This window comes from Pagrus major, chromosome 7, assembly GCF_040436345.1.
Source record: "Pagrus major chromosome 7, Pma_NU_1.0".
Taxonomy (NCBI): Eukaryota; Metazoa; Chordata; class Actinopteri; order Spariformes; family Sparidae; genus Pagrus; species Pagrus major.
In genome coordinates, this window is record NC_133221.1 from 15,450,580 (window position 1) to 15,686,945 (window position 236,366).

Below are 236,366 nucleotides of genomic sequence, written 5' to 3' on the forward strand. Positions count from 1 at the left end.
AGGCACTGCAAGAGGATTTAGAATTTTAATGTCAGCGTAGTGTCTTCAGATAATAATTACAGAGGGCAGTTGACCATGAAATTCAACCCACCTTGTTATTCAGTGACATTTGAATTATTGGAATCGCTCACAGACTCATCGGTTGAAAGGCCAGTCTCCGTGTGGTGTGTGTGTGTTCATGTGTGTCAGTGTGTGTGTGTGTGTGTGTGTGTGTGTGTGTGTGTGTGTGTGTGTGTGTGTGTGTGTGTTCATGTGTGTCAGTGATTGTGTGTTTTCTGGAAATTCCAGTCTTTTGACAGCCAGGTTGAGTTTAAGGCGTGGGGGACATTTTTCACAGGCTGAGGTCATTTTGGGCATTCTGTGTTTTATCAAGAGGCCGGTTTACGGTCAGGGACTTAATTGAGCCAACGCTTCTAAGGAGAGCTATACAAGGGCACAGAGGCATAAACAAGCGTGTATGTGTGTGTGGGTGGGTGTGCTCGTGTGAATGTATGTAGCTGTGTCTAAATAACAATCACTAGCAATTTGTTATTTTCAAACAAGAGTCTATAAAGTGATTTCCGGGTGAGTAATATGGTGTGTGTGCAGAAGTATTAATTCTTCATATTCTGCTCATGTATATCCATAACTAGACTGAGATAACCAGTCTGTGTGTGAGCTGGATACCCTGACCCTATTGATATTTCAGCGGACCATATGTATTGGAAGGATACGATCCCCGTTGACTCAATTAGGGATGCATCTTGTTCGGCAAAGCATTGAATAATGTGGGGACAGAGACATTGACACTGCCTGAGTCTGAATATAAATGACCGTGCACAAGGCATATTATTCTCCTCCAGATTCTGAGCTATAGCACTGATGGCTGTATCACATATTTCAGGCTTGATTTACATGATTCAGTAAAGCACTGAAAACGTCAAACAGGATCAACTGGTATCCATCAGAATAACATGAACTAATCCGGTACAGGATGAGCACAAGCCGCCTGTCCAAAGGAATTACATAGACCATACAGAACATGGGTGCAGTTTGAACTTAAAGGTTGGGGGTCCAAAAAAACTAAATGTGGAGGAAATTTTAATATGAATAACAGAAGCTTTGTTTGCATGAAAATTAATAATCCTGATACCAGCAGGTGCATCATCATCCCGACTGATATGTCCAATGAGTGATGGAATATGGTGAGAATTAACATTGTAACAGAATGCACACAAACCGCAAAAACTGACAGTAAACCAGACTCAGATCCTGGCTATTAGAGTTTCTCCAGAGATGACTCTTTAAAAATACATGATCGCCCACCCAATACTGATTCCCGTCCTCTTAAAAGATATTGGAACTGGTGAAAAGTACTGAACTGATCATAATGTAGAAGCTAAAACTAAAGTTTTTGCATGATATAGTCATTTTACAGTCGTGTGCTGTGAAAGGCAGAGGATTGTCCGGAGATTTAATTACAGTACGTGCTACACCTGCTTCTCTTCAGTGCAGAAAGTGATTGCTCTGAGAGCTTTTCCACTGGAGCCTCTTTCTTTACTCGCTTCGCCTTCATGAGTAAACTTACACGTAGAGATGAATGCCAGACTCTGTAGACACCCAGGCTGACAGGGAAGAATGCAAACAGAAAATATCAAGGGTGTAGATATACTACAGCTCAGACTCTGCTGCTGGAGAAATACAGCAAAATATTATTTTATAACCTTTTTTATTGTAGCTTTCTGTCGGGGTGAATAAGTATTGTCAGGTTTGGTGTGGTTCATGCCCTCCATTAACATGTTTTATGCATACTGTATAGTATCACTTTGAAAGGTAGTGCCTCTAGAATCTAGAGATCTAATAAAACCCAAGAGGTCTTTACTGGATCTAAGTCAGATCCGGTCATTCTGGGAAAAAATATACTCAGTTGAACCGAGTGAAGTAGCATCTTGGTTTACTGCCACAGGTGTCAGGTCTGTGTCGCTGTGTGTAATAGACTCTGATCGTGCTGTGCGTCATAATCACCGCAGGAGAAGACATTTTTCAAAATCAATAGCATATTTTAAAGATTTGTGCTATAATGGGACAATTATGTTTTGGAATTTTCTTCACAGATATTAAATTGGTTGGAAAATTATAGTCATGTGTGTCTCTCCCAGTTGACTACAGAATGTGTTATTGTTGGAGGAGGCGGTGAAAATAGATCTTTTAATTCTACCAGTCCTTGAAGCATTAACAAATTAATTTAGTTTCTATGACTTAATACTCATTAGGACATTATTGCCACATTGCTGCTCTTTTCAGCTGTAGCTGCTTGCTGATTGATACCAGTGTTCTCTCCCTTTTATCTGTGCAGGTTGACCACATTTTGGATCGGTTAATTATCCGTGGAGGTGTTTGGATCGGGTCTCTCTTCTATGCAGTTTAGTTTATGTACATTGGGTTCAAGTACATTTTTCCACTGATCAGTTTTGGTCAAACGTTTTGGAGCTGTGAAGACCTTTACTCTACAGGGCTAATGGCAGTCCACAGTTCAGGAGGGTCACAAACATTGGATCTAAAGAGACTACTAAGTTTCAGTTCCAAAATGGTCTGAATCTTAAGGAGCTCGTCTCGCTGAATGCATTTAAAGTGATTCTAAATGACTTGGAAGAAATGGGCTGTAGATGTTTTGAATGTTGATGGGTGTTTAGATAGTTTATGTCTCAGCAATTTGTTACCTGTCATCTTTTTCTTTAGTTATATGTCTGGAACTGTGCAACTTTGCTGCTGCCTTTCTAGAAAAAGAGATCTTAAAGAGGTTTAATCTCAATGAGACTCCAGTGGTGGACTCCGGATGTTTGAGGAGCAGTTTGAGCAGGCAGAAAAAAAAGGGCACCAGACATATGTGGTGGGCCACCAGCACACAGAAAGTTGTGACGAGAGGGCACTTGACCATGTTTTGTCCACTGGTAGGGCACAGAAGAGGGCACTTTTGCAGCGCTTTGTTTTTTGTTGTTGTTCCTCCTGGCTTTACAGAGCTTTATAGTGAGTCTGAGCTGTCCATCTCACAACTTAACTGTTTTGGTTCATTGACCACAGCCTTGTTTTTGGCTGTTTTCAGCAAAAAGCTCTTAAAAATGCACTGTATGCTAACCTTGTCAGGATCAAACGGCAGACAAACACAGTGAACAACAAGCTGGTGAACAAAGTGGAACATTTAGCCATTAAAGTGCAGACACTTCCCTCAGATAACCAAAATAACAACATTTTAGTTGGTTTTTGCATTACATTGCCTGCACCAGGGATATAATTTGCTTTAAAGCCATAATATCCTCATTGTAATGTCCAGCTCCTCCAGCTCTGGTCGGCAGTCAACATTACAGTGTCAACACCCGACAATGGAGGTCACCTCTGTGGATCGCTGCTGCACTCAGGTTGATAAACGGGAATAAGAATAAATGCACTTTTTAATCCCAAGCGTTAAAACTTGGTAAATGTCTTTAAGTTTTGTTTTGATAAGGAGCCCCCTAGCGGCAGACATTGGGACACTTATTGTACATTAAAATACATTTTCTTGAGTGTGTTTATGAGATTTAAAGTGTGCAAATGAGTTCTGATTGGACACACGCACACAAAATCCCTCTTTTTTTCATTTATGTTTTAATGGTGCTCTTTGTATGAAAAGTTTATTTTTGAGTCTCATTTCCAACTCGTCAAATAATGACGCTTTGGGATTGCAGGACGGGTCGGCAGCTGTCCCAAATGAGACACAATGAGACTAAAAAATCAGCTTTTCTTACAAATAGCACCTTCAAGGTAAAGGTCCCCATACTTGGAGGGTGTTTACAAACACTGCACTAAATGAATGCTAATGCTCGATAAATGATGACTGTGTAAAAAGGAATCTTTTGCTCACAAGTTGCCAACGTAAAAAGGTGATAATATATCAGCTATGTGTTCACAAGTTGTGTCAGCTGCCCCCAAGTGGCCAAAAAAAAAAATAAAAAAAAATAAAATAAAAAATCAATAACTGCAGGTTTAATTAAAGTCAGGCCTCTTTAAGTCACCCCTGCTGGGCTGTCCTGAGGATAACTCAGCTGGCAGCAGTTGTCTTTGATGTAAGAAAATAATATCAGAGCTGCACACACTGGTTGGATATCCGTCCCCCCCCAGAGGAGAGGAAACCCTTTTGTCAATGAGTTTTGACTGATGACAGAGAAATTTTTTTTTTAATTTACTTATTTTTTTGCTCACGAGTGAGTAACTCAGTTCATGCGCAACGTTGTGAGTCCTTGTCGAGGTTTCCCATAACTGCGCAGAGAGAGAGAGAGAGGTAAAGAGAGACAGAGAGAGAGAGAGAGAGAGAGAGAGAGAGGCGGAGAGAGAGCGCTCCTCCTTCTTCTCCTCCTCCGTCTCTTCTCCACCACTCATCCCGAAAAGCCAACCCAAGACGGTCTGTCCTCGGCGGAGTCCTCTCATCATTCCCCCCCCCGTTCAACATAATGGGAACTGAATTAAAACAGCAGTGGTTCGTCCGTCTCCGGCACTTTTCCGTTTCCACCTCAGCAGGAGCGTTTGTCTAACGTGGCTCTCCTCTTCGCTAAATAACAACTTCTTCTCCTTCTTCTTTCCTGGTATTATTTTTGTAAATAACCAAACCTGCGACTTGTTACTAAACTGCTCCGGAAGAAGGTCGTGTTGCTGTTGGATGGAGGATTTAGAATCGGTGAGTTGTTTGTTTGTGTGAGCTGTGTTTTTAGTTACCAACCTGTTCGGGGAAATGATCTCCCTTTTGCTGATTCTGTGTTGAGGATGAGTGGCCAATCTGTCACCCAGAACATTCAGAAATGTCTCTTTAGAATCGGGTCACAGGCATCTAAATTCAGTCGTGAGTCGATTCTGAATAATCCTGAACTACTTTCGTTAATTTGGAGTAAAATGCAGATTCATCTGTGGGTTTTCTTGCTGGAACTCAACAGGTTTTTGATCTCTTGCCTGCATCTCTCTCTCTCTCTCTCTCTCTCTCTCTCTCTCTCTCTGTCTCTCTCTCTCACACACACACACAAGAAGACTAGCCTTGTAAATGTGCCTGTTTATAGAGAAGACAAACCTACAAATGTCCCTTTACATGATGCAGCTGCTTTGCTGTGAGCTGTGGTCCTGAGGAGGATGCTTCTTAACCGTAACTCAATAGAGAGGATGTGAGAAATACAGCCTTAAAGTAATTATAGGGAAGATGATGCTTAGAGGAAATTGCAGCATGTCCCCGTAATCACATTAAAGCTCACCCCATCAAATATAAGTTATTTTATTTTGCACTGTAGAGATTTCTCACCCTAAGTGTGATGTTCAATTGTATTTGCATTAAAGATACTTTTTTGCTGTCTCAGCTAGACCGCCTTGTTAGGATTCATCCCTTACTCGATTACTTCCTCGCCAGATCTGCTTGTTTGCCATCCCTTTGCTCTCTGACACATCTCTATCGCCCGTTTATCTCGTTCTCTTTATCAGCCGGTCTCACTCTTTCCTCACTGACCTTCCTGCTCTTACAAACCTGCTCTCTTCCCTTTTATAGATGGTGAATGAGCTGAAGTCAAGCTGGTTGTGAAGGTGCTGGACTTGTTCCCCTCTACGCCCCAAGCCGGACACAGCATGGCGGCGGGAGTAGCGGCATGGCTTCCCTTTGCCAGGGCGGCAGCCATTGGCTGGATGCCCGTGGCCAATCTGCCCATGCCAGTGGCGCCCACTGAGAAGAACAAGCGGCAGGATGAGCTAATCATTCTTAATGTCAGTGGACGGCGTTTCCAGACCTGGAGGAACACCCTGGACCGCTATCCAGACACTCTGCTGGGGAGCTCAGAGAAAGAGTTCTTCTTCAACGAGGAGACCAAAGAGTACTTCTTCGACCGGGACCCTGACGTGTTCCGCAGCGTTCTCAACTTCTACCGCACAGGCAAGCTCCACTACCCACGCTACGAGTGCATCTCCTCCTATGATGAGGAGCTGGCTTTCTTCGGCATCGTCCCAGAGATCATCGGCGACTGCTGCTATGAAGAGTACAAAGATCGGAAGAGGGAGAATGCAGAGCGTCTGATGGATGACCAGGAAGACAACAAGGACGCAAAGCTGCCCAACATGACCTTCAGGGAGACCATGTGGCGGGCTTTCGAGAACCCCCACACTTCCACCATGGCCCTCGTGTTCTACTACGTCACTGGCTTCTTCATTGCTGTCTCCGTCATCACCAATGTGGTGGAGACGGTGCCCTGTGGCTCATCACCAAACATGAAGGAGGTTCCATGTGGTGAGCGCTACACCGTGGCCTTTTTCTGCATGGACACGGCCTGCGTCATGATCTTCACCGTGGAGTACCTGATGCGCCTGTTCGCTGCGCCCAGCCGCTACCGCTTCATGAGATCCGTCATGAGCATCATCGACGTGGTGGCAATCTTGCCCTACTACATTGGCCTGGTGATGACTGACAATGAGGACGTGAGTGGCGCCTTTGTGACGCTCCGTGTTTTCCGCGTGTTCCGTATCTTTAAGTTCTCCCGTCACTCGCAGGGCCTGCGTATCCTCGGCTACACGCTGAAGAGCTGTGCCTCGGAGCTGGGCTTCCTGCTCTTCTCCCTCACTATGGCCATAATTATCTTTGCTACCGTCATGTTCTACGCAGAGAAGGGTTCAAGCTCCAGCAAATTCACCAGCATCCCAGCCTCCTTCTGGTACACCATCGTTACTATGACAACGCTCGGGTAAGAGCAGAGCAGACACCTCTTTTATCTGGTTGCAAGTGCTGTGTGCGTGTGTGTGTGTGCGAGCGGATATCTGCCTCTGTGTGTGATGTGTGTACATGTGTGTTTGCAGTCGGGTCTGTTGTGTGCGAGCAAATGTTTGATTATGATTTTACTTGAATTATGTGTCTGACTCCGTTGCCCAAAAACCCGCAACTGCTTCAGGAGTCGCCACCAACCTTTCAAAGATGTACTTCACAAACTTTCCGCATAATGATAAGAGACTACAGAGAAAATGCACTCTTCTCTGCACTGTGTTTTTACAGCTGGCTGTATTCTTCTTGAGGAAAGCAGCCATCAAGATGTCCAGTTCGAGTAATGGCTGTGCCATTGCATGCCCTTTATACATAACCAATAACAGAGAGAGAGAGAGAGAGAGAGAGAGATAGGAGATTGCAGAGGAAAAGGGAAAACTTGAATGTGAAGCAGAAACATTAGATAGGAAATGGAGAATCATAGATTACACCATTACCTTCCACTCCTACTTGCCCCGTGGTGAGTGTCAATGCTTTTCCAGTTCAGAAAGAACTGAAACAGTGACTTTGCATTTCGAGAGCTCTCCTCCTTCTCCACTCGCTCTTTGTTAGTTACACTAGTTGCTGGCCTTGAAAATTAAGTGCCTCTTGGTACAAAGGCGCTGATGCAGAATATTAAAATGCTCCTCATTCTAAGAGGAGAGTGAGTGGTTCAGTTATATTTGCGTAAACAGGCAGATGTAATTATTGTCATTAACTCACAACTTTTAAAAGGACTAAATGTTGTTATTGTGCGCTGAATGCCTAATTGACCTGATGTTTTGTTTGCTTTTACAAGGTCATGAATTGGCTTTGAGGAGCATTTTGATGCATTCACTTGTCATCATATATTTCCACCAGTCGTTTTATGATAGTGAGGGGAGGTACGCATATATCATTAATTTAACACTTGGTACGCACACACACTCAGGGATCACACACTCAGGGTTCTGTGATGCGGCACTATTAGGCCTAATGGTAATGTCTTTCATGAGCGTCCCCTGTTGTGGATGTGTGAGTCAGGCTGAGAGGCTGACAAATTGCAGCATCCTGCTAAATGTCAGAGTCATGGAGGCCATAAATGGCTCTGAGCTCATTGCCGTGACACACTTGGCACCCTGTTATCATGTCCTGCCATTCACAACCTGCTCGGAAGATCTGGTGTTGAGCAGATGTTTGATTCCGGACCGGTTCTTTGGTCCGTGGCGTTCTCTGCTTGATCATGCCAGTCTCTCACACAGTGCCTGTCTCTTCCCACTGGAGTGAGACCTGAGATGCTAAACGTGTCTCCTGTTGCTTTTACAGTGGGATTGTGGAAGAGCTGTGTGTGTGTGTGTATGTGTGTGTGTGTGTGTGTGTGTGTGTGTGTGTGTGTGTGTGTATTAAGAGGGGGGTAGTTGTTGAGCTTGGCCTCATCAATAAAGCAGGGGCCAGAAGTGGGTGTCAGAGTGACTAATGATGTGGCCCACTGCATCTGCTGACTAATGTAAACCTGCCTGACATTCTGGTCTCTGCTCTCGGTTTACGTCATAAACACACACAAACTAACCACACACACACACACACACACACACACACACACACACACACACACACACACAGATGATATTTAAGGCATAAGGCAAACATTTCTGTGTATTTGCATTTGTGTGCATGTTCAAAGATCTTGTATGTGGGTTTTTTTCTTGAGTGGGCGTAAGTCTGTTTCACGGGGTCTTCCAGTGAATGTGATTTCAGATTCGCAGGCAACATCTTTGTTGGAAGTTTCTCCACTCTTTCCCCCAATAACTTGCATTTAAATGTGTGGAAAAGTATCTAGAGTTTTCTCGATGCAGCAATTTTATACTCATCTGACTAGATAAGATGAAAGCCAGCTCCCACAGACGATGTTTTCCTTGACTTCTCGTCTTGTTGTCTAGGTGCCTCAGGGCTTAGTGTTATGCTGTCGACAGTGTGTTCTACTTTGTTCTCCTCGCGGAGATGCTCGTATCATCTGCACTCTCATGTTTAATTTGCTGCTAACTTGTGAATGTTGCCCCGGTATCTGTGCGGGACTCAGAGTATGTGTGTGTTTTGATTTTTTTGTCCGTGTGTGTATGTCAGATACTGTGTTTACATGCACATGTGTGTATTCATTAGCTTTAAGACTAACAGCAACAAGGGTGTCCTATATGTGCCACAACCATGCTAGTTTGCTCACAGTGGCTTTTTGAGTGTTTTGTTTATCCAACAATATTAATCCAGCCTCACTCACAATCCATAATCCCCCAACAACAATGCTGAGTAAAACACCAGGTGAATAGCTTTTTGAAGTGCAACTCTCCTGCAGAGTCTGGCCTGAGAGACACAAGACGCAACCAGACATCTAGTCATTGCATCTGACTTTTTGGTTGTATCAAAAGCGGATTAAAGGCAGACAGAATTGCAGGGGACATATTTTGGAATAAACTGGCTTTGGTACAAACAAGATAACAGTCTGAAATCCCCCCCCAAAAAAAGCACACCCTAAAGGCAGCGCTGCTCCTCATGACCAACTGGACAAAAAGAGATTTAACCACCCATGCAAGTTAAAAAGCCACCAACCAACACTGCAATCCTCAGAGCCCTGTGCTCACTCTATAGCAGAGCTAAACAGCTTAGCTCAAATCCTGCAAATGAGGGGCAGGCAGGCAGTCAGGCACACAGTGGTGAGGCTTTAGCTAAATCAGAGACATTTAGGCAATAGGACCTGTGAGGGATTTTGTTCCCCAGGTTGTTAAACAAATTGATTTTGACCTTTGAGTGATAATAACTTTGAGCATTTGTCATATTTGGTTGAACCTGTATTGTAAACTGTATCCTGGCAGGGGAAGAGCAAGAGATGTTTTTTGTGTGAGAGAGAGAGAGAGAGAAGCAGCAACTGCTACAGTAAACAAAAGCTTTTCATTACTGGTCCATATAGACTTCATGTTGCTGAATTCTCATTTGCATTGTGAAAGAGACATCATCAGCTGATGAAAGAAAACTTGACTTAATTGTCCTATCTTGCTCCCAGCAGCTGAGTTTCTAATGATCACTAACAAGACCTTTTGTCTTTTTGTTTTTGTTTCATTTACTCATCATGATCTGTTCAGGGAATTTTTTGTATATGTTTAGCACAGGGACAAAGTGCTTTAATGGCTTGCTTTTTATTCATAGTAAAATATATTGTCAAAGCTAAACCTCTTAACGCAGGAGCAAAAGTTTTTCCTCCTTTAAAGTCCTCTGTGCTGAATGTCAAGCTGAATTTTATCAAATGAAGGTGGACTCGTAAAAGTGTGCCATAAAGATGCCCACTTCTGTTTTTCATCTCTGGAGCAGCTTACCCCAAAAACCTCTCTCTGTTGTTATCCAGATAGAGTAAAAAGGCGGCTTCAAACCTTATAGAACTTCACTTCCATCAGCCTGCTGCTGAGACTCTAGGGGTCCACTATATAATGAGGCTATTGTGACTGATTGAGGAAGTCAAGCTAGCACCATTACAGCTCATGTATACACCACTATTAGCTGTGTTAGCTTTTAGAGTAGAACCTAAAAAGTCAGCTCGTGATTTTTCAATTGACCAATTAGATCTTTGTAGGCAGAATTAGGAATGTTGATATAATTTCCCTGCATCGCTTACTAGCTACAGAGCTAACTGCCGTTAAGTTTGAGTTTAAGTTAAAAAGTCTGTTTCTATCCTAGCAAACTCGCAGCATGTTTACACCAAATTTCTAAGCGTTAAAGAGGCTATGTTAAACCTTACAATGCTTGGCTGTAGTTTAAATGGAAGCCTGGTGTTTGAAATACACACAGTATTTCAACATCAGACATGCTTAGGGTCAAAATTAGCCAAATTCTGGCTGGCATAACAGTAATTAATTTAGCTAACCTTTTACAACATTAGGCAAACTGTAAAGACAACAAGATAGTGGGACAGTTTCAGATGTTAGGTATTAAAATTATTCTAAACACATCAAGGCCTCAATATTATTAAACTGACGTTAGCTTCCTACCAGGATAATGCTAAAGAACTTACTGCCAGATCAGTGTCAAATGTTACAACTAATACAATCAATGGACTATCTGCAAAGACAATATTCAGCTATGAGTTAACCTAGTGAATATAGCATTTTCGTTTCTCCTCACTTTTCCCTCCTTTTTGCCATTTCCCTCCAAAAGCAAGATGTTTTGCGTACAACATATGAATGATTTTGGTTTCCTTGTCACGTATAACCAGACTAGTTGCATACATCACATTGAAAAAGTGCTTCTTCTAAAATAAATGTGTCCCACAACCCCCATAAAGTGGTTGTTAATTTACTCGGCCTCGAAAAGCTTTTGCTTTTTTAAGTAAACATTCAAGATCTGCATAATTTTTAATATATATTGATGGTAAAATGGCTGTGCTTTTGCTCATTTTCACACCAAAATATCCTTTTCAGAACATCATCCCCGCTATTTTATTATTACATAATTTGTATTTGATGTCTTGCAGTCATTTTACAAGGCTGTAACTGACAAAGCAAACAGTGTATATTTGTTAGAGCAATACAAAACAGTTCTCGTAAAATGCAGTCTATTGTATAACAAGACATACCCGCTGCTCCCTACGCTTCTTGTCATCTTTGCGGACTCATTAGGCTGTATTGCATGCATAAGTATTGATGAGAGCTGGAGTGTTCTGGTTGTGTTGTAGTCATTAGCATAGCCACTCCTGAGTGTGATTAATATCCTTATCAAAGACCAGCTTCTTTTGATCACTGCTCCTCCAAGATCAATGCGCTGCTCTGTCTCCCAGACAGTCATACAGGACCTTGCACATACGCTCCTGTTTGCTGCGGCGCTGCATGGGTTGCATGTGCATGTTGATGATGTACTGTACTTTGAGTGTGTGTCCCTGATTGTGTACATCGCGTTCACACCGTAAATGTCTGTCCATACAGTATCTTCAAAGTATGCATGTGTTAACACCCTCTTTCACAACTCCTTGTCAACAAGCTCAGATTTATAGAGTCTTTATTTTGGAGCCAACAGCCTGTGAAAGACGATGATCAATGCAGATGAGCGAATATTGATTTGGGCAGTAGTAAGAAATGTGGCGGCCATTGTTAGTGCTACTAATTAGAATTGGTGATGAGAGTATGACTGAAAGATAGCACCTAAATGTGATGCCACTGACCCCTTATCTTGGATTTATGAGAGCAGTTAAGGAAGTAATTTGTCCATGGTGATTTAGGTCTAGTCTGTTCATGACCTTTTCTTTTGTGAGGTCAGGATCAGTGCTGAGCTGACCTGCACTCACATCAATTAAGACTTATTTGAAGTTTGCATAATGATATGAGATCATGAGTGCATGACACGCCTACAGTACTGCAGTGGGGTCGGGGCGTGAATGATTCATGGGTCTATCATGGCTACTGTAAATTCAACATGTAAGAAGAGATGTGAGATTAGAGCACTCAGCGTTCTGGTTAATTAGAAGCCATGTAATGAAATCTATGTTGAAATGCAAATCATCTACTCCGCTGTGTGTACAGTCAGAGCACTCCAGTGCATACACTGAACCAAATTTATATATATATAAAAAAAGTCCCCTTCAATATCCCCAATTTTCTCATTAAATCAAGATTAATTATTCATGAAATACTAAGAGTTATTATCATGGGTTTTCAAGGGATTTACTCATGGGATTGATATATGGAGATTTTCCAGGCAACATTTACGTTTACATTTGGCAGACAGTCTTATCCAAAGCGACTTACATTACTCTTCAGTATTCATCATTTAGACAACATCATCAGTTCAAGTTAAGGCATTAGCTGAACGTAATGATGTGTGCTGTACTAACCTGCTTAAACTCGCTTTCTAGCATAGATTTCAGTTTAAACAGCACCTGGCAGCCAGTCGGACTTTACTGTTAAATATTTTCTTTTCTGTTGAAAATATTGGACAGGCATATTGGGGGACGAACCTAGAGCAGCAAAAACTACTACTACTTACTTTACTACATTATGTAAAACAAAGCTTTGAGCGGGTTGTGTTGAGTTGGTACTATCAACATTATTCTCACACAGAGAATCCCTGATTTTTATTCAAGGCAACAGTTTCATTCGGTCGCCTGTCGCTATAACTTCTGGGGAAACATCAAATGATACTTCAGAGAGTGACGGAGAAAGTTGGCAAATGTGACTTAATGTGATTAGAACTTGAAAACATGACCTCATCTGTGAATATTTCTGCCGGAGTCACGTCAGATAGATTTTCATCAGCAATGGTGGTTGCTTAAGAATGAAGACAACAAATCCCATGATTCCACACTACTTCACAACATCATCAAACTGTGTCTTTAGTTTCATTGTTTTAATTGAGGGAACCCAAGCAGTAGCCGTGTAAATGCAAATCAAACAAAAAAAATGCCAATTTCTACACAATGTTGCTTTAATAACAGTTGAAAATGGAGCCTAGAACAGCTACATTGTATACTAGACCACCATTTTTAGCACAGGGGAATACACAGGGGCCTACGAAGAAATAGAGCACAGTGAATTGTAATGGACATAAAGTCACAGGTCAAAAATGTCACTTCCAAATGATGTTGCCAGAAGCTTTTTTTGTGGTCTGTAGGCTGGCACAGTCATGTTTTTCTTCCCCTAACCTTTGTGTTTTTTGTCTTCTTTCTGTCTTTTTTTGGAGTAGCAAACAGCCAATAAAAGCTAGGGTACAATAGGCATCTGGCAGGAATCCAGCTGAGTCTACAAACTCTAAATAACAGCTAAGAGACTGGAAAGGCTTTGTAACTTAATTTTAATATATCAGGGCTGGCCATGAATTATGGATTAATTACTTCTCCTTACCCACACTGACAGTGGTGGGTGGAACCCAACAACACAGCATAACACAAGTCCAAATTCATAATAAATTGAATGGACTTAACAGATTATGCTCCTATTTCTCTTATTCCTGAGGAGAATAAAAGCCACGTTTGTCTATAATATCTTTGTCCTCACTTAGAGGCAAGAAAATGAAAGCTTAGCGAGTGTGAGGGTATTAAAAAAGCATTAGCACACCTAAAGTCACCTTTGGCCTTCAGATGGTTTCTATACAACACTGACCTCCAGCTGAACTCTGTTATTGAAATAAGTCTTCGTGATGGTGACACGCTCACACACATATACGCACAAAAGCATGTATCAGAAAAGTGAACCTCAACTTTCACCTCCCAGGTGTTATTCTCCCTCTGTTTGTCTGTCTTCCTCTACATCAGTCTCCCTTCAGAATGGAAAGAGTGATACTGTGCTCCATGCCACTGCCTCTCACCCAACCCTTCTGACCTCTATTCTCATTTCTCCAGCGACCAAAGAAAAACACCAGGAAGGAGGTCACAAAATAGAAAAGTCAGTCCATTTTCACCCCTCACACCTCAGCTGCTTCTTCTCCCTCTGTGTCTCTGGAGTGGCCTTTGTGATGGTCAGGGGTCGGCCAGCCAGTCAGTTTGCTGTATTCTGAACACTGAAATTTTGACCGTTAAATGAAATTTGATAAGGAATTTTTTTGTCTCCAGATGGCAAATCATATTGACTTGATTACCAATAGGCAAAAAAAAATCCTTTGTCCAAGACTTAAGTTAGTGCAGCCAACACTAATTAATTATTGGCTGTGAGCTTTAGAGTGATTATGCTTATAGTGGTGGACAATATGGATAAAATCTACCTCCACATTTCATGTGATAGCATCAGGATATCAATTTTCTATTGAGTACATTTTCTGGAAATGTAGTTGAGAAACATAAACAAATAATTTCCTTTTCTTTTTTCTTCTTCTTAATTTTTGGAGCTAGAACTCTCAAATAAGTCCCAAAAACTTGGCCTGAAGGACTTGGAAAAGACAACATGCAACATATTTTTGATATTATGATAAAATACAACCCATATTGAAGTTTGTATCACACTATTCATATTTTCTGGATTTTATTGATTTCCCTGCTCCAACATAGCATGCCAAGAGCATTCAGCTCAAAACACAGCGTAGGCCAAGTCTGACAATGAAGAGCCCCATTAGCAGGATGAATCCATGAATACCATAGTTCTTAGTTAGTTTTTGTTTTCTGGTATGTTGTACTAAGAGGGCAACCGATAAGGGTTTTAAAGGCGGACATAAAAATGATTAGTTGGAAAGAAAAAGCTGATAGGCCATTAATCGACCAATACCCGTCGCTGTTGGAAATTTGCTTTACCTTATTTGAAACTGGATAACTGTTGAACTAAAGATCAAACTCAAAGTAATAAATCCCTAAATTAAAAAATAAATGTTTCATTTATTTTTTTTCCCTCAGTGTCACTATTTCCAGTTGACATTAAGTCCATGTAAACTGGTGATGTACGTCCCCACGAGACTGGTGGAGGCTGCACAGCCATCTGCTGCTATCGAGCCAAGTTCCAACAATACAGATCGGGGTCCTATAGGCGCCAATGAATCGGTCGACTTGTAGTTGTAACGATTGTTAAAGACTAAAAGGGCTGCTTGCTTCTCTTCGGCTGCTTCTCCCACATTCACTACCCCTGACCTTCTCCGCCTCTTTTCCTATTTTCTTCTGAACTGATGTACATCCTGAGGCTGTTTGTGTGCATTCGTGTGTGCATGCCCAAGAAATGTTTACAGTCTGTTTGGGGGTGTTTGTGTCCAACTGTGAAAGCATATGTTTTCATGTTTAGGAGATTCTGTTTTGTAACTCAGTGTACCTTGCTAAAGCAATTATGTGCCTCCACGTTTAGTTTCGGCTGCTGATTGTGTGATACTGAGGTTGTTATAAATAGAGAAAAATCACTAAGTAATTTTCCAGGTGTGTGGTTTCTAGGTACACAGCAATACCTCAGTTTTCCCTGTTCTGCTCATACCAGTGAATGTAACTTACGACTGCATTGATCACCGAAGGGGACCCTATTTTTTTTATTTTGCCTGGTGGTCAGACGCACCTGAGCATAGGAGCACATATCCCCAAATCTCAACTGTGTGTTTAAATGCTGCACCTGAACGTGAATGGAAAATGGTTTGGTAACATTTGTTTGGGGGTTGTTTGAAGTTGATGCTCTAAAGAAAAAGCTAATTTAGGATACGAATGAACAAGAAGTATGGCAACAGTTTAAAATAACACAAGCCCAAGGAGTCTGGAATCTTTGACGTTGTACCCACTGGCTTCCTTAACATGACCTTCATTTGTCCTTGATTACAACAGCAAATGAAAATGGTCAATTTTTTCAGCAGATGAGAATTGGTCCAAGAATCTCAAAAGAAATCTGCAAACAATCAATAACCTTTGTATTAAGAATAAATAAGACGAGATTAAACATATACAAGGAACTGTGCCAGCAGCTGGTACCTGCTGCTTGTGTTTTTGTGTTTGAGGTCACACAAGTCAATACTGCACCCCAGTCTGCCTTCCAAAATCTGCCAGTGAAATGATTCTTTTCAGCTCTGCTAGATGCTCACTCAGCCTCCCCTGTTCTATTGCTGGTATGTATTTTATCCTCTTTTTCATGCAGAGATCTGGATGGTTGCCCATTTTTTGAAAAGAGATATCGAGCGCCAAGCCTTTAAAGCTTTTGCATTTACCTGGCCACCTGTCAGCCAAAGGGGAAGGGGGGGTTTGTTGTGGCCAATGTGACTGTGAAGGGTAATTGACAGGGAGGGTCTTTCAGTGAGGTATTTCAAGCATGTGCTTTATTTTGCCACCCCCTTTTGACGTGCCATGCATGTAAATGCTGCCCTGTTGCAGGACACAGTGTCCTGACTAACTTCATCTCAACTAACTGGGCAAAAGTGATTGGAGTGATGCTCAAGGTGCTGAAGGAAAAAAAAACACCTAGTATGTCAGACGTGTGAACATTTCATTATAGAAACTGTCTCTCCCTCTCTTCATCCCTCCCTCCCTGTCTCTCTCTCACTCTCTGTCACAGCTGATTGCCTTCGGCAACGGTCCTTCCAAGCCCACTACACTTGTGCCCACTCCTCCAATTCAATTACCAGCAGGCTCTCAGTGAGGAGCCTGAAAATGAGTCAGTGATTATCAGTTTTCAGGGTGTTTAGCAGCATCCTGGACAAGTGATGGCTGCTGCCCGCTGAGTGGCTGTAAAGGCGCTTGGTGAAAGCAAACCCACCACACCAAACCTCATTATCATTTCCTGCAGCATTCAGACTTTACTCTGTGAAGTAAAGAAGTGGACTCAGTCTGTGCAAACACATCAAGACTCATGTTTTGGCCTTTTGCCTGTTTCTAGCTTGGCTACCGCCTCGGCTCTTGTGATGACAGTGTCAGTTTGTCAGCTGGTTTCCACTTAGGTCCGAACTAAAACATATCTAGACAGCTATTAGATGGATTAATGACTCTTCATCTATCGGCATCATGAGATCAAAATTGTATTTGTCCAATACTTCGGTTTATGACGTAAACAACCAGTATCATGTATCGGGGATCATGAGAGTTTTTATGGACCAAGTTATGTATTAAACCTGTATTAATGTTAAGTTTTGTCGTGTTTGCCAACGTCGACACACTCTCTGACAAAACAAAACAATATGGGCCACACAATGTGGCAGATCTGGGTAATTTCATATCCAGGAAGTTAAGCTTTTTTGGCTTCGTGAGCAGCTTTTATAGGTATGACCGGGGCTCCACCTCGAAGCTGTGTCCAGATTCCCCTTGATCCATGGTGCTGATGTTGGTAATCAGCGCAAAGCATGGCTATGACTAAGGACAGCTTTCACAGAGCCGCTAACATGACTTTAGACTCCTGGTTTACTTCTTTACATGTTTCTCCTGTTGTAAGTTAAATCTTGGAATTGCAATATCCCTAATTCAATTCCACTTAAGAACCTTTGTTTCATGTTATCCCCTTCACTCTGTTTATTCTCTGTTTTTACTGTCACATGACCAATAACGGCACAAAAACAGAAGTCAAACTAAGGGAGGTCTGAGAGGAAAACAAGTTGCTGATTATACACCAGAATCCCTCAAAGTAATTACTAGAACAACAAACATTCATACCTGACTGCATTTCCAAACAGTGTTTACATTTTCTTCTGATAAAAAAAAGATAAGCTCTGAAGTGCATATACCTGTTTCAAGTAGCATAAACACTAAGTCCTCCTTGGTTTGCTTTCACTTTCTTGCATAAATAAGGGCTGATTTAAGAGGACGATTACGCCATTACTTAGTTATGCATTGTCGCAGTGGTTTTATTGGAGTGGCTCTTGATTTAGTTGGCTGTGAGCAAACACCAGTATGTAAACAATTATGGATTAGACAGTATTGTGTCCACTGGGCAGACACGCTCATTACCGGGTGGATAATGGGAGCTGAAAGTGAATGTGAGTGATAGTTCTTCATATATGTAGGCCAAGTTATAGAAATAAATCGCCTCTCATTTCCCTGTGGAGAATGTGATAAACGCTGTCTGAATGACTCTGATTAATCTCCTCAGACTCGCAGCCAAGGCTTTTGAACAGGTAGACGTCATTGTTCCACTTTTTTGTGCTCTGGCTCTCGCGCTGACATACATGCGTTTCCACTCAGTCCCACGCGCGCACACACATACACACCCTCTCTGTGTCAATGGATTTCTGGGCGTACTGTAATTCATAAACTGTGTTCTGTGCTGATTACCCAGGGTGACAAAAGCAATTGTTCTGCTACACTAAATCTGTGTGGATTAATGCTTGTCTCTGGAGCTGTTCCCTCTGTTAAGTGTATGTGTGTCTATGTGTGTGGGTCGTCCTCTCCTCTCCTCTCTACTCCACCCTGACAGCCTTGATCTTACTGGATTTCATGTTATGACATGTTGATTTGTTGCAGTTTATAAAAAAGTATACTCCTCACTTAATGGTTAAACGTGGTGCCCAATACTGATATTGTGTTGGAGGTCTCTTTCACTGTGTGTTATCATTCTTGTGTCATGACATGGACGTGGGGCATGTCCTTCACAAAGCTAGGAATCAACTTTTTTTGATCCAGATGTCTTTTGGGGATTACCCATGCTGAGGGATTAACCCTGCCATGTGCCATCTGACAGCGCCGAGCACTGCGAGGAGCATAAAAGTCAAGTCATGGACTAACACCATTAATAGATTTCGGTAAGCCGTTTTTCCCTTCAAAGGTTGACTGGTGGCAATATTAATTCAATTTCCAAACCCCACTCGTGAGTAGCCGTCTTCCACCTCTCCGCTCTGCGAGGAGCGAGGCCATGGTCCGCTGCCGCTCAATAAGAAGACTCCTCAAAGGATTTCCACCAGCCTCATTTCACAGGACACAATCTGCATTATGTTTTTAATCTTATTAGCATTGAATTAACAGCACATCAATGACCTGCTCAAAACGGAGAGCTTATAAATCCATCCAGTTCTCAGCTGATATGCAGAACAGATTTAGGAGCACTTCTTGGGGCAAGGGAATCATTGGAGCTATCAGTTTACTGTGGGTAACCAATCACGCTGAATGCACCAGAAGGAAACCACTTTAGCTGTTATGGGGAGACTGTCCATAACCTTGGTATCGTATACATAAACAATAGACTTCAATCTTACACGTGAGGGACAATTGAACACATGCGCTACACAAGCAAATTGATTTTTTGTTTCTCTGCAGAGACCTGTTAGATAGGATATAACCTCAATGTCCAGATGCAGCGTGTAATATAGAAGAGCTCTACCCTGGAAATGTGACGCTGTTAAGTGTACGTATTGTTGGCTGTGTGAGGAAATGGGGTTATAACATTCAGAGTCAGAGCATGAAATATATCAGCTGATGTTTCATTGAGAATCTCATCTGCAAAAGTGTCAATTTACAAACTCCAACACCGGATTTTATCTTTTGTTATCCAAGTATGTTTTTGGAAGAGCTTGTTCATTTTCTCCCATAAATCATTTTTTATAGATAAACGAGAAGAGATTTAATTTAGTAAGAAAAAGTCTTGAATGCATGTGCAATCCTAAATGCAATCTCACTTTATCAGCTCTCTTATCACTTTCCTTTATCTGATTCTCTTTATTACACATAACACACCACTGTCTCTGTCTCTGCCTCTCCTTTCTCTTCTCTCTCCACCGACAAAGTAATTTCGATGTTGTATAAAACAAATCTTTAAGATTTCATTGTTTTATCAAAAGCTGAACATTTCCAAGAAGCCATTATAATGCTTTTTCATTCTTCTTCCTTCCTTCCTCCCTTCTTCCCGTCCTTCCTTCCTTCTTTTCCTTCCTATGACTTTGAACTGGCATTGTGTGCAGGCACAACATCCCCTCCAACCAGGCTATATTGCAATTAATTTATCACTTTGTGCTCTACGCTCAATAGCCTTGGGCATGTGTAGTCACACAGCAGGAGAATCTCATTTCCCAGCATGTTTAAGAGGTGAAAGAGAGAATCATCTGCCGTTCATTATTATTACTACAAAAGTCAGTGATGAGGAGGAGAGGGATGTAGCATTAGGACATATAAAGACCATTTGTCTGATCTGTGAAATACACAAACATACAAATACAACATCGACTTAATCACATTTCAGCGGGTTGTCACATTTCAGAGAGTATTTTTGGTAATGAGAGGAAAAACACTAAACAGAGCCGGTGCTTCAGTGAAATTAATATCGAAATTTCCCGCTGCTGCTCTTGTAGAATGAGAATTAACTGTGTCTTTCTAAAGGGACTCACTGCTGATAACACACAGTAGGGAAAGGCGGTATCCAATGTTTGGTAACTTGAAATTTCCATTAGCTCTAATGGCAGTAATGGCACGTTACTCCAGGCGGATTCTGAAGTAATTTTAAAAGCCTCTGGAGGAAGAATCTAAAATAAGAAGTAAATCTAGGTGGTTGCTGTTTTACTGTCACAAGATGATCGCTGCACTCTGGCGAGTCATTAATCCTTTTAGTTACAGTGTGAATGTTTAAAGTACTGATCATTATCTTTCTTATATGTTTTGTTTCACTTAAATATACAACTTTTAATGCAATTCTGGAGAAAGACAGTTGATTGTTGGCTCTTCTTCCCTGGCCGCCACATTAGCACTTTCACACCGGACAAAAAACTCACTAACATCTGGCTTTTGTCTTCAATGTGAATGTGAACTCACTCCCGGGTAAACTGACTCTGCAGTAGTCACAGGTTTTCATCGTCTCCACCTCGGATCGGCTGTAATGTGATCAAAACAGCCGCACTTTCCAGGCTTTACGCTATGATGTGTGTTGAAGTCAAGGCCGGATGCTTGTTAATACTTTTCTATCCGTCTCTTTTCAAGCATCACTAGAGCATCATTCAGACAGTGCTGAGCTTGAAAGAGAGACTGGATTGAAAGACATTAAAAGATTGACTACCGGAGTGGCTTCTACGCCTGTCAGCTGCCTGATCAGTACTACGCATGTGCAACTCTCAACAGAGATCAGAAAGAAGCAAGATGTCTCACTCCTTAGCAACTTCTGTTTTTGTCAGCTCTGGAAAAAAACTATGCATCTAATTCAGAATATTATTAATTAAGAGTTTTAAGACAAGTTTGGCATCTTCTGGATGTATTCTCACAAGGTATATGATCTGCTGCTTTCTATTGTCCCCATTTGTGATAACAAACGTGACTCACAAGGAAAAACAAAACAGAACGGCAAACTCTTCTCCTGGCAATGTGAAAGCAGTTAATTGTCAATTTTTAGGGGGGTTACCTGGTCTAAATAAGTGGCGTATCTTTGATCCGTGCTGCCAACCCAAAGCTTTGTTATTTGGCAACCGGTGATTGAGACTCAACAATCTTTCTTTCTCCAGAATCACAATTGAAGTTGCATTGTGTTGCTTTAAAGATATATAGATTTAATATTTGGGACTACAAAACAACCTAATGCAAAAATAAAGACCTGAGAATGATTTAAACTTTTAAAAATAGGCCAACTTTGCTTATAAAAGCTACCAGCAGGCAATTTTCCCCACTTCATCCCTTATCTTCATACGTCTAAATTGGCTCTCTAAAAAGATTTTCCCCACGGCGCACCACAATGAAATAGGATAATACTGTCCATTTTAAAAATAATAACCTTAATAACATCGGTCTATGAAAAATGGGATTCGAATAAACAGCAAGTTTTTATCCATTTGCTGCCATTTTCACTATGCAGATCGCACAGCTGCTTCGAGGTTTGATGGCTCGCTTGTCATTTGCTGCAAATCAAAAATGCTCCGAAGCTGCACCAGGTGAAATCATTTTGATTTAGTGGTCACATGTCAGTAATGACAATGTCATGTCATTATCTCCAAATACTCTATTTTCTTATTACTGCTCAACCCTCGGAAATAGTCCAAAATGGCCCATGGACATTAGATTTGAGATAGTTTCTGCATTTCTGAGAGACATTTATCAGAAACAGAAAAACACAAACCGTGTCAAACTTTAAAAAATTAATATTACACTATTCTTTTACTTTACGGTTTATACAACAGTCTGTCTTCCTCTTCTACATCCACTACTGTGCATACAATACTGAATGAGTTGTCTGCATGACTAAAATCACCAGCACCATCCTGGGGGATTTATCTCTCCAATCCAGGTTCCTATCCACTCGCATTACCACTGTGGCTAATCAGTGTTGGACGGTGATGATAGCGGCAGCCTAATGGGTGGATATAGATCAGACCGTGGTGATGGATGTTGTGGTCAAGTGCTCTGGACCGTAATGAATGTTCCCAGGCCAGGTGGAGCAGGCTGGCAGCCCCGTGGCTGTGAATGGGGCAACAGCTTTCCAATAGTCCCCCCCGGCATGTGCAGATTGTGGCCCTACACACCTCTGGACATCATCCCTCAGTGCCTGCATGAGCTCTACTCCATTCACACATGATTTGACGAGCTGCATGTATGCATGAGCCAGATCATCAAGAGAGAAGAGCAATTTAGAGGCTGAGGAACAGTAGAGCGACATCACACAGTTCCAGAAATGTGGAGACAGTGTTTCTGTGTTGGTTGCCTTCTCGCTGTACCGTAGGGAAGCTGTGACTTTTAAACAGATGCAGATGAGGCTTGGGCTGCTATAATTAGCAGAGGTTGGATTGTGAATCACACATTTCAACGTACACTTGTGTCTTACCTATTTTCTTTCCCACAGCGTTTCCAAACAGCTAAAGCGGAACTTGCACCTTCCTTGATGACTTGTAAATGTTAAATGTCTTGTTTCTTCACATTTGCTGTTCGTAAGTTTGACCATTGTGCCCTGTTCTCTCGCCAAGACAGAAGACGAGAGGACGCAAACAGAGTGTGAAGCAACAAAGATGAGGTTGAAGAATGGAGTCCAACAACCATCAGACCAGCAGAGAGAGAGGGTGAAGCAGAAAGGGAGTTTTTCAGTCCTTAAGTTCTTATGGAAGACAGAGCAGAGATAGAAAACTGTCTGTGTTCGTTCGTGTTTCAAGTTTTTCACTTTTCTTTAGAGCAGCTCTTAGTCGTAAATTTGGCCTGTGCTCCAGACTCCAGCCGTGAGGTCATTGATGTGTGTTCTATACAGAAAGCATGCTGGGAAACAGTAACAGATTTGAGCCAGGCCCCATGGACACCAAGAACCTGGCCAAGTGCTTTTAGAAATTCACAGATGGCCACCATCGAGGGCTTTACCGTTCCAAATGTGTGTAGAGAAGCTCATGTCTAAGTGCACCTGTGTCTGTTTATGTGCGCATGTATACAGGCGTTTGTTTAAGTGTGTGTGCTTACATAGATAAAATCAGAGGAGCAGTTTGAGTCTGCCGCAGATTCTGCAGAAATAATGGTTGTTTCAAGATAGTAAAAAGCATGTTATTTGTGAGCTTCAGACTCCACAGTGTGCAGAGGATTGTTGGCCGAACTAGTCAAATTGTTTGCAAGCCATCACAGACCATCAAATAGTCTGTGTTTGTGCTACAATATCAGATGATGTTTGTGTTGCTTCACAGAAAAGCTTCATTTTCCTCTCTTGTTTACATCCTACTCTCTCTTCATAACCGGATCGAGTTAAACAGCTTGTAAATCCTCCCTGTTTTTCACCTCTGCTTCTTGTTTTTTGCTTGCAGGCATTATTGCCGTGCTCTTAGCTGCTATTTTTAATTTTCTTGGTCATGCCCCCACTGGAGTCAACACTAAATTAATGAACAAAACAAGGCTGCAGTGATTATATTAGAGGTCTGCAACTCAACCCGAGTCCAACAAGACCTGAGGGTGTTGGCATGTTTGGTATGAGGCCGGTTATCTACGTATGCAAACCGAGACGATGCAATTATTTCTTTTTAATGAAGTTATCGCAAGACGAGTTAATCATTTCCTTATCTCAAGATATTAAAGCTCGTTTTTCTCGTGATAACATGTTAATCTTAAGAATTCAAACAGCCGATTTCTTTAAGATAACGACATCATTTATCAAATGGGAATAACTTCAGAAGATTCCTGAGAGTGAACTATGACATAAACACACTGCTCCGTGCAGTAGGTTTGGGAGTTTCAGTTTTTATGAACTTTTGCCATTTGTTGTAAGAACTTTTTCCCTACTAATTTGATTTGAGGTTATAAACACTGTGGCTACTATTTTTATGTGGAGCTTGTTCCCACAATGACTTTTTAAAGTGAAGCACTTGTGACTAGTTAGTGGTGAGAGTGTTGTTATGTCGTGCGGTATGTAAAGCTGTGGGGGGTTTAATAACAGTGTAAGCAGCTGAAAATGTTTGAATTGTACACATGAAACAATATGCTTACAAACAGTGGTCAACTTAAAGCAGATGTATTACTGCCTAGTAGGCCACAACAAATACCTAACATGTAGGGCTGGGTGATATGGCCTTGAAGTAATATTGCGGTGTTTTTTTACTATGTCACTATATATGTGTGTGTGTGTGTGTGTGTGTGTGTGTGTATATATATATAGATATATATATATATATATATATATATATATATATATATATATATATATATATATATATATATATATATATATATATATATATATATATACGACCATATATATATATATACGACCATATATATCTACGACCATATATAGTGTAGCCTCATATCATGACAACAATATAATTATGATATATTGCACGGCCTTAGTAAGAGGCCACATTAGCAACGCCATGGCATTATGGATAGCAGTGTCAGTCAGTCGTTCCAACACTTTGGTCCAGACTGAAATATCTCAGCAAGCGTTAGATGGATTCCCATGAAATTAAATACAGACATTCATTGTTCCATGAGGATTCATGTTAATGGATGGATTGACATGAAATTTGACATCATGCCCCCCTCTGGAGGAATTATAATAACTTTTATGATCCACTATCTTTCAGGCCGTCATCAAGTCAAGATTTACTACTAATACTTTGGTTAATGAGCAAATACCTGCAACAATAATTCCCATCAGCCTGAGCAGGACTTTGAGTTTAGTGCTAATTGGGAAAGTGAGCATGTTCATCCACTAAATTAACAAGGTGAACATGGTAAACAGGCCTATTAAACATTAGCATGTTAGTGTGCTGATGCCAGAGTACAGCCACCCAGAGACACTTCCGTGGCTCTAGACCATTAGTTTTGTTATTTTGTGTTGTGCTCTGAATATTAAAATAGTCATAATACATTTTTCACAATGGAAACTGATAATTCTGTCTGCCAGTCAAGCACAGTTGGGTTGTTTGTGCATAGAAACCACTTTCCACGGGATGATTCAGAGAGACGGAGACAGAGAGGGACAAGAGACAGTCTCCATTGGAGACAGATGCAATTATGATTAGACCAAAGTCAGAGGACGGTGCAATTCATCAGGCCATTTATGAGAGGATGATCAGATAAATGCTTTGGTAAGTGGAGGCCAGTCACAGCACGGGGTGATTGATGTGATAGCCATATAATCCAATAAGTGATTGTGGCCCCTAGACTGCAGCATTACAAACAAAAGAGGTATCGCAGAAAGGGCAGATGTGATTTTGCCAAAATAGATCAGACTTTCTCTGTGTTATGATTCATAACAGTGTCCGGTGTCTGGACCGATTTATTGTGTTTAGTATGGTGTTTGAAGAATTGTCTGGATCTGTTACTGTTGTTTTGATATTGCTCCATTATTTGGATTTATCGATTGATGTCACTTAATCCATCTCGGCTGTGTGCGTGAGTGTTTCTGTGTGTGTGTGTGTGTGTGTGTGTGTGTGTGTGTGTGTGTGTGTGTGTGTGTGTGTAGCTCTGCGTCTTTTCTTTCAAAGCCCAATCATTTCGGGATTAACGAGTGATTGAATGGCTTTATGGATATAATCCTGATTTGATTTCATTATGATATGATTTTTTTTCCCCTTTCTGCTGCTTCCATAGTGCACTCAATTTAATTTCAGCACATTCAATTTACTTGGTTTTATCGAGGCTTTCGGCACCTTCGCCTCTTGGCAGGGGAGGAAAATATTGGGGGCAACAGTTATCTTCAGTCACCCATCTGAAAAAACGGACTGTAATTACATTAGTTACGGTAGGTTTATCTCTACAGTCGGACATCTTATTGATACCGGACGAAGTCAGGATTTCATCCTTGACTTTCAAATGTCGAAATGCGCGGAATAGATGTCTCATAGCCTGCCAAAGCCTCTTTTACTCTGTGGTGTGAACACCTATTGGCATATATCACACATGCAGGCTAAAAATAGAACCCATCCACACTCCCATCATCAGCCCCTCCTCTCTGCCACCTCCCCTCCCTTCTATTATCTCCCCTTTCTCAACACATCCCTCTCCTTCTGTCTCCTCCCCACCCCCTTCACATTCAAACGGCGCAACTATCACACACACTGCCATGCACGACGTACACTTTATATTCTAACACGCGAGTCGAAAAGCACACACGAGGTGTTACCAGTTTTTTTAGGTGTCATATTTTTAAACATGTCATCTGCTGCCCGACTATTTGTGTTTCCGTGGTAACCCTAGGCTGTAAATGAGAATTATGTGTTGAGTAGAGAGTTAGAACACACACACAAACACGCACGCACACACACACACACACACACACACACACACACACACACACACACACACATTCAGAGCTGCAGCAGCAGAGATTCCCACCTAAGAGGATCAGTGGTAGCGTGTTAAGATTCCTCTCCTCCATTTTCAGTGTAACCTAATCCCAAATTTGCTCCAAAAATGTGTCTCCATCTGTTTCGTTATCACCGTCGGTGTCTTTCTCTCTCCTCTGCCTCTCACTTTCTCTCTCTCTTGTAACCACAGCTGCATGTGTTTAATTACTGAGGTGACCTGATAAAACAGTGTTGCAGGAGTGTGTTTCTCTTTATTGCTCCCCTCTCTTTTCTCTTCAAGAGCAAAGAGAAGTCAATCAAACTATTCTTCATCCGGCACAGCGCATCTGATTAATACACAGTGACTCACTTTGTGCGCCCTCGGTCTACATCAGACACCTGTTGTGGCTCTAATTGAACAGTGTGACTGTTTATCACGGTCAGATTGTCATCCGCGCGGCTATATATGACGCCGCCTTTGTGAAACATAGACAGGATCCAGCTGTTACTCTGAATAGCTCACGGCTTTTTCAGGGTCCGTTTCTCAGCTTTTGGTCGAGGCTTAGTTTGGTGTACGTGTGAGACAAATTAAATGTCTTCTTCTAAGTCCATTAGTTCTAGGCTTCCTATTTGTTTTTTTTATATCTTCTTCTTGTGCCTCTTCTCCTCTGTGTCTTTATAAAGAAGTGTATGTGCATGTTTATGTGTGTGAATGCCTCCCTACAGGCTCCTCTCTGCTGATGATTGCACTGGCCATTTCCCTCCGAGGCTCTCCCCGGATGACAAATTCGCACATCCGTTATCAGCCTCCTCTTTTCCACAAAATCAATAGTCTAACCTCAGTTTTCTCTGCATATATGGGATGGAGTTGCCACAGTTTCTTTTCAGTGTGTGCATGCAGTGCTGTGGCTACTCGTGGTGGAACAGATTACAAAACCCACGACTCAGATGGTTTTGCCAGTTGAAGTCACAGATGGCATAACTTTTCGGATCAGCAAAAAAAAAGGTTAGGGTTAAAAACTAATTTCAAAGATGCGCTACTTTGGCTCCGATGTAGCCGCCTCTCTGTATGTAGTGATGTCTTTCTCAGCGTTCCATCCACAGCACTATCAGATTCGTTCTGATCAACACTGCAGCCTACTGTGCTTGACAGGCATGCCCAGTTTACCAGTTAACACCAGTGAATACTGTATGCCCCAAACACAGCATGCATCCATCTTGTCCAGTCTTTCACTGCAAAACTGTTGCACATTAGGATAGTTAAAGCAACATTATGTGGAAATTGGCAGCTGTTTTTTTTTAAGCTAAAAAAGTTAGATAATGTTGTTTTAAAGATTGCAATTATCTGCGGCTTAAAAGTATGCTGAACTGTGAGGGCGGGGAATCCGTATAGCTCACAGATCAACTGTGTTCATTTACACCAATAGAGTGGTGGTAGCTACCGACATAGAGAAAAACATGTAAACCCTTAAGAGAGACTAATTAACTGCTGCTGAACACTAGGGGTCGACCGATATGTTTTTTTCAGGGCTGATAGCCATTAAAAGCACATCCACTTGTTGACTTTTGCCAACTCATTCAAATTAGCTCTCAGAGCCTCGACATTAGCATACGTTATTATCAGCTAACGTTACATGTAACATGTAAGAACACCAACTCATACAGGCGAGCTGTAGACAAGCTAATGTTATCACTAATGTTACAACAAAGTGCATTATTCAGGCATTTTCAGTGGTGTAGCTGGGAAACTAGGCAAACTTGTCACAACGGAAACAGATCGTAGGATTGTGCTGTTTTTGGAACTTCAGTGTAGAGGATTGTGATGTTTGTAACTTCAGAAATTCCTTCACGCTCTGACCATTGCCACAGTTGAATGAAACACCTGTCAGAGACAGGCATGAGTTTATATCTCATGTGTTATTAATTCGACGATGTGGAGTAACGATGTGTAAGATGAGACTAGAGGAATGGGGCAGGAAAAAATGACGTTGTGGGGAAAGGTATATGCGCATGAAAGATGCACAGGACGTTGACAGAGTGCCGTTGTTGCTGAACGCTGCAGACAGGCATGGAGATACCTCCGACATTCACATAAAGAACGAATGGCAGCATGAAACATTCATCCATCATTGCAACGTCTCTGATTCTTACTGTACTGCCACCATCTATTATTCATCAGCACAGAGGACGAGCAGCAACAGACATGATGAGTGCTCTGTCAGTGAAAGAAGGGAGGCAATTGTATACAATAATGCACACGTATTGTACACACACACACACACACATGCACACACACACAAATGTCCTTGGAGTATGAGTATGTGCAGTATATGTAAGGACATATATGCACTTTAATAATACACTATTTTTCTCAGACAAACACACTGGATGTTTCTTCTTTGATTCTGGCACTGCAGAGATCGATAGAGCCATAACTACAAGTGAAAGAGAAACATTTAAGTAGTAAAGCAACATCACCTGACTATTTTACTTTTAAATAACAGCTTCAAAAACATTTTCACTTACTTATAATAGAGCGAATGATTCCCCTGTTCTTGCATAATGGATCTTTTGGAAAGTGGGTACGATCTCCCGTGAGAAGTAGAGTTCCAACACCAGGCCACACACCACCCACTATGTCAGTGAAACTCGATCGTATAGAGCAGCTCAAGGAAAAAAAACAATAAAGTTTCCTAGTGGACAGAAAACTGTACTTGCAAAGGTAACCACTAAATGCTGCTAACTGTAGCCAGCAGCTAGCCGACTCTGCCCAGACTGGACTGGGTGCTTGGAGCACAGGGGGACTGTTATGTTGACACAGCTCGCGCAAGAGCTTTGGACTGCCGGGAGAAGGAGGTTTGCAAGCCAGATAAATGCTGGCGATTACCTGTGTCGGACTTGGCACCAGAACTGGGTGACTAGGCAACGGAACAGGGCTCAGCAGCCTCTACGGACATCATGACAGAGGCAAATAGACCAAAGAGGATGTTGACGAACTGGCTTTGCGAATTTAAAAGGCTGCAAGGCAGACGCTGAGCGGGCCTTCTTTCCTTTGGACTAGTGAGTTATATTAGCAGGCTTAAACGGTTTTACTTCCTTCATGTTAAAGTTCCCATGAAGCTAAAAATTGCTGTTTAAGTGTTTTTATCACATATGTTTTGCTCCATATCTTACCTATACACCAGCATCAAGCCCAACAATGGCAAAAAAAAAGCCATTTTGAAAGTATTCATCCTGCACTCTGGGGCGTATGTTCATTTTTCATCAAATAAACAATTTCTTTATTTTTATCACACATGCAGGCAAAAAAATGTATCAAAAGAAGAACGTCGCCAAAGGAGTGTGTTGCTAGGGATCGGACCTCACTGATTACTGTACAGAGATATGACTTCATTTCGTAGCATTCAGGACACACGTAACTATGCTGAAGCAACTAGCATGTTTGGTGTTAGCAAAGTTGGCCACTCAGTAGTTTTTGGTCGTGAGTAATGTAATCATAACAAATGCACATGTCTAAATTTACGACAGTGGTGTATAAGTGAACTGCACTCCAAAACTGTAGCGTCCCCAAATCGCAAATAAAACCCAAATTTTGCATAATGGTTCTCCAATATGTCCCATTAAAGATGAATCTCACTGAACTCAAACCATTTAGTAAAATCAGTCCTTTTCATGGCTTTCCACAGAGGAAAAAAAACCCCAGTGTGCTTTTCTGTTTTACAGTATGTGTGTGTCGTTTGGTCGTGCATGTGTGATGCATGGTGGATTTGTTGCCATTAAAAATCATCCCCTTCATCATTCTGCATCGTCACCCAACTCTCTCGGCAGGAGTAATTAATTTCACACCAGTGATATTGAGGAAGACAGGGATAATGTGCCAAAGCTGACTGGCTCAGTGTGAGCTCTCCACAACATGAAACGAAAAAGACTGATTACTAATAATATTTACTAATTTTCCAGCGGATATGGTAACTTAAAGCCACACTGATCCCAGCAGTTTGCCGCTGTGTGAGGCAATTAACCCTCTGCCTTGATGGCTAGAAAAGACTCCCGATGTGTTAGAAAAGAATAATTTACTCTAACTTAAAGTGATCATGGTGTATTCTTCACAGTGTGTATGTTCCAGGTCGGGAGTGACAATTTTGTAAGAGCGGTAGGTGGCCAGATGGAGAAAGATACCGAAGTTAAGAGCACTCAAAGTACACCCACCCAATGCCGCCATCAAGACTGCTGCCATCGACATTAATCTGCGCATTCAGCGGTGCACCGGTGCCTCATCCTCCTTTTGACTTGACTAAATGTCCTCTCCAATCTCCTCTGCTCCCTTCACCTGACTGTTTTCTGCCGGTTCATTCAGTTTGGTTTCATTCAGCCCATTCAGCCCGGCTCGGTTAACTTATCCTCGTCCTCCTTTTCACACCCTCTCTTTTCCTTCACCCACTCTACCATCACTCATCTTTTCAAAGGGCTCCGGTGTTATTTACCAAAAATGTAATGGGGGTCGAAGGTTTCTCAGACAGGAAGGGTGGTGTGAGGAAAGACGAGCAGGAGGAAGATGAAGAGGTAGACGGGGTTAGACAAGGCCGTATAATGACCTAGACAGGCTGTGTAATCAGTCTGTCTGTCTCTTAGCTCGGCCGGAGCTCCAGGTAGCTTGTGGGGTCACAAGAACGGTGCTTTTGATTGGTGCGGGGTTGTCATGGCAGAGTCATTTGGACGGGCATCGCTGGCAGAGAAGTGGCGGCAGGCAACCCGCTGACAGAATCTTCCAGATTGACGAGGGCTGACTTTCACCCCCTTGACCCCTCTCCCTGAGCCCTTGTCCCGATGAAGCGGGTGGGTGGTGGAAAGAGCTATTTTTGGTATCAGGGTCGTCGTGAGTGTTGAGAAGACACAATAAGTGAGATTACAAGTGGAAAAGAGGAGTGTGGAGGCGGCGATGTGCTAGAAAATAGTGAAGAATGGTGAAGAATTTAGGAGACCGCTCCACGTTTGAAATGTTTTCAGATTTGTCATACAAAGATATTTTCCCACCTCGCTACATACAAAAGAAATCCATTTGTAGTGTTAAACAAACTGTGTTGCAGGTCCTGAACAAGCATGTGTACTTGACTCAGTGAATTACTCATCAGCTCAGTTGCTGCTTATTACTCATAAGTAGCAGACAGCTATATATATTGGATGTTTGAGTATTGTAGCTCTGTTCCTCTCTGTTCCCTCTCTCTCTCTGCTCCATGATTCTTGGACATAAAAGATGCAGAGTGTCGTAGGTGGGAGAGTTGTGTAAGTGAGGAGGCGCAGAAAGAGATGGTAGGTCAAGTAGCCCTGATTATGTAAAAAGAGTCAGAGAGGGTTGGAAACACATGCTGCTGTACCTTTGCAGAGATTAGATTATGGGAAGATCACGCTGAGTGGGATTGTCATTGTGTGCCGATTGAGTAACCCAGACATGTCATCCCTATTACCTTCTCTTTTTTTTAAATTCGGTCTCCAGTTACATGAGATCAAGTACTCAACTTCATTTTTGCTTCTATTGAAACACCTTCCCACTCTCTATGACTCCCATCTCTCCTCTTTTCACATACACCCTCATACTTTTTCTCCCTGCAGCTCTAGTCCCTTTACAAGTTGCATCATTTAGTTTCTCTTTTAGATGAGCTCATGTGAATAAGATGGGCTGGCTGAGCCTGGAGGTGCAGGAAGTCTGAATACAAGCAGTGACATCTGTTCACCCCTCAGGTACCATAAGATGGACGTACAGATGAGCTGTCTGACACACATACAGAGGTACTCTGCAGTTCACGACCCTCTACCATTTCATTTTACATCGGACATCTAGATTCATTACTCAGGTTCACTCTTTATATTTTATGACAGTCTAACGTTTCTTAGAAACCTGCATGCCCGTTACAGCCTTTAAAGATAAGGGCTGTGTAAAGAGAATCAAACTAACACACAATTCATCAAATGAATTGTGAATGCAACCAACATAGGCTATGCTTTCGCTTTCCATTCATTTCTATGAACAACAAGGCAAAATAATATTTGCTGCTGTTAAAAAAATGCAAGCAAATCCAGTTTATGCCTACGATAACTGTGCCTTCCTCTGTCCCACCTGCTTTTAGCCTCAGCACACTAGTTAATTTCACCAAGCGAAATCCAGTATGCCACCTCACAGTGAGTGACAGGTTAACGTTACAAGGCTGCTGTGTTTAATAAAGCCAGTAAACCGGTGGACAGTGGCTTTTAAGGACACCCTAGGGTTGGGCCAATAGACGTCCACTGCCGATGGTTGACAGTCATCGACTTCTTAGCCCTGTACCACTGTCACGATATGATTAAAAAAGGCTCCCCATCAGAGAGCACAAGAAAGAAAAGAAGTGTGTTGCTGCCCAGTGCACTAAGGCTACGTCTTATTATTTTCCTATTAAACCTGCACAGTTAGGCAAACTGAAGACGCTTGGTTGCATCGGTGGCAGCAGTGTATTATTTTTCTACTGAGTGTGTTTCTTTCAGTTGTGCCTGTTAGTTTTCTTGGGTTAGCTTGCTCAGTATAGCTAGCCGGCTAACATTGTTTCAAGCTTACGAGGCTGCACACAGCGAAGTAGCGGACATGTGGCGTAGAGACAAAGACCCTTTTAAACCCGGCAAGGAGATGACTGTTGGTGGTGGCGGGAAACAGTTTTCTCAGCTGGGTGAGGTCAGTGAGTCATAGAGACAGCGGGGAAAGAGCGTTGACAACAGTGGTGAGCTAGTGCGGCTCTGGTTCCACACTGGTTACCGTTCGCACCTGAGCCTGAAAACCTCCTCTTCCCTGGTGGTTCAAAGCTCCAACCAATCAACACTCCCCTGGTGCTCCGAGCTCTCAGTCCACGCAGGCATAGTCTGAAATGATACTTAGCACTTAGTGGTTTCATGCAGCTGTGTTGATTCATACATGCATGTTGAGAAGTGATAAGGTGTTATTTGTTAATGTCACCCACACTCAAATGTACTATACAGACTATCCTTGGTTATGAGTGTAATAGAGGTACCAGCACATACGTAACTGCCACTTTTCATGACTATTTCCACATCCTTTTATTCATTGCACCCCTGTGGCAATCTGCCCTGCTGAGAGCACAGATATGGAGTGTAAAGGAAATGGAATTACCACACTCGAAAATCTGTGCTTTTATTTTCCTCCCACATCAATGAACACCAGACATCTGATCTGAGTGGGGAATTAGCCTATATAGCGGAAATGGGCTCTATATTCACAATAGATGACTGTGTGTGTGCGTTAGTGTTTGTGTTGCCTGTGTGCACACGTGGGCTTGAGTCTTAGTCAGACTCTGAGTGGGATGGCGCAGGTGTTGGTGTGTGCGTGTGTGTTAATAGGGGGCGGTAGGAGGAGAGTATAAGCCGTCAGCTTACATGCCTGCGGCTAGCCCACCTTATTCATGACTTTGATCCAGTGCTCCCAAAAACGAGCAACCCAATCGAGGGAGGGAACTAAACACAAGTGAGCAGAGGAAAAAAAACAAATGGAACAAATGGAAAAAACAAATGGAGAAGAGGAAAGATAAAGCTGTGTGGGGAAAGAAGCGGGGAAGCGATCAGGTGCCTGGGATTGATCAGTAAAGACCTGAATGTTGATGGATAACTCTTTGATTGATTGTGAATTCTCCAGTCTGCCTCAGAAGGATAAGGGGAATGGACAAATGGGGGAGGAGCGGTAAAGGTGTGCGGATGTGATGAAAGAAGGGATCAACAGTGATTTCCCAGAAGGCATTGAGATGGATGAATGAAGAAGAGATTTTGGATGGATGCAGGCAGTTGAGGGAAAATAAGAAGACTTTATTAAATGCTTTTTGGTTGGAAGTATTATAGCTGGGTGCCTGAGGGGAAGCCTGTTTAAGGTTTGTTGTGGATTTCAGTAACCCCTGAGCAAGGCAATGAGCCCACAACCCCCCATTCTGATTTTCTGTATTTCTGTGTTTGAGATTATGTATCCTTGGTGCCAATTTAAGTCAATAAAATGTCATATAATACTGAAAAATGCTCATCACAATTCCCCAAAGCCTTAAAGGTATGGTTTGACATTTTGTTAAATGCCATTTTTGATTTGTTGCTGAAAGTTAAACGATGAATAAATCAATAACAATCCCTTATCTATCCATTAAGTATGACGCTACAACCAGGAGGCATTTAGCTTAGCTTAGCATATAGATTAGACAGAAAACGCTAGCCAGGCCCGTCAAAAGGTACAAAGGCTCTGCTTACCAGCCCCTCTGAAGCTCATTATTTAACACATTATATATTGTTTGTTGTTAATCTGCTGACAACATTGAAATACGTCAAAATGCGGGACTGTCATGCACAAATCGGCAAGTAGTTTAACGTTAGCTAGCCAGCTAGTTAGCTAATGAGACATCAGCAAACTGGTTGTGATTGTTTCATGCTTGCTGAAAAGAAAAGCACAGATATACATGGAAAAGACAGAGTTCTCATAACCCTCTTTCAGTGTGCCTCTGAAAAACCTCCATTTAGAGGGCCATGTAGCCCGAACACTTCACCCTCCCTTTCTATGCCAACAAGAATTTGTATGGGGTTTCCTCATGGCAAGAATAACTTAACATCTGACAGTGTCTGACAGTGTGACAATTCCTCTATTTTTTTCTGTTTTCGTCCAACCAACAGTCCAAGACACAAAAGTATTCAATTAAATTGATTTCAAACTGACAAAAGAAGCAAATCATTACATTGTGAGTGAATATTTGCTCTTTTTAGCTTACTTCAATGGTTAATCGCTAATTAACATAGTTGTTGAAATGATTGATTGACCAATCTTTCGGGGCTAATTTAAATTGTTGGACGACAAAAATACAAAGATTAGAGGAATGAGTGACGATCACTGTCATCATCAGAGTGATATCAGATATGGAGAATTAATGAAGGGATGCAGTGGAAACCAAAGAAAAGCCTTGAGCCCTGATAGCACACTTCAAATCAGTATCCATGAATCACTCCGTGTCCCTTCCTCTCCACCCTCTTGTCTGCAGAAGGATGAATGGCATGTCTTGGGTTGACAGTAGTAACGTAGCTAGCAGCTGGGGCCTGTAATGATAGAATCGAGTTAGCCCCAGGAGCACGCTCGCTGAGGTCTTGCTAACCTTGGAGCAACTACAAAATAGCCTCATTCATCTGCCATGAACCGCCAGCTAATCCAGGCCTGCTGTGAATCATTAATGGCCGCTCATCTGATTCGTCTAACAGGACTCAGAATGTGATCTAAACGCCTTTTTTAAGACGCCGCCAGACTTATGTCTAAGACACCAAACGCATGTGCTCTATACTTGGCCTCGTATGAAGGCTGCCGAATCTGCAGTTTGGCCTTTCTCCAGGGAGGCATTACAACATCTACTCAGCTCTTTTTCCTTTTGTGTTCACATGTTACATGGTCATTATACCGACATTAGACGTATGAGAAATGTAAGCTCATGAGGCTGTAATCCAGTGAGACGCTTGAAGTGATGCCACGTAATAACATGTTGTGAACTGGGATTTGTACAGACATGGAAAAACTAACACGCACAGAAGATGTATGGCAGAAATAGAGCTAAGAGATATGTTTGAGCGGCGAGGGAGGGAAGAACGAGTGATGTGGATGGATGGATTCGGAGTCCAGCCTTCCATGCTGTTCCCAGTGGAAACCAATGAGGAGGTGTCCAAGGCTGCTTGATCTTAGATTCGATGACTGTGCTCTCGCAGTGGCATAGCACAGCACTCCACACATGCTTGCAAATCCACGTGACACGCACACACATTTCCGTTACTTTCATCAAGATATGCCCAAAATACAAATGAACTGTTATTAAAGCAAAATCTCTCTCCTTTTAGCTACAATTTGGCACCTTTTAATTCATATATTCTTTGGAACAGTTTGGACGGCTTCTAACACACTGAGTCATTTAGAAGATAATTTAATAGGCTGCAATCCCAGTCTATTTTCACCGGGTTATTTTTTGATTACAGCAAATCTCTATAGCCGCACAAAAAAAAAAAAAATCTCTTTCATGTGTGCTGTGTTCCAGTTGCGATGGACTTCTCGGTGTGTTCAACTCATGTTCGATGCTCATTTGAGTCATCATAGCTCTGCGCTCAGGGATCCATACGAGCGGTTCTGGCAGGCTTCGCCGAGACAGATGGACAGCAGACCTGATACTGTCCTGTGAGGCCTGAACCGCTGACTTTTAGCAGTGGGGTTCAGGAGAGGGGAGGATTGGATCACCCCAGGAGGGAGTCAGCGCCAAACAGGAGAGGCTAGTCTCACGCTAAGACACATAATGAACCAGGTGGAGGTGTCTGTCTCCCTGGTCGAAGGGGGCAGGAGAGGAAAGGAAGGACGGAGGGAGGGAAATGTGAAGAAATAATGGGGGGTTGGACAGGAGTAATGGAAAGTAAAAGTGATAATTATAACATGGCTCAAGCATGATGTCATCAGGGTAGAAGGGGATGGCATACTGCCAGTCGTCCTGTGCTGTTATGTGTGTCTTTGTGCCCTGTTTTTTGGTTGTGTCATTAGGATGTAGTTATCTAAGAAGTAAGTAAAAACAAAAGCTTCGACTCTGTGATGTTTTTAACTCCGTGCCTAAGGTGATGCTTCATTCCCGTGTTTTCTTTTGTTTTGAAAAGGCTGAGTACAGAAGTTAGCCTGAGAACTTCAGATCCCTGTTGTTCACTGTTTACTTATTTTCAGCCTTAAGCAGAGATGGAAAGGTTGTGTAAGTCAAGACCTTTTCCTTCTTCACACAACGCCTCACAATGCCTCCGTTCATCCTCTGTAACTGTTTACGTATGTCCCCTGTCAGATCTGATGTTAAATCCTCCGGATCTTTGTCTGATGGAAATATGAAACTGGTTGGATTCCCGGGGATCCGGAGAAGATGGGAGGAGAGAGAGCAAGGGGAGTGAGAGGGTGGCAGTGCGAAGCGCGCGCTGTCAAAGACTAATGCTGGGCTCAGTGATGTGGGGTAATCTGTCAGTGCTAACAGATTGTCTGATAGGGTAAATATGGCTCGTTGTGGTGGCTGGCCGGCTGGCCGTCTGCATCTTACTCTCTCTTCTCTCTCTTTGGTATTCACGGCCCGTGGAATAACGAATATGACGAATTATCCAGAATCTGTTGCCCGCAGTTGTAGGTCGGAGAGGAGCGGCTGGACAGAGCCCTCTCTCTCTCACTCACTGTCTCTTCAGCAGACACACAAACGTGCAAAAATGCACACTTACACCCGAGAGATTAACCCTGCAGCCAGAGAGAGGATTTGACGCATTTGGGTTTTTTTAATCTTTTTTATTTGTCCAATTGGTATTCAGGTCTTTTGGGTGTGAATGTTTATACACTCCTCTCATTTAAAGCAAATAAAACCTCCTGCCTGCTGTTTTGTGTCTCATCAGTTGGGCATGTTTTGTTAAAGTGAAGAAAATGGACGAACATTAGGCTCATTTGTTCGGCTCTGCATGTCCTCGTCCCCACAGTCGAAAGTGGCAGAAAGGAACAAGATTTGTGATGTACAACTGCCATTTGGAACGGAATACTTTCCATTTCAAATGGGATGTCATCTCTTGGCTTTCAAGCTCTTTCGCACAATGCCGCAATTTGTATGAGGTCATTTTGTGATGGAGGATGTCCCATCCTCTCTTTCATTATGTTGTTCACAAAGTGTTTCAGTCCCGTAGAGAGGAGTCATTACTGTTCTTCAAAGACAGAATGGAGATAGTGGTATGTGAAGTGAAATGCTTTGGTTGCAGATAAGGTGATATTGCATGAATTACTATTTTCACATCCGAGTGTTTTGCTGAATGAGAGGTACATTATGCATCCTTATAATGTATGTTTTCATCAAGCGAAAACACTGTTTTCATATCTTGAAATAGTATATGTGTTATGAGGCTCTAACTTGCTTTTCAGTTTTCTTTCTGTTGTTGCCATTAACTTGTTTTCTTTATCTGAAATGAACATAATTTTTGCATTATGAAATTCAAAGAAACATTTCCTTGATGTTTATGCTGCACTGATGCATCTCCACAGTCTAATTTATGCAGGCACAAACCTTTGTAGTGTTTAATGATCTCAAGAAAGCATTACATAGATTTAAAATTGCAATAGGATTCAGTGGAAGCATCCAATTGTGCTAGACTTTTGGGAGTGAAAGGCATTGTTTGTCTACTCTTCTTTAGAGAGGTAAATTCAAGAGATAGTTGTCCCAGCCCCAGGATGTTGGCACCAAGGAACAACAACCAAGACAAGACCAGTTTAGGAATGTCTCGCTTGTAGTCGCTTTCGCTTGTGGAGAAATTCAGCACATCTCAGCCGCTTGCTTCCTCTTCCTCTTCCTCTGTGGAGGACACTGCCTGGGCTTAATTGATTAATCACAATTAGATAAGAGCCGGTGTGTAACCACAAGCACTGCTGGGCTCTTGTCTGCCCTCTCTTTGTGTATAGATGCTATGTAGCTAGCAGGGCTTAGCCTTTGTTTTTAGCGGAAGCAATTGTGAAACTGTGAAAACACTTTAGAAACAAAAGATTCAAATGAGGAAAAATGTCACATATCACATTTGTTGATATGTTAAAATACTTTGTGGACAATGGTGGAGGTCTATGGCACAGTGAAGTAAGATATATCAGCAGAAACTTGTAGTAGAAGTAGTAGAAGTAGTACTTTTCATGGAATTAGCTGACAATATATTAGTTGTTATTATATTAGTTGACTGAGGCCCTATTCACAATTGGTATCCACATGTGTCCTTAATGATCCAATCACAAGTGGACAGCTCTAAGTTCAGGTGTGATTCAGGATGCGTTCAGGATGCATTGAGGAAGCATTTGAGATCCGATCGCAGAGACCACATTCGGAGGTGGTCTGGGCCGCATGTGACAACATTCTTTTGCAGTGTGTATGCACATGTATCCAACGGCGACACTGAAGGACCGCCTACTCAACTGACGTCCTCTGCAAAACAACAAGAAGAGGCCACAACCACAGGCAGAATGGAGTAAGCGCTGTCTGATTTTCATGCCGTTAACTGTAATGTTTGGGCTCTCTTAACCTGCCAATGTTTGCAGCAGATATTTGTGAAAACACAGTCTGTTTCAGCCGATCTAATCATTGAACTAGTAACCACAATATCCGCCTTACAAAGTGCGTGATTTTAAGAGTTGTTGCATGAGGAGAAACTTAACAGACTTTGTGAAATGGCTACAGCAATAGCCGAATGCAAAACATTAATTTGTTTCTTTCCTTGTAAAAAGTGCATTTGTTGCAGCATCGCTGTACCAGCCTGTCTGCTTCCATGTCTAGATTGCATCTTACTTGCCAACATTTAGGATCTGTTTGAACAGTGTTACAACTGATTTCTCAATTTACACAAAATGTATGAAAGACAACATTTTATTGAAGGTAAACATGTCAAACTTTCTAAAACTCCCTAAAAAAATCACTCAATTTTGCGAGTTGTTCTTCATAAACTTTGTGAAACGCTGTCTGTGACACATCTTGTTAATTTGGCCAATATTACAAGTGATATTTCCTTTTGTTAACAAGATATTTCTTTGTGTAAAAAACATTGTGTCCGTTTGTCCCAGTGACATATGTGTTCATTTGAATATAGACAATATATCACAACTGGTCACTGGAGACGCATGTCGAGACGCATGTGATTGGATCACTCAGGACGGCCGTTAATACCAGGCCTGAATTCCCTCAGAGATTTCTATTTTACAGATTGTAACATTCTTACTACTATATTATGCTACATAAGCAGTTACACCATCCCACACTCTCACCTCCTCCATGACACATTTTTTGTATCTTGTTCCTGTTTTTGTTTATAAAGTTTTTTGAGCCCCCTCAAAGCTTCGAGACGCATATTTATTAGTCATTTCTTCTCACACTTCACTAAATTGAAATGCTCTGCTTTAGCGTCTCTCATTGTCATTATAATTTTGCTCCAGCAGAGCTGTCGAACTGCATTTTACACTTCTCTGGAATATTTGGAAATTACAATAACCCACAGGTCAAATAACAAAATTGTAGTTGTAAATAAAAAGGCATTAACATTGTTTCCTGAACATGCACAGACAGTGATAAATGACTCCTGGTGTGGGTGCATGAGTGTGAGTCGGTAGCAGTATTATTCTTGAGCTGATTTATTTACTGCTCTGAGCAGATTGCCTGTTTAATTGTGATTTAGCAGAAGTCTCAGCTCAGCACTTTCAGCCAGGGGACAGTCTGGGGTGGAAGTATGTCATGTGGGGAGAACGTTCAGAGAATCGGGAACAGGCATCTCCCGTCATCCCAGGGCAATTTATCACCGTGTCTCCGCCTCTAATGCGAGCATAGTTAAACAGGAGGTCTTGATGGTGGCTGCACTTTTAATATTCGACTCAATCAATAAAAAAAGGCTGGTTTATTTAATAGCGTTGGCCCTCGAGGCTGTTTGGCCCTGTTTAGGTTTCTTTCCGCTTTCTTGTGTAAACATATATTAGCTGTAATTGAACAAACGGTCACATTTGCACGGCTGAATGCGTGCTACTGTCGCTGTACACCAGCCAACCTGACTCAGTGATCGCCACACTTTCTCTCTCTCTTCTCTTAACTTCTAATCTCACTGTCACTTCCTCTCTCGCTGTCTTTGTTTCATGTTTCTGCCTCAGTCATCTGCATTTCTCTTTCCATTAGAATTAATTAGGCATTTTAGTTAATTACCTGCCTGCTTTAGCATAATGGCAGCACCCCCGCACAGTTGTTTCATGGAAGCAAAGACAGCCGACATTAACCTCTTTTCATCGCATCCGCTCCGTCTCTCTTTAACTACTTCTCTCAGTCCACCTTCTGTACGTTGTTGCTGTGAGCTCTCCTGCCAGATTGTGTTTTACTTTTTAAATATTTTATCTTGTCTCTCCATGCTGCATGTCGAAGGGCAACATCCCACTTGACATAGCTGGAACAAATCCATGATCTATTGACACTGTTTTCGGTTTCTCCTCCTCTGACAGCATCATTTTAAAAATGTGTGTTTGTATCGACTCTGTGTATAATCTTGGTTTGTACTGGTGGGGCATCTCATTTACTCAACAGGCATTTATTTGCTTTTTATGAAGTAAATCCTGCTGCTTTGATTGCTTTAAAACAGAGTCTCTCCATTAGGCCTTATTAAAAGAGAGAGAGATCCCACTACAGTGCGACTGTCACTCCAGGAAGCCGAACTTCATTGTTATTCTTCTAAATTTCCACTGGATGCTGGTGACTTGTTATTCCGGGCGTCTGGGCCTCTCTGCCTGCATCTCACTGCATGTGTCTCTCTAAGTGCCTACTGTTGTCAATATGACGCGGGGTTGGCCGTACCCAGGTGTGTGTATGTGTAATTATCAGTGCAGAGAACTTGTCTCCATTCATTTTTAATGAGCAATGAGGCTGCGTTGCCCCCATTAATAGAGAATTAGACCGTCCATCAGCCAGCACATAAAAGCCTTGTTCTCTGCATCTGGGGTGTAGACTGTACTGCGAGAGGCGGTTAATGATGCGGCGTGGCTCCCTGTCTGCGCTGACAATAACTCAGAGAGCTGGAGATGGACAGAGTGAAGTGAGGAGGGAGAAAAAAGAAGGAAGGAGCAGGGATGGGAAGGAAGACTCAAGGGAGCCCTTCAGCACTCACAACACTGTCAGTGTGAAGCAATGAGGCTTAACTACAAGTGCCGGGGTTTCAGTGGGATTCATTAGCATGAGACTTTAGTGTAGAACTTTATGATGTTATAGTAACACATCTGTGAATGCATTTGTGTCTGTGTGTGTGTGTGTGTGTGCATGTGTGCGTAAGTGTGTATATGTTAAAGGAAAATCCATTTTTCATAGATTCAGCCATTCAGCCAACATTTTACCCACCAAGTTAACTGCTGAGATCCGGGAATGAGATCATGTTTACTGACACCAGTAACTGAAATGTGTCTGAAAATTTCTGAATCGGGTTGAGAATATATGAGTCTATGCACCGATCTAAAGCCAATTAATTCATATTTTTTCAGTTTTTCTGTTGTTTTTTTGGCTCTCTTGCATGACAGACACTTTATTGATGATTGGATCTTCAAGTCCTTAAAATTTATATGATTATCAACTGGATTATGCAAACTGTGATTATTTTTCCTCACTTGGAGAAAAAAGTGGCAGGGTGGCGCTCCGGTGCGCCCTGGCACCACTTCACCTATGAGCGTATTGACTGACTGTCAAACCAGATAATAAAAGAACGTCCTATGGCATTCAGTCTCTGTACGTATTTGTCCATGTTTTACAAAAGGTTTAACTTGAGCCAGGCCATATAAATATTGTTAAAAACGTAGTTCAACAGGGAAATGATCACCAGTGGTCCAACAAGCCACAAGTTGTAAATGAACCCCCAGTTTGTTCATATTGTCTTTTATCGTTGTTAGTCATCACTTATTCCAAAGAAAAGCTGTGGTCATATTTAAGACCGATCATGTGATAAGTTTAAGTTTCAATTTGTGTTTTTATGTTTCTGGGAAAGGTGCACATCAGGTCACAGCGTAGGGTATACATCTCACAGTAGCATAAATCACGCTTGTATTTGAAGTATAATAAAGATGGATTTACTTGTGATAAGTTGAGGCATGGTACGCTGATCGATGCATGTACTTCATACATCGATCAGCGCGTCGCCCCAGCCCTATTTAATAATGCATTAACGGACTGTTTTCTGGACTAAATATCGAATAAACAATACATTACCGTAGGTCTTGGAAATTGTAATGCATTTTTCTCACAGTTTTCTGTTGTTTTATAGAATCAGAATCAGCTCGATTGGCCAAGTATGAATACATATTCAAGGCATAAAACCCATGTTGCCCATGACTGTACTGTACAAGAGCATGTGAAAAGAAAGTAGCTGATTGCATATATCAAAGTGTGTGTATATATGTATGTGTTTGTGTGTGTGCATGTGTGTGTGTGTGTGTGTGTGTTTGTGTGTGGGCCAAGGCAGCTACAGTACCTGGACTGTCTGGCACTGTGCCCTATCTTAGCTCTGCTGTTTCTCCCGTGAGTGAGATATTTAAGAGTGGGAGCAATTTATTACCATAATATTGAATCATGTCCCTTCTTATGCTCAGTAATGAAAAATGAATCGTTTTTCTGTGAAGCTCCTGCAGGAGATAGTGCCCGAGCAACTTTCCAGCCATTACACACAGGCACACACGCTGTCTGTTTGCTGAGGGACCGGACCAACCTGCTGCAGCTCGACCTCCATTCATTTCTAAGAGAATGGAAAATCACATCAACTGGGCGATTAGTCAAGCCTTCCTTCTTTGTGATGTTGATGATTTAACCTGAATTAACCTGACCGCTGGGCGTTCTCGATGATCAGTGTTGTCAGTGCGATGAGGCTGACACACAGATCTTCACTAGGCGCCGGCCCTGCGTCGCATCAGACTGTGACGGGTAACGAGGAACCATTGAACCCTCACCTCAATTTCCAGGGAAATGACAAGGACAAAGATGGTGTGTTTCACTGGCAGGAGCACCGAAAGCTGCGCAACACCTTTTGTAATCTATGATACTCACAATAGAACAGCAGGCGGCGTGCAGGGTGCCCTGCTGCCGCCTCATGTAAGGTGTGCCACATCGCTCTTCCTGTCACAGAAGGAAACAGGGATTTATCATAAGCCTTTTTGTGAGGCAGTAACACGTATCTGGAATTCATTGTTTCTGTTGTGTATTGGAAAAGCCGTATTTGACCATTTGTGCGACTGTGCTTCATTGGGAATGGCCTCATTCAGCCCCTGGCAGTGCCCTCTTGATCCGCCTCAGGAGTGTGTTTATTTTGGTCGGCTTCATCCAAATGTTTACCCGCATCACATGAGTGTCTAATGCCTCCCAAGAGATCCCTGTGTCCTTATGTGTGTGTGACGTTGGCATGTGTAAGTCTGGAGTGTGTGCACGCAAGTGTGTTTTCATGTGATTGTGAATGCGGAGGGTCCTCTGCGCAAGAGCAACACTGTCACATAGGTCTCTGTGGGACCTCTTTGCATACACACTAATTACAAACAGGCAGCTGAGACCACCAGGGACAGCGACAACATGCTGACGCACTGAAATCAGATAACAAACAAACTTACACTCAGACACACGCTCATCCTGAACTCACACAACACTTTGTCTTTACGTAATAGTTGGTTCGGGGACAGAAAAGCTTATGTCGAGGTATTCATCTCTAAAATTAACCTCAGAGTGACCTTAATAAATCCAACTCAGATTGTTGTTTCTCATCACCTTTGGCCTTAATGTCTTTTCCTCTTGAGGATATCTGGACAAAGAGGATTCGGGGCTTAAATGTGGTACGGATGTCCTGAAAAGGGCATTTTTAAGCTGTATTGCTCTGTTTCAGTGAGTTGCTCTTTAAATATGTTTGTCATGCATGCATGCAGGCACAATGACATTCGTGTTTGGACCCACATTTATTTAGGCAGACACACAAACCTATGCACACTCTCCTGGTCATAGACAGACAGATCAATGAGAGCTCTTAGACGAGCTCTATGTAGGAACAAATCATTAGCTCAAATGGCTTGTTGGAGCACCAAGCGACAGCATTCAACCAGAGTACTAATGTGTGTGACATTGTGCATCAGGATGTGTGTGTGTGTGTGTGTGTGTGTGTGTGTGTGTGTGTGTGTGTGTGTGTGTGTGTGTGTGTGTGTGTGTGTGTGTGTGTGTGTGTGTGTGTGTGTGTGTGTGTGTGTGTGTGTGTGTGTGTGTTTGAGTGGGGACTATTGCTCACTAGTAGCAATGTTCTCCTTTACAGCCTTTACCCTGTCACTGTAAATTTACCGCATCACTATGACCCAAAAACTCTCTCAGCCCAAAGATGCTACAATTGCCAAGAAACATGCGTGCGGTTGTGTGTGTGTGTGTGTGTGTGTGTGTGTGTGTGTGTGTGTGTGTGTGTGTGTGTGTGTGTGCGCGCCCTCCATGCTCCACTGACTTACTTTAGAGTCCAGTCTTCCTGAGTGCCCACATTAGTGGGCACAGAGAGCGATCTGGACTGCCTAATACAGTAGCACAGTGGCTACCTGGAGGCCACAGTTAAGCACAACAGCACTGCTCCTGTGGCTTGGCATGGCTTTTTAGAGAGAAGGGCTTGCTTTATTATCCTCTGCATGTGTGTTTGTGTGCTGAGAGAGAGAGAGGGAGAAAAAGAAATCTGGGCATGTTTGGCTGACTGAGTGGATATTTTAGAAAAGTCAGACATACCAACAGTTATTGAATTATATCTTAAGTATCAGCATGGAAGACATTTTGGATGGCAGAGGACTATCTTCAACAGCCCTTATAGCCCAAAACTGTACAAATAGACATGTCAAATATTGCTTTGCACTGTCCACCCACAGTTTATTCAAGAATTGAAGAAGAAGAAATGTGCCTCGGGTGCTACGTTCATTTTCTAAAGCATGCTGGATCGGAAGGTGATTTATTTTTACGTATCTGCACTGGCGACAGCCATAGCTGGAGGCATCATGTTTTGGGGTTGTCCGTACATACATACGTACGTACCTCCATCTGTCACATTCTCATCACCGCGATATCTCAAGAATGCCTTGAGGGAATTTCTTCAGCTTTGGCAAAAACGTCCATTTACACGAGCTGATTAGATTTTGGTGTTCATTAGTCAAGGTCACTGTGACCTCACAAAACACGTTTTTTGCCATAACTTAACAACATAACAAAAATTTACACAGCTGTCTAATAGAATTAAAATGATGAAGTGGTGGTATTTCATATCCAACAGGCCAAAGGTCATCTTCTCTGTGACATCTAATGTGTAATGTTATGCAAAAACTATTTTCTGGCCAGGAACAGAAGGGAAGATCGTGACCATATTTCACATTTAGTTTGATACTGAACTGGTGAAACTAATCTTGCTCAATCTGCCGCCTTGGAGCTGTGGTGATTGTGGTGTTCGTGTGGTGGTGGTGTTTTTTTGTTCAAGTCAGAATCAGCTTCATTCTGCCACAGCTTCTTGTAGAGAGGGTGAGAAGAGTTGAAGATCTTATCCCTTATCCTCCTCTCCACCACTGCCTCTCCTCTGTCCACTTCACATCTGATCACCTAGCTGGCCTTCTTCAACAGCTTGTTGAGACCGTTGACCTCCAAGTCTGGTTGCACTAGCCTGCGAAGATCAGAGCACTGGCTACTTCAGACGAACAAAAGATCTGCAGGAGCCTGTCACACACACTAAAGGATCTGAGTCTTCTCAGGAAGAACAGTCTGGTCTGTCTTCCTCTACCTGGACGATAGTGAGGACAGGGGGTCTTCTGCTCATTGGTTTTGCTGATATTGAGCTCAAGGTGATTGTCGTTGGACCATGTGAAGAAGCTTTCTATCAGTCCCCTGTACTCCTCCGTAGAAATATTTTTTAAGTGGAGACAGCATGTTTCTTAGTGAAGATGATCAACTGGAATCATACATGTCAGTATAGTGATAATTTCCATTTCACCCAAAAACTACCACTTACCACTTTTTATCAAATTTCTTCAAAGTCGGACAGACTAATATAAAACTGGAACTTGACTGGCTGGTGGAGGCATACAACTGTTAATCACGATTTTTTAAGGTATTTTTAAATGCGATGCACCTGCTTCGAAGAAAATGAGCCTCGCCTGCGCTGGCTGCCGTGTCTGTGAACACAGATTAGCACAGAAGATGCCGAAAAATCAACATGTGTGTTTCCATACTGGATTTTGTTCTTGCAGTGTTAGTGACTTATTGAACCTTTAGGTGCAAATGCATTGACCTCAACCTGGTAAAGTATTGATTTCCTTCAGGGGATCTATAATGAAATTAGTTGGGTTGAACTGTTCATAGCACAAGGTAGAAAAGGTCCTCTATCAAGATGTTGTTCTAGAGGCTGTAATCTACAGAGGCTCCACGCTCCCTCAGATCAGCTCTGAAGGAATAATGAGGGAATATATCAATCAAAGGTGATTTGGTTTCTCATGATAATGAGAATGCTTCCATTCAGCCTCCAGTACAGAAGGTGAGGAAAGGTAGCAAAGCAATGGTTTCGCACGTTTGCCTTTCTTTTTGTTTAAACCTGTATGTATGTTCTGGGGCATTTGTAAGACTGCAGACAGTGTTGTATAAGACTAGACCGCATGAAACATTGGGATAGGCTGTCAGCAATGTCATATCATTAAAGTTTAAGTATTGATGAAATAATGAGGTCCATCTCCGAGATTAAAAGGAATAAGACAGGAAGTGTGGACAAGTGATGTTGAAGATGTTCTCGAGAAACATAAAATAAACAGCCACGAAGAAGCACAGTGCAATAAAAAGACAACATGTACACACCACGAGACCTGAATGTGTACATGAGCTCGCACAATAACACAAACACACACATGCACACATACACACTCGAGGCTCGTTTAGGGTTGAAGTCAGTCATTCCCAGTTGAACTCTGGGAAATTAGGTCTGCTCCTCCATGACCATGCTCACTACACTGCTCCATTTGATCCAGATATAGGGGTCACAGGTGACACATCGACACATGCACACACACACACACGTGAGGCACGCCAGGGTTTATTCAGCCTCTGTTAGCCGTGTACGTGCATGTGCACAAAACAGAGAGATTTGCCAGCTACTCAATAAACCTTTTTTGTTTATCCATTTTGATTACAAATCTTGTTTTCCAAATAGTCCAATAAGTGCGTGGGCAAACATGCACAATGCACACACATCTGACAACACACACGCGCAAACACACACGCACTAACTCACAAATTCTCTCATTCAGCAGAGCCATTTCTGAAACCTGGGTTAATATTTGTATGGATTATTGGCCTTTGTGCTTATCGGCCGCACCATATTGGCAGACTAAAACCTTATTACCAGCCTATTGAACGAGGAAAAAGGTTTTCGACAAGCACACATAGTCACGCACTCGCAAGCCGGTTTCACAAAGACACACACAAACATTTATTCAACATGCAACAAAGGCACACATTTTCAAGCTGAAATGCACCACGGCATGATAGCAAGAACCGACGTCCTAGCTGAGGTAGCCAGAAGTTTGAGGCAGGTTCCGGCTCATTCATTCTGAAAGCTGCTGTAATAATTGTTTGTTTTTTTCCACTTTATTTCCCCCCAGGGAGAGTAAACAAACAGTGTTATGAAAATGCCTCTGATTATGGATTGAGGCTCTTTTTCTTCTCACCGATTAGGATGCCTAATAACATTATTTGAAATCTATTTTAAACTAATGACATCCGCAGCTTCACAAAGACCTGTTTCGTGTTCAAAGGCCCTCGCTTCCTCTCCTCTCTCGCTGTGCTCCTTCTCACTGTGATCTCATCTGCTCGCTGCTGCTCCTCCTGTATTGATCTGCTGTCCTCTCCCCTATCTGTCCATACATGTCTGGGACCGCCTTCGCTCCCTCACCTCTGCATGTTTTTAACACCCTCTGCACACATTCAAGGGAGATGGATGGGTACAAGTAAAGATGGAGGGAGGGGGCAGGGAGCTGTAGAAGTGTTACCGCTGGGCTTTAGTGAGTAATGACTGGTCTTATTGCTAGGCTCTCCTGAGACAGAGATGAACAACCTCTGTGTCCTCTCCGTCACTTCAGCAGCGTTCTCCTGTGTGTTCAATCCACACTTCTCCTCTTCCTCCTTTTTGGTTTTGACAGAGAGATGCAGAAGACTTACTCCACTTTCTTTTTTGCGCTCTGCCTTCTTTTAAACTACCTCGTAGTCATCCATATAATATTGTTTCACAGCTCTCCAACTCGGATCTCTCACCCATCCCTCATGTTGCTGCACCAAGAGTACCCTTAGCAACTTTCTCAGATAGATGAGGGCTTTTAAAGGGATACGAGGACAGGGAAAAAATTACATATAAGCAGCACATTCACCAGGGTCGAGTCAGATTACTCAGAATATGTGACGTTTTTTTGTTATTCGTAACATTATCCATTGAGTTGCACAAAATGTAATCCAATCGAAATACTTTTGGATGACTTCAAATTTAATGGAAATATTGCACCTTAAAGTCAAAATATTTAATTCTACAAACTTTCTTTTTTTCTTTTTCAATGCATATAAAAAGCATTTTGCATATTCTACAGTTACAGTTGGTCAAATGAAATTACTCCTCACAAAAACAGTTCAGTCAGACAGCTCCAGATTTGAATATTTAATACAGCAGCAGAACATAGTTAGAGATTCAGACGCATCTGGGCTCTGACCTCGTATGTTTGCATGAAGATATTGGGGAGTGATGAGCAAACATCCTGAACACCCTAGTCAGATCCTGCAGGTGAATGCTGGGGTAGTGATGGGGGTGGAAGATTCAGGCCGTTCACAGTCTGAAGGGAGAGGGCAAATTTTTACCTCCACCAAGAAGGTCATGTTTTCACCCACCACTATTAGTTTATTGGTCAGTTGGTTTGTCAGAAGGATTACACAAAAACTACTGAATGGATTTCCACGAAACTCGGAGGGAGGATGGGTCTCGGCCCAGAATAGACCCCATTAACCTTTGGTTCGAACCCAGAAATGTTTTCTCACGTTCTTTAACATCGCATTTTCATTTATTTCTCTGTGGATAAGGCATGGAGCTTGATGACAAAAATCAGGCATATTTATGTGACTGGTACGATTTGATGAGGATCCTGATATAAATCTATCATTCTTCCACAACACAGTGGCGATTATGGTTCCATCTGCATTGTTTCGTCACCCTAGTGGTCGGCTGTTACAGATCTGCTAAACTTAAATTATGGTTCAGCAGTTATTGGTGGTTTAAAACTTTACAGTGATACAGGGCTAGAGTTTGATATTGGATTAGGCTTGATTGAATTTAAGGGGACTGTTGCGCTCTACTGAGTGCTATTGTAGTTGCAGCTTAGATAGACCGCCAGAATTATAGTTCATAGAAGTGCAGATGGAGTTGGCTGCCTGAATTAGCTTGCAGGTGTCACTCCATTACTGGCACAAACTAAGGGCCACATGGAGGACTGTGCTCGTGTTATGTAAGTAGAGCACTTACTCAACATTTCTGGTATAAAAAAGGAATAAAAAACTCAGACGTGCTTTTCATGAGTTACTAGAGCTCTGGTTATCATGAAAAAAAGTTTCATTATTTTAAAATGTACATATTTAAAGATGTATTCAAAAATGAAACTAATGGAACTATAATCTACTTATACATTTTTTCAAGTGTAATCTGGGCTGATTAGAGTTAGTAATATTTTCATCTTTTCACATAATCCTGATTACAGGTAATCTGTTACAACCACAACACAGACTGAATGAGCAAAGATGTTTCTGTTTTTGCTCTCGTTGGCCCAAAAGGCTCCACTGGTACAGTATGTAATAGACCTGTCGCCGAACCTCTTGCAGAGTTTGTGTTCCAGTGTCAACAGAAAGTGACAGATATGTTTCTCAGTGTGGGAGATTGGTGCTGGTTGTCAGAGTGAGCTATAAGTGGCTGGGTATTGACATCATACTGGGGTGCCAAGTCTGTCTGTGTGTTCATTCCTCTTCCTGACAGCTAATGAAAAACCTGTTTTTGATATGTCACTTTCACTCCCTTCTGGTACATATATAGCAAGGATTATATGGCGACATGACTGACGAGTGTACGTGTGGGTATTGTGGGTCCGCATGTGTGGGAGAGAGAGACAAGAGAATTGACAAGTTGGAGAGAGACTCAACAAGAGAGACGAGTGCGAACAGGAAGAGGAGGAGGAGGTGGTGGAGGAGGAGAGCACATAAATTGGTGGCATGTGTTCAAACATTAGGCACATCCAGCAGAAAACACAGAGAGACATTCAGTAGGTCTCCATGTTCAAATGTCAGGCCCCAGGTTATTTATAGCCCCTCTAATTAAACCATGCACCGTGCCTCTCTCTCTCTCTCTCCTGCTGTCTCTCTTTCTCTCTCCCTCTAATTCTCCCATGACCCTCTTTCTCACCCTTTGCTCCTCCTCACTCTCTCATTTTCGACAAAACACTCTCTTTCCCCTCTCCCGTTTTGCCGTCTTCTGCCAGGCTATCCTCCACAGGCCAGTCATTAGTGTGGAAATCCTATAAATCCTGTTTGATTGTGATCCCGCGCTGTCTTTTATGGGAGCCTTATGATAAACACAGACACACTTAATCTGCTGAGATTAAACTCTGTCTCGCCCCGTCAGTCTGGTGACAGGAACACACACCCAAAACATACACAAACGCACACTTATCGCACACGTATTGTTTGAACAAGACTTGATTGTCAGCTGGCTTACTCTTGGGAAACGGTTGCCATGGTGACTCCAGATGTAGCATCTGAGGGTTGTTGTTGCTCTGTATTTCCAGCTCTGTGCTTCCTTCCCTTGTGATACTAACTCTATCCAACACCGCACTCAGAGGGGGCCTTAACCCAGATTATGCACAGCATCTAATTATGCATCCATTATCTTACAGACAATGCTTCATGCAGGACACAAGGCTTCTTTTTCTGTCTCTCAAGGCTGAACTCTGCCTATAACTGAATGAAGTGGATCAAAAAATGTTCCTGAGCATCGTCGTAGTCACATTTCACTGCTGTTGTACATGTACAATCATGCATGTGATGAATAAATCTCTTGAACTTTGAGCCTTGCATGTGGAATGCCACGCATGTCAAAGGTTGAAGACACAGGTTGAGGTTAAGGGGCTAATACACCAGACTCTGACCTTTACACTGGTGCCATCATTTAGCTTCTCCCTCCCCAATCTCGCCCTGAGGCTTCACACTGAACACCAGCCTGCTCCTGAGGTCTGCTAGTCTTGACTGTCCTGTTTCACCCCTCTTTGTGAGCACTAGAGCAGTGCTTGTTCAAAATAACATATGATGCATTATTATTCAGCAAGCTATTGAGCAATACATTAGAATGAATTAGTTCATTCTTTTTTAATTAGTTAGTTAGTAAAGTTAGTACACTTATTAAATAGGCGTATTAGTCGCTTGCGTTGCAGTAAGCGCTGCCGTTATAAAGTTGATCATGGATTTAATTGGCAGCTGTATTTTGCCGGTAACGTTATTATTGTTATAATAGTGTTGCAAGTTTACATAATATGAGTTCCAATGGCGCTGTTCTGGTTGGCAGTCCAGTTGTGATAGTGGTTAAGTTGCTGCACCACGCTTATCTCCATTTTGTTTATGTCTGCTTCCCCATGAGATCATGTGAAAGGGTTCATGCGTGCAGCTTCAGCCTGCAGAGCCAGTTAATATTGAATTTGTCGCATTGAATGTGTCACATGTCCAAATTACACCAAATGCGACAGCAACAAACCTGCAATGTGTGAAGTAGATTGGATGAACGGTTCTCAAGATATGTGAAAAACAGACAGACAGAGTCCTGGCTTTATAGTTAGATGTCTCATGTGTTATTGTTTTGTCACAGTATGAATTTCCACAATAAAAGGATTCAATATTATAATGCTTTGGTTTATTAAAGCTGCAATGAAGTCCATTCTTTATGCCAACAAAGATTTTAAATAATTTCTCACCATCATTTCATGGTAGCTAATCCAACACATCACGTGCCATATGTCACATGCCTGCAGCTAAAAGCTAAATCTTTGCAAGCTCCTGCGATCTGATGAAAACAAACTATGCAACAGGACTGGTTTCACCCTCAAACAGTTGAAGTGTTTGGCTTACTGCACATCAAATTTTGACTTGTTGCTCCAAAAATGTCAGCCTGTGTCTGGATTCGAACAACTCCAAACACTTCTTTGTTCGACACCATCTCATTCTGCTGTTGCAAAATCAAACAAATTCATAACACATCACGTATCTTATCCAAATCATGCAGCTTAACTACTTAAAACCACCTGACTTTCTGATGTAGACAACTGGCATGCGGACTACTGACTATTTAAAGTGACCGTGTGAGTCAGTGGTTGACGTAAGGAAAGCTGTGTTCTTGCCATGATGTCCACCTCATCAGCTATCCATAGACTTGTTTTCTCTCAGTGGTAACGTCGCAGTAATTGTAGTGATGGCAGCTGACGTAAAGAGGCGCCTATAGTTGGGTGGTAGCATCAGTTCTGCAGTGCTAAATATTTAAACTGCCCCGTGTTTGTGTGGGCGGGTGTGTTGTATGTAGATATAAGTGTGGCTGTTGCTATTTATATACATCCTCGTTCGTATATGGCTCATCTTCTCCGCATGGATGGGCAGTAAAAGCTGTAATTAGGATGCAGGGACTAAAAATAGAACAGCTGACGGGAACGTCTCCTGCTGGTTTGAATGCAAGCATGTGGGCTTTTGTGCATGCGTTTGTAAGAGTGTATGTGTGATGAAGCAGCGAGTGAGCCTGTGTGTGAGCCCATATGCCAGCCTATGCGTCTCCTGTGTCCAGTCTGTGAGATCTTGCCCCCTCAGACCAATTAAAACCTTGTTGCAGTGACACTTGGACATGAGGCGGGGGAATTGTAAATCAGACACTCATGTTGCCGTCGCCCTCTTATCTCCGAGCAGCTCGTCATCCTTGTTTACACTGAAATCTATGGAGTAGCTTTCTTTGTGCCTTGCTAGCACATCACAATAACTTGTGTGAAAATGAAATGTTCTCTAATGGAACCGCTGACAAATACTGCAATTAGCCCAATCCAGAGGGAGCGGCGGCGCTCTTTGCATCCCCAAAATCACCCCAGTGGAGGCAGGAAATAGCCTGACTTCATTTCTATTATCACTTAGCTTTGCATACAAGGCAGGCTGTTAATGCTTTTCCTGCAACCTGCTTCCCCTCCAGAACTCAGCTTCTCTTCTTACACAGGTCTCATTACTGGAGTCATACTCTCTCTCTCTCTCTGCATAGAGAAATGCATTTCAGCGTCACACCATCCACAAACTTCAGCAAGACCATCTCTAAGCCCCCCTGCTCTGGGTGCTCGCTATGGCTGCAGGCTGTTTCATATTCAGAGCCAGGCTCGATCAAAGGATCGGTAAATCAGTAATTATAAATGAGTCTGGACGCATTTCACACCCACTAGCAGGTATTAGCCATCAGTAGGCAGAGTGGGTCTGCCACATTAATGGACACTATTTGGCAATGCCACACTTTGTCAGGCCGTGCCAGCTGCGGCTTTTTGGAAGGGGATGTTAGAGGGGAGGAAATGCACGAGAGACGGAAGCGAGAAGGTGAAAAGAGATTACTTTTTTGCTGTGGGGCAAAATGGTCTGAATTAATCCTAAATGGTCTCTTATTGAAATGTGGGATTATGTTCATGTATGTTGGCACATGGCAACCTTTTTACGACCTTTAAGCACACTTTTCTTTGTACCTGCTCATTCACTGTGAAAAATGACACTGCTGTAGCTGCTGTAAAAGTTATTGGTAGCTGTCAAAACATATTGTTGATGACTAGACATGACAGACATGCACCATGAATTCATGCTATTAGAAAAGTAAACCGTTATGCATTTTGCTAACTTTACCTTGCTGCCATTGTGTCTCTTTCACTCTCAGCTCAGCCCAACACTATTAGAAAATACATTGAAGTCACCAAAGTGTTTATCGCCCTCTCCGTCCACCTCTATTGAAGGAGATGACTTTGTTTTCTATGTGCATGTTGACAAATAAAGACTTATGACTGGCTCATGTGTGAATCCACAGAGGGCACATGATGAAAGGCAGAAGACTGATAGAGTGGCTCTCTGCACTTAGGATTCATCACCTGGCACACTGGAAGGAGAAACGTAGCGTGGAAGTGAAGAGGAGCCTCCGGAGAGACAAATTGAGACCCGGCGAATTGGCATCAATCCGTCCTGATAAAGACAATGAGATTCATGGAAATTCAACGGCACTATTAGTTTTTTAGAGCGGGAAAGGTCGCCAGAGGAGATGGTTTGGTGACTCATGTGTGACACTAATAATCCCTGCGTGCTTTTGAATACAGTATGGCGGCACGCCAGATGACACTTTAATGGCAGTTACATCTTCTTTATGGTGATGTACAGTCGCTTTACCTTTCAGAGCATAAGGAGTGTTATGGGAGTTCAATGTAGTATGCATAACAGCTTTCTTGCAACGTTAGACATGAAATATGTAGGCGGAAACCCAACTGGGTCCAGCTGAGGCCTATCTGTGATGACTTGGATTTATTGACTAGTGACTACCCAACCTCTGTTCAGATTGAGTAGTTTCTCCTGTTGCTGCATGTCCTAAATGATGAGTTTCCATGCATTGATTTTCTTCTTCAACTGCTTGTAACCCACTTAAATTGCATTTTAAAGCATCTGGAAGCCTAGTTAGAATAGAAAACAACAGTGCTTCTGTTTCCAAAGGGAATCACATCAGACGTGATTGATTGACTCCAGGTTGTTGCTCCTGCACGTCACAGGATATTTGATAGCGAACCCAATCACTGTATATAAAGATGGATGACATGACAGCTCCTCAAAATAACACGCTCCCCTCCTGGTAGCTGGCTGCAGTATAGGTTGTAAACCCCACCCCTTCCAGGTTTAGTATTTAGGAGATGGGCCAAACTAAAACCTCAAACCTTCTGTCATTTAGCAAGTTTTAATCACGCTGATGTATGTTCAAGCGGTAATTTTTCTGATAAGATTGATTTTGATTAGTTATTTCATGCTGTAAAAAGGAGGTGCTACAACATGATTGACAGCTGAGCCCCACTTGCGGCTCCACCACCCGATCACTACTGCTCAGTGTCTGGCTCACCAACACAAGATGGCAGCTCTGTGGGATATTTTGGCTTCATTTTTGTACAGTTGGAGGAAATGGAGGCACATTGTACATCTTTATATACAGCCACTGGACAACTTTTGACTCTTCTTACTTTGGGGTTCAACTCACAAGTCTGAATATATGAGCAGGAAAGTTATGGCCATGGTCAGAAGCATAGATTCTAACTTACACAAACCATAGTCAGATAATGGATCAATAGCTCAGGCAGACTATACTAACGTATTCAACTAAACAACCTCTCTGTTCACTTTTTCTGCTCCTCTGGAATCAAGAGGGGGGTGGCAGGTTGAAAAGGGGGATGCCTTTTGGTCATTTTGCTGAAAAGGGGGGTGGATTCCCCTTCTCGTCCCCACTCAAATCGCCTACTGCAGATAGTCCTGTCATTTTCCCAGGGCACTGTCCAAATGCTGCATTCACGTGCTCCCTTGGATGGTGCCATTTCCCGAGTTAGGAAGTTGTTCTTTCGACTTTTTCAACAAAAAAGTTGTTTTTGATGATATGACTTTCTTACCATCAACCCAATGTTTATTTTCGTCCATCATGTTTCAGAGTCATATGATGTTAACTCTGCAACTCGTGTAACAAAATTTGGGACTTTTCGAGTTGTTCTGACTTGAGAGGGCAGTCACATGAATTTTCCCAGTCGGAAAAAACGTTTTTCCAATTTCCTCCTCCTGCGGTTTTGTTATGTTCGTGTTTTTTTGGTTTTTATTTGTTGAACAGGGACCATACAGATACACGTTTTACATACAGATAAGCATTGAAGTGATGCAAAAGGACCCATAGCTGACTCAGTCTCCGTCCCTGTTTCTTTCATACTGGTTTGAACTAAACTATCATGCCTTCAATGATGCTATTATACATAGAGACACTTTTGTAGGGATGGCCTGAAACCAGAGACAACATTGGTCAAAAAATAGATAAATGTGACGTCAACTAGCTGCACCCTGAACTCTTTGAGCATCAAATCCTGGATTAGATGGAGGCAGGAGCTGCTGCATCTATTGTACACGTGTTTTAGATAAATTTACCCTAATCTATTCTTGATTTCTCTCTCTGTTTTTCTTCTCACCACTACAGGTATTTTCCTGGCTCAGCACTATATTGATTTATTGAGCTGCATTTAATTTATAATGACCTCAGGGAAATTAATTTTGGTTTCGCTAGCTGAAAATACTTTTACCTTGGAAGTTTGTGTTTTGTATTTAATTTTTTTCTGCCGTTCTCACACAGTTTTACTTTTATTGCTTAGTCTCTAGAATTCAGTCGTGATTTTATTTGCCCCTCGCAATCTGTCTGATCGTCTCCTTCTATGTTGCATTAAAATAAAAGAGTGGAGGAAAAAAAAAAGTCACGCCTGTACTTGGCATTAGTCCCGGGTAATAGCGGCGCATGAGTAAGAGAGGAGAGAGAGGAAGTGAGAGAAAGAGAAAAATAGAGGTGAGAGAAGAGAGAGAGTGGAGAGAGGTATTCACATTATGCTGGGTTATGTAATCTCTAGAGGAGTGCTTTTGTTTGTGTTGGTTTTGCATCCATGCAGTGCCATGGATCAAACAGACAGACAGAGCCTAATTGGGTTCGGAAAGGAATTGTGTGTGTGTCTGTGTGTGAGTTTGTTTGCCCACTCATGCATTTGTGTATGGCAACTTAAACTCTCTCTCTCTCTCTCTCTCTCTCTATCGCTTTCTCTCTCACTCTCTCTCAGATTTTTCATACTCCTCCTCTGTTGCATAATTCATGTCTCTACTTTTCACAGCACAACGCAAGGGCGGATTTTCTCTATGCCTCTATTATAGCGTTGATCTTGATAATAAAACTTGTCATAACAACATCTATAGAATCTTTTCATGTTGCTGCTGAACATTCAGAACAAATAAAGCCTTCAGTCGGGAGCTTGGATTGGATAAATGCTGTGAACACTAAGACGTCCTGATTCACAGTGATATACAAACAATGATGAGATGAAGATGATTTTGGAGTAACAGAGATCAGTTTTTCACTATTTAAAGGAAAAGGGTCTTTCTTGACGCTAAGCTGCTCCTCTTGTTGTTTGTTTCCAGTCATTAAGCTATTTACTTGTAGCTGGTATAAGTATCATATATTTTCCATGCTTTATGTCAGTCACCTGACACCTGCACCAATAAAACTTGGCCCTGACCGGAAAAAAAAGCATTTCACCCTCCAAACTTTTTCATATTAATTTGATCTTTGCTAGTGTGTTCTTAGCCATGCAGCTTTGCAGCTTTGCAGCTTTGGTCTGGGGATGTCAACGGTAGTCAGTCGGGTTGTTGTGGTACACTGTTTTCAAGGTATACCATGGCATAAAAATGGAAGGTTATCATACCTTTCTCTTATCGAGGGTATTGGACTGTATAGTATTAAGGTTAGGAGTTAGGGTGTTTCATGTCTGTCGGGACATAATATTTTGTGAAATTATAATAAGTGTTTGTTCAACCGTGAAATCCTTCTGTTTTAATTCTGTTAAAGGCGGCAATTCTTCCAGTCTTTTTTTTCTCTCCGCCACCGCCTACTTGTGCACGTCCATTGCACATCTGAAGAATAAAAACCAACAACACTTCAGAGATGACATGGTAGCCTGCACTTCCAGACACATATCCTGTGTGCACCAAGACGATCGACTGACTGATATCGGAGGTAACTCTGACAGCGTTGGAGATGTTGGGTTTCAGAGATCTTTCATTGATTTGTCACTTGTTGAGGAGGGTTTACTCGGGACAGATTCGTGCAACACCGAGTCATGTTTTTGTTTAACTCTGGGATCTTTGCTTTTGGAGGATATTAAAATGAATCAGCCTAACCCTAACTTGCAAAAGTCACCAGGATAAAGTCAAGCTTTTGTTGTATCCTGTTGATCTTTACAAATCCAGATATCGTAGTCTAACAACGGCAGAGCCGTCAGTCGTAGATTCAGGTAACACCCATATGTTATCTAGTGAAACTGAGACTTTCAAGGTAGGATAACCATCTCAGAAAATGTCACAAACTGTTGTAGCCCTAGGTGTCTTCCACTTGTTCCAGATGTTCATGATCCCAAGAGATTGAATCTTAATCACTTTGGTGATCCCCTGACTTTCCCACTATTGCTACCAGCAGGTTGCCATTTACAATTTTAAGTTAAATGTCTTAACAAAAATTACTTATGGATGTTCCTCTCAGGATGAACTGTGTAAAGATTTTTTAAATGTATTCCAATACCTGAGTTTATGACCAAATACTAGCAACTAATGACATTCCCATCAGTCTAAGCTGTATTCAGTCCACTGCAGTAGAGCCATGTGACAGATCAGCAATGTAAAAACAAATATCTACTGTAACTGCATACATTATTGATATAGAAATGTTTTCACACAAGATTTTTAGCTCTAACTTTAAAAACACATTGTCCTTGTACATCGGTTAGTAGCAAAATAAAAAAAAACGAAAGAAAATGAGAAAACATTGCAGTTTTTTTAATCCCTGTTACCCTTGACATCCTTCACATTCTCTTTTTGCAGTTTCCAACATCATTATGAAAAGGAGGCGTCCTTAAGGGGACATAGCAAGACAGACTCGTCGACAGAGAATGTGATTTGACAGCATATGCTGATTCCCATAAGATAACATGTCGGTTTACTCACACTACGCACACAGATCACTACGAGCAGGCGTGCACATCTCCAAAGGCTCCTCACACACACCACAAGGTCAAACAGCACTGCTCTCTCCCATCTTGTCAGTGCAGTTTGAAAACATAAATAGAGACATATGCAAGGAGAGAGGGAAGGACTGACAGTGGCTCAGAGAAACACAGACAAAGGGAGTTGGGACGCAATGTGGGACAGCGAGCAGAGAGAGCAGTGTGTGGCCGCAGGCTGTTGCCTCACACTGGGCAGGATGAGTGGAGGATAAAGGCAGGGTTGCAGCGGTCTTGGGAGGAGAGAGGAATGCATTATTAAACAAAATTTTGACAGCAGTGTTGGTTCTGACTTAAAGCCCACACTGCTGCATGACAAGCAGCTCAGCAATTCATTACAATTCGTGTGCTTTATTAGCAGAGTACAACTGTTTCCCAAAGCATACCAGTCGACATAATATCGAGACTTTGGCAAATGACCATCAACAAAAGAATAATATCAGTAAATATTAGTTTTATATGTAATAATACACTCCAATTTATTTATAAACTGTGGTCAAGAGTATGTTGACAACCTTGCTTTTTCTCTTGGGATGTCTTTTGTGGTTTAGCCAGGCTCTTTAGTTCCAATTTTCCACTACAGCATACAATAATAAATCTGGCAACTTCTAACTTCAAGGCTTTCTGTCTTAACATTACAATCCCCCAGTGCACAAAGCAGGATCCATAAGTAGAGACTAAAGAGATTTCAATGTTTTAAGTGAGGCAAAACTTTTCTGTCCTGCACAAAACCCCAACCTCAAACACATCATACATCGGTGGGATGAACTGGGACGCGACTTTGAGCCAGGCCTTATCGCCTAACAGCAGTGCCTGACCTCGCTACTCTCGTGGCTAAATGGGAGCAAATCCCTGCAGTCAGGTTCCAAAATCTTGTTGAAAGCCTGAAGCCAGACGAGTGGAGGCTGTTCTGGCAGCTTATTAATGCCCATGGCTTTGGAATGAGATGTTTAACAGTCACATATTTGTATGGTGTTTGGGTTTACACATAGTCCGCGTGAACGTCCACAAACTCTTGGTCGTGTTGTGTATTTATAAAGAGGCTCACGCAACTTGGACTCGTTTACTTTGTGCTGTATGCACAGTACAGTCATATAGAAAGAGAAACTTGGAAGGGTCAGTTCACACCCAAATAAAAAACATATTTTTCCTCTTTCTCTGTGACTGTACAAGAAAATAGTTCTTTCATGGAACTGCTCACAATAGGGACATGATTCCTGAAGAGTCTTTGCGATGGATTTTTTTTCAAATGTACTATTTTGGTGCTTTGAGCACCACAAACTGAGCCAGCTGGTTCCATTATTTTCAAGCAGAAAACAGACATCCTTAGATTAGATATGTCCAAAACTCGGCAAGAGGCACAATATGTATTTTTTTTATCTGAGGGTGCACTGTCCCTTTAACAGTACACATTCATTTTTCTTAAAGGAGACATATGTTCATTCACAGCTTCATACTGTTATTCTGGCTTATGACTAGAAAAGATTTATAAGCTTTAATGTTCAAAAAAACATCAGTTTTCTCAAACTTTAACTTGGTCAGCTCACACACACCTGAGCCAGCATCGCTAACAACAGAGCAGCTGCTTAATTGATTCTTACATGCCAAACTTGACGCTAGGTATAAATTATTTAAATGTGTGACTACTGACTACTGTGGGAGAGAGGAGCTTCTCTTGGTGCAGACTTTGGACTTTTTACATCTTTTACATGTACAAGAACCTATATGACACTGAAGGAAAGGAACAAAAACAAAAAAAGCATAATATGTACTTTAAATTAAGCTTAGACTGCATACATGTGTCACTTTTTTAGCACAGCTCTTACAGTGTGTGTAGCCTGAGATGAATACAGTTCTCACACACTGAAGATGTCCCGCTAGGGGCATACACTTTGTGAGATGTAAGGGCATTGTGGGTTAACTGTCTGAGGGCAGCAAGGCTAAAAATAGCTCCCAGCACAGAGGTGTGACTCAACAGGCTCGGAAAGAGGTCAGTGTGTTTGCACCTCTCCTGGTGTGAGCATCATGTGTCTGCGAGGATGTGTTATGGCCTCTCCTGTGCACCTGTTTGTTTTACAGTGCCGGTGCAGCCTGCTGCCATTCATCTGTGTTTTCAGGTTTGCATCTGTACAGTCCAATTTGTAATACAGACAGCATGTTTGACCTTGCTGTCCCCCTGAATCAACTCTCCCTTTCAGCCTCTCTAATGAGAAAGTGACTATAGTCACAGAGAGTCGCAGAGAAGGGAGAAAGAAAGATTTCCTTAGCTTTACTGTCTCCTTAGCTTCACAGCTTTGAACACTCCCTGTGCTTTAACCAAGAGCTGAGGGAAGAGCATGGTGACGAGCTATGAATCACAATCTTTTTCGCGGGGTAGACGAGTTGAAAAGGAATAGGTGATTACAGGTGTTCTATTTTGGGAAAGAAAGAAAGGGAGAGAGAACAAAAAACGAATGAATGAGAGAGAGAGAGAGAGAGAGAGAGAGAGAGAGAGAGAGAAAGAAAGGCGTCAGTAGTGAGAAGGGCGGGAATTCTCTTTGTTCCCACTTCAAAGGGCACTTGAAGGCATCCAGCGCCTTTCAGTCAGGGCTCATTTGAGATATCATGCATAAATAAAAAACCATGACTTTGCTCTGTGAATATAGGTTCTCGTATAGAAGCTGGGCTTTAACAGAAGATGTGAAAGGAAGCTGTTCAGGTGATAATGAATTATAATGAAGTGAGAATTGAGACGTGGATGACGCCATGTTGGAGCAAGCAATGTTGCAGGCGTGTGGAAGATGCTCCACGCTGTTTCACTGTGTGTGTGTGTGTGTGTTTGTGTGTGTGTGTGTGTGTGTGTGTGTGTGTGAAATGGCCACAGGTAGTAGTGAAACATAATATCATTCTAAGCGGCAGATCTCCTGGGAACAGAGCCATCTCCTTAGGGATTTCAATTCCGCCATTCCCAACACAAGAGAAGGTCTCCACAGGTAGAATCCCTCAGGCTCACCTGTTATCTCACTCCCTGCAGGGCCCCGAAGCTTTCCCTCGACTTCTCTGGGCGCTGTGTCTGTCATCGGTTTCTCTCTCCGTAGTTCCATACAGGCATGGAATCTGTCAGATGAAGTGTGGCCTCTTGGCTTTCACACATACTGTATACAGAAGTCTCTATTATAGAGAGGTTTCATCTTCACTGTTCAAACCTCACCTGGCTGTTTCATGTTTTATTGAGCATATGGGTGGGCAATATATTGTGTTATATATCGTGATACAAGACTATATGTCAACTTGTTGTATCGTGATATGGCATAAGTGTTGTCTTTCCTCGCTTTAAATGCTGCATTTCCATAAAGTGACGTAATTTTCTGAACTCATCAGACTATTTGATTTTGTTTATGAAGTGCTTACGAGGCATACTGTAAATTGGGTATGCAGATATAGTCTTAAAGGTGCAATATGTGAGAATTTTTTTCAAACCTTTCTAAAATAAACTAAAATGATCAACAGAGTCTGAAGAAATAACTGTTTTGAAGTTATGATGTCTATGTATTGTGTTGTAGGGATATCTGTCTCTGTGAAGACACCAACACTCCCCTGGTGCTCCGAGCTCTCAGCTTGGACTGTTAGATGAATGGCTAGCTGAGCTAACATGCTAACAGCAGCTTTAGTTCGCAGCAGTTGGTGGTTACCCTGGTGTTATACTTTTACATATTGCACCTTTAAGAAATTGCAGGATTAATTTAAGGCCATATCACCCAGCCCTAATTGTGCATCTGACGCTCAAGACCAAGAGGTTTATTATTATGAGGCAGGAGATGGATTATGCAAGAGCCTCAAAGCTTTCTTTTAGCGCTGCAATGATTTTTTGATTAATTGATAAGTTAGGCGGATGAAAATTAAATGCCAACAATTTAGTTTCACTTTTCAAGTAAAAATGTCAAAACATTTCCTGGTTCCAGCTTCTTGAATGTTAGGATTTGCTGCCTTTCCTTGACATTTATGAAAGTAAATGAAGAGTCTTTGGGTTTTGGACGGTTGGTTGAACAAAAGGAGTCATTTAAAGATGTCACTTTGGGCTCTGGGAAATTCGGAGGAGCATTTTCATAATTATTTGACATTTTACGAATAAAACATTAAACGTGAAATAATCGATTTAAAGAAAGGTTATCATTAGTTGCTGCCCTAGTTATCGGTCATCTGGTGCATGACTAGTCAAATCCAGCTGTCTTCAAGCAGAGCTGAAACTTTTTGAAACTTTTTCCTGAGATTTCTTCCGGTGGTTAAAGCATGAAAGATAAGCCCTCAGATACAATACAGGGTGCGGGTTCAAGTTAAAATGGAGGCCACCGAAATGAGAGGGCTTTGTGAGCCTTAGCCTTTTGGAGCAGTGGGACTTCAGCACCAGATCTCATTCCTTTGACTGTAAGCCACAATCCTCAGCCCTGGTTCTCAGTGGGATAAGATGAATCTGAGTTTCCACTGCTGCTGTACAAAATGTAAAACAATTCTTTCCTTTTTTTTCTTGCTTTCCATATTTCCATCTTGCCCTTTTGGATTTGTCTTTCTTTCTTCTGCTTCTGCTTCATTAATAAATCTTTTGCTAAATTTGCATATGGACATACAGTATACCATGACGGGTAGACTATCATGCCTCTACACAGATGCTTGTGTTTCTCTCTGTCCATTTTGATGTTTTTCCATACCAGCTGTGAGGCAGCACGCAGAACTTTAGCTATAACAACAGAGAGAGGAGAGGGCCTCGGGCCATGATGTGGAGCTGCACCACTCTTTCACCAAGGGGGAGGAAAAACTGGGATGAATTATTCACTGCATTTCATCTTCTCTGTGGCACTTTGGGTGCTACAAATTGCGCTGTAAATGTTTAAGCCGAGGCAAGTGCATCATGTCAGCTGCAGTGTGATGGCGTACAGAGGTAACGGATCAGCCAAACAAAGATGAGGAAGAAGTGCCTTATTTATTCCAATATCATATTATCATTTTAGGAGTCACCCTTTCATAAACTTTAAGACTGTACATCTGGAATTAGCGGTTGAATTACCTAGTAATGGGAGAATGAAGTTAGTATCCAAGTTGGGTTTTTAAATGTAATGACTAGGAAATGTAGCACAGTACAAATATAGACAAAAATATGGGATTTTACAAGTAAGTGTATTGTAATGACAGTAAATATGTCCTAATGATGGCACTTATTTAATTTGCCAGGCTTGTTGGAAAACTCAGCTACAGCACAGAAAGAGTGGCCAGCCACTGCAAGCAAAAAGGTTTTCATTCTTTTATTTGGAAACGATCTGCCACTGAAGTGTAATGAGTAAAAGATTGGGCAGATTGTGTTTGTTATCTTTTTTTAGACCAGCCCCTTACTGCAATACAGTTTTTAGTCTCAACTGATTTGATTTGCAAATTAACTTTCATACTGATTTTCAAGCTGTATCTATCATGATTGCCAACGATTATTTTGTTGTCACTCTATTAAAGGAGACATATTATGCTAATTTTCAGGTTCATAATTATATTTTGGATTACTACTAGAATAGATTTACATGCTTTAATGCTCAGAAATCACATCAGTTTTCTCATACTGTCTAGTACTGCAGCACTTTATTCCCCCTCTGGAATAAACGCTCTGTTTTAGCCCCTGTCTCATTAAGAGAAGCCCCCACTCCTGAATATCCAGTCTGCTCTGATTGGTCAGCTTACACATGTCTGACCCAGCACGGCTAAAAACAACAGAGCAGCTGTGTTAAATCAATTCTCACATGCCAGACTAGCCGCCATGCATACATTATGCAAATTTGTGACATGGTGCACAGAGTGATGTCACAAAGTCACCGCATTAAAGGCGGGACTACTGACAAGGCGTTTCAATAGCAGTGTTTTCTGTGGGAGGGAGAAGCTTCTGTTGGTGCAAGATCTTTAACATGCACAACCTTGAAGGAAAGAAAAAATAAACTGAAAAAGTATAATAGGTCCTTTAAAAATATGAGAGAATGTGACACTGAGGTGCCGTCAAACCAAATAATGATCACATACACAAGATTTATGTGTGTGTTTGCTCGTGTGTGATGAACAAATGTTTACCCATGGGGTTCCGTCTTCTAAATGTAGTACTCACAGGTGATGTCATCGTCATTAAGACGCATGCTCCTGCTCCCACACACACCACTCACCACTGTTCTCAAATGAAATAATGGAACAATACATGTACACTCAGTATTTTTAGAGACTTTGCTCATCTCTGCACAATAGCCCGCTTTTTTCCCTACCTTCCATTCATATGCCCCTGAACCAAAACTGTCTTACTGGATATGAAGACGTCTCTATGTAGCAGTTCTTTATACAGCAGAGACAAATGTTGTCATGATAATACTTTGCGTTCATTGTTCTGTCTCTTCGCATTCTCCCTGCTGCAGTTGAGCCGTCCTGCATCTCCTTCTTTTGATGTTATTGTGTTTCCTCCTCCTTAATTTCCTGCTTTGTCTGTTTGTCTTCACTCTGCCGCTAGCCTACGTACACCCTACACACACCTCCCATCAGCCCCTTGAGCTCCACATGAAACACCACTCTGTTGCTCTGCAGCCAGCCAGCGCCTGCTGCTTTGGAGTTGGAGCAGCAGGCTGACAGTCGGCAGAGCCTTACAAGGCTATTCTCAGCTGCCGCTGCTGTTGCTGCCGATGACCCGCTAGACCTGTTCTGTGGTATACTGATGCGGTTCGATATGCAGCGTGGGCCGTGTAGGAGTCACAACACTTGTTTAAACACTCACTCTCTTTGGCTCACTGGAGCTCGCCCTGCATGCTGAATTTAGCTCGCAAGCTCTGTCTTTTTGTGCCTTCTCGCTGTGTAACCGCTCCCTTTCCTGCTGCGTTGCGTTTTTCAGTTTTGCTTACATTCAGTCTTGCTATGTCACTTCACTTTGTCTTTTCTTCCTTTTGCGTTTTATTTATTACTTTCTGCTTATACTTTCTTATTTTTCTGTACTGTTTTCTGTCCTTTTTGCACCTCCCTCTGCAGTCCTCTCTTGATTACTGAGGATTCATTCTAATATCCATGAAAGGGTATCGGGTTGCTGCAGATTCCTGTCCCAAATTTTCTTCTATCACAATTCATCTTTGTTTCTCTCATTTCTCCTGTAGAGCTGCCTTTTTCAGCAGCCCTGTGGGAGTGAAAAATAAATCTCTCATTTATGTGTCTTCTCAGTCTACAAAAGACTCTGCGGAAGAGGGTATGGCCACCGCGGTCCCAAGCCAGTCATCGCCTAAAACCATGCTGGAGGGGGATACAGGTTGAAGGCAGAACAGATTAAATGAGCCAGGAGTCATTGGAGCCCCAAGGGCACCACATTTTGCCCCAATTAATTGTGTTTGTCAGAGCGTGAAAGTCCAAGGTCCCCTCACTGGCAGTAAGGAGAGAGGACAGAAAGGTCTTGTATGGCTCACTAGTGCCATCACCTCCCAGACTTCTGCTCTCTTTTTTCCATTCCTGGGGTGTCTCAGCAGCTGGCCCGGGGCTGCAAGTACCCAAAGCTTTCAGGTTTGTGAGTTTTAAGTAGTTTAAGTTTGCACCACTTGCTGATTTAGTGGTTAATTTGAAGCAAACTTTAAGCGTCTCGTGAGTTGATTACATTTCAGCCAATTATGGGTGTTTTGGACCAGCGTTTGAATGTTGTGTAATGGAACACAGCTTTTGGCTGCGAGGGACCTGAGGGGCTCTGGGTTATTGTGAATGTAATTGTGTGGAACTAAACAATGGAGCATCAGCCACACAGACAGCCTGTGGTTAGCCCAACGCAGCCCTCACTGATGTGTTTGCGTGTCTGTGTGTGTCCTCATGCCTGTTTGACAGGTTTTGTTTACATGTACATGGAGTTTGGCTTTCAGAAAATCACTCTCGAGCAGAAGTGGTCATCAAGTTACAAGCCGAGGGGAGGGGGGCGGTAAGGTAGACCTCTGTGCTTCTTTGCAGTCTAATGGCTGGATGACAGGAGAAGAAGCTGCCATGTTCTGGCTAAGGTTAATGTTTCGAATAGAATGAAGTGTTACATCTAATTTGGCTCTTGTAAAGGTCAGTGCGCAGAGTTTGACTCCTGCACATAACATGCTTTTGACCATCTCTGCCGTGAGCCCCTGTTCTTTTTTTGGGCATGTCTTGCCATCGGACTAAAAGTCAACTTGACGTGTGGTGAAATATCAGTCTTGTCATAATTAACATGAACCCTCGTTTCACGGATGGGATGTGAGAAAGAGCAAGTGTTTATCTTGCGTGTATAGTATCTAAGAATGCTAATTGCAGATCTAAGCCACCCCTCCTAGCTCACCTCCCAGCCATGTAGCACAGAGGCTAACTTAGTTTGAGTATTTGGCCAAAGGCTTTTTCTGTGAACCAGGCTTACACACACACATACATCCTTACACATGCTGCTGCTGTGCATACAGGACATGAACACACATATACACACACACTCTCTAAACACATACACAAGGCAGGAGCAGGAAGCATTCTGCTTCAATCACATCAAATTATAAGAGAGGCTAATATGGAAATGGGATAATAGTCGTGTTTAGTTACACACGCACATGTTCACGCTGCTCTCTTGCAGACTTTCAGTGTCTGAAATGGAAAAGCTTTCAGCTCAACTCCAAATGTTTACCAAGGAGAATGGAGTGTCCGTCTGTACTTTTTCCATAAACCTGTTAGTTGGTTGTTTGAAGCGGATGACCAAATCGGTGTTTCCCACACATATACTTTACTGGGACAGACCACCAAAGTATATTTGGCAGCCCATTTTTGCCCTTTTTTTTCATCCATCTAAGAGAGAAAGACACCATCCATGATTGGTTAACTAGTGGACAATCTGCCCTCGCTCTACTCCTTCCCTGAGCTCACATTCGCACATGCTCTGCAGACACACAAAGGAACAGAGACAGAGATTTCTTTGGTATTACATCCCTCCTGTAAACACACTGATTGTGATGCGACCGCTCCTATTGAATGTTGGCCTACTTATGCTGTAATTTTGTATAAAGTTTGTAAGTACTCCTGGTTAATGCAATGTCAATAAGCAGCTTAGGCTCAGGAGGTAGAGCATTCAACCACTGCAGCCTGCAGTCTACGTGTCGAAGTGTCCTTGGGCAAGATACTGAACCCAATTTACTCCTGATGGCTGTTCCAGCTGCGTGTGAGTGCATATGAATGGTGATCACTCCAAATGAGCTGACTGACTGACACTTACTGGTATTGTGAAGCGCTTTGAGTGGTGAAAAAATCCAAAATGTGAGAACAACTTTATCAAATATACTGCTGGCGAAGAAAGACAACAGAGCAGACACATACTTTTAGGCGAGGCAAGCCAGTGTGTGTGCATTAAAGTGGACATTTAAGCAATTTGCCAACTTTTAAACCGATTCTGAAAAAGACTGCCACAGGTACACAGCCATTATGTTGGAAACACATAACCAAATTAATAGGTTGCACTGAACATAATTACAAAGACTGGGGTTTTTGGGGGGCATAGGCCACCATGATATTTAACAGTCTTTGACAATTTTCTCCACAAAGCATCTAAAACCTCTCCGGAGAGACGGTAGAAGTAATAGCGCGGTCCATGAAGGGACTGTTTTGCTCAAGTAAAGCAGATCTGTCTTAAACAATTTTGCATGCTCAGGAGAGTGCACTAAAAACAGGATTTTAAATGAATATTTTTGCTCTCCGTTGACACCAATTAGTTCCCCGAACATTCAGTAAGTGGAAAGTGAGAAATAATTTATTTGATAAGCGTCCCCTTGGGTTAGCCGGAAATCTCTTCAGAACTTCTCTCTTAGGGTTCACGAGGATGGCCCTTAGCAGTGGCTGTCAGGCAAACACAGAACGGTAAATAGAAGAGTAGAACTCGAGACACAAAGGAACAGCAGCAGCAGATTTAGTGTGTTTTCCAGCCTCTTACAGTTTTTTGTCTTCGGACCGACACGTTCCCCGAGGCCGACAGCAGCGATGTGTATCGGAGTTTATGTATGTGGCTGGTGGTGCTGTGTTTTATGTGTGTCTGAGACCTTGCACAGTCAGGTCTTGGAGTTGTATATTCCTTCCCTCAGCCACGTTGAAATGTTATGACACAGCGATTGGACGCAACATATACAGCTCAGTGGAAGGAATGTCAGGCCGTGACAGGCTAATGCTACTGTGTGTGCGTGTGTGTTTGTGTGTGTGTTTGTGTGTGAGAGAGAGAGAGAGAGAGAGAGAGAGAGAGACTGCCTGGATCTGCAAATATGTATATGCGAGCAGCGGGTGTGTCGCCGCCACATCTACACACACTCTGGAGAGTGTGGATTTTCTGTTTGTGCATCTTTCTCTCCACCACTGTGCATGTGCTAACACAGAGGGACCAGGCCTGCTGCTGTATCTATTAACAGCACTATAAATAACATGTTGTTTTCCCTCTCTGCTATCCATATTAGTGTTGATGAGGGTTGTATTTGAGCAAGAGGCTGACCCTCTACCAATCTGGCAGGGTGCAAAATGTTGGATGTCGGGATCAGCCATAATGTCTTGAAACAGTCATGTTTGTTCCCATTGTGAAAGCTGTTGTCTCCACATGCTTTCTTTTTTTCCCCTCAGCTTTGTCTGTTTGCATGATTTATCCATATGCACACATTCACTTCCTCCTCTATAGCTTCTTCAGCTGCTTTTGCTTAAGTTAAGCCACATGGATAGGTGGATGGATTAAAGGTAAAGGGAAGGAGAAAAACATGATGAACACCAGATTTAGAGGAAAGAGATGTGTTCATTCCAAGCTGGTCAAGGGGAGAGTGGGCTGGGAAGAGGGCAGAGATTTGGCTGGAACACCAGCTGCTTGGGTGCAGAGACGGCCACGAGGGGAACAGAGGGCTGGAACAGCCAGCTGGAGAGGGCAGAGGGCAGGGCAGAGCGAGCAGGAGAGAGGACCGGGCACACCGGCTGTCAGGCAATCTGCACAAGCTTCAGATACAGGTGGGCTGAGAAATGTATAGACCTTTGGGAGGACTTGAGCAAGCGTGAGAGAACACCAAAGAGACATGGATCAGGGAAAGGAAAAGAAGCTGGGTTTGTGTACATGTGTCTCTCTCAGCATCTGTTATGCCTGCAGTGTTATTCCAGGTGTAAGATATCGTGTGCAAATGTGTATCAGTCCAGCCTTTGAAGGATGACAGAGCAAAACATGCACATGTAGGTAAACATGTCACTGCCACTTTTAAAAGAAATTGATTTCATTAAAGCGGGATTAGATAACTTTTCAACTTGTCAACCCACCTAGCGTTTCCATGTGGTGTTGTTGTTGATGCCACTGTCGCAAAGATAGCGTTAGCAACATAGCTACCACTAACTACCTGGCTGCTGTCCAAAACAAAAAAAAACAGTAAGAATCTCAATTTGACCGAGAAATACAGTTCTTAGTGTTATGAAAAGGCAGAATAAAATCAACAGGTTGTATTATTAAGTAGACAGGTTTTGTTACTCACTTATCTTGTAAAAGGATTGCCAGTTTTTAACCGTCTCAAGTCCCAGTGGTAACAGGAAACGCTTATTAGCAGGGGAACAAGCTTTGACACAACACCGGAGCGCTTTCCATCAGTTGAATGCCCGTCTGTTCAATCTTGTTTTATTTTGGTTTCTATCGCTCTCCCTCTTTGGATTCTTTGCCTCCTCCATCAGTGGGGTTCGTTTTCTTTTGCAGTGTAGACTTTCAATAGTTATTCCAGTTGTTCCACTGTTACCTAAGGATAGTGACCGGGGAAAACGCTGACTCTTCCTCTTTTGGTTGCACAGTGATTGACGGCCTTCCTTTTTTTCCATAATTCAACCTTAATTTAACTGGAAAAATCATGCAGGCACAATACTGTGCATCATTGCTGCCTAAAAATCGATACATTATGTTTTGATGATCATCTTTAGCCTTATAGTTTAGGTTACTTACAATGTGACAACACTGAGTCGATAGTTATTAATTTAGGGGTTTAATTAATCTGATTTTTAAAGTTAATTTTATTCAAAAAATCTACTCATGTGAACATTGATATAAAAAATGGATTTCCTTCATTTTTCATTTGCATCAGATTATTAATAATGATGAACGCTGGCTGGAGGGGGGCCCCCTGGGAATCTTATGACCTAGGCCCCAACAGAGTCAAGATACGCCACTGAACACAGCAGATTCTGTGATGTACATGACACAAGGATGTGTATTCTTTCTGTAACGCATCGATTTCTCTTTCTTTGCTCTTCATCTTGAGCCCTGTATCACATGAGCAATATCAAAGCTATCCCTCTATAAAAAAGTTCTAGACAGCACAACATAAAACTGCAACCTCAGCCACAGACAAGTGTCGGATCCTATGTTGTGATATATTGTACAAGAACACACCGGACTATGTCTGGCTTTCTGAGTATGTGTGTGTATGCGTGTGTATGTGTGTGTGTTGGTCTGGACATGAGCCAGACAGGGATCCCAGCCAAAGAAGGAAGAGTTTAATACAGAGCACGTCTTAAAGGGAGGGTGAGGGAGCAGCTCATCTGCCCACAGAGAGTGGCAGAGGTTAATGCAATCCATTTAAGTGGACATAGAGCCCGTTAAGAGGCGATCAGGAGAGCAAGAGACTAAAATAAGTCATTTATTGAAGCCCACTGTGGATTACATCTCTTTGTTTATTCCGTAATAAACTGATTAACATTCTGCATGAGTGCTTTTTAGAATCAAATATCTTCTTCCCGGATAGTTTGTAAAGTGTTCTAATATTTATGAGAGGTTTGATGTTTAAGTAATTAGTGCTCATGCCTTTTCTTTCCTTCTTTTAGCCCTCACAGAAAGAATTGCTATGAACACTCTGATTCTCCGAAGACAATCCATATGTTTGCTAATGAGTCTGGCTCGCCTGAAAGACACCACTTGCAATTTTGTTATTGACCGATGCTTTTGGGTGCCGTGCAGAACAAGAAAACCATGAAAGAGTTCTCTCTCAGCTTTGAAGTGCCTTTGTGAGCATGGTTTGGACATGTGTGCACATGTGTGGAAGGACGTCGGGGAGGAGGGAGGTTGGGCGCAACCTGATAGATTGGTTATCCGCAGCATTAGAGATGGCTGTCTGATGGATTAGTGTGAGTGGCATTAGCACTGATGTGTGATGGTGATGATTTATGATGCCTGGATTCCCAGATCTTCCATCCTCCTCTGCTGATCCCATTACAACACACAGGTTTTAAATCATCCCAAGGCTCTGGTTTGCGTGTGTGTGTGTGTGTGTGTGTGTGTGTGTGTGTGTGTAATGCACGTTTGTTCACATGCAAACAAGTGCCCTGCGCGCATGCTTCTGTCGTATTTACATAATGTGTGAGTAGGTATAATGCGGCACAAACTCTGATCTGAAAGCACATTTGTGTTAAGGACGGCATGTTTCCTCCCTCCTTCATTCATCACCATGGTTACTAATTGGCTTACAGTGCATGTTAACAAGCTGTCATTTTCATATTGGCCTGTGCTCTCAATGTGGAATTTGTAATGGGTTAATCTCCAGCAGTCTTACAGAGTCACTCTTTCTCCCAGCATCTCTTGCTTTCAAGGTTATTTTTACGTTTGACCTTGAGGAAAAACTGACCTCTGAAATTAAAATGTATCAGTGCTTCTCTGTAGCCTGCCCTCTTTTTCTTTTACTTCCACCCATCCCCCCTCTGCTCTCTCTCTCTCTCTCTCTCTCTCTCTCTCTCTCTCAGTTCCTGTTCCAAATGTCTTTCTTTTTTTTAAAGTATTGCATATTTTTTAAGAATGTATAATTATCTAGTGAGTTATTCTACCTTTTATGTGTTTACTTTAAGAATGACTCCTCAATAAATGTTAAAGGGGCTCTATGTAGTTTTGGAGAAGATATTCAGACTCAGATTTTTAATATTTACAATACTGCTGAGGTAATAATACAAACACTGTTTGAAGCTTGAAAGGTGGCAGGGTCCGCCAAATATAAACAAAGTAAAACCATATGAAATTGTGTTGTCCTTTAAGGTCAGTTTGTTCATTCAGTTTATTCAGTCATGAAAACGAAGACAGTTTGTTTATTTAATTTGTTTAGACATAAAATCAGTCAATGAAGATCTTTCTCTTCTGATTAAAATTTCTTCCCCCAAAACTACAAAGTGCGCCTTTAAAGTATCTGCTCTGACTTCCCTTAAGTCTGCAGTGTGCTGTGTCCTCACTTGCTGTAACACAAACCCAGTCCTCATTACATGTCAGGATACATGACCAGCTAATTCTCCACATCAAAACCTAACCTGGCAACCCGACACTACACCCACACCGACCTGACTGCGTGCTACCGATGACAGCGCTGCGAGACCGGCACGGTCAAAGATCAAATAGCTGTGCACAATTCGCACATTAACCTACATCTCCATTCTGATTTGATAGCAAAGGCCGGTCATTGAAGGGTAGAGTTGCAATGTGGGAGGATATAGGTTTACAGAAGCAGCCGGGATGTAACTTGGCCTAGCAGTAAAGGGCCTGCATGTCAGTTCAAAGGCTGCCCTTATTTAGCAGGGGGAAATGCCAGGGATGAATTAGTGATGTGTTGGAAAGCTCAAGAGGAGAGAAGAGCGGGGACTGGTGGATAAATAATGTCTGTCATAGTACAGTAAACATTGCATGTAGGCAGGTGCATGTGTGTGTGTGTACATGGTTGGGTGGGTGTGGGAGCACAGTATGTGCTGTGCTGTATAGTTCATACCTGTGCATATATTTACTGTGACACTCGACAGCTTATTTCTTGCACCCACACAGCCAAACAAAAACACCTACATGCACACTTCCCCCACCTGTCTGTGCCGCCTTGTTCGGCTCTCTTGCCTGTTGTGAGTCATCTGCCCAGTTGGAGCGGGCACACGCGCACACACAGAACACACACACACAGGTGACAAATTCCAATAAGGCTCAGAGCAGTTTTCCAGCATGTGTGTACAGACTGTCTGACATTTGGTCTATGCCCTGGGGGCCTCTGCGCATCCATTCCACCCCAGCAAAGGGGCCTGTCACTGGGCCTCCTCTCTCCCACAGGTAGCCTCCCTGGAGCTCACCTGTTATCTCTCTGCCTCCTGTGCCTGAAGCTTTCCCATGGCTGCCCAGGGTGCTGCCTCTGTTGAGTCACACGCACACACACACACACACACACACACATATGCACACAACAAACACACATGCCAGTCTCGCCAGGCAGTGAAATAGGACAGGAGGCTGGGCTGGAGACACCTCTCCTGAGCCTCAGTTATGCCCTAGTTTCTCCTGCAGCCTACTTTTCTCCACTCACACACACATCCAGACAGCTACCTTCATTCTCAGACACTGACCCATGCTGACAGGCCAACTGTTGGTCGGTTGGTTTGGGGGAATATTGCTGCTTGCATGCTCTTTTGATTCTCACGTTTAATATGTATAACGAGATATTTGGGGCTGCCAATCAAAGCCAGCATTCACTAGTTTTCAATCTTACCATGTTTACTTTTCATGGATAGATATGTCAAGTTGTAATGAAGTGTTATCTCCGACAATCTGACCGGACAGCTTATTGACAAGCCTAAAGCAGATTTAGAGGCAGCAGCCAGCTCTAGTTAGCTATATCGACTGCCTCTCCATCAGACTTGGTCATAGATCAGTACAGTCGATGCTGCCGTTGTGCCGGACGCTGATGAGAAGAGCCATGTCGGCCATGTTCGCAGTCAATAAGTCAGGCAGCGTAAAGCAGCGTGTGATAAGCTCTGCCCGCAGCGAGCCAATATTCTTGGCCGCAGATGAACAATCTGACAGAGACATCTTTGATTCAAGGAGGGATGAGCAGCAAATTGTGTGTATCAACTCCTGCTCTCGCCTGAACTCGCTCTCAGTGATGGAGTGGGATCGACCCTCGTTGGATATTCTTCTCTTGAGCTATATTTTTAACTCCGCGATGTGTCGTTTCAAGCTGCACAGCACCAGAAAGAAAAGTGCCTCTGAAGTTGTGGCTCTCAGAAACTAGTTGAGTATGAACTGCACTTAAACCAAATGGGCTGAGTGTTCACCCCTGGTATGATAGATTAGCGCTAAATGCTAACAGTCCTGGCCCTGCTACCACAAATGTGTTTTGCTACCACTAATGGGTAATGTAGCCCCGCTCTAATGTAACCTGCCGCTGATGTTAATGTAACCCTTTTAACCGCAGTGACATGGCACTCTGTATGCTGCTCAGTGTTGCAAGCACTCCTGAGTTACCCATGACAACAGGCAACATCAAAGAACTGAGAATAAGCGGCGGCTTTGGTGTTGAAATGGAGGACGGATGAGAGGGGATTGTTTTTTTGTGCGAGGCTCACGGAAATGTTGAAAAATACCCGGCAATATCTTCATTTAGGCAGGGAAGAAGACAGACACATATGCCCTCATGTGCACAGTTCCTTTTACTTCCCTTCCCCTCACACCACTTAGGCTTACGGAAGCTTTTATGGATCTGCTTTAATTGATTAGACGGGCAACAATTTCATCAGCAAAGCTACAGGATGTGTGCATAGGAAATGGCTTCACCTGTGGAGTCACATGGGAGCACAGGCAGCAACGGTTGAACCAGAGCTTAATTAATTTCCATCTCCTTTTGGGAAAAAGTTCAGTAGTTCAATACTTTAGTCAAGTCAATCATTCTAGACCTGCTGCACCAGCGGGACCCCTGAGAGGGGTTCTTATATTGAGTTTGTTGGTACATTTGGTTACTCATTGACACGCCGACATTGAATTGAGCTGTGAGAATCTGGCGGTAGCTCCACCGCAGAGACCCGAACCGGAGAGCAAAAGTAGAAAAATAATCGCACAAAGCGACGGTAACTAAATGTGGGGGAAAGCAGACACACACGCTCACACAGAAGTGTACAAACATGAATGCACTCACAAGCCTAAAGCACACGAACGCACACGTCCAGACGGGAGGAAATGGTCTGGCCAAGTTAAACAAATGCAATCACTGTGACCTGAATGAGAGGCAGAGTAGATCTGACGTCCTGAAATGTGCTTCTCTCTCCCCCTTTTTCTATCAATTTATCTTCCCTCCCTCTGCTTCATTTGGTGTCCGTCTGTGCCGAATGACCCTCGAATCCCACAGCAGTGCCCCGTCCCTTTTGTTTCCTCCTCACTACAGTCTCTTTTTCCACATTTGCATTTCCCTCTCCTCTCCCTCCTTTCTTGTATTTTTTTTTTTTTATCTCCAGTGTCTATTCCTGTTTGTCTTTGATCCCTGTGCTGGGACCAGCCAGCCGGTCACCTTGCTGTTATGACCGTGCGCCCGCTGCAGAGTGGAGATGACCCCTGAACTCCCAGGCTCTGACCTCTCTCTTTCTCTCCGCTCTCAGCTCCAGCCTTATCTATCCACACAGCCTCGCTTTTTTCATCTTTGAACATCAGTTCCAGCAGGGGTCGACGACAGGGAGGACATTAACGGTGCTGGAGTGAACTGGGAACATGTGTTACACCAAAAAAGGAATCAGATGAGAGATATAGAATAGAATTGATAATGAAAAACACTGGATAATGCTGGCTTAGATATAGTGTATAGTATATAGATGATGTGGACGTGCAGACAGCAGATGACAATGACCAGCTTTTGTTGAGATAGATAAATCGCCACAGCTATCACTGAAATTTAAAGTAAAATAGAGTTGGGAAAATCAGCTTTAAATCTTCTGAAAAAGGCTTATTATTTTGTCAAACCACAGTTGAATTCAATAGAATGTCTTAATAATCAAATAATTACCATGTACATTCCCATTTTTTTATTCCAAGAATAATAATAATTTCAGATAAGGGTTCCTCTTCTCAGTGGAGCACAACCCATTCTGGACTCTTTTTTTTGTACGTTAATACCAAAATATATAAAAGAGTAAATCTAATACAGAAATATTAGGTGATGTTTTTTAAAAATTCTATTACTTGTTTACAATTTTTTGGAAAGATGTGATTTTGACGTGAATGCAATGGAAGGGGGAGATGAAATGCCAAATTTAGGGGCTGCATGCTGTCAAGAGAAGATGCAAATATATCTTTAAAATTGGTGCTACATGGCCAGAGGAAAGAGTAAAAGGGCTGCAGCACTGCACTGCACCAGACCGTTACATACCACCGCTAATGGGTGACATACTGCGAGTTGTACCGTGCTTGGTTTTGTCTCGTTGTCCATTCTGAAACAGGAAACTTTATAGGTAACAAACAAGGTAACAAACAATATCGTATTACAGCTAAACAGTTCACTAAAATATTTTTATGAAAACATTTTAGGCGAGAAATGTACAATGAACAGGATGGTGTTCCTATTTTATCAGAACAGCCTTGTTTTACTGTTTGATCTAAGTTTTTTCAGCCTCTATTTTCACAGTACGGAAACAAAATGGCAGCCATTTCTTGTTCACGATCTTGCTCTCTCGCAATCCGACTATATTCTTTGTGTCCTTGGATGGAGGCATGCAAAAAGGGAGAAGCACAATGTGTCATTGATACAACAGCCCTCAAACAAGTCATCTGGAGTCAGTTTAAGATTTTTTATTTGCATACAGTAAATTATCAACACTGTTGTGATACAAAGCTGGTTGGAAATCGACAAAGTTCCCATTTAAAATAGCTGAGGCTAATGAAAATGTCATTAGTTGTAGATGTTTGGCCATACGACAAAGTATTGGACCTGATGATGGCGCTAGATGAAAAGTTAAATGTTCACTGAGTGGGCCATGAATGTGGACCAAATTTCACTCCAGTAGTTGTAGAGAGATTTGACCGGAGTCCAAGTCAGTATGATTCATCCTCTGGGGAACATGAATGTCTGGTGTGGCATGCTTGTTCACATATTTCAGCGTGGAACAAAGTGTCAGAACAGCCAGCTGACACACTGATATTGCTGTAAAACATGTACCGTTTGTCCTACAATTTAATTTGCCAACTAATTTGATATATCTGTCATAATGTAGAATCCAATTTATTGTTTGGGCTTTAATTGTGTGGCTGACATTATAACCACTGTCTCATTCCTTTGTGTTCTCTCCCCACCTCTTTCCTTACACTGCAGACTATAATGTCACACGCTGTTGGAGACATAAAACATAGAGTTGTGCAGGTTGTAGTTGCCTTGCCTCCTCTGTAACTTTCGTTCCCAAGTGAAACACTTTCCACGTCCATGCCTGCACTATATTTTGTTGTTGTCTCGCATCCAATCTCAGAAATTCAAACATTTCTCCAGGGATTCATGTTTCAAACTGAGTACAGTTTGTTCTCATTAGCAACATAATTGAACCACATATCAAGGTTATTGTGCCCAAGCTCCTCAACCTCTCCCTGCTCCTCGTCTCTGCCACACCGACACACTGCTCAATGTACCCAAGCTCACAGAGATAAATGGGATCCTGTTTCAATTACCAACAGCCATTACTGGTTTTATCCATACATCCACTCGTATCAGCCCACAGAGGCTTGAAAGTATTTCAGCTCTTGTAGAGATATGCCTATTATCAGGAGTCCTGTGCATAACCAAACTGACACGCATTAAAAATTACCATATGAACATAGATATGCACATAGACAGATGCACAAAATGCGTTAATGGTGCTGCTATTTTCTGTGAATTAGACAGAACGCAGGCAGTCAGTTATGCAAGCTTTGGGGACTCGTCCTATCTCAGATGTAATTCATATTTAAATGTTGTTACGCTCCCTCTCTTGTGGTAATTGTGTTTGCACTTCCTGGTTACTCTTGGAAGTGGATTCGCTGAAGCATTCTGTTGATAGCAGTCTGGTAATCGCTAATTACAAAGACAGACACATACGCAGGCGCACGCACGCAGTCACACACACCCATGCTCATGCACAAATGAGCAAAGCTTGTAGCAGGGTCCCTGGCTATTATTCACTGGCTTCCTGGCAAGTAAGTGTACTCACGCTGCTTAATGGGGCTTCTCTAGGAAACAGCATCTGTAACATCACAGAGAGCTTTCTGTAGAAATGTTCAGAATTTGGGTTTTTCACTCACATCTCATTAGTTGCTAGAGCACACAAATGCTACTATTTGAGCAATGGGGTGGTGCCTGGACGGGAGAACCAGTGGAGCGAGGAAGTGATTACCACCGGTTGCAGTATTCCAAAGTCCAAAATAAAGCTATCTTTAAACCTTAACCCAGCATTATCACAGTACAGCAGAAACAAGCTGTAAACACACACTTAAAGTCTCTATGCCAAACATGTTGCATATTTAGGTACTAAATATTCACTACAGCTTGTTTGTTAACTTATAGCAGCTAGCCATTGCAGGTAGCATACAGTGAAAACTGAAAACAGCTGCTAAGTATGGTGAGTGAACTAAAAAAGAAGTAAAGTACAAGAGTGTACAACCAAATCAATGAGCCGAAAGACGCCCACGCGCTCTGCAGTACTCAAAGGCAATGATTCTCTGTGGGTTCATCACTGCGGGCAACCCCTTTCACAACCAAGTATGTAGTTATGTGAGCCTTTGTTTAAAGGCTTTAATGTCTCTTTTTGGAACATGTTTTTAAATCTTTCTCTAACAGACAAGTTAGAAGAAGCTAAATTAGCTTGAGGGGTCATTTGATGTGCATTTTAAGCACTGGTTTTAGCATTGTCATGATTTTTGATCTGTCCGTCCTCATGTTGATTCCTCTTAATTAGACCGGCAACGATTAGTCGATCAAAAGAAAATGAATTGCAGACTATTTTGATAGTCGATTGATCGTCAATTTGCCAGCAGCAATTTGTGAGCCCCAGCCTCTTAAATTAAACATTTGCTGCTCTTTTTTTGTCATTTATGATAGAAAATAAAGTCTTTGTGTGTTTGGACTGTTGGTTGGACAAAAGAAGCAATTTAATAATAATAATAATAATAATAATAATAATAATAATAATGAGATAATTGATAATGAAGAAAATCATTAGTTGCAGCCCCACTCTGAAACTGGATTTTTCTGCAAGCGACATTTAAAAAAACAGTAAGACCATATATATATATATATATATATATATATATATATATATATAAATATAATATTTTTTTCAATAACAACCACAATGCTTGTCGTGAATTACTCTGCTGGTACCATGACCACTGGCCAAAGTTTAAAATGTTGTTCCGTGTCTATTCATGTCTGAGGTAATTCGATAAAGAAACTCTGTGTTGGCAAGAGCTTTGTCCACCTCAGGGTAAAACCTGTGCTACATCCAACAATTGAGTGAAGCCATTGCCTTGTAATGGCCAAAGCTCATAATATTATATAAGCACAGTGATGGTAACATTACCCTAGAGCTATAGAGTTACTTAAAACAATGTAGAGCCCCCCTGGGCAATCAAAGTCATGTATTCTCTTTGAAAAAGGTCAATCAGAACATAAAGCACACAAAGCTGTGAAAGGCAATTTTAGGATGAAACTCTATCAAGGCTCAATCCCGTTTACAATTTTTACCCCAACCCCTCATTTTCAAGTGGCCCCTTGCCCCTCAGATGAGAGTTACAAGTGTTTAAAATCTTCCCCTTTGAAATCGGACAACCTTTCAAGACCCTCATACATCATCTGTAGTCTTTCATGGACATTTCCAATATGCTGTCTTCAGCTTTGGTGATTTTTCTTGAGTTACCGTGGTAATCCTGGTGTTATCACGATGCCCTTTGCCATTTATCTGATGGAGATAGAAAAGCATGGACGCTCACACCTCGTTCACAGTCTTACACACACAAAAAACACAGCCTATTACCTGGCCTCTAGTGGTGCTTTATAGGCTAACATTAGCAACCCGTGCTCTTACCCTACCTGTCTGCACTGATATTATAGGACTAGTACCAAATTTTGGGCATCATATGCCAATTGGGGGATGCAGCATTGAAATACATCAGAATCTGGGACTGTCATGCACAAATCAGCAATTAAAATGTAACTTTTATAACGTTAGCTAGCTGGCTTGTTAGCCTCTGAGACATAAGCAAGTAGCAATTGTTGTAAGCTTGCTTGGTTTGAAGTGTGGTTTGGAGCCTTGTAGCCCTCACACTTTGCCCTAGCCAAGAATCTGGACACCATGTCCCTCTGCGTTAATCTCAAAACAGAGGGGTAGGGCTATGTGGTAGGGGCATGGGGTGAATTGGGATTGATCCTAAGTGATAATGTAGCAAACTGACTGTGTGCTCCAGAGAAATGGTGGCAATCCCTCGGCATGATTCACTGTAAGATTGCTTGTGAAGTGAGTGATGGTAATGACCTTTCCTCTGTGTGCAGTGCGGTGTGAGAGTAATGCCCCTCCCTTTATCAACTTATCTGCGTGTTTCTTTCTGCCATTCCCCTCTCATCACTTGACAAATGTAAATGAGGAAATGGCCTGTACCATATGTCTGCCTCCCACTGCACCCTGGAAGGCAAAGAAACTCGATGTTGCCGTCGGCTGCTTTTGTGTGTGAAAGAAAAAGAAAAAACCCACTGTCGGCATGTAGCATGCATGTGAAGGAATCGATTATTCTGGTGTAAAAAGGGCAATCTAGCTAAAGTGACATTTTGTTCCAATAATCCTATTACTGTCAGGCACAGGTGGTTATATCTTGGATTCTCTAGGAAATGAAACACAGCAGTCGTCCAGCATGAAACAGTAATAGCACACAAAAGCACCTTTCATTCCAGTTGCAACTCATGCACATACCTGATTCATATATGGCAATGCAGATATTGCAGCAGCAGTTTTGTCGTCTCCCACATATGGAATGTCCCCCATATGATGGAATTGGCGCTCAAATGCAGCCACAGCACTTTTATAATGTAGTTATATTCATATGGTCAATGCAGAAGTAGTCCTTAATATTACAGAGACACTGGTTCATTCCATCCACACAATATCTCCCGGGCTCTGATGACCCACCTCCAGTATGAAAACAATAGATTACTTTAGCCGTTAAATGAAAGCGTTTCATGTAGGTGAATGACAGTAAATGTATTGGAGGAGCAGCTCGAGGATCAACTTTTAGATTTCAGCATGCCGTTGGCATGGTTCCCACCTTTCACAATACACAATATTTATTGTGAGAGTTGGTTGTTAAGGTTGTTAACATGCCATTCAAAGAGCACTTATTCACATAGGGGCTGTATACTGTGAAGTATGTCGTGACATTCTTGATGTGAAAACAACATTAACGACTTTTATTGTGTTTATTTCTTTAGCCTTGGCTTGTGAATGGGTTGTTTGATTGGTGCAGGGCGGGGGTGTTGTGTGCAGTCATTTGCAATCGGGAACGTTTTGTACCAAGTAGTTTTACCGATGCACACTATGCACCGTCTGAACTGCATTTTGTGTTGTAGAGAATGACAAACCTTGCTCCTTATCAGCACGTCTTGTGCAGACGAAAACCTAAAATCAATAATGATTGGTAATGTGTATAAGCCATTCTGTTTTTTGACCTCATGTGCATTCTTAAGAGGTGACAGCGGGAGTCAAAAAAATGCCTTTATGCGTCAACTATTCAGAAGCTCACTGGTTGTTTTCCTGGAATATAACTCCCCCTGTGATGTGGCATTTCAGAACAACTGCATTGCTCTGAGCCTCCTTTTCTGCTAAGGATCATAAAGCAGCACTCTCCAAATGAGACACTGACAGAATAACTATTTTTCAACCTTCTTGACTCTGTTAATAAGCACACTTGTCAAGCAATCTGTTCTCCGAGTTAAGTCTTAGTTGAGCCCCGCAAATCAGGATCACAATCAAGGTTCATGTCTGTGTTGAGCCGTCTTCAGGGAGTGCTGAGATTATTATAGCTCCATTGTATCTGATTTAATCCATATTAAGACATCGTCTGAGGCGCATTTAACTAAACATATCCGACCCTGCTGCAAATTAGCATTGACACTATCTGAATCTGGATCTGTTTCTGTCGACTCATCTCTCTGCTCTCGGCTCTTCTCTTACGTTATCTTTCTCCTGCACTCTTCCTCTTATTCTCCGCCCGTCTCCCTACCTGTTGTTCCTCCACCTCCTTATTTCTTTCTTCCCCGTGGTGACATTTGTGGGGGTGATTATAGATGGTTGTCCCATCCCTGAAGAGCCATGTGTCATCAGAGTTACTTCCATCTGAGTGAGTGGCCATGAAATGTCAGATGAGAGTACAGATGGATGGATGGTTGAGGGTTAGAGGCCTGGAGAGACAATCTTTCACTCTGCTGAACCCAAAAGAGCTTCATTGGCCTGTGACAGGCTGCCCAAAGAAAATGGAGCTCCACTACTACTTATGGATATCTTTATGAGGCATCATCTTTTATGGCCGCTGCTGTAACACTTTTATATTTCATAGTGGAACTCAGCTGTGTAATGAATTTATAGATACACTGAAATTACCTAACACCGTCTATATTCTTAATCAATACAGTGACATTTGATGGTTTACTGGAAGTTGAAATGCATTATGTTTATATTGAATATCATATTTCTGAAGTCTGGAGCAGCATTGATTGTATTTGTTATGCTACCGCTGAGCCATAATTCTTTATTATTGTTTATCAAAGTCCTATCATAATGACATTATTAGAATTGATTACTATATAATGTTTTGTAAATTGGACTCTCAGTCTACAGTCATACCCCATTTTCGCAACAGCTTAATTTATTAAGTTGGAGCACAAAATTAAGTAATTTGTCAAAAATATAACAGTGTGGCTTATCAACACTGTCAGGAAAGGACTTTGAAAAATGTAAAAAATCTTACAAAAAATAAAAGGCAAAATGCACTGGACAAATAGGCTTTAAATACTCTTTAAATCCTTATTGGTGCAGGCAAGTACGTGGTATCACCTTTTTCTAACAGGGACTTACCCACTTCAAACACACAGCGACAAAAGAAACACAAAAATCTCTATTTTCAAATAGCTAACTAAAGCTGGTGTAACGTTTGTGTAGGATCATATCACTCTGATAGCTGATTTTTTTTTTAAACAAAACACTTGCCTCTAGCCTACAAGGCTGCTTAAAAGACAAGTAGGCTGGTAACTTAAATAATCTACATGGAGCTGAACACTGTGGTGCTGACATACTGTATGTAGGTTTATTGTGTGTGAGCTGGTGCTATAGATGGACGCTTTTGTAGCTGTCCATGGTGCTGAAGAGATGCAGTTTCCTCAGCAAAACATCGGCAAACTCCCTATTCAAAATGGTTTGAATAAACAAATGATCCCTAAAGATAACAAAGATGGGTTTTTTTCCAGATTTTATTCTTTTTCTCTCAATACGACAGCTCTATAATGATGTTTCTAAACTTCACACAAATGCAAACTAAACATAAAAATCCTTAAACACACAATCCCGCCCACTGACACTGAAAGCTCTGCCTCCTCCTGTTAGTGATTTCAGTCCTCCAGCGGGTCAAACCACCCGCAAAGGCTTGTGGTCCAAACAGAATCACTTAGCCTATATCTGAAGGGAACTGAGGAAAATTGCAGAGGAATCACATGGGATTTGGTCTGTAAATGGAAACCCAACCCTCAACACGTCATATGTTCCTGTCCTTTTTTTGAATAGACGCGTCTTATCCTGAACATCAATAAAAATATCCTGAACATCAATAAAAATATCCTGAACATCAATAAAAATGGCATTATGATCTTCCAGCACATGCATAAAAGCGGTTTATGACCCACAAAGTGAAAACAAATTCCAGCAATAAATATCTTCTTTGTGACTCAGCTTGAATCAGTTCATCTCAATCTTATTGTGCAGATTGTTTTTAGTGAACCCATACAATAAAATGACAAGAAGAATCAAATATTTGATATTTTATATCAACAATGTCTATGTCTGCCTTTTCTTGATTGTGGCCTCTTCCATGCTTCTTTTATATTCTGCTTGTATGCTGGCTTGGTTCCTCAGCAGGTATTTAAAGGGATGAGTTGTGCCGTCCTGACCTGACATGACATGACCTCCCATCATCACAAATGTGTGTGTCTGTCAGCCCTCAGACAATCTCTGATAAGCCCATCCATCACACATACCTTCACAAGAGCACTCAGTCCCACTCAATAACCCCTCATAGACTTTATTAATATAACCCGCAGGACCCGGCCCTCCGGTGATGGCCTGTGACAACCCTGACCGAGGACTGACCTGCTTCCCACCTGAGCAGGGTGTTTGTGTACATGTGTGTGTATTTGTGTGAGTGTGCATTCACCTTATATTAATTTAAATGTGAGGATGTGGAAATGATATACTGTAAACGATCTTGCGATCTTTTTTCTCAATTTTGAATTTCTACATTTGCAACATTAAAGGAGACATATCATGCCCTTTTTTCAGGTTCATAGTTTTATTTTGGGTTACTGCTAGAATAGGTTTACATGCTGTAATGCTCAAAAAACACATCAGTTTTCTCACACTGTCCAGTCCTGCAGCACTGTATTCCCCCTCTGTCTGAAACACTCTGTTTCAGCTCCTGTCTCTTCAAGGCCCGCTCTCCCTAATACCCAGTCTGCTCTGATTGGTCACCTCACATGCCTGACTCAGCAGAGCTAACAACAGAGCAGCAAATGTGGGACATGGTGATGTAGTGTGATGTCACAAAGTCACGCAATTAAAGGCGCGACTACTGACGAGACGTTTCAGGAGCAGTGTTATCTGTTGGAGAGAGGAGCTTCTGTCGGTGCGTTCATTGACCTTGTTTTAACTTTCAAGACTTTACATGCACATGAACCTATATAAAAGGAAAAGAAAAAAACAAAACAAAAGCAAAATAGTTGGCCCTTAAATGCATTTAAAGAGTATTAAAGAAAGTTCAATGAGGAGAGGCTTTGAAGACAATGTGTCAGGATGAAATAAGATGCATTTTTATTGTGAACAGAAGGAATACTTTGGCCACAGGAGGTAGGTCACCATGGGAAGCAGTCCGACGTATTAGGTGTTTCCAGAATAAAGGCGACTTCCCCTCGGAGCCTAGACACTGGTAATGGTGATGAAGAATGGTGCTTGATTGGGGACAACTTCGACAACTCCTGATTGGAGGGTTGACTGGAGGTGGCCGGGCATCCACAGTTGAGGTGCTGAAAGGGAGGAGGTGAATGACAGCAAAGAGAGAAAGAGAGCGCTTGTCATTTTACAAATGATTGGTTAGTAGAGGACAACGTGACAGGTTGTGACTAGATGGAGGGGAGAATGGGCTGGAGGAGATGAGGGAAGGCAGGAGAATACAACCGGGAGGCAGTGATTGTAGTTTGGCACAAGCTCCTTATGCTGCTAGCTACAATACATCACCCTTCTCACTTGAGTCACATGAAGTAATTCATCCAATTAGCATAGCCATCTAGTTTGCTACACGACTCCGTTGGTTTGTTCACATAGTGCAGATCTACTAGTCAGTGAGATTATGTGAAGTTAGAGGACATTGAATACCACGTTCTTTACGATTTGCCTGAAAGATAGGCAGTCTAAACCTTAAAGATCGATCATGACCAAACAATCCTCAGACCACACAGCAAACTCATATTTGTGTGTGTTTGTGCACATGTGAGAATGTGGTAGGAGAAGGATCAAGGGGACTGATGGGGAGGAAAAAAACCTCCTGGGTGCACTGAGAAAATATCTCTCCAGTATATTTCTCTGCTTATCCATCTTCTTCCTCTCTGAGACATTTACCGCCACCTCCATCCCCAGTTTCAATGAAGTCTCACAGCGTCAGGAATGGCCTCAGCATTCATCCAGACAGGAGGGGAAGAAATTACATCTAACCTCGCTTATCACACGCACACACACACACACACACACACATGCACACCCTCACACCACTTATTACGGCTTTCTCTTTCTTTAATGTGTGCAAGCACAGCTTTATCTCTGTGCCATGTATAATGGTGCAGAGATGGTATCATCAGAGACGGGCTAGCTCGACTAAATGGGAGCGGCAAATTGACTGTAGTATTAGGAGAGAAGGGCCTCTATCTGGCAATCTGATAGGATCCCATTAAAGAAGGCTTGCAGATGAATATGATTAGCTTTTCATCCCTCCTAATGGAAACATCTTCTGAAGAGGGGAGGAGATGAAATGTTTTGTAGTGATAGGGCCTCTGTACCACTGATGGGATTGTTATTGCCTAATTTGGGTAGAAAGGCCATTAAAGTTCTTGGAAGGGACGATGAATGTTCTCTGTAAGTATACTCTCAGTTATGGCTGCGGACCAGCGGTTCGCTGTGTGTGGGCAGCGCTTTGCTTTGTTGATGCGAAAAAATGCCCTCCTCTTAAATGGCTTCATATTGGACTTGTTTTTGTGGAAATCAGTAACTAATGAGTTCGAGGTTTCATCTTCCTCCCCGAAATGACCTGCATGGGCTTTCTGTGTGTATTTGTGGTTTGAGCGTGTGTATTTCTCTATGTCACCGCCCTGTGTTTTTACCATCTCCAACCAACTGTGACAGAAGTGCTTCATTAGATTATGAAGTGACTATCATGAGCACAACTTCTTAAGCAGATTATTGTTCATTTATTGCGAGCCTCTGGGGTCCTGTTTGCCGAGTCCTCAAATAACAACCAGCGTTATTCTCTGTGATCCGTCAGAGTGAATGAATTTGATGAGTGCTATTAAGAAACATGTTATTGGATATCTGCAAGACTTGAAAGAACTTTTAAAATATTGATAGGGCTCCTCGCACTGTTTAATGCCATTGCTACGCCAACGGCCTCACCCCATTTCCTCAGGTTGCTGTGAAGCATGAGGCTCAAACAATAAACAGAGCAACACAGCTAGAGACATTTTTTGAAACATTTCTGTTTTTAAATGTTTTTTTTTTTACAAGTCAGCATGTTCAGACTGGTGTGTGTGCAGCCAGTTCTTTTATATGCAGGCGATCCTAGCATCCTAGGTTGACTAGATCTGCGTCCTGCCAAGCCTACAGGGGCCTCTAATATACATCACAGATGCATCAGGGGACCTATGCCACATGTTGTTGTATCCATGTGAAAATGTGTCCATCTGCCATGTGTTAATGAAAGATCAGTACAAAACCATCAGGAGACTGTACATTTGATGTTCCTTTTTATTTTGTCTTCACACACTCAGAGACCGGTTTATTAGGTTCACATAAAAACTAATGTAGTCTCATACAACAGTCCTGCAATAATTCACAACTTTATGAAGGTTATAATGTCCGGTTTTGTTTAAACAGCTTCCAAGATGTGTTTACTGTCAAGGTTTGGGTTTTTGGTTTAGTCATTTCCTTTTTTTATTTTGTAGGTTCTCTCCACCTGTGTTACGTTTTGCTTTACACTTCCTGTCTTTGTCTTTTTCCCTGCCCTTTTTTTCCCTGTTCACCTGTGTTTTTCCTTCAGTCTTTTTCGGTTCATCTGCGTTTTCTGCGTCTGTTCCCCGGTCCTGCCTTTTGTTCTTCGTGTGTCCTCAGTGTTCCTGCTTCTGTTCCCCGTGGCTATTGTTGTTCCTAGTTTTTGTATATCTCTTTAGTTTTTTCTTAGATTCTCTTTAGCCTGGTTTTGTGCCTGCATTTTGATTTCAGCTTTGTTAATGAAGCTCGCCTTTTGTTTTTTAAACCTGCCTGCCTCGGTGTCCTGCATTTGGGTCCTTTTTTTTAAAATATAACATTTATTACATTTTAAAGGATGTGGTCTGTAGTGCTATAGAGTTGCATTGCATTGTACTGAAACATTTTTCCAAAGTTTTTTACACTAAATAAACATCTCTCATTATGGCTTAATACAATTCAACAGCACCACAAACTAAATCCCTCCTTGAATCAACAGCTGTCTAAAACAACTATACATTTACAACTAGACATTATAACCTTCATGAAGGGAGGATTTATCAGACTTGTTTTACTGCATTAGTTTTAGCCAGGTGTGCCTAATAAACCGACAACTCATCGATGTCAGTGGTGGAAATATTCAGATCTTTTACTTAAGCGAAAGCAGAAGGACTATAGTGTAAAAATACTCTTTTACAAGTTAAAGTTCTGTATTCACAATGTTATTTAAGTGGAATTATATAAGTTTTATTGGCAAAATATACTTTAAGCTCTTCAACATTATTCTTTAACCTATTGTCAGGCTATGGCCCCCTGAGCTGATTGTATAATATTCTTTTGCATATCAATCTATGCTATATTATTATATATGCTACTATTTTTTTTAATTATTATTATTAGTAGTATTTGTATTCATATCTCAATAAGTAAAGCTGTTATTACTACTGTGGCTGCTGTACAAGTACACAAGTACAATACAGTACACACAGTACAATGAGTAAATGTACTTTATCCCAACGATACATGTACATGCACAAGTCAGTACTTGCCATTAAGAGTCCCCTTCCTAGATAGATAGTATTGTGGTGTGTGTGTGTGTGTGTGTGTGTGTGTGTGTGTGTGTGTGTGTGTGTGTGTGTGTGTGTGTGTGTGTGTGTGTGTTTCCATTAGTGCACGGGGCATCATAACCTCTCTGTAATTTACACTATGCGCTCAGTGACACCGCTACATCTCTCATTTTCCACTGTTTCTGACATGTCACATTTCGTTCGGGGCGAGTGTGACGAGTCGGAGAAGAGACATATTCCCTTGCAACATTTAGTTTCTGTCTTTCTGGCTTTGCTTCTCCTTCCAGCCTCTTGGCGCCATCCAAACTGCAAATTTGCAAAAGATGTGTTCACAGATGAGTGTCTCCCTGAGTCATTATCTCATTTGTCTGTTTCCTCAAGAGAATCAACATGTCTTGCACATGTGCTTCGTAGTAATTGTGCAGCTTCAGATTGGCATGTTTTTAGGACATTTCTATTGTAGATATGTAAAACCTAACCTAGGATTGACTATAATAACTTACGGCTAAAAAGCTGCATCATTATTCTTGCAGTGGCTGTAATGAATTGAATTATATGAATACTTGGGGTTAGATCATTTTGATTGTGAATTGCAGGTTTATGTAACTCACTATGAACACAAAATGTTATCTAACAGACACAGAAATCTCTTCCACAATCAGTCTTAACATAAGTACGAACATGTATAATGCTGGATGCTGAAAGGCTTTTTGTTTCAGGTTTATTTGCAGCCAGACTTTGAGTCAGTTCCAATAAATTCAGTAGAACTTCTTGTTTATCTGGGAACAAGAACAAATTACCTGCACTTTTAACTCATGAATAAGAAATGAACACCATTAGAAATAAAGGTTGCTTTTCCAGCATAAGTTGTGCTCTTTTAGCTTTTGAATTTCTTCGCCTCCGTCTTCTTTTCCTTCCACTGTTGATTCTTGCGGCTTGTGGCTTCTTCATTTGGATAAGAAAAGGAGGGGATTTAATGTAGTTATTGTAATTGTGTTGTCTGCCTTTGAACTCTGGACGAGATTGCTTTTGACTTGCAAATATTTCAGATTGAATTGGACTAAATGACTTTTGGGAAATGTCTCTGGCATTCACGTGTCCTCCTTTCTCCTCTGCAAAGGTTAATAGTATCTGCTCTCAGTGAATGAGTCAGTGGACTTTAGTGGGCCACTGAGTGGCAGAGGAGGTTTGGTCAGAGGCTCTCTCTTTCTCCCTTGGGCTTGGATGGAGTCAGCAGGTCAAGCTCTATTCAGGTGGGGATTGACACATGCGGTGCGGAGAATCCTAAAAAGAATGAAGAAAGCCTTGTACAAGAGAAATGAATGGGCAGCAGGCTGAACCGGTTGACAGTGTGTTGAATGTGTGTCTCTACTCGCGTGATATGAATGACGTCCTGTCGGCTGTGCGTGACGAGAAGTTTGAGCTACCACCGACAGATTTTATTAAATGCATAACAAGACGTTTCACTCAATTTGCTCTCTCTCTCTCCCTGTCGCCTCTCTCAGGTACGGAGACATGGTTCCTAAGACGATTGCAGGGAAGATCTTCGGCTCAATCTGCTCTCTGAGTGGGGTGCTGGTAATTGCCCTGCCTGTCCCTGTCATCGTGTCCAACTTTAGCCGCATCTATCACCAGAACCAGAGAGCAGACAAGCGACGGGCGCAGAAGATGCAGGTGAACACAGTTTTATTCAACTTGGGGCCCAGAGGGTTGGACTTCCAGCCCAGAGAGGAGCTTTGACGTGTCTCTCCCCAGAGGAGAGGATTCTGCAGGCTAATGATGTGTGTGTAATGCACATTGACTTACATTCACATTTACAGTCGGGGGGTGATACATATTCAGTGAGTATCACCAAACTTTATTGGACCTTCTCCCATGACATGAATACCTAAACCCTGACCTTCCCATTTTTTTCCTTTGGTCTGCATACATATAAATCGGGTTGGAGGAATTTTCCCTTATACCCAGAATACTGATATCTCCCTCACAAAGTGCCTGTGTGCAGCTTGCTAGGTTAGCCTAGCTCAAATACTAATTGGATCAAGAGGCAGCCATGAGACTTTGTCGATTGTTGTTACCACTTTCTAATTAGGAATTCTTGATAACGAGTTTGTAAGCTGTAACTAATGGCTTTATTGATAGGTTAACACTAATCAGATACTCCTTTAAGCCATTAATAAGAACGACTTTAAGGTCGTCAGGTTGTGAAAAATGTGCTACCAGCAGGACACTTTGTCCTATTCGTTCTTTGATATATCAGGGAATTATCTCTGATGAGCCAATGACCTGATAGAAAAACCTGAAATCTGCCTAATCTTAGACAAAATCTATTCATTATGTAAAACTAGAGACCTAAAGGCTTATTAGGAAATGTGGAACACACAAGCAGAGTATTTATTAATGGATTACCCACATTTGCATTTTCACTGCATTATTAACTAAATTGAAAAGATAAACAGTTGCAAAGGGATTTTACACCAACTGGCAACCCCAAACTTGTTGTTATTAAAGGCTTGTACCTGCTTTAATTACAATTAATAAAGCTAGACTGTGGGGCTAGGATGGAGTAATACTGCATATGTGAAAAAGAAAGGGTTAAGCCTTTGTGGCTCCAGAGGAAGCTGCATGTCATCTGATGAACTGCCTCCAGTGATGTCAACCAGATGCTAAGTTGCACTGTAGTTAATGTAGGCATCAGGTTTAACCAAAACCTAGGTAAAGATTGGTTAATTAGTTTATAAAATTAATATAATGATATAATATAAAGTAATTATTACTCTAGTGGCAAAATGTGCCACTAGAGTCTAAAAACTGCCTTTTTCACATTCATTAATATCACTCAGACCTGTAAATACACTTTAATTTCTTAAAATTGGTGGAGTTACCCTTTAACCAAGATTATTAGAGTTGGTGAGTCTTGAGAATATTTCATGTTATGGAGGGAAAATAACACTAGAAATGAGTCTTCAAAGCTTTAAGAGCTCTTTCTTGACATTCATGATCTGAGCTGAACTAAGTTGTTCTTTTACTATGTAAAATGTGAAACTCACACAACCTGAATATTGTTGATAATACCCCAAACCTATTTACAAACCGAGGCTAACTCCTAAAAATAGTCTCAAAGAAGTGAATATCAGCATTTTCCCCTCCTTGCACGGTTTTCTCTGTGGGTCTGTCCTTGTGAGGAGATTTTATCCTTGTAACTAACAGGCACAAATTTATAAAAGGATTATGTAAACTCGTGTTTAAACTGCGGAAGATTTAAAGATCCTATCTTCCTTTGGGTAAATAGCCCTGCCGCTAGACCTTTAAAGAATCATGTTGTGGTGTGTCCATGAGCCAAACTTGGGGAACAGCATCAGCTGGCGCACACACAGATCTGGTCTGGTAATCATGGTTTGAGGGCAAGCCTGACCGTTGTGGTTCTCCTGAGATAGATGGTAGTGTGTTTGTTGTTGAGCTGGCAGACATGCACACACTGACACATATTTTCAGAGTCCATTCCTCTCTCTCATCACTCTCGTTCACACATCTCCCAGCAAGGCTTCTCTCACTCCTTTTTCTTATTTCTTGTCCTCTCCCCTTTTTTTTCTGCTCCTCCTCCTCCTCCTCCTCCTCCTCCTCAGCCTCCCCACCCCACCCTGTCTCTCTCACCCTCTCTGTGATTACTGCCATCCATCTCGGCACATGCTCTCCGGTTGTAGTTTAAATCTGTTTAAAGTCCTGCAGTTCGACCGCGGCCTGACCGCTGCCCATTCTTAACTAACTGTAACCTTGTCTGCCGAGCGAGACTCCGGTGTAACAAAGCCAAGTGTGCGGGGAGGAGAAGACACACGGAGGGGACGGCGAGAGGGTCAGAAGAAATTATCGAGATTGAAAACCGGTTGGAGCTGATGAGATGTATAGTGTTGACGCAGAGGAGAGAGAGGAGCGGTGACGAGGAAGGCCAGAGGGAAGGAGGGAGCAGGGGAGGCAGGGGGAGAGGAGAAAGGGGGAAGAGCTGGAGGCGATGTGCGTCCTAATGCTGTGTTCTCTCCTGAAATAGCCATCACCCAGATGAGGTGCTGGCTGGAAGGAAGGTGTGTGTCTGTGTTGCCTTGTGTACGTATGTGCATCTGTTTAAGTGCATGTGTCTTTGTGTGTGTGTGTCCACCATACTTCCTGTCAGTTTAGGCCCTGCCCTTGATCTGTCCCACCCTCCTGTGTGTGTGTTCTCCACTGAGCCGCAGTGTGGTGCAGTGTCCCAAACACCAGAACAGACACCCACACTTCCAGAAGCACCCACCAGCTAGCCAGTGTAGCATGACGGTGCTGTCGTCATTAACCAGCACTAAATGACTCCCTCAGGCAATTGAATGCCTCCCCGGCTCGCCTGCGGTGAGGTCAGCGATTTGCTCAAGCACCCATACATCCAACGGATACGTTTCATAACAGCATGACTCAAACATCTTATCATCACCTTCATAATAATATTCCACCTGGATGCTTTGATCCCAGAGAGCGTTATTACTACGGCAAATCAGAGGATAAGTGCCAAGTGTGATGATAGGTTTGCAAATGTGATATTTTAGAGCATTTAGGAGATGCAATCTGTGCTCCATCTCTGTCTTTAATTAGCCCACGGGATTAAGTGTTGCTTAGCATTTAAGCTTGTGTGCTTAAGACCACTGAAGTGTGTCTTGAATTACATATTGTGCGAGCGTCAGTGGTAGAGGCTGTGGAAATTATATATTTTCACATCCCAACTGGTTGTTAACTGAAACATCCCCTCTCCCTTTTTCAGCCAGGCTAGCAGCTCTATGACTGTATGGATGTTAATGTCAGGCAGTCCACCACTTTGGTCCAGATTGATTATCTCAATAACTAATGGATGGATTGGTACGGAATTTTGTACAGACAGTCATGGTTCCCAAAGGACGGATCCTAATTAATTTTTCTCAAGGTTATCATTTGTGGTTCAGAGAGAAGTATCCTGACAAGTATTGGATGGATTGCCATGTAATTTGGTACATATTATATTACATTTTACAGATAATTTGATAAACTCCTGACTTTTCATCTCGTGTCATCCATCATAAGGCCAGGTTCTGTTAATGACCAGATACCTGCAAAACTAATGACATTCCCATCAGCTATCTAATTAGCAGATGTTAGCATGCTAACAGGGTAAACTAATATGGTAAACACAGTAAACTTCAAGCCTCCAGGAAGTGCGAGAGGCTTTGAAGCCGGTTTAACCCAGTAGTCATCCATGTTATTACCACACCAGGTGATGCGCACAGGCCCAAAGAGGCTTTTTCCTATAAGCTGACATTGTGAAAGAAGTGGCTGTAAAACAGTGGATAAATATCTTTGAGTATCACAACCTCTGCAATGTCATCCATTTCACTGTTTGGTCCATTCCGTCCGACAACATTTAGAAAGTCTAGAGTAACCAGACAATTAAACAATTTTATCCCCATTAAGGTTTGCAGAGAGCTAACCAAGAAGTTAGCTAGATCGACCAATGTAAATCACTAGTACACCTCCTCTATAAGCCCAAAGATGCGGAAGCTACGAGAAGATTTGGGTAAATTTATACCCAGGAAGTCAAACTTTTTTGGCTTCATGTGCCACTTAGCAATTTTTAAGGGGAATTCCTGTATTTCTAAACCTGAGCCCTGTAGCTACATGCGTTGGTGTGTAAATGATTCATAGGTATCAAAAGTTTAGGGTCCAGGTTTAAAAATGTCAGAATTACCCATTAATAGGAATGAAAGGGCCCCCGCTACTGACGCTGTGTCCACTTTCTCCTTAATACATCAATGGTAAACCTGATAGACATCACCATTGTCACTGGGAGGCTGTTACTGTAATATGCTGTCATTAGCATTTAGCTCCAAGCTCCTGTGTGCCTCGAAGAGCCACTAGCGTGACTGTAGACACTTAATCTTGTTGTATAATTTGAAGCAACTGTGATGTATTTTACTGCATTTTATATTTTAAGAACTACTGCTGACATGTGTTCAGCTCATTCCATGTTACATCACATTAATTTAATGTTCTTTGACTCTGGGTTGGCAGTCTCTCACACTATAAAAGATCAGTGTCGAGGGTGTATGATCGAGCCATTACCATGGTTTGGTCCAGCCTTTCTCTGCTAATGACAACTGTGATCTTTAATGCCTCAACCGAGCCATGAATTGTTCAAGCACGCCTTATCCTTCAGTACCCCATTACTATAGTCTACGTAGCATGTAGTGTTCTTTAATGCTCCATAACCTTAATGACAGATGACCTTCGCAGCCATTAAGCCAACCATTTAGCAAGTATCACTGGTCATTTACCATCGCAAAACGTCATTTGTTCAGCATTTATTACCTGCACATGGTTATATGTCACGGAAAATCCATTCCTGCTCAGATCATTTCTGAGAATAAGGCGGTGTTTAACTGAGAGTAAAATAGGATAGCCAGCCAAGATTGCCTTTCACAGTACTTAAACAATGTGGAGAGACCAGACAGGAGGAGAGGAAGTGCAGCATCCCTCAGCATTTACCAGCCACGTCTCTTCTCCCCCCTTTTTTCTCTCTTAACATGCTTCTCCCCTCCCTTCCTGCCCCCAATTCACATCCATCTTCATTCAGGTCTAATTGTTAGCTGTTCTGGGCTCCCATTACAATTAGCCATCCATCTGGGTGGTGGTAGAGAGACAGCCCCTGATCCATCTCACTGCACAAAGGAAAGATACATGAGGATGCCACTAGTTGCTGTGTGGCACAGAAGGAACACACAGCTGAGACACAGAGACATACAGTCTCTATCCTCCCTCCCTTTAGTCTTCAGTGTCGCTACGGTTGTTCTACAATGAATTGAATATTTGAGTCCTTCCCTGTCTGCGCGCCTGATCCCGTAAAGTGATCTGAAACAGAGAGTCCAATCTGCAGGGGTTACTCGTTATTGGCTCCTCTGAGCTTATTTGCATAAAGCTAATAATATCCTCAGGTAGGTCCAATTACACATTCTGAATAGTACACCTGACAGAGGGCAGGATTTAAAATGGAGAATCACAAAGGGCAAGTTATACAAAAGGATTAAAAGAGAGTGGGGCAGGAATTTAAATGAGCTTAACTTCTAATTGTGTCTACGGTGTTCTCCTGGGTCTGGTTCTCTGGTGCTATGAAGAATTTGCCCTTGTGTTCTCAGGTGGCACCTGGTTAAGGACAGATGCAAATGACCCCCTTTGCCCATATACAGCTGCAACAAAAGGAGCGCCACAAACGAATTATTTCGTAAATGGCTTGTGTGACTGATTCAAGACAACGCACCTTTACCAGTTTCCTCATACTTGGGATTTTCTCTTAGGTATGCATTAAATTCAGCAGTGGTCCGGACCTACACAGAGATTTGCTGCCTCTACACTGGGAGAAAAAGTTCAAATATGATACAAACTATGATATAAATTCCATTAAATAAAAATATACAACTCAATTCAAAATGAATATCCTGTTCATCATATTGTCATTAATGGCTTGCCAATTTACTAAGAGGATTTTTAGATGCTGTGATTTTTATTGGCATATTTTGGAACCACAAATTATACAGTTAAGTAGCTATTAAGGAGTATTCCCGTTCAATATTCTCTGAAAACTGCCTCAGGGTCTCTATGGAACATCCTTCATTATATCTCAATACCTCACAGTGTTGCACCACCTATACTACTAACTTCTCTATCTGCTTGACCGTCACATCCCGTTGACCACCTGCCCTCTAAGTTGTGCAGCATTTTACTTTTAAGAATTTTGCGCAGTTCAGAGGGTTTGTTTTTTTGATGGGGACTTGGTCGGACCAAATTTCACAGAAAAAAAGGGAGAGATTTATCATAAGAACACAACAATTCCCAATGTCAGCTCTGTGATCTGCCTGTTGTCGCATTTTTACCTCCACCAAGGAGAATATGTTTTCACCCTTGGGCAATGGTTGGTGGGTGTGTTGGTTGGTTTGGCTGGTTGGCTGGCTCACTGGCAGCATTACACAAAGACTACTGAACAGATTTCCGGATAAAGTAATTGGATTTTGGACGCTGCGAGAAAGGGCGTTTTTTTAAATAATGCATGGATTTTGTTGGTGTATTTAGGTGGCTGGTATCTATGTCAGTTCAAAAGGGGACTGTTGGGCCTTGGCAGAGGTATGCGCTCTACAGAGTGCCATTTTAATTTTTTTCTTTACATTTTACAAATTAAGTGTCTTTCAGTCGTTTTCTTGAACTTGAAAGACACCATTATCATCTAAGCCCACCTATTGATTGTCAATAGAGAGAGAAACTTTTGTGCTTGACATGTTTATTGAGTTTCTTCCTTGATTTCATAATCACAAACCCTTTTGCTTTATTGCCAAATCCCCAATCTTGTAAAACTATCCACTGAGACAAATGCAGCACGTACCATGAAGAGATAAACAGTTCTGGGACTATGTTTGACAAAATGGCTCATTGGTAAATCACGAATCCTGCCTCAGGTGTAGAAAACAGGAAAATCTATCAGTCTCTCTCATTATTTTGTTTCACATTATTGTTCCAGCGTCTGTTAAGATTAATTTGCCATCGTTATTCTACCTTCTTGTCTTTTTCTCACTTTGACTGGAAATCTTTCTCCAGTTCGACCAGTTTTCATTCTTAAACTCTGTTGCCGTTCATGAGCATTACATCGGCTCAGGGCTTACTAGCAGAATCAAAACAAAAACAAGTCCCGCTCCTCTCTCTCTCTCTTTCCCCTTCCCCTCTCAGTCTCGCTCCCTTTGCTCCAAATCATCTCACTATTGTTTTTAGCCCTCCCTCAGAAGGTTCAAGTCAAAAGGTGAAGATGACTTCTGGCTGAGAGTGTTTTGCCCTTCTAGACAATCAATAAAGTCGTCTGCACTTTGCAAGAAGGCAGCGCAAAAACAGAGAGAAGGAGATATGTTGACTGGGGACTTCACTGAGGGGGGTCAATAGTTCTGTTATGAATTATGTCCTTTGTTAAAAAAAAACATCCTTAACTTCAGCGTCACAGCATCTTGCAGCCTGGGCTGTACTTTTCTCTATAAAGTGGAGGTAATCCAGGCTTAGTAAAGGTATTTTGTCTCTGAGTGGTGTTAGTCCGAGGTTAAGCTGTCTTTGCTACAGAGGCAGACTTCTGTGGACTAGAGGTGTCGGGGGACTTGATTTCCACTGAATCAATTCTTGCCTTCGTTGGCCTTCACTGGCTCCCAGACGGATTTCCTAAAAGTCAGTTCTTCCCCAGTTTCTCTCCTCCTTTACTGTCTTGCCCTCCTCTTTTTTAAGTCATTCACTCTCTGTCTTTGTCTTTGTGTGTGTGTGTGTGTGTGTGTGTGTGTCTGTGTGTGTCTGTGTGTCTGTGTGTCTGTGTGTCTGTGTGCGTGTGTGTGTGTGATATTATAAAGCAACATACCTCAGACTGGCTTATTTCCTTCTGGCAGGAATGTCAGCATGTATAAAAGCAACTCTTTAGATGAGTGGCAGCTGCAAAACAAAATGAGACTCTTCCACGGCTATTTATATGTGTGTGTGTGTGTGTGTGTGTGTGTGTGTGTGTGTGTGTGTGTGTGTGTGTGTGTGTGTGTGTGTGTGTGTGTGTGTGTGTGTGTCCTCATCAGATGGTCTCCTCTTTCACTCATACGGTTTCGAGGCAGGCCTGAGGCAGAACCTAATCTGGTCTCATAGCTCGATTGCTCCACTTTTCACTCAACCAAATCCTATACAGGCGGTCTAGCAAAGATGCAACTCACAAGCCGGCATGAATTTTTTAGCTTTAACTTTCAATTTTAAAAAATGAACTTCTAAGAAAACTTCCTGGCAGTGCTCAACGGAGTATGGCATGGGAGCTGAGTAAATATGTAGCAGGGTTTTTTTTATCAGTTGAATGAGGATATGCCAGTTATGATCCCTCAGCTGGCAGCAAATGGTGTTAAAATGAAGCATTTGTGCTGGCTTGCATCCTATGGCTATAATCTTTAAAGTGTGATTGAGCCTAAAATGTGGCTCCATGGCAGGAAAAAGAAAAACAAAGAGGAAGAAAGGTGTTTGGATCAGTTTGTTGGCCCTTGGGTCTGTGAAAACATCTGGACTATCTTACCCAGTGATATTGAGCATCACTTATCTGATTGGTTGGCAGGTGTTTGTACTATTTTGGAATATTGAAAGCTACTGTTTTTCCAAGTTGTTTGCTTGAAAGTACTGCAATTGAATTACATTTACTTTGGTCCTCTGCAGCATACACACCTGTTCTGTAAATCCTATGTCCTTTGCATTAATTTTCTTATTTCAATACAGAACTTATTTCAATACAGTCATCCAAAACACAGCAGCTAGCTACATAACACAAAAGCCAAATTAGCATTCTGATTCTCCTTATCATATAACTTAAAGGTCCCATATTGTAGAAAGTGAGATTTTCATGTATTTGATCATAAAGCAGGTCTACTAAATATGTATGTAATGTACAAAATAAATAAGTTGAAAATGTGAAAATGCTCAACCCTCAAAGAAACACGCACAGCCAGTATTCAGAAACGGCACCTTTAAATGAACCGTCAGGACCTCCGTAAGGTTGTGATGTCACAACTATACATTCACTACCCTCACCCATGCCCCTAACATAGCAACAGTTGCAAAAACACCAGCAGAGTTGATGTAGAAACACAGTTTGCGGTGCCTGCTCAGGCCTGTGAGAGCTGACCAATCAGAGCAGACTGGGCTTTGAACATTAAAGCATGTAGACATTTTGTAGTAGATAAAAATAAAAGTATAAACATAAAATGCATTTTAAAAACATGAATACATATGTTGTTCTGCACCTTAGCTAGTTGTAAAAGCAACCAAACAAATATTCACTGGGGAAGAGTGTACTGCAAACATCAGTTTGTAGACTTAATAGCTAATTGACTGCTCAGCTGCAGCACGTTAAACAGCATGTAACCATATCTGGAGATATCACCTGAGTCTGTTTAGATGCTTAAGTGGTCTTTACTCTTCATTATCACATTTAACAACACACTGTCTGCCCATTGCTTGTAAGTTACAGCCTGAGTTGGTTTATTTTGGCTCTCGCTCCCCTGCCAGTGCTCAGCCTGCCAGCTGCTGTCAATCAATCAAATAGACACACCCCTCCAGCTGATGAGACAAAAAGAAGCATTTGTGATATTTTCTCCTTTTGACAATTAAAAAAAATAGTTCATTCAAAGTTCATTCACATTCAAAGAACACATTCGCAGTACTTTTGGACTGAATGTGATTCAGTTCGTCTTTAAGAAGACAGTAAGATATGTATGGAACTGAATTTATTGTCCCTCATGTGTCTTTTGGTAACAAGGGTCCTAATATTTGAATGTTTAGTAGTTTGGAGTGACCACAGGCACATTTTGCTTTTGATAACAAAAAACTTATGCTGAATCATTGTATGTGAGGGGGAAGACTGTTGCACCACTGAGAAACAGTTTATCTTGTTACACTCTTTGTGCTGTGCGTATGCATGTGTGGCCATGTCTGTGCCTGTGGATATGTGGTGTCTATGTGACCATATGTGTCTCTGTGTAAAGGAACGTGCAGCAGATATTGTATGGGGCATGTTACCCTCCACATAGCGTTCTCTGTGTGTGTAGGTGTTGATGACAGCCTCGTGTCAATGGCGTCCTTACACTCCTGTGTGCTCTCAATGATGCTTCAGCAGCAATTCAGGCTCAATCTGTCGTGCTGTGACTCTCTGCCTGAAAGCACAGATGGGCCTTAGACACGAGTGCCCAAGGTCCCAAAGGCCCCGGGAATCTATGAGAGAACTGCAGAAGTAGATTCAGTCTCGCAGGACATGTTCTTAACATCCACCCCCATTGCCCCTGCACTGCCTGGCAGCCAATGCCATAATCACGGGCTCCGGTTTGTGTGGTGACCCCAGAGAGACAGTCCCATTGGTTGAGCACAATGCCAGAACATAAAGAAGGGTTATCCCAAAGGCCTGTGGGAGTGCTGTGCCAGCACAAATGTACATAGGTGTCAGAGTGTGAGGGCACAAAGAGAGCGAGGAAAAGTTGTCAAGGAGAGCAGAGAGGAGGGTTAAAGAGACAAACTGAGGGTGAAAAACAGACATTTTGGGCAAAATTTAGTTATATACAGTATATACAACAAGTTCTTACTTCAAACTCGTCAATATGGCAGCTTGGTCAGAACACTATGATGCTCTACCTAACCCTCCAGCGTCAGTTTGACATATGATGACATATTATGACCTTTTGACTGTTATAACATTGTGAAACGGTCATGGTTTGGCTAAGTTTAAGTGCCATCATTCCACGCGGTATGTGGGCCGGATGAGGGTGTCTGGTACAATTTGGTATCTGGGAGGCAGGGGAATATTACATGAAATGTCTTGATGAGGTGTTTCTCCTGCTAAAAGGGCACATGTGAATTTTTAACCTAAGTTATGTATTTAAAACCAAAAAACCTAAGACACAGAAGACGCACTGAACTATTATAGGCCTAAAGAACATAAGGACACTGAATATAAAGTACACTAATATAAAGTATATTAAAAATATGTTTTTTTCAATAAATGCCAAGTACATTGTCATCCATGTGGCAATTTACTTTTCAAATTTTCCTGCCTCAGCTAGACAATAAAGTTCATGCTATCTTATTCTAACTTATTTTAACGTAAAGATTTTATAGTGATTTTTGTTTTGGCTCTTCTTTAAAGTCATTCAAATATCACCCTCTGGTTCTCATCCCTTCAGATAAAGATGGCAGAGAACAGGAGAAGGTGAACTGTTTGAATTAAGCTGTGGGTTTGTCATATAGACAGTATAGATATGCCTCTGTGCACGTGTGTGTTGACATTCACTCCTGTTTATCTCCCCTGCTTCTCTTTGGATTACTAAATCACAGCAGGAGCTACCTGCGGGTCAGCAAACATTACCATGTTTTAAATGAAACTCAAGTGAGGGGATGAGCTGGAATTACCATGCATTACCATACACTTACTGAGAAAGGTATGTCTGCTGGTATGCTTTACGGCTCGTATGTATATGTATGGAAATTCTACCATGTAGATGAGGCGTGCATTCATAAGCACACATGGAGATATACAAACACACATCCACACACTCAATTAACCCCCCAGCGGTGTATGGGGCCCCCTGCTAAACGAGCTCTCTGTGTGCTCATCATTAACACAGTTCACATTATCCTTCCACCGATTTCCCTTCAATGAATCCGTCATTGTATTTTAAAATTCAGAAAGCGAAGCAACAGATACACACACACACACGCACACACACACAATTTGCAGCTGCACGGAGTCTGACACCCAGCTCTTGACTTTGACGGGAAAATGGCGGGCCTCTGAGAAGTGAGTGACTCAGATTACACTATCCTGTAAAGGCAGTTGTTCTAGTGACTGAGAGAATTACTGAGACCCACATTTTTTACACAGCCTGTGTACACTAAACCAACGCGCACTCAGACATGTTTTCACACACATTCACCAGATACAGTGCGCTTCAAATAGAGCAAAAAAGCAGGACGTTGGAATAAAATCCTTCCTCTGTGTCAAAGCTACTGATGTATAAAGACTTCACTCCAAGGACCAGAGTGGATCTGTTCTTCCTCGTACTCCTCCTCTTATTCTTGTTCTTCTCTGCTGCTGGCTGCCTCACAGGAGAGATTTGACAGCGTGAGAGAAAGAGAGGAAAAAAGAGAGCGGACTGTGCGACTGTGCTGTACGGGTTTGATGAATAAAGATGCATTTAAGCTGACACTAACGATGTAGAGCATTATGGGCCCGGACACTGCCTTGATTTATTTTGCAAAACAAAACCGCGATCGTAGCAGCACAGCAACAGCCCAAATAAATTGAATTCAGCGTTTTAAATACAGAATGACACTTAGCTGCTTAATTCGTAGAGGATTTACCTGCTCTGCTCTGAGCTGCCTCTCTAACTGATTTTTCGTCTCAAGGAATGTGCTATCGTGTAGTCACCATTAATCATGCATAAGTATCACAGGAGATCAGAGCGAATTCATCACAGGAGATCAGAGTGAATGCTTTAGCAGCACGTGTTTGATTTGATCTATAAGATCTCAACTAAAGTATCAAGCTGTAGCTCAAATCGTTGGAATGTGTCAGGATGGTACCCAATCATTCTGACATACGATGTTGTAAAAGCACTGACTAACAGGTGTCTTCTGCTGTATGGTCTCTTGCTCTTTGCAGAAAGCCCGCCTGGCCAGGATACGAATATCCAAGACAGGAAGCTCCAACGCCTTCCTTCACAGCAAGCGCAACGGCCTCTTCAACGAAGCTCTGGAATTCACGGTAAGACCAGCCTCTGAGCCACAGACGATGCTTCACTCACATCTCATCATCACTTTTCTCTCAGTATTACCCAACCTCATATGACATATGACAAGCCTGACCTCTGCGTCTCCTTGGAAAAACACTTCTGAGGATTTCAGCAGTGAAGTCATTGGATGCAGACCCTGTCCCTCCCTTAATTATCAGTTCTTAGAATGCACCCAGCATCCCATCAGAGCAGCTAGCTGTGATCTCATTCGATAAGCGGCACTTCTGATGCGAGCGTCTCTGAGCCCAGCTGCCCAGCTGAGGAACAGGCTTCAGGCGATGCAGCAGGAAATGTAAACACAACTCAAGGATGTTCCTTGCCTCACCAAAATGTTGTGGTTCACAAGCACTATAGTGGCCCGGGGCTGACACAGCGCAAAACAAAAACAAGTGCTTCTTCCTCCCCCGGCCGCTCTCTCTTTATGTGTCTCTATAGCTCTCTCTCTCTCTCTCTCTCTCTCTCTCTCTCTCTCTCTCTCTCTCTCTCCCTCTCTCCCCTCCTCAATATCAATTGTTGAGGACAGGATCTGAACAGCACCAGTGCTTAAACTCAGGCTGAATAATGCATTGAATTCATATTGATATTGCCTTAAGGGACACTATATTGCATGGCTGCAGTGTAGTTTCTGGATATGTGGATATGTATGTAGTTTTAATATATCGGGTTATGTTTCCATTTATCTTGCTTGCAAGCAAAGGGTCATGTCTAAAGCTTGCCTGTGCGGTATATACTGAATGATTTTATTGAATGTTGTTTAATATTTAATATTATTTCTTGACATAACAGTGTTAGGAGAAACTAAGTTACAAAGTTTGCATAAGTTCAAGTTTTAAGTCACCGTAGACTGCACACTGCTTCATTGGTAATACCATGCCCAGTCTTATAGGTTACAGAACATTGGTAATATTGTAGAGCAATGCATGCACCTTTTCATTATGCTGCTGTTGCATTAACCCAAAAATATGGTGAGCGATATAACAAAGTGTTTATCATGAAAACCACAATGAGAGATTTATTTATTTTTTCCGTAGTGTGCGGCTACAGCTCAAAAGACTCTCAGTATTTCAAGACTTTTTGCTTCTTTGCATCGATACAGTCATTTATTCAATATATTTTCCTATGCAACAGAAATATAATATGTCCATACATAGATAAAATAATCAAATAGACATTCTATTTTTGTCAGTATTTGTGTCAGTTCAGTGTCATGACATTGTTTTCACCTTGTAATTACATATTACACTGTTATGAAGAGTTGACGAGGGACATATGTTAAAAATGTGTGTCATCTTCATAAATCATATATTAAAAATCAATATTGAATAATGTATTTGCGATGTATTATTGGGTATATTAAATTATATATATTATCAAAATGTACACTCAATACTTTTTGTAATATATTCTTGAAGCCAAATTACAATTTATTGGCATGTATTGTCAAATATATGTTGACTTCTGCCATATATTAAATCCTTTTTCAATATATCACATTATTTTTTCAGTATATGTCAATATATGCTTGTTCTGTGAGTGTTATCACATTACTAGTGTCAGTTTGGACTTTACAATAGTTAAAGTCGAACCAGGCTGGCTAACCAAAGTCAACCCCTAACAGCTTATTTAAAGATACAAATGCATGCTCTGTAAAATGTTAATTGTTGTCCAATTCATGTTTAATTCTAAAGCAGCTATTTACTAACAACATGCACTGCACCATGCAGAGCGACAGTGTGTTTTGTCGCTCAGCAGATCAAGCTGTTTCCAGCCTCTACAGTATGGTGGCCACCTGGGTGGTGAGCCATAGCCGCCTCCAGACAGACTGCTGATATGAGCTTTCAGTGGCATGTATAGAGGAAGACAGAAATAACTCAGCCTAAACACCTGTGTTTTACTGCTGCGTTAGGTACAGATACGCAGCATGAGCACAGGTGAGCGGTCTTAGCTAAGACAACCCGAGTCATCGGAGCAGGAATGCTCCCTCTCAGCAAAGAAGCCTCTGCTTACAGCACCAGCCACCCGCTTAACAAACAGAAAATTGCTACTACAAATCTTCCGAACATGGCATTTTACTTGCCTTTCGGCAGTGCTGTGGAGCATACAGGATCAGGGCAGTATTTTTGGCTTTGTTTTTTTATAAACACAGCTCAACTCCAGATTCTGCTGGGAGGGACTGATGCAACCCATTGAAAGTCTGTATATGTGAAGCACTGCGTTACTTCTGACAAGAACAATGATGGTATTCTGCAACATACTGAAGAGACATCTTCCCAGGCAACTCCCAAGCCAAAGCTATTATGTCCAATATTTATAATAACAATAATGCAGTATTCTGTGGGTAATGCTTTATATTAAAGCCCTCTTTAAATCAATTGTTTTCATTCATAAATCAGTTATATTTATACAGCCCAAAATCATAATTACATTGCCTCAGTGGGCTTAACAATCTGTACAATGAACGACATCCTTTGTCCTTGATTCATTTTGGAAACTATTAAGATAAGTGTTAGATAGCTCTATATTGTAACAGTAATAGCTGTTACAGAGTGTCAGTAACCCATGTCCCCTCCCCCTGCTCATGCAGTAAAAAAGAAAATACATTTCCTGGTATCCCTGCCCAATTTATCCAATCAGGACAGAGAACTCCATAAAGAGGCGGGGCTTGTGAACGTGCAGAGAGCAGGATCCTCCTGTCTGCTGCTATGTATGGTGATTACCACTGCTCCTTTTTAAGATGCTTAATTACTTTAAGTGTAAATAATAGCATATTAAGCATGTTTATTGATACATATAAGACATTTATAAGCACTAATAGGAAAGTTGTTAACAGTTTATATGAGTTTCTTAAATTTTTTTCTAATAGCATCACTAACACATTTATGAGTTTAACTAACTATTTCACTTTTAAGATTTGTATGGTGCTTTGTTATTATTAATATATACTTTAGTATGCATTATTAGCAGTTAGCTGTGCTTTTTGCAGCTACCGGATCTACAGTGACAACAATGCCTTGTCAGGGTTTAATAGATCCTTTTTTGGGGCATTTAACTGTTAATGAATGCTTAATGAAGTGTGACATATCTGGTAAGATGAATTTGTTTGTTTTGCTATTACAAACACTTATAAGAGGCTTTCATTAATGTTCTTAAGCAGCCTATAAACCCATAACAAGTTTTTCTAACTTCATATAAACAGGCATGGGGAGTAACGGAATGCTTATCACGGGATTATGTAATCAGTAGGGGTGTAACAATTCACCGATATGAAGAAAGTTGGACAAAAAGCAGTTTGTAAGCTTGTAGAACAGCGTTTCAGTACAGTGGTAGCACAACAAATTGTTCACCTGGTGAGACGGCACAACTTAGCCACAGCTCTGCGAGGTCTAAAGTAATCACGGCATCTATAGCCCAGTTTTATTGCTTGCGACCTGTCTGCTTTTGAACATATTGCTATCATTAGCTGTATTCTGTGACTGCTGGTAGTACTGCGCACCGTTAACTGTCACTGTCTACTGAAAGTATGTACTGAATTGAACCATACTGCACACTGTTTACTGTCTACTTACTGCACACTTTTAAATTAATCCAACTTTTGAGTTTGTTATCAGTCGTAAATTTTTGTTTGATTGTTAATCATAGGTGTGATTTTATACACTTAATATTACTAGGAAGCAGATGATACAGACAGTCAGGGACATCCAGTTCAGAGAGGTCCACTGCAGACAGATCCAGCTCAGACAGACCCTGCTCATGGAGATCCAGGCAACAGGATAGTTGTTCCTCAGATCCAGGATGAGACAACAGGTGTGTTTTTTATACACTGAGCTATAAGCAGATTAAGATGAAGGTACACATAAGTAAGAAACTGAAACAAGTCCAGTTGCCTACGACACAGCACCTAGATTAACCATGACCTGGATGACTGAGAACCTTCATATTTGGAGGTAGACAATGCCACTTCATAGAATTGGCTTATTTTAATTCATAATAGAAAATGAATGTCTACATGAAACAGAGAATTGTATCGGATTGTACCGAAACTGGATCGAACCCAATCGTACCAGATCGTACCATATTAAAAAGTATCGTCCCTGAATCGTATTGTAGCCCATGTATCTAGATATGTATCGGATCGTCTTATAAGGGAGAGATGCACAAAGTTGCAAAGTAAGAAAGTTACATTACTTTCATGATACATTTTTAAAGTAACCCTTCCAACCCTGCTTATAAATGTCTTTAATCTATCAATAAACATGTTTATTACACTATTATTAATGTTCATAAGCATCTTGTAAGGACTTATAAGGGCCTTGTTACCTATTACCTACAACTGTTCTGTTAAATATTAATTAATTATTATTAATTAATAGGACATCTGTTTTAAATATTACCTGAGAAACAGAGTTGCCAGATATCAGAATGTTAAAATCCTTATATATTAAGGTTAATGTTTTTGAATATGATCTTTCTGCAAAGTGTTTCCTCATTAAACAATAGAAAAACATACATTAAAAAATATAAGCAAATGAACTGCTGAATATTAACATTCAAATGTCTACTTTCTCGGAGGATCCACAAGGGCCTCCAACAGTGCACATTTACTCTGACTCATCTCACCACTGCCCAGAAATGAGCTTCGCATCCAAACCACCACAGACTCTAGAAAATAGCGCCCACTTGTTTCACGCACAGATACGCACACAAATAAACACATAAACAGGCCACAGCATAAAAAATAAGGAATATGGAAAACAAGTCATTAAGGAGTTGCCTGTAGCCAGCCCTCGCAATAACAGAGATAGAGGCAAAATGTCACGATGGAATTTTTTATATGAATTGTATATACTGTATATCCATTAGGACTGAGTTGTGCTAGAAGTCTCCCTTCCGGCACAGATCAATGCACCGGCTCCACTGATGTTAACCGAAATGCCTCTCAGGGTCAGAATAGTAATGTTCCCTCTGACTGACTGGCATGACTGCGGTCCTGATGGGTGTCTGTTGTCGGTGCTGACCTGTGAACACTAGTAAAACTCTGCCTGTCTGTTCTCCTTTTGTCTCCTTCTCCAACTGAAGCAACTTCCATACAAGATGAACCTTTCAGATCAGGTACAGAGACAGCAGCCGGCCGCGCATCTCCAACATCTGATTAGAGTCTTCCTGGAAGAAAATGTGGCATAGCACTCACTGTGTGTGTGTGTGTGTGTGTGTGTGTGTGTGTGTGCGTGTGTGCGTGTGCGCGTGTGTGCGTGTGCGTGCGTGCGTGTGCGTGTGTGTGTTACAGAGTTCCACTGAGGAGGAGCAGCGGTTAAGCAAGTCTACATCTCTGTTAGAGAGCCAGCACCACCACCTGCTGCACTGTCTGGAGAAAACCACTGTGAGTGCACACGCATACACACTTTTTATGTTAATAATATGGCATTAATATCCCAATTAATGATCAATCAAAACAACTTACAGATCCTTTGTTTTTTGTTTTTGTTGTGTAGATTTTAAAACATGAATTTGTTTCCAATTTCTAATTGGTGCAGACATCCATACATCTCTCTAGCTGTGGCTCATTAGGGGGAAAACAACAGACAAACAGAAAGACGTAATGTATTTAGATCTGCAGTGTTTGTATGTGCTTGTGAAGCCCGCTGTAGCGTGATGTCCGGTACACTGCATTTCCCTTTCTGATACACGCTCGTCTGCCTCTATATGATCCAGACGCGCTGTCTGTTTCAGCCCAGCGAATGAGAGAATCCAGCATGCCCTGCTGCACACGCCCAAGCTCTCATCCTTGACCTTGTATATTTGTGAAAATGAACCACATTAATGTAAAGTGAAACCTGAAATAACTGATTTTGGACACCTAAGGGCTGCTGGAACGAGCTGTAAGCACACTGGTGTATTATTAGCTTTAAAATTGACATGGAGGAAAATGTGAGTAAACAGCTTCCTGTTTACACATGCAGCAGAGGAGCAACATTAATTCTCTGTTTCTATCTCCACAACCTCCTAAGGGGAAATATGTGATCTTAATCTCCTTTATGCTCACCAGCTAGCTGTTAACTTTGTCAGTCTGCTTTTTGGAGCTGTGGTAGGTAAGGTACAGTAGGTTTTTGGGGGCTTTTTAGCTAAAGACAGCTGCCTGCTGTGCCTGAGAGTAAACCAGAATGGTTCCAAAGCCAAAACACTGAGCCCAGAGTTGTTGAGCTAGGCAAGGAAGGCTGCCAAGGCCAGTGAGCACAATTCAAAACTGTGTTTCAACATTTGTGAGTATGAAACCGCTGGATATTTTTGACAGGGGACCACAGCGTTTTAACATTTGTTGGTGTATTTGTGGCACCAATACCAATTATTATATAATATTTATATATATTATATACATTTATTCTTGCAGTTGGGTTGCACATTCTCAGAAAAGTTATTTAGCCTGTGAAGCAGAAACTGACAGGCTGCATCAAGCCATATACGCACAGTACACCGTCATTAATATAAATGTTTCAACTGTCCCATCTTTTTTATGACTCCCTCTGTTCCCGTCTCGTTCTCTTTGTCTTTGTAGAACCACGAGTTTGTGGATGAGCAGTACTACCAGCAGAGCTACCTGGAGGCGGGGCTGCAGAATTACCCGTCTCGAAGCCCCTCCCTCTCCAGCCAAGATGGCGTGACGGGCACGTGCTGCACCCGCCGAAGCAAGAAGCACCACACCCCTTTACCGAATGCCAGTGCCCCAGCACACATGCAGCCTTTGACACACACGCACACACACCAACAAGGCTTGCAGGAGCTCAGCACCATCCACATCCAGCCACTCAGCACCAGGTAAGCTCAGGATATCCAAAGAAGACAGTAAAAAACTCTAATAACCTTCAACTTGTGTGCTATGATGTTATTTTTCTGTTGCATGTGTATTCAGAAGCTAATGAAGAAAATATGGCTCTTATCCACTAATCAACTTTTTCTTTCTTTTGGGAAGTTGTGTTTTTGCTTGTGGCCGTGGCTTTCATCTGTGCTGGTAGTGCAAAATCTTAGCAAGTTACTTCTAACCAGACTGTTAGAGCTATTGGCCCCAGTAATGATAAACAATTCTTTCAACATTAGCCTAATTAGCCTTCATATAACTAATGTTAGCTGACAACGAGGTGCTGATTTACTTACAGATTGTCCCCACAACATTACCCTCTTGCAAAGTCTTTTGACAGTGACTGATTCTGCCAATCATTTACTCAATTAACTGATAAGTAGTTTTGTCTATAGTATATCAGGAAAATAAATAAATAAATACTGGTTAAAATTTCCTACAGCTCCGAGAGTTGTATTGAAAGGTGCAACATGTAAGAATTGACCAACTGACAAATTCATACTCAACACAAATAAGAGGCAGCAGATCAACAAGGTAACTGCTAACTGTGGCTGCCATTAGTAAGTTAGCTTAGTTAGCTGCGCAGCTAGTAGGGTTTTTGGACCAGGCCGGGGCTAGCTGGTTAGCATGCTACAAACATGATAATGTCAAAACTGCCATTTCTTCACTTTCTGTTGACATGTTTTCAACTGAAATTCTTTAATATTGTCCCTTTAAAGAAACATTATGCAACTTTTTTACCTTAAAATAACAGCTTCAGAATCATCAATTTCTACATAATGTTGCTTTAAAGTGCTTGTTTTGTTCAACATGAAACACAAAGACATTCAGTTCACTGTAATATATGACAAAGAAAGCTCTAAGCAAGAAACAACTAACCGCCGTATCATTAGCAGCAGTGTTCACAATAACACCGGTTTTCTTAAAGCTCCATAAAACATGTTGACCCATTCACGGTAATGGTGTTTTTCAGGGTTGTTTGTTACGGGCACATCTAAGGCAAGTTTCTCCTTTGGGAAACAGCAAAAGCAACCTTGACCTTGAACGGTAGTTGTCAAACAAAATCATTCACTTCTCCTCAACCAGAACCGGTCTGGGACATAAAGTAACCTGTCTGTCCTGTAAACTGTCTTGGCTGGCTTTTAGCAAATGTTTCTACAAGACAAACTATCCTAAGCCTTAATTTTCTTTTCTTATAGCCGCTCCAGTCTGAACATGCGTGTAGACGAGCCAGCACCCCTGAACTGCCAGAGCAGCCAGATCACCACAGCAATCATCAGCATTCCCACGCCGCCAGTGACGACCCCTGAGGGCGACGCTCATCTGCCCGCGGGCCCCATCCACCAGAACGTTGTGAAGGTGTCCGCACTGTGAAGACTAGAGTGCAGGCGCGTCACACAGAAAGACAGATAAAGACTCATCGAGACAGACTGAGGGACAGAGGAGGACTGGTGAGGACTGATGGAGGAGAAGGCATTCCTGGTCTGGTCATGGTGAAGCCTGCCCTCTGCTGGTCATGTACTGTAACGACATGGACTCCCTTTACAGACGGAGGATGGCTTTTAGATACAGTATATTCATGTTAGTGGTTTGGTATGCGTGTGTGCGAGCGAGCGAGAGTGTGCGTGGGTGAAAGAGTGAGGAATACGTGTAGGGAGTCGTTTTAGATGAGTTCCCAGAGTCATGTGTCACTGTGCACAAAGCACCTTTTTATGATTTCCACTTCAGTTTGACTCTTTTTCTGTTTGTTTTTTTGCAGGAGATAAAAGGGAAAAGCAAGGAAATACAAAGGGAAAGAAACTTTTTTTTCACTGATTTAACCCTTCCCTTTTGTTTTGTGTTAATTCGGTCCTCTCACCTGTTGATAGATAAATACGCCACTGTTACTTTTCAGGTCCAATAATATTCCACTCCAGTGAAAATTCTTTAAAAGATGAAATATGGTCGGTGTGTCTGTGACGGCGTTACCAGTGAGTTTCATATTTGTGGATGAATGTATGTGACTTTTTGCTAGATAGAGGAGTTGTGATGTTTTTGGATAGGAGGTATGTGCCTGTGTGTATGTGTGTGTGCGTGTGTGTGTGTGAGAATGTGTTCGTCTCAGTCGGTTGAAAACTTGTGTTTCAATTCTTCTGGAGGTCTCTATGGCTCAGTATATGGTATATTTGACTAGCTGCCACTCTGAAGGGTTCACCGTACACGTTTCTGTCTGAAATTCTCAGCTGCGAGCCTTTTACACAATATGTGCCTGTTTTTTGAAGGAGTAAAAAGAGATTTTTTTGTTTTTTATGCTTTTCCGAATCCTTTCCCCCCCCCTCCCCCCTCGTTCTTTTCCCTTTTGGCTGTTGCAGCCCAAACACACCTCAAACGACTCAATTCTCTGACAAAGAAACCAAAAAAAAAAAAAAGTACTTTTTTGAATTCAAACCACCACAATTAAAAGCACAAGGCGTTTTGCTGAGAATTTCTGACACAAATCTGTCCTGAGCCCTGGTTCTTTGTGAATATTGTTAATAGAATATTTTGTAATATTTCACCATCGTTTGGCAGAACCAGTGAAGCTGTCTTCTCGTTCTCTCTCTCTCTCCCTCGGTCTGTCTCTCTCTCTCTCTCTCTCTCTCTCTCTCTCTTTCTCTCTCTCTCTTGTTGTTGTCCTGTTGTATCCCTACCTCCTGTGTGAACAACAGTATGCTTTCAGTAGTCTTTCTAGCTGTCAACGTTTTTTCTTCCCCAGACTCAGCGGGCATTTTTCAAAGTTGTTGAGTATGTGTACTCTATGTGGTTAGGAAACTTGGTGTTTGTACTTTTTGTCCTCCTTGGTGTTTCAAAGGATTTTATTTACTTTATCTTCTGGAGAACTTAAAGCAGGGAAGTCTGTTGTAACGGTGACCGCAGAGACACTGAGGACACTGGATGATGCATCCACAGATCTCTGTCACCTAAAAAAAAGAAAACACACATGCTGTTCTGTCTGTTCTCTCAACTCGCAGCCCCGACATGTAACTTTAGTATTACTTATCATGAAATCACGTCAAAGTTAACCTTTGTAACTATGGACAGTGACCTTTTTAGCTCTGCGAACCTCCTTACTGATGCCTCTCTTTTGGCCTTTTTCATCTCGAATGTCCTTCTGAATCCAACAGCTACGCAGACAGATAGGTCTGTCTTTGGATGGATGAGACCGCCGCTGTGGTTTCACCAACGCAGAGCAGCGCAGCTTCAGTCAGAACAGACTGAGCACCCACTTCCGATGTCGATCAAGAGCACACAGACAGGGCTAGAGATACACTGATATATCAGCATACTGTCCATATCAGCCAAGAGCATATTTCAAAAGCAATACTGGAATTGGTCTTATATCATGTCTGCCCATATGTAGCTGATTTTTTCTGTAGAAGTAGATTGTATTTAAAACAAACTAGCAGCAAAATGTATCACGGTCTTTTTAGAAAAAGTATTAAATTACCTTAAGATGGAGATGGAGATATCTGAAGAGCTTAATCAGTTTTACACACGCATTTGTACTTAGACTTACAAAAAAAACACACATATCATGATCATATCAGCCAAAATGTATAGCATAATTGGTACCATATCAGTGCATCACCACACAAGAACCTAAGGTCCCTTGTAGACTCCTCTGGTGAGCTTTAGTTCTCTCTGATTCTGAAGTTAGTACAAACTCAGAGAATGCCAAAAATATCAAAACATGATATATACATGAACTATTGCTGGTAATTTAGTACTGTACCCAGTGGCAACAGCTGCCTAGATCCAGTATTAGTGTATAGTCAAACTGTGCGAGCGGGGAAAAAAAAAAAGAAGACAAGCACAGACAAGTAGAGCTTTTTTCAGCGTAATTTTAAAAGTGGGGTTGAAGACATTGACTTCATATTCACAGCATCAAGTCCGACATTTAGATTCTATTGAAAGCTACAACAAGGGCATGACACAGGTCATCATGGCAGAAGTGAGGTTCCCTGTAATATTTGTTGCTAGGACAGTGATTAAACGTGATTTATTTACCGCTTCCCTGTTTCAAGACAGGTTGTTTTGTGTCAGCTGCACTTTCAAATGACACAGTTTGAATTAGTATGTAAGCATATTTCCAGCTCAAAGTGTCAAAGGATTGCATTTTTTTCCCGTTTACAAACAACAAAAGCAGAGGTCTGTGATTGTGTTTGTCTCTCTCTTTCTCTGTTATGTACTCTTCTTTGATCGTCTTTTTTCTGGGCTCAGTCAGTCTTCTCTCACTCTTTGCTTTGCCCTCCTATGCCACCTGTCATTGTTGAGACTACTGCTGTGCGTATCTTGTCAGGTGTTGGATATTATTTATGACCTTGTCTTGTGTCCCAACTGTGAAACGCCTGATAAAACATCTATATCTGCCACAAATACAAAATCTCTGGGCTCTCTTCTTCACCAGTCTCGAAATCACTCTGTGTGTGCACATTTAGCTTCAGTGGTGTTTTTAATTCACAAAAAGTGAAGTCCATACGTTGAACCATCAGGCCCTCAGTCTTAGGGGACACCCTGGGATGGAGGACAAGATCTTGCTGAGTTCAGAGCGAAACTGTCTGGTGACTAAAGTATAGATGAGGGGATCCACTGCAGCCTGCACACAGGTCAGCACCATCGCTGATGTCTCCAGCTCCATCAGCAACTGTGGAAAATAAACAGGAGAGACGATGGGATAGTACATTGATGGGGGACTCCTCTCCAAAATGCTTCTGCAGGACAGCTACAGTGTGCTCCACAGGGCCAAATTCATGATTAATCCAAGCAACAGTCCAAAACCCAAACAGAGTTGAGTTAAAGGACAAGTTCACCCAATAATGAAGACTCAGTCATTATCTACTCACCCTCATTCTGATGGAAAGTCCAAAAAACATTTCTGGAGCATCACGGCAAAATAGTGTTGCAGCATTCTACAAGGCAACCAAATCAGATGGGGACTTTAAAATGTAAAAAAACAAATGAAAGAAAACACAAAATGGCTCCATACAGCTTGTCCAACGTAATCAAAGTCACCAGAAGCCCCAAGATCCCCAATTGGTTTGAAAAGATGTTATTTACCCCTTATTTACCCCAAAATCTTCACTGTAGCTGCTAAGCTAAAGGCGTTAACCTGACCCTGTATGAAGTGGCTGCTCGTCAGCAATACCAGGGTATAAATAATGTCTTCTTCATCAATTTGGGATCACAGGGTTTCCAGATTATTGAGTTATGCCAGAGCCATTTTATGTAATTTTTTCAGTCGTTTTTTAAGGATTTAAAACAAGTCCCCATCTACTTCAGATGTTTAGGAGAATGCTGCAACACTGTTTTGCTGTGAAGCTCCAGAAATGTTTGTGGACTATAAAACTTCACCTGACTTTCTATCAGCATGGGGGTGAGTGGATTCAATTTTCAGTTTTGGGTGAACTTATCCTTTAAGCAAAAGTCATGTTTGAATCACTGAAACCAGCTAATCTTTATTTTGTTTTGTGTTTTATATATCACTTCATTTGTTATAAAATTGCTGGTGATTGATACATCGACTGCTGCTAATACTATGATGCATTATTGCACGTTACATCGAGTGACCAGAATAATATAAATAGCCATGCAATGCATTGCACTAGCCATACAAAGAAACCCTACTTAACATGTTCACTTTGTGTTTAATGCTTTACTGTTATGAGGCTGTGGGTTTGTTAGACTGAATTATTTGAAAATTTGGGTGTTTCTTATATTCGGTGCAGGTTTTATAAATCTCCCAAATCACATTGGTCTTCATTAACATTGTACAGAGTTAACAATAAGGTACACAAAAATGTCAGTAGGCTATTTACTAAGGAGCAAGTGAGGAATGATCATAATAATTAATGAATCACTAATAAGTAATCCCTTAATAACTGTGATTCGAGGACTATACAGTAGTTAATTGTGAGTTACTGGTGAACAGACTGGGAGATACTATATTAATTAGAGTAAATTAAATTCTATTCTAAATTAAATTAAGATGCACTACTTTGGCTTTAAGTAACTAGTAACGAAAGTTATCACTTAAATGTAATGGAGTAAACAGTACAATATTTGAGTGCAGTGGAGTGGAAGTATAGAGTAACAGAAAATGGAAATACTTAAGTACTAGTACCTCAAAATTGTACTTGAGTAAATGGACTTAAAATAAGTAAATGGTCACATTGCATGGCTGCTAACTAGTTTTAATCATTAGTTACTATTTCTGTGCACCCTCAGGTAAAGTAGTTACAGTAAAAGCCTGATGAAACAAAGCCACACTCACTTTATCCGTGTCCTGCCACGAGATGACGTTCACAAGCAACAAAACCACCATGGGCACCCAGAACAGCGTGAACGCAATGATAATGTATCCAAACCGCTGGGCTACTCTCCCCTCCATCTGTTTCTTCCCCCGCTCCCGAGCTCCAGGTGTCAGAAGACAAACTGCCCCCACGATCTCCGGAGGTCTCCCCGGGGAGCCCCCTGTGGACAAGCCCGCACAGGGGGCTCCGGCCTCGGCCACCAAGAGCACCGTCCGGCGGGGAGGCAGCGGGCTGCCGGAGCCCACAGAGGGCAGAGGCCTGAGCGGAGCTGTCCGTGGTGCTGAAGCGGGGACACTCAACAAGCCCCAGACGTGCTCCGACACCCTCGGCTGAAGCTGGACTCCCCGGTTGAACACTTTCTTTCTCTGCTGCCTGACAACTTTGAATATCCGCGCGTAGTGGACGACGATGACAGTCAGAGAGAGTCCCCACACCGGCACCAGCACGTAGGGCCCAAACGGATCCCAATAGTGAAGCCGCTCGTCTTGGTGCCACCTTGTGTGCGGGCGGCAGAGCATGTAAAAAAGCGCTTTTTCAGACAGAATCAGAGAGATCACAGCCAGGATGAGGCCGCATGCCCAGATGGACAGGATCCAGAGGCGCACCCTCGCTTTCCTCCCCTCGGTTTGAAAGGGGAACGCGATGGCCTGGAAGCGCTCCACGCTGATGCTGACCAGCGTGAGCAGCTGGACGCAGCTGCACAGGGCGTAGGTGAACTGCTGCAGGGTGCACACAGGCACCGACACCTCGCTGTCCCTCCCATATCTCAGGAAAGAGAAGAGCAGCAGCGGCGTGTCCACGGAGCACTTCAGGAGGTCACTGGCGGCCAAGCTGACCAGCAGCGCGTTGTTGCAGGTCCGCAGGCTCTTGATCCTGAAAACAACCCAGCAAACCCACAGGTTCCCGGGCAAACCCAGGACTAATGCTAAGGTCAAGACTGTGCAGTTGAATATGAGAAACATCATGTCCGTGTGGCTGTCATAGGGCGCGTCTGTGTGGTTCCAGAAAGTGTGCGCGTCCATAATTTCACCTTCCTCTCAACGCGTGAAACAACTTTTATTCATCCTAAACAGATTCTTCCCCTCACTGCTCACATCAGAGACATCCACCTCTGCTGCATTGTTTAAAATGGTTACATAAAGCCACAGATGGTCAGCATTAGCTGAAGTGGGCCCCTGGTTTATTTTATTTAAGAGTGTGTGCGCCCAGCACTGATTGGGTGAATGGTAGGTAGCCTGATTAGCCTGCAATCAGCATGTGGAGTTGTCTGACCTTGCTGAGCCCTGCTGAGGAGATTACATACAGTAGTAGATTGCACAGTTTTGGCCCCTCTTCTTAATGTTCCTATATAAAAAAAAATCAGATCAGGTTAACGGATGTCCTGTATACAACATAAGAAAAGATATTTTCACAATTGAACACTTCATCAAAATATCAAAATTGCCAAGTGCAACATCCAAATCACAGGAGCTGCAATCTGTAATTAATGCTGCAGCGCTGTTTTGCTGTGAAGCTCCAGAAATGTTTTGTACACCACAGACTTTCCATCGGCATGCGGGTGAGTAGATAATGACTGAATTTTCATTTTTGGGTGAATTTATCTTTTAATACGTAACATGCAACTTATAACATGCTTATTAACATTACTAAGACTATAAAAGCGTTAATAATAGCATCATGATAAGACTTAAGAAACTTGTTTAGAGTTCAAAGACACTTAAAAACATCAATAAAAGCCCTATGAGTTTCTTATAATTGTTTATAATAAGCATTGTAATCTATCTATTGAGCTTCAGCACTTATTCATTACCTTTGTTAAACCTTTACTAAGCTTTATTGGTTGCTTTAATAACAGTTAACTATGCTTTTTACAGCTACCATGTCTAACGAGAGAACAGAGCCTTATTTAAGGCTGATAAATCCGTTATTACGCACCTTTTAACAGTAGAGCCCCACTGGGCTTTTGGGGTTATCAATATATCGGCTGATATAGATGTACACCGATCAGCCACAACATTAAAACCACTGACAGGTGACGTGAATAACATTGATCATCTCATCACAATGCGATGTTCTGCTGGGAAACCTTGGGTGCTGGCATCCATGTGAATGCCACTTGATACGCACCACCCATCCAAACACTGTTGTGGACCAAGTACACCCCCTCATCACAACAGCACTACCCGATGGCAGTGGCCCCCCAGCAGGACAATGTGCCCTGACACACCGCAAACACTGCTCAGGAACAGCTCGAGGAACACAATAAAGGGTCCAAGGTGTTGACCGGGCCTCCAAATTCCCCAGATCCCAATCTGATCGAGCATCTGTAAGACGTGCTGGAGCAGGTCTGATCCATGGAGGCCCCACCCCCCAACATACAGGACCCAGAGGATCCACTATAAAACGCCCTGGTGCCAGACACCACAGGACACCTCAGAGGTCTTAGGTCCATGTCTTGACAGGTCAGAGCTATTTTGGGGAACCTTCACAATATTAGGCAGGTGGTCATAATGTTATGCCTGATCGGTGTATATGTATACATAAACACTTTTTTTTTCAATGATCCCTCAATTGTGGTCATCAAACACTCGTGAGGAAGATATTTACATGATGGAGACAGATTATACAGATTAGCAAGAAACGTTATTGTCCAAAATGAGCACTCTGACATGGTAAACTTCACTGGGAACTTATTAATCATGGCATCCCAAGAATCTTTTTTTCTGAATTATGTTCTGTAAGAAAAAGTTTTCATATCAGACAACATATAACACAGATACAGTATCTGTGGTAGGTCAAAATCGGCCAACCGATATATCATTCAGATTCAAATGTGAGTTTTGCTTATGTCTTATAATCAAACAATAAACGTGTTTATTATGCTATGTTAAGACATCATCTTACTTATGTTAATTAATATCTAATAAGGCTATAAAAAACCTTATTACCTTCTGACTAATGCTTATTACAAGGACCTTAATATAGAGCGCTACCGTGTCGCATCATACCATAATAAATGAAGCATTGTGGTGCTACCGAGATATAATAACGACTTGTTGGTACTGTCCAAAAATAATCGTAATTATTTTTGCTTAGCGTTCAGCCCTATATTGTATCAAAATAAATAAAAGACAATCATAAGATTGTTTCATATCATGTGAAAGTGTAGATGCATAACAGAAAAGGGCTTTAACATAGTTTCCCCATGCCGGTAATTTATTACAAAAGTAAATGGGACAGACATTATATGGCATGAATTCATTGAAAAATACACACTCAGAACACTTAAGTGCAATGTGTTAGACTAGAAGTGCAGACGTTTATACCCAAGTCCTGCCATTAATTCAGACAGTGGACTCAGTGATTGAACATTCTGATTACCAGTATGAGACCAGTCAGCGTTTCAGGAGTTCCTCCATGTAGACAGCATTCATACGATAGGCTGCCATCCAGTTTTGGGCTACACTGTAGTAGTGGTTTTGGTAACCTTGCTCTGGATAAGGAGACATGGAGGCGTAGTAATCACTCCAAGCTCTGTAGCTGGCTCTCCAGTAGCTTTCAGCGCTCCACTCCTCCTCCTCCTCCTCTTCCTCTTCTTCTTCATCATCATCATCATCATCTATATCATGATGTTCTCCTTCATCCCTTTCCCTCCAATTTCGCTCCTGGTTGGTGTTCTCTAAAATCTTCTTGCTCCGTTTCACAATCTTTTCTTTAATCGCTCTTGATTCGGGTCTGCCTGTCTGTGCTGGAGCTGTCTGACTGGATCTCTTGCTCGATTTAATGACAGATTCATAGTTTTCCTGCTGAGATGAAGCTCTTCCATTAGATGCACAGTTTGTCTGGGGATATATCTGAGGTGCAGAAGTTTTGGATTGGGTGGGCTCTGCCTTTGGTTTGGGCAGAGTGGGTGTTTGTTTTGCTTCAGTCTGAGGCTTAGTGATTGCTCCGTTTTCACCATCGTCCTTGACGGATTGTGAGCTAGATGAACCAGACATTGACCTTGTGTGCGAAAGATCAGTTTTCCACCGTTTTCCATGTTGCTTTAAGCTTTCAGTCTCGTCATCATACAGTGTGAAACACTCTCTATGCCCGCTCTTCTGATCGGGGTCACCGTCCTCTCGACCTCTGAACTCCCTGATGACATCCACTGATCTTCCCAGCCCTGTGGTAATGAAGCTCTGGAAGTCCCACTCAGCCTCCTCAAAGGTCATGAACCTGGAAGTGCAGCTCTTGAACGAGCTGAGAGGAGGGATCTTTGGCAGGGCGTCCTGCAGCTCTTTTCGAGTCGGCACCACCTGAGGAGGACTCTGTGGACGAGCTGGAGTCACTTTTCCAGGATTCTCTTTGACATGCGATACCTGTCTAGGTGCTGGGTACGTCTTTTCTGGCTTTCTTTGATTGGCCTGCTCTGGAACATGATCCGTGGCCGACTTTGCATGCCTTTTCTTCTCCGTCCTGGAGGAGAGCTGGGATAAGGGGCTTGGAGTGGCAGCCTCAGTGCAGACGTCAAAGTCACAAGGCTCGTCCATCAACCCAGGCTCTATGATGTCTAGAACAGACAAAGATGAGACTTGGAATTACTTTTCCACAATTAAACAAAGATGTGAATGTAACACCAAAGAGAGACCAAGTCGACTCATGCTGCATGTTAAATAGGGTTTGGCAATTGAGCGAATATGTCAGCTTCCAGAGATTAGTCTGTCGCCTGTTGTTTTTTTAGTTTAGTGTATTTATTTGACCTGGACATAACACTGGTGCTGCAATATACAACACATGCACAAGCAACAGATGCACTGCACTAAGTGTTTATAGTAAGACGCTAAGTTACAACCCCTGTCCACGGTAGGAGAATGAAAATACATAATATAAATAATGGTGGATGATTTTTTACCATTTTATTTTGTTAATTTAATGGTGGCGGCTCTGCCTCGAAGAGTGAGTCAGAGCCGCCGCTCAGCACCAGACTTGTTCAGCAAGCTTACACTGCAGAAACTGCAGAGAGAGGCAGCGGGGGAAAATGTTCCAAGCCTGAATATTTACACATCTAAAAAGGAAACAATACCGGGAGCTCTCAGTTGTAAAGCAGAACTCCGGGTGAATGCGCTCTTGAAATCGAACTGATCCAACTTAGAAATAGAAAACACATGGGCTTACTTCAGGCACATTCGCAGGATGTAGTTAAAAAGCCTTCATTAGTTAGGGCATATCAGAGTAAAAAACAAAAAGAAAAAAAAAAAAAAATCGGAAAAGGAAAAGGAAAAAAACAGAGCGGATTCAACCGACACTGGGTCTTCCTCAGGGCATGACTGGAAAGTGCAGTCAGTCACTCTAATAACTAATAAAGGCTTTTTAACTATATCCTGGGCTCGGTGCGAGTATGCCTGAAGTAAGCCCACGAGCTTCCCATTTCAATATTTTCACATTTGTCATTGTGAATTAAAGGATAACCAATTTTACATATAAAAGTGTGTTTACAGGTCTTGAAGGGTACTACTTAAAAATACGGTCCACTGGTCCAGCATTACACTCCTATAACACTGTTGGACTCATTATGGACAGCTTATAAACAAATGATACAGATGAATCAGAGATTTCTCCTTTTTTTATTCCACACATTCTTCTTCCTTTTCAAAATCTGGGACCTATATTACCAATAATGCAACTTAGCCACTGTATGACATCACTTGAGGCAATTCATCAGATTACACGCAGCTTCCTCTGGAGCCACAAAAGGCTTTAAACTGCTTTTTTCATATGCAGCAGTACTACACAAGACCTGTAAACACACCTACTCTTAAATATGTTAAATTGGTCGACTTACCCTTTAAGGGTTTATTTTGACCAAACCAGAGCTGGTGAAAGAGAAACTGAGCTGGTTCTGGCAAGTTTTATTTTGTGTTTGTCGAATTCAAATGAGAGAGCTTGTGTAACCTAACTAACTCTCCGCTCGCACACACCCCTCAGCTGAAACTCACCAGGCAACGCAGACAAACTCAGGCCGCACTTTTGAGCGATGGCCATCATCTTGTTCTCCTCCTCACCATGGCAACAGTAGGTCACAGCCAGCCCCTGAGTGCCTACACAAAAAAATGTAATCCTGATGAGAACACATTCAAACAGGAAGGGATAAAAGAAGGGTGTGTGAGCTGTGCGTCCAGGGAAGGCAGGTGCATACACACACAGAGGCGGTGTAAGTGCAACCTCAGATTGAATTACCCTCCGTTTCCGAGACAACACACAAGTTAAGTCAAGATGATTATAATTAAATGCAGATGATTAGGAAGCTATTGACCTTGCTGGGTAGGTCAAACCTGCTAATACTCCAGCGGCTCAAGCTCATTTTCAAAATGGTGTTTAATGCAGTCAGAAGGAAGCAGGAAATGCTCAAGCAAATCAGATCAGATCTAATTCAGAGAAAAGCAGCATGGGAAACAAACAATTGTCTTTACTTAAACATGTATGTAACAAATATTGCAGCAAAACAAAGCATTTTCTTTCCTTTAAATTACATTTAAGCCATTTTAGTTAGTGTGCTCATTTCTGTGTTGGAGACTAACCGAAGCGTCCAGCCCGTCCGATTCGGTGCATGTACGTCTCCCAGTCCTGCGGCACATCCAGGTTTATCACCAAGTTTACTTTGTCGGCATCTATACCTCTGGAAGTCTGATGGGAAGGAGAGCACAAAGAGAGAACAACCAGCATTAAAAAGCACAATACAATCGGAAGCCTTAGAGGAGATACATAAAGACAAGAACAGTAGTGATGGGTGACATGGAAAGCAGCACAACGGAGAGGATTTGTGCGTCTCACCAGGTCAGTGGAGATGAGCACCCTGCACTGGTACTGCTTCAGTTTTGACATCGCTTCCAGCCTCTGGTCCTGACTCAGACCACCTGTACAGGTCATCACACACATTAAATCACATCAACTGGAAACAACTCGGCAGAGACAGCCAAGCTAGAGGAAACCAGCCATTGAGCACAGCAATTAATGCTTCAAGATTATTTGCAGTATTTTTCAATAAATTCACCCAAAAATGAAAATTCAGTCATTATCTTCACACCTTCATGCCAATAGAAAATCAGGTGAGTCCATAAAACATATTTTGATTTTTTAAAACAAGCCCCCCCACCTACTTCAGTTGTTTAGAAGAATGCTGCATCTCTGTTTTGCTTCACCTGACTTTACAACCGCATGAGTGGTGAGTAGGTCACGACTTAATTTTCATTTTTGGGTGAACTTATCCTTTAACTGCTACATCTATCAGATGTCACAAGACTACGACAAGTTACCCAATCCCACAATGATGCGCAGTCAAAAAAACCCAATCAGAACACTTTCAATCATAGAAAAAATTATGAAACCATCAAATGTTCGATGTCTTTACTTTTTGAATTAAAAATAAATTATTAAATTATCGAAATTACAATCGTTACATTATTTGTTGAGTGACTAATTTTTATTACAACACTACACAAAAATCACTGCTTTTCCAGATGCACTCTCACCTGAGATACAAACAGCAGGTAAGCCTTTGGAGGACAGGATGTCCGCCAGGTGCTGAGCCCTGTGGGAGCAAACCAGAGCAAAATTAAAAAAAAGCTGTTTCCAGAAGATACATCATCAACTCACCATGAATCAGATCGAATGAATGTCAATTATTTATTTAGAAATCATCAAGAGCAAACACATAACTGAGATATACTTTTCTTGGTGATAAAGATCAACAACAGCAGCCATGAAGACGAGGGTAAATGTGGAAAACCATACATTACCTTGTGTGTAGGTTGGAGAACACCAGGGCCTGGTTGAATGGGATTTTACTGAAGAGCTCCATCAGGTGCTGCACCTTCTCCTCGAAAATCTTGTGAGCCAAAGGATGGGACTGCACCAGCTTGTAATACTGTGTCAGACCTGGCGGGGGGCGCACAAGAGCAACACAGGAGAGAATATGAACTGAGCACCAAAGAAATCACATCCTGAAGAAGTAACTCTGAATTTGATTCTGCCACAGAGAGGAAAGTTTACAGAGCTTATGTCACTTCTTTTCATGGGGAATCTCTGGTAGCAATGACAGCAATTATTTTTGACACTGTACAGATTAAGTGTTAAATATGAGAGTTTGTATATTTATATAGCAACAAACAACTACCCGCTATGTAGAGACATCACACTCCCTCTGCATGTGTTGAAATCTGAGCTTCTCTGTTCTGTGTCTTTATAGCCGGGCTGGCTGCTCGTGCATGTTTGTCTCGTTCCAAGGTTATCATATAATGACGCTTTGGGTTGTCAGCAAGACACCAACCCAACATCTCGGTAATTCACTACCTGTGAGAAAGACTCAAACAGCTGTCTTTCCCCAGAATCACTTGCTGCACTGTTAAATGGATTAACTAGCTCTTACATGCATGAATTAATAAATCATAGTAGTTTAAGTGAAAAATCATGCCAATAATGAATAACTTTTTATTTTTTTAATATATATATTTTTGTCCTTACATAAATGTCCACTGTAGTGATCATCATGCATCAAAAGTATTAAAGGTGTTTCAGGAAACACTTAAATCCTTTCATTTTCAGACAAGTAACACATCTGTGGAAATGATGTACCAAAAGGTATATTCTGCCTTGCGGGCCTATGTTAAGATAACATATGAAGACTGTTTAATATTGCTGTTCAATTAAACTTCAAGCGTAAATGCACCAAGGATGCCAAATATATTCTTTGGGGCATAACGTCCACTGGAGTGGACAGATGTATTTTCAGTCACAGAAAAATATGTACAAGCAGAAATGTTATTCAAATCTGTTTAAAAGTATTTCTAACAGCTCAGTTAGTTGAAAAATGTGTTTCTACCTGTCTAGTTTTCTGAGAATATGAGGATTTTTCCAGAGGCACTTAGTTCATCTTGTATTCCCTCTTCCCTCTTTTTGATTTATGATGCTAAATCTCAAATGGAATTGTGTACAAGGCTTTGGGGATCTGCCTCCACCTGTTGATTGGAGCATGATGCTCCAACTTAAATGGTTACAAATGGGTTCTGACAACTGTAGTGGACACCATGCATGAAAGGGCTAGACATAGCTGATGGGTCAAATGATTTGCCTGATATAAAATAATGCTTGGACCCTTACAATTACTTTTTTTTTTTTGCTCCAGGGTCTTACCTTTAAGGCCCATGTCACTGGGATTGAGTCTTACAAAAGTAGGCTCTCTCATGTAGCGGGTAAGGTGCTGTGCAAGGGATTCTGGGTAAGTGGCAGAGAGGGCCAGCATCTGTTTGTTCACCGGTAGAGAGGAGAAGATCCAGCTGGAGAGACGGAGCAGAGGAGATGGGTGGTTTTTTTTGGTTTATTTTGAATAACATCACAAGCTGTTTTATCATGCAAGTACTTAAATATGAGTTCTGATCACAGACGCGCCTGTCCATCTTACTTTATCTGTTCCTGGAAGCTGCCCTCCTCCAGCAGCTTGTCTGCCTCATCCAGAACAAATAGTCTGATGCTGGCAGTGGACAGCATGCCAAGCTCGATAAGCTGCTTGATACGACCTGCGTACACAACCAGGAGAAAAGTTACAAAACACAAGTGGCAGCACGACGCTTACATAAACATGCAATGTCTCTCCGCTGGCCTCTTACCAGGTGAGCCCACAGCTACGTGGCACTTCTTCAGATGGGGTTTGTCCTGACTCACGGGCCTGCCCCCGATGAAAACATGGCACTCGAGGCCCTCCATGGCGCAGCCTATCGCCATGACTACTGAGTGGATCTGCACCGCAATCTCGCGTGTAGGAGCCAGGACAAGAACCTGCAGGAGGAGGGGAAAGAAAGGGGTCGTTTGTGAAGAAGGTTAGATGTCAACAACCACTTACGCTTGATTAAGGATAGACAGGTGTTGAGGGGGTTTCCAATCAGTAAGACCCCGAGGTTAATAAGATTACAATGCGCTAGAATGCAGCTGGTTCATCAATAAGAGGGGACGTACCTTTGCTCTATCAATAATTGTCTTTTTTCATGTACTCTTTTTACACTGAGCAGCTTAAAGAACCAGCAGAACCAAAGGGATTACTCCAGGTGACCATCTGTTGTCTGTAAAACTTCCAAATAAAAGTTATGTTTACCTTTCTCAATATTTTGTTTTCATTATTCATTAGAAGATGCCTGAAGACTGATAGTTACAAACTACTGATAAGAACAAGAACGATACATTTTCTCCATATTCCACCCATTAGCTCGAGTTGAATCCGCTCACCTGGGTTGCAGGATTCTCCAGGACCAGAGAGTCCAGGGCGATGGTGCAGAACACGCACGTCTTCCCCGTGCCAGACTTGGCCTGTACAATCAAATCTGAAACAGCAGATGGACAATGTAGAGCTGCGCAATTCATCGGAATAATCAAGATCACAGTAAATTAAACTTGATTGGGTGGAATGTTGACGCTTCACATCTAGAGTGCCTGATCTGCTGCGCCAAAATCATGTGCCTCCTATCCTCAATTAAACTGTCCGACCAATGAGAGGCGTTTACTTCAAGGACACTGTGATTAGCCGCTCTCGGCTTCACAGCACGATGTCATCGCAATGCATGTTACGGAGGCATTTTTCTCAAATTTCTCGACGTAAAACATGCAAGTGCAATAAGCTATTTCACTTGATGAAAGAATTATTTAAAATCAAGATGAGTAATCATCATGACAATAATGGTGGTTGTCATTTTAGCCATTATTGTGCAGCCCTAAAGTACAAGGATCAGTTCACACAAATTACATTTAAAAAACCTGATTTTCTCTCTTTGTGGCATCTCTATAGCCTTTTTGGTTTGAGTTATCACCAAGTGTAAAACATTTTTACTGGAACTACATTTAACAAGAAACAGGCCCTATGAAAGCACTGACAGCATGTTCTGAGCATCGTCAACCTAACAGGGACACCGTTTCTGTAAACATGTTGCAGTTACATTTTTTATTGCCGTCAGCACATAAACTTAATTCCATTTACCTCCTCTGTGGCGACAAAACAGGTAATTTAAGCCAAGACGTGATCTTTTCCCAACCCTTACCAAGAGGGTTTTTGTGCCTAAACCTAACCAGATCATAAGTACAGTGATGTAAAATAGAGAATTTTACCTTAAGAAACATAAAGTTGCAGCATAAAGAAATGTAAAGTTTCAACATATCCATGCTTTGCAGAATCTTACACTGCCAACATTTATTCCCAGCTCTGGACTGAACCATTCCAAGTGTGCACTGTTAGTTGGTCAGATGATCAGCCTGATAGTAAATCAGTTTTAGTACTAAGGTTTAAATGATTCAGTAGTGGAAACTGGGATGTGAAGGATTAGTCTAATGTAGAGTAGATGGAAGGAAACTAATGGTGTCATGTGCCACGCAGTGGAAATTAAAGGCTTGAAAAACTCATCATTGTGTGTTTGAGTGTTTGTTTTATTTCTATGGATGGTTATAGAAATCGTGGGCGGGAACAAGAAATCCAAACACATGTGCAGCTTAGAAGCCTGAATCTGTCCGTAGCTGAGATATTCTACAGACGAACAGGGACGGACTGTAACAAAGTCTGATGTTGTGGTATGACTGTCAGTATTTCACTTTTTAAAAAGTGATAACGAGGAAATACTTTTTGGAATGAGGAGAAATTAAAGCTTTTATGTTTGACTACATTGATTTCACTGAATATCAATAATTAAAGTACATATTTTAGGCTTCATAAATGACTAATAATATCATTATTGGAACAGTAATAATTAGGGATGCATGATATATATCGGTCGGTATTGGGAAATCTAAATTATCAGTTATCAGACAAAGAAATTAAATAAAGCCGATAATCTGAAGCCAAATTATTTTTCATTGATTTAACAAGCGCAGCACCTTTCAAGTTGGTTTCAGAGGAGACATCTCAGTTGCAACTGCATGTTCCAGTGGGGTTCAGAGGGGAAAAGGTCTTAAATTTTAACACAAAAAATCTCTCAGAGATTTGGAATCCCCTCGCGTTTGCATAAAGTGCAGTAAAGAAACATTAAAATTTAAAATTATCAGTTATCTTTACAGTATATGGGCCACGAGAAGCAGTTGATAATCAGTTTCGGTATCAGCTGAAGGCAAGACTGCAGGTAGGACTGAAGTATTTTGGGTGAGGGGGGAAGTAATTTGACCTGCCCTGCCCGAAGTGAGTCATTCTACAGAAACTTAAAAATAAGACCGCATTATTCCATAACTCACTGACTCTATGAATACACGTAAATGAAAGCTTAATGACTTTTTATCTATTTTCTAACTGGTGTTACCCGTTCAGAAAGTAACACCAGTGACAACATTCATGAAATGCATTTTACAAAATGGCTGCTAGAGGGCATCAAACAACTCATTAAATCATGTAATTTAACCCATTTGCATTATACTTTTTATTTTTTTGGTTTTACAATTCTCTACTAATAAAGTCAGTCACACCAGTGACATCTACTAAAAAGCTTCACATGAAATCTTGAGATAAATGTGAAAACTCATAGCTGAAAAGAGACTGTGGACCATGTTAATCTTCAGGAAATAGGTCAGAGGAAGTACAGTGATGTCATCAGTGTGATTTTTATTTCAAAATGTAAGATTTGTCACTGGGTAACACCAGTGACACAGCTCAACGGTGCGATTACCTTCATTATATACTGAATTTTATAATATTTATATGGAATATAATTTGTTTTAATGTCATTTCTAATCATACATTTGATAGTTGTGTATACATTACTGTATTTTAAATGGTAGAAAAGCAGGGTTTTAACTCAAAATACAGCACTTTCCTTCTATACATGACTGTGGGGTAGGTCTGTGGTGGCTGGAATGTTAAATAACTGATTTAAAATAATATATTTCAAAACTGATGGCCCAAGAGGCAGTAACTGTTCAAATAACCTTTTGTTTTATTATAAAAAATATGAGGAAAAAACTGTATTATTTTCTGTAAAGGCTGGGGGCAGAAAAATTGACTTTTCCATTGAATGACCCAGAATAAGGACCCGATTTGACTTGTCAAAGAAAGAAATGACTAGAGACATGCACTAAACAACTTGAGTCACACGTCTACGACTGCTATTTGAATTTAATTAGTATGAAATTGTGCAATAAAATCAACTCTGATCTTCATCCTTCTGTTTTTAAGTCTACATAAAAGACGACAATGTCACTACAGCAGATCCGTTGTTAGATACAATCAGGAGCCTGTTTCTGCTGTTAAATAAATACTTGTTAGACATAAACAAACATGCTGTCTGTGATACACACACGAGTGGCCCACACACATCTGGTCTTATGAACCCACCAAGTCCGCAGCGGCCCAGCGGGATCGCCTTGAGCTGGATCGGGGAGGGTTTCCGGAAGCCTGCGGCGGACAGTCCGTCCAGCACGGCCGGAGACAGCAGCAGGGAGCTGAAGTCGATCCCCTCCGACAGAAGCACATCATCGGTCCGCTTTCGCGTCTCTATGTCGTGGGCAGCTCTCTTCACGGAGGCAGCCATGTTGACTGTTTACCGCCGGTGAAGCTCAAACGCAGCTGTTTTAAGTGTCGGAGCAGGCTGCTGCAGGCTGTAGCGCCCCCTGGTGACCTGGAGGGGAACTGATCGTGTAGAAAACACAAACAGACCCTTTTCCTTGATATCATGTTATTTAAAGGTGCAGTATGTAAGAATTTTCCACCTGTCAAATTCATATGGAAAACATATGAACAGCATATCACCAGAGTAACCGGAATTGCTGCTAAATGTAGCTGTCATTAGCTAAGTAGCTCAGTTAGCCATGCAGTTAGCTATGAGCTTGCAGTGTCAGGGAGTGTTGGTGCTTACACTGATGAGTCAACATAATACTTAGACATCATAACTTATTCTTACATTTTGCACCTTTTTAAATAAACTTTATTGACTAGGCTATTATCAGAACAAATTTTGCATTGCAGATTGTAAAAAAAATCCTCTGGGTGATGTTTATCCCTCTTAAATTATTTGGTAATAAATCTTGGTAATCCATAAGCAAATACTCATGTTTTTGTTTTTTTTGTTTTTTGTTGTTGTTTTTTTCCCCCAATTTTTTAACAAGCCATCAAGCCGGCAGTTATGTCTTTTTATTAAATAAGGCTATTATTAAATGGATTCTAGTCCAGGTGCTCGAATTTCTTAAAACCTGGCAACCCAGAAGGCTCATAGAACGCTTATAGCCCTAAAGGGCCATGCATTCATACATTTTATTTCCTCTGTTTTCCTGTGATAACAAGTTAATTTCATTTGTTTTCTCGAGATCTCGAGTTATTATCTCGAAATAACAACTGCCGTTTTCCCGAGATAACAGGATAATTTTCTCGAGATCCCGAGATAATGAAACTTTGTTTTCCTTTGTTTTTCCTTTAATCTCTATCTTATCATCTTATTTTATCTTATCTAATCTTATATACTTTGCCTCAACACACCATGTGTAATTAGTTTTTGTTTTTCTTAAAATGTCATATCAATAAGCACATTTGGGTTCCACTTTATAATAATTTATACAGGTTTTGCAAGTTGTAATTAACAACTTTGTCAATGGTTAATAAATCATTTACTTATGCTTTATAAATTGGCTATAATACGGAAGCCCTAAAGGGCCATGCATTCATACATTTATTTCCTCCGTTTTCCCGTGATAACGAGTTAATTTCATTTGTTTTCTCGAGATCTCGAGTTATTATCTCAAAATAACAACTGCTGTTTTCCCAAGATAACGATATAATTAATTTGAGATCTTGAGAAAACAAAACGATAGTGTAGTATATTAAATCATTGCAGGAAACATCATTCAGTGTAGCAATGTCAGAGGAGCAGGAGCATATCGATCACAGCGTCACATATCTTTTCAATCAAGGCCTGACACAGGCTGAAATAGCATTATGCCTTGCAGATAATATACACATTAGTGTGCGTAATCTAAAAAGAGGTTAGCAAGGCTTCAGCTATATCTGATGTCGTCTTAACTACATAGCTGACCAGCTACGAGGTCCCGGGCGTCTCCATAATCTCAGGCCTATCATATCACAGTCATTATCTCGAGATCTCGAAATAATTATATCGTTATCTCGGGAAAACAAAGTTTCGTTATCTCGAGATCTTGAGAAAATTATCCCGTTATCTCGGGAAAACGGCAGTTGTTATTTCAAGATAATAACTTGAGATCTCGAGAAAACAAATGAAATTAACTCATGCATTCATACATTTTATTTCCTCCGTTTTCCCGTGATAACGAGTTAATTTCATTTGTTTTCTCGAGATCTCAAGTTATTATCTCGAAATAACAACTGCCGTTTTCCCGAGATAACGAGATAATTTTCTCGAGATCTCGAGATAACGAAACTTTGTTTTCCCGAGATAATGATATAATTATTTCGAGATCTCGAGATAATGACTGTGATATGATAGGCCTGAGATTATGGAGACGCCCAGCACCTCGTAGCTGGTCAGCTATGTAGTTAAGACGACATCAGGCTCACTTAGATTGCTCCACAGATATAGCTGAAGCCTTGCTAACCTCTTTTTAGATTACACACACTAATGTGTATATTATCTGCAAGGCATAATGCTATTTCAGCCTGTGTCAGGCCTTGATTGAAAAGATATGTGACGCAGTGATCGATATGCTCCTGCTCCTCTGACATTGCTACACTGAATGATGTTTCCTGCAATGATTTAATATACTACACTATCGTTTTGTTTTCTCAAGATCTCAAATTAATTATATCGTTATCTTGGGAAAACAGCAGTTGTTATTTCGAGATAATAACTCGAGATCTCGAGAAAACAAAATGAAATTAACTCGTTATCACAGGAAAACGGAGGAAATAAATGTATGAATGCATGGCCCCTTCGGGCTTCCGTATTATAGCCAATTTATAAAGCATAAGTAAATGATTTATTAACCATTGACAAAGTTGTTAATTACAACTTGCAAAACCTGTATAAATTATTATAAAGTGGAACCCAAATGTGCTTATTGATATGACATTTTAAGAAAAACAAAAACTAATTACACATGGTCTGTTGAGACAAAGTATATAAGATTAGATAAGGTAAAATAAGATGATAAGATAGAGATTAATTTGTTGTTCAAATTGTTGTTAACAGTTCCAACACAAAGTAGGAAAGACTGCACATATAAAGAGTGCAAATACAAAAGTATCATTACAGGTGTGAGCATAGAAATATGAATAAACAGATATTCAAAATACAAAATACAATGCCAAAACATTAACAGTAGGGATTGTAAATTGCTTATATCCCAAGTTGCTTGACTGTTCGACAGAAGTAAAGTGTTTCATAAATGTAGAATTGACCTTTGCACATTGTCAATGTTGCACTTTTGACTGAATGTTTCTCAGGTTTGGTCTTTATGCTAAAGAGGAATGTCTATTTTGTGACCCTAGTTTGACCTCATATTATTTAGATATGAGAGTCAGTCAGGTGAAGAAAAACCTGGTTAGAGACACTGAACCTAAGTCATGCTGCAAAGACATCATGTTAAGATTCTATCGGCAGAGTAATTCAGCGTACACAAAGATGCTCGATATTAACAAGCTATAAAGCTCCTTCTGGGCCTTTAACCAGCAGACATGCGTTTTAACTCTGATCCTAAAAACCATATTGTGTTACTGAATCCCTGCTTCATTACTCAGGAGCAGCTGTAAAGCCAGCAATCATGGAAAGTGCAGTCTTAGAGGATATTAGACAGAATTATTGTCTGCACAATCCGGATCTACGGATTTGGTTTTCAAGAATTAAATGTCATGGCCCAGAGCCTCTCTCGTCCTAATAAGAAGGCCCTGTCTCCTTTTTCTTCTCTGCAGCTGCACCAGAACAGCAAACATGCAGCATATGTAGAGACAGACTGCAGCCGCTGCTGATATTACTGGATTACTTAATTCATTTTTTTGATTAACCAGCTGTCTATTTCTACTTTTTCTTTCCTTTCATATTTTGTGCAGCTGTTTATTCTTTAACCTGTGGATATTTTGTACATATTAGTCCTGAGCTAAAGTTGCACATGGACAACTGAAGCTTAAGGAAGCAGTCTCTAAACTGAGCAATATGGATGACCTTGTCCTCCATGGAAACTCCTCACAGTCTCACAGCTCAGCCGACACAGCGCTCCTGTCTCGGACCGGCTTCACAACGCTGGCTGTTATCATGGGTGCGTTCTCTGTGGTGGGGATCATCCTCAATGTCCTGGTGATCGTGGTGACAATGAGACACAGACAGCTCAGACAGCCACTCAGTTATGCCCTCGTTAACCTGGCCGTATGTGACCTGGGCTGTGCTGTGTTTGGAGGTCTGCCCACCACAGTGACCAATGCTGTGGGATACTTTAACCTGGGACGTGTGGGCTGCGTGTTGGAGGGCTTCGCTGTAGCCTTTTTCGGTGAGTGTACATGACAATTACAACCTGGTGTGATTTCATTTTCACAGTGGTGGAAGAAGATCCTTTACTGAAACAAAATGAACAATGCAGCAATGTAAAAATAACCAAAACTAAACTAAGTATCAGCAAGATGTGGTTACTTTAAATATCTAAAGTAAAGGCACTCAATCTGCAGGAAAATAGCTTATTATATATGACATTATTAGAATGTGTGTGCTGATGTGTCAGTGCACATGTAGCATTTTCAAAGTGGAGCTAGTTTTAATTTTTTTGGTTGCTTATTCCAGTGGTTCCTTACTATGTAGGGGTCGGTGTTGCATTTGTGTGTTGCATTTAATAAGCTTAATATATGTGTTTTTACGTCAAATCTTTATGAGAAAAGCAATGAGAAACTATAACTGTTAGGAAGGTTAACTGTTTCCTCCACTGTGATGAAAAAAAGGTCTGTTGAGTCAGTATGTCGACTTAATAGCTCAAATAATGAGTTAGTATCTCAAAATTATAAGAAACTTTCTGACGACTGACTGAAGTATCTCAACATAATAACAGTATCTAAGAAATGAGAAATGTTCTCAGAATAATAGGGAAACTTTTTCAAAATAATGAAACATTCTCAGCTCAAAATAATAACATAGTATCTGAAAACAAAGAGAAACGTCAAAATAATTACTCTCTCAAAATAATGATATGGTATCTGGAAAACTGGAATATTCAAAATTGTACTTAAGTGTAGTACTTAAGTACTTAGTCAAGAAGTTTTTACATGTTTCTTCTTTTCTCTCAGGTATAGCAAGTCTGTGTACAATAGCAGTCATTTCTGTTGAACGCTACATGGTGGTGTGCTATCCCATGGGTGCTGTCCTGTTTCAGACCAGGTACAGTAGTGACTGACAGCAGCATCACACAGGGAGCAATTATTTATTTATTGCTCCACCAGCATGTTACACAGCATCTGTACTGTCCTCAGACATGCAGTGGCTGGAGTGGTGCTGTCCTGGCTGTGGTCTTTTGTGTGGAACACCCCTCCTCTGTTTGGTTGGGGAAGCTATGAGCTGGAGGGCATCAAGACCTCCTGCGCCCCCAACTGGTACAGCCGGGACGTTGGGAACATGTCCTACATCATCATATACTTTTTCTTTTGCTTTGCCGTGCCCTTCTCTATCATCACGGTGTCTTACTCGCAGCTCTTGTGGACCCTCCGTCAGGTGAGGACTGCTCAGTGATGAAAACACTTCAGTTGGTTGTACCAGCATCACGATAAAAACCTTTGTGCTTGTATTTTGATCTCACAGGTGACCAAGCTGCAGGTGTCTGAGGCTGGCAGCACTAATCGCGTGGAGGTTCAGGTGGCACGTATGGTAGTGGTGATGGTGTTGGCCTTCCTGGTGACCTGGTTGCCATATGCTGCTATGGCGCTTGCTGTCATCCTGGACTCCAGTCTATATATTGACCCCATCATCGCTACTATACCTGTTTACTTGGCTAAAAGCAGCGGCGTCTACAACCCCATCATATATATTTTCATGAACAGACAGGTAATCCTCCATCACGCACATTTATATTCACAAACAATAATATAATCATACACTATTATTTCTCTGTAACCTGTGCGTGTTTCCAGTTTCGAGGGTACGCTGTTCCCACTGTCCTGTGTGGATGGAACCCGTGGGCCTCAGATCCACAAACATCTGAGGGTGAGACCACGGTTGCTTCTATCAACAAGAGCCAAAGAGTCTCCCCTAAAGAATCTCTAAAAGAATAAAAGTGAACAGGATTCCTGGCTGTCTCACTCCCGAGGACAACAGACTCATATGGATGGAACAATGGAGGATGTAGAAATGATGTGTATTCAACATAGGAGCATCTGTGAAAAAGAAAAAGGAGACCAAGTGTTCAAACCTGCCTGTTTCATGCTGCCGAGGTTGTCACAACCTTTTATGTATTCTGACATAAAGACAACCCCCTCTCTTGTTCTCTGTCATGGATATTGTCGATCATGTATAATTCTTTTTGATCTCACCACAGGGAATGTGGGAGTTGTGTCACATTCACAGGGTGTAAAGATTCAATTCCACCCAAAATGTGTATTTTATAATCTTGTATCAGATATTTTGCCACTGTGATCGGTATACTCTGTGATTTTGTTTGACTGTTCTGTACAAGCAACATCTGTGGCTCTTCCTGAGGTTTCTTCAAATTTTTTTCCTACTAAAAAGTTTTTTGTGGAAGTTTTTCCTCACTGGAATCGAGGTTCAAAGGACAGAGGGCGTTTGTAAAGCCCACTGAGGCAATGTGATTTGTGATTTGTGATGTTGGACTATGTAAATAAAATTGGCGTGACTTGACCTACATTTGCACAGAAACAACATACTTACATGGTTTGTTAAAATTAAAAATGCATGCATGCACGTTTGTGTGTATGGATATAATTTTCAAACCAGTCATATACTGTTACTAGGTACATTTACTCAAGTACTGAACTTAATAGTAACTTAATAGTACTTACCAAATAAATGTAGTGGAGAAAATGGATATACACACTGTAAGTTACCACAAAATTGTACTTAAGTAAATGTTCTTAGTTACAATCCATCACTGATTAAGAGGTGTACATATGGTGCACTGTAAGCTAGACGAAAAGCATGCACAAACTTGGTTGAGCCCAAATAAAGAGTCTAAATGTTGGGGTTAGGGTTAGCGAACCCTTCTTTTAGTGAACGTAAATATTTGTGTATCACACTAGATAGAGATACGTTTCCAAAGGATTTATGACAAGAAAAAAAAGTAATTACATGTTTGTTTTTTTTATTTTTTTTTATTAGGTGTACACATCCCCTTTGCTTCTTTAGGTCTGTGCTCAAACATGGTACACACCCCTCGCACACAAGCAGACCTTTCTCACCTATATATGACCTTTATGGCTTTCATTGATAAAAATCATAATAATCAGTGTGTTATACTCCTTTGCAACATGATACTTCACTCCAGCCTTTTGGATCCAGCATGTTAAACAGCAAGGAAAAAACAAAAACCTGTCATCAGTTTAGTCAAGTCTCACAGTTTGATCATTCACAGTCACTTCTCGTCCTCTAAATAAACACAAATGCAATCATCCTATCACCTTGGCTTTTTATTGATCAAAGAAATATTGCTATGACTTTCATTAAAGAAAAAGCTAAAAAAAAAAAAAAAAAGAAGAAGAAGAAAAGCCAGAGTGTGAATAGCTGTATCAAACCTGTACACTTTTTTGTATATACAGAGTGAGGGATCATCTATGTACATGCTACATACTGTCACACTCTGGGTGAATAAGTAGTCCTTCTGACAGGCACCGACGTGGGATCACTTCACCCTTTCTGAATCCATTTCAGGAGAAGATGCAGAAGTGACCCGAGGTTGGTGCCTGCGGAACAGGAAACTCCAATCTACACTCACAGGCCATCTCGTATAGATACAGTACATGTTGACATGACGACTGATTGGTGTGTGAAACAGTTGTGTGCTTGAAGGCCAGGCGCTCGGAGGACTGACTTTGGTCCTGTTGTTTCTGGCAGTAACGATAACAGCAGGAAACAACAGCGTGTTTGAGTGCTTCAAGTCCTGCTAAACAGGCTACATAACAGTTATAACAGTACTGTGCAGCTTGAGCTTGAGTCAGATTTGTCATACAAACGATCTGGTCCCAACGCCGGCAGCACATCACTTATGCAGTGTTGTCTTCATCTTATTTAAGGCCTCTCTTACCGAGGAGCCGTTACAGGTTAATGTAGTGTTAAAAAATGATGTCCCATGCAAGATTTAAACCAACTGGAGGTATTCCTTTTCCAGCAGCAGCTATTTCACATACCAACTGAAAACAGCTGTGTGGAAATACACAAACATGCTTGAAGAGATGACAAGTAAAGACATGGGTAAGGTAGTCACTGAACAGCAATATTATGCTCAAATGAACGACACAGAAGACGGACAGGATGATGCCGAGAAGTGATTCTTCTTCTTCTACTTCACATACAGTTCTAACCAGCTTCGCAAAGAGTTTCAGGCCATGATCGATGTACTCTGCTCTACTGGGGGAGACATACGAGACCAGCTGTACCTCACAGCATCCACAAAACGACATTAGCAATTAAGTCCTGAGCTCAAGGAATGTGCAACATGTCCCCAGCCAGTCGCCACACTGTTCCGGTGGGAACACAGTAAAAGACTGAGAACAGCATCCTGGAATTATCATTGCTTCTGACAAGTAAAAAGTATGCTCGTATATACAGATTGGAAAAAATTAAAATAAATGGATAAATGCTCGTGGAGTTGGGCAGGAGAGGTTTTGGGAGGGGGGGAGGGTTGTTGACTGTTCTACTCATGATCTAAAGAGGTAAAAAAAAAAAAAAAGAAAAAAAAGAAATCAGGTGCAAAGAGAACGTTTCAACATCAACACCTGTACAGCACACGACAAATCAAGACAACTTCTGAGTCAGAAGAGGAAGAGGGTGTCTACGGATAAGCAGGTGAGGATTTGTACACTTCCTTTACCTCTCTGTTCTTACACGTCGCCCTTCTTGTGCACTGAAACAGGAGCGTCTCGCAGCATAGTGTTCTTTACAGCATGTGACAAATGTGTGTTTTTAATTGTAACGTAGTGTCCAATTATGGTCGGTGAAGGTAAATACGTCATACAGTTAGTGAGTTTCTCTTTTTTGGTTCATTATTTTGATTCTTCTTCATTCTACTATCTAGAAAAAGTACTTCCTACTCTGCAAGAGTGACTGATGAGGTAATGACAGCCACCCTGACCTCTACTGGACAATAAGGTGCTAAAGTTTCTCTCTGTAAACTCTGTTGATCTACACACTCGTAACTTTCAAGTGAGCCATCAGTGTGTGTGTGGGGTTGTTTGTATATTTAAGAGAGATACAGAAACAGAGAGAGAGAGAGAGATTGAGTATTGTTTTAAGGATCATGTAATAAAGGGCCAAGAGGTTAGGCGAAGGTTTCAGGGTTGAGGTGCAATATTCAGAGTTTGGATTCAGGCTGAGGCGTATTATGAAAAAGCAGAGTTCTACAGCTCAGTCTCTTTATGTACAACAAGAGTCCAAACCAAAAAAAAAGGATAACAGAAGAAGAGGTTTCATCTCTTTTTCTTTGCCTTCGAATCGTGTCCACTTCTCACTCCTTCTTGCTCACAGCTCACTGATACAGCAAGTTCGGTTCAGTCAGCCCACGTCCCAAACGCTGCCCTCTTCTGGACAGCAGCGGTAGTAGCAGCAAGGAGAATCTTGTACTCTCCCACTTTTCTTCCAGCACTTCTCTCATTTAAATTTTTTTCTGTCTTTAGGGTTGAGCCGAGTCTGTTTTATTAAGTTACGCATGAATTCTTCAGCTGTAGTTCTGTGTGGTTTTGTTTCCGTGTTCCTGTGTGTGTTTTCTTCTTCAGTGTGTGTCCTGTGTGTGTTTGTGTGGCAGCGTGTGTGTTGCTCCTTCAGTGTGTGTGTGGCAGGGTCAGTGGATGCATGTCTGACAGGACGGCTCCGCGTGTCACTGTCCTCCTCACCTCAGCGCCCCCGCCAGCACTAAAACAACACACTCTGCCTCCTGCTCTTCCCCTGGGCTGGAGAGAGAGACAGAGAGAGGGAGAGAGAGAGAGGGAGAGAAGGAGAGAGAGAAGGAGAGAGAGAGAGAGAGAGAGAGAGAGAGGGAGAGCAGTGAGAATAAAGGCTTGGATTTCATTTGGACACACTAACAAACACTACCACATCACACACTGCAAATTTCACTCCATGCAACATTCAAATTTACACTATAAGGCCAAATGCACTGGACACACACAGAGGGCTGCAACTTACAATTATTTCCCTTGTCAGTGAATCCACCAACTTGTCCATTACTCATTCGTTCTATTAAACTAAAACCTTCTGTGACATTATTAAATGTGCAAAAAGTGTGAAAATATTTGATCTAATAAGACGAGGAACAGCAGAAAATTCTCGAAGAAAACCCAGAACCATCAAATTTTTGGCATTCTTCTTAAAAAATTACTTAAATGATTAATCAATTATTAAAAGATTTATCGGTTTATCTTCTTAACTTTCTTCTATTTCTTTCTTTAGGTTAACTTTTATATTTTATGGTGTGTACACGCTGTGTTCATGGACGGTTAGGTTTAAGCCCCAAAACCACTTAGTTAGGGTTCGGAAAAGATCGTGTTTTGGCTTATAGTATAGTAGTTATAGTTATAGTACCCAAAAACACGGCCAGACACGTCCTGAGGTCTTGTCAAACATACCTGGTTATGTCAACATAAACATGGTGGGAGATGTCATGACTTCTTGTCAAAAATATAAATTTTTTTGTCCCCACCTACACAGCAGAAAATTGTCCCAAGTTCTCCTTAAAAATATTCAGTGGTTTCACACTTACAAATGTTGGAACACAGTCTCGAACTGCTGTCACTAGTTTTCCAGCCGTCTCGCCTGTAACTCCACTATCATCCCCTCCACACCCAGATATGAAAGTCAGGTCATTAACATGATAATGATGAACATGATACGACACGTTCTGTCCAAATGTCAAGATTGGTACGCAGCCTATGACACGTACAAACGTGAATGTTTGTGAAGCTTTGCTGAAACATTAACTGCCAACATTTTTTCCTGCCAACTGGGCTCTCCAAAACCATGAGTAATTAATAAGCTGCTATAACTGATTCCACTCTTCTGGGAAGGCTTTCCTGTAAACTGGTTTTAGGGATTTGCTGCCATCAGCCACAAGCGCATTAGTGAGGTACTGATGATGAGTGATAAGGCCTCAGCGTATTCAGCCAAAAAGTTGTTGATGGGATGAGTTCATGGCCCGTATGTATCAAACTGCTAAAATATGAAAAGATAAAAGTAAAAATCTTCACTTTTACCATTATTCACACACTTACAAATAAAAGCTATTAATTACATTTCTTTCTCTTAAATTTAGGAGTAAATATGCAGCACAGAAGGAAGAGCTCACAACCACTGAGATTTCTGAGTGTTATTCTATTTTATCATTTTATTTTATTTGTTGTAACGGGTGTTAACATATATGTTGTTTCTGTTTTAAGTTATCTATTAACTGGTTTTCTTTTTGTTCCCATCTCAGACGATCACATGATTTCATCTCTATGTATGTGTGCTTATACAGCATGTTTGTATAATATTACTAAAAATATATGTGCTTATTGTTACTGGAGTTTGATCAACATTTTAAAATTAGCTTAAAAAAACCTAAAACATATTGGCTTTAGCAGAATATGAGTCATTGAGAAAGTGTGAGGATTGCTCTGAAAAGAAAGAACACCAGGCTCTTGTTCTCTGAGCACACGTGATCAATCAGCAAATAACTTTTACCAGTTTAGCATTAGAGCATAACTGAGTGTATTTCTTAGAGGTTTGATGACTAAAGGGCTCAGTGGACCTGGTTTTATATTCGAAAAGGCACCGTCATGTTCAAATCTGAAAGGGCTTTCCCCAAAACTGGAGCACACTGTTGTCTACAAGCCAGAGAAAAAAGCACACAAAAGTATGTGGACAGATACTTTTGGCCATATAGTGTAGCCGTAATGCTATCAGTGCCAGTACTTTGACAAGAGGATTATTTATGTAGTTCTATAACCTGTAATACTATGTGTAATCTCATGTTGCAGAAGCTAAATCGTACTTACCAGTAACTGTAACACAATGCAGTGAAACAAACACTATAGTAATACTAATTGAAAATGCATTTATAACACACAACCAACCAAACACACACTGAACCAAACCCTCACTTACAGACTCAACAAAAAGGCTACATCTCTCGCTGCAGAAACCTAAACAGGACTGCAAATGAAAAGAATCAAATGTCTTGATCCCCGTCCGCTGACCACATTCTTTTCGTTTATGAATATATTGTTGCCCCTTTCATCCCTGAAATAAACGCTGGGCGTGGCTCACTTAGAGAAAAAAGAGGATTAGGTAAGTGAAAGCTGAGATGATGCATGTGGGTGCAACGCTGGAGATGTGAGGGGAGGCCAGCGGGAGCAAGAACAAGGAGAGGGATTAACAAACTACAAAAAAAAAAAAAAAAAATGAAAGGATGTGAGGCTAACAGCTAACAAATAATGTGTTGTTTTGGTTCAGGGAATGCAGGGTGAGAAGTGAAATGTGCCAGCATTTAGTCCAGACCGCCATACATAAAGTGGGACTGCAGCAAAGACAAAGTGCAAATGGACAGATGGACAGATGGAAAGAGGCCAGGTGACAGCAAACAGATAAAAGAGGGGTGGGGGCTGGCTAGAAGACAGACAGAATGAAAGAGACCGTATTTACCAGAACGGTAGGGGCCACTCAGCCAGTGGAAGTGGAGGAGAGATTGTGACTCTGAGCCCTTGGATTGGCTGCATCTCTCTGGAAGTACTGCGAGGGTGCAGAGCCTAGCTTATGGGCCACCGCTTTTTAGGGTTAGGGGGGAGAGGAGGGGAAGGTTGGGAATATTGAGGTGTTACGGAGGAGTTGGAGTAAGGGCACACAAGGGAGATAGAAAGGATTAGGGGAAAGATGAACATTGCGAAAGAAGAGAGAGCGTGGGTACCAAGGAAGAGAAGGGACAGTTTATCAAAACATGACAGAGAGGCAGCGGAAGCAGACAGAAAGAGACGCACACAGGCTGAGACTGTGATAGAGACAGAAACACTGAAGTCAATCTGAGCAAAAAGGCATACCAGGTATGCAGTTAATGAATCGGGGTTGCGACAAAGGCAAAACCCCTCAGCTGCTCTTCAGTGATCATAGTATATTAACTGTATGCTAACTCAATTGTTGGATGTACGACTTAGTTTGTCTATGAGCAGATTTCTGTCTCAGCATCTTTCAACATCCAGTTGTTGAATTTAAACGTAAATGTTGACACTGTAATGATGCACCTACTTTTAATGCTGACAGCTTAAATTCTTGAACCTTGTTCCTGACACTGTGTATGTGCAATGATCATGTTTTGTTGGCAGGATAGATTATTTCCTCATTGTAGAGTTGTCAACTCACTACATGGCAAAATGCTCTTTTGAGCACCTAAAATCATTGTACTAGTAGTGGACTGACCGTCAGACTTACATTGCCATCCCCTTAGAGCCGCGCCGCTAACAAAAACTAGCACATTCAACAGTATTTGTGTTTTAAAAAATACTTGTTTTAAAGTGTCCTGCAGCAGCTGTCGTAAATATTGAGGAGCTGGAGATCTGTTTGTAGAGTAAGCATGACTCTTGCAATAGACTGTGTGTGACATGTAGGACCACACAGTGACATGAGAGACGACATAAAGCAAACAGAGAGAAGAGAAGGAGAGAAGAGGAAGAGGACAGGGAGCAAGAACTATCCTCTATCATAATCCAACTAAGAAATCCTAATTTCTTGTTTTTTCCCCTCTATTTTTCTATCTCGGAGGACTTACTTGACTCTGGGTAGACTGACGATCTCTTCCCTGGATCTTTCTGGAGCTGAATGCCTTTTACAGAGAAGATGGATGCAGCTGCAAACAACAGAGGGTTGGTGAGAGAGTATTTCTACACTACTTGTGTATGTTCACCATGTCAAACAGTATGTACTCACTGTCTGCCAGTGTTTGAACCTGCTCCCCAAGGGTTCGGAAATACGATTGTCTGAGTGCATCCTCAGCCGATACCCGCTTCTTTGCCTCAAACTGCAGTCACATAGGGACAAAGAAGGGGATATAAAGACAAGATTAAAACACAATCCATGACATTAGGGGTACATATATTTAAAGTGTTCATCATTAAATGCAATATTCGTCACCTGTAGAAGCATAGACAGCAAGTCATGACCATCGTTGTCTATCCTGCGTCACGGAAAGCAAGAGAGGAGATGAGAGAGAGGAATGGAAAAGAGAGAGGGATTTGAGTGCGAGTGTGGTCCAATGCTGAGCTAAGCCTTATAGAGCAGTGAAGTGTTCCTGCCATTTCAACAGAGGCGGAAACGCTTGATTCAAGTTCCGACTGAAAATCAATCCTTATCTTGTTTCATCTAATGTATCACAGTCACTTAAAGGATAGGTTCACAATAGTCAGGTGCCCATATGGACATGGCAGCACGTTTGGCTTGCTACACTCATTCCTCCTGTCCAGAGTGGTTTTTAAGAGATTTGTACCCAAATCAATTTCAGTGGAAGTGAAAGCCGACCAAAGCCACAGTCTGTGCTGACGTTAATGGGGCTTTAGCAGTCTGAGTTAGACCAACTAACCGATTATCTTCTAAAGTTACAGTCTTTTGGGTAATAAATTTGCTCATTATGTGATCATCCGTCGATACACACACCCGTAGCTACATACCTGGGTGCGTGGTTGACGAGGGGCTCTGCTTGGTATCGGGGGAAATTGTACGTCTTAAACTCCTCACTGGTGGTGATACCAGGCCAAGTCTCTTCTGTCGGAGTACCTGTTGAGGATATAGATAAGTTAAGTTAAGGATGATCAGTCAGCATATGTAGAGTGGTAACGCACACACAAACACACAAAAGCTTGAACAAGCAAAAGCCATTAAGAATTCCTTCTCTCACCAAGGATGCGGAATATGAGGTGAAGCTCATCCTCCACAGTCGATCCAGGGAAGAGAGGTCTGCCAGTGATCATCTCATAAAAGATGCAGCCCACACCCCTGGACAAGGGGATAAAAAAGTCAAACAAGCAAGCACAAATAAGCGCAAAATACAGCACATGTGACACCTTAGGAGGTTGTGACATTTAACATGAACACACTACTTCAATAGATGAATTGCTGCACACAAGTGAGTCCATAAGAATTTAAATGCAGATGCAAGAGTGAAGAATATACAACTTAAGCCAATACCTAGGATAGGAATGTCTATAAAACTATGGAAAGACAAGCTACCCCAAACTATGGGTTCTCCAGTAAGAACTGTAAAACGTGCATATATCACAAACATACTGTCAAGCTCAGGACATCCAATCACAGCCAGTGTACTCATTCCAAATCCAGATAGAAACTAATGTACCCAAAGTATAGTAAAGATTAAATGTGTTAAATGACACAGCAAAATACATATTTGAAGGGAAGCTAGGGGAAATGACAGAAACACTTAAGACGAAGACAAAAAGTAGGAAAAAAGCATTAGGAGAGACACAAAAAAAAACAGGGGTAGTGTTTTGTTTTTCTCTTAAAACTGTGTAGCTGTAGATGTAGATGTTTGTTTGCTCACCACATATCGATGGGTGTAGAGTACTCAGTGGAGCCCAGAAGCACATCTGGTGGTCGGTACCATAATGTCACTACTTCATTGGAGTACGTCTTTGTAGGAACAGACTTGGCTCGTGCCAAACCTGCCGAAAACAAAAAGTGACATTAATATAAATACTGCTTCATTGACTTTATTTTATTTATTTAATGCTGTGGGACACCTCAGGACTTATCAGAATTAAGAACATATTTTTAGGATTTTGACTTTTACACACTTTATCACTCTATTATTATTCTATTCTATCTATTATTTACATTGTATTATAATGGTTCATGTCAGTGGGCTATGTTATTCTAAATCTAGATTCCTGTTTTATCCAAAGAGCAAATAATCATCTAGTAATTTACAAAGCCGAATTAAATTAAGTAGCACTGTAAAAGCATGTGCCACAGCAATAATAATTGCTGCAATCACAATCATGTTCTGATTATTGCCTGAGGAGGGCAGTGTTGGGTGATTAGTCACTTCAAACTATGCTGTCTGGCTGGGTCTAAGGAGCAGTATGGCCTTTAGGGGCCGCTAGTAGGGTTTTCTAGACCTCAGGCTTCTGCTTTGTAAAACATTTTCTGTAAAACCAAAATAAAATTTAAAAAGCAACTCTGTAAATTACCAGCTAATTGAATTAAGGGCAATGTAGAAATGAGAGCCACACCAAGGGGAACATGTTTTTTTTTGTCTGTGAAAGCAGGCTGAATTTGTTCTTGTGTCAACTCTTTTTCAATTTAGTTTAGCATGAGCCATGTGTTAATCAGTGTTTTGATCATACGTAGCTTTTAACATTCCGCAATTAAAATCATTGTTATTAAAGAAGAGGGCAATATGTCAAAAAATTGAGCAGTTTCACAAAAATCAACACTTTTATATGTGTTGCCTCTAATCTTGAGCATCTGACACCCAACCAATACAGGAATTTTAAAGATAATATGCTACTAGTTAGTTAAGAGGTGACATACCAAAGTCTGCCAGTTTGAGCTCTCCTTTTTCATTGATGAGCAGGTTCTGGGGTTTGAGGTCTCTGTGAAGGACCTTCCTTCTGTGGCAGTACGCCAGACCTCGTAACAGCTGGAATAGGAATATCTGGAGAGAGGAGGAGATGAGGATGACTTTTTTTTTACTTGATACTTGTTATCACATTTGATATTCAGATGTAACCAAGTAATTTATTGTTACAGAAAAAAATCGAAAATCGAAATCGAAAATGATTATGAAATATTGCAAACTAGAAGTCAAGCTCATTCTCCTCAGTACTGAACAAATGTATTACTTTGCATTACCTTGACATTGTGAACACTCATGATGCTCCCACAGTCATCCATGTACTGCTTCAGATCTTTTTCCTGAGGGAAGGAAGGAAGAAAGAAAGAAAGAAAGAAAGAAAGAAAGAAAGAAAGAAAGAAAGAAAGAAAGAAAGAAAGAAAGAAAGAAAGAAAGAAGTGCAGATATTTAGTTTAGTAATATACGTCCTCTCAAGACTCAGACAATAAACATATACATGCACAGTGCACTCACCAGGTACTCAAACACGAGTGTCAGGCACTTGTCAGTGTGGATAATGTCATGGAGAGTGACAATATTGGCGTGCTTCAAGTCTTTCAGGAGAGACACTAGAAGGGGGAGACATATCAGAGACTGTCAGTCAAACACAGACAAACCTCTGAGGCGAACAAAACAGCTCCTAGCTCACCAAGAGCTCAGGGAGCTACCAGGCAATATGGATGAACAACTACTATACGTCCCAACACTGTCAAGGCCTTACAACTACTTGACAATATGCTCCCGTGTTGACCTGTGAGTTGTTTTATTACCTTCTCGGATAGCTGTGCAGGGCGCCCCCTCCTCATGCTCCAGTCGAATCTCTTTCAGAGCGACCAAGTTGTCAGTTAACTTGCTTCGTCCCTTGAATACTGTAGCATAAGTCCCCTGCAGAGATAGGAAGCATGTGAATGCAGTGTGAAAGCTGAGTATATGAGGAGTTTTCAGTGTCATGTTGTGACAGTGTCATTGTAGTGTCATGAACTGATGTTCTCACCTCCCCGAGTTTGTCCAGTTTGATGTAAGTCTCAAGTTTCCCGAAGCCGATTTCAGACTAGAGAGGACAGAAAGAAGACATTAGGAGTTTGATTAATGTGCATTTATTTTTGCTACAGCCTGACAGTAGGCCAGGTTAGGCTAGGTTAACTATCCCTAGAATGAAGTCCTCCAGGCCAAGGCTGTTAGTTCAGTTTTCAGTCCCTGCTGTTGCTGCTGACATTTGGCCTACAACTGCAGGGGGTCTGAGTCACCAGGCCTTGTTATTCTGCGTGTGTCTGCCTGTGCTAAAACATTAGCTTGGATTCCCCGACACTTACAGTGTGTTATCGAGCATCTCTGCTGCACTACATGAAGCTGAGACAGTTCAGCACCAAGAACACTGCAAAGAGTAAACAGCCATGTGCAAATGGCATGTGTCTGATTGGACTTAAAGGATAATCCCACCAATTTAACACATTAAAGTGTGTTTAGAGGTATTGGAAAGAACCACTACAGCTGTGAAAATGTAGTAAAAAAGCCTTTTTAGGTCTCCAGAAGACGCAGTATATAATCATAATAATGATAAATATTCCTTCAATTATGTCAATCAGTGGCTAAATTGCATTGTGGGTAATGTAGGCACCAGGTTTTGAAAAGGAAGAAGAATGTGTTGAATATGCTAAAACTGTGTCTTCAAAACCTGGCACCTACATTACCCAGAATGCAACTTAGCTGCTGTGTGACGTCATTGGAAGCAATTAATCAGATTACATTCAGCTTTCTCTGGAGTCACAAAAGGTTTGACACTACTATTTCCACATATGCACCAGTATTTCCAAAAACCTGTGAACACACTTCTTTTGTTTAAAATAGGTGGCGTTACCCTTTAAAAGAACTGGCTGAACCACTTTTAGCCTAATTTGACATTTTGAAGTGCGTGGATCTTTTCAAGTTAGGTCACATTTTTCTAAGCAGACACTACATGAATGCAGGTGCACAAAACAACACCTATTAAATAGAAGACACTGGCCACGTCTGTCTCACTGTATGTTATCTCACTGTTTGATATAAAGTTTGGTCAGATCTCTGATATTGACAATTAGGGTACTGGTTGTGTAGGTCATTGAACATCACATCATATCACCATCAAACACATTGCATTACACATAGACGCAGGCACACGTGCTCGCCTGTGTCTCAGAGGGAGAGAAAAGCTACGTTAGCCTAATCTCAACACATTTCGCCACAGTGCAGCCTCCTCCTCCCGTTGTCACTTTAATGCTACAAAGTGATGTCATTGTCAGCTGCACATATCTTCTTTGGCCACAGGAAGTCAGTAGAGCAAAGACAACTAAATATGGCATGCTCTCTTTCACTACAGATGACTTAATTACATGTTTACTTCTATAGATTTCCAGCAGGCATACTTCAAATCCATGTGCATTCTGAATTAATCCGGAATTCAGTTAATAAAGGTTTTTCTGCATAATGTATGTGGCCCCTGGGTTTCAAGGTCGTGAATTATAGATGGATGTAGCTCTGTCAAGCTGTGATACCCACAGGCCTGTCGCTGTTTATCCCTCTTCCTGTCACTTTTCCGCACTTATTTGTCTATCTCTGTCAGGCTCGTTTCAGCCGTGTTTTTTAGCTGCGTTCATCTCTGTGAAGCCACCCATCTCTTTCAATCTTGCGCTGGCCTGTCCCATAATGATGCTGATACAAATGCCAGGCCAACGCTTGGCTCCACGCGTGTATGAGGGGGAGGGGTCTCCAGTGACCAAGTTAGCTGATGAAGCATGTGATCTCTTTAAAGGCATGCCTAAAAGCCAACATCAGAATGAGCTCGGACACAAGATGACACACTTAGACACTGAAACAAATGTGTGTGTGTGCAGAGGTATGCAACAAAATTTGCATAATTAATGAATAATCATATTTATGTTTTAAAATAACAATCTAGTTAAACCTGGCAATTACCTGCTCATTTGCAATGCTTGAAAATGATAAAAACAAAGAAAGACAATAAAAAATGTATGAATACAAACTGTGGAGATCATGTGCATCTGTGTTCATGTACATATACTATGTGCAGAGGCATGTGCAGCATGTAAATGACCGTGTGTGCCTGTAGGCGAGAGGATATTTGTGACGAGACACACAGCCTATGCTCAAATGTAAACACACTCCCCCTGCACATACACAGTGGCACACACACACACTGCTCCCATCTCTGTGTTTATGACAGGGGCTGTCAGGAGCTGTTGCTGAGCTGTGCTGCTCTTTTGGCAGGGGAGTCAGCCTCATGAGCAAAACACACACGCGCGCGCGCACACACACACACACACACACTCCGAAAAACATACAAAACACACGTGCATTGCACCCCCAACACTAACCCCACTCCAGAATTAAGTCCTTGGCCTCTTGCTTTGCTCAAGTGTCTCTAAAACACAGCAAGGACCGAGCTCTCTGCTTAAAGCATGCAACTGCACTCTGTTCCTGCGCCTCACAATCCTTTTCTTATGTGTGTGTGTGTTTGTGTGTGTCCGTCTGCCTGCGTATGCTTTCGATGGCATTGAGTTCATTTCATTCCCAACGCTCCAGTGAGCTTACTCAGCAGATCTAGGTCAGACCAAGTTTTAGCGACAAAATTAAAGCAACATAAAACCAAACAAAATGTGTCCTGTCTGAACCTGTACAGGAACTGAGAAGACGCACAGAAGCAGAAGGAAGAAACGTGAGAAGAGAGATGTCTGCGGCCTGGTTCTAATGTGCATTGAGAAGAGTCCATTACCAGATTTCACTTTTTAATTCTCCCTGTGCAGCCTGTAAGCAGGATTGATGGGGAGAGAGGATGCATTGAGAGTATTGAGTGGAAGAGGGGAAATGACAGCCTTTTGCTAAGAAAACATGCAGCAGGCGGAGGGGAGGCGGGATGCACGAAGAGCCCTTTCATTAACGAGATGCAGCCGGTCTTCAGAGCGTCAATCAATCGAGCAATAAGCATCTTGTACCGTGTCACCTTTTTCATGTAGACCTGTCGATAGCAACCGACAAGGCTTGAGCCAAAGGAGTGGGCCGACACTTGAGGTCAGTTTTATGTTTTAGTTTTTTATCACTTAAGAGCAAAAGCATAATATACAATATACTATATCATGTTGTTATCACATGAGTGTTGTTTTTTCCTGGTTTTAAAGGCTGCATTATAGCGATGTGCTGTATTTTTCTGAACGTAGCAGACTGTTCTACTTGTTTAAATCATTTGCTTTTACCCACTTAGTCATTATATGGACATTACTGATTATTTATCAAAAATCTCATTGAAGTGCTTCTGAGAAGATTTCAAAATATTAAGATACCATGACAGCATAATATAAGCAACGAGAGAAAGGTACAAAAAAAGGTGTCTTTGACATCCAGTTTTACAGTTATCAGGTAAATTATTCTGTCACTGCAGAGTTGAATGAAAAAAGTGAGCGTTACATAACACGGTCAAGTGTGTGTGGTTTGAGATAAGATGGCTTCTCTTTCCTGGGCACCATGAAACTCTGAATCTCATTGTACTGCTGTAAATAATTGATTATCAATGGGCATCAGCCATGAGAGAAAACTGATACCAACCAACTTCACTTGCATTAGATTGGAAGCGATTCAAAGATCAAAATACACGGCTTCAAATGTGTGTATCTGTTACAAGACACCCGACACATGTTCTACGTTACGGTAACCAATGACAAGCACACTGATAGCCCAGGCGCCATTATAAGCTTACCATCATTCTGGTAAACTGTGACAGAGGAAGTGCACTTGTTCTTTTGTGACACAGCCGTATGACTGAGGGGTGAAGACATGCCAACATTTTTAACCTTATTTGAGTTTTGACCCATCAAACTTCTTATTCAGAGACAAAAGCTTTTTTTTTTTTTTTTTTAATTAACCATTCCATAGTTCAAAGGCTTGATCACCCCAAGTCACTAGTCAGGCTCAGGGAACAACCAGAAAACTACCATCACCTGATCTAAGAAGGCAAGAGGTTAATAGATCGTTAATTAAATTAGGGGCTCGGTCACGTAAAGCCTTGAAGGTCAACAATAGCATTTTTAAATCAATGCAAGGAGGCTAAAATTGGGATTATAGGATCTTGTTATCATGAACCGGTGATGACCCTGGGAGCAGCATTTTTAACAAGTTGACGAAGATGGAGGGAAGCCTGCATAATACTAGTATAGAGGGCATTACAGAAATCAAGATTAGCAAAAATAAAGCAGGAACAAATTTACTTTTCACAAAGTACTATGATTTCTATGAGTGCTTGAGTTTATTGAAGTTTTTTCAAGGAACTCAAGCAATTCCAGTTGCCTCCATATAGCTCTTAGATATACCATGACCTTGATGACTGAGAATCTAAACCAGGCGCAGGGACAAACCTGCGTAATACTTAAAAGGATAGGAGGGATCTAATTGTTTTAATTAACCAACATTACAAGAAACATGACTAAACAATCCCCTTTACTTGACTTCCTGTCAGTTCCAGCTACAGGTGCTCAAAACTGAATTAGGGGGCAGAGTGAAACTCAATGAGGAATCCATGTAAGTTGCGACCTAATTAACTCCAAGCCTCAAGCTCAGAGCATGTCAAAAGTAGGCCTGAATCATACCAGGTCAAACTTTATTTCTGCAAGGATGCATGACATGAAATAATGTAAACAATATGAGCCTCCCTAATAAAAATACTCCAGCTTTAGCTTTCTGCATTCACTGTGCATTCACAGCAAGGAGACAGAGATAAAATAAAACCTTTACCTTCCTGCTTCCTGCTCAGCAGCCATTTGTCTTTTCTTACACTGCACTCCTCACCACATATTTGTTTATATCATGTCTCCCTGTCCTTTATTGTGTTAAAATTCTCTTGTCATCCCCCTCTGCATCTTTCCCTCTCCCCTACTTGCTCTCTGGCTCACTTCAAGGTGTCCCGGTGTTAAATCCTCCTCAGGAGAGGAGCTGCAGCAGATGAGCCTGACACTGCTGCTGAATTATTGATTGATCTATTACATCACATGCATACAACAACCCCTAAAGGTGCACAGCCACACAGAAGGGAACAGACTTAAGCATGTCAGAAAATGTCCGCTACTCCTTTGCATTGCAAAGACAAAGTCTATCCCCTTCTTCTTAAACCAAAAACCTCTCTTCTTCCCTGCAAACCTCTCCTCAAAGACACTTTCCTTTCATCTCTGTTAGACTCCTGCAGAATAGCTGCGTCATTAAATCGCTTCAAGCTGAGAGCTAGAGGCAGGGCGCCGGCCCTGTTCAATAATTACAGCAAAAATGGTTGATGGAGGCCGAATCCTTTATGCTTTCCCAACGCATATCGAGGCATTTGGTGTGTTAAAGTTGTGGAAAATGTATCAGTGCAGCAGACAGAATACAATTTTAAAGATTGAAACGTGCTCCTGCTTTATTCATATAAGGGGAAACTTGAGACAAAAGAGATAAAAAAAGAGTTCTTCAACAACAATACAAAGGGGCATAAAAGGACATGCTGCATATTCATGAATATCTGCCTATTTCTACCCATCACCCCCTCTCTCCATCTAGTAACAAACCCCTCCTCTCTCTCCCACCCCCTGATTCATATCCATAATGCTTTTGGCCTGGATACATAATACAGAATGAATTTATCATTCATCCCCCTACTGAGCCATTGTCAGCTCTATAGCATAACTCTATGTGTGCTTAAAGAGTCTATGAGTGTGTGTCAGATGATGTAATGGTCTTATTCAGTCAGTTCAGTTGTGCACAATAGCATTTTTCATAGCAAGTTCATATTAGTTTGGTTTCAAAACAAAACAGCATCAAAAGAGCAGCACACACCCAGCTGTACCCACAGAAGTCCACATGCAGATGCTAAGAAGTGACCAACGCATCATCAAAGCAGCTGACCAGAAATTTATTTCAGCTGTTTTGCACACAGATATACTCAGACAAAATATACACATAGACACAATGATTACTGACCAATGAAGCGCGTCGTAGCCTGCGGCTCATGGGCTTGTCAAAGGGCGGGCTGTTCATGGCAAACTTCTCCAAGTAGCCCTCCGGTAGCCTGATATCAGCTGGGAGAGACAGACGTTTGTTTATGTCCTGAAAAAGAGAGGCAGAGGGGTTCAGAAAGAAGGAAAGAGGTTAAAAATATACATCACATAAATAAAATGTTAAAATATATCAGATTTTATTTCAACTGAATATAATAAATTGAAACCTGTAAACCTATGACAGTGGTAGCAAGTATGAGGGAGGGTTTCCATACACATTTATATATATTTAAGCATAGTAATTCAATTTTATACCATTGAGGCTTTAATATAAGATAATATATCTGTAATTTGCTATCTTTTAAATTTTTCTGTAAGATGTAATATTCAAAGTAAAATAATTGAAGTCAAAACATTTACATTTTTTAATTTGAGTCATTTAAAGGTCCTAGTGCTGACATTTTTATATAGACAATTCATTTTTTCAAAATAGTACACCTACAGAGGTTGTAGAAATGTGCAGAATAAAAGTAACCCTTTTCCTTAAAAATATTATTATGATTGTGAATCAATAATTTAAAACGTTTGTCGAGCTCAAAATGATTGTTTTGTTTATGTCTGTGTAAGAATTCTGACAGTTGGTTCCAGCCTCTACCAAGGTTAGTCAGCCAATAGTATAACACCGTTATACTAAACTATACTGCCTTAAAGTTGGCTAGCTAGTGTTAGCGGAGTTAGCGTCAACAAATTGGCAACCACTTGAAGGGGCAGATGATTTGAACAAGAGCAGTGTTGTGACATGAATTCAATGGCAGGGGGAGATTAGTACCTGCAACAGCTCTACACTGTCTTCTTGGCAGTTCTTTGATCACTTTGCCTTAATTGATCACCATGATCTGGCATCCGAAACTCTTACTCCAGCCTTGCTTACACGGCCTACTGTTGTGCCACTTAAAAACCTGCTATCTGTTTTCTCCATCTGTCACTCCTGGCAATGAGTTAGTCAAGCGACTGCAGCTCAAATACACACTTTTTGGGTGACAGGTACCATCTGCTGTTGTGAATGACCGATGGATGACAAAGTGAATGAAATGTACGTCGAGTGAGGCTGAGTGAAGGCCAGTCCAAGGCCACTACATAATGGGACTAGTTCCAGGAAAGATCCTGGCAAGTTTCAGGCTAATTTACAGAAAAGATTGTTGGCAGAGTGGGAAAGTTGGCACGCTCAGAAACTCATCTGGAAAACACCTGGAGCCACTCTTTTTATTACTAAACACGCTTGATATTTTCCTCTTCTACTCTTCTGCCTAGTATAGTTTCCTTCTCTTCGTGTGTGAATTTTGAGAATTATACATAGGTCGATATGCGTTGTGTACTCCACATGTGCTGGAATCACTTCCTGTCTGTTGCTTGAATCCAATTTATGTTTGTTACTTTCCCCACAATGCATTGCTCCTATATACTATCCATGTAGGACATGTTCACTGGCAAGGTGCCAATCACACGTTGTTTCCATGGCAGCAGCAGCTGGGCTGGCCCACTCCCAACAGCCCTACGGTATGTGTCCTCGTTGTAAATGCGCGAGATGATATGTGTGTTTACATGTGAGTGGAAGAGGGAGGGTACGTATGCCTGAACATCAAAGGCAGAGGGATTTTACGCCTCTAATGGTTTTATCTGAGCTCATTGGCTAACATGACAACATGCAGTATTACATACAAGCCTCATGACAGTTACACACTGCAAGGTTTCAACACATACCCTCAAAACATACACTCACACACACTTAAAACGCCAAGCAATGCCCTAACTGTATAAGTCGAGTAATGAAAAACAAGCCATAAACACATGCACGAACATGACCTCCGGACTTTGACCTGAGTAATTCACACATTTAAGATGCACTGAATACCTGAATCATAAATGAGTAGAGAGCAAACACCATATTCAAGAAGAACAACACATTAAAGCTGCATATTCCTCACAGAAAAAAAAAAAATTTCTTGCATTTACCAACTGATACACTTCCTATTTCATGCAATTCAGAAAGCTAGCAAACTCTGATGACCAAATCAACAGATCCAGACTATCCATACTCCTTTACAAATGTGCAACAATGGACAAAATGACACTCATGCCCTCTTTTTCACTGGTATAGATGGAATAAAGACCCACACACAAAAACACACACACAAACACACGTGTCCCCGTACTCACAATGCAGAACAGCTCTAGTAGCTCCCTCATTGTCCTCCTTAAACGTGTCTTTCTATACACTCACACACATGCGTTTTCCACGATGCATGTCTCTGACCTGCCACATGACTGCACACACAGTGACAGAGAGAGAGAGAGAGAGAGAGAGACTGGCACTGTGGTAGAGTGCCATCCACATGCTCAGAGGAGGAGGAGGAAGGAAAAAGAGGAGGAGGAGAAGAAGAAGAGGGGGGAAAACAGGAGCAGAGGAGAGAGGAATGGACAGATTCCTGAGGGGGGAAAGGCAGATGGGGGGAAGGGGTGAACGGAGGGGGATGGCAGAGAGGAAACATTGTTTTTCTGTTCTCTCCCACCGTCATTTTGCCCTCCATCTCTCCTTCTTCCCTTTTATCACCTCCCGAGTCCTGCTCCTGCAGATCTCCTCTTTCTTTGTCATACCAATAATTATTCCTATCACCATAATTACTCTCTCACCCCAGAATTTTCCCCTCCTTCACCACCCCCCCTTCCTGTTTCTCTCTCTGTGGTAAAAATTGGTCCAAATTAGTCCCTTCCACTGTTCACAGCAGTCACAGGCAGCAGCCTGAGTGTCCAGAGGCATTTCCCGTTAATACTGCTGCTCTCATCACTCTGCAACTCCCTCAGACAGACACACACATACGCACACACTCTGGCCGAGACATGATCACATACTCAGGTATGTTGGAAAACAACGCAACAAATAGCAACTTTACCGGTCCATAGATAGCACAGGTGCACTCGCTCACTATTCACTATGTGCATTATTCCAGCACAGTATATACACTAATTATTGGACTAAAACAATCCAGCTACACAAAAAGTTTGAAAATTGATGGTTGAAAAATTGATGGTCATTTAACTCAGAGCTAACTAACGTCATGCTTTGAGCAGACAGGGAAAAAATACCTACATTTTGATGGCTGTTAGATAAAAAAAGGTATGTCCTGACTCTTTTTCTTTTTTTAAATATAAAGAAACCCATATCGCAAACAAACAATCTTGATGCAGATCCTGTAGATCAGGATGATAGTGCTCTTCGGTGAACAAACTATGTAATGGTGACATTTTCTAAATTCCTAAACCTATTTTAGCATGTCTCTACGGCTTTTTTTGTTAATTGTCAGCTGACATAAGGTATATCCCAAATTTAATTGTAAAAAGAAAAAAAAAGAATCTGCGGGGGACTGTTTTTTATTTGTTTTTATTTGTGAAAATAAATTATGAACCTCAGTAGGCCTATATAGACCATGAAGTCTTAATGAATCTTAATGAACCAATAACAGAAATTGAACTTAATCGCTGTATTTTTAATCAATTTTAAAAAATTTAAGTCATTGGCTGGGACGAAAGTACAAATTGCAACATATTAGAGAGGCGAGTCATTGTCAGAAGTTCATTTTTTTCTTAAAGTCAAAAACATATTTGAGAGCCTGAGTCTGAGTCTTTCGACTTGGGGATGCACGCTGGTAGGGTAGGGAGAGTGTTTGATGTGCTGGCTGTCCTCATGTCATCTGCGTTATTGCGGCAGTTCTCTCGGAGAGCTAGCCAGCTTTGGTCAAACTCTTTGGAGAAGTGATCAAAGACGAATCCAGATTTACCATGAAGAGGGCCAGATTGGGGCATTCACGCTAAAATGACACTGGCCTTTTTTGTTGGGGATTGCGTGAGTGAAAGCTCAGATCCTGGCTCCGAACCAGGTTCATCACGTAGCTATGACACGTTGTCATCTTGATTCACACATGAGCATGAGTGTGAAAAACACAAAGAATGTATTTCAGATTTTATTGTCGTTTGCAATATAGACTGTTCTTATGTTGCACTGCTTCACTGAGATGTATTTTACATAATATTTTTATTTTAGATTTCTTAAATGGTGGATTGGTGATATCACTATGGGGGCTGATACATTTGTGTCCCTATTGGGGATAAAAATAATTCAGTAAGGATATATGGAGGCGTGGAAATCCACCCATCTCCTACGGGAAACTGCACCCAATTCAACACACTACTTCCCTATATAGTGTGTAGTGAATACTGAATGCTGAAGGAGCAACTGTTTTCAGACGGAGCCGAGGTGCAATGTGTGAGATGTGTATCTGTCTGCCCATACCTCATTAGAGATGCGCCGATGGTGGTTGTTCCTCATACGGACCCTGACTGGACTCTGGACCTCATCAGAAGACGTCCCAGATGCTTGGTCGCTCTCCCCATCTGAACCCATCTTCACATTCTCATGGACGATACCTACAACACAGAAACAAACAAACTGTTATTGTCAGGAATTGCACATTACTTTCATCCAACTCAGGTCTTTTGGACTGTTTTTGTTTTGTTTGATAGCACTATTTCTCTTTCACTTTCTTCTCTTCCTCTATCACTCTCTCCATGTGCCAATCAGAGGGCACGACCTTTTGTCCTTCTTAGATTTCATTTACCCCTCTAGGAATGCCATGGTAGGGTCCCAATCCCGAGATGATGGATTGTACCACCCGCATTGCAGGGGTGTTAGCCAAGTGTGTATAAAATGCCATTGGTAAGATGAGGAGGTCAGAGATCGATATCACCCTCCATGCAATGGGAGCTTTCCCGTCTTTGCCCGCCACCCCCCACACCTCCTTTCCCCACGCACTCCATCTGATTAATGAGTCACGGTGCAGCAGACAGGACTGCCTCCTTCAATGGTGTGTGAGTAAATGTGGGGGGAAGGGGTTTCTCTTTGGCTTCAGTGTATGGTGCCTGATAGCTTTCAAGTCTGGGTCATGTACAGTACGTGTGTGCATCTGTGTGTGTGGGTGTGTGTGCATGTTTTTTTGTGTTTAGCATAAGAAAAGGCTTCACAAGAGAAAGTGACAGATGTTAAAGCTCACTTCTAATGCTGGTAACATCTTACCATCATTTACTGTTTACATTTCAAACAGCCAACATAGCCGGAGGAGTGACAAATAGAGGGAAGATTATGGGATCGGGGTGAATGATTTTGGTAGGAAGGAGAAGCAGAAAGAAAAATAAGTCCCTTGAGTGACTGTGACACCTCAGCCGTGAGATAAAACGATTGAGACCCGGATAGGTTAAACTATTTATCATAGCGCGCTGTCTGTCGGCCGTGGAGTGGGGCAACACCACCTGAGGCCAATTCTAGGCCATTTGTGTGTGTCTCTTTCATGTAGTCAAGGTTAGGATTTGAGAAAGATGGAAAGTGAATTAAAAAAGCAACTCATTTATATCTTTTAATGTATTATCTTTGTTTGTTGGTTTGCTGGTTAGCAGGATTATACAAAAACTATCGAATTCTGCAAAACTTTCATTGGAGGATGGGTCTCAGCCCAGAGTAGACCCTTTTAGTGTGGATACAGATAAGGGGACAGATCCAGGAGAAATTTCTCACTTTCTTTTACATTGTGAGATTAGGTGTTTTTGACATTTTCATTAATTTCTCAGGGAATAACGCTTGGATCTTGATGGAAAAAAAACAGGCGTATTTAGGTGGCTGTAACTATGAGTGAGTCCAATTTAATGCGAATCCAAGACCTGGTAAGCCTAAATTATGGTTAAGCAGTTATGGGTGGTTTGAAACTTCAGAGTTATACGGGGCTATCAAGTTTGATATTGGATTAGGCTTGATTAAATTAAAGACAAATTTAAAAACCTATTGTTGTCCAGCGTAACTTGAACAGTTAAAAAATCAATGAAAACAATTTATACACTTATAAATAATAATTAAAAAAAAAGGTTAACTGAGGCCAGCGTTAAATATGATTGTGTTTTCTTACTGCTACAAACAGCCAGCTACCTGTGTAGATCCCAGCTGCTGTTTTCTGCCTACATCTGTCCGTTGGTCTAACTATCTGTTGACAAAAGCAGCATATGCTCATTAGCAATACACAATCCAAACACAATCCATCTGTGTAAATGCTCAGTAAACCTCTTCGTAGTCACTTTAATATCCAAGTCTGATGTACTGCCTGTGGCCTCAAAGCCAGACACAAGAGTACAAGCTACGCATATAGAATAGCTTGGATACGAAAACTGAGCAGCCAATAGTCATATCAGGAATCAAGCCTCACAGCCCTGATGGTGAAATATTAAACTCAAGGTAACTGACACCAGAGTGAGGGGAAATCGATCCAGGATATCTACATTCTGCCAGACGCACACACATGACCACAGGCTCACGACGAGTGAGTATCCAGTACTGGTATTATGTCATAGGTCTCTCTCACTTTCAGAAAGGTCCTGATCTTGTCTGTTTTTGTAAACAGTCAAGCAGATGCGGGTAGATGAGACTAGGTGACTGACCTGGGAGGAAAATTCCATCACCTGGGCCCTAAAACAATGTGATATAATTTTTTGCTAACACATACCGTAGGTGCATTTGTCTCTGATACACAAGCATCCCCAACACACCTTCTCTCCTCAAAGCTAACACAATCACACGTTCAGAGGACAATCTTTTCCGGTCTCCCGCAGGTTCTTTCTGCTCCATTTCCATAGCAGACTAAGAGCAGACAGTAAATGTCATGAGTTACCTCTGCCTCCCTGTGTGGAGCCAGGCTGGCCTAGTTAGGGTTGCTGACTCCCCGCTAGCACGTCTGGAAGAGTGAGTGGGCTGCTTTTAGGTCCATCCTTACCTCACCCAGTTCTGCCTGTACTCCACTTAGCTGAAAATCCATCACTGGCACATGTTGGCAGGGCCTCAGAAAATGATTGAAGCGCCAGTGGTAAGGATGTTAAAAGAAGTAAAGTAAGTTTAAGACTCGCTTCAAGAGGCCTTCAAAGGGTAATGGAAATCCTGTGATTTTTTTCTGTCGTAAGCCCTCACTCGGCAAGGCCAGACATTGAGTTCAGTGGGGTTGCTCAAGGGTGTGCTGGTAGAATTAATATTCACAGTCCACATCCAGTGCATTACCACTATTATTACTAGGCTTTCAACTGAATCGTTTTACTTCTTCTTTTTGCTCGTAGGCCAGGAGTTTTCGAAACTGTTTTGTGAGCCAAGGACAGCATGCTGTCTAAATTGAGCGCCACGAAGAGAGATACTGCAGCTAACAAGCAAATGAATAAAAACTTGGAAAAAAAGAACCTGAAGGTCACTTCACTTCTCCAAGGAGTCCGTGGGATCCCTGAAGATACCCACACACTGCCGTGAGCCAAACCAAAGCTTTTCTGACTTTAAAAGGTCCAATTTGTAAGAGAGTTGATTTTTTTATCTCATTCCCAACTTGTCAAATGGATGCTTTGGGATTGTAGATTGGGTCGGCTGCCATCCAAAAGCATCAGTATTCGATGAGTTCGGAAAAACAAAGCTTCAGTATTTCAGTTTGAAATGAGACTCAAAAATCTACTTTCTTACAAATTGGACCTTTAAACCAGCCACGTAAAGGAAATAATATTTTGAAACTAGAGACTGTCTGAATGCTGAATGCTCAGTACTCATGGGTCAGACCACGCCCATCTTTGAACTTGCCATTCATTTTGATCTAAACTACCTGTGTGAGTGACCTGACTATTGGCTGCTCACCTGTGAAGATTAATGACTGTATCTTGCACCTTTGTGAAGCTATAATGCTGATAAAAGTCTGTCCTCAGACATATAGGCACCTGGCAAAGTACTCAAATCCACTTTTGTGGTAGTTCCCAGTACAATAGGTATCTCCAGGACCACATTTTGCCATGATGATAGACACACACAGACCATTACCAGACAACTCTGCTGTGGCTGGTAATAATAAGTTTAAGATGTTTAAAGATGAAGCATCAGCAGATTCTGAGAGAAAGCGACTCAACCAAAAAATCCACGTGTTTGTATCTATACACTTTTGATCTTGATTCAATGTCCAACAACGTGAAATCAGTGTATATGGAATGAGAAGACATCTATTCTGGGTGTTTATGAGGCACAAACATGCAGATTTCCTCATGTAATCATCAACTGAACAACATTCTCATTTAGAAAATCTATCAAAATCGTATATACTGTTATTAAAAAAACCTTCTGTCATCTGTTATCATTTATTTTATAAATTAAAACAAATGGTGGATCAGGATGAAGATGAACTTGGCGATGGAGATGACAGTGATGAGACTCACCAATACGGTTTCCTGGAGGACGGCACGAGTCCAGCACGCGAAGCATACGGAAAGGTGACAGCCTCAGCGGGGTGTCTCTCTCCCCCATTCTCATTCCCTCTCCCACTCTAGCCTCCCCAGTCCGCGAGTCTCCCACACCGGGAGCACGAGCAGGGCCCCCTTGGGGGTTGCCTGATAGATCCATCATCCAAAGGATTCAAAGCAGTACAATTGAAAGCAAAAAGTCAAAAACACATTTCACTAATAGATGAGGAATGAGTTCAGTCCAGTCTTGGTTTCCAGTCAACAGTTCTGGGTGGGACCCAGGCTTCAGGAGTTGTAGCTGATTGAGCGTCAAAATCCAATCTCCCGTCTGTCTCTGTATCTCCACGAGAGCTCCGCGCAGTTAAGAACAGGTCTTACATTGGGAGGACAGTGCAGACTGCACGGGCACACAAATCACAATGCAACAACTCCCTCGGCTACTACTCCACTTTAGCACACACTCTCTCTCTCTTTCTCTCTCCTCCTGTAGACACTCCCTCTCTCCACCGCTCCTTCCTTCTCGCTCTTTTTTCTCTCTGCAGTCGCGCTCTGCTTGCTGACTAAGGAAGGTCAAACACCGTGCAGGTAGGCAAAATGCTGCAGAGACAGTCCAACACACACAAGCTGAAAACTGTTACACCCCATCATCTCAGAATAACAGGTGTCCTGTTTCCATCTATAGGATTAACACTGAAGCACACACACACACAGACACACAGACACACACACACACACACACACATACACACAGGTGCAGAAACTTACAGCTCCTCCTCAGGAAGAAAATTACAGTCTGGTGGTTCAACTACCTGACCTCTTTGGCTCCGAGCTCTTTCCTTCTCTCTTGTTACTTTTTCATTCACAGTCCAGTATCTTCTTCTTTTTCCTGATGTTTTTCTCCTTCTCTCAGATCTCCTCCTTTTGTCCTCCCTGTTCTTCCTGTTATTCAGCGCACCACTCTATTCAGGCTGTTGTGCTGCTCTCCTTCCTTCCACTCCCTCTCTCTCCTTCCTTGCCTCTGGCGCCCCTATCAGTGCTTTCAGTGTTGGGAGTCCTCCTGCTCCCTCCCTTCACCTTGCTATTACTCTCCTCCCTCTCATGTGATAGCAATCTCTCTCCCCCCTTCCCCCCTGCCGCTATCTCTCCCTCCCTCGCTTTTCCTATCTCTGTCTGGGTCCAGAGATGGTGTTGAATATACAGTACAACCGTCTCTTCCTATTCAGGAGCCAATGACATTTTCTGCCTGATCAGCCTCTTTCTTGCACTCCATCTCAATCGCTCTATCTCATTCCTCTTCTCTCTCTCTCTCTCTCTCTCTCTCTCTCCCTCGCTCCTTCCATCCCCTCCGTCCTCTGCCTCCTCGTCCTTATCTGTCTCTAGCGCAGAAATTGAAACCCTGAGGCTTTTGAGTGACGCCTCTGGCATCCCAGCTCCTATCTCCCCCCCCTCTCTCTCTCCACACCTCCTCTCTCTCCTTCTCCCTCCGTCCTTCCTCATGGACCTGAGGCACAAGCCATTATTCATGTCACACATTCACACTCACTTTCCCCTAAACAGGCCACTCCACACACGGTTTCTGTACATCCCCATAAAAACTACACACGTACAGGACTCTGTGTGACACACCTGCAGAGCATACAGAATATGAACAAAGACATTCCTCAAACTATTCAGCAGGATGTACTGTAGATGTGGTAATACTGAAGAATGTGTTGTTGAACTTGAAAGCACCTATGTTTTCTCTGTACAGATCCCAAACTTTCACTCCAAATGAAAATCTCCAGTATCGACTAAGGGAGGAGGCACAACAAGCTTGTTTTCCTACAGTAACCAGCATGCTTGAAGCAGGGTGGGAAATTAGCACTAAATTCTTTTAATATCTAAAAGTGGCTGGTAGATTTCAGACACCATTTGAAGATTTACTGTGTAGTAAATTTTAGATATTTATATTATTTCCTCCCTTTTCCCGTGATGAAGAGTTACATTTTATTTGTTTTCTTGAGCTCACAAGTTATTTATGTCATTATCATTGAATAACAAGTGTTGTTTTGTGTTTTTTTCCTGAGATGACAAGATCATTTTCTCGTCATTTGATCTTTGTTATCCCGAATGAACTAGACAAATTAATCCATTATTACAAGAAAACAACAGATTGTTCCCTCTTACTCCTTAGCGCTTAATGTCTCTTCTGTCAGCAGTGCCATGCCAGCGTGCATACATGGGATCTTTACAAGTGTTGCAACCGATTGAAGCTGAAAATGTCAGATCAAGGAGTACCTTTTATTAATGCCAGAAATTCATAAGTTCATGTGGTTTGCTTTGAAACTCCCAAAACCCACCCCCCAGAGCAGTGTGCATATAATAGTCCACTCATATGAATCTTATGAAGTCATTTTCTCATGATTAATTATCTTGTTATCTTTGGAAAACAACATTTGGTAACTCTTGATAATCACATAAATAACTCGTGATCTCGAAAAAAGAAATTAATTTGAACTCGTCGCAGGACAACGGAGGAAATAATATGTTCAACCCATGACCATTTAGGGCTTCTGTAGTAAAGCAATGGGCTGTTAGTTATGAATATAATGTATTTGATTGGACCAAATAGGCCAGATTATTGAATATTTTTTGATGATATCATTTGTTGGATTTAAACTATTAGTACAGTCACTATTGAAGGTGTAACATTTGTTAGGTGAGTACATTTACTTTCGTACTATACTAATGCACAGTGTTAAGGTGCTTGCACCGATTTACATTTTATGCTATTTCACAGTACATTTCTACTCCATTACATTTCAGAGAAAGATCATTAACCACTTTTCCCTTCATTCTATTATTTAACAGAGATAGCGACTAGCTACATATGAGATTACGATTTTACATGCAAAACATGATTAGTTTATAAAATATGATGCCTTGTTAAAGATTAAACAACCCAGCAACAACATTAAATACGTGCCTACATGTGAATGCATCAATAACGCAATTTTTAGTATAATTAATTCATTATATTATATATAGTATTATATATTTAATGATATAATTTGTAGTTAAAGTATAATTCATATATTTATGAATGCAGAGCTTTTACTTGCAATGCAGTATTTCTACAGCATGGTTTTGCTATTTTTTATTTAGGTGAATCTGATTACTTCTTCCACATTTGGAAACAGATTTCCAGGACATTAAAGATCACATTTAATGCAACACCACTGTGTTGGCATCCACAATGCCACCATTTCATGTATGTGCGTCCCTCTATCTTTCCTATGGACCCGTGGACCTAACATAAAAATAAGTGTTTATAGAACCTGAATGTGTTGAATGGCAACTGCATCCAAAATGTCAGCGAGATAAAGCATTAAATGCCATCTTTTCTCAAAATATTCTTAAGATTTCACAGTATAAAAAGGTGTTCTTCAAATGGGTTCATCAACTGTGAGATAAAACCTCACCTCTCCCCTCATGTCAATAATCAGCTTGTCTTGTAGGCTTTTACTAACAAAACTTGCTCATGCAGAAAAGCTTGAACACCCTACAAGTCAATAGTGATGCACTACATCGTAAGAACATTTACACAAACACACAATTATACTTGGCAGAAGCTAAGATGTGAATGTATTATTGGCTTAGATAAGTAAACATGTGAGATGGCTGGCAAACTGCATACTTGCACACATCTTGAAAACATTTTTAATCTAGCTAGGTGTGGGAGGTGTTTTAAAATAAATATTTGTTAACACTGTGCGCAGTGTTAACTTCAGCTCCTCCACATAAGATGTACTGTATGACTGTTGTCTTGGGCCAATTACTTTATAATTAAAGGCCCTATTTGTAACAAAAGTTGATTTTTTTTTTAGTCTCATTAAAAAACTGACGCTTTGGGACGGTGGCCGACCCAACCTACCATCACAAAGCGTCAGTATTTGATGAGTTGGGAATGAGACTCAAAAATGAACGTTTCTTATAAACAGGACCTTCACTGTTAAAAGTTACTCTAAAAAAAAACTCATAGGGGGGCAGCATATCACCAGAGTAACCGCAAACTGCTATACTCTTTGCTTTAGCTTTTTACAGCTGGAGATACGAGTTGCTGTCAGCTAGTGAGCTCAGTCAGCCATGCAGCTAGTGGCCCTATTAGCTAGTTGAGTCTGCCCGGACCAAGGGTTCGGAGCACTGTGGTGTGTTTCTGTTAACACCACTAGCAATAGGACGAGACTCAGCAGCCTTGCAGTGAAGAAGGCCGGACCAGGACCAGAACACAACCGCAAGCCAGTAGGACCACAGGAAATACAGTGGCGAGGTGATTTACAGAGGAGAAGCCAGAGGGAGTTCGGTCAACACCAGTTGGATAAGCAGGATGTAAAGCAATAAAGCCATTTTTTCAACCAAACCCAAGATGGTGATTGTTGGGACAGTGGAAAGACAAAACCAAGACGTATTTGATTTGTTGTATTTTGCAATTAAGCTTGTCTTCGTTCGATAAGAGAGAGAAACAACAATTCAGGCATATAGTGGCATGTTTCAGTTTAATAAAGAAAATAGGTGTAAGAATATTGTGAATTGTAGGGAAATCGCAGCTCGCATACATCTTTCAATGGAAACTATGTGGGGCTATGCTATTGGACTGTCGACTTTTGAGGTACAAGTGGTATTACGAGACAGGATGGGCAGGGACTAAGTGGTTAGCATGCTAACTTTAGTAGCTATTTCTGTAGCACAGTGCATACATGTCTTTGATGTTAACGCTTGTATCTTCACATTCTGTTGATAATGTTAGTTCATTTTTTGAATATTCTGAACAAAAATTCTGGCAATATCTTACAGATTGCTTGCCTAAACTGCATTCAAATGAAGAGTAATGGCCATTTAAAGTACATTGGCAGACCTATGTTGATGCAGAGTGCTGCCTCCTTGAGCTTAAGAAGTCAAGGACAAAAGCTCGCCACTCAGCCCTCCACCCATTACCGTCTCTCTGTCTCTCTGTATTCACAAGTGCAACTGTATACATCAAAGATTTCTCTCTTGCTCTGCGGCCACCTCCACATAGCTTTTCATTCCCATCGAGGGTCTCATTCACTGTTCACCTTGGTTTAAACATCTATATTGTCACATTTTCTTGGCTACAGTGGCCCTTCCAAGTAAAATCTATTGTTTTTCGACATTTTTCTTCTCACAATAAATACCACAGTCTGCCTCCAGACTTGGGAGACATAAAAAATCCAAGTGCATATAACATCCCTGAGGAACAGCGAGAAACGCACTCACAGGGCTGGAGGGAGGGAAAATTTAGACTGCGGTAATTACCTCTAAACCTTTTATCTGCATCTAAGGAATCTTATTATTCAATTACTGGGACCAGAGCGCCTACTGTCAGCTACCGGCTCTACATGTGCTGGTCCCCAACGCCTCACCCACCCCCTTCGTTTCCTATATCACCAGCATTCTTTAGCTCCTCGCCGCTAGCGTAAACTACAGTAACAACAAGCACACATAAAGCTTACAAGCGCTACTACATAAAAGGAGTCCACTCCATTGTTCTTATTAAATCCAATGAGCAAAGAGGGTTAGTGTGAGCAAATGGCCGAGAGTGTAGGGGAGCAAGGGAGAGGGCTACAGCGATTAATGCAGTGTTAATGCATTACATTAAATCCCTGGCACAGACAAGGTCTCTCATGGTGCGCAATACACAGGGAGGGATAAGGGTGGTCTGAAAAGCTTTCCATCCTTCATCTTTGGGTTTTATCTGGAGGTTAAATATAGTATTCTGATGTATGTAGAGAGAAAGAGACGGAGGCAGAGGGGAGAAAAGAACGAGAGGAGACATCTGTGACAGTATCAGAAATAGCAGCCTGCGACAGTATTTAGAGAAGAGTAGGCAGCTTTCAGCAGAGTCCCGTTTCTCTGTAAAAACAGACAGCAGGGCAGACTAATCCTCAAAAGTGTAACTACAGATCTTTACAGGGAGAAAAGGATGAGGTAACCAGTGGAAAAGCAAAAAAAATGAAAAGCGCAGTGCTCATCTTTCCTCACTGTAAGTACAGTGCTGTGGGAGTGGGTGTGGGCCCAGTTAGCAACAGATGAATCACAAACCTGTAAAAGCTCTCTGGCTCTGGCTCGGGGCCAAACACCTCTAACATACACGTATAACAGCACAGTCAGGCCCACTTACACAGATGAAGAGTATATTTAATTGAATACTCCTATGGATGGATGGAGCAAGTTAGAGAAAGACAGAGAAAGGGTGGGCAATCTCTTTAGTGCAGCAGGAAAGAGAGATTGCATCATCATGTCGCTCTATTAAAGGGTGCGACGTGCTCTGACTGCTGAGTAGCACACAGTGAGTCAGCGAGACCAACCAGTGGGAAACACACACGCACAGACAGCCAACCTCTTAACATTTCAAACTACACCTTATCATGATTTTATAATAGAATTGCATCTACGCTCAGTCCTGAGTCAAGCTATGTCCTTTTTAGGCTTTTTCTGAGCTCAGAGACAGCTGTGGACTTCAAAGAATGAAGTCACTCTGCCAGACCATCGGTCTATGAGCTTAAAACTGATATGTTCACATATTTCTACAGGTTACTGATACTTGTCCACAATCCCTACACTTTCCTCACCTTTGAAACAGTACACTGACTTAACATTTATAATATTCATAGAGTATGACTTTCTTCTGTCAGTCTTAAAACTTAGAAACATGTATTTTCTTTCTAACAGTATCTAAGATTAGAAGATTATACCACTGTCATTTACATCCACCCTTTTTTGTGTAAAGGAGACACATTATGCTCGATTTCCGATTCATAATTTGGGTTATTACAACAATAGGTTCACATTTAATGCTCAAAAAACCTACACATTTTCTTAAATTGTCCAGTATTACAGCACTGCATTCACTATTCCAACACTCTGTTTTAGCTCCTGTCTCTTTAAGGCCCGCCTCCCGGAATACCCAGTCTGCTCTGATTGGTCAGCTCACACAGGCCTGAACCAGCACCACTCAACGTGTCTCTAGTCAGCTTTGTCGTGTTTTTAGGTTCCAGTTAGCTTCACTTCCACAGTAAATATAGGCATAAACTATGCAAATGTGTGACATGGTGACATAGTCTCTTGTCAAGAAGTCACAGAATTAGAGGCGGGACTACTGACAAGGCGTTTAGGCACATCTGGAGCAGTTTTTCATGCGGGGGAGGGGAGCTCCTGTGGGTGAAGACTTTAGGCTTTTTAACTTTCAAGATTTACATGCACAAGAACCTATCTAACACGCAATAATAAGTCTCCTTTAATACGAGGCCACAGCTAGGAAATGGTCAGCTTGGCTCAGCACAAAGACTGAAAGCAGGGGATTAAGTTTATTTCTCAAAATTTAAACTATTCCCTTCACACTGTGTATTAACTCCAAAGATCAGCATTTGATGCATCCTTCTACTGCTGCCCAGACACTACAGTAGCAGCAAAAAGTACTGACAGCTGGCATCCATTATCTGGTTTGATTTGTAATGTAATTTACATGTTAATGTTTGATCAGATTATTTATTTTAGGCAAAGTTCTTTTACAGCTTCTTATTTTTAGACAGCATCCAACATTTGCCAACGTTGGCTTCTTTTGTTAAAGGTGACCGATTTTGCTTTTGTTCCTTTCCTTCAGTGTGTTATATAGGTTCTTGTACATGCAGACAAACACTTGAAGTGCCTGCAACACCTCGTCAGTAGTCCCGCCTGTATTTTCGTGACTTCTTGACATTACACTACGTCACCGTGTCACACATTTGCATAATTTACGCCTATATTGGTACATGGTAGAAGTGAAGCTAACTGGAAGCTGAAAACAAGACAGAACCAACGGGAGACACGATGAGTGATGCTGGTTCAGGCATGTGTGAGCTGAACAATCAGATCGGACTGGGTATTCGGGAGGCGGGACTTAAAGAGACAGGAGCTAAAACAGAGCGTTTTACACAAAGGGGGAATACAGTGCTGCAGCACTGGACAAAGTAAGAAAGCTGGTGCGTTTTTTTGGAGTATTAAGGCATGTAAACCCATTCTAGTAGTAACCGAAAAAAAGTTATGAACCTGAAAATGAGCATAATGTCTTGTTTAATGAAAAATAAAAGCTATAGCCAGCCCTATGCTACTGTCCCTATTTCTTTCGAGGGTTCATGTAAGGTTCATCCATCCATTCCTAATGTATTCCCGGCTTGCAGGATCACAATGAACTGTAAGTTCCTGATACAAGAATCTTGTCGGCCAGAGTTCAATGGATGAAAGGAGACTCATTGTGGTCTATCTGCAGTTCACTCAGCCGAGGACTCACGGGATGCACAGCACAAAGCTAATAGGACTCCAGTGGAACTATCACTCCCCTTCCTCTCTGTCTGTCTGTCGCTCCCTCCTTTCATCTATACTTCTCATTTCTCCCTCTCCATCGCCCAGTCCCCCGCAATCAATCTTTAACATTTTCTAAGCTCCATTTCACTCTAAAACCCCATCTTCGAAATCGAAGTCTTCAGACGCTTCCGACTGCCTTCATTTTTGACTTTGCCTTCCTCACTCCATCCCATCGCTTGTGATATAAGCCGTTCTGGCCCAGTGGGAAATGAGATTACTGGGATCCATATAGCTACGGACCACACGTTCCATTACATAATGCAGACGGACAGACAGAAGGAAAAAGTGATTGTGAACGCATGTTTATGTTGTGAGAGAGAGTGTGTGTGTGTGTTAGCGTACGTTGGATTAAGGTCATTAGAGTTTTAGCCTTCCAGAATCGTGGTAAATGTTGGGAGGATGGCCAGGCTGCATCATTAAATACGTTTTTTCACTCACTGAAAACCCACACACATGCATGCACGCACACACACTCACACTCTACTGAGTGGTAAGCAACGTCTACATGACATCAGTGTGTGCATGTCTTTTCCACCCACAGGTGGCAGTATTGCTCAAGCTTGCTCTGGTGAAACACTCATAAAATTATAAATAATATATATATAATGTTAACAGCTGAATATTACAGTAAGTTATTCTTAAAACATGCAAGGACAAGAACATATGGAAAAGTTACCGCACTACTGACAGACAGAAGAAATGAAAATATGCAGAAAAAATGGACAAGGACTGATACAGGAAATAGTGTGGTAAGTGTAATGTGTCCTGTTCTGTATTCAAATTAGTACTTTAATAAGCAGAAGTACAGAAGTAGTAGTAGCCAAGGTTGTTAAAGTATCAGAAACATCCTGACAGTATTATATTATTTGCTTATTTAGATTAGATTTTATAAATGGATCATAAAGATCCAGGTTCAATTTGTCCATTTAACCATCATCTTAAAAGTAGCTAGTAACTAAAACTGTCCAATAAATCTAGTGCCGTGTAAATATTTGCATATAACAATATTAGCCTCTTAAATATAGTGGAGTAAAGCTACAAATTAACATATAAAGAAAGTACAGAGTTATTTTCCACCACTGGTTTGTTGTGAAATGACTCCCTTATTGATTTCTGGCATAAAATGTGCTTCAGAATTTGCTTCAGTTCTCAAAACTGGATTAAACCCGTCTACTTCACGCATCCAGGTATATGGTTTTGTGTGCTTATGACTGCATGCATGCATCACTGTGTGTATGTGTGTAAGTGTGTGTGTGTGTGTGTACCAAGAGATCCAGTCCTGTGCAGGCTCAGGAAGGCTCTGTCTCTTTCCAGCCCCCCACCCAGCTCTCTGCGCAGGGCGGTGCGGCCCAGATGACCGGCATATTGACGCAGGAAGGAGGGAGCACTGTGTGAGGCGGGAGGGTGCACGGCGCACACCACCATGGGCTCTGAGACACACGATGCCAGACGGACAGCCGGAGAGAGGGAGCAAACGAAGGGAAAGAAGAAAAGAGTGCGAGAGAAGGCGAGAGAGTGAGGAGAAAGCAGGTTGACACGAATGAGAAAGAGAGAGAAATAAATAAAGGGAAAGAAAGGTGTATGAGTTGAAGAGAAAGCACAAGAGAACAGAAGCAGCAGGGCAGAGACAGAAATTGTAGGGAGGAACGGGAGAAAAAGAGAAAGAAGAAGAGGAAAAAAGACGACACAAGGTCACACAGAGACCAGACAGAGAGGAAGCAGAACATGTAGGAAAAGTACAATATGTACTAGTGATAGATAAAAAGGTGGGAATGCATACAGCTGCTGCACTCATGTTAGAAGAGAAAACAGTTGTGAAACACAGTCATAGAAATAGCCATCAAAGAGTATGAGGCATGAGGAAATGCATAGTGGAAAATAATGTTGAGTCATAGACTTATAAAGGCTGATTGTGAAGACCGGAGAGTCAGAGAAGAGACATGCTAGAGGCCCTTTGGGAAACAGGACTACAATATAATATTGAGCTGTAACAGTTAAAGTCTGTGGGTCAGATTTAATCTTATGAATAAGCAAATTCTCCTCTCAAAGCAAAAACCTAACCCAACTCGTCACAAATGTGTGGGACACGCTCCCAGCATGCATGTATCATCATCTCTCTTTCACATTCATTAGTATTAATGAGTCCTTTTGCAGAATGTGGGTGGAAGCCCACATGTCACATCTCCTATATTTCAAATAATCCTCAATTTTTCTCCACATGGCACTGTAAATTCCTCTGTGATCCCTGAGCATTAGGGTTTAATGTTCCTCTAAAATCCTCACATGATTCCCCTCACATTCCCGCCTCCGAGAACACAGTGGAGGAACAGATCTGAAGCCGGCGCCACATTGCTTCTAATTAGCACTTTGAAAAATGTGAGGCGTACTTTCTGCCGCCCTTTTGCACAGTCTGACTAAGATATATAGAGATGTGGAGGTCACTGGGGTGATACAGCAAGGGGGAAAGGCAGGAGGAGATGGTAAGTACAAGATGTGGAGCAGTGGTTAAAGTTTAATGTCCCTCTTCTCATCCTCTACATCACTTCCTCCATCCTACTGCCTCTCTCCTCCTTACTCCTTGTGCTCTCTGGAAATGAACTGACATAGCTCGAGCTCTTGAAGACTAAAGAGAGATGTAAAAATAGGAGGAAGAGGACACAGAAGGCAGGGAGTGAAATTAATCAGGTATGGAGGTTTAGATGTTGCAGCCTCGGAGCTTATCACAACAACAACAAACATTATCACTCCCTGTACTCAAACTGCAAAGCAGCCGACATCTCTAGCCTAAAACACAGCACAGCTATATTTGAACAACGACACCTTTTTTCTTGTTCTCTCACTGTCTGTCTGTCTTTACTCTTTCTTTTTTTGCTCAGACAAAAGCATCCACTGAAACAAGAGGCAACCTCCCTCACTCTGTGTTCTGACCTGGTTTCTGTCTGGAGCCAGAATAGGACACAAACAAAAACACACACACACACACATACACACACACTGTTTATGTTAGGTGAGGTCTTTGATTTTGCCAAAGAGAGCCCTGCAATCCTGGAAGACGCCCAGCAGATGGCACCCAGAGTTTCTGAGAATGACATTGCTTTTTTTTCTCCTTCATGTGAATACACACGTATGTATCTGAATTCACAACAAAGCTTTGTGAATTCAAATCCATTTCCAGTATGCTACTTCCCTCAGTCTTGAATGATTGACCAGTGAAAGAAAAGTGAACAGACGGTGATGAAGCTGATGATGAGGTGAAGATGATGATGTCTGTGTGACTTCATGAGATTAGTGCATAAAGTACGACGGGAACATACTGTTATATGAGATGCAATATACAACAACAAATACATTATTTCAGGGTGTGGTTTACTGTGAATAAAAGACATACAACCGTGGAGGACCGCAATATCTGCTTTTGCATAACCTTCCTACATCTCCTTCAAGGATCAGTCATGACCTCTATTTTGACTCCCTCTCCACCTACACCATCATTTGCAACCACTACATCAGTTAATGCTTCTCTGTGTACTCAAAAAGCTCCAGATGAAGTCTAGAACTGTCAGAGCCCATGAGAAAGTGCTCTTTAATAACATGGTCAGCCTGCTCCTGTGTGGTGACTGTAGCCGTAACAGATGTTGGAGTCAAACTAATCACTGAGTCACTCCCAAGAGGGTAATGGAGGTGACACAATTACTCTTCATCATGATGACAACACACGCTGCCTTGCTACCTAAGCTTTCTCCTCCGTTTCTTACATTATGATCTGAGATACTGTATGTACATTCAGTATATAGACAAATACGGCAAACGATTTGTGTGTTCTGCCATCTAGCACCGCCGCCATTACTGCGGTGGCAAATCAGCGCCTGCTGCTGCCTGCAGCATGTGGGGTTGGATTAAAGACATTCGACAGTGACCCCCAGTTACTGATGAAGGTAACTCATATGGATGGAGATCTTAACAATATAATTTGAAGATTTTACATATAACACATTGGTTATGCTAATAGTCTGAATGGATAATGAGAAATAGAGAAAAAACCTGACCATCTGCCATCATCAAGTATTGTGTAATACACTGATGTTACAGTACTAGCTGAATAATAAAACAAGAGCCGCATTTAATCATTACAGACCTAAAATTAAGGTGTATTGTGTATTTTGCATTCAGTTTTGTTCCCAAGTTGAAGTTTGCCACTACTGTTGAAGCAGCTGGGAACTACACAGGTTCTTCCAGATTTTACAGACACTGTTGTCAAAAGTAACATTACATAGAAAGTTGAGGTGAGAGTAGTTCACTTATTTGAAGAGCTTGTATTCAAACGCGCGGATATTGTACAGAGACGCCACCGCACTAATGGCAACTTGACTTATTCTGATACTTTGCTGGATTCATGCATATATAAAACTCACATCTGCATGAGTATTGCACACATAAATTATTCACATGAAAGATATTTGAGTTTGTGTGTGAGGTGCTTCTGTGTACCTGAGTGCGACTGCACTTGTTCACATCTCTCACCATTGTCCCTGGCTGCGGATGGCTCGTCCAAGGCCATCTGCTCAGCCAGTTCAGACAGGGAGTCGTCGACGGGCCGAGCGCTGCGTAGAGACATGGACAGCCTCCGCTTGATTATCTTCATTCTGTCCATCTTCTCAACCGCACCACCGGGGCCCACAGGCCTAAGGGAGAGGGGAGGAGACAACAACCAACATCATCATTATCATCATCAGTACCACCTGCATCCCCATCATCATTACCACGGCCATTGTTCTCATTATAACCATCAACAGCTACATCCACACTGCCACGTTAATCTTCATTGTACAGTGAAACTACTGCAGTGCAGCCTCGGCGCATTTTCCGCAGTTCTTTGGGCTCCCGATGATTGTGTTTGCTCACGCAGCGTGTGTTCTCATTGTTATGTATCCCAAGTGCAAACATTGCAGAATAAAAGACACACAGAATGAGAGAGCAGACCCACAGAGACACAGAGAATGAGAGAGAAAGAGAGCAACAAACAAAAAAAATTACAAAAATAACATGGAAATGGCTGACAATGCAGCTCCCAAGAGGTTTCAGACAAGGGTAGCTCTCCCAAATGAGCTGTGATTGACATACATGTTAGTGGCTCTTCCATTAACTAGCCACACTGAAGTCATGGCATTCAAGGCAGTATTCCTGACAAAATTATCACCAGAATAAACTTTTTCCTGCTCTATACACTATCTATGGCTGACAGTAACCTAAGCTTGTGTACTGTGATGGAGAGCTAGTTTCAAATAATGTATAAAATGAATGTGGAGAGAAGAGAGAAGCATCCCATCCTCAAAATAAATGGGAGAAAAAGCACATATTGTTTTTCCAGCAAAGTGCTCTTCATATTCACCCGCCTGTGACCTGCCTATGTGTATTGTGTATTTGTGTGTTTATATCTCTTAACGTCAGAGAGCTTTCAAAGTTATATATATTGTTCAGAGTGCCCCTTAGCTGACATTTAGAATCTGGTTTATGAGTGTATGTACAGTATATGTGTCTTTGCATGTGTGTAGTTATGTGTTGAAGTCACTTTGTGTGTTGTGTTTCTCTTCGCTCTGCTTTACTGGCCTGGAGGTAGAGGCAGCTATGGCAGAGTATATCTGTCCCCCTTCCACTTCCTGCTACTTCTATCTCTAACCCATAAGGGCTGGAGAGCTGACATGCACAAGTGCACGCACACACAAACACACACACACACACACACACACACACACAGAGACAGGGCACCCACTGCCTTTCTCTTTGTGTCCAACCTTGGAGGCTTCAACAAAAGCCATTCATCCTTTCAGGCTCTCAGTCTTTCAGGCCTATTAGAGACAGCCAGTGCTCTGAGGGAATTCAAACCCAGTGATCCTCACTCAGGACGACTGGCTTTCTTTCACCAGAAGATGCGCTTAGGCAAGTATCCATTGCTAACAACATTGCCTCTGCCAATTTACATGAGCCCAGCTGGATGAGGTTTACACCTCAGCCGAAGGCGTTTCTCCAAAATGGAAAAAAGTTTTTAAAAAAAGGGAACAAAAGAACGACTCACATTCATTTCATAACATCCGTCACCCATGGATTATCAGTATGGAACGAATCTCCCTCCCCCCTCATTTGCATGTTTTCCCAGACTTCACTAGAGAAGAATCTCCCTTGGACAAGGAGACTTGGTTCTCCTCGTGCAACACTGCAGCCGTCATCCGCAAATTTTCAGAAATAAATGACTCACATTACGGGGGAACAGTGATAATATAATGCATCACTTATTACCCAGATAAATACATACCAGTGTTATCATCAGCACACTTATGCTCACATCCAGGCATGCACACACACATGGACAGACACAAAGTAATTTCTAATTTCACAGTCTTCATCTTATCTCTGTTGAATTTGCACAAACAGTGATGCAGAGGGAATCTCATTAACCAGCAGCTCATAAAGGGAAACACATCATTGTACCCCTATATATTTTAAATGTAGCTGAAGATTTCCAATTTTATTTCAAATATGACGAAGGTGCAGTCTAGCTAGTAAAGAACAACACAAAAGAAGCAAACAACATTTATCTTATTGAAATATTTAACCAACTTGCATATTCCTATTTAGTTTGTAACTTTTTTTCATCTGCTTTAAAGAACATTTTATGAAACACCAGATACACTTGTCAACTTTGTAGTAGTATCATTGTGCCTTGATTAAATCTAACCGTTTATCGTTTAATGCATCATGCAAATACATAAACATTTCTGCCTGGCAACTGCATGAAAGTGGCTTTTAATTCATTTCTACTCCAGTTTTTGATGCTATTTTTAATATATGTAAATCTTTGCTGCAATGCCACAACATGAGCTAAGAGTGAGGCTGCATTCAGAAACAGACTTTCACACTTAATAAACGACATTTTAGAGTGTATAAGTGTATGTGTTGGTCAACTTGTAAAACAAAAAAAAGTTCCATGAAGAATAAAGTGTTATGAATGCGCGTTGGATGTTAAGTGTTGTCTGGTGCAGATGGAGGTGGCAGTGTGAAGAGCTTGGCAGAGGCACAACAGTGAGTGGGATGAGACATGTGGCTCCAAGCTGCAGCATGTGCAGGCCACACTCACCAGACACCCGGTAAACCACCAACAACGCTGATGCATAACTCCCACTAAACGCAGGGACACTCTCCAGATGACGGAGGCCGCTCTCACTCCTTCAAACACGCTACAAGCGCTTCAGCTGTTTGAGTTGTGTTTGAAAACGCTACAATGAACTGTTAATGAATTCAGTGGCTGTGCGATAAAGCACACACAAACGAGCAAAGGTTAATGGGTTAAGTGATACAAACGAAGAACAACTAAAACCCTTGCCATCTTTGTATTAAGTTATTTGTGTTTGTTAACAGCCTGCGAGCATGTGCACATGTGTTTCTGCATGCCTGCGTGGGTGGTTGCATGGATGTGGTAGCATGGAGGTAAGGTGAAGTGACACACCCCTGAGGAGGACAGGAGGAGGAACACGGTCTGATTTATTCAAGACACACACCATTTGGGTTGCTAGGTTACAGGCCCAGGCTGGAACCGCAGTTTGTCTCTGAGGTAAGGAGAAGAAGAAAGGAGACAGAGAGAGGCGAAAAAGCTGAGAATTCACATTTTACATCTCTCCATCTCCCCTATCGTTATACTCTCCCCTCCGTGCACACACACACACGCTCTCACACACACATGCTCATGTCAGCTATAAAAACTTCCAGCCCTCCAGTGCTTGGGATGCCACACAGTGCTGCAGCACGCGATCCTTGCCAGCCTTGCTCCGGGATTCCTCTGCCAATTATGCCTCGGCTAAAGAATGAATGGACCTGAGGACCTGAGTCTGCAGTATACACAAACACTAACTAGCTGGATGTTCGACACACACACAACTACTTCTATCAAGCCGGAAGAGAATATTTCAATAACTTGTGAGGCCAAGATGTGATATTGTCTTTCCTCCTCCTTCTTTCCTTTTCATGACAAACAAACAAGCGTTCTTCGGCATTTCAGTGGCACATGAATCATACGCATGCATGCACTCACATACAATGTGGCAGAGTGGAATGGGCACTCAGTGGCACTCCGAACACCGCTTGGCGCAGCGGCCTCAGGATGCATGAGTAATGCACAAATCTGCCCAACTACAGAATCCTACACACATTCACTCAAACACGCGCATAAACCAACAGATAACCCAAGAAGTAGTCTATTCTCCTCATAAGCCCATTGGCTCCTCCTCAGCAGCTCTTCTGTCACTTAACCCAAATCTGCGGAGTTAGATGAGAAGAAGGACTTACGGAAAGAAGATCAATGAATAAGCGGAAGGACAAGACTTCAAAAAGTCGAGGGATGAGATCTGAAATATTCCATCCATTTTCAGCCACAACAGGAGAGAGACTTCCTCTATGATTTTGGGGCGATCTGACTCAAAGGGGTCACTCAAAAATAGCTTTAACTACACTTAAAGCTGGATAATAATGGCTAAAATCAATGTTGCAATATTAAAAGGAATATGTTTCCCAATATGTTGTCCAATAATGTGCAAAATGCATTAGAAGATCATCAAATTCCCGTAATGACCTCCACTGTTAGTTATTAGATCAGGTGAAACTTTTCAAACGCATACTCTAAATGTAAACATGTACAATTAACTTTGCAGAAGTCATTTGGAAGACTGAAATTTGTAGAATAATAACACAGTATGATTGTATCATCATGATATGACTCCACTGAAAGTTTGTAGAGGACAACACTGAATAAGTGGACAGGCAAAACATCATTATTTAGCATCATTATACATGTTAATTATCATGACTGACCTGGCGCTCTTGTAAATAGTCTCAGTGAAATCCCTCCTGGTTAAAAGATGTCATTGTATGACCACAGAATAATGTACAAATGTGTGACATTCAAACCAGAAGACACAGTTACAGGGACGGCCTATCCAACTGCACAATACTTGGTTTTAGGACTATGCACAAGCCCAACTTGGCAACACACAACAAAAAGGTAACACAAGTCTTACAAGTCTGTATCGTGTTTTGAAAGACTGCAAAATATAATGAGGCCCTAACCAAAGCTGTAGTCAATTACTGTAATAAGACAGGATATGCAGTAGTAACACATGGCTATTATTGGTCTGAGGTGATTAGTGAGGTTATTTTTGCTTTGGATGTAATGATGGCTACGCATGATTTCAATCTGGACATCCCACACTGAGATGGACATCAATAATTTAGAGCTAAATGATACTCCCAACACGCCTCCGAGAAATGAAGTGTTCAGAGCTTTTGCTAAAGGCAATAATTTAAAAAAAAAAAAAAAAATCTAAGTCGCTATTATTATACCACTTAACATTTCCATCAGCGGACATCCACGAGGTTATCGACAGCACTGCGGGACCGGACTGTCACATTTGCGGACGAGCGAAGCCCCCTGACTATATCCCATGTAACGAGGCATGACTGCAGGCACAGCGCACATAAGTGGGCAGCGAGCAGCCGCACGATAAATATCACGGGACTCAGACCAAAATCGCGTCGGGGCCTGGCAGGCAGAGATCTACCTTACAGGCCTTTTGCATTTTCGGTCAGCTCCTCTCTCCCCGTGTTTTCCTGACGCAAGTATCCGGGAGGAGGAGAGTCAGGCAGGGCAAAGAAAAGTTACACAGCCGCCCGGGATACACTCGGAAACTCATGGAAATGGCACCGGGATCATCCCTGAGGGGATCCCGACGTTGTGATTGTGGATTGTTTTTCACATGTTAGGGAACCCGGGACGATCACACGAAGTCAAATATAAGACTATAGCTCAAGGGAGTTGAATCTGAGTCGGTCCGTGTGCCCCGTATCGCTGAATCACTTCTATCTGCTGTGGTGTTTTGAACTGTCGGGTTTGTTTCAGTGACATTTGTACCAACATTACTTCCACTTGCGCAATACAACCCAGAGAAAAAGCACGTAGGCACCTTTTTGTTTTCACGAACCAAAGAATAACTCCACCACCTGCAATGTCAGGTGATAGGACAACCCCTGGTAATGGTTTGCTTTCTTGACGTCCCGGACATTGTCAATACGGGATCGACAAAAGCGTGGAGAGAGGACATAAACTGTACGTAGCGCTGCCACTGACCTGCTTGTGCTTCTGCTGCAGGAGACTATTGTTCCACTTGTGTGTGGTAATCCAGGCAGCACGCTGGGATGAATCCACTGCGACAAGTTCCTCCAACTACTTTGCTGTAAAAACGCACCGGATTGCTTGAAAAAAGTCAGGTTAAGTCTTATCCCCGTGTCGCACGGTGTGCCGCAGTGTCCCGTCGCCCGAGCGAGTGCATTGTTGACCGGTAATAACGCATTATTCGCCTTCACTTTCGCTCATAAAAACAGCACCGTCCCGTCCCGGCGATGATCAGCCATATCGCTGCTGCTGCTGTGTGGATCCCAAGTGGAAGCAGTGGCGTGATCCCGGAAAACACCGCAAGGGGTGTGTGTGTGTTTGTGTGTGTTTGAGAGGGACTGTAAATGTGTGTGTGTGTATCAGACTCTCCAACCCCCTCACTCTCTGTGTGTCTCTGTAAAATAAGGGGGGTCAAATAGATTGATATAAGGGGCAATGCCACCGGGGAAATTAGCCTTCATTATTCAAGCTCCATTCCCATCTAGATATGCACCTCAAGAGAAATTCCTTGTGAATAATGCATTGGCTGAAAATTATGGAAATCCAACAGTATCATCCATGCTTAGCTGGCACCGACATGAGCAAAATAAAGCTGAGCATAAGGATAATTATTTGGCTTGCAGCGTTGAAATTGGCTGATTTTTTCCCCTTTGGTCCCAAAAACTGAGAGGCTGCACTCACACTCATACACATTATTACCGGCCAGAATGTAACACAGGAAGAGTTGACTCAACGGGATTACATTGAATTAAGTTTTAAACAAAGCAGATAGACTTTTCTCCATTTGATTTACATTGGCTACAGGATGACTTCACTGTGAAGGTCTGATGCCAAACAATTCACATTATATTCCTCAAAATGTTTCTGAATCAAATAAAAGCGATTTAAACTAAATTATAAGGCCACTTTTTTTTTTCCAGGGGATCACCTGGATCCCCAACAATTACGTCAGAAATCACAGATGACACAGCAACTCAGTTGATGAGGAGAGCTCTGCCTGCTGGTCTTCATCGCCACCGTGTGGTTCATTTTAGTAAAAGCAGCATATTTTCATTCATAAGCCAAACAAAAAAAAAAGTCCTATGTAGGGACGCTACAGTCAATAACATCAAATGCATTTTTGAAGCCTGTAGGAACAGAAAGAGTAGCCTATTAAAAAATGCTTTTGCTTAAAGGCTTGGTAAAGCTGGTTTATAGATTGTTTAACAACTAATTTACTTATACCATATTTACTTTAATAAGTCCTGAAACTCTCTAAAAGTGGGTGCAGATGTGTTAGGCCTAATATTATATGCAGTATGTCACAAAAATGACTAGAGGGTTTTGAAAGCTGATTTTGCTTTTTATTAACATCTTCTGTGGCCTGTGTGAGGACGCTTTCCAATGTCTGAAAGAAAATCTGCGATGCTGTCATAAGGGTAATCTTATTTACCACTCTTAAGGCACAAGAACGGGGGGTTGGGTTATAGGGTTGGAAAGAAGAGGACATTTAGGAGACAGGGGTGTCTAATGAAAGCCACAATCATATTGCATTATGAGGAATGTAGGATCAAGAGTTTCTAGAGCTTGATCCATAGGCTACCATAAGGGATTAAGTCAAGACATGTCTGTCTCTGCTGCTTCCATTTTGACCATTCTTATGAAGTTTCCCCAATTTTAAAGAAGTGCAATAGGCAACTTAATTGCTGGAATGGGCTTGACAATATCGGGCCTGTGTCCTGGCAGTGTGTAGGATTTGAAGCAACATAATGAGTAATTTAAAAAAATAACAGAAATGTCACATAACTAAATGGGATTCAGATTTATGACTTATATCCTAGCTAGTGTCACATCCTGTGTGGTGTAGTCCTGGAAAGTAAATTTATTCTGAGACAGCTAGCCTACTTTCTACTTAACATGGCGGTAAAGGTGCACTATGTAGTTTTTGGTGAGAAAATGTAATCAGGAGAAAAACATTTATTGATTAATTTTCATGACTGAATAAACCAGATAAACAAACAGTTACAGTTTTACTTTGTTTATATTTGCAGGACCCTTCCAAGCAGCCACCCACTGATGATGCATTTTTGTAGGCTAACCCAGAAGTTAGCATCACCCTGATTCCCTCGACAAAAAGCCTATGGGATTTTTTTATTGGATTTTGGAGTATTGTCGGAAATAAGCTCTGTGGCAAACGCAAGTTTATGATACTTGTACGTTTTGCTCAGGAAGATAATCTTCACAGACCACCTTTGTGATTTTCGAAGCGTAAAGTAAATCGATAGAAGTTAAAAGCTAATGTTAGGCTAGAAACAAACTGCATTGCGGTCGCATGACTGCAACGTCACCACCACTAAGCTTCGTACGACACAATTACTATACACATTTTCTGTACATTGATCAATGTACAAGTTGTAAAGTTTGAGTTAGAATAGTTTTCAACTAAAGTCGGTCTGTAAATATGGACTAGTGAGTAGGAGACGTGATGACGTTTAATGACAATTTCTGTAGTCTCATTTAGCCACTTGTTAGCAACTGTTGTTTTTAAGACAGGTAAGCGCTTTATAATTAAATTGTGGGACATGTAATGATGTATTTTATGTTGCAGAACAAAACGTGTAAAGATCTTAAGCCTGAACTCCTTGACTTTGAGACGAGGGAACCGGATGTGCAAAAATGCTAACTGACTTCTGGGTTTTATGACTACAAACTACACCACTCTATACCCCTTTGAGTATGGCCTGCTTATTCAATCATGAACAATATGAAATAAATGAATACATTTCTGAGTTTGAATTAATAACTTATTAATATTATAAACAGCCTATTAGCTTTCAGTGTTTGGATTTCTTTTCCAAAACTTCATAGTGCATCTTTAAGTAGCCTATTTCCATTCTAAGCTACTTTACCTGTTAGTTGTACCCTTCTGCTGTCCCACAACACTTTAAGGCAAATATTGCACCAGCTCCCAGCATTCTGACAGCTACTAGCTACCAGATAATACATTATTACAATATATTTAAACTTATTCGTGCTCTACATATTAAAAAGTCAGTGGTCCGAGCCACCGTTTTGCCCTGGAGTTGACCGTTAGAGGCCGCTACCTGTTTACTGTCGGACCAGAAATGGCGGCTCCCCTGCAGTCGTTAGCTTGTCCGTCTTGTTGTTAGGCAGGTTGTCAGGGGCAGCGCACCAGCCAGTTCGCTAACACGGGATTAACGGATTCGAGTTAATGATGACACCGTTATTTGTCAAAGAAAACGACTGTCATCATACCTGCTTTCTCGCTTGGAGCTGCCCCGCTTCGTTGGGTAAAAGCAGCGGAGACGACAGGGTGTATTTTTATCGAAACAGCCAGAGGTTTGCTGTGCGGTTTTGCCCCGTAGCTAGCTGTTAGCTAGGTGTGCTAACGTCAAGCAGCTAGCTAACGTTATCAGGCAGGCGTAAGGTGATAGACACTGGCAGTAACGTTACCCAGTAAATAGCACCGCAAGCTTTCCATTGCGTTTCATTCGTTTGGTGCGAAAATGGAAGACTTCCAGGAACATTTCATGGGGCAGGAAGAATTCAACGAAGACGATAAACCATTATTATCGCCGTTCAATCCCGCCTTTCGCCCCACTCGACTGCACATCCAGAGAAGTAGTATCTGCTCTCGGGCTTATTTTGTCGTGGTCATGGTCTTTTTCCATGTGTACATCCTGAATGTGATCGGCTTGCTGCTCTACGTGCACTACAACAACGGCCCCGGGGATCTTGTTAGCAGAGACGGGGCCACCTCAGCATCAGTCAGCGACAGTGGAAGCCCTCTGCCCCACCCTGCCCCAGCCTCACCCTCAGGAGAGCTGCATGTGGAGGACTACAGTCAAAGTTACAGTCTGCCTCGCATTGAGGGGATACGGGTGAGAAAAACTGAACAAATTCTATAATATAATACAATACTGAGAAAGTTAAATGTAATGATGATTTACATGAAAGTGAACTGCAGCTGGAATTCAAAAGGTTGGAGAGTGAATCTGTGATTTTGCTGCCTTGCTTGGATTTTAATTTCAGTATCAAGTTCATCAGAATTGAATGTGACAGAAATCTATGCAGTGTTCATGCATTTGATCCCTTATGTTATGAGTGTGTTGATAATGCCTTTTTGCCCATCTGCAGGTGGGTCATGTCCAGCAGGTGTCCTTCGTGCCAGACAAAACACATGAGATGAAGACAATCAGCCTGAAACCTCTGCTGTTTGGTATGTGCATCGTGATCTTTGGGTATGATCTGCTATTCATGAATAAACTGCATTTCATCAGGTTTTACACGACAACATTTAATTTCTCTCAAAGCCGTACAAATATAGATCAGGGATATTTACTTAAAATTCATAGATATGTACATTTTCTATTAAACATCTGTTAATTCTTTGACCTTAACTGCCTGAGAGACACAGTGTTGGTTTTTTAGGAGCTTCTTTGTGACTAGCTGACTGCATATTATCATCTTCTAAACAGAAGTTTTGAACATGATTTGAAAAGAGTAGACCAAGCATAAATACAGTTGTAGGTATTAAGGCAAATTCTAAATGCAGTGTCTATCATTTTCCTATGCGAAGCTGTTTAATGCTTGAATCACATCTCAGTTCTTCATGGATTTTCTAACTTGGCACATAATCCTAGCTCCTGCATCTGTGTTGTTTCCATTTGCGCGCAGCTGCCATCAGGTTCTTGTCTCGTTTTTTCCAGGCATAAGCCTTATTGACCACCAGGCGGTCCCCCTGCACTGTGCCTGTTACAAGGAAGGTCCCGCCGCGTGGGTGTTGTCGTGTCATGTTCCTTACACAGGTGGCATCTCTTTCCAGCCACAGTTCAATGCGGGAGCGGATCTGCCCACCTAACAGGGGTCCATGCTTCAGAACTTCCAGTTTGGCAGCTAGCGAGAACTGAGACAGGCTTACTGGACTATACTTGAGCCGTGTTAGACGGAGTTTCACAACTGGGAAGAAAGCGGGTAAACACAAAGAATTAAGGGCATGAAAAACTTGTAAAATATGTAGGCGAATCAAGGAAAGCACCAGACAGAAATGAAGAATATTAATACTCACCAAAATCACTCCTACAAAATGTCTCCAGTGTGTCTTTTGAAGAGGAGGCCTCCTCCAGCTCACAATCCCGACAGCTTGCCTGAGGCACTGAAAAAGTCAAACCACTAATTTAATCATTTGTTGAATCAAGTTGACTCAAGCGCGCGTGTCTGCATAGTGACTTTCTTACCTCTACGCCCCCCTGTGTTAACAGTGCTGTTGTTGACGGAGGAGATGCACATGAGATGGTCTGCAGGATACTGGTCACAGCGTAGAATTTCTGGCCACGGGTAGCCATAACAACTCATGATTGGTGCACAGCTGTCCCGAACAGATTCGCACAGACTCCTGCAGGGTGATATGAACCTGATAAAGAAGAGATGGAGAGGGAATGTGGGCAGCATTAAAAAGATGAGAGGATCTGAATCAATAGTGTAGTGGTGGGGAACAAACAAGGCTAGATTAGATAACATTTGGTAGCTTGTTTTTCTTTTTCTCAACCTAGAGGTGCTAATGTGACAAAAATTAGATTATAGTGCTTTGATGGCTTGCTTTCAGTGTGAAACCAGGGCCTTACCTCAGAGACCAGCACCAATTAGCCTAGCTTTCACAAGGTGTTAACCCTTGATGACCCTGCTCCTATTTAACATTACCATTAATCCAGTTTTTGTTTTTTTCTATCCTATTGATGAAGCAGGTCAGCCTTCTGTTAGGGTTCTTTTTAAACTGGGACCCTGGCTACCACACTACTAGAGCTGCAACGATTAGTCTGTTAATTGATTAGTCGACTGAAAGAAAATTAGATGCCAACTATTTTGATGAGTGCTTACCTTTTCAAGCAAAAAAATGTCAAACTTTTGCTGCAATTCTTTCTTTTCTTCCCATTTATGATGGTAAAAGAAGAGGCTCTGGGTTTCCGACTATTTGTATTAAAGAAGCAATTTGAAGATGTTACTCTTGGCTCTGGGAGATTGTGATGAGAATTTGTCTTCATATTTTTGGCAAACATTTAATGGATTTTCACTAGAAATAGTCAGCAGATTAGTTGATAATTATAGTTGCAGCCCAACACATTAGCACTACTAAATTTAAGTGCATTTCTAAACAGAAACCTACGAGCAGCTGTCCCCTGAAAATCAGAATTGTGACTTCCAAAGACACAATAATGGAAAAAGGTTTTTTGTAAACTTACCTGTCAAGGCAGATGGGTGCAAAGAGAGAGCAGAGGAAGATGCGGGCGTCAGGGTGGCACTCTCTCGCAAGTAGTGGCAACCAACTGGCACTCTGTTGAACAGCCTCAGCTGGAGACTCATGGCCCAGCAGGTTGGGCATCCTCATGGTGTCATAACCAATGTTTTGGCACAAAGCCATGCCTGACGGGATAGGGACACAGCGAGAGGAACGACGGGGCTCCCACAGCCCACCTTCACCAATAGAAAACATGGACCTGAAGCCAGTAGTTGTGTCAGGGTCCCCCCACTCCTCACCATCCTCTTCTGCTGCTGCTCCTGGTCTAGAAACATGAATATCTCCAAATCCAATTTCACTGTTTCCCTCGATACTTGCCCTTTCCCCGCCCCTGTCCTTTAGTCCAAATCTAACTCTACCCTCGGCCCTCGCTCGGCCCTCCAGTCCTGCCCTCACTCTACCAGGACCAAGCGCTATTGTGCTGCTAGGCCCAGCAAGCAGAAGGAGAAACAGTAGGGAGGCCAAATGGGTGGTTTTTCTTGGGATAAAATGAGGGCAGATCACCGCAGTCATCCTGGGACAGAGGTTGGAAAGTAGGAGCAATCCCGAAGTGTGTCTCTTCTGTGTGACAGTGCAGGAGAGGATGGTAGAATAGGTGTATTTATAGTGGGCGGTGATTTCATTTGCATATGAAGGGGTAAGGGGAGGTTTAGAGAAGGGTTGGGGGGGACATTAATGTGTTATTAGAGATGTGAATCCACTGCATTTATGAGCAGATTTAAGTGTGTTTGACAGAGATCAAGATCAGTTAGGTGGTTGATTTGACATTTGGATACTTTTGGCTTTCGGCCATTTCTATCCCCACAGCTGGAAGTGAAACTCTTCTACACTTAGCATCATGCATTTTCATTCAACACACACCTAACTACCCTGTTCCACCCTGATTCCTTTGCTGTTTGTACTACTTTTTTATGCACCCCTGCTGCTAAGAGGGGAAGGTTGCATATTTTTATGAATACTTAATACTCATGAGAATATAACCCTTAAAGAGAAGTTAGTCAACATGTAAAAGCAAATATTTGTTATAATTGATTTATCATTTAAGACTTTTTTTCAAGAAAAATGCCCCAAGTTATCTGGTTCCAATACTGAAAATAATCAGTAGTTGCAGCTCTAGTGTGCACTGCTTGTGATTGTGTGTGTGTGTGTGTGTGTGTGTGTGTGTGTGTGTGTGTGTGTGTCGGACACAAACAAAATTCGTGTCGCCCTGCTGTGTAGCCATGGCCTGATTCCTGTTCAGACAAGCAGGTCACTTCCTTTCCGGGGGGAGAAAGGAAGGCTCAGTCCCCCTTCAATTATATCAGTTATCCAATTTAATGAGGCTTGACCTGACAATAGGAATTAACCAAGTGGGTACAGTGTAAAAGACACGGGTGACAAACAAGGTCTCTACTGTACAGGCAGCCAACCTGCCGGAAGCCTTTTATTAAGAGGGCAAATGACTGACAGACATGGATGGGATTGAGAGGAAGAAGAGAACAGGAGGGAGCCATGAAACAGTCATATGTGCCCTCACACTTCGTACAAAAATATATATAATAGAATAAATATATGATGTGATATAATGTGATTGATTCTCTAAAAGCCCAGGTGGACATACAGAGGAAATGTTAAGGGACAGATATCAAAATTAGAGACAACATGGAAAAAATACTAATAAGTATAGTAGGTGTAAATGATTCTTTTAGGGCTTAGTACTAATTAATATTAGCAATCATTGACTCCCAGAAGCCCACATTGTTTCCACCCTCCTGTGGGAGAAGTCCAGTGTCATTACTCATTAAACCTACCCGTGGGACAGTCTATATCACAAATGGCTCGCTGGGGAGTGACAAAGGGGAATAGCTTGTACTCATTATATTCACAGTCTATCTATACTATAACTGAAGAGTTCCTGCGGTTTAACACCTACTCAATCATGCAAGAAGTTATGCGCTGTTGCTCTTAAGATACTCTAAGTAGTTTTCCACAGTTAACGCTAATATAATATTTATGTAACTCATTGTTCCTGTAGTCTGGGTTATTTCAACATTGAAATTAATTTAGTACCTGCATGATCTTTCATAATACCGATTAAGATTTTTTAAGTCTGTGTTTCAATGGGAAAGTGTTTTAGTAATGCACTTTGATTAGAAGTTTATGGGATTTGTCTTGGTTTTTAGGGCCCAGACATACTAATCACACTTAATTAGCATACCCTGATCAAACTATCTCTAAATTGCCCCTTTCACACTGTTAGCCAATCTAAAGTAATCCATTTAGTCTGACAGATCAAATCAACACTGTCAACAAAGATCTTCTAATCCACTTAAAAGTCAAGCACTCACTCACCAACTCAGGTGTGCAGTATAGATCCATTTGACATGTTTGTGTGTAGAGGGAATTTTCTGACTTTTTGAAATGAATTTTAAAGTGATAGCATCGATTCTGCGGTTGAAAAGAAGAGGTTTCAGTGCATTTGCTTTCTTTTCAATAAGTGGCAGCACTGCTACCTAATCATCCTGTGTAATCCTCACGTGTGAATGTGTGAATCGTTACGCACTAAAGTTAGTCTGAACCCAGAATGTCAGCCAGATTTTGCATGTTCTTGATTAGCGTTGCATAATCTGCAAGCCACTTTCTTTGATGAATGTATATCCTTGATCCTCTCTCTAATCTTGAGTAGAAGGAGGGCCTGCTGGTAATATGGACTTTTCATTTCCGTAAATGTTTATTTGGTCACATAGTCTGGCAGTTAATTTGGGCTTTGAGGTTTTTTTCAGTTTATCCTGGGGAAAATATAGACTCCACAGACTCACTCCCATAATTTATCATGGAAAAACATCTTGTACATCAGATACTTTGGGTGAGAATGTGAAATAGTTGTGTCCCATTTTGAGATCAGGATCTTTGAAAGGTATTGCCAACATATGATCGCGCATGTCCAAGGCCAGACTGTGTCTTAACGTTTACCACTGTTGTCTTTTTCTTGTTCCTGTCAGAGATCCCTGGCTTCCTGTCAGAGGAGGAATGCCGTGTGGTGGTGCAGCTGGCTCAGCTCAAGGGTCTGATGGAGAGCCAGACAACAGCACCCAGCCAGGGACAAGAGGAGTCAAACCAGCCACTGCTTTCTCTCAGCACAGAGGAGGTCTTCAGTCTGTTGGACCTAAACCAGGATGGGCTGCTTCAGAAACAGGAGGTGACAAGAGAGAAATATCCCATTTCCATATGTCTGTAAAGCTGGAAAAGGAAAATACATTTCCAGAAAAATCCATTCTATGTGATTAAATATTAGGTGAACTGTCAGAATGTGTTTTGCTTTTTGTTTTGAAAAGAAAAATATTCTGGTCTCTCCTCCAGATTGTGAGTCACTCACGCTCTCGAGATGGTACTTGGTTGGGCCCAGACAGTTTGCGGCAGATACTCACTGGTCTGGAAGACTGCCCAACAGGTTGGTGCCCCTGTTATTTGTTTGTGTTTGCCGAAGTGTGTTTCTATACATGTGACTGTTTGGAGTAATATTTTGTTTTATGATGAAAAGGGAGAAAAGTGAGAGAAGTGAGAGCAAATTAGCAAAAAATTATTCAGTCCCAATACAAAGACTGGGATGCTACTTTTTACTTTTAACAGCAAGCATATTTGACATGGTTTCAATTCTCATTTACCACAGTATCGATACACCCATACCAGTTGTGCTTCATTGCTTGACACACATACTGACGTAGCCACATAGCCCTGCCTCCTCTCACTCACCTGAAGTCATGTCTTCTTGTCTCGTTTCATTTGCTCTAGAAAACAGCAGAAATACTTCACATTTGAGGCAAATAAGCAAGGAAAGACAAAGCGTACAAGCATGCCCACTTGCAAGCATTTGTGCTAACGAGCAGTCTTGAAGTAGCATGGGATCGTGGGAGTTGCTGTCTCCATTGTTAAACAACCACCATTGCCGATGAAAATCTATCTGATGTGACCCAGGCAGAAATGTTTACAGACAAGTTAATGTATCACAGTTTTATTCTTGTTACGTTTATTCATGTTCACCAACTTCCTCCTCACTCTCCAACATATCATCTGGTGTCCCAGAAGTCATAGCAACAAGCGACTAAATGAAAAGCAGAGTAACCTTAAATAAAATTATGGATTATTTAGGGATAGAACATTGTTGAAAACGTTTAGGATAAAGTAAGTACACAACTCAACAAAATATAGTCGGTGGTTCAGTTTGTGTGTGTGTGTGTGTGTGTGTGAGTGTTTCAGCAGTGGTTGTGTACCGGTAAGAGTAAGTGGCTGACGGGTGGCTGTGGTTGCGTGCAAGTCTTTGTGAGTGGCAAGGCCGGAAGAGGGGTGACACTGTTTTGACCTGATGCCATTGTGCCAGGCGTTGTACACATCCCAGTCCGGATGTGCCTCATCCTATCTCATTAAAAACTGATTATTCTCCAACCCCTTTTTCTTAATTTTCCCCCGGATCCCCTGCACCCCACTCCCTCCTCCACACACTGTCGTTAACCCCCCCAAGTCCACCACTTCTCTGGCACCCCAGAGCTATTGTTGCGGCTGGGGCGCGGTCTCCCAGGGGAACTGATGGGGGCCAGACATTCATTCATTCAGCTGAGAGTAACAGCATACGGTTGGACAAGGAGGGAAGGAATGGAGGAAACAGAGAAGGGAGGCTGTTGTAGCCCAAACTGGACTGAACTGAAATTGTCATACTGTATAACTGAAAGACTGTAATCATTTCACGGGGCTCCATTCATATCTATAGTTATGAAATTCGATTTTAACTGTACTTTTATGTCCCAGGCTCCTGGCTATATGAAGGAATAAAAATAGCCTACTAAAAGATCATGTGTGTGTGTTCCTTGGCAGGGATGCTGACTTTGGGGGACTTCAGACGGGTCTATGATGTGTCACAGCGCCCAGGGCAACAGAGAAGCAGGAAGCTCCGGAGTCAGTTTAAACAGAGAAGCAAGCATACATGGCTTTACCAAGGCCAGGGATCCCACCATGTCCTGCACACACTCAGGAACAGGTAATTACACATACACAATTTGTCATGCTCTTACAGTAGCAGACAATACAGTCATGTATTGAAATATCGATGAATTTTCTGTTTTATGTCTTTTTCTCAGAATAATCAGTCTGACACGTCTGCCCTCGGCACTGGTTGAGCTGAGCGAGCCACTGCAGGTGATTCGCTATGAACACGGAGACTTCAGTAATGCCCACCATGACAGCAGCCCTTCTCATTCAGAGACTACTTGCGCACACACACGATTGGCGGGAAACACATCTGCTCTCGCAGAGGTCTCGTGCAGGTGTGTATGATACATGTTTTCTTATCAGTTTATAATTAATTTCTGAAAGTTTAGCAGTTGTGTAATTTTACAGACAATGTTATTATCTCTGCATTAGCTTAGCTTTTCATTTGACTTCTGAATGATTACACACGTTTATAATGCATAATACAGTTTGTAAACATGTATTTTCCTCAGTTTTTTATTTGTAAATTTAGGCTTCAATGTAAGGATAATTGTTTTAGTTTATGAACACACCTGTGATTTTGTTCAAACATTTTTATAGTGAGTTGTTCCATGGTCAGTGTTAGGCACTAATTTCTTTGTTTTCTTACCTGTTTACCAAAAATATAACTTTAAAATAAAATTTGTTTGTCAAAATATTGTGATAGCTTTTAGACAGTTATTCACAGTGCTGGTGCCTTAAACATAATAATGTCCCTATAGGTACATTTTCTTCACAATAATCTCTATTTGTCGCTTCCTTTCCTGTTTCATCTCAGGTATCTTACCATGTTATTCTACCTCAGCTCTGTAGAGGAAGGTGGTGAGACCACCTTTCCCGTGGCAGACAACCGTACCTATGAAGAGCAGGTGAGTGTGCTTTCACAACCCACAGTCATATCCCAGCAAAGCCTCTTTTTATGCCACTGTGAAATGATAACAACTGTACATGACCTGACTGCTGCTGATAACACGCAGATGGTGCTAAACCATGACTTGGAATCTGACACCGGCTTGAACACAGTGTGCCAAAATAAACGATTAGACACAAGCTGTTTACAGTTTTGTGTGTCCTAGGCACTGGTCCAGGATGGAGTTGACTTGACAGACACTCAGGAGACATGTGGCAGAGGGAACCTGAGGATGAAACCAACTGCTGGGACAGCTCTCCTCTGGTACAACCACCTCTCTGATGGTAGAGGTAAGACCAGAACAGAAAGACTTAGCTGTATCATTTAATGCACACATATCTAGTGAGCCCTCCAGTATGTTGATTTGGGTTTTTGTATTGTACAAAGAAAGGTTTGTCAAACCCCATGTCATTAGATTTTAACCCTGTGTCCAGGGAGAACCTAGCATACAAGTGTGTTTTCATTGCAACTTCTCTGTGGATTGTCACTGCACAGAAGTAAAAATATATCACACACAGGGATCTCTTTCAGGGTTTGTAAAAAAAAAAAAAAAGAAAAAAAAAAACTTGCCTGCCTGTGTCAGCTGATAGGCGGATCATGGACTGTGAGCCTGTGGGTGAACAAAGTTCAATGAAATTGCCAAGGTTTTTTTTGTGCCTTGTACTCTCTTTTTCCTTGTCAACAGTCTTCTCAGTTTTCATTCTCTGTCTCTTTCTATAACTCATCTCATTGGATCTGTTGTGAGGTTGTGCTGTGCTGTTCTCATAACTTCTTGAATAGATTTTCTGATTGGATTGATTGCATTCTGGGAGAGGCCAGTTTGATATGAGCACATACATATCATAAATGTTATACATATCAATACTCATTTTCTGAAGTATCGATTACAGGTACCAGCTGTGCTTTCTCGTTGTCTTTTTTCTCTGACAGTGAGTTGACACACACACCGCTGCAGTGCCCACATAGCCCCGCCTCCTCTCACAAAGGGCTGTCTTTTTGTCACTGTGTTAGCTTATTAAAGAGGGCCGTTTCAGAGCCGTCTGCCACTGGTTGTGGTTGGAACAGCTGGAGTGCTGTTTGGAAATACTTAGCATTTGAGGCAAATGAACAAGGAAAGTCAAATGATAAAAGCATGCCCAATGCAAGCGATGCAACAGTGCTAATGAAAAGTGCTAACACAACAGATTTAGACTCAAAAACATGAACAAGGTCAGCACACTGTAGCTCTCTTAAGTGTGATTTATTCGCACATACACAAGTGACGTTACACATTAATGCTCTTCTTCACAGTTAGTTGACATAAAGAGATGCCATCTTTAAATACAAATGCTGTAAGTGAAATATAAAATCCTCGTATACTAGTGATACTGCATGCGCTTCAATGTAAAAAAAAAGAAACATAATATCCAACAATATTGATAACCTGCTCACAGCACGAAAGAATAACATCAGGCCAGTAGGCCATAAATTCAATATGGCCAGATCTAAATAGAGGAAGGAGCATGTCCATATGCAAGAAATACTACAGATCAGTGCCAACTTTAGGTGCTAACGCAACAGATAAAGTAAAGGGAGTTAATTGCCAACACACCTCTATAGAGAATTTAGAGATTAGTGACAGCTACCATTTCAGCATCACTGAAGCACTAAATAAGATGGCCCAGTAAACTGTTGATAAGTGTGTTTCCCTGATGTCGGCCCAACAGCTATTTGTAATTCTCAAAGCTATTGTATCAAAGTTAAACAATTCAGTTTCCTGACAGCATTACCATTGGACATCAAATAAAATACAATACAATACATTGCACAAGGACAACATTTTGGATTGATTTTAAAAAGAAAAGTAAAAGACTAAAGCTTTGGTTTTGCACAGAAACACTGGCATCCGCAAAAAAAAAAAAGACATGGTTAGCTTTTTTGTTTTAGAAATGTCCCATTTTGTCTTTGAATTATCCAGCATTATCTCTAAAAGTTGATTAGGGCTTGTTGCTGAGCTTTTGTCTGAATTCATTCATCCTCTCTCCTGGCTTCCCTAGGCTGGATGGGTGAGCTGGATGAGTATTCCCTGCACGGCGAATGCCCAGTCAGGCGTGGGGTGAAGTGGGTGGCCAACAGCTGGGTAAATGTGGACCCAGATCACCAGCAGCAGGCCCGATACCAGAGACTAGTTGCACAGAGACATCAAGCTAAGTCAGGCATGGAGGAGCATTACCAACCTCTGTCACACAGCGACCTCCACCAGGATCTATAGCTGGGAGTTTTTAATAACAACACAAAGCGACCATAATTTTAAAACTTGGTCATTCTTGCAACTATGAGGCCAGTGAGGCCTGGCAGACTTTTCCACAATTTCAGATGCTGTAGTCTAAATGGAATTTGCACAAAAATCATCCTTTTCATTGAATCTGTCTTGCATTATATTATGTCTCTCAAGCTGCTGCTTGGATATCCTTATTTACTTCATACATCAGTCAATCTCATTTGAAAAGTTTGGTGAATTCTATTATAGGATTACGGTAGGCAGATGCATTGGTTTTTCTCTAAATTCATTTTTAACATACCTATAAATAACATATTGATAAAATAGAGCGAGTTCTCTATTAACTTGCGCCTTGAAGAAATTATCACAGAATACCAGATATATATGGATACTATGATGTGAGCTGGAAAAGATGCAGACACGTCTAAGAGATAAGCCTGTTTATCTGCCTTCCATTTAGGTTTACTAAGCATCTGGCCCTGTTGCAGGTCAGTGTTATTTAATGTAGAATTTAAGCCTTTTGTTACAAGCCATATCACTATTCATCTGTGAATGTGTTCCTGAGGGAAGTTTTTTGTGAAATCATTTATATCTGTTCTTTATTGTTTTCAGAGTTTATAATAAAATATTATTTAATAAGGGACTGGCTGTGGGAGAGCAGTCTTTCAGGTGTAATATGTCTTTGATATTCAAACTTTAGTGTCTCTTATCCTCACAACCCAAAAATATTTAATTGTCTGAGATATTTATTTGAGTGATATTTATTACCATTATGGTTTAAGTTAAATGAATGCATATTTATTACAGGTTGATGTTGCACTGAATCTGTTGCTGTATTTTATTGTGTTTGTTCTATGTCATGAAATATATAAAGCAATGTTTTATTATCAGTGGTGTTGTGAATGTGATCATTTATGCGAACCTGTACGTATAGACAATGTCCACAAGATGTCGCCCCAACGTCAAATACAACACTACAATATCTGAGTAAATTATGAGCTAGTTCACAAATGGTTCATTCATTCATTGTGATTTAATTGACAACTGCTGCGCTAGCATCCTGTTGGCTCCAGTTCACTCTGTGTGGAAGCATAGACATGTTGATTTATAACCCTTTCTTGTGTCTTGTTACAGACAGACAGATAGATAATGACTTTATTAGCGACACAAGAGGAAGGCCCATAGGACACTAAAAGCAACAGACAATATATTCAAATATGAATAAAAAAAGGTTGGAAATAATAATAATATGTACAATCAAAAATCACCATTTCATGAAGGCACCTGCACATTCAGGATGGACACTGTCGCTCTAAACTGGGGCTGCCCAAAGTGAGGCCCACAGTCTAAAGTTGGCCCATCATAAGGTTTGATTTGGCCTGGCAGTTTTTTCTTGTGAAAAAATAGAATGGCACTCAGAAGAGCGCATACTTTTGCCAAGGCCCCTGTAATTAAATCAAGCCTAATCCAGTATCAAATAAAACATTTAAATCTGCTGATCTGAATGTTTATATGGATCTGCATCAAATTTTTATTTATTTTTATTTATGCTGGTTAAAAAAATATTCAGGGCATCCACACATTGACACTTTGCATCAATAAACAAAATGGTAAAATATAATAGGTGCTTACTTTTGGCCTTCTGTTCACCATTAAGTTTTAATATTGTCCCTCCAAGGGAAAACATTTGGGCACCCCTGCTTTACAGGGGCTTTATGTAGTTTTAAATTTAAACTCAGAATTTTAATATTTACAATGTTAATGTGGTAATAATACAAATTCAGAAATATTATTTTTTTCCATAGCTGAAAAAACAAACTGTTCTCAGAGGAATATAAGGTTCCCAGAACAAAGGATACTTTATACTAAGGTCAGTTTGTTTATTCAGTCATGAAAGCGAGGAGAGTTTGTTTATTAAGTTTGTTAAGGCATAAAAAAAAAATCAAAACTGCAAATCCACATAGTGCACTTTTAAACCCAACACATGCTCTTGTGAGTTTTTATTCCCCCCAGCCACAGTGCTTGTGGAGAGTTAAAGCTAGAGTCAAAGGGATAGTTCGGGTCTTTTGATGTGGGGTTGTATGAGGTACTTATCCCTGGTCAGTGTGTTACCTGCAGTCCAACAGCCTTTTCCTTTATCACTACATTCTGCCTGTGCGTACGAGTACAGCCGTTGCACAGTTGAGAGAATGTATGAAAAGACCCGAGCTATCCCTTTAAGCATCCTTCACTGTTTGGTGAAGATTACAGGGCTTGCAGCAGAGGGGGCCACACAGTTCCTATAGGATTTGTTATGGCAGAGTATGTGGGCACCAGGAATCCTAGCTACACCCCTGTGGGAGACAGCACAAAAGCCCCAATGAAGGTGGAAGGAAAGTCGGTCCCTGCCGTCTGGAGAGCAAAATTACCAGAGCAAAACGCCCTCAGACAGCGCTTTGGGACATTTCTCTACAGTTATTTGTGTGTTTTCAGGTCAAGGACGCACGCAGTGCCATAAAGCCATCCTTGTGACTCTTGTCGTTTTGACTGAGCGCTGCTGCTGATGCTGTGCGCGCCGCACTGGGCTGGCCTCAGCCAATCACGTCAACCGGCGGCGCGAGGAGGCGGGGGGAGCGTCCGTCACGGCTAACGGACCGCGGTGGGCAGGCAGCGGCAGATCGCATTCTTCGTTTGTCGAGCTACGGCATCGCGTTCAGGTTCGTGGACTTCTGACTGGGCTTTCTTGACGAAAACATCTTCACCCTAAGGCGCAGTATACTTTTCATTTAACTGTTATCCATGAGATTCTTCAGGCTTACCTTCAAGTGCTTCGTCGACTGCTTTTGAATCTCCTTTGTCAACGGCTCAACTGACTGCGGCGCCTTGTGACATTTTTCCATCTCTTAGCTGAGCTGAGGGTTTCCAACTGTGTGTTGATCTTTAAAAAAAACTGCGATTTTTGAAAAAAAATAAAAATAAAAAATTTCGACAAGGCGAAATAACAAACTCAGAAAATCAAGAGACAACTGGAGCACTGCCCGCTGTGGCTAGCGTTACATCTCTCTGTCTGCCTCTGTAAGCCCGCCGGGTGCCTCGTTAGCTAGGCACATTGATACAACTTCAGCAGCCCCCTGGCTCAAACCAGATACAGTAACATCTATTTCTGTGCTGCTACCCAACAACATGTCACCTGAGTTGGAAGAGAACAGCCAAGGTGAGTATAATGAATGACTTCCACTGCTTATTAATGCCTTATTATTATTCACCATAGGCTCCAACCAGTAGCTTAACTATGACCACATGCTGATGGATTAGAGCATCCCTGCCTCAGCCTTTCACATTTTTCATTATAAGAGCAATCCAGCTGCACTCTGTCTGTGTTCCTCATCACAATTTACATCCACTTATGTCTAACTTAACACCAGAGCAGACTTAACTGCATAGGAGTCATTTTTAATCTGAATGTGGTCACTTGTGGTGAATACAGAAGATATTATTCCACAAAGAAATGATTCTCAAGTTTTACATCAGTGTCATGAGGGTCAGGGTTCTCGACATAGACCTGTTTACACTTGGAAAAAACAGATTATTTTAACCTAACAAGTGATCTGTTTGATTAACCTTAAAACATCACATACCCTCCTCGCTCATATTATGTTAAACCACAGGTATCCTCTTATTAAGTTGACATCCCTCACCTTCCCCACTCTTTTCCCCTCCTCTGTTCACACACACACACACACACACACACACACCCTCAAACTGCTCTGATCTGGATTCAGCTGCCTTGCTTTGCATCCAGCACAGAGCGGCTGACTGATCATCATCGAATGGCACGAATGAAGACACACACACGTTGCTTTTGCTTGCGTCTGAGTGTAGGCGTTCGTTCAGTCAGCGGTGTGTGTGTTGAATAGAGAAAAGGAGAGCTTTATGAGTGACGGAGGAGCTCGAGATGTACCTGCTCTCTGCTGTGTCGTACCGCAGCACACTAATCACTCTGTCAGTGAGACAGGCAGAGAGGAGAAAAGCATCGGGGGAGGGTTTAGTGATGACATTACATGTGCAACATGATTATAGCCCAAATACTAACCGTGTAAGGGCAGTTTATGCAATAAAAAATCTTGTAAATTAAGTATGTCAGCCCTGTTAAGGCTTAGTGGATGATTGTACTAATTGGCTATGGTTGCTCTGACGCATGAATTGAAACCCCGGAGTCTCCCTCCCTCCTCCATTCAGTACAAGTCTGACACTGTGGTTCCTCTGTCTCCAGCGCTGACTTGTGACGTGATGTGAAGTTGTGAATGCGTTTGATATTAGTAATAAAAATGTAATGTATGAATTTCCATTCGCTCTCTTTGCCTTCTTTCTTCCATTTGCCTCTCGTCTGACGATTGCACATCTTTTCCTGTCCAGGTGATATCAGTCTCCCCCAGTTAGAGGCAGGGACCCTGTCCGAGGAGGAGGGCGGGTCAGCTCACCCCCTCGTGCCTGTGCCTGGTGCGGGCCCAGGGTGTGGAGAGGGCGGAGGGGCTGGTCCACCGCAGACCCAGGATGGGGCTGCAGCCGGGACAGGAAATGGGGCTTTAGCAGTACCAGCTGTGGAGAGGGAAACCTGGACCAGACAGATGGACTTCATCATGTCCTGCGTGGGTTTTGCTGTCGGCTTGGGCAACGTGTGGCGGTTCCCCTACCTTTGCTACAAGAATGGAGGAGGTGAGCTTCAGGAGTACTGTGGAGGACTCTTTGTTATGAATGCACACAAATGAACACTATTTTAGTGAACATATGAGGAGTCTCCTAAACCCAATCAAGTCCTTTTCAAGGTTGATACACACAAGTACAGATGATGATTGAATATTAATGTACAAGCAAATGTCATGGAATAGTTCATATAAATTAACAAGCTATTCACTGTGCGCCACTTTACATAATTGTTGTTTGCAATCTGGCCAATGATGTTGGTGATTTAAAACTTAATCACTCACTTTCCTGTCCACCTTATTCCTATCTCCCATGGTACCTTGCGCAAATTAGCGGTACGACTTCCGGCACATCCTGTCACTTAACCAGAACTGGCATTTTCCATGGTAACAGGACGCTAATCCTCGTTCTTCGATTTGTACCCCGTATCATTCATTCATGAAGTTATGAGTTAGTGACCTTATCAAGTAATACTACCAACACTAATACTATTGTTTAGTCCACTTAGCTTATGCCTCTAAAGTCTTGAAAGTGCCACCAGTGCATCAGTTATTATGATATTTTGTTCTAGTTCTGCTAAGCACTGGAAAGTGCTAAGCACTGGAAATATCACCCTTAATAATTTCCCCAGCGACCTCCTCAGGAAACTTGTCGAGGGGGTCAAGCATACAACCCTGAGGGTCACCTGGAAGAGGTGTGTCATCTGCCATAAATGTCACATTTAGAAACATTTTGGAAACTTGCAATTGTTAACATGCAGACAACTTCTTTTCCTGTGTTGTCTGACAATCCCAGCTATTTGGGTTCTGTTGGTGAAGAAGTCCAGTATATCCACTAAGAAAGGGTGGGACTCAGGCCTCAAGTGCTGATTTTGTCTACTAGTGTCATTGTGGTGATTGTGTTGAATGTTGAGCTGAATTCAATGAAAATTGAGAAAACTTCTTAAGCACTCTTAAAATATAATGAAATATGATTCATAAGTTAAGCAAAGGTTTGGAGCTGCTTTTATCTAGAGTACAATACACATTTTAAAAAAGAAAATCTAGATCTAGAAAGTTTCCCAAATCTAAGAGTCGTCCTGTTTAAACAGTTAAGGTGTACTTCTGACAGTTGCTAGGACAACAGTGAAACAGCATGAGGATACGTAATATTTTAATAGGCGTGATAGGTAGGGAAAGCATGGCCTGCGTGGCTGTGAGCACGTAGCTGAAAAGCACGTGGTTTCACTGTATTTATCATTGCTGCCTGTTGCTTAACAGACACGCTTTGTATAGTTTGCCCTACAGTGTTCCTGCTCCTCTCTCACTCGCATATAAGGTATTTGCGTTGTTACATAACTTTGTCCATATCCTTTTCTGTTTTAATTTATGCCAACTTGTCCAACAGTAACCTGACCTTACTGCCACTTTTGTCCTTGACATGTCTTATCTCTGCCCTACCCACTTTACTATTTTTTTATGAGGTGTAACATTGAAATGAAACTGGATGTGTGTGCATGTGTCTGTGTGTGTCTTAGTCCAGCCCTCCCTCTCCCTCGTGTGTGTGTCTTGTGACCCATGGCTCTGATACCCACCTTGTGGTATCGTATAACAATGGCCTGCCTCACACAGTCCACCCCCTGTGTGCTCCTGCCCAGCACTCATGTAGCATACAAAGGTGCTCTCTCCCACTCGCCTGTTGATAAGGAGGCAGATGGATATGTCACACAATAAACGTCCTGTGACTGTGCCCGTCCTTTTACTCCCCTTCAGCGTCGGCACAGCCACATTTGCCACAGTGCTTCTTTTTACGTCTTTGACTGACCCAGGGTACACCTTGTAAGCACAACAATGTTATCAGATAAGGGCTGGGGCTCTGAGTCAGAGTTGTTTGTCACTGAAACAAGGACGCACTTTTGAGACGGTACTAGATGAATGTAAAAATAAATGCGTGGAAATAATACTCTGCAAATCTAGTTTATTTATTTATTTGTAACTCAGCTGCTGGGCCTGATGTGTCTGGTCCGGTTATGATTAGAGCGGATTTACTTAAGCCTATTAAGGGTTCAGTTCCTCGATGATTCGGCCAATATTATGGAATATGTCAGTGCAAGCATTTTCTCCATTCATTCCATTCACGCCTCCCATTGCATCTCTCTCCCTTTCTCTCTCGCTGTCTCTCTCCCGCTCTCCCACCCCTTTCTCTCTTAGACTCACTCTCATGAATGTTTCCTTATAAGGCTGCAGCCCTCTGCTCTCAGAGAATGACATAAAGAATGATGGACTGAATGAGGCACAAATTGTCAATCAATTGCACGGCTGCGGAGCCAACCAGGTCGATGCCTTGCTGTGTCATTTTTGTATTTGTTGAACCTGCTCCACCACAGCGTTGTCCCAGTTTTTCTGCCTCTCTCTCCTCTGATGTATCCATCTTTCCCTCCTTTCTTCTTAGCCTCTCTCTGCTCTGCGTCATGGCTGGTCATGTGACTCCCTTCCATCTGCGCACTGTAGTGGCATCACCCAGTATGTTACTATACAAAGCAAATCATTGCAGTTGGATTACATGAGTTAAATGACCTATGCCGCCTTTTTCATTTTTTCTCTACTGTGTATGCCTGATCTTGACAAGCCTCTGCTACGGTATGGGAATCCAAAACAGATTATTTATAGAAGAAACTGAGCACTGCCTCAGGCCAAACGACTACTAATCAAAATGATTAGAACTCCTCAATGTCTCTATCAGGACTAACAACTCCTGCTGGGGTCTGTTGTCTCACTTTCTGTCTTCATTTGATAGTCTTTTGTCTGCCTCCGCTCCGTGCAGCTGTCAAGTTCAAGGACAATACTTACCATAACTGTGTACACACTGGTGGAATGGGAGACGACGCGTTAATCTCCCACATACACCGTCAATGCATCCGTTATCTGTGGCCTTGTCTAACCTCCTCCCTGGCTCTTTTGCCCTTTATTGCTTCCCCCTCCTCTCGACTGTTTCTTGTTGTGTTGAGAGCTCGATTAGTAAGAGCCATGTCAATGTTTGTGCAGCCTGTGTGCTTAAAAACTTGATAAACATGACCTCTGGTTCAGATTTTCTACTGCTGAAGTTCTGCCAGTATGACTATATCCTCCATGACCAGGACATAATCAGCCTCTTAACTGTAAACAACAAAAACTCACCATTGTTTTTATTAGGAATAGCTTTATGTAATGTTACTAAAATAATTCTCTCAAGTTTAGAAGATGTTGAGGATTTTTATTGTGATCGTGTCATGATAATTCTCACTTTAACTTTGCAAACCTCTTTCTCTTCCTGTCCATCTCCATTCCTGTCTTGTCATCACTGACACTTTGGACGGCATCCATCTAATGCATACAAATTCAGTCCATTCACACCATTAAACATAAAATACTAGAATGATACTCAGTGGAGTGCGTACCTCCGTCAAGGCCCAACAGCTCCCTTTAATTCAAGAAAGCATAAATCCAGTATCCAGCTACAACATATTTAATCTGCTATATCCGGATATTTATTTGGATACACATTAAATTGTACTCACTCATAGATACCAGCTACCTAAATACAGCTGATTTTTTTTACATCAAGATCCATGCATTATTCCCTAAGAAATTAACAGAAATGGCCGAGACCCGTCCTCCATCCAAGTTTCGTGTAAATTCATTGAGTAGTTATTTTTGTAATCTTGTGGACAAACCAGCCAAAAAACAAACAGACTCCAGCCAAAATATAACCTCCTTGGCAAGGCGTAAAGAAGGTAGTGATCCAAGCTACCAAGATCAATCACCAAAGAATGAAGTGTTATGATACTTACATTTATATTTTTGTTAATGAATCAAACCCAGATTACTTTACTAAGGGGTTTTTTGGAGGCCAGGGGTTTGATTAAGTCTCTCTGATCATGTAATCACATTGTCTCATGTTTGAGATCTTTGTTGTCCACCTCAAAATTACTTAAGAAAATGATTATTTGTTCCTAATTTTTGTTTTCCTATTAACAAGGTTCAGACTATGTGGAATGTTATCATTTTCTATTACTTACTGAGCATACGATTGACTCACACTCTTGTACTCTTTGTAGTATATGAAAAAGAAGTCTCAGAGCAACTAACCTTACACATTAACTTTCAAACTTTACTGAAACATGCAATTCATTTGCCTTTCCTCCTGAAACATCTGCTGTTTGAAGCATAAAGAATGCCACATGTGATGTCTTTAAGTGCGATGACAAGGAATTTATTGATTTGATACCGTTAATATCATCATTGCATAAGCCCAGAGTAATAAACCACTATCATTCTGTAGTCATATATTTACTGATGCTGATCGTTTTCTTTTAATTATAGTCTTAAAGTGATATTGAATGTTTGGCCAATGATAAGAAAGTATTTCACAATATGAGTTAGTTTAGATACAGTGTTGTGATTGTGACCATGTGATGAATCTATGTGTTGCAGGGGTTTTCCTGATCCCATACTTGCTGATTGTGTTCATCGGGGGCATCCCAGTCTTCTTCCTGGAGATTGCACTGGGACAATTCATGAAGCAGGGAGGGGTTTCTGCCTGGAACATTGCACCCCTCTTTAAAGGTACTTATCTCTGTATACGTTAGAATGTTTGACAATCATATTTCTCAAAAGAATCTAATTTTATTGCTTGCTCATCATCTCTGATTTGTAAACTACATCCCAACATACCTCCTTTGGCTGCCTCTCTCATTCTCTGTCAGGTTTGGGCTTGGCCTCCATGGTGATAGTGTTCTTCTGTAACACCTACTACATCATGATTCTGGTATGGGGCCTCTACTTTCTCTTCCATTCCTTCACCAACCCACTGCCCTGGGCCACTTGCGGACACCCCTGGAACACCCCCAACTGCACGCAGGACTTCCGCCGCGCTTGCCACAACCGCAGCGCTGGCCAGCTAGCTCTGCCATCATCTGCTGCCACCCCCAACAACCTCCTCTCCTCCACGTCCCCGCTGAACTTGTCTGCAGCCCAGTTCCTCCTCAACGGCAGCTGCGCAGAGGCTGAGGGCATGCGCTCCCCTGTCATCGAGTTCTGGGAGTATGTTATAATGACTTGTCTGGGAATTGTCATGGAGGAGTTTAGCAGTGTGTCATCAGTCTTAATCATTTTATTATTTAAAGTCAAAGCCATAAAGATTTTAAGACATTAAACCACTACCAAATTGAATTTTAGGGGTTTTAGCAATATGAACCCAAAGTTTCCAGTCATGCAGACCTTAATTCTGATCATTCTAATCTTGTTTTATGTCAGTTACAAAATATATTTCATTTTTCTGACATTTATCAGGCGTTAACAAGGCCCTATAAAAGCCTCATTTGACTTGCAAAATATAATTCAACATAATTCAATTCTTTGTCCTCTTCCTCATAGGCGTAAAGTGCTCCGTCTGTCTGGTGGGCTTCACGAGCCTGGTGACATCAGCTATGAGATGGTGCTGTGTCTCATAGTCACCTGGATCATTGTTTACTTCTGCATGTGGAAAGGAGTTAAATCTACTGGCAAGGTAAAGTCTTTTCTGGCTGTACAATTCCAGATTCTTTGTGTAACATGTCACTATTTGGGTTTATGGTGTACAGACAAGTATTTATGGCTTTAGCATACATGAAATGTTACTTGCCACTGTCAGGGGTTATAGAGTGCAGACTAATATTTGCATGGCTTCATGCAAAGGTTTAAATAATTGCAGCATTTTGCCCTTTGACCCCAAATCAGCTTTGGTATAGTGAGAGGATCAGTGTCTAGACTGAAACACATATGAACACAAATGTAAGCGCACATGTTTATTCTTCAAATGTTTATTGTGGAGTTTGTGGAGCTTTTTGCTCACGTGTATTTATGTTTATGTGCAGCTTAAAGTTTCAGTCAGGCTATAATCTTTGACTGATCGGCCAATCCCTATTATATTATACTGTACATGCATATTGTTCAGGGTGACTTCTATTCAGTAGTTGAAAGAAGATGCCTACTACTCTATCTTTTTAATGTGTGTGCTCTCAAACATTAGCATAATGAATACATCCTTATTTTAGCACATGGAGATGTCTGTATTTGCATACCCGTGTCTCCAGAGTAGCCAAAGCTCGTAGAGCGAGTGAAAAAATAATGAAGGAGATTGAGCCAGCCGGCCAGCTGTAAGCCGATTAGTAACTTTCCACCATGTAGATGTTTGAGAGCTGGAATGGGGCTTTTTTTGCCCATGTTCGCCCTAGATCAAGGCAAATATGTGCTTTCTCACTACTTTGCTTTTACCATAGTGATTTAGCGGGGACTTGATGCTTCTAGTAGGTTAGCAGGGGGCGGCTTTCGCGGCATAACTTTACAAAGACTACTTTCTGAAAAGGTCTGCCAAAAACCCCTGCTATTGCAGGAGGTTTACAAATTGTCTGGCTTTCCATTTACAGGCTACCTTTTCTTCAAAGTAACATGACAGGGCCCATTACACATCCACTACAGGAAGGACCTAATGGGCTTCTACTTAAGACTTGAGTATTTGCAAAGAAGGTAATTGCTTAATCAAAGTGATAAAAACATACTTGGGTGCAGTTATGTTGAAACATTTCACCATAGCAGATGGACCATGTTGATAAGCACTAAACTTTTCCTGCTAGCTTGTTAAATTGATCATATAATTACATTTTTCTGTGTACTTAGTTACTTCATGTAATATGAGGAGTGTAAATGTTTGAAGGGTGTACTTTGGAGTTTTCTACTTTACTTAATGCAAGTTCTGATGCATAGTACTCAAACACCTCCTCACAAATTTATGCTACGGTATCAAGAAGCATACTTCATAGCACTCTTCTTTCATCTTTCTGTAGGTTGTGTACTTCACAGCTCTGTTCCCCTACCTGGTACTGGTCGTTCTCTTGGCCCACGGAGTCACTCTACCTGGAGCTATAGATGGGATTGTTTACTACCTGAAACCTGACTGGTCCAAACTTGGAGAAGCACAGGTATAATTTTGCGTTGTCTGTAGAAAACACGACAGATGTGTACATCAACATCTAAGAAACACAGGTCAACAGATTGTGAAACATTACTCGAATTATTCCATATGTCATAGGTGTGGATTGATGCCGGCACCCAGATTTTCTTCTCCTATGCCATCGGACTGGGCGCCCTGACTGCACTGGGCAGCTATAACCGCTTCCATAACAACTGTTACCAGTGAGTCTATACATATGTACATTTAGGCTTTCTTTCAGAATGACTCTATTATAAAGTGCCAAAAGATCACTTCCTTTCTCCTTTAAACACCCTTTTAAATGTGTTGAAGGAATGTGGTATTGTCAGGTCTGTGCTGTTATCTGCATTTGCCACAACCAATAGACTTAAATACGCTCTACTGTATGACTGCAGGAAGTATAATGGAAGGCTGAAATACCTCCATGCACTCACATTTCAGATGTAAATTAATTTCTCTCCCTGATTAAGATAGAAGCAAACAGGCTGCCTGGAAGAGTCATAGCAGTGCCGTCAAGCCCTGAATATATGCAACAAGCTCTTTTTTTATTTTCTGGCAATCAATCCATAATGTTTTTCTTAAAAAGATAGACCTGATTTACATTGTTTCTAGGAACAGTTGGCCTCACTATTGCTGTTTTTGTTGGCTGGCTTGTTTGGTAGATATGTAAACATTTTAAGACCTTTACAAGGTAGTTTGCTCCATAGATGTAATAGAGATAATTGTTTTTGTAAATCTCAGCACTGCATGCATATTTGGAATGCCCATAATAGGAGGAGCCTCATGAATATCCTGCCATCTGACATTTTCTCTTCCTTGACCTTAATTGGAAGTTAAAGGATGAGTTCAGATTCTGAGGTATGTCAGCTCAGCTCTGTTTCTCACACACACTTAGAGAAGCCCAGGAATAGCTGGAATAGCTGGAGAAATGTGTATTTAAACTGCTCACAGAGGCCAGTCAGTACTACAATTAGGACTCAGGAGTCCTTAGGTCTTGATCACTTGCTTTCAGACCACACAATTTGACTTCACATGTCTTTTTTAGCCATGCTAGAGGTTTAGCTGTTACGAGCACAAAGTTAGTCTGTCGATCTGTTGGTCTAGAGTGAAATATCTTCAAACACTGGATAGATTGCCATGCATTTTGATACATAAGTGGTCTTCACATGGCTTAGGCTTATGAAGTATTCTAATTTGCTAACAAACACTTAATGTGGAAGCAAGAGAGTAAAACATTTTGATGGGGGGGGGCAGTGTGTAGGATTTCAGGGATTCTCGATTGGCAGAAATATGATATTCCAAATTATGTTTTCAATAGTGTATAATCACCTGAAACTAAGAATTGTTGAGGTTTTGTTACCAAATGAGCCTTTTGTATCTACAGAAGGAGCTGGTCCTTGTTCACAGAGTTCACCATGTTTCTATAGTAGCCCAGAACAGATAAACCAAACACTGGCACTTAAGAGGGTTTTTCTCAATTTTGACGGTTTTAGGGGAGGGTGAGACAAGGCATGTTCAGTTGGTTGCAGCCTGCAACTACAATGCTAGATGCCATTAAATCCCAAGCACTGGAGCTGCTTGGTGCTTAAGACCTAAAGGATACCGTCCAATAGTTGTTATTAGATGATAGCACACTAATCTTAGTATTCAGCTCAAAGCAGAAGTTATCCAAAGTAACCTGAGGCTAAAGTATACTTTATGGGGCCTGTATACTCCATGAAACGTGCTTGTCGGATGGTTGAATGTCTTTGGAAACCCCCTCTAACCACACCAATCTGATGTTGGATTACAGAGGTCTGTGGTCTGTTGGTGTAGCTTCCCAAAACCGTCGCCCTGACATTCCCACCCTCTTCACACAAGGGTTGCAGAAATATCCCATTTCTGTTATCATACGGTGTACATTTTCTACGGTATTAAATTCTACTTTATTAATCTTATTAAAAATAATATTTTAAGTCTATATCAAGTTTCTCGTCCGTTAGGACATAATATTTTTTTACATTCCAAAACAGCGTTTGTTTAACCAAAAACCCCCCCTGTTTTCATTCATTCGGGGTTATTGTAACGATAATAATTGTAAGAATTGTGTGATACCATTAGAATCTCATACTGTTGCAACCCTACTTCACACAGTGATTTCACCACTCCTGAAGTGGACTGATAGAACTTTTCTTTCTAACAAACAAGTGCAACACTCTGAATGTCTAATATCAACAATATCGCATCCCCCCCCTGTATGACGGCCAGCTTTAACTCCACCTAAATATAGTTCATTTCGATGTGGTCATACAAGGCATTGTACAAACCCCTTCTTTTCTACTCTAACCTGATCTTTAGACTGACGGTAGCAGAGCCAGGTCTGGCTGTGTCGAACCGAGTCTGACGAGCTCTGACTGAAATCAGTTTGGGGCATCTACAGTAGTAGTTGTAAGGGTCAACAGTAAGTGTAAAGTTGTCTCCATTATTGCCTCATAGGGCTGCTAGTGTGGCTATAGCCTTGTCTTGTTAAATAATTGTGGTCATGATATGGTCTGTTTTCATAACCCAAACACTCACTCTGAGTTGTTTTGATTATACATATCAAAAAGAATTCCTCTGAGTACTGTTTCAGATTGATAGAGCCTATTGATGGTAGACTGAGTGGATGTTGCCTCTGAACACAGCTGCAGCGGTGTCATAATAATCATCATGGTGCAACTCTTGTTTATACATTCTTTATATCAGGAAGGATTCTTGGCCGGCTACACTTGACTTTTCAGGATTAACAGAAGGTCAGTCCTCACTATGTGGACCAGATATCAGGGATGTTATTAGAATTAGAGCTCCAATATTCATTATAATAATGTTAGATATATTTATATTATGGAGCGAGTAGTCAATATGGGGTTTTCCTTTCGCTTTTCCACCCCTCTCAGACCTGTAGACAGATGCCCCATTGGCTTATTTGGTCTCTGCACTCTACCTGCCAACTACAAAGACAACAACAGCTTTCAGAGAAATTACTATTGATCCCCAATTCACCATCCGTCCATCTCTTCTGCTGCCAGTGCTTGTCTTGAATGTCTTTCGTGAGCCTCATGTTGCAGCATATTATAGTGCATCTTTTGCTCACAGTGTCCTGTTCTTTCTCCCCCCTTTCTCTCTTTCTCTTTCTTTCTCTGTGTGTGTGTCTGTAGGGATGCATTTTTGCTGGCTATCATCAACAGTGGAACCAGTTTCTTCGCAGGCTTTGTGGTGTTTTCTGTGCTGGGCTTCATGGCTGCTGAGCAAGGCGTGGACATCAGTAAGGTAGCTGAGAGTGGTAAGAATACAGCTTCCGTGTGAATCGGTTGCCTTAAACCCAGTGTAGTGAGCTGAGTATTGACAGTAAGAGCTTTATTCCCTCCATGTCTGCTTATGACTAACTACTTCTTAATGTGCAGGTCCAGGCCTGGCCTTTATAGCCTACCCCAAGGCTGTGACTCTGATGCCTCTGGCGCCACTCTGGGCTGCACTTTTCTTCTTTATGTTGCTCATACTGGGCCTGGACAGCCAGGTAATACTGACTGTTGACACATTTGAGTTTGTTTGTTTACATACACGTCTTATCGCATTATAGAAGGCATTTATCTTCGAGGATCTTGAATCTATATTTTACTGTCTTCTTGATTATGCTGCATTTTAAATTGAAGCTAATCTACATTTCATTTTCTCTCACTTCCTCTCATTCAAGTGCGACAAACAGTCGAGACGCATCACGTCCAGTTTTAGCATTGTATTTCTTAGCAGCCTGTTTGTTGTGTGTCTGTTTGAGCCAGTGCCTACATCCATTGTTTTACAGCCCAGGGATTTGTCAATGAGCTTCTGTCTGATTCACACAGAGACTGTCTGTCCACTCTCCAATCCATTCATTTACTCTCACTTTCCATTCTCTCCCTCATTTCTTCTCCATCCATCTCTCTCTTTTTCCTGCCATAGCCACATTGGCCGTGCACATGCTGCCATTTCTGGTTAATGATGTAAAAAATAGCTGCACAGCTGTTGTCCTCTCAACTCATTCCACTCATAGAAATATGTTTTTGTACAGCAAAGAGACGCGTAAACATTCTTGCACAGGGAGGAGAGGTCTCTGGATTTGAGCTGACATGCTCATCTGCAAAATCTCGGTTATATGTCAGATACATCTGCAGTAGAGTAGTAGTAGGGTCAGAGTAGTACACAACTTAATTCTACTTATAATTATAATTTTCTTATAATTTAATTCTCTGCTATCTCTTTACTTTCTTCCTCAGTTTGTTGGGGTCGAGGGTTTGATCACGGGAATCATGGACATGCTACCCCCTAAATCCGCCCTGGGCTCCTTGCGGCGAGAGGTGGTGGCGGCCATCTGCTGCGTCATCTGCTTCCTCATCGACATGTCCATGGTCACTGAGGTACAATGAGGATTTCCGAGAGTTTTGTATTCTTAAGAATTAGGGGGGATACACTCTTATTTGGAGGCTGGCAGATTATAAGACAATGAAGAAGAGTCTCTTAACTGAGCATAAGATTGTTTTGCTAGCAGACTATTATTTTTATTGGGGCTGGATGATATTTCTTTAGAATAATGGCACCATATTTTTAGGCTCTATTGCGGTTCACAATATATATCGCAACATTTTGAAATCTCCTCACAAGCACTTCATAAATGTGAGGAATGGGTGACAAAATCAAATAACACAATACTTTTTTTAACTTGTTTTTTATTTTACTTCAGTTTTTTGGCACCATACAAAACTTAAAAAATCATATCAAATAAGTGATGTGTCAGTGATGAACAAATCAGCTCTATGAGCTCTTATAAATGAACTATGGGAGCCAGCTCCCGTCTTCGAGCCTTTATTTTTTTTAATTATTATTAATATTTTTATTATGACAGAATAATAGGATGATGAACATACATGTAAATAAGTTCCAGAAACTTCTGACTTTGGTAAAATTAAGACCCAAGCATGGTTGGACTTGTTCGGTGCACTTGCATGCCAACACAAAAGACAATTCAATATAAATCAAATGTTCAATACACATAGTAGTGTTTGATGTTTTTACATTATTTAAGGTTTTATACCAAACATAATGTAGAATTATTAGAATTCTGGAAAGTATAAGGTTTAGTATAATTGCATTGATTAATCTAATTGATATACTGTATGTGTACTCATATCCATCATCGGTAACAATATTTTTTACTTTACTGTAACTAAAAAAAATGTACATTTTACTTTAATGCACCCTTTAAAACCAGGAAAAGACAATACCTATGCCATATCAAGATATAATGATCTCCAAAATCTAGGACTATATATATTCTCATATCAGTAGTTTCTTTAAAATACATTGATTGTTCACCTAATGCTTAATTGGGCAAAGAAAACCATTGCTAGAAATGAACTGGTATGAAAGCCTAAATAGCGGAGACAAGGCTAGAAATAGGTCACACATAAAGTATTAACATGGTGGTCTTGAGGCTGACTGCTCTCTCTGTTTCTGTCAGGGAGGGATGTATGTCTTCCAGCTGTTTGACTACTACTCTGCCAGTGGCATCACTCTGCTGTGGCAGGCCTTCTGGGAGTGTGTGGTGATCGCATGGGTCTATGGTGAGGCAATACAGTACAATTACAATACACACAGCAACACAAACTGCACAATTTGATGCATTATCACATAATCCCTAATGTAATTTCTCTCAGGCGCGGACCGTTTCATGGACGACGTGGCTCGTATGATTGGCTATCAGCCCCTGCCCTACATGAAGTGGTGTTGGTCCTACATCACGCCTTTTGTCTGTGTGGTAAGTGCTGCTCTGTGTGTGTTTTCTCCAGCAGCTTTACCTTCCAGATGCAAACAGCTGATATATTTTGTGCCTGTAGGCAGTGTTCCTGTTCCACGTGGTGAACTACAAGCCCCTGAAATACAACAATGTGTACACTTACCCCTTGTGGGGTGAAGCTCTTGGCTGGGCATTGGCCCTGTCCTCCATGCTCTGTATCCCCGTCACCGTTCTCTACAAACTACTACGCTGCAAAGGCTCTTTGCGGGAGGTCAGTATGCCACATTCTCCTGTGTGTGTGTTTCTGTTTGTAATCGGTAGAAAAATGTGTCTCCTTGGATACCGCCCTCCCTCCCCTGTCTGTTATTTGGTTTGCTGATTTCTTCATTACTCATTAGCGAGGGCTCATTAGAGACGGCTGAAGCATCCGTCCAATAAACAGCTCATCACCTATGTGCCCTTCACTTTCTCTGTGTAGCGGTGGCAGCACCTAACCACCCCAGTTTGGGGCAGACATCACCTGGAGTACCTGGCCCCTGAGAGCGAGGCCAAGCTGCTGCCCCCTGCAGGAACCAAGAGTACACTGCTCTTCGAAAGTGTCATCTGATGAGCCAGCCCCCACAGAACACAGAGCCAAGGTCGCCCTTGTCATCAGCAAAAACACACAGACACACAAACTACACGTAATACATGCACACCACACAGGCCTGGTGAGGGCAAAGCGCAGATTAACACACCCCATAGTTATAAAAATACAGAAAAAGCCCTGGACAAATGGACCAAAGATTAGATGGGAGAAGAACTGAAACACACCCACACAGTCATCACATGCTGATACGCCCACTGCTCTGCTTTCTGACTCTACCTCGCTGACTTTCTCTCTCTGCTCCCCGCCTTTGTGCTGTCCCGTCTCGTCCTGTGAGTGTGATGTGTCCAGTGTAGTTGTGATATCTTCCCTCTCTGTGCTTTCCTGTCTGTCATGGTTTCAATGACCTCATCCGTCCCAACATGTTGCGCCATTTTTGTGCTGCAGAAACTTAAAAGAACCTGAAAAAAACTTTCTCAATGGAAGACCTCATTTCTGCTGCTGATATGCCATGGTCCGAATGTGTGCGTATGAGTGTGTGCATGTGTGTGAGGGCGTGAGCAGTATGTGTCGGACCGTGGCAGTGGTGTCTTCATTCACATGTGACATTGTTTGTGGCCATTGTTTTCTGTATTCTCTTAATCAACTGTACAAAAATAACTTCCATTTGTAAAAAATAAAAAAAACAAAGATTCAACAAAAAGAGACAACGCATCACCACTTCCAGCTCTGTGTTATGAACTAACTTAAGTATCCAGTGTATTGTAGGGTCTGTGAATCAGTGTTAACAATATTTGGAGGGGATGATGATCAGTATTTCCACCTTAAAGAGAAGAAGAGAAACTTTAGACTGAATTGTGCAAGGAGCAGGAGACTGGGTGGTGGGGGAGGGGAAAGAGACGTGATGCCATGTCAGGAAAGAAGCAATAAATGACAAAATAACGATGGATGCAATGTGTTTTCATGGCTCTTTATTTACATGGTCTCAATCATACTTTATTGATAAAACATACAAGGTAAACATATCAGGAAGAACTTCAGGATCACAGTCCAAAAGAATACTGGAGTACGCTGTTTAAGACAGAAAGCCCTACTCTGACAGCACTGGACCGGCTTTCAGCTCCATGTGAAGCGGGTTAAACTCCTTTGTTCATACAGTAGATATGTACAGAAAGTATTCTGGTTGAATCACATTAAAATATGCTTCACCTTTACATTTGGGTAAAAAAAATAAACTCATCAGATAGTCAAACAGTTCACAGACAACTGGAGGTGTAACCAGTCAGGTTGGTAGGGAGCGATAAGCACTACCAAGGAAGTGTGTGTTCTGTAATTTACAACACCTGACAGTGTTTACTTTGGAGTGGTTATTCCAAGGAACCAATAGTTTCTTCAGGGAAGTTATTTTTCCAGTTTATGTAACTGCACATATAAATGGACCTTTTAAAGGAGACAAATCATGCTCATTTTCAGGTTCATTTCAGGATTACTACTAGAATAGGTTTACATGCCTTAGTGCTTAACAAACACATCTGTATTCTCATACTGTCCAGTGCTGCAGCACTGTATTCCCCCTCTGCCTGAAACACTCTGTTTTAGCTCATGTCTCTTTAAGGCCCCCCAGTCTCCTCTGATTGGTCAGCTCTGACATAACTGACCCAGCACCTAACAACAACAGAGCATCTGTGCTAAATCAATTCTTACATGCCAAACTAACCATTAGGCACAAATGTAGTGTATGTTAAATTAAAAGCGAGACTACTGACAAGGTGTTTTTTTAAGAGCTCTTTTATATGCACAAAAATGTATATAAAACACGAAGAAAACAAAAAACGAAAAAGCAGAATAGGTCTCCTTTAAAAAAATAACATTGTTATGGCTGGGAGCAAATGTATTTGAGTTAGCTATCTAAATCAATTCAATACAAGTGAAACATGTATACGGATTTATTACAATACAGTGTTTAGCTTCCAACAGTTATGATATCAGATGATAACATGACACTCGATCCCAAAAATAGAAGGGAGCTAAAGATGTCAGAGGACTTGTGTACACTGACTACAAACACACCCACAACGTGTTTAAGTGCCGCTGCTCTTTTTCAACGTAACACCTATTACACCATATTTGCAATTCAGCTCAGGCTTTTCAGCTTTAGGTGTTTAGGTGTTTAGGTTTTGGAGCAAATGATCGGTAATGTAAGGGCTGAGCATCCTTCCCAGATGACAAATATTTACATTTTATTGATTCATTGTAGAAGACATTTCCTTTTTTAAAGGAACAGGAAGGCCAGCTGCATCGGGTCAAGACATTGAAGGACAAATGTGTGCACACACATCAAGACCCACATTTTCATAGCAACACCTCTCTCATGAGTTTCCCCTTATAGTCAACCTTTCACTCACTCTCTACTCTCTCACACAGGCTATAAATACAGACTCCTATTAGTCCAGTGTTACATTCTCCCACTCAACCCCCGCCCCTCTTCTGTCTCGCGCACACACACACACCACAGAGGGAGAGAGCTGCAGTGACGTATTGCTGGCTATCTCATTAGACGATATCATAAAAAGGCTGTTGCCACAGCAACGGCTCCCTGTGTTTCCATGGCGACCAGCCGCCATGTCAAGGTGGTGCATTCTCCCCCACTGAAAGGGGAGGAGACCAATGACGACCAATGGTGTGCAGTTGAACAGCCAGCCGCCTGAGAAGAGGAGGAGGGAAGGAGGAGGAAGATGGCGAACAGTCTGACCCCTGCTGGTCACATCTGAGTGGTGCAGGACAAATCCTGAAAAAAATGGAGGGCAGGAGCATTTCACAATATATAACAGCAATAAGTGATAAGCGAAGCTCAGAAGTGTAGCTGATATTCATAGTGTTGAACTCACAAGTACAAAGTCGCCGCACCCCAGTTTGCGGAGAATATGCAGCACTGCATCGTGGACTGTGACAAACAGTCTGCTCTTTGGGATGGACTCTGAGAAGAAACCTGCAGTCTCCAGCTGCTCCACGACACAGGCTAATATTTGACCACACAGAAAAGCATGAAAGTCAATGAGACAGAGCATTTAGAGATTATAGAAATAAATATTTATGTTTGATGAATGTGTCCAACAGGGAACAATGTGGCGCCACTTAGGCTGAGACCTTGAAGCATTCATTATCTCAAGCTCCAGTTCCTTGAGTCTGCATTAAGGACATTAACTTCGTCTCTGTTTTGTCTGGTCTCCCACTCACCTTGGCAGCCTGCTAGATAGACGTCCAAATCAATCTCTCCAAAGTCCCTGAATATCTGGGAGAAAGGATAGATAAGATTCGGGTTTGTTTTTGTCTTTTGAAAATGGAGATGAGCGTGCCCTAGCTTGTCCCTTATTTACTTATTCAACACTGATGATGAAATGAATGTCAACACACACAGATCCTAACACACACATACATTTTTCATGGTCTTCACAGCAACTGTGTCCACAAAGCTGGTTGTGGAAATGTCCAAGATGATGCTGTGCGTGGCCGATCCGCATGGCTTTTCCTCATCACCACTGTGTGATGCCTGGGTGTTGCTGTGGTCCTCTGTGTCTGAATCGGAGTCTGACATGGCCGTGCCATGTTGGTATGCCCAGTTTACTTGGCCATTTGTAAAAGTTTCTTTCAGGCTTAAGGCCACATTATTCTCCTGACTCTGTCCCTTCAGTCCTGCAGAGACTTTGCTCTGATTCATCTCTGACTCCTTCAAAGAGAATGTGCCATTGGACAAGTAGCTGATTTTCTACCAAAAAGATGAAAAAGCAGAAATTATCAGTGCAAATCAATTATTGTGTAACTTGAGGTATCTCAAAATGTATTATTTAGGACACCATACTTGTTTTTTTGCCTCCTTTTTAGCTTTCTTTTTCTCCTTCTCTTGTTTACGCTTCAGCTTCGCGTCTCTCTTCTTCTTCTGTGTCAGCAGCTTCCCAATTTCAATTCCGCTCTGCACAAAAAACCGAGCATCAACATGAGAGCGAGAGAAGAAGAAGAGAAAGTGAGAGAGATAATGAAAGCAATTAAGGATGATGTAGACAGTGGACAGGGATTACGTCTTGTAATCACACACACACACACACATTCGCACACATACACACACCTTCTCTTGCAGGGCCTCCAAGTACATCTCAGCATTTGTGTAGTAGATAGTCGTGGATGAGCGGAAGATTTTGATTCCTGGAATCTCTTTGGCCTGCGGGGACACATCATGAAGCGGAAAAGTTCAGAAACTCACACCCTGTTCTGCGCTCATGTGGACTCTGCCTCCCTTAGGTATTGTTTGACTAAATGGGGCTTTTCTACCACTAATGACTGAAGGTTGAATGTACTCTATCCACAGAGTGTTCCTTTAAAGGGTCAGTTCACACAAATTTTCAATGAAAAAAGTTTTTTCTCATTTACCCAGTGAGCAAAAAGTGGTCTAGATCACGTCTTTTAGACATCATTTATGGACATCCAAGATGTCTAAAAGACTTCCTCTGGGGAGCCAGAATGAAAGTTTTTTATACGTCTTTTCTGGACGTTGTATTATGGCCTGACTGGACGTCTTTTCTCAACGTCATTTATCGACTAATTCTGGCTGTCAATGGACGTCCAGATCATGGCCTGGCCATGTCAATAGTCAGGCCATAATCTAGACATCCACTGACATCCAGAATTAGTTGAGAATAGACGTTCATACTGGCTATGATCTGGACGTCCACTGACAGCCAGAATTAGTCGATAAACGATATATAAACGTCTATACAACATCCAGAAAAGACGTATAAAAAACTTTCATTCTGGCTCCCCAGAGGACGTCTTTTAGACGTCTTGGATGTCCATAAATGACGTCTAAAAGACGTGATCTAGACCACTTTTTGCTCACTGGGTAGTTGTATCTGGTAATGCAGATTTTTTTTGCTGGATCTGAATTACTCCATTTTAAGATTACAATTAAAGGGAAAATTCACCCCCCAAATAAGGATGTCTGCCTTCTCCCAAACTACACCATATCACAGTGCAGAAGGAAGCATGCATCTACTCATGGACAAACAGCTTGTGTTCATGACAGCGTTGGATGTAAACATTAAGGCCAGAAACATGGTCCACGCCGGTGTGCAGGCACAAATGACAATGCCTTGCATCCGCGTACTTGCTTGGACCATGTTTCTACAGCAATGCTAGCAGCACTGTGATCAACATGCTGACGCAAGCAGGTGTAGTGTTTATGTTAGTTAAGTGTGTTAGCCTGCCTTTAAGCATTTAAGAAAAAGTGCAGCTAATGTTGATGAATATGTCATTAGTTTTGCAGGTATTTAAAATCCAAAGTATCACCAAACTCAGTAGGTTTCATTCTTTGTGAATCATTACTATCTGCACTAAATTTCAGTCTTGACCAATGTGGTGGATTGACTGACTGACTGGCATTGTCATTCCTAGAGACAGCATGCCTGAACATTTATTTCTACTGAAGAAATAGTGAGATGACTGTTCACTTCAAAATTGTGTTATATTGAATATATATATATAATTTGTATGAATTGACCTAAATTTCTGTGGATGAATATGGCACTGAGCAAATGTAATGTACCATGAATAACTCTTACCTCCTTGTAGGTGTCTGTGTCCAGATACAGGTCGGTGCCTGGCACATGGCCCAGGATAGAGTAGCGGGGTCTGAAAGGTATTAAATGTCATTATTGCAGAAGTAATTGCCCTTCAGCTCTGTAAAAATCATATTAAAATCTTCCTTTGTCAATGAGTGGTGTGTAGTTACAGTTGCGTTCTGAAGATGACGGTGAGCATGGAGAAGACAATGGAGACAGCCAGGCCCAGGTCCAGGTTGAGCAGGATGGTGCTTGTGAATGTTACCAGCCACACCAGCTAGAGGGCAGCGTGAACAGTTAAAGTCAGCGGGTTCAAAGAACCCAGAGGTTCACACAGTATTTAACTGAGTAGATTGACTCTTAAAGAGGATTTAGTCGTACCAGATCAACCTTGTTGGTCTTCCACAGCGTGGGCACGTCCATGAACTGCTTGAACATCCCTTTCAAATTCACAAATACTATGGTGGATAAGACAGCCTGAAGAACACACACACACACACACACACACATATGTATTCATATATATCCGCAGCCTTAATGGTTATTAAATTTGCTGCCAAGAGAGACAATGATCATTAAAAAAAATCGACTGGAGGGAGAGAGTGTTACCTTGGGAAGATCTTCAAAGAGAGAACCTATTTTTAAAATTGTGATCAGCACGATGACGGATGAAATCACTCCTGCAACCTGATAGTACACACACATACACACACTTTTTGAACAATAGGCCTAAATGGACTCAAGTTGAACATAATAATTAGATGTAATCAGAGGTATTTGTGCTGTTTGTGCACACATGTCTGAGTGTGTGTTTACTTGTGTCTTGCCCCCGGTGCTTTCCTGTACGAGGCTGCGAGACAATGAGGAAGTCACAGAGTAGCACTGAAAAAAGCCACCAACAGTGTTGCTGAGACCTAAAGCAACCAGCTCCTGCAAAAAGAGAAACAGCAAGACGTTAAGACATTTAGGCTTAGAAACCGATTATCTTTGAGACATTTAATGCTATTAATATCTTAAATCCATGTATATCTGGAGTTTGTAACCTTCAAGTTAATGACATAATGCACTGTTCATGAACTTTATGGCCATGTCAACGCTTTGCTGCCACACTGAGAGCAGTGCCAAGCACATTTAAGTCACACTTGATTGCATAAAGCTAGTTGGACATTAATGATTTAGCAGGCCAGCTCTTAGAGACTGTGAGTGCTTCCCAGCCTGTCTCTCTCCACAGCAGAATGATCCCAGTCACATGCCTCTGCAAGTGTGTGTACGTGTGTGAATAAGTCTGCGTGCAATAGATGAGAATAACCCCCCCCCCACCCCTTCTGTATTTCTACACATGCACATGCAAAAAAAAATAATTGTGGAGAAAGCCCAGATTGTTTCAGGATGATCCTTAGTGTGTATATATCTACAAGGAAACAATCATTTTTCCAATAAAAGGGTGATATAACCTGATGTAATAGCAAAGGGAAGACTGTAGTTCAATCTCAGGTCATAAAGCATAAAGAATGAATAATAACAACAGAATGAATAAGAGATATATAGAGATACATTTTCTTCTGATTCATGCCACATGTGTCTGCACTTTATTTTTTACAACCTCGTTAACATTTGCCACGTGCAAAACCAGGAGTCAAAAGCAAAACTTGCAACTATGCTTCTGTGAGGTGAATCCTGGATGGCTTTGAAACATGGCGTCGTGCACTGGGAGCGGCTTTATAACATTTGTAAATGGACTTGAATAATTACGGGCTTAAATGCATCTTTCGCCAACTCCTTAAGAGGTTTAGGCGATCCAATTTCAGTCTGTTATTACTCTGAGGATGCAAAGTCAGACACTAATGTGGCCTAAAATGATTTGTGAAGGGGGGCTAGGAAGGAACAAGAGGAAGTTCTTGTTGTGAAGTATGGAAAATATAATAATTAGAATAACAAAATTTAAAAAAATCTCTTCTTTATAGCTTTAGAAGTGACAGAAACAACTAAAAAACGTGTTGAGTTAGGGGTTAGTATGACATAAAACCATGGTGACACTTTATAATAACCATCATTAATAATTGGTAAGTTGGATGTAAATTTAGTTTATTGTCATGGTTTGGGTTTTTTGGTTTGTTGATGTCCTGTTTTATTTTGTAATTCTATCTTGCGTCTTGTTGTCACTCTCTACTTCCTGCTCTCATGTGTTTCCAGTGTTCTGTTTCCCTCTTGTGTTCCTGCGCTCCTGTGCCACCTGTCTCACATCAGCCTCGTTAGCACTGCACTGTTCCCAGTGTCTCTCCACCTGCACCTCGTCCCCTCCTTAGTTTAGTTCGAGCCTGTCTTGCTCCCTCACCCTTTGTTGGTTTGTCTGTTCTCGTCCTTTGCATCAGTCCAGTGTCTCCTGTGCTCCTGTGCCTGTTCCCCCGCTCTTTGTTTGTTCCCTCTGTCCCTGATTTGTGTTCTGTATTGTCCTCACTTTTTGTTTTACTTTTGTTTTTATATTTGTGTGTTTTTTTCATTAGGTCATTTTTGTGTATATTGTGATATTTATAATTATCTCACTGTTAACAAACAATGAAATCGTAAAGTTGCAACTGGCGTTTGCAATACTTTGTAAATGGTTTGTAAACACTGTGTAGTTCATTTATAAACATTACTTGGATGGCCTTTATAAAGTTGCAACTGATGTTTACAAACATTTACAATTGCTTAATGAAAGGTTTATAAAGCATTTCATGTTTGTTAACAATGAAATAACTATTAACTCAATTTTAATTAACTATAAATTTACCATTTATTAATGATGGTTAGTCCAAAGTGTTACCAAAACCATTTTTATCATTGCTTCTGTCACACATCAAAGATCGTTTTTATCATTCATGTCAATAAAAAACAGAATCAGGGTTTTTGAAATGAATTGAGCACCTGAAATAAATATTTACAGAAAAAACGGAGGTCTGTGGAGTTATTCATGGCTCTGCTGTTGGGGGCCCATGACAACCGAAATATTTTTTCCACTGATGTGATAGTCATGCCCAAGTTTGACTTTTCCCTATGAGTCAGACAGGAACACAGATTCCAAGTATAACTCTCACAGCTGTTTGTGAGTGTCCCCTTGAATATTTTAAGGCTTGTGTGTGTGAGTGTGTGTATTCCTCACCTGGTTGCTATCCACCTTGTAGCCATACTTGAGGCCAAATGTTTTGCCTAGGGAAATACTGATGGCGTAGCCCACAATGGCCACTGCGAAGGCGTCGCCTATCACCTCTGAGAACAATGTGGCATCTGGAGCTTGAGGGGCTTTGAGCCTGGAGCAGGTGGAGAAGATAAATGGTTTAAATTTGTATAATACAGAGCACAACCACACACAGATGTGTCTGCAAAGAGCTCAGGGCAGCTCACATTCTCCCAGAGGTTTGTTTGAAAACTCTAATGAGCTTCTTGTCTAAATATAGAGGTGCACGTCTTAAACTCCAGGAGCATGTGCGACTTTGCTGTCTTGTACTCGCAGCAATTAATCTTGTTGTATGGCATTCTTGAAAAAACATCTCTCACTTTTGAATCATTCAGAAACACCCAATGTTTCAACTTCCATTAATATCAGAAGCTGTCAGCTAAAATTAAAGTCATAGTTATATCCTACTGTATATTTGCACGTGCTTTCTGGGGACATTGTCATTACCTTTCCATCACAGGAACAGAAGCATGTTTGAAATAACTCACATGAACACACACTATGATTCTTTTCCTTTGAGTCTGACTTTGTCTTTGGCACATTTGTGTCTGTGATCTGGTGAACAGTCTTGCATAGACTTGCAATAGCTGTCCTGAATCTCACCACTTCCCTTCCTATCTGTCTCTTTCTGTTTTGTCCACAAACACACACACACACTCAAACATTGCATCACACAGAGATAAACGTACCCACTGGGAATCTCTCCAACCACATCGATACTGTATTTATTCGTCAATCCACAGAAGTGGGTGATGATTGTTGCCGCTATGACCTGTTGAAAAAGGCACAAGGAACACTGTGTTAATGTGTGGGGTCAAACCTTGAGTACATACGGCGCCTTTTTCAGTCATGAGTGCAGAAAGATCACTGTGGTCAAGATGCCCTCTGCTGGACTATTAAATGAAGTGACTTACCACTATGAGCTCTATTGGGATGGGCATAGGCAGCTTCTCTCTGTAGCAAGCATTGACTTCTTTGACCACGATGAGAACTGCGAGAGCCACCAGACTGACCACCAGCTCTGGCACTTTAGTCTCAGGCAGCAGCCGGCAAATATCCACCAGAGTCTGTGAGGAGAGGGAGAAATCATGGATGCTTGTGGTAACTGGTGCACTTTGTTCGCTGTGTCTACCATTGGATGATTTGTGAAAACTTTTTCTCCTTTCCACATCATGTATATTTTCTATAGTTTGAGACGGATGCTCCAGTGGTTCAGAGAGTGATTATCTAGCAAAACATTGCTTTGAAAACACACTTTTAGAAATAGTTATTGTGAAAAGTTGACGCACACTCTAGTGGTAATGGACAGTAAATGATCACTAAGTCCCATTTAGCTGCTTCAGTTTCAGGATCATGTCATTGTGCGTGATGGCTAACTGTCAGTGATGTAAGAAGTACAAAAGTCATAATTGAGTGAAAGTAAAGATATCATGTTAAAATTTTACTTTGGTAAAAGTGAAAGTCAATCATAGTTATATTTACATGTATGTATAAAGTGTACTACTGGTTGACTGAATGTAACCAGAAACAAGTGGAGTGGAGTGGAGCAGAAAATGAAAATACTCAACTAAAGTATTTTAAAATTATACTTTTGTGCAGTAAATATAGCATTTAATATAGTAAATATACTCAGTTACATTCCATCACTGCTCGCTGTCACAGTGTCATGGTTTACTGAGACACTTAAATACAACTTTTGTAGCTATTGGTGAGTTATCAGTCAGAAAATTATAGAGACCTTGGTTTTTAGGAAGCTGGGATGGACATTCTTCACTATTTTGTAGACAAAACGATTAATCTATTATGAATTAATTGGCAGATTAATTGATAATGAACGTAGCCCTTAGTTGCTGCTGTAATGTACTCACATAAATGAGAGAGAGAGGACCTGTGAAGCGCGCTGGCTTCACCCCAAAAAGATACTTGAGCTGCGAGATGCACACATGACATGCTGATCCTGTGGTGTAGCCACGGACCAGTGGCTCTGACAGGTAGGTGACCACGAAACCAAACCTCACCACACCCAACAGGATCTTAGAATGGAGAAAGAGAGAGCAGTTTAGTCAAAATCTGTGAAATATGGCTTGAATTAGTTGTTTAGTACCTCAGTAAAGTCACTAAACGCTTTTATTTTGGTCAGGATAGACACTCAAACACACCTGAAAGAGTCCAGTCAGGACTGTCAGGGAACATGCAATCTGTACTCTGTATGCATCCCGTGCATCAAGGTCCACACTTCCTGTTTCATTAGTGCCATTAACAATAAAGTTGCTGTCTGGTGCCAGCCTCTCCGTCACACTCCCAATCATGATGCTGATCACAGCAAACGTACCTGAATATACGAAACAAGAGCATGTAGACACAAGGTCATGCACAAATAGCAGCAAGGATGGATTTATTCACGATCTTTCAGTTATTTACTTTTTAAATCACACACACTCTGTCACTCACCTATGGAGATGTGTCTGGAAGTACCGAAGATGAAGTAGACCAACACTGGGAAGAGGGAGGTGTAAAGGCCATACACTGGGCGCAAGGAAGCCAGAAGAGCATATGCCATGCCTGAATTAGAAATACAAAAATAATAAATAATAAATAAATCAACAACAATAGTTAAGGCTGGACACATTTTGTTTCACATTGAAGGAATAGTCAGACTTTTCTGACTTGAGTTAGATGAGAAGAATGACACCAATCTCAAGCACACAGTATGTAATTTCAGTCGGTAGGGGTCTCTCAATCAAAACAAAGCGAAAGACATTTGCTGAGTGTTGCATGGGGAGGGCCAGGTGGAGTAGGGAGGCTGATCAGCTGATCAGAGCCAGCCAGCTCTGGATGACAGAGTCGAGCGTGGAGCCAGAGATGCTGGAGGACTAAACACCCAGTGTCAGGATTCTGCTCTGATCTGGATCCGTTTACTGACAGACAGAGAGCTTAGAGATTACTGTGTATCAGCCCGACTGCAGCAGTGTTTTGCATAGGTAACCTCCAACTAGAAATGGAGGGGAAATGTACTTTACTTCATGAACATAAACACTACAGAGAGGAGAGGGGAAAATGAGGAGAGAGAACTGGAGTGCTGAGCTGTACTGGTTTATTTAGGTTAAACACACAGATACACAAACCCTCTGTGTGTTGTTGCTTAAAGTAATAACGTAATCTGGTTGTTTGGGGTGAATAAACACTCCTGGAATTAACAAATGAATAAGTGCAAATGTAGTTTAGTTTGATTCACGTTAAGTTTAGTTCTATTCATGGACTTTGTGGAGGACCTTTAAAACATCGTCAGACATTTGGGGAAATGGACTTGCTTGCGTTTGTTTGCATTCTTTCTTTAAATCCTGTCATCTCTCTCTCGGAAAGACAGAAAGAGAATAAGTGCATTCCTCAAAAGGCCGAACTATTCCTTTAAAATGACCAGTTTGCTAAGTTTGTGAAGCGTGATGTTGATAAACTCCGAACTCTCTCCACTGTACACAGTCATACATACAAACCCTGTGGCAGATGCATGATGCCCACACTGCAGCCAGAGATCAGGTCACCGATGGCATTTTCTCTGATGGAGTAGTGAGGCAGCCAGCCGAGAACGGGAACCCAGCTCAGCACCGTGTGCTTCAGCCTCGGCACTGAACACCTGCAACCGTCATCACAGAGATATATAGAGAGCACATCATTTCACTTTTCTAATCTTTTCAGTTAATGTCTGTATAGGTTTTTGTTTTATATTTAGTTATTTCATTTAAAAACACAAAAGGAACGGTTGTAAAAACTCATTAAAATGTCCTAAACTAGACTTGTGAATTGTAACACCTGCTGACGTTTTTATCAGCTGGCCTGTAAAACAGTGACACACGAGACAACACCAGCATGTCAGTGTGCTACAGTTAAATTCTATTGACACATAAGGTGTGGCAGTGAACAATATTAAAATGTGAGACTGCCTGCAGTCACAAATATGAGATATTTTATCAGATAAATATTCAGTTTAGCAACTTGTCACGTGGAGAACACTTAGATAAGTCCTGTAATAATTGTATTGCTTAATATTAGAGTCTTGCATGCTGCGTCACAGGTAATAATGAAAGCTTCCAACTTAATAAAATGTTGAACTTTGCTCAGCCATCAGCATTAAACCAGTCTAACATTGCACTCCAATTACACTGTTAGACTCACAGCAAAACCAGAGACATCACCTTTTTCATTCTGTGCATTCTTCCTCCTTTTAAAACCTGGCACCTACATTACCCACAATGCAATTTAGCCACTGAGTGACATCACTAAAGGCAATTAATCAGTTTACATGCAGCTTCTTCTGGTGCCACAAAAGCTTTATACTACTTTTTCACATATGCAGCAGTACTCCCCAAGACCTGTAAACACACCTGAATGTGTAAACTTGGTGGAGTTACCCTTTAACTAATAACACATCCACACACACACACACACACACACACACATACATGCATACACATAAACTCATGAGTAACTTAACAGGTTGACAGTAAGACAGAAAAACTACATTCAAATTCAAACTCAAGGGTGTCTGTCTGTCAGTTTGTGTCATTGTCTTAGTTTTGTCCAGACCTTCCTCCCCAGTGTCCTCTCCTCTGTATTTTTACCTCAGGGACTCCTTCACCCGTTCACCCAGGGTGGGTTTAGTGGACCACGTCCCTTTCTGTGCCACTTCATCCAGATGTAACTCATCCAGGACCTTCCTCTGCACAAAAAACTCCTCAGCTGAACAGTTCCGCTTCTCCATGTCCATATGTTTTAGACCAGATTCAGCAGACCTCTGTAAAGCCAGTGTCTCCTAGAGCTCCTCCTGTTCTGCCTGAGGGGTCTTCTTTACTGTTGCAGTTGTACAAACACTGTGTAGTGGGAGTGAAGCCTCCTCGCGATCGATACAGATAGACAGTGCTCGTGTTTGGTCTGTGGGAGTGACAGCTCCTCACCTGTCCTTATAAGAGAACAACCAGCCCCCAACATGTGCCTGTGCATGTACTCACACCTGAGGTATCGTGAGTGTGTGTGTGTGTGTGGTCATTAACTTAGTGAAAAACTGGCGCAGTAAAGCTGAACTTTGGTAAGCACTGGAACTACAAACTACCCAAACTAGTTAAATGTGACACTGAAACAACGCCAATGCTACTGTTTAATACAAAAATGCACACTTTGGGAAAATGATTTATTTCTATGTAGTATTTCTTATATAAAGCACGCGCCTCACTTGGTTGTGGAACAGACAGCAAGCTGGTTAGGTGTGTGATTATGCGCCAGACATGGCAGAAACATCTTATCTTTATGGCTGAGATAGACTACCATTATTTTCACCGTCAGCAGGAAAGTCGGGACTCATCGTGCTACTGGCATTGCCCAACGTGATTTATGGAATTTGGCAGTCCAAGAAAAGAAGTTTTAAACATTGTTCCCAACACAACTCAGATAACGGAAAGGAGAAGATTTTGCATAGCATATGTTTGAAATATCTGTGACTACGTTTTTAGTTTAGTTTAATTAAAACCTTCTTCCTTTACTCAATCAAATGTCTCGCTCTCTATTATAGATGTTTCTTTGCTCTTCATTTGACGTCTGTGCTGCCCAAACATTCTTCTTGTTTTCTGTCAATAAAAAGTACATTACTCTCATATGACAATGAGCCTACACAGGTATTATGTACACATTTTTATGATCAAGGGACACTCTTTGTCAGGCCTATCCAAGGCATTACACATTACACATCACATTACATGTGAAACCTACGGGATAACATGTGAAACCTACGGGACAAAAACACAAATTTATAAGTTTATTTGCTGTTTTGGATGAAACTGGATCATATTTTATGGATAAAATGTTTTCTGGTTTTCCCTCCAATGTCCTCCGTCTGGGTTGCCTGAACCCTCTGTGATATACAGTTTTCTGATGAAAAGATGACAGTGCTTGTTGCTAAAGTAACCGCTAGCAGTGGCTACCACGGCCAGTGTCGGAACCAAACACAAACTCCAAGACGAACTGTGGCCAGTTTGACAACAGGGAATACCGTAGAGAGGTGGTTACGAGTTGGCTCTCTCGTAACAAAAGAGGAAACTTACACAAACATTACCTTGAAGGGATCTACTTTGATCAAACTACAAATGAACAAAATGTGGAAATCAGTAATATCAGTGGTGTCAAGAGGCCCTGGCCTTCATTGTTTTAAGTTGTGGATCACTGTGATCTCAGATTTGGTCACCGTGATATAGCATCACAACTGTTTTAGATGCAGACATAAATTGTAGTGTTAGTGGTAAATAAAATAAAACAAAGTACTCGACAGAATGAATGCATCTCACTAGACACTGACAAATTAAAACAGAACAAAGTGAAATGAGCTGATTAACATGCTCTCATTTTCAGAGCAACCTCAAACCTTAGAGTTTCATTACAATCTGTGTATGTCACTCTTTATTTAAAAAGGTCAAGTCAATTTTATCTATATAGCGCCAATTCAAAACAAACGTTATCTCAGGACACATTTCAGTCCGAGCAGGGCTAGGCCATACAATGTTACCCCATGAGCAAGCATTTTGCTACGGTGGAGATGAAGAAAAAGCTGCCTTAAAATAACTTAAAAGACAAAGATATATCACTTCAAAACATGGTCAATTCAAGCTGATATACATCTTTGAACCAGGTAACCTTGTAAGACAAATTCGTCCTTCACAATCCTGACAGGGCTCCTTCAAATCAACTATTTGATGCCTTTGTTGAGCTGGTTAACGTTTAACAGGGTCTTTGTCAAAATGACTTTCTTGTTGATTGAGGTTTATCTTGTTTTCAGTCTGAGCGGAATGAAGGAGAATGCACTGAAATGTTGACAGAGAGAGAATAATGAATGTTTGAGATAAGCAGGTTAAAACAGGATAGGTTAAAGCAGAAAAGTAAATAATGTGATGAGTGTCAGGATCCTGCTGAACCCACTATGTGTCTCTCCAATGTGTAATTGAAAAATAAAATTACTTATAGGGTGGTCAGCATAGCCAGTAAACTAAATAGGAGACTGGCTTTTGTTTGTCTTTTTTGTTCGTTTGTTTGGTTGGTTTTTTTACAAAAAAAAATTGACTGAAATTTCTACTCACTTCAGTATCACATATTAGTAATTTCCTGGATTTGACCCTGCACTCTGCATTTTAGTGATGTGTACTTGGCAGGACATCTTTGTGATTTATGATGATAATGCTTCACATTTAATGTCAGTGTTTTATGTTTCAATCCAGCTTTTACTGACGGGGCGTGGTTGAAGATAAAATGTCTGTGTCAGGAGGTAATAAAGCTGTAAAAGTTGTATTTTATTTTATTTCAGCCTTTGATGAAGGAGAGCAGTTGGTGGTATACACTGCTTATGTAATTACATCGCTTTAAAAGCCAAGTGATGTAACTTCACTCCTGCAGCACCACTGGTCATAATGTTTTTCTTTGTTTTATAGTTCTATACATTGTAAAAAATTTTTAAAAAAAACCTAAATTAAATTTATAAAAAAGATAGTGTCAGTGCAGCCTTACTTACTGAATATGAGAGGACAAGTTGAGGTAATTTTGGAATGATTCGAAACAAATCAACTTATCTAGTCATATAAACTTGATATTAAATCAGTTGTACTTAAATTCTTTAGTTTACGTGACTTAATAATTCAGTTCCTATTGTATTCTCGAGTTGAGCAAACACAGTCTCTGAGTTTCTTTCAACTGGAGTTCCAAAGCTGAAAATACTTCATCCACAGTTCAGTCTACTTAAAATATCTAGTTTGCCGAAGTTTGTTGAATCACCTTATCACTCTCACCAAGGCCTCCAACAGGGGGGAAGACCAGGTCAGCTGTTCAAGGCCCTCTAAACCTTGGAATAATCTGCTAAGGGGGTTGTGGAAATCTTCTTGTCCCTGGGCCGAGCAAGATTATCAGCAGCGCTGACTGTAGCTGCTCTTATTTGAGCTACTTTGCACCCATCTTGATATGAAACAAGTAGGTTTCTCCAAGTTAATACATCAAAAGTTTGGAAGTGTGATTGGATACTACAAGACTGAATTCGACACTAACCTTTATCATCGTAAGCAATATTTTCATTATTGTAAAAGTAAACAACCGTGACTTATCTCAAAGTGTAGGCTATTAAAGACACACAGCAATTTTCCATTTCATATTCTTTCTTCAAATTGTGAAAGAGAAGGGTCTGAGGAGAGTTTTCACTCTCAGACAATGCATGCTGGGAAGTGTGCTAGTATGCTGATTATGTTATTTTAATAGATTGATTGAATTCTATAGAGTAAATTCATCATTTCAAGTCAAAAGACTTAAAGAGTTCTTTATTAGTAGATTAAACTGAATTCTTGTTTGGACTGGAAGAGTGTATGTGTATGTCGTCATTTCCGAGCCTCTCTGGGTTTTAATGTTTCCTTATCCCCACTGGAAAAACAAGCAATTCATGTTAAAGAACAACTAGCTCACAGCCAGGAGTGGATTTTTAATTTTGTGACTGAAATGACTAACAGGAATAGATGAGTGTTAGATGTAACAGGAAGCGTTCCTGCACACATTAACCATGGCCACTGTCACATACATGTAAATGAACTGCGAAAACATTCCATAATCACTCACACGTCAGCTCATTTACAGATTATATGATTGTTTATTAATGGCAGAATGAGCAGGATTTTCCAAAGAAAACACGATGATCACAATCATACGCGATGACCCATTACATGTGTGACGTGTCATTATCTACAGAGACCCTGTCCTCTCTCTGTTTTTTCTTATTTCGCTGTGTGCGGGATGTTTCTGGGAATCAAACTTTGGCCAGTAGGTGTGTGTAACACCGAGCAAATAACAGTGTGAGGGCTGCAGGTGGTACACTGAGTTGTTTTCAGGGGGGCTGTATTTCTAACTGGTGTTGTTGAGCTGAGGAGGAGGGGCCATCTTTGAATTTTGTGTCCTGTGCCTGTGTAGCTGGTTGTTTATTAAATTTGCCAAGGAAGTTATGCTTTCACTTTGATTTGTTTTTTTGTTGGGTTTTTTTCAGCAGGATTATAGAAAAACTTTTGGCCTAAATAGATGAAACTTGCCAGAGCCACTGAAGCCATGCCCCTGCTGCTGCACAGAGCGGCGTTAGATTTATTAATGTTTAATGTGTCGCAGGTCCAAATTGCCCCAATTTCAACACTGCACTTTCATGGGTCCACAGCAACAAACCTGCCAAGTGTGAATGAGATCGGATGAGTGGCTCTCGAGATATGTGAACCACAGACAAACAATCAGAGATTCCTTGCTTTATCGTTGCTTCATCATGATCAAAAACAACAAACATGGTGACTTCAGTATTGGGAAATTCTGGCTGCACTTTCTCTTCATTTGTAGTGCAAGTAGCTAGCAAACAACTTTAGCAATAATAGGTCATGAAAGTGATAAACAGACAGGTCTTTTCCTTTTTTTCTCTTTTAATGTGTTTTAAATGCAATTTTTTAATGACTTTTAATGTAATTTTATGCCCCTGTGAAGCACTTTGAGTTGCCTAGTGCTATACAAATAAACTTGCCTTGCCTTGCATCCTCAAAATCATCTATTTTCTAAATGCAACACCTACTGCAGCTGACATTAAATACACTTACTATAGCTTTCTCTATGTGAGTGCTGCACAGGAGAACAAACAGAATAAGTGAGCTGAGTTAAAACAAACTCACTGTCATCTCCTGATTGATACGCCACTCTAAGTGAAAAATACGGGATCTCATTGATAGCACTTGTCTTAACTCTTAAGCAAATAGAGAGATAACTTATTTAACTGCTGGGATTAAGAGGTGAGGTGTTTGGTAACCTGCAATGGGTTGTAGATTTCCTGAAAGCAAGTCACGTTTTGACCTGACCTAGTTTCTGAAAAACGGTATCATTTGTAGATAGCAGATAGGAAGTGGTAAAAGTAATAAAGAACATAACAGCTCGATATTAACACAGCAAGCAAGCAAACATTTATAAAACACTTAAAATGGCAGAGAAGAAGATAAATACCAAGACTAAGATTGTATAGCCACAAGCTGATGCTTAGCACGTACAGCACAATGTTCACCATGTCCACTATCTTACTTTAGTGTGTTAGCATGCTGGCCTTAGCTTGCTAGCCCTAAACAAAATACAACTGAGGCTGATGGGAATGTCATTTTTCTAATGGGTGTTTCATCATAAACCGTTTGGTGTATTGGATAATCTGACATTTTTACCTGATGATGGAGCTAAATGAAAAGTCGGGGCATCGTGAATCCGAGGTATTACAATTTATCCTGTCGTTTCACTTAAAACTACACATGACAACCACATGGTAGCACTTGAGGAAAAGTCAGAGGCTTAAAAGAGTCAAGAGGATTCGTCCTTTGGGGACCATGAATAGTTTTGAGTTACGTCAGCACACATTGAAGCTATATTGACCTACTGAGAATTAATAAACTCAAAATGAAAGTTATAAAATCAAGAAAAAGCTCAAGAAATTATTTGCTACTGGGATGGTATGTAGTTTTTGGTGCAGAGGAGAAAGATCTTCATTGATTTTTTATGCCTAAACAAACTAATTAAACAAACTCTTTGTTTTCAAGACTGAATAAACTGAATAAACAAATTGACCTTACAGGACAACACAATTTCATACTGTTTTACTTTGTTTATATGTGGCGGACCCTGCCACCTTTCTAGCTTCAAACAGTGTTCTCAAATCTAAATTTTCCTCTGAGAACAGCTTGTTTATTCAAATAAATATTTTTGTATTTATTGTTTGTATTATTACCTCACGAATATTGTAAATCCTTAAAATTTTGAGTTAGAATTTCTTCTCCCAAACTACACAGTGCCCGTTTACATTGAGCAAGAAATGCATATAAAGATATATATTTCTCCACAAAGTGTTGTTCAGTTTGAAAATCAAACATTTTAAAGCAAATTCAGCCACTTTCACTTCATCTATAAAAGCAGATTCTTGCTCTGTAAACTGAGGCCTTCTTGATGTACACACTCGGCCAAAGGTCCTGATGAAGAGCTGGGATCACAGCTGACAGCGTGATAGCGCCGTCACCAGCACATGTCAGCAGGCTCACGTATACACATCCGGACTAGCAGTCACTGATTAAGCTGCACAACCCATAAACTGTACGGGACACATTGTTTTGCTCATGCTGTTGTGTAATACACTACATTATGCTCAACGGTGCACGTGAATATGGTTAGAAAACGATTTGCCTGAAATAACACCTCGTTCCCCAATTGGACCTGTGACAGAGTCAACAACATGATGATCATATGCTGTGTCTGTAAACATTTGTGTGAATGTTTGACAGTAGAAAACACAACAACATTTTAGATAAGGGAAGAGGTGGGACAACACTTCTTGTTTGTGATTGGACAGAGCCCACATCCCTGGCAACAGTTCAGTTTCATTTCCTGTTTGTGTCCCACTGTCAGCCACAGTCCTAACACTTTCAAGTGTACTTTTAGGGTTCCACTGGACTTTTAAGGGACAGTCAGGGTTTTTCTAAGTGGGGTTGAATGTGGTTCTTATCGATAATCAGGGTGTTACAGATGGCGGTCGGCATACACCAAGTTAGGAGAAGCAGCAGGAGTAATGGTTTTGGGATATAAGCAATGTACTACTGTAGATGGAGTAAGTAGTAAAATGTATTTTAGACACCTAAAAAACATAAGTATCAGTTTAATATTCTACTATATTTGGAATATTTTTATTACTTAACATTGCCATCAGACAGCCCTCTCCGATTGCTCTCTCCAAAGCAACCAGACTCCTTTGATAAAAACAGTCATTTTAGGCTACCTTGCGCAACACAGCTGCTGGTCTTCTGCTTGACCCTCAGGGCCACCGTAGGTCGATGCGTCAGAAAAACAAGAACATCAACTGAATGATCTTCATCTGTGGGATCAAAATACTGTTTATCACCATGCCCACATCACTTTTTAAAAGCATTGTGTTTAAAATGTACTAAAAAAATCCTTGCCTTTTGCAACACATCATCAACCTGTAAACATTATGCTTCAGATTCTTGCAGTTTCCAGATGAAATTCATACTATAGATTTGCCCAGCCACCTCTGGAAACCCGAACAGACCAGCAGCACCGCTGACACTTGCTGATCTATTTTAAACCTTTTAGCACAGTGAGCATGCTGTTGCCCCCACTCACAGGCAGCATATAGCAGAGAACATAAGACAGATCTGCCAGCAAACAAAAATACAAAAACTGGTGAGGAGTAGTTTCAGATATCAAAGCTGACGTCATCTCAATTCAGAAACTTCTGGATCCTGGCCCTGAGGACGCCACCGGTATGACTTTTATAACCACTGTTTTGTTGCATGTGCTTAGCTAAAGTCATGCTAACATGCTACTGCTCATAAGTGACTGTGCATGTCTGCCTGGAGTGAGATGGCCTGACAGTGACATTATGGTTGTGTGTGAGCTGGTGGGCCAGCTGCTTGGGGGCGGACCCAGTCCAAGAAACTAGTCAACATTGAGGAGACAGGTGGTCATCCAGTCCAAGGACGTCCCACTCTAGCCAAGCAAACACCATCTGAGAGATGAAGAAATGTTTACTGCATGCTGCATTAGCCTATTGTTAAATAATCAAAACAACAACAACAAAATAAGCATGAGAGACATCTTCCTGTCCTTTGTGCAATCCATGAGTCTAAATAATGTGTAATTAGAGGTGAAAGCAATCGGCCATCAAAGGATGAAACCAGTAGCTGACTAGATTTAATCTGCATTCTTTCAAGAAACAATCAAATATCCCAAATGTTTTCTACATTTATTGTATTCACAATATAGTGACCATAGCGATTAATAGCAGTAAATTCGCTCATTGAAAACCTGCATTGGAAAAAAGAGAAAGTGGAACCAAATGTTCTGCGTACAACGATCCACTTCATTGAACACAGTTATTCCAATCAGACCAGTTATTCATGTTTGGATTAAGATCACAGCTGTTTGAGCTCAAATTACAAATAACACAAATATTATAAAGTGAATGGCAATTTGTACAATAGTTTCAACTCACCAGCACCCAGTATTTAAATACATCAAATATTT

General features: G+C 41.6%; 9 protein-coding genes across 12 annotated transcripts; 4 read left to right on the forward strand and 5 right to left on the reverse strand.

Annotated features, from left to right (window-relative positions):
• The first annotated feature begins 5,613 nt into the window (after window positions 1-5,613).
• Window positions 5,614-113,264, forward strand: kcnd3 (potassium voltage-gated channel, Shal-related subfamily, member 3). 2 transcript variants are annotated; one of them, XM_073470686.1, is made up of 6 exons: window positions 5,614-6,716; window positions 92,152-92,320; window positions 104,886-104,996; window positions 110,312-110,392; window positions 111,566-111,825; window positions 113,065-113,264. In XM_073470686.1, the coding sequence occupies exons 1-6, from the start codon at window positions 5,614-5,616 to the stop codon at window positions 113,237-113,239; spliced, it is 1,899 nt and encodes a 632-aa protein (XP_073326787.1). In that variant the 3' UTR covers window positions 113,240-113,264. The 2 variants fall into 2 exon arrangements, with proteins under 2 accessions (XP_073326787.1, XP_073326786.1); XM_073470685.1 differs by having other exon boundaries at window positions 104,886-104,987; window positions 110,300-110,392.
• A 3,108-nt stretch (window positions 113,265-116,372) lies between these two features.
• On the reverse strand, window positions 116,373-119,216 carry LOC140999387 (5-hydroxytryptamine receptor 2B-like). Its single transcript, XM_073469746.1, has 2 exons — window positions 118,155-119,216; window positions 116,373-116,528 (listed from the first exon to the last, which is right to left on the reverse strand). The coding sequence occupies exons 1-2, from the start codon at window positions 119,214-119,216 to the stop codon at window positions 116,373-116,375; spliced, it is 1,218 nt and encodes a 405-aa protein (XP_073325847.1).
• Window positions 119,217-121,392: 2,176 nt separating this feature from the next.
• On the reverse strand, window positions 121,393-131,731 carry ddx20 (DEAD (Asp-Glu-Ala-Asp) box polypeptide 20). The gene is made up of 11 exons (XM_073470201.1): window positions 131,528-131,731; window positions 128,452-128,546; window positions 127,839-128,007; window positions 127,634-127,748; window positions 127,366-127,508; window positions 125,973-126,111; window positions 125,706-125,764; window positions 125,008-125,090; window positions 124,755-124,860; window positions 124,173-124,274; window positions 121,393-122,746 (listed from the first exon to the last, which is right to left on the reverse strand). Exons 1-11 carry the CDS (start codon window positions 131,721-131,723, stop codon window positions 121,590-121,592), a joined length of 2,364 nt encoding a protein of 787 aa, XP_073326302.1. The 5' UTR covers window positions 131,724-131,731; the 3' UTR covers window positions 121,393-121,589.
• A 3,568-nt stretch (window positions 131,732-135,299) lies between these two features.
• On the forward strand, window positions 135,300-137,401 carry parapinopsina (parapinopsin a). Its single transcript, XM_073469878.1, has 5 exons — window positions 135,300-135,639; window positions 136,424-136,514; window positions 136,607-136,844; window positions 136,932-137,174; window positions 137,261-137,401. Exons 1-5 carry the CDS (start codon window positions 135,309-135,311, stop codon window positions 137,399-137,401), a joined length of 1,044 nt encoding a protein of 347 aa, XP_073325979.1. The 5' UTR covers window positions 135,300-135,308.
• A 1,043-nt stretch (window positions 137,402-138,444) lies between these two features.
• LOC140999472 (cyclin-dependent kinase 17-like) lies at window positions 138,445-182,143 on the reverse strand. Of its 3 annotated transcripts, XM_073469881.1 has the most exons (17): window positions 181,876-182,143; window positions 176,226-176,386; window positions 172,970-173,134; window positions 159,304-159,437; window positions 154,939-155,064; window positions 148,940-148,996; window positions 148,716-148,830; window positions 148,420-148,514; window positions 148,185-148,247; window positions 147,864-147,987; window positions 146,872-146,992; window positions 146,212-146,309; window positions 145,985-146,090; window positions 145,452-145,494; window positions 145,248-145,338; window positions 145,090-145,167; window positions 138,445-141,244 (listed from the first exon to the last, which is right to left on the reverse strand). In XM_073469881.1, the coding sequence occupies exons 2-17, from the start codon at window positions 176,353-176,355 to the stop codon at window positions 141,207-141,209; spliced, it is 1,584 nt and encodes a 527-aa protein (XP_073325982.1). In that variant the 5' UTR covers window positions 176,356-176,386; window positions 181,876-182,143; the 3' UTR covers window positions 138,445-141,206. The 3 variants fall into 3 exon arrangements, with proteins under 3 accessions (XP_073325982.1, XP_073325981.1, XP_073325980.1); XM_073469880.1 differs by lacking the exon at window positions 172,970-173,134; XM_073469879.1 differs by lacking the exon at window positions 172,970-173,134 and having other exon boundaries at window positions 176,193-176,386.
• A 2,972-nt stretch (window positions 182,144-185,115) lies between these two features.
• On the forward strand, window positions 185,116-197,276 carry LOC140999144 (transmembrane prolyl 4-hydroxylase-like). The gene is made up of 9 exons (XM_073469415.1): window positions 185,116-185,801; window positions 186,058-186,139; window positions 191,197-191,393; window positions 191,555-191,645; window positions 193,064-193,226; window positions 193,327-193,512; window positions 193,995-194,085; window positions 194,293-194,416; window positions 196,163-197,276. Exons 1-9 carry the CDS (start codon window positions 185,427-185,429, stop codon window positions 196,375-196,377), a joined length of 1,524 nt encoding a protein of 507 aa, XP_073325516.1. The 5' UTR covers window positions 185,116-185,426; the 3' UTR covers window positions 196,378-197,276.
• LOC140999145 (secreted frizzled-related protein 5) lies at window positions 186,560-188,734 on the reverse strand. Its single transcript, XM_073469417.1, has 4 exons — window positions 188,160-188,734; window positions 187,158-187,333; window positions 186,989-187,075; window positions 186,560-186,879 (listed from the first exon to the last, which is right to left on the reverse strand). The coding sequence occupies exons 1-4, from the start codon at window positions 188,726-188,728 to the stop codon at window positions 186,560-186,562; spliced, it is 1,152 nt and encodes a 383-aa protein (XP_073325518.1). The 5' UTR covers window positions 188,729-188,734.
• Window positions 197,277-199,040: 1,764 nt separating the features above from the next.
• LOC140999143 (sodium- and chloride-dependent creatine transporter 1) lies at window positions 199,041-215,372 on the forward strand. Its single transcript, XM_073469414.1, has 14 exons — window positions 199,041-199,579; window positions 200,782-201,081; window positions 205,521-205,652; window positions 205,793-206,129; window positions 206,463-206,595; window positions 207,911-208,045; window positions 208,156-208,259; window positions 211,233-211,357; window positions 211,479-211,591; window positions 212,328-212,468; window positions 213,569-213,671; window positions 213,765-213,865; window positions 213,945-214,115; window positions 214,323-215,372. The coding sequence occupies exons 1-14, from the start codon at window positions 199,549-199,551 to the stop codon at window positions 214,449-214,451; spliced, it is 2,055 nt and encodes a 684-aa protein (XP_073325515.1). The 5' UTR covers window positions 199,041-199,548; the 3' UTR covers window positions 214,452-215,372.
• Window positions 215,373-217,118: 1,746 nt separating this feature from the next.
• On the reverse strand, window positions 217,119-228,044 carry slc26a6l2 (solute carrier family 26 member 6, like 2). The gene is made up of 19 exons (XM_073469418.1): window positions 227,879-228,044; window positions 226,754-226,893; window positions 225,711-225,821; window positions 225,419-225,591; window positions 225,128-225,292; window positions 224,174-224,326; window positions 223,949-224,031; window positions 223,185-223,332; window positions 220,859-220,972; window positions 220,652-220,729; window positions 220,424-220,519; window positions 220,213-220,319; window positions 220,043-220,112; window positions 218,554-218,646; window positions 218,290-218,400; window positions 217,867-218,196; window positions 217,668-217,722; window positions 217,319-217,449; window positions 217,119-217,218 (listed from the first exon to the last, which is right to left on the reverse strand). The coding sequence occupies exons 1-19, from the start codon at window positions 228,022-228,024 to the stop codon at window positions 217,192-217,194; spliced, it is 2,331 nt and encodes a 776-aa protein (XP_073325519.1). The 5' UTR covers window positions 228,025-228,044; the 3' UTR covers window positions 217,119-217,191.
• Window positions 228,045-236,366: the final 8,322 nt, after the last annotated feature.

Excerpts from the sequence above, each read along its gene's own strand:
- kcnd3 (XM_073470685.1), top strand. The coding sequence starts at position 5,614 with ATGGCGGCGGGAGTAGCGGCATGGCTTCCCTTTGCCAGGGCGGCAGCC. Across the intron at positions 6,717-92,151 it reads GTTACTATGACAACGCTCGG|GTACGGAGACATGGTTCCTA; the intron begins GTAAGAGCAGAG and ends CGCCTCTCTCAG. Across the intron at positions 104,988-110,299 it reads ACGAAGCTCTGGAATTCACG|AGTTCCACTGAGGAGGAGCA; the intron begins GTAAGACCAGCC and ends TGTGTGTTACAG.
- LOC140999387 (XM_073469746.1), bottom strand. The coding sequence starts at position 119,216 with ATGGACGCGCACACTTTCTGGAACCACACAGACGCGCCCTATGACAGC. Across the intron at positions 116,529-118,154 it reads CGTGGCAGGACACGGATAAA|TTGCTGATGGAGCTGGAGAC; the intron begins GTGAGTGTGGCT and ends TATTTTCCACAG.
- ddx20 (XM_073470201.1), bottom strand. The coding sequence starts at position 131,723 with ATGGCTGCCTCCGTGAAGAGAGCTGCCCACGACATAGAGACGCGAAAG. Across the intron at positions 128,547-131,527 it reads GCTGGGCCGCTGCGGACTTG|ATTTGATTGTACAGGCCAAG; the intron begins GTGGGTTCATAA and ends CTGCTGTTTCAG. Across the intron at positions 125,765-125,972 it reads TTCTCCAACCTACACACAAG|GGCTCAGCACCTGGCGGACA; the intron begins GTAATGTATGGT and ends TTGCTCCCACAG.
- parapinopsina (XM_073469878.1), top strand. The coding sequence starts at position 135,309 with ATGGATGACCTTGTCCTCCATGGAAACTCCTCACAGTCTCACAGCTCA. Across the intron at positions 135,640-136,423 it reads CTTCGCTGTAGCCTTTTTCG|GTATAGCAAGTCTGTGTACA; the intron begins GTGAGTGTACAT and ends CTTTTCTCTCAG. Across the intron at positions 136,845-136,931 it reads TCTTGTGGACCCTCCGTCAG|GTGACCAAGCTGCAGGTGTC; the intron begins GTGAGGACTGCT and ends TTGATCTCACAG.
- LOC140999472 (XM_073469881.1), bottom strand. The coding sequence starts at position 176,355 with ATGGACAGAATGAAGATAATCAAGCGGAGGCTGTCCATGTCTCTACGC. Across the intron at positions 173,135-176,225 it reads ATCCGCAGCCAGGGACAATG|AGCCCATGGTGGTGTGCGCC; the intron begins GTGAGAGATGTG and ends CGTGTGTCTCAG. Across the intron at positions 155,065-159,303 it reads ATCGGCGCATCTCTAATGAG|GACATAAACAAACGTCTGTC; the intron begins GTATGGGCAGAC and ends TCTCTTTTTCAG.
- LOC140999144 (XM_073469415.1), top strand. The coding sequence starts at position 185,427 with ATGGAAGACTTCCAGGAACATTTCATGGGGCAGGAAGAATTCAACGAA. Across the intron at positions 191,394-191,554 it reads GGCTGCTTCAGAAACAGGAG|ATTGTGAGTCACTCACGCTC; the intron begins GTGACAAGAGAG and ends TCTCTCCTCCAG. Across the intron at positions 194,417-196,162 it reads CCACCTCTCTGATGGTAGAG|GCTGGATGGGTGAGCTGGAT; the intron begins GTAAGACCAGAA and ends TGGCTTCCCTAG.
- LOC140999145 (XM_073469417.1), bottom strand. The coding sequence starts at position 188,728 with ATGACTGCGGTGATCTGCCCTCATTTTATCCCAAGAAAAACCACCCAT. Across the intron at positions 187,334-188,159 it reads GCACCCATCTGCCTTGACAG|GTTCATATCACCCTGCAGGA; the intron begins GTAAGTTTACAA and ends CTTCTTTATCAG. Across the intron at positions 187,076-187,157 it reads TAACACAGGGGGGCGTAGAG|TGCCTCAGGCAAGCTGTCGG; the intron begins GTAAGAAAGTCA and ends TGACTTTTTCAG.
- LOC140999143 (XM_073469414.1), top strand. The coding sequence starts at position 199,549 with ATGTCACCTGAGTTGGAAGAGAACAGCCAAG. Across the intron at positions 211,358-211,478 it reads CAGTAAGGTAGCTGAGAGTG|GTCCAGGCCTGGCCTTTATA; the intron begins GTAAGAATACAG and ends CTTAATGTGCAG. Across the intron at positions 212,469-213,568 it reads ACATGTCCATGGTCACTGAG|GGAGGGATGTATGTCTTCCA; the intron begins GTACAATGAGGA and ends TGTTTCTGTCAG.
- slc26a6l2 (XM_073469418.1), bottom strand. The coding sequence starts at position 228,024 with ATGGACATGGAGAAGCGGAACTGTTCAGCTGAGGAGTTTTTTGTGCAG. Across the intron at positions 224,032-224,173 it reads TCCCAATAGAGCTCATAGTG|GTCATAGCGGCAACAATCAT; the intron begins GTAAGTCACTTC and ends CTTTTTCAACAG. Across the intron at positions 223,333-223,948 it reads GTTGGAGAGATTCCCAGTGG|GCTCAAAGCCCCTCAAGCTC; the intron begins GTACGTTTATCT and ends CACCTGCTCCAG.